This window comes from Aotus nancymaae, unplaced genomic scaffold (genome assembly GCF_030222135.1).
Source record: "Aotus nancymaae isolate 86718 unplaced genomic scaffold, 86718_ANA_hifiasm-v0.15.2.pri h1tg000053l, whole genome shotgun sequence".
NCBI classification, from domain to species: Eukaryota; Metazoa; Chordata; class Mammalia; order Primates; family Aotidae; genus Aotus; species Aotus nancymaae.
In genome coordinates, this window is record NW_026988467.1 from 15,916,253 (window position 1) to 16,200,186 (window position 283,934).

At 46.7% G+C, this 283,934-nt stretch overlaps 6 protein-coding genes, 1 long non-coding RNA gene and 1 pseudogene across 21 annotated transcripts; 3 read left to right on the plus strand and 5 right to left on the minus strand.

Annotated features, from left to right (window-relative positions):
• Positions 1–23,407: 23,407 nt before the first annotated feature.
• UBR4 (ubiquitin protein ligase E3 component n-recognin 4) lies at positions 23,408–162,988 on the minus strand. Of its 4 annotated transcripts, XM_064363363.1 has the most exons (108): positions 162,795–162,891; positions 154,946–155,043; positions 152,919–153,022; positions 152,093–152,222; positions 151,836–151,975; positions 151,251–151,353; positions 150,975–151,116; positions 150,433–150,557; positions 147,061–147,185; positions 146,127–146,186; positions 145,838–146,028; positions 140,612–140,711; positions 140,336–140,473; positions 139,043–139,160; positions 137,990–138,177; positions 136,870–137,029; positions 136,665–136,750; positions 131,441–131,610; positions 129,289–129,571; positions 128,430–128,565; positions 126,833–126,912; positions 126,212–126,340; positions 125,331–125,513; positions 125,057–125,182; positions 124,740–124,969; positions 122,678–122,799; positions 121,407–121,504; positions 120,317–120,474; positions 119,325–119,534; positions 117,973–118,074; positions 117,568–117,668; positions 117,122–117,320; positions 116,335–116,523; positions 115,837–115,900; positions 114,505–114,696; positions 113,914–113,984; positions 113,676–113,823; positions 113,007–113,234; positions 112,194–112,364; positions 109,557–109,739; positions 108,508–108,666; positions 108,010–108,162; positions 107,179–107,406; positions 106,622–106,779; positions 105,468–105,639; positions 105,014–105,215; positions 103,993–104,156; positions 103,324–103,540; positions 102,276–102,492; positions 101,471–101,503; positions 100,271–100,334; positions 99,697–99,831; positions 98,200–98,374; positions 97,405–97,488; positions 97,175–97,315; positions 96,195–96,316; positions 95,390–95,501; positions 93,057–93,187; positions 92,757–92,934; positions 92,199–92,303; positions 90,501–90,638; positions 89,543–89,717; positions 79,921–80,017; positions 79,160–79,267; positions 78,572–78,688; positions 77,396–77,605; positions 75,248–75,397; positions 73,570–73,797; positions 72,677–72,755; positions 71,939–72,184; positions 70,942–71,110; positions 70,301–70,445; positions 69,626–69,711; positions 68,633–68,720; positions 68,027–68,220; positions 66,198–66,437; positions 65,610–65,748; positions 64,750–64,875; positions 64,502–64,630; positions 63,326–63,669; positions 61,252–61,342; positions 60,878–60,962; positions 60,596–60,723; positions 56,826–56,955; positions 56,557–56,714; positions 55,743–55,852; positions 55,035–55,176; positions 54,580–54,661; positions 54,080–54,253; positions 51,795–51,916; positions 50,745–50,942; positions 49,970–50,050; positions 47,592–47,679; positions 46,950–47,077; positions 45,548–45,655; positions 44,881–45,000; positions 43,937–44,127; positions 43,304–43,477; positions 42,812–42,911; positions 38,810–39,028; positions 37,572–37,685; positions 36,440–36,582; positions 35,908–36,033; positions 34,320–34,514; positions 31,216–31,440; positions 27,881–27,971; positions 26,652–26,814; positions 23,408–24,277 (listed from the first exon to the last, which is right to left on the minus strand). In XM_064363363.1, exons 1-108 carry the CDS (start codon positions 162,833–162,835, stop codon positions 24,213–24,215), a joined length of 15,531 nt encoding a protein of 5,176 aa, XP_064219433.1. In that variant the 5' UTR covers positions 162,836–162,891; the 3' UTR covers positions 23,408–24,212. The 4 variants fall into 4 exon arrangements, with proteins under 4 accessions (XP_064219433.1, XP_064219434.1, XP_064219435.1 ...); XM_064363364.1 differs by lacking the exon at positions 97,405–97,488 and having other exon boundaries at positions 97,175–97,312; XM_064363365.1 differs by lacking the exon at positions 92,199–92,303.
• A 259-nt stretch (positions 162,989–163,247) lies between these two features.
• LOC135269443 (uncharacterized) lies at positions 163,248–183,023 on the plus strand. The gene is made up of 2 exons (XR_010337736.1): positions 163,248–163,284; positions 176,211–183,023. It is a non-coding gene; the product is annotated as an uncharacterized LOC135269443 (long non-coding RNA).
• On the minus strand, positions 171,315–207,855 carry EMC1 (ER membrane protein complex subunit 1). 6 transcript variants are annotated; one of them, XM_012439761.2, is made up of 23 exons: positions 207,746–207,855; positions 198,398–198,522; positions 197,448–197,513; positions 197,113–197,206; positions 195,844–195,972; positions 194,515–194,641; positions 193,491–193,640; positions 193,013–193,180; positions 192,422–192,493; positions 191,983–192,042; positions 191,207–191,329; positions 190,339–190,435; positions 188,689–188,811; positions 186,807–187,006; positions 186,496–186,645; positions 185,135–185,296; positions 184,678–184,797; positions 181,444–181,581; positions 176,320–176,493; positions 175,552–175,762; positions 174,006–174,090; positions 172,822–172,951; positions 171,315–172,706 (listed from the first exon to the last, which is right to left on the minus strand). In XM_012439761.2, the coding sequence occupies exons 1-23, from the start codon at positions 207,838–207,840 to the stop codon at positions 172,527–172,529; spliced, it is 2,979 nt and encodes a 992-aa protein (XP_012295184.2). In that variant the 5' UTR covers positions 207,841–207,855; the 3' UTR covers positions 171,315–172,526. The 6 variants fall into 6 exon arrangements, 5 of the variants coding, with proteins under 5 accessions (XP_012295184.2, XP_012295183.2, XP_064219436.1 ...); XM_012439760.2 differs by having other exon boundaries at positions 191,983–192,045; XR_010337734.1 differs by having other exon boundaries at positions 172,617–172,706; positions 172,822–172,922; positions 191,983–192,045.
• Positions 207,856–207,915: 60 nt separating this feature from the next.
• On the plus strand, positions 207,916–215,221 carry MRTO4 (MRT4 homolog, ribosome maturation factor). Of its 2 annotated transcripts, none has more exons than XM_012439764.3 (8): positions 207,916–208,188; positions 211,150–211,208; positions 212,240–212,343; positions 213,350–213,431; positions 213,732–213,799; positions 214,067–214,218; positions 214,702–214,778; positions 214,904–215,221. In XM_012439764.3, the coding sequence occupies exons 1-8, from the start codon at positions 208,161–208,163 to the stop codon at positions 215,051–215,053; spliced, it is 720 nt and encodes a 239-aa protein (XP_012295187.1). In that variant the 5' UTR covers positions 207,916–208,160; the 3' UTR covers positions 215,054–215,221. The 2 variants fall into 2 exon arrangements, with proteins under 2 accessions (XP_012295187.1, XP_012295188.1); XM_012439765.2 differs by lacking the exon at positions 207,916–208,188 and adding an exon at positions 211,856–211,996.
• A 12,985-nt stretch (positions 215,222–228,206) lies between these two features.
• LOC105708402 (aflatoxin B1 aldehyde reductase member 3) lies at positions 228,207–238,718 on the minus strand. The gene is made up of 7 exons (XM_012439756.2): positions 238,444–238,718; positions 233,128–233,315; positions 232,834–232,938; positions 231,978–232,074; positions 231,667–231,766; positions 230,995–231,124; positions 228,207–228,594 (listed from the first exon to the last, which is right to left on the minus strand). Exons 1-7 carry the CDS (start codon positions 238,655–238,657, stop codon positions 228,433–228,435), a joined length of 996 nt encoding a protein of 331 aa, XP_012295179.1. The 5' UTR covers positions 238,658–238,718; the 3' UTR covers positions 228,207–228,432.
• Positions 238,719–249,659: 10,941 nt separating this feature from the next.
• Positions 249,660–250,873, minus strand: LOC105708360 (NADH dehydrogenase [ubiquinone] flavoprotein 2, mitochondrial-like; annotated as a pseudogene).
• Positions 250,874–251,370: 497 nt separating this feature from the next.
• Positions 251,371–263,770, minus strand: AKR7A2 (aldo-keto reductase family 7 member A2). Its single transcript, XM_012439752.2, has 7 exons — positions 263,453–263,770; positions 259,871–260,058; positions 259,571–259,675; positions 258,727–258,823; positions 258,415–258,514; positions 256,156–256,285; positions 251,371–254,770 (listed from the first exon to the last, which is right to left on the minus strand). The coding sequence occupies exons 1-7, from the start codon at positions 263,748–263,750 to the stop codon at positions 254,609–254,611; spliced, it is 1,080 nt and encodes a 359-aa protein (XP_012295175.2). The 5' UTR covers positions 263,751–263,770; the 3' UTR covers positions 251,371–254,608.
• On the plus strand, positions 263,146–281,329 carry SLC66A1 (solute carrier family 66 member 1). Of its 6 annotated transcripts, none has more exons than XM_064363369.1 (9): positions 263,146–263,200; positions 264,368–264,527; positions 269,002–269,245; positions 276,453–276,582; positions 277,310–277,397; positions 278,055–278,197; positions 278,347–278,439; positions 279,003–279,188; positions 280,625–281,329. In XM_064363369.1, exons 3-9 carry the CDS (start codon positions 269,082–269,084, stop codon positions 280,697–280,699), a joined length of 879 nt encoding a protein of 292 aa, XP_064219439.1. In that variant the 5' UTR covers positions 263,146–263,200; positions 264,368–264,527; positions 269,002–269,081; the 3' UTR covers positions 280,700–281,329. The 6 variants fall into 6 exon arrangements, with proteins under 6 accessions (XP_064219439.1, XP_064219442.1, XP_064219441.1 ...); XM_064363372.1 differs by having other exon boundaries at positions 264,368–264,478; XM_012439755.2 differs by lacking the exon at positions 263,146–263,200 and adding an exon at positions 263,929–263,977.
• Positions 281,330–283,934: the final 2,605 nt, after the last annotated feature.

Here is a 283,934-nt window from a genome sequence, read left to right on the forward strand (position 1 = left end):
TTACTACATTGTCCCTACAGCGTGACAAAATATTAAGAACTTAATCTTCCTAAGTATAACTTTATCCCCATGGACCAACCCCTGCAGCTTTCCTCCTTCTCCCTCCACTCCCCAGCTTCTGGTAACAACTATTCTGGACTCTACTTCTGTGAAATCAACTTTTTAAGATTCCACATATAAGTGAGATCACGTGGTATTTGTCCCTCTGTGCCTGGCTCATCTCACTTAACATAATGTCCTCCAAGATCATCCATATCGCTGCAAATGACAGGATTTCGTTCTGTTATCTGGCTAAATGGCATTCTGTTATACACAGAATATATACATCCCATTTTCTTTCTCCATTCATCATTTGATGGGCATTTAGGTTGAAAGTCAGCATGTCATAGATATCTGCATAACCATGTTTATTTTATTTTATTTTATTTTATTTGCTTTATGCTTTGTGCTTCATTCCCTCAGTAGCCTCCTCTATACACACACACACACACACACACACACACACACACGCACACACACACGCAGGGACACCCTCCCCCCTCAACTCGGGCTTGGCCCTCCACGCCAGACCTCCTCCCCACCTGGTCACCCTCCATTCACTGCCAGAGCTCAGACATCCTCTGTAGGCTACTCCCCAACTCTTCTCACCCCTCCATGGGTGAGCTTCTCCCCAGCTCAGGCCCTGACCTCCCACCAGCCACCTTCCCCCCTCGGACATGCTCCTCGCCAGAGCTAGCAAATGGCAAACCCAAGAAGCAAACCAGGTCTGTCCTAACTTAAGTTTTTTGGGTTTTTTTTGAGATGGAGTCTCACTCTGTCACCCAGGCTGGAGTGCAGTGGCATAATCTCAGCTCACTGCCACTTCCGCAGTTTAAGCGATTCTCCTGCCTCAGCCTCCCGAGTAGCTGGGATTACAGGCACGCATCATCATGCCCAGTTAAGTTTTTGTATTTTTAGTAGAGAAGGGGTTTCACTATATTGGCCAGGCTGGTCTCAAACTCCTTATCTCAAACGATCCACCCGCCTCAGCCTCCCAAAGTGCTGGGATTACAGGTGGGAGCCAAGTGAGCCCGGCTGCCCTCAACTCTTGGTCACTGTGTTCCCTAAAACTGAGGACGAGCCCATTTTGTCTGCCAAGCGATTTTTTCCCAGCAGGAGCCCCAAGGGAATCAAGGGAGTTCTCAGCCTCGGCCTGAACTAGCTCGCCTTGGAGGTGAAGGCAGGCACCTCCCGCCTCTATCCCTTCCTCAGGACTGCAGACCACCCCCCTACTCCTGCCGGCTCCTGGCCTCAGCAGGGTCCATGTGCCTCCCTGCGGGGACCTCGGGAATTAGGAGGGATCCATCCCCCTATGACAGGTGATAAAAATGGCTTGCCATGTTCACAGCACTCTACAGTTTGCAAAGCTCTTGGTAAAGGTGCTGGGTCCTCAGAACAGCCCTACCGGGTCCAGATGAGTAAACACACTTTACGGTCAGTGAAACAGAGGCTCAGAGTGGGGAAGAGACTTCAGCTAAGCCCCTGGGTGTCAGAGCTGAAAGACCGACACGGGCCCCACCCTTCGCACACCCCATCTACCACCCTGCACCCTCTGCTTCCCTCTTTGGGGGATCGCTTGGCTCAGAATGGTTCCCATCTCCCCGGATCTTCTCCTAAGGACGCCCAGGTGTGTGGCTCTGAACCAGAGTTCACAGTCTGAAGCAGACCTCCTGTGGGGCAGTCTGGTGCTCGCACCCGCTCCTCCTCCGGGCTTCTAGCCTGGCTGCCCTCACTTTTGACTGGGACCAACAAACAAGGTGGAGAGTCTGTGTTGTAGTACAGGGTTAACTCACTTGCTTCACTGCCCCTCAGGGTCCCATCAGCACCCAGGTCAGACATTCCTTCTCAAATAGGTGGACTCAGCCCATCCGAGTCTCACCAGAGACACCCAGCCCCAGCACAGGACAAAACCCCCAAAGTCAGCAGGAGCTGGTGCCAGGGCACGCCCGAGGGTGAGGGCGGCTCCCCGAGCCCAGCCTTTGCGGCTCTGCTCAGGCCTCATGGCAGGCGAGGCTAGCCAGGAAGGAAGGCAGGCACCCTCATTAGCCCCACACGTGTACCACGTGGGCCACGTGGACCAGGCCCCTGAGCCACAGCACTGCCTCGTGGGAGCCCCAGGGAAGCTGGGTTCCTGCCGCTGGAGCAGCCCCACTGGTCCAGGGGAGAGGCACCTGCAGTGAGTCAGCGAGCTGAGCTCAGCACTGAATTCTTTCCCCGGCCCCGCCAGGGACGCCACTCCCTGCAGTGGGAACAGCCTTTGTGTCCCCCAGCTTCCACAGAAGGGAAACTGAGTCTTGGCTCTGCCAGGTGTGTGGTGCCTCCCAAGGCAGCAGACCAGTGCCCACAAGGAGGGACTGCTGGTGTTTCCAAAGTCTCTGCCCACCCCAGAAATCTGCAGGATCCCCACCCTCCCCAGTCATTCTGGAGATTCGCAGCCCCTCTCCCCCGGGGCAGAGGGGCAACTGGGGACAAGACCTTGGCTTTGAGAGCCCTCTGTGGCCCTGGTAAAGGAGGGCCCATGAACAAAGGGCCTTCTAATGGAGGGTGGGGAACACGATAGCCAAGGGGCTGGGAGCGACCCAGAAGTGCGAGGGGCTTGTGGAGAGGTCCCTGGGGGTGCTGGCAGTCTCAGCACCCCCTCACCATGCTGCCCTCGTCACTTCCCATGTTGGGGCCTCAGCATCCCCATCTGCAAAATGAGTCTGCTGTTTCTGATCAGTGTTTTCTATGCTGTTCTTCAGGTGGCCTGGAAATTCTGCAAAGGCGTCTCTGTGACCCATTCGGGTGAATGAGTGAGACAATGTCCCCGGGGCTGGACCTTGGGCCGCTCTTCATATATCGGGGTGGGGTTTGGGAGGGTCTTCCATTTAAAGAAATAACAGGATGTGAAAACTCAGAGGAGCCAGGAGGCCCTCAGCGTGGCCATTCCCCCTTCCCTTCCACTAACCTCTTTCAACACCCAGACAGCACAGACCTGCTGTGCACGGGGTAACAGTCAGGCACTGGGCGTCTTCAGACATGACAGTCACGTGGTCCCTACCCCAGGATCATTGGGAAGGTACCCATGAACAGGTAGGGATAAGCCCAGGACCAGGTGACGAGGCTGGGGACAGAAATGAATTGATAGCTGCCTCAGTTTCCCTAAAGTACATGACCTCAAAAGGCCAAAGAGAAAAGTAACTGTGAGGCTGCCGATAGAAAAATGTTCAAGGTTATGTACTTCAAAACCAGCGGTACAAAGAGAACAGTTTTTTGCTCCTACCGTTGGGGATCTCAGATCACAAGGATCTGATACTTAATGGATAATTACTTCTAAAAAAGCTAAAATTAGAACCACCATAAGATCCAGCAATCCCACTGCTGGGTATATATCCAAAGGCCATGAAATCAATGTATCAAAGAGACAGCTGCCCCCATATTCACGAGCACTGTTCTCAGCAGCCGAGATACGGCATCAATCCGTGTCTGCAGACGAAAGAATGGATAAAGAAAATCTGGGCCACATTCACAACAGGAGACTATTCAGCCTCAAAAAAAGAAGAAAATCCCGTCATTAGCAACAACGTGGGACATTGAACCTGAAGGGCATTCTGTGAAGCAAACTAAGCCAGACACAGAGAGACAAATAGCACGCGATCTCACTTATATGCAGAATCTACAAAAACCGCACTCACAGAAGCAGAGGAATGGTGGTTGTCATGGGCTGGGGGGATGCTGCTCAAAGGACACGAAATTTCAGTTAGACGGGAGGAACCAGGTCAAAGGTCTGTCATAGAACATGATGACTATGGTGAATAGCAATGTGTCGTATTCCTGAAAATCGCTTAAAGACATTTGGGAGGCTGAGGCAGGAGGATTGCTTGCACCCAGGAGTTTGAGACCAGCCTGGGCAACAAAGTGGGACCTTGTCTCTAAAAAAAATTGAAAAAGTTAGCCATGCATTGTGGCACATGCCTGTGGTCCCAGCTACTCAGGAGGCTAGGCAGGAGGATCACTTGAGCCTACAGTGAGCTGTGATGGTGCCACTGTACTCTAGCCTGGGCAACAGAGCAAGACCCTGTCTCAAAGAGAGAGAGACAGAGAGAGAGAGAAAGAAAGAAAGAAAAGGAAGGAAAGAAAATTACTAAGAGATTAGATTTTAAGTGTTCTCAACAAGAAAAAAAATGATAAGCCTGTGAGATAATGCATAAAGTAATTAGCTTGATTTAGTTATTCCACAATGTATATCAAAATATCATGCTGTGCACCATCAATATATATATGTGATTTTTAATGGTAAATTAAAAAGAGAGAAAGAGGCTGGGTGAGGTAACTCATGCATATACCCTGGAAAGCTGAGGCAGGAGGATCACTTGAGCCCAGGAGTTTGAGACCAGCCTGGGCAACATAGTAAGACTCCGTCTCTACAAACACTTTAAAAATTAGCCAGGTGTGGTGGCACATGCCTGTAGTCCCAGCTACTTGGGAGGCTGAGGCAGGAGGATCACTTGAGGTTGAGGCTGCAATGAGCCCTGATCATGCCACTGCACTCCAGCCTGCAGGCAACAGAGCAAGACCCTGTCTCAAAAAGAGAGAGAGAGAGAGACCAGGCGCCGTGGCTCATGCCTGTAATCCCAGCACTTCAGGAGGCTGAGGCGAGTGGATTGCCTGAGGTCAGGTGTTAGAGATCAGCCTGGTCTGGTCTCTAACATGGCGAAACCTCATCCCTACTAAAAATACAAAAGTTAGCCGGGCATGGTGGCCGGCTCCTGTAATCCCAGCTACTCGGGAGGCTGAGGCTGGAGAATCACTTGAACCCAGGAGGTGGAGGTCGCAGCGAGCCAAGATCGAGCCATTGCACTCCAGCCTGGGCAACAAGAGTGGAACTCTGTCTCAAAAAAAAAAAAAAAGAAAGAGAGAGAGATCATTGCACCCAAGCTGGAGAGGGCTGTGACCAAGCGATGACCACGGGAGGCCAACGGTCAAGCTGTCAACACGTGAGCAAGCAGATAAGCACAGTCACTTCAGGGAGGGACGAGTGCTACGAAGACTATGAAAAGGCCCTAGGATAGAGAGGGAAGGGGGCGATATTGGAAGGATGCCTGGGAAAGGCCCCTTGGGAGATATGTCACCTCGCCCAGCAGACAGGAACAGAGACCTGGGTGCCCTGAAGGAGTCTGTGACCCTGCGAGGCAGAGGGGACAGCTGAGCAAAGGCCCTGAGGGGTACAGGCTTGGCTGCTGGAGGAACAGAAAGGCCAGGGTGGGTGGGGCTGCTTCCTCATAGGCCAGTGGTCTCACTGCCTTTTGGGGGCACCTGCACGGCCCTCTGGCCCCACCCTGGCATTTAGGAACACGAACGCAGTGAATTCTCTGCTTCCCCTGTCTCCTGAAACTCAGGCATCCTTGACTCTGAACTTCGGATCCAGAGGCACAAGATGAGAATTCCCACCTCATGGAGACCAGGCCATGGGAAGGACCATGGCCCACCCCAGGGCAGGCTGGGAAAATCCCCAAGAGACAGGGACCTCAGGCTATGGAGCTGCTTCCCTGTGCCCCCACCCCCGCCTGCCTGGGCTCAGGTGCCCAGACATGTGCCAGTCTCTCCCTGGGGCGGGGTGCCCTGGCAGACAGAGCTTACCCAAGAGGAGATGATGCCATAGCCTCCTGGCCCAGGGACCAGCTCTGCCGAGGTGATGGGGCAGCGTGTCAGGGCAGCGGGGCAGGGGGCCAGCCTGTCCCCGCTCAGAGAAAGAAAGGCAGGGGCTGCGTCAGGGGCTCACGGCAGACCTCAGCTCTCCCACCCTCCCTGGGCCTGTCTGGGGACCTGAGGGAAGGGGGAGGGGGTGGAGAAAGAGACCGGAAAGGGGGAGGGGGAGGGGAGGGGCAGATGCACCTCTTTAAGCAGGTTTTATGACAGCTGCCAGCTCCACCCGGTTGGCAGGGGTTCTGGATTGAGACGTCTTGGTGGAGACAGTCAGGCGGGTGGAGGGTACCCACCCCGAAGGTGGCACAGTAAGCGGCTCAGCCCAGCAGGCTTCATGCCTGCACATTGCCTTGGGAAGGGGTGGCCAAGTGTGTCTGGTGGCCCCTTGATGGACACCAAGGTGTCAGGTCCCTGCCCCTGCCTTTGGGTCACACTTCCCTCTACAGGGGCAAATCCAAGAGCCCCTCTCACGCTTGTGATGCCCCAGCGACTCCATGCTGCTCGGCCTCACACCCTTCCCTGACCGTCCTGCCTGGAACGTCCTTCCCGAGCCATCCCTAACACCCACCTCCGCCCGTCTAAGCCCTATCCACTTGTCCATCTCCTGCTAGCTGTTTGCGACTCAGCCCCAGAAGCCTCCCGATCCCTCCCTCTCCTGCGTTGGCTCAGTCCTGTCCTCTCCGTCCTCCAGCACAGGTGACAGCCCCTGTCTGCTCCTCGCTGGGCTGACTGTGCTCTGTCCTCCAGAGCACAAGGGACATGTCTAATTCACGTCCACGTCCCCATGCCTGGCGCAGAGAAGATGCTCGGGAGGTATCAGATGAATGAAGGAATGAGGGATTCAAGAAGCCACACCTCAGTCTGATGGCCCCCTCCTCAACTGAGTGATCAAACTTGGCATTACCCCCAGTGGGCAGCCAGGCGAGACATGTGCCAAACAAACCATGCAGCATCGTCCAGGCTTGCCAACATTTTACCACGACCCCAGCCAGGCATTAGGACCTGACTTCCAGTTTACAGGAAGCCCACAGGTAGAGGAACCAGCTCATTGCTATGGGGAAAAGCGGGGGGGGGGGTATGGGCAGGGGGGTGATCTTTTTGAATAAGAGAATGAAAAGATAACTACATGCTGTGTGTGAAGGAAAAGGGACATCAGTGTTTCTCTGGAAATCACTCACTGTGCCCTGCCCTGCAAGGTCCCTCTATGACCCCAACCTTGTTTGCTCATCTATAAAATGAGGAATAAGGTCACAGCATGAAGCCACAGAAGAGAAGGCAGAATGGGTGAGAAGCTGGAGGGCTCCGGAAAGAGGGAGCTGGAGCCCAAGGTTCAAGGCGGGGGTGGGAGGAGGAAGGGGGTGGGGCTTCTGGGTGGACTTGGTGGGAGGAGGGAGTGTGGAGGGGAGTGTGGTTGAGCTAGGCTGCAGGACAGGGACAGGGACAGGGCTCTGTGATGAGTCCGAGCCAGGCCTTGAAGGAGAGGTGAGTGTAGGTGACAGTTGCCATGCAGGATTTCCACTTCCATCCCTGGGGGCTGACAAGGAAAGACTCTGACATTGTCCAGAGTCACAGCAGCGGCTCCTAAACCCACTCCGGAGCTGGGTACTGGGGGTCATGCCTGGCCACCTAGGAGAACCATGGGAGCCAGGGATGTACCCCAAGCAACACCCCTGCACCTCCCACCTCACGGCAGCTTGCAACTCCCAAAGAAGAGCTTTGCTGGGCTGCAGGCACTTGCCTCACCTGTCACAGCACACCTCACCCACCTGTGTGTACATATTGAGCAGATCGCTACAGTTTGGGGTTTGGGAAAGTTTCAACATCAAGGTCCCATCTCCTCCATCTCACTGGGGACTCCTCTATCAGGCTGGGGGTACTGAGGACGGGCTCCTGCTTTCTCATTCCTCACAAGATCCAGGCAGGCTCATTCAGGGGATGATGACATCGGACTAGTGTGGTCATGTTTCTGCGTCACTGACATTTGTCAACGCCTTTGGCTTCTGTAGATGGCCTTCAACACTAAGCCCAGAACTGACCCAGGCTCCAGAGAAACTCAGCTGACCCAGAACTGGAACCACCATGCCCCCAATACTCGCTCCACCACAGATCCCAGGACCACCATTCCCCTACCCCCCCCTCCACCACAGATCCCAGGACCACCATGTCCCCACCCCCACTCCACCACAGATCCCTGGGTAGCAGTTGCCATGTTCCAGACTTTGGGTGGGTTCTTGGCTGAAGGAGAGCCACTTGCTCCTGTCTCCAGTCCCAGGGACTTGTCCATCCTGGGAAGCCCCTCTCCAAGACAAAGTCATACCCTCACAGCCTCATTGCTGAGCTGGGCAGGATAGGTGGCTCAGCACCTTTGAGGGATGCTAGGGGCAGGAGAGAGGCTGGGGATCTCTGGGCCAGAACAGGGCAGGGGGTCAGGCTCAGAAGCAGGGCTTCTGGGCTCTTCCCTTGTTGTTGAATGAAACATTCAAAAAAGGGGCCCAAGTCTTCAGGCTCTGAAATCAGATAAATCTCTGATATCAGATAAATCTCGGATTCAGATTTATCTGACATTGCTGCTCTACTACTCCTCTGCTTGTGACCTCAGGGAAAATACTTACCATCTCTGAGTCTCAGCTTCCTCAGCTGTAAAGTGGAAATGATCCATCTACTTTAAGGAGCTACTGTAAGAAGAGAGGAGTCAAATAAGATGAAGCACGGAAAGTGGGTCTGGCACAGAGTGAGTGCTTGAAACCCCTATTATCATCATCACCACCACCACTACCACCATCACCACCACCACTATCATCACCACCATCACCACCATCATCACCACCACCACTATCATGGTAACCACCACCACTATCATCACCACCACCACCATCATCATCACCACCATTATCACCACCACCACCACTATCACCACCGCCACCACCATCACCATCACCACTATCATCATCACCACCATCATCACCATCACCATCATCACCACCACCATCACCATCATCACCACCACCACCATCACCACCATCATCATCACCACCACCATCACCACCATCATCACCACCACTATCATGGTAACCACCACCACTATCATCACCACCACCACCACCATCATCATCATCACCACCACTATCACCACCACCACCACCATCACCACCGCCACCACCATCACCATCACCACTATCATCATCACCACCATCATCACCATCACCATCATCACCACCACCATCACCACCATCATCATCACCACCACCACCATCACCATCACCATCACCACTATCACCACAACCATCATCGTCACCACCATCATCACCACCACCACCATCATCATCGCCATCACCACTATCATCACCACCACCACCATCATCACCATCACCACTATCACCACCACCACCATCACCATCATCACCACCACCACCATCACCATCACCATCACCACTATCATCACCACCACCATCATCATCACCATCACCACCATCACCACTATCATCATCACCACCACCATCACCACCACCACCATCATACCCACTATCATCTCAACCACCACCATCATCACCACCATCATCATCACCATCACTCTCATCGTCACTACCACCACCATCATCACCATCACCACTATCATCACCACCACCATCATCACCATCACCACTATCATCACCACCACCACCACCATCATCATCACCACCATCACCACCACCACCACCATCATCATCACCACCATCATCACCACCACTACATCATCACTACCACCATCATCACCACCACCACATCACCACTACCACCATCATCACCACCACCACCACCACCATCACTCACTATCATCACTACCACCACTATCATCATCATCACAACCACTACCATCATCACCACCACCAACACCATAATCATCACCCACTATCATCATCACTACCACCATCATAATCATCACCAACACTATCATCGCTACCACCACCATCATCATCACCATCATCACCACCATCACCACCACCACCACCACCACCACACCACCATCATCACCCACTATCATCATCACCACCACCACTATCATCATCACTTCCACCATCATCATCACCACCACCATCAACCCCCCACCACCATCTTCATCACTACCACCACCATCATCCCCATCATTACCACTGCCACTATCATATCATCATTATCATCATCATCATCATCCGAAAAGCAGGGAAGAGTCCCTGGGGAAAGAAACTGATATGCTGCCTGTGTCAGTCCCACTTAGAACGGGGGTCAGGTGATCTGGGACCCACTCACCCTGTCACGGGCAGGGGAAGTACCTTGTCCATCCCAGGACTTGGCACCTAGTAGGTGCTCAGCAAGTGTGTGTTGAGTTGGTTTAAACCAAAATATTAAAGAAGGGGCTAATGATCACTAGTGCTGGGGGCAATTCTCTCAGGGGGCAGGGCTGGGGAAAACCAAGAATCTGCATCATTGTCCAGCCTCCAGGTGGTTCTCTTGGAGAAGGAAGGGGAGGCCTCCAAGGGTTTCCAGGAGCACCAGGGGAAGGGCTGGTCCCTTCCAATACCCTTGTGTTAGAGACAGACAGCCAGGGCCTTGAGAGGGGCATGGTCATGCAGGGAGGCAAGGCAGCTGTCCACTGCAGCCAAGCCACCTCCTCAGTCTTCCCTTGTTCTGCCGTCTCTCTCCCTCCTCCTGCCCCCAGCCTCCTCTAGCCACACCCTGCACCTGCAGCCCCTTCCAGCTCCCACCACAGGAACACCTGGAACCAGGCCTTTCTCAAGAAATTCCCCTGGCAGTACCTACGCTGGCTGCAAGACACACCCAGGACCTCAGGGGCTGGCCTCCTTCCAGAACCCTCCAAAGCCCTCCTCAACCCCTCTGAGATTCTGCTTTCTTCACCTTGGAACCCCTGTCTTGAACACCACCTCCTACAGGAAGTCCTTCCTGATGCCTGCATACCATCCTCCAACCAGATGTGATTTCTCCTTCCCTTAAAATCCCTTCACCTCTGCCCCCTGGAACTCAGACCTACGGCCCCAATCTGTAGGTTTCCCTCTGGCCTCCTCTGGACGCCTGGCCTTGAATCTCGTGCTGCAGGACTGGGAACAGCCTCAGTGGATGTCTGCTGGTCGCGCCTTGTGCCAGGTGCTGTGGCTTACAATAAACAGTCGTGTGATGGTTACTGATGGGTCCTGCTGGCTTGTCAGGCATTGTGCTAAGTGCTTAGCAGCCATAATCTCATTCAGTCCTCCCGTAGGTATTAGTACCCCCTCTTTAGGGATGAGGAAACTGAGGCCCAGAGAGGCTAAGCAATTTGCCCAGGGTGCACAGCATGCCAGGTGGCAGAGTCGGTCTGACACCAAAGCTCCCCTGTAAAATCCCATCTCTGTTTTTCAAGTTCATGGCTGGGTAAGCTGAGCTTCTGCCTGGTGGACGGTGGCAACTCAGCCTCTGAGACCACTTCCTGGTCTGGGACCTGCCACCTGCGGCTTAGAGGAGGCTACACCCACACGATCCTCCAGTGCTTTCCCAGCCTCCCTTGCAGCTGCATGGTCTTGGGACCTGGCTTAGCCAATCAGATGCACCTGTGCAGATTTGACACCAGAGCCAGTGATGCAAAGAAGCAGGATCTAGGTAGGGGCAGGCGGCAGTGGTAGCCATGGACACAGTCATGTCCTGTGTCTAGAGTGTGGCAGCCTGTCTTGACCAGTTCATTTAACAATAAGGAAGGGAGGGAGGGATGCTTGGTGGCCAGGGTGGACAGTCACTGGTATCGCTGCCCAGCCACAGGCATTCCCAGGGGCTTCAGATACCTATCCTGCCCAACCCCAGGAGGTGGGGTGAGGGGAAGCTCGCAGGGACTTCCAGGAGAGCTATCCTGAGAAGAGGACTCAGAGACCAGCAAGCCCTGCTTCCTCTGGACCTGCTCGGGGCCCTGAGGGACACTGGCCTGGGGACAGAGCCCACAGATTCCTCAAAGACCCGGGTTCCTGTAGGCCTAAGTCGTCGGGTCAGACTCCTGGGGTCACCCTGCCCCTGGACTTGCCAAGGGCACCACAGTGAGTTCCCCTAACCTTCCAGGCTGCTTTGCACTGGGACTTCTGCCACTCACTGCCATGCTCCTCTCAGCTGCTCCACCCTCAGGCGGCGACACCAATGCCCTCTTGTTCCCTGAGACAGAGCCTGGGCGTGTCTCAGTGAGGGGTAAAGTGGGTAAGCTTGGCAGTCAGCCTGCCACCAGCCTGGTGACCTTGGACAAGTCCTTAGAGCTCTCCAAGGCCCAGTTTCCTCACCTGGAGAGCGACTCCCAAGGTAGCCATGAAGACCAGGAGGTCAAAGGCAGAGCTCTCCTAGCAGCCTGCCAGCTCCACGACTGCTGTTGTTACTGGTAAACATCTCTATTCTCACAACAACTCTTTTTTTGTTGTTGTTTTTGAGACAGAGTCTTGCTCTGTCACCCAGGCTGGATGCAGTGACACCATCTTGGCTCACTGCAACCTCCACCTTCCAGGTTCAAGTAATTCTCCTGCCTCAGCCTCTGAAGTAGCTGGGAATACAGGTGTGCACCACCACACCTGGGTAATTTTTATATTTTTAGTAGAGACAGGGTTTTGTCACGTTGGCTAGGCTGGTCTTGAACTCCTGACCTCAGGTGATCCATGTAAGAGTTCAGTCAGGGAGGTGGGAAAAATTGTAAAATGGACACAAACCTTCTTGGAAGGCCAGAGGGTCTTGCAAAAGCCTTGGAATAGGATTTGGCTGAAGGCAGCCAGCTTCTCTTATCCAGTGCCTGAAAGCTTAAGGTAGATAACTAAGGGATGTAAAGAAACTGATCTAGATAAGTTAGTTTACTTAGGTCTCAGAACATGGCCTTTGATCATCTGTAGGACTGCTCTCTGCAGGAGGGCGACCATGTTAATTATCCACAAGCATGTGGACTCAAAGCCTTTGTCATTAAATCTATACTGAATAAATGCCTGCAGTGCTAGCTTGTAAGGACCACAGCTGCTGACTCTTTACAGCACCCTCCTCAGTGTCTATGAGTGGCCTGGACCCCTAGCCCACTCTTTCACTGGATATCTGCATCTGAGTGCATTTGTTTATCCATCACTGGGTCAGGTTCTGTGGGTCAGACTCAACAGATCTGCCCACCTTAACCTCCCAAAGTGCTGGGATTACAGGCATGAGCCATTATGCCCTGCCAACTCTTAGAGGTAAGTATTATCATCTCCATTTTACAGATGAGGAAACAGAGGTTTAGTGTGGTGAATTCATGTGCCCAAGGCCACACAGTCAGCAAGAGGCAGAACTCCACCTGGAACCCGGTCTGTCTGACTCCCAAGGCCAGTCTTCTCCCGCTGAGCTGCCTCCCTCCCTGGTGTTGGTGGAGAGATAGGCAGGTGTCCTGGAGGATGGCCGCTGGGACAGGGGCAGGGGCAGGGGTTCCCAGGCCTGTGTCTCTCTCCTATAATCCTCCATAGATCCCTGGGTCAGCCTTTATCTCAGCCGGGGCTTAGCAAATTTTCCTGGAAACGGCCAAGTAGGAAATGCCTTAGGTTTCGAGGGCCACCTATGGTGTCTGTCGCATATTCTCTCAGCCCTTTACAAATGTGAAAACCGTTCTTCCTTGCTGGCTGTCCAAAAGCAGGCCAGATTTGCTGCCCGGTAAGCCCTGCTGGAATTGATCTGCCACTTTCAGCCAGGTCAGCCTCTGGGACAGTAACTTCTTTGTGTTTGTCCCCACAGTCCTGGCCAGTCAAGTCTGTATATTTCCCAGATAGTGTCCAGCTGGGCTGAGGACCAGGATGAGGTGGCAGAGGGGATGCTCATGGATTTGGACTTAAATCCCTGCTGTGTCACTTCAGATGGGGTGGCCTCAGTTTCCTCGTCTGTAAGATGGGGATAATAGTGCCAGCCTCATGGGGTGGTTATAGGATGAAACTCCCCGTAAGCACTTCCCACAGAGCAAGGCACACCTTGGCAGGTAATTGTGGTGTGGGAAGCACCTGGCAGCTCAGCCCTGGTCTGAACAGCACCTACGCCCACTTCTGATGAGGCTGTGGGCCTGGTAGTGCCTGATAACATGAGCTCGTGCAAGGTCCTGTCCCTCCTGGGCCTCAGTTTCCCTGTCTGAGGTGGATTGGACCTGACCCCTGAGGGCCCGCCACCCTTCAGGAGTTAATGGAATGAAAACAGCCATGTGCATGCTGGTTGCCTTGTGCTGACGGCTCTCCCCGGCCAGAAGCGACCCTGTGCAGTGCTCAGAGCAGCAGGACATGGCAGGGAGGAAAGCCCAGCCTGAGGCCATCCCTGCCACCCATCTGGTTCAAGGCTGCCTTGCCCTCCCTGGCAGGAAGGCAAGTGTAGCCCAGGCTCTGGGTCCCACAATCCCCACCCTGGAATGTCAAGCCCCAGGGAGGCAGAGGGCTCTCCCCTCTGAGCTGCTGCTGTCCCCAGGTCCTCTTTGGATTCTGAGAAACCTGTCTGCCGTTTTTACCGCAGTCCAACCCTGTGGCTGGGGCGCCAGACAGGGTAACTGGGGAGGGGGACGGGGTGGCTCCCAGCCAGGCCCTGGAAGGCTTCTCAGAAGCCTCTGTTCCCACATCAGGGAGATGCGTCTTAGAACCCACAACTCCTTGGCACCTGCTCAGAGCCGGGCACTTTGCAAACATAGTCACATCTGTCCTGGGAGGCAAGGCTGCTGACTGCCTTTTACAAGGGACAAAACTGAGGTTGCTGGGGAAGCAGCTTGTCCAAGGTCGCATGGCCAGAATTAGAACCCAGGACTGTCTGACACCAAAGCCCTCACCTGCCACCCAGCCCATAGAGTTGGAAATGATTGTTGACATTGTCATCTCCCATGTGACACAATCTGAGGCCTGGCCAGTATACAGGCCTCTCTGCTTGGATACCTCCAATGACAGGGACTCACTACCTCCAAACAGCTCTTGTCACTGTGGGAGCCCTCTGTCAGCTGTGTTTTCCTTAGACAGAACCAAAGCCACTTCTGTGAAGGCTCTTCACAGGAGCAGGTCCTTCATAACCCAATGACGCCCTTCCAGAGCCACCTCTGTGCAAGGCTCTTGGTGAACCCAATGAGGCATGTTCACCTTACACATGAAACCAAAGGCCTGGCCAGGTAAAGGGCTGCTGCACAGCCAGCCCCGAACCCAATCTGGCTCCAGACTCCAACCTCAACCACTGTGCCACCCAGCCCTGGCTTCAGGGCCCCATGCAGAGCTGGCAGATGTGGTGGGCAGAGCAGGGAGTGCCATCAGAGAGAGGAGGCAGGGTGGGGCTGGGAGCTGCCTGGAGCAGTCCTGTGGCAGCCTAGTCCTGTGGAGGGGAGCCCTGCAGAAAGGCAGGGACCAAGGCTTCTGGAACCTGCCTCCCTGCTCATAGCACTTCAGGGCCCTCGTGGCCCTCGGATAGGCCCCTCGATGTCCCCATTCCTGACACTCCAGGCCTGTGGACCTGGAAGTTTCCAGACATGCGAAGCTGCTCCATTGGCCTCCACGTGGGGACCTGTGTCTAGGACTTGTCTCTCCGGCTGAAGCAGAGGGGGCTCCCCTGAGGAAGGAGACCCTGGCATCTAGGATCACCTCCCCCTTGACCTCCACACTGCATTTCAATAGAAGAAAAGGCTGGCCGACTGGTGCCTCCTAAATCCCCTTCCTATAAGATCGCAGGTGTGGATTGGAGGAATCTCTCTGGAAGACACTATTTTCACTTAAACAAGATCAAACTCCCACCCCACTCCTCCATCCGGAGACCAGAACCCTTTCATATGTGATTTCTAAAGCTGTAAACCCAAGACCCTTTCACATGTAATTCCTAAAACTGTAAATCCGAGACCCTTTCATATGTGATTTCTAAAGCTGTAAACCCAAGACCCTTTCACGTGTAATTTCTAAGCCTGTAAAACTAAGATCCTTTCACACGTAATATCTAGAGTGTAAGCCTGTATAGGCAGAGCTCCTCTTTGTTAGTGGAGCTTGGCCATTTGGACAAAACGTCAAGCCTCGCTCCCGGGCGTCATAATGAACACCTCTTCCTTTCTAGTTCAGTGTCCAAGAGGTCTGTTTCTTGTGGCCACTCCCGCTTCACCCCGAGGTCAGGGCCTGAGCCGGCTTTATTCAGAGCGTCCAGTGAGCACCTGTGCTGGGACTGCCGGATTCAGTCAATAAAAATACAGGCTGCCTGGGTAAGCTTGAATTTCAGAGAAACGGTGAGTAGATTTTTTAGTGTAGTCCATATTGTAGACTGTAATAATGGCTGGGTGGGGTGACTCACGCCTGTAATCCCAGCACCTTGGGAGGCCAAGGCAGGCAGATCATGAGGTCAGAAGATCGAGACCATCCTGGCCAACATGGTGAAACCCCGTCTCTACTAATAATACAAAAATTAAGCTGGGTGTGGTGGCACACGCCTGTAGTCCCAGCTACTCAAGAGGCTGAGGCAGGAGAATTGCTTGAACCTTGAACCCGGGAGGTGGAGGCTGCAGTGAGCCGAGATCATGCCACTGCGCTCCAGCCTGGGGGACAAGAGTGAGACTCTGTCTCAAAAAAAAAAAAGTCTGTAATAATTCAGGGCTCTGGCTGATCCCCCTGTAAACTTGGCACCTGGAGCTAATTCTGGACCTGTCCCAGCCCACTAAGCAAAGCACAGATCCCGCCGCCCAATACCCGTGGTGGGCCCCACCACCGTGGGAGGCTTACATGTGTTTGTTGTTGATGTGAAATTCAGATTGAACTTGGCACCTTGCATTTCACCCAGCACCCCTAACCGAGCCCCACCTTTGGGTGAGGTAGCCTCAGCCTTGAGCCCCTAACCCCTCATTGGAATGGGATTAATAGTGCCTGCCTCAGAGAGAGGTGACACGGGGCACGACCACAGGGGACGGAATGCAGCCCTGCACAGTGGGTTCCATGTGGGGCCCCAAGGCAGAAACCAGAGGGAAAGAAATGCGAAGGTGCTGGGCCCGCGCCCGGTGGCCTGGGCCACCCCTGTGATCGCTTTTGAGGTGGCTGGAGCCTTTTGGCTGCCGGAAGAGGAGGGGAGGGAGGGGGTCACACTGTGCTGTGAAAAGCAGCAGCCCTCCAGCCACCACTTCTGAAGCTGGATGAGAAAACAGAGTGGCACTGTCCTGTTGTCTGCTGTCACATGTGACCTTGTCCCTGTGAACGAGCAGATTCCCGCCACATGAGGGGGTCGAGGCTGAAGAAGCCGCAGCTCTAAGCCCAGCATTCAGGCCCCGCCAAACAAAAGCCACCTCCTAATTGCCCTGTTTGTTCTGGCATGAGAGCACACAGAGCTCACCGTCATCCCAGCCTGCAGCTGGTCCCCAGGGCTTTGCACCTTGTCTGCCCGGCCCCAAGCGCGGTTCCCAGCCTGCGGCCAGCTAACCCTGGGCTGCGGCTGCCGTGTCTGCCTGCCGGGCACCTGGCTAAGCCCTGGCTCCCAGAGCTGTGCCCTCTTGCTGGGAGCTGGGATGATCTAACCCAATCCATGCCCAGACCAGATGGGGAGCAGGACCAGGTGAGGCAGCAGGGCTCAGGCTGGCTGGGCAGACCGGGGCTCCATCTCACTTATGGGCTGTGCTGCCTTGGGCAGGTGAGTTTGCCTCTCTGAGTCTAAGGTTCCTCATCTGTAAAACAGGAAGAACAGTACCAGGGACTCGAGATCATGAGAGGCATGGTGATTCTGCGGGAGTGTATGCTCAGTAAATGTGACTGTGGAGAGGTTCCCAGATCTCTGAAGCCAGAACAGCCTAACTGGGGGCCCAGCCAGGACCTCTTGTAGGGACCAAGCTGGCTTATGGACACAAGGGGTGGATGGGGTGGCAAGGTCATTGGGCAAAGGCGGCAGAGGGACCTAAGGGACAGAGTCCAAAGAACAACGAGCCTAAGATCCTGTGCCCTTCACTCCTGCCCATGCCCAGAACACCCCTGCTTCCCACCCTGTGTGAGAGTTTGGGGCTCTGGATGATTTCCCCCTGTAAACTTGGCACCTAGGGCTAATTCTGGTCCTGTCCCCAGGCCCCTGGACTCAGAAACCCAGCAAAGCAGTCTGCTGCCCCATGCCCCCTGTGGGCCCTACCACTGTCAGAGGTGGTGGCCTTAGATACCTCTCCCCACGGCTTCCTCACCCCAGTGCCCAGGAGCTCATCTCTCTGCTCCTGAGAGGCCTGGCCAACCTCTGGCAATGTCCCAGGAGGCTTCCAGAGGGCGGAACCCCCACATCCCTCAGGAGGAAGCCTGTGGCCTGCGGTCAGCAGCGACTTAGAGCCCGGAGAAGCCAGAAGAGGTGGTCTGGCGGGACACCTGTCTTCATACCCCATCCATCACTTTGATGCCTAAAACAGAGCACCAGCTCCCTCCACACTTCAAGCCGGGTACTTCCCATCCCACTCTTTCCTCCAGGAAGTCATCATACCTCTGGGTGCCCACCTGGAATGCTGCCAGGCTCCACGTGCCTGGGACCCTGTTGGCTTGTGTGCCACGTGGGAAAGAGTTACGGATTGCAAATAGGGGTCCTCAGGCAAGTCCCCTCCTGCTCTCTGTGCCCACCGTCCCCAACCCTAGAGTGAAGGGGTCAGAGTTCACCTTCAAGCTCTGAAGTCAGGGCAAAGGGGCACAGAGTGAAATGCGGCGGGTGCTGACCCCGGTCACCTTGGCCAGGGGCAGCTACCAGGGCAGATGGCAGCTGGCGGCCCGCCCTTCCCAGGCTGGGGTCCTGATGCTCTGGAGGGTGGGGTCCCTCTGACACGGCCCAGCGGCAGCGGAGATGGCTCTGCCTCTGCACATGCCTTGCTCAGCTTCTCCCGGCTCGTCAAGGAGGCCAAGGGGGTGAGTTGGCAATACACGGGGACCAGGCCAAGCTCCAAGACTGAGCAATAGATAAGGAGGGGTAGGAAGGGAGTAGCTCCCCCCGCAGGGCAGGAAACAGAGCAGAGAGACAGAAATGAACCATGAAAGCAAACAGATGTAACCAAAGCAACTGAACTCGTGCATGCCTGGAAGGCGTGTACATCGCGCGTGCGCGCACGCATGTGTGTGTATGTATATCAGGGTGGGCATCTGTCCTAACACCCATAAGACAAGGAGAGGGGTGATGTGGAGATCAAGGGATCCTCCCCCAGACATTCTGTGATTCTAGTTTTTGTTGTTGTTTTGAGATGGAATCTTGCTCTATCACCCAGGCTGGAACGCAGTAGCGTGATCTTAGCTCACTACAACCTCTGCCTCCCAGGGTTCAAACAATTCTCCTGCCTCAGCCTCCCGAGTAGCTGGGATTACAGGCACCCACAACCATGCCAGGCTAACTTTTGTATTTTTAGTAGAGATGGAGTTTCACCACATTGACCAGGTTGGTCTCAAACTCCTGGCCTCAAGTGATCCGCCTGCCTTGGCCTCCCAAAGTGCTGGGATTATAGGCGTGAGCCACCAAGCCCTGTCATCTGTGATTCCTTGACACACTGATACAGTAACACTGACGGTCACAGCTAAGGCCAGCTGTGCCTGGGCTATGCCAGGTTCTAGGACCTTCTCCTGCATCTGTTCCTTGAATCCTCACCCGCACAGACAGGGTAGGAAACTGGCTGCAGTCCCACAGCAGAGCTGGGCTCCCTCCGAGCCCTTGGTCTTGCCTCTACACCATGCAGCCCTTGCCCTCTGATGGGGAGTGGCACCCCAAATTCAGAGCCCATGCAATGCAGCCGTAGGATATGTACCTCTCGGCTGCATCCTCGGGTACGGGGCCCTGAGGCTGCCTCCGCTGGCCACGGGGACAGGAGGGAGAAAACTGGGTCACACTCCCCAAGTCAGCCTTCACCCTCTTCCTCCTGGTCCTCGCACCCCAGCATTAACAGCATCCAGTTCTCCCCCTCCCCCGCCGTCAGCAATGCTCTCTCTGAAGAGGGGCTTTCAGAGCCAAACACACGTGAGTTCTATCGTGGCTCCACCCTTCGCTGTGTGAGCCTGGGTGGGTCATCAGTCTCTCTGCACCTGTTTGTGTGGAGAAGGGGATCCACCTGCTGCTCTGGACGGCCGCAAGTGTGGAAGGACGTGCCGCAAGTGAAGCATCAGCTTCATGCAGGCCCTGAATAAAGGCCAGCCCTCAGCTCCCTTCCTGTTCAGAGGCTGCTCTGCCCCTTTTGCATCTGAGCCACCAGCCAGGCTGGGGGCAGAAAGAAGACCAAGGGCACCAAGAGAAGGCAGGGGATTCACCCAGGCCTCGCCCCAGGGAGGCGTCAGCAGCCAGTTCCGGGGAGCTCAGTCTGGGGACTTACCTTGTCCATCTCTGCCGTCCTCTTGGTGCTGCTGGGAACCACTCCGGCTTGAAAAGGACTTGCTATGGTGTGGGAGACCAGACCTAGCTCCAGGCAGAGGAATGGGCCTGCCAAGGTGATCTGTGGCAGGAGGAAGGGGTACAGCCTGGAGCAGGAGCCTGGCGGGAGCCCTGACTTGGGCACTCCAGCCTGGGTCTGAGCCAGCTCTGCCTCCAGCATGTTCCAGGGGCTCAGCCCAGCCTTGCTGCAGGAAAACAAAGGGCAGGGGACGGTGGGGAAGGGCCCTCACGGGCCCACTGGCTCCAGCCTGTCACTAGAATCAGGTTTGGATTTACTGCCCACCATCCCAGAGTCAGGCATAGGGTTGTGGAGATGGCTGACTGTTCCCTGGGAGATCCTGACACAGCCCCATCATTCAGTCAAACACTCCCCGAGTGTCCTCTATGCACCAAGCACTGTTCTAGGCCCTGCAGATGCAGCAGGAAATAAAAGCCACGAGCAGGACGCAGCTGAGGGAGATGATGGGCGGGACATGCGCATGAACGTGTGAGCTGACCACAGCTGCACGAGGCTGGTGGAAAGTACCGAAACAGAGCAGGCAGGGGCAGAGGGCCCTGGAGGGCACTGCTCTCACGACAGGGGCTCCGGGGCATCTCTGAGACCTGAGTGGAGGGAGGAGAGGAGCCACACAAACATCTGGGCTAACAGGACAAAGCATGAAGCAGGGAGCGAGCGTGTGGAGCGAGGCTGAGAGGGAGTGGGGAGGAGGGAGGCTGGAGAGGGTCTGGGAGGAGAAAGAGTTTCAGGGGCAACTGCCTGCACCATGTTTGTAAGTGACTGCTCTGGGTGCTGGAGAATGGACTGCAGTGGGGAAGGAAGGGGAGATCCAGGAGCTGGGTCTGAGTGGAAAGGTGGTGGGAAGTGGCTAGCTCTGGGCTACATTCTGCAGTCTAGAGAGCAGAGTAAGTCTATTTTCTGGCTTCTCCCAGTCCCCCAAGGGGACCCCATGCTAACAGCCAAGCACAGACTAGGTATCCAGCTGAGGTTTGCTAAGTGACCAGAGGATGCCCGCTGCAATCAGGTGTGAGAATCTGGCCATGGGCAGGTTGGAGCTGGTGGCGGACCAACCTAGCCACCCCACACAAGCTGCATGCCAGCCACAGTCTGTCCCCACTGTCTACACTCCACACAGCCACCTCACACCTTATGTCCGTGGAACCCCTCAGTTCTGACTCTCTCCTCTCCATGAGGACAGAGCCTGTTTGATGCATGCTGTGCCCTCGGCCTCTGGTAAGTCCCTGGCACCGAGGAGACACTTGCTACATGCTGGAAGGAACAAATGAAGTCGCGTGACCCAGAGTCATCTTTGGAATCCCACAGACCCCTCAGCTCCTGACTCCCTAGCAGGTGAGTTACCTCCTCTGGGGGCCGCCTCCCTATCGGTAAGGCAGAAATTCCACCACCTAACATACAGAGGTGATGCAAGAGCGAAATGCAGAGAACCCAGCACAGCCCCTGGTGTCTCAACAAACACCCCTGGGGAGGGGAGGTGCAGGCAGGGGCCTCCCTTTTCACCTCTAACATCAACACACTTGGACAGCCGGGCACCAGGGCGGCTGCTGACTGAGGCACGCCAGAGGCTCCGGCCGTTCTACAAGGAAGGTGTTGACGCTGACTCCCCAACTCGATCGCTGAACTCGGACTTTATGGGATTAAAATTACAGCCATCATTAGGCGTAGCCAGTCAACTTCATTCCCCAACTGGGACTGCCTGTTGAGAAAGACGGACCCAAGAAGCAATGAGCCCAGGTAATGGTGCAAGACAGGGGAGGGCTAAGTGGCTTTTTGCTCGGTGCCCTTCAATGCTCCTGTCATGAGACCTGGGCCTGGAGAGTGCAGCTCTCTCCCCAGACCAGTCTCCCCTCCTGCTGGGGCAGGCTGAAAGCACCCCCTGGAACCTGTCACAGACCTCATGGCTGCTGTGTCAGCAGCTTGTCTGGAGCTTGGCAGAGACACTGGAAGCACCCTGGTGCAGACACCAGGAAAAGCTCTAACAGTGAAAACAAGATGTGTTTGGGCTGGAGCCAACATCCTCTGAGGCCTTTGCAAGAAATAAAACAAATGCAGGGCAGACAAAAATAAGTAAACACCTCGTAATGCGCTTTGGTGTCTCCACCTCTTCGGGCCAGAGCAGCAGGCCTTGGGCAGGCTTCTGAAGGCACCCGGTCCACGCTCACTGCCCCGAGGTGTGATGACAGACGCGCTGAGCCTTCCCGTGCCACGTGAAGCAGTGAGCTCGGCCTGTGCTGCGCGGCTCCTGCCACCTGCTCACGCGGCTGCTCCCCGCACTCCCTCCCTGCTTCGCTGGCCCGGATGAAGCTGCTCTACTTTATTCCTCACAGGGAGGTTATGTAACAATGCTCACACTCCTAACACCTGAATCGGTCTCTCGGAGACCACCAGAAAGTGGGCGACCACAGACACACAGCGGGAGCGAGCCTGTGGCATTCCCAGTGTGACGTGGAAGGTGCCAAGACCAGGGTCTCCATCGTCCTCACTGAACTCACCTGGACTTCACCTGAGGTATGGGTGCCTTCCTTTGGACTAAAACAAGTTCACTAACAGTAAGAGAAGCTACTAGTGACTACATGGCAGGCAGATTGGCTCATGGAAACCTCAGCACCCTTCTGCCACAAAGACACCAACATCCCATTTTACAGGTGAGGAGTCTGGAGACAGAAGGCGGTGGAGCTGGGATCAGAACAAAGGAGTGAGTGCCTGGCCGCGCTTCAACCATGCTGCTCCCCTCCCGGAGCCACGCCAGTTTCTCAGAAGCCCAGTGTCCCCACCACAAACACTGAAGTGTGCTCATGCAAGCCAGCACATGCATGGTCTGCGAGGGTTTCCAGCTGGGCCCTTGCCACAAACGCCCTGTCACTCCAGCTTAGTCCAGGCACGACACTCATGCCTGCCTGTGGCTGCCCAGTCAGGGGCTCTGGGGAGGGACGTGAAGTCCTGGCTGTGGAAGTCTACAGGAGCCTAGAGGCTGCTGTCCACCACCCCCGAGTCCCAGATGATCTGCCTTGAGGAATGAGCCACAGAAACTGAATGGCCATCCAGACAGGGGAGGCCGATGTCAGTCGGCTGAGTGGCCCGCAAAAAAAACAAGAGACGGGCATTAGCGAGCTCTCCCTCCCACAAGACAACATCTGGGTGAACCTTTTCCTGAAGTCTGGAGAGGCTCTGGGGAATCCTGCTGCCCATGAATGTAGGGGAGCAGGTCTCAGAGGCCTCCAGGAGCGGCAGCCACAGCAGTCACAAACCTGACAACTCCACAGCCCCTGGCTGGGAGCCCTTGGGCGGGCAGCTCTAGCTCATGGGCCCTTTTTCTTGAAGAGATTAGAATTAAGACATACTGGGTGCCTGGCAATGTAAACAGCAGCCATGCTCTTTATTCTGATCCTAAGTCTGCCCCAGGCCTCTCTTAATATGACAGTCCTGAAGAGAAGTCACCAAGGGATTCCTGATTCGTGGCTAGCATGAGAATGTCAAATTCTCCCAAGGCCTTTGTGGTCCAACAAGACTGTGCCCCGCTCCAAGGAGCCTCCCTTCAGCCCAGGGCTAAAAACCACTGGGTTCCACGTGTCTTTGGGTTCCAGCTCTTAAAGTCAAATATTAAGAGCAAGGCATGGGCTTTGTTTTGGGAAAAACCATAACCATCAAATGTGGTGCCCCAACTCGCTGGCCAAGAATAGACAGGTTCCATTTAGCGCTGACAGCAGGCCTGGAGACTGACTCTGATGTGAGTCTTCCCGTGCTGATGCCGGAAATGGCTGTGCATTCAAGGGAAATCATGTGGCCAGTGCCACTGAGGATGAGCTGAAGCAGCAGGCAACACCTTCTTTTTCAATGTGTATTAAGTCATTTGTTTATTCCTCAAGATGTGCACACTCAAGTATGAAGTTGGCCAGGGCAACTCACGGCTCCTAGGTATGTACAGGCCGGTTGATGGCTTGGGTTACAGACAACTTCATAGCTAGTGCACCACACACACAAGATAAAACAGGAAGCCTAAAAACCCCAAGCCACGCCAAGAAAAATGAGAGAGGGGAGGGCGGGGTCACAATGCAGCATCCGTAGGGGGAACTCAACGCACGAGGAGGGAGAACAGAGATTGGAAGGCAGGCCAGCTTCCATCTTCACCACTGCAGCTTCTGTGTGATGGTCAGGGGACTGAGTTCAACAGGTCCTTCAGGAAGCTCTCGGGATCGGTGATTTCTGATAAAAGACCTGCAAAGCACAGCAGGCAGAGGCGCATCAGGAGCGGGCGTGCAGCCCTCATTCCCCCTGAGTCACAGCTGCCGCATCTAGCAGAGCACACACCACTGTGCCCCGACAAGCTCTGGCCCGGGTGCTCACTGGATACCAGCATGACCGGGGAGACAGTCATCAAGCAAAACCCTGTTCCGTAGGAGTCCTGTTCCAGAAGCAGGCACTGCTGCTGGGGGTGAAGTGGCAGAGGCCACACCTGGCTCAGGGACACCCAGGGATGTGCAAATCCACTGACCCCCAGTGCGAAAGGGAAGGCAGGTTCTGAAGGGAGAGTGCCCGCAGTCTTAACCATCTTCTCAAAGGGAGCTGGGACCAAAGAAAGCCCTGCCCTTTTGGGCTGGGAGGAGTACAGCAGGATAGCAGGACCTCAGCTTCTTCTGAGCTCTGATCCGATGGTGGGTCCTCAGCTCCTGAGCAGGTTGTCAAAGCTCAGGAGCTCCAGTCCCTCAACCATCAAACAGAGACAGGGAGAAGCCCTGCGGCCCCACTGCAGGGATTAAATGAGGCCCTGCGTGTGCAAGTGCCTCACACACAGAAGGTGCTCGAGCTGCACCAAGGCCTCGGTAGCCCCACACCTCCATCACCAATCAGAGGACAGGAGACACTGAAGCTTCTTGTAAAACAGCCACAGAGCTGCTAACCCCAAAGGCCTGGCAGCCTCTGAACTGAAGTCAGCGCCCAGGCATCTGGGCTCAAGGAAGGAGAGCGGCTCAGATCATCCCCAGTTGGCTTTGGAAGGTGTTTTTGTTCTCACGTTTGAATTGGGTGTGTCTGCTGTTCTCAAATTTTCTAACAGCTTAAACAAAGTAATAAAGTGGTGCTGTCAAAACCTGACCTAGGAGTGGAAGGCACAGAGGCTTGCTGCCTGGCAAGGGCTCTGGCTCTTGCTGGCTGCAGGCCAGGGGTGCTGCCACCAGCTCAGTGCTGGCAGGGAGCTTGAGCCCAGGGGACCCTCCTTCCCCTGCCCACCTCCTCCTCCTCTCATTGGCTCCAACTTCCACACTCTCACGGACACAGGCTCATGCAACAGGCACAGGGCCCAGCACTGACAACTTTGGCAGCCCACCTGTTCCCAGGGCTGACTTTCTGCGAAGAACGCAAGGCATGTGCTAAGGTATTATGCTGGTTAAACGTCTAGACTGAAACCATGCCAGCGGAGCTGTAAAGAGGTGGAGGTGGTAGGGTTAACACACACACGGAGGTGAGCAGCGTTAGCACAGGCAGCCCAGATGTAGAGGCAGGTACCAAGCTGACAAAGGCCATTCCAGCACAGAGCCTCCACTGAGGCCACTGCAAGGGGTGGCCAATGCAGAGGGGCAGGGCTTTTTGGGAGAATTGGTCAGCTGGCTCTGAGCTGGGAAGAAAGAGGATTTCACACTGAGCTACACTCTGGCCCTTTAGTGGGTCTCATTCCCAGAGGATAACAAGTCAGAGAAAACGTAAGCAGAGGCATTCTCCTAAGAGTGGGATCTGGGGGGAGTTTGTCTTCCTGCTTCTTTATACTTTACAAAATTCCCACAATGAACACCAGAAGAAAGTGAAACAAGTTCACAAAAAAGAGCTGGCAAAAAAAAAAAAGCTGGCAGGTTTGGTTACCTGTGCTTTGGCTCTGGGGAGCTGACCTTTGCAGGGAGGGCGCTCTGACAGGGGCTGCGGCGCCCACACCCTGAGAGGGCACTGTCTTTTTTAACCCTATGTGGATTTCCCAGGCAGGGGCCAGGTCACCTCCCCTGCTGTCACTTGGTGCTTGGTTATGAAATTCAAACCAATTCTAATGTGTTTGTTTGCAAACAGAATGACAAATTTGTTATACAAAGAATTTCAATTTTACTAGCAGTGGGATAAGGAACTGTCTGACCACGTCTCCCACACCCATGGTTCAGAGCGGCCCTGCTTGGTTGCCCTTGTCTCCCTGGGGGCAGCTGTTAACATCAGACGCAGGAGGAAGACAGGGGTATTCCCATTTGCATGTGAATTCTCTGAACTGCCATTAAAAAACAGACTCAAAAAGGGTCCCTTTCTAGCTATGCTCCCTTGGCCACGTATTTGATGCTCAAAGCCTCATTTATCCCATCTATAAAATGGGGATAACCAAAGCTTCTGCCTCATATAGGGTTGCCCCGAGGGCTGAGATCACGTCCAGTGAACAGCGCCATCCTGGGAAAGACAGAGTGCTCAGTACACGTTAGAGCTGCTGTTCTTGTTACTGGTGACTTGCTATGTACACATCTTTCCCAGGGCTTTTGGTGGCAGCTGACAGGCTGGCTCATACTGAGGAAGACATGGGGGTTTGCCGCAGAGGATCTTTAAAAGATAAAACCTTGACACTGACCAGCCACGTCGAGGAACTCTGAGAAGGTTTCCACCGGCATGAACTCCTCCTGGAAGGTTTTCAGGGCTTTGTCGGCAGCTTCGTAGATGGGCATGTCATTGTGGCGGATGTACTCGGCGAGAGAGCAGGACCAGCCTCCCTCCGTGTTACTGGTAGGCACCTTCTATGAGAATCAACAGGAGACAGGGAGGTAGGTTACCTACTGCTGCCTCATCTTCCGCCTCAAGCCAGGCAGGCCATTTCAGCCCCTCGAAGGACAGTGCTCCCAGCCTATGTCAAAGCATACTAACATACACCCCGGAGCGTGTGTTTTGTCTCCAGGAACAACAGAATTTCACTTCATTCCTCCTAAGGCTCCCTTATTAGGTGCTGTGTCACCTGAACCTACAGTCTCCAACAAGTGGCTGCATTCCCTCCCGTACACTTCCCATCTGCATCCCCCAGAACAAAGGGACTTGTCAATGTGCTTCCAAGAGCTGTTTCATTCCAATGATGAAAGGAACCAACTCAAAAACTCAGATTCTCTCAAGGCAGAGAGGAGGGTCCTGTTATATAAGCTGGCTGTGGTAAGTCAGACCCCCTAAGGGCAACAGAGCTTATCCCAATGGCATGGCAAGAGCAGCAAAGAGAGACCCAGGAGGGAAGGTCCTCCTGCACAGGTGAGCCTGGAGCAGACTCAGGAGCAGGTGACGGGAGTGATCTCAGCTACAAATGTGGGCTGAGCACGGTGGCTCATGCCTGTAATAGCAGCACTTTGGGAGGCCGAGGTGGGTGGGTCACTTGAAGTCAGGAGTTCGAGACCAGCCTGGCCAACATGGTGAAACCCCGTCTCTACTAAAAATACAAAATTAGCCGGGTGTGGTGGTGCACACCTGTAATCCCAGCTACTTGAGGCTGAGGCAGGAGAATCACTTGAACCTGGGAGGTGGAGGTTGCAGTGAGCCAAGATCACACCACTGCACTCCAGCCTGGGCAACAAAAGCGAAACTCCATCTCAAAAACAACAACAACAACAAAACAAATGTACTTCACAGTGTACATCACGGGTGCAAGGCACAAGGCTGCCAGTGTCAATCCCTCCCACAGTCAGGGCTATTTGTTTCTAGGAACACAGTGCCCCTAGGCCAGCAGAGGAGCAGCCATGTGGGCACTGAGGCAGGGTCAGGGACAGGAGTGCAGATATTTTACACCCTTGCTGAAAGCTACTGGGCCTCTGACAGCCTCCTTACCTTAAACATGCTGTAAATGAGATCGACGAGGGCCCAAAAGAGAAAGGAAGAGCGGTAGGCAGAATAGTCCTTCACTGCCTTATCTGTCAGCCTGGAAAAGAAAATCCAATTCCATCACATCAAGTCCCTAGAAGGATACTCACAAAAACAGAGCAAGGCATTCTGGGAGCAAGGGAAGAGTCACAGTGGTCTATGCGTCTCATAGTTCCAGGAACTTGCCTTCTGCTTGGAAAATAGCAACTGTGGGCAAGAACCTCTGGAACCCTGCGACCCAGAAGTTTATTGATTATAAAAAAGCTCCATGAAATTCATCTGAGTCTCTCAGTGCTCATCTTCCAGATCAGGGTAAAATGGAACTGGGGAAGACATAACCAGGGCAGATATGACAGACATGAGGCTACCGACTCAAAGAAAGGCAAAGGAGTCCTACGTGTCCCTTGTGTTAGGGCCCTGCAAGCTCTTGGAATTGATGGAACGTGATAAATAAGGTAGGAAACAAGGTTCCAATTCAGTCTTTATATTCCCACCAGGAGACATTTCTTAAAAGCCAGCAGACCTAAACCAGTCAAACACAGTAACTTGTCAAACATGTGCTGTGTTACACAGCAGCAAGCTGCTAGGAACTTGGTGTGAAGCAATGGTAATGTGTAAGATGGAGCATGCAGCCACCCTGACATCACCCAAATCCTGGGATAATCCAAGCTGCTCACCACACCCCATTATTTCTAACCAGTATCGTTGCTACTTAATCCAGTGATTCAGTTCAGGATTAAAGACCAACCAGTTCCTTGGAATATGGGGCGGTGGGTGGGGAGCTGCCTCTAACAGTGTCCACTGCCTTCTCAGTAGGCACTCTTGGTTTGAGGGGTGATTACACCAGGTAGAGCTAGTATGAAACACAGAAAGACCAGGCTCCCCTCGGCACAGGCAGTGAAATATCAGTGTTGGGATTCAGTTTCTACCACCCAAGCTCTATGGAGGTTTTGTCTGCCAACAGCCATCACATCTGTAATAAGCAAGTAAAGCCTCGGTGAATCCTTGTCACGGAGTATTCTGCATCTCAGAACACACTGGGACTCATCCATCACTAAAGGGACATGTATTAAAATGTTTAGTATTAAAATGCATGGGCACATATTAAGAACCATAAAAATAAGACAACACAGATGGTATTTATTATAGAAGCTAAAACTATGGGCCTCAAGTGAAGGGACTGCCTAGCATGAGACAGGCCATCCACACCTGCATTCAATAAATGTTTAACTCACAAAAAACAAATAATAGGTGAGTACAATTCCCTCTCCACTAGAATACACTTCCTGTGGCCTCCCTCTGCCCCAGTATCTTCCCAAGCCCCACTTTCTCTCCTGCATTCATGTGACAATACTGCAGTGGACCCGTGGATGAGGACAAGAATCCATTTCTCTGCACCTCTGCACCCTGGCAAGTAAGAGAACAGATCAAGTTCTGATAGAAGCCTGAGAACGTCCCAGGTCTCCGTACTTGCAAGTTCCTGGCAGAGGATCTTTTTTCTGAATGTCAAACGTGCAGAGGAGGCCAGCTTCTGCTGAGCTCCATTTCTGTGTCTCTGCTACTGCCCTTCACCCCATGACTTACAGGACTTAGGACAGACACTGTGGCCACTGAGGCTGCCCCAGCGCTGGGATGATACCTCTAAACGCCCTTCCTGCTATGGGCTCTCCTCCATGGGTCTCCTCCCAGTATCGGGAAACCCTCAGTGCCTTTCCTAGTCTGCCTGATGAGTGCTGGGCTCACAGCCCCGGACCATGGCCATGTTTGGCCCTGTGCTGTGGCTGTTTTGCTTTGGTAAGCAGCAATCTTGAGTGACCCTGCCCAACTTAATTATTTAAGGCTAATTAGTAAAGGTGACTAAACTGCTACAGAGAAAACAGCAACTCATGAATGTAGCTCACACTGGATTTCCTAATTAAGCTGTGACCAAATCAGCTTTTCCTTAACTGCCTGGGACAGTGATGAATGCTAGTCTCCTAACTGAGAGCAAAACAGCTCCTGTGGGTTCAGATTTCATACCTGTCAGGGAGAGACTGTGCCCAATAAATGGCCACTCTATTTGCTGCGGATGGAGCAAATGGATGCAGGCTGAGCCTGACTTATCAACTCAGTATTCTCAAGATCTAACTTCTGATTTCCAGCAGCTAGTTAACTATTAATTCAGGCTCTTGGGAAATACTGGAAAGTGGTATGTTAGAAATGAGGGCAGGGGTTACCTAGGAATCTAACAAGACCTGCCCCCTCCCACTCTCCACAAACGATCTGTACAGGCCAGATGCAACAGTACAGCTCCAACCCAGGCTCTCTGGGGGCAGCAAGTGCCCACAGACCAGCAATGCCTGATAAATCAGAGCAATGGATGTAAAGACACCAGGTGTGCCAGTGAAGGCACAAGCTATTTCCACTTGGCTTGTCTTCAGGGCCCTAAAAGTTTCCCTCTGCTCCCTGGCTGGCCTACAAATGTAGACATGATCCCTTGAATCCTGAACTAAAGCAGGATTCCAGATTTTCCAGAAATGAAGCAGAGGAACATTTCACTTGAGGGACAGAAGCAAACTGCCAAACCCAGAGTCTGCTCTGTAGCTCCCCAGGACAGGCAGAGACTGTTTGGGGCCACTGGCAGCCCAAGTGGTGCCCTTGGAGTCCCCTCTGCCCAATCCACATGGGTCCTCAAAGAGCTGCCGTGGTGGTGGTTTACAGCCGTTTCTCTCAAGACACTTCCTATCTGACCCAAATCACAGCCCAGGGTCATAAAACAAAGACCACTTCCTTCCTGACATGCTTTCTTGGGGAAGTGTCCACATGTATAGGAGAATAGTCAAGAAGAAGAAAGGTTCATGGAATGTGGGATGCATGGGATACGAACGTAATCAAGGAAAGAGAATGACAATGAGCTTTAATTATTAGAAAAATACCCCATGTGGCCACACTGAAACTTTCCTGGTTTACGCCAAGGCCAGCAAGATTTGGAAAACCTGACTACTGTTCTTAGCCCCTGCCAGCTCTGATCGTCTCATGGGTTATATCACCCTGTGCCTGGCTGCCCTCCTCTCTAACATTTTCTACAGCAGGTAAGCCTGGCTCTACCTTGCTAGTAGCTGAACATGACACCCAGAAGTGACCAGGCAACTGCCAGCTGTCAGCCTAGACCCTCGATGTGACTAACTGAGAAGGGAGAAGGCTGGTGTTAACTGCCGCAGTCACAAAGCATGTCCTCACCTAGCACATGAGTACTGCTAAGCAGCTTTTCAACACCAATTTTGGGAAATAATCAGCAACAGCTTCCCAAAGCAGGTACTGACCTGGTAGCTCCACCTGGAGCCACTGCACGGGCCTGCGAGGTCACCAGCAGCCTCCGCAAGATTTCCACACGTGTGGCTCTCCACTGCTCAGGGGGCAGGATGTGAAGGGCTAGGACTGTGAAATAGTGGGGCCCGTCCACTTCAAAGGCACTCTCCACCCACTTCTCCTTGGGCTGCTCCAGAAAGCCTTGGAGGTTCTTCTCTTCTCGGGAAGTTGCTCGGGTTCTAGAAGAAAAGGGGCACGATAAAATAAAAGGTGGGTGGAAGCAGGGCCTGGCAGCAAGAGTGGGAAGAATTTGCTCAATTTGTCATTGTCTTGTGACATTTGCTGAACGCTTGGATTACTGAACACTCCCCACCCCATCCTTGACTACTCCTCCCACTCTCTGACAATCCATGCCCTTCTTCCCCCTTCCAGGCCCTGGTTTGTGGCATCTTCCCTTCTTCCCTGGCTCCTGCTTCCAGTCTGACACAATTCCAGGCAACTACTGGTTCCTGAGCACCATATAACACAGACATTCACAAAACCCCAACATGGAACTGTGCTAATAACTCCAGAGGCCCAGAAGAGTGAAGTGACTTGCCCAAAGTCACCAAGCTAGTATGTGATGAGGCCGAAACATGAATCAAGATTCCCTGGCGGGTCCACAGCCTGACTCCTTTGCTCCACATTCTTGTTATGTTGACATGGTTTGCACTAAATTTGCATGTGGTTCCTTTCCTAGGCTCCCTCTTCCAGTTTGTCTTCTTATGCTCTAGGTCCTCCCACCTTTGCTAAAACAGTTTCTTCCAGATGAGCACTGCTTCTTGTCCTCATGCGTCCTAAGTTGCAATGATGATGATGATGATGATGATGATGATGATCACAGCAAACTCAGTGCCAGGCACTGCTCTAAGTGCTTTACAGGGATTATTTCACTTGGTCTTCACAAGAACTCTAAGGGACAGGTACCATCACTATCCCAATTTTAAAGAAAAGGGAAACTGCAGTACACAGGATGTAAGGATTTTGCCAAAGTCTCACAACGTGGAAAGAGCTGGGCTCTGAAGCCAGGAAGCCTGTCCATCTTGACCCTACCTCCTTCTCCACGTTTTGACAGGAGGTCACGGAATCAGCAGTGAGAGGCGACTTAAGTCCTTCGTGATGACACACTTCTGGGTGCACTCTCTCCTTAGAACCTGGACAGTGCTCTCATGCTGTGAATGCTTGATGTCCTATCCTAACTCCATGGGGCAATGGTGGGGAGAGGTGACGACAAACACAACACTAGAACCCAAGTTACCAGGCTCCAGGTGGCCCAGGCACAGAGGCTGGACTCTGGGACAGCAGGAGGAGAGGGTGCAAGGACACCCTGCCTGCAGATGGGCATGGATAGATACACTCAACTTGATCTTCCAGCCCTGTGAGGAATCTGAGGCTTTTGGCAACCGCAGGACCTCCTCAGGCTCTGGTCTGGCTTACGGTGGCCATGCTGTGACATGCTTGCCTCCATACACAATATTCCACCAAAGGCACTCAACCACCTTCTGACCAAGCTCCCACCAATGTCAACTGGCTAGCTGTCAATCGGAAAACAGTCTGTGGCCGAGAAGCATGGCCTCTCTGTGAAGCTTCTGGGTCAGCCTCTGGCTGACCAAAGTAACTGCGAGAGAGCCAATTCCCTCTCCAATTAAGGGACTTGAGCATTAATTACCAATGTCTCGCTTTTCAGAAACACACTGACAACTAAAGTCACCAAGGGCTCTGTCCAGGGCCCCAGGAACACTGATTAGAGGAAGAAAGTTTGGACAGTGGGAAGGTCTGTGCCGCCAGTCTAAGTAGTTCAGCAGATGATGTAATGCACTCTGATGTCAACCTGCCCCTGCGTGTTTTAACAATGAAGCCTATGGTCTCGAGGTCAGCCTTATCTCACAAGGAAATGGGAGGGAAGGAAAAAATAACATTGTTGAAGAGAAAGAACCAGAAAAGACAAGAGACGGATTGTCCTGTTGCCTAAACTGTGCTGCAGCCACCCGGGGTGAGCCGTACACAACCTTTCAACAGGGAACCGTAAGCCTCTTGCTAGGAGATGGGGCCTACAAGTATGAAACAGTGAATTAAATGGAAGAACTAAAGGACAGTCAATCTCCTAATTGTTTTTTCTCTTTGAGACCTGGTCTTGCTATTGGCTTGGCTGGAAGGCAGTGGTGCGATCACCACCCACTGCAGCCACAACCTCCTGGGCTCAAGCCATCTCTTACCTCAGCCTCCTGAGCAACTGGGACTACAGGTGTGTGCCACCCCACCTGGCTAATTAAAAACAATTAAAAAAAAAAAATAGGACAGTCTTACTATGATGCCTAGGCTGGGCTCAAGCAATCCTCCTACCTTGGCCTCCCAAAGTGCTGGGAAGATACAGGTGACCCACCGTGCCTGGCTTAGCTAAGTGCTTCTTTAAAATTACACTTTCAGGTACCAACCTGACTGTCCTATAATGTGCATATGGATAAAACTACCAATTTCTTTTTTTTCCTGGCTGCCTTCCTTGTTGGTTGACTTTCCCAGATAATCTCGAACATTCCCTTTCCCTTCACACTTGCCAGAAGCATTACTCACTGTAGAGAAAACAGGGATAACAAATCCAGTTTTCCATTTATGAACTGGGTCCTTAGTTCTGCTGCATCCCCTTGATGGGAAACCTTCACCTCTAACAACCCATATGCCCTTGACTAATGATGTGGGCACATCTCCAAACTGCAGCCTCCCTCTATTCAAGAGAACAGTCTGGAAAGTAAGTAGCAGCTGCATCGAAGTAGAGACTTCAGTGGCCTGGCTTTTCCCATTTCCTGCTCCTCTGTGAGCTGAAGCTTGGTCCAAGGATGTGGCCTTGGGCTGCCCATGGTAAGAGAGAGGGCAGTTTGGGGAAGGAAGTTCCCCTTACTGCTTTTTCTGTGTGGCCCTAAAACAATGTAGATGAGCATCCCCACCTCGGCAAAAAAGGTGCCTTAGGCCAGACACTTGCTCTGGAATTAGCACGAGAGGCTATGAAAAAGCTGAGGGATCTTGGGCAGAGGGACACAGGGTGGGCCCGCAAGATGCCACCCTTGGGACACAGGGTACTGACGTGTTCAGGACATAAAGCACAGTGTGAATGATGTAGGGGATCAGGTGGATGTTGCTCTCCCGGCCGCCCCCGCCGGTGTCTGCGCTGAACGACTGCTCCATGGCGAACCGCAGGAAGAGCAGTTTGATGTCATGGATGTTGAGCTGGTACGTGGGTTCCCGCTGGCCTGTACATTCCTGGAGGTAAGTGTTGTGTCTAGAGGGGAAGCAGAACAAACAATGACTTGGAAGTGAGTTCCTGGTGAAACCAGTTTGGGCTTGTAATCCCAGCACTTTGGGAGGCCGAGGCTGGTGGATCACAAGGTCAAAAGATCGAGACCATCCTGGTCAACATGGTGAAACCCCGTCTCTACTAAAAAAATACAAAAAATTAGCTGGGCATGGTGGCGCGTGCCTGTAATCCCAGCTACTCACGAGGCTGAGGCAGGAGAATGGCTTGAACCCAGGAGACGGAGGTTGCGGTGAGCCGAGATCGTGCCATTGCACTCCAGCCTGGGTAACAAGAGCAAAACTCCGTCTCAAAAAAAGAAAAAGAAAACCCAGTTTGGGAGATAGAACCTCCTTCCAGTACTTCCAGGCCTGATGGCTGCAAAGGTCTGCAAATGGAGATAAGAATAAAAGGGAGAGTTGAGGCCAAGGCTGGGGCCAGCAGGACGACAAGACCATAGAACATTTTCTGCCCGGGCCTGGTGGCTCACGCCTATAATCCCAGCACTTTGGAAGGCCGAGGCAGGCGGATTACCTGAGGTTAGGAGTTTGAGACCAGCCTGGCCAACATGGCAAAACCCCATCTCTACTAAAAATACAAAACTTAGCTAGATGTGGTGGCAGGCACCCAGCTACTCGGGAGGCTGAGGCAGGACAATCGCTTTAACCTGGGAGGCGGAGGCTGCAGTGAGCTGAGATCACGCCATTGCACTCCAGCCTGGGTGACAAGAGCAAAACTCTGTCTCAAAAAAAAAAAAAAAAAAGAATAGATGCTACGCATTTCAATCTGCTGCCCTTTATCACTGCCAGCTGCCGGTTTTATGACAGACATCTTTTTATCCCCGAGCTTTAAAACAGGACTTGGGGTGGGGAACCACTCCACATGGCATCAGCAAGACATGAGGACCTCACAGATGCTTTAGTTATTCTAATCTGGGTCCTAAAGGACCAGGGAGGCCTTCCAAGGAGACCACCATTCCCTCTGCCACTAAGCCACTTTCATTATTTAAACCTCAGAGCCACCACTATAGAAGTGAACTCTGAGAAATTCTGGCCTCAAGGACCAAGTCAGGGTCCCACATTTTGCATCATAAGATCAACAAAGGAGTAATGAAGAACCAGTAATTTCACATGGTGCCCTGGAAGCTGAGGGTGCTGGTTCCTCTAACCCTGTGGTGGGCCATGTCAGGTCATCCCCTGAATGAGCTTCCATCCCCCACTCTGTCTGCTCTGGACAGCTCCCCAGTCAGCAAGCAGACAGACATGGACTCCCAAGGAATGTAACAGGAAATGATGTCACCAAGGGATTGGGCTGATAGCAGGTCTTGTCCCATCCCCTGCAAATCTCCTCCTTCTCACCATGGAAAATACTCAACACTCACCTTGCCAAGCAAGTGGCAAAAGCTGATTCAGGGACATGAGGCCCCCAGACCGGAAGTAGCCCATTGCACTTGGTGTTGGCATTCTGAAGGGCGGCACTTTCCCACTCTTCCCGGCCTCGAGCCAACCTGGATGGGGAGGAGAGCAGGAACAAGCGACTGCTGGAATTAAGGTGGCAACCAGGCACCTGGGCAGGGGCGGGGGTGGGGGTGGGGGCGTGCCAACGCTAAGAAGTCAGTCAGCCCAGGCTCCTGACCCGGCAAAGAGAATTCGCCATTTGTAGCCTCGATGTGGTACGTCCTGGCTTTGCTAACTCAGGCAAGCAAGGCTGCTCTCCCCAGCCTTGGGCCCAGGCCAAAGTATATTTTCCTATCATTCAAATAACTGCTTGGGGACCTATACGGTGTCAGGCAGAACACCCTACCCCCAAGAGACTAAGGAGCAGATTTAAAACCATGAGGTTGGCAGTCCCACCTGCTCCAGGCCCATAGGCAGGCCTACTGAAAGAGCCACCCTGCAACAACCAGGGCCTACCTGACGGCAGCCAGGTGGCAGTCGTAGTGCACAATGTTGAAGTGGGACACGGTGCTGTAGCCCTGCTGTTTCCGGGGCTTATTCTCCATCTCCTCCAAGGCTACCCGCTTCGTGAAGGTATAAATGCCCAGGACCTTCGTGGGCTGCAAAGACAGCATGAGGAGAGAGGAGGGGAAACTCCAAGTCAGGTCCAGGTGAAGCAGAACAGAGGGGAACTGTCTCCCTTCTTGGGCAATGCCTTAGGGTTCAGGCTGCTCTCACTAGGGAAGTTCAGAAGAGCAGGTGAGGCCTGCCCCTCAGTCTGTGGGTGAAGCACTTGGCTGGCGCAGCCCTAGTGAAACAAGGATTATGGGAGCAACCAGAAGAAGGGGACGTGGTACAGATGTAGAGCCAGACCCGTTAGCAAGCCCAGGCCATCTTTCTTTACTTTGTGCTTCATCTGTCTGAAAATGCAGAAGTACCTCCTTGATATTCACTTGCTTTTCACAATGTGCCAGGCAGCTCTGAGAAGCCTGCATTATGCAGGACTAATGAGGCTTGCGGCCCAGGCACCTGCCCTTGCACAGCCTGAGTTCTGAGCAGTAAGTTCAAGCTGGAGAGAAGAGGCCACCTTGGAGCCTTCAGGGGAGCCAGCAGGTCACTGGCTGCTCTGCTCCTTTCAGGTGGAATCTTGTTTGGATGAGCCAAGAAAGTTCCGATTTTCTCCCCAGTTACCCTGAATGGAAGCAGCATGGTGCGTTTTCAAAAGCCCAGGTCTAGAGTCTGAGAAGCCTCAGCTGAAATTCTGGCTCTGCCATGTGACCTTTGTTTGCTTAACCACAAGTTGGGACTTTTCACAGGTTTAAGTAAAATTATCCAGTTTACACAAAGCTCTGAGCATGAGGCCACACGTACAGGAAGAATCCGATGAGCAGCATTTGTCATGACGATGATAAGGACAATGAAGTCTAAAGTTCGGATGAGTTTGCCATCCTGCCTTTAAACAGGACAGCTAGTCCTTTTGTCAACCTCCTAAGATGCAAGCCTTGAACCTGCCTCGCTAAGAACAAAATGGCCTGGAGGAAGGGGATGCTACCTAGAACAAGGGGCCAGGATGGGCCTTCAGGACCGACCGCAGGCCCAGCAGCTATACCTGGAACTTGTATCCCTCCCTGCAGATGCAGCACGTGAGGCCGGGTTCCTCGATCAGCTCTTCCATCTGCTTCAGGAGTGCCGTCTTGGTTACGACCTGGCCCTTTTCATTTGTCTGCAGGGGAACCCCGGTGGCCATGTCAGGGGGATTTCCACACACCCTCTCCCACCCTAGCCTGGGGATGCTCAGGAACAGGGCTAACCTCCTACCTCCACTAAAAGGACAGCTGCATGAGAGGAAAGCCCTTTAGCTGGCTTCTAATGGGGATAAAGACCCAGGCCCTTCTGCTATTCTCTCTTCCTACAGGAACCACTGAAGCAAAGGAAATCATCCACCTGGAGCCCTGGCAAGGTGCCACCTGCCATCAGAAAAGCCCTCTTTCTTTGTGCCAGCAGTGTCAAGTCTCAGCTTCCAAGGGCTGTGGCACTATGATTCATTCACTGTTCCCACGTGAGTTTTTAAACTGCTGACACTCAAGTCTGTGGTTTGGAGAAGGAGCTTGTAGGACTGTGCTTCCTCCAAGGTGGGACAGTTAAAAGAGCAGAGTTCGGCCGGGCGCAGTGGCTCAAGCCTGTAATCCTAGCATTTTGGGAGGCCGAGGCGGGTGGATCACGAGGTCAAGAGATCGAGACCATCCTGGTCAACATGGTGAAACCCCGTCTCTACTAATACAAAAAATTAGCTGGGCATGGTGGCATATGCCTGTAGTCCCAGCTACTCAGGTGGCTGAGGCAGGAGAATTGCCTGAACCCAGGAGGCGGAGGTTGTGGTGAGCCGAGATCGCGCCATTGCACTCCAGCCTGGGTAACAAGAGCAAAACTCCGTCTCAAAAAAAAAAAAAAAGAAAAAAGAGCAGAGCTCTTTGTGGCAACCACTTATTAGTTATGTGCCTTGGCCTATTTACTTCACCTCTAAGTTTCAGTTACTTCACCTGGAAAATGGGTATAACAGTATCAACCTCCTAGAACTACTTCAGGGCTTAAATAAGTCCTCAATAAACAATGGCTATGATCACCGGTTTACTGTTTTGGTAAACTTCGTAAGTCACTTACCCTGAGTCGCACCTGTATGACTGAACAACAGTGGTCCCACCTCTGAGAGGGCCTACCGTACCTAGTTCCTTCCTCCTCCTCTGTCCAGCCTTCTCCTTCTCCATGGCCAACCTCAGGGCTGTCCCATGGCCACCTCCCCCTCAACAGTGTGGGCAGAAACATGGGGACTCAGGGAGGTGGCTTTACCGTCATGCCCAGGGTGCCCAGAGCCTTCTGCCTCATTGCCATGGCCATGCGCTTCTTCTCTGCCCGGGTCTCCCTGCGGGCCGCGTCAATCTTCTTGTTTACATCAGGGTGTTCCCGCAGGGCTTCCAGCAGGTTCTCTGCCAGGGTCCCAATGCCCTCATCACTGGACACCTGCTCCAGCTTATGCAGGTTTGGGATGGAGTCAGTTCCAATCAGAACCTGCCAATAAGAGACCAGAGAGACACATAACTCCAACTATGTAGATAAACCTTTCCGGGAGCTTAAAGGTTTAGAAACTCAACCAGTGTGCATCATCTCATGTAACCTGCTCAGCTGCAATGACGTCCTTTAATTCAACACTTAGAGAGACAAAGACAGATGAAAGAGGGTTTGACTCTGCCACTGCCTCTGACCAGTTGCTATGCTCTAAGCTCAGTATTTCCATCTATAAAATGGGGATAATGCCAGGGTTGCTGTGAGGATCAGAAATTAGATAACATGCAAAGCATCCATCACAGGGGATGTGGAAAGGGGCCAGGAGAAGATACTTATCCAGGTAAGACAAGCAGCAGCACCTGATGAGTCCTGAGTGATGAACTCACCAGCCAGAGCAGGCACTGGACGTTCTCATAAGGGCCTGCCCTAAGTTCTCCACCTGGGAGCCCCCAGGTCCACCAAACCTAGGAACACAGTTTTCTCAGCCTAGGGATGCTAGAGGTACAATGACGACAAGCAGGTATGGAGATGAAAAACTTAAACAAAAAAAAAAGATATTAACAAGAAACCTCTGTGCCTGAAAAAGCTGGAAGTCACTACATACGGCACCACGCGATCAACAGGGGTGGAGAACATCAGAATGCTAAAGGCAGGTGTAGCTGGAAAAAGCTCTCCAGGTGAGAAATATCACCACATCCCTGAAATCCTCACCACCCTGTCACAAGTGACTTGATAGCAATTATTACATATGAGACAAGCTGAAAACAATAAAGCCAGCATATCACTCAGTAGCTCATAAATCTGTTCTCATAGCAAGTCCGCTTCCAATCTGTGTCTCAGCAAAATTATGTATTCTCTCATGTCTCATGCTCCTAAATGCTGAGCCCATATTTTAACTCTGACTGAGCTTTTCCACAGGTACCCCAAACTCAACATTCTGGCTGTTTACCGTGTGTGCATCCTTGCACATGTGTGATTTCAGTGCTGGGGAAACAAAGACTCTGCCCTCATTTAACTTACATTCTAGTAATTAATAGAACAAACCATATGTTCACAGCATAGTCTAATGAACTCTCCTCCACCTTACTCGCAAACCTCCGATCTTCTCTGTCTCAGTGGCACCACCATTCACCTCATTACCAGTCTAGCAACTGAGCAGGGCTCTTGATTCATCCAGCTTCTTCGCTCCTCCAAATCCCATTTATTTTTCCTCCCAGCTCAATCTCTGTTCAATCTATCCATGAACTAGTTCAGGCCATCATTTCTCTCACCTTGATTACAATAAAAGCCTGTTCTTCCTACCTCCAACCTCAACTCCCTTCAATTCACTCTCTATAATACGGCTGGGGCACTGCCCTCAGGAGAAAACCCATACTCCTCTTCTGGGAGAAAGAACATGCCTTGCCCCTGCTTGGGTCTTCATTGGCAGCTCGTGCCATGTCTCACCTCCCACTGCAGCTGCTTTCAATTTTTGGAAGGCTTTAAGCTCTCTTTGGCCCCTGAGCCTTTGCAGGTGCCATGCCCTCTACTAAACATGCCCTCCTCTTTCCTTAGGCCCTTCCACACTGTATCTATCTCGCTGTTTAGTAATAAACAAAAGCTCTATGTTCCACCAGACAGTAAGCTCCCAAAAGGCACAGACAGTGACTGTCTCAGCCTAGCACAGGACCACCTGGTACAGGTGCTCAATAAATAGGCATTGAAAGAAAATACAACAGGTACTCAATAAATAGGCATTGAAAGAAAAATGAATGGCCATAGCGTAAATGCCAAGTATCTAACTAGATAAAGCCTTATTCTAAATAAAGTAATTCAATTTGGTAACTAAGAATAAGCCTGGAAGGCCAGGCCTGGTGACTCACACCTGTAATCCCAGCACTTTGGGAAGCCAAGGCGGGCGGATCACCCGAGGTCAGGGGTTCGAGACCAGCCTGGCCAACATGATGAAACCCTGTTTCTACTAAAAATACAAAAAAATGGCCAGGTATGGTGGTAGGCACCTGTAGCTCCAACTACTTGGGAGGCTGAGACAGGAGAATTTCTTGAACCGGGAGGCAGAGGTTGCAGTGAGCCACGATTGTGCCATTGTACTCTACCCTGGGCAACAGAAGTGAAACTCCATCTCAAAAAAAAAAAAAAAAAAAGCCTGGAAATCAGCTGACTTTGAGTTCCAAACTCATTGTGTTCCCTTTGGCCACATCACAACTGTGTTCCTTGATTTATCCACATACAAAATAGAGATGTTACAAGGATAGGGAAAAGAACATATGTGAAAATTCCTATGTAGGAAAAAGAATCTCCACAAATATATACTGATTATGACTCCACTGACTTGAACAAAAGTTTAGAAAAGGGATTTCAGTGAGACACAGTAAAGAATCTTTACTGTATTCGAGTTGCCATGTTTTTGGAATGAGTTATCAGAACAGATTACGAAAGGAGACAGTGCAACTATTTTCAATAGAACACTACAAACAGAAAAAAACCAATGCTGAGGATGCTCAAAACTCAACATTAAAAAACAAACAATCCAGTTAGAAAATGGGCAAAAGACATAAACAGACATTTCACTGAAGAAGATATACAAGGCACATGAAAAGAAGTTCAACATCATGAACCACTAGGAAAACACAAACCACAAGGGACTCCTGCACGTCTACCAGAACAGCAAAAACTAACAGTCACCAAATGCTGGCGAAGACACAGAGAAACTGGATCAGTCAGTTTGGCAGCTTCTAATAAACAAAATATGCAACTACTGCACAACCCAGCAACCGCACTCTTGGGCATTTATCCCAGAGAAATGAAAACTTATATTCACACAAAAACCTGCACACGAGTGTTCATGGCAACTTTATAAGTAACAGCCAAAACTGGCAACAATCCAGGTGTCCTTTAGTGGGTGAAGGAACCTGGCTCCAGAAAATCATGCTGAGAAAAAAAAAAAAAAAAAGACAATCCCAAAAGGTTACATGCCGTACAACTACATTTATACAACATTCTTGAAATGACAAAATTACAGAAATGGAGAACAGATTGGTGGGTGCCAGAGGCTGTGGCAGGGGAGCAGGGGAAGGTGGATGTGGCTGGAAAAGGCCGAGAGGGCCCTTGTGCAGAGGAAACTGCCTGCATCCTGATGGCATTGACGTCTATGTTCTGGTTGTGGTGTGTGCTCAGGTCCCACGTGATGTTACCCCTGGGGTACAGTGGGAAAAGGATCCATATGATTTCTCTGTATTTAACAACTGCATGTGAATCTATAACAATCTGCAAATTAAAACTTCAATTAAAAAAAAAAAAAAAAAACCCAGCCCTGGCCATCTATCCAGGACCAGATAGGACTGGATCTATGAAGGGTTACCACTCAGCCCCATGGGGAGAAATCAGAAATGAATTGCAGAGTAGAATGGATGGGCCTCCCCAAGAACAAAGTGTTCAGCTGCTTGAGGCAGAGAGAAAACAGAGGTGATAATAATCTAAGCATCCCAGTGACTGTGGCCCGACACCCAAGTGTATTACTCGCTGGTCAGCCATACCCTCACAGTCAACAGCTGCATAGCTGACCCATTAGACAATGAGGCCCCATTTAAAGAATGAGTTGAATGGGGGAATCACAAATACAACTGACTTCTCTCAGCACACAGAGAGACGAAGTCGATGACCTCTGAGGCTCACTTTCTTCCATTCTAGGAGTCTTACATATTAGGGTAAGTTATGTCTCAGGGTGAACTAGCATGGTTATACTTGTACCCCTGCACCCTCACACTACTTATCCTGGCTACCCACCTGGGTGGCAGGGTGCTGGATGGCCAGGCCCCGAAGCAGCCTCAGGATAAACGGCAAGGCTGGGCGAGACAAAAACTTCTTCCAGATGTCGGCATCCAAGCTGCAAAGCAAATGAAGGCTTATTGGCAGGCCAGGGAAGCAAAGGCTACCTAAAACCAGTTGTTGACTCTGGCTTATTTAAAGCCCCGGTGCCTGTTTAAACGTGACCCTCTCTGAGTGTCATAGAATCACATAGAACCACCCAGCTCAGCTGAAAAGCCAGATAGAAGTGAGTATTCTAAGTAGAAACCAAAAAGTTGCCATCCTTTTCCCATAAGCCCCAAAGGACTCTGCAGTGGTTGGATGGTCACCCACACAGTTTCCAGAAAGGGTTGGGAGGCCCCAAGGAGGGCAAGGCGCACACGTGAAGCTTTACACCAAGATGCTGACAGAGAAGGAAAAGGAAAGGGCAAAGGGGAGACAAAGCAGCCCCTCTGTGGGAGGGCTTCATACTTCTTGGCGCTAGGGATGTGCTTTTTCATGTAGTCAAGCGCATTCTGGGTGATCCCCTTCTGGAGAATCAGATCCTTCAGCTGGTGCCCATTGCTGTTGTTCTTGATGCCAGCAGCTATTTTACAGAAGCAGTCCAGGAAGACTTTATCATCCCCACTGTGATCTTCATCATACCTAGAAGGAAAGAGCAGAGTCTGAGGGTGCGAAAAATGGACAAAACCCAATCATTCACTCTCTTGGTTAACAATTGTCAACAACCTATAGAGTATCAAGGCTAAATTCCCTAATGTGACACAAAGACCCTTCTGCCCTGGCACCTGCCACTCTCTCTGATACCTGCTATGTCTCCCACACTCACAGCTTTCTCTTGCACTCACACTTCTGCACACGTGATTCCATCTTGTCATATTCCTCCCACCTCACCAACCACTTTGCCTTCTCTGCCTAGCCAATTACTACTCCAATACAGTATATTTTAACTATTTACTTCCCAACTAGACTGAACTCCTTAAAAGCCAGAACAAGGCCACAAAAATCTAATAGAAATTCAGGTGATTCTTCTTCATCTCACAGACCTAGTTCAGGGTTTTTGTAGGAACTCTCATTTCACTATATGAAACCCAAGTAACATACTTATCAAAGTTGCAGTATGGTTTGAATCGCTCCACCAAGATCTGCATTTTCTCCACCTCTCCAAAGGAAAGGTACGGGATGATGCGAAGCAGGCCCTGGAGCACGCTGGGGTTGGAGCGGACGAAGGTGCTGTTGATCTGGTCCAAGAGCATCACGAGTTGATCCTTGTCACCTGTCAGGAGGAGGTTGCCCTGCAACAGAAACGAGGGTTGAAATCCCATGAATGCAGCCAGGACTGTGGCTGCAGCCAACATCTGAGCCCCAAAGGTCACCACTTCCATCTGAGTCATCAGGAGTAGCCTTAGAAGAACTGTGTCTCAGCACTTCCTGGGGAATAACAAACAGTATGAGTTTCACTTGAGAATGTGGTTTCTAAATTTCTGTGACAGTTCTTTTACTAGTGTCAGGTGGTCAAAATATACCAATACAATCTTCCTTTCCTGTAACAGAATGCAGGCTGCTGGACATTAATTTGGTCATAGCTCTAGCCAAATCATTACTGCCAATAAGAATGGAGAAAATTACAGGTGGAGAGAAATTCTGGGCGTTGGAGACCTGGGTTCTAGGCCTGATTTCCACCAGTAACCAACTAGATACCACAGTTGAGGAAATGCCAAGTTCAGGAAATGAAGTGTGCTGTTCAATTCCTGAACTATGAAACGGAAGATTGGACTAAAGCCCCTGTCTATCAACTGGGACATGCCAGGATTCCATTAATGAGCAGCTTTTGAGTAAAAGACTATCCTTAGCAATCTTGCTTGCTCCGAATCCAAAGATTTCAGGTTTCAATACAATTATGTCACCATTAGTTGAGTCTTGACATTCTAATGCTTAAGCAGGCTCCGTCATTCTCAGGTGGGCTAAGCCAGATGCAGGCCTGTTGTGGGCAATGGGACTGTGCAGGCTCTCAGTGCCTGCAGATGGAGGGGCCAGGCCCCACTCACCTTGTCCTCACTTAGGGGCTCAGCATTGGACTCATCAAGAATGATCTCCATGATGCTAAGCACCTGCTCAGCCACAGCTGCGCCCCCACTGTCCTTGCTTTCTTGTTCAGCTACAAGGGCCTGTAGGAGAAGGAGACCCAGTCACTCTCAGAATAAGACCACAGCCACTCACCGCTGATAGCATTTGCTCTCAAGGATCCCCTCATGGCCTTACTTCCCAGAGACCGTGTGTGTATGACTATGTGTATGTATGTGTGTGTATATGCATGTTCTGAGAGGGAGACAAGTGTGAGAGCTTTTGATGACAGGGAAAACGTGAAGTTCCAGATCTCATTCTTGGCTGCCTCAAGGAGAGGGAGACTTCTTTCCCATCGGTGTGTAGCCTAGACTGTTTAAGGGACTGCCTTCCTCTCATCTCTGATTTGAACTCAGGAAAGTAATGAGGAAGCTCTTAAGTGCCATGGCAGCAGCATGGGAATGGGCGGGGGGTGAGGGGCAACCAGAGAAGGGCAGCTGAATGATCCAAGCCTCTACACCAGTCAGCCAGAGAGATGAAGGGTTTGAAGAAGCCATGAGTCCATTTCATCTAAGCCCAGAACTGAAATGTCTTCCCTGCACCCAGACTTCCAAGGCTCACTCTTCATCATTTGCAGCCCATGCTCTTTACCAAGTTTAGAGTCCCCAGCATGACATTCAAGGTGTTCATTTCCAGTTTGACCAGTTGCTGCCGGTTGACTTTCACCTTCACGCAGTAACTGAACAATTTCAGTAGCACCTGACAAGAAAAGCCAGTCAAAACCCATGAGACCACATGAGAGTGTAAGACGCGGGGACCAGTAGGAAAGGGGTGTCTAAGCAGAGTCTGTCCTATACCATCAGCAGGGGTTCCTTTGAAATGAAGAGGACAGGAGGGAGAAGCGACCCTTAAGGGGACATGGTAAGATAGCTGGGCTCTCACAATAGAGATATATCCACAGGCTGGATATATCCACAGGTTGGATATATCTCTACCATCTCTAACACAATGGCAGTGATACCAGTTCCTAATGCAAGAGCTGATGCTCTGTTGTCTTGAGGGAAATCCCAGCATTAACTCAGACGCTAAACTAATAGTAAAGAGAATGATCCCAAAGCTCGTGGCCTGTGAGAGCTCAGAACCACATAGGTCATTTAAAACAAAGGCACAGGCCGGGCACAGTGGCTCACGTCTGTAATCCCAGCACTCCGGGAGGCCAAGGCAGGTGGATCACCTGAGGTTGGGAGTTCAAGACCAGCCTGACCAACATGGAGAAACCCCATCTCTACTAAAAATACAAAATCAGCCGAGCATGGTGGTGCATGGCTGTAGTCCCAGCTACTTAAGAGGCTGAGGCAGGAGAATTGCTTGAACCCAGGAGGTGGAGGTTGCGGTGAGCCAAGATCACGCCATGGCACTCCAGCCTGGGCGACAAGATCAAAACTCCATCTCAAAAAATAAAGGCACAATAATAATAGTAATAATAATAATATATATATATATATGTTCTCATGAACCCTGGGGGAGTGGGGGCTAGTGAAAATAATAGTATAATATTTGTGGTGCCTCTCTGGAATGTTCTAATCCTTACTAAGGAGATTACTTAGATAAATACCCAAACAAAACCCTACAATGCAAGAAATGAGTTACATTACAAAATCCATTTTAAAAACAATAATAATAATAATAGTAATAATGGTTAAAACAAGTGCAGTTATTTGGGGAAAGACAGTCAGACGCTGGCTGTACAGATAACTAAAGAGGTACCGGAGAAGGGAAGTAGGCCAGCAGGACGGAAGAGGGGTGTCTGAGAATGTAGAGGGCTCCTGACTGCCAGCTAAGGAGGTACTGGAGAGGGGAAGTGGGCCAGCAGGACGGGAAGAGGGGTGCCCAAGAATGTAGAGGGTTCCTAACTGCCTTCACCAACTCACACTGCTCCATGGCACCATGCTGCCCTCTAGGGTAAAATGACACAGTGGCCATAGCTTCTTTTCACAGGGGTCTCTCCCAGTGCAGAAAGGCTGGCCCCCACACCTTGCTGCCCCCAACTCACCGTCAGAAGGTGGCGTCCCTGCTTGAAATCTCTGATCCCAGCAAGTCTGTTAAGCATGCATTCCAGGCCCCCACACTGAGCCATCACACCAGCCATTTTGTATACTTCTTCTTCATCTTCTTCTTCATCTAGGGGAGAAGGGAAGCCAGCAGAAATGGAGGGGAAGGTGAAGATGGGAATAAACTAGGCCAGAATAAGACAGCCCTCTTCCTTTTCTCCAGTAAAGACACAGCCAATAAAAGGGGTCAATGATGGATGATATGAAACTATTCCACACTCAGTAGAAGCTTTTTTTAAGTTTCAAGTCAATTAAAATTACTTACTCAAATGTCAAAGTATGAGTACTTATATCATCAAGGGGGTGGGGGGGAAGAGAAAGTTAAAAATGAATCTGAATTCAAGTTTATTGTTAATTGCATTTTCCTCTAAAAGTTTGGTGGTTTTTTTTTTTTTGAATCCTCAGTGGTATCTGCATCATGCCATAGACATCTCTATTTTTCCTCAATTGAAGAAACAATCTCCCTACAACTCCAATGCAGAGGTGCAAGACAGAACCTACTGAGAATACCCCAATGTCCTGGGATGTGAGCCGCTCTGTAGTCCCAAACTCAAATCCAATGTGCAACACTGTCTATGATCTACCTGTGGTAGAGTCCAGGGACTCAATGAACTCCTCTGTGGCATCGCCCAGCAGCCCCCGCATACGATAAACAATCCTCATGGGCTCTCCCTGGGCAGAGAAAGTTGGAGAAAGGTACTTAAAAACAAGCCCACACAAATGCAAAGAACTCCATACCTGGTCTTGCTTAAAGCTACAGCAATGTGGAGAGCCTCTATTTTTCTACAAGGTCTCATCCACAACATCTAGAATCCAACTGCACAGCAATTCACTTAGGGGAAAGAATGCTAGTTTTATTTAGTGTCTACTATAAGCTAGACATGGTATGAAACATTTTAAAGACACTATCTCCTTCAGTTTCATTAGAACACTATGTAATTATTTAATATTTATTAAATGTTTTACTCTATGCCAGGTCCTATGCTAATTAAGTACTTTAGATGATCCTTTTATACAAGGTTACACTTGTTCAAGGTTACCAAGATATAAGTGGAGGTCTAATTCCAAGCCTGGACCTTCCGCAGGAGTAGAAACTCTCTCCCATCAATAGGAACTACTACCCAGGACAAGCAAGGCCATTTAAATCAAAGAGCTTTGACTCAAGTCTCAGGAATACAGGAAAAGAGAGTAGATCAATCTTTGCCTATAGAGATTCTGATGTCTTTATATAACTATACAAGGAGGGGGTTCATCCACAATTCTTTAAGCTAAACCCATAATCTGACTGGAATGATAAGAATCAAGGCTTTTATAAATGACAAAATTATAGCAACTTCACTAAATTGGAGGATCAGAAAAGTTCACTATATATCTGGCACAGAGCACATACAATATTATTATTCTCATTTTGCAGATTAGAAATTGGAGCTCAAAGTGACCCTCAATGAAATCCAGTGGGGGATTTGGTAGCACACTAATTCAAGCAGCCTGCCTCAAAGTATAGGCTTAGCTTCAGAACAGGAAACCCTGGAGGAAGACAACCCTCCAGAAAGGCCAGTTGTAGAAGTGTTTCCGGCTACGGGAGCCCAGTGAGAATTCCCTAAGAGAGAGAACCACCACAGACACTGAACACAGAGCAGGTTCTAGTCAGCAGCTAAAAAGGTAGGTTGCTTATCAGGGAAATGGAGGGCAAAGTAGAGAAGGGCAAAGCTGAAGTCCCAGAACAAAAGCTATCACAAACTCTGGACTTTGCCAGAAAACCTTCTAACTAGATTAAGCACATCAATATGAGGGGCAAATGATTCTCAATGTCTATCTTGCTTCACCATTCAAGGGAGATACCCTTGTGCATTCTTTGGGTTCACTACCACCATTTACAAGAGTGCCCACAGAAGCTTGGTCTTAATTTTTTATGTGCAACAGGGATTAAATCAGTATCGTTCTGTTTTGATGCTGAAATGTCTGTGACAAGATGTATTGACTGGGACAGTCCTCTGCCTGTCCCTCGGCCAACAGTGCAATATCGACCCAACTGGCAGCAGACCAACAGTAAACAGTGACCAGGATTCCCAGCCCAGTGGGAGAAAAGAAAGGAGAGAGGCGGAAATATGTAAAAAATTAAAGGCCAAAATGTACCAACAGTATACTGCCAATTTAGTTTCTCAAACTCTACAGAAGTGTTTGGGACCAAGTATAGAAAAGTTTGCTGTGCGTCCCTGCTACTAGTTTGCTGTAATTAAGTTACTTATCTGATACATGTACTAAAGACCTCTCCTCCCAACAGAAACAAGAGAAGGGAAGAAATGGCCTGAGGAGAGAGAAATGGAGGGGAAGAAAAAGAAACAGGAAGAGAGGAAAGGAAGGAACAGAGAGAGACTAAGAAAGGACAGAAAGGTGCAGGGGACCATCTAATACTTTCACAAGTGGACAAAGAGTATCACTCGTGATGGTCAAAAGGTACAGAGTGCTGGACTTCCTTCATTCCCTTTTCCCCTCCTCAAGAACAACTGCCTGTTTGAGCCTCAATTCCCCAACTAGTAAAACAGCAATGATGCTCCTTGACACAGCTACTGGAAAAATGTTCTATTAAGTGAGTAGGCCCATAAAAACTGATAATTAATCTCAGCTGAGAGGTGTCCATACTGAAGGGAACAAGACAGCAAGCATTCCCAACACAGAGCTTCCTTTGACACTCCCTGGCTTCCAGTCGTTGGGGTTTGACAACTTGCACAGCCCAGCAAAATGCTTTTGCTTTCCTGAGGCTCTTCAACCTTCATTAGTCAGATGCCTCCAAAGGATGATTGGTTTTCCTCACACAACCCCAAATAGGGAAAGTAAAGCCTAAGAGAGCTGCTACAAGCAGGGTAAATGACGATGAACAATGGCTCCTGCTGGTACAAGTCTGCATAGCATAAGTCAGAAAAGGGAAACCACACCTCCAAGCAAAAAAGCAGGCACATACCTCATTCGTGGTACACCAGACTTTTTTGTAAACTTCAGCCACAGGAAGGTCCAAACTAATGATTTTATTGTTCACTAGAAGCTGAACAGAAAAGCAGGTGAAGCTGTTATTCTAAATAATTGTAAGGCAAGTAAAATCCAAGAGCAAAGGGCACTTTATGGCAATGGTTCATAATTCATCATTTTTGTATGTCATGGACCTATCAACTCTCCCACTGTAAAAAAAAAAAAAAAAAAGCACATGTGTGCAAAACACACAGAATTTTGTGCACAATTTCAGGGGCTGCAAGCATCCCTAACCCACACATGGGCTGCAGCTTAGACACACCCGCTGGGGACCTTCTCCTGCAGGCTCAGAACCAGAAAAGGCTTTTCACTGTGTAAAAACGCCAGACCCTCAAGGGTATGCCAGAAGGTAACTGACACAGGGCCATAAACCTACGCAAGGGGTAAAATACCAGTATTTAGGGGACTTAGGTAACTCAGACTCACCGAGAAGTCTCTGCCAGATGCAACAATAATAAACACCTACCACTACTATAACCAACAGCCACCAAGAATATGCTTATTTCCTGCCAGGCCCTGGGCAGAGCCCTTTACAGGTTATTAACCTTAGCACTAGGTGAGATAGAAAGGTGCAAATCAATAAACCCAATTTATAGAGCAATAAACTGAAGGCCACCTGCCCCAGGTTAATCAGCTACTAGGAGGAAGCACCTGGATTTGGTCCCAGCCCCTGCTCTTAAACATGGGCACCACTGTCCTACGCTCATTACCTCCATGCCACTGTCATCTTCCAGGAGGGCCACCAAATCACAGTCCTGGCAAATCTTGTTCTTTATATCCCTCATCAGTGGCCCGATGCCTGGCTCATTGCTGCTATATGGGTTCCCAGGCATCCTGCCCTGTAAGAAGTCTTCTTGTTGGGGATCCTTCTCCAGGGTCACAAAGAACTCAGTGACTTCATTCTCCTCCTGGAGGACAAAGGGAAGGGTACATCAGAAGGGATGGCAGAGGGGGGACACTCGAGGAAAACACACCACACTCAGCAAGTCCCCCAAACACTTAAAAAGACTGCATCTCCTTTGAACCCCCAGGGCAGATTAGGAGACAAAGCCTAACAAAACAAGCAGACAAGGAGTGACATATGAGAGATGTGTTAATGAAATGGGGGAAGGGGTGCAAGGAGGGACCTTCCTTCCTCCTCCTGCCGGTCTCATGTGATGCTAACCAATTTGGGGCCAGAGGACTTTGTCACTGATGACCCTGAAGTCAAGGAAAGGGCTTCTCTATGGGACATGACACTCAGCCACACCCACAATGAGTTCTCATTGCTAGCTGACGATACTAGTGTTCATCCTTCCTCAACAGCAGGAAGGGTCCTCTGGATCATACTGTGCTTCTGCATAGCTCAGTCTAGGGAGAAAAACACATGCTGCATGTGTGCACAAAATACAGGGCAGAAAAAGAAGGAAGAGAATGAAAATAACTTTATACTATAGCTCAATGCTGCCTCTCCACAGCATGCTGGATTGATATGCAATGGGATTTTGGTAATGGAGGTTAGACCTAGTTTTTAAAAAAACATGATTCTTTACTTGAATCCAGGAAACTAAGACCAAGGAAGGTCATTAAATGTCCCATTGTGAGCAAGAGAAAAATTATGAGGTTGCTTCTCTTTTATGGTGGTGGATCTTCTTTAACTGCTGACTAAGTGGCCCACCACTGGTACAATGCACCATAACTTGAATGAATCACCAAGAGGTTTCATGGCCAAGTGGCCCGTGCTGACACGCGAGAGCCATAGGAAGCACCGCACTGCTTACAGGATAAATGATGCTGCAGAGCCTCTCGAAGATGAACACCGGGGTCCGGTAGTCATCCAGGTTGTAGCGCTTGGCTGTCTCAATGCACACAGCCATGAAGGCCTTGGTTTCTGATTCTGTACCTGCCAGAAATCAAAGCGGCCAAGTTAGGAAGGAGCCTCACCCACGCAAACTGAAATGAGACTTCTAGTTGAAGTACCATCATTGACAAATTATTTCTGCCTGGTAAGTCTTTAAACACCCTACATGGCAGTATCAATAGTTCAAACTGGAAATATTATGCTGATTGATTTTATCCTCAGACCACATTCAGTTTGAAACCCGTAACACCCAAGTCAATGCACTGCATCATGACTGGCTGTGTACATGTCTTGCTCTCTCTCAGCATATAACCTCCTCAAGGAGACGGGCGGTGCCTTATTTAACTAGCATCTCCTTGCCCAAAATAGGCACTCAAAAAATGTCAAATAATTCTGTGTTCCAGTCAAATCAAATGGAAGTTATAGTTAGTTTTTAACTTCATTCTAAAAGATTAGGTAGAATGTCCTCTATAAGCAAAAAAGACAACTTAAAGTAACATGAAGGTGAGAAAATATGGTCTTTAAAAAGGTCCCATTCCAGCACTTTGAGCTCACAAGTTCGAGACCAGCCTAGGAATGTGGTGAAACACCATCTCTACAAAAAACACAAAAGTTAGCTGGGCATGGTGGCACACGCCTATAGTCCCAGCTACTTGGAAGGCTGAGATGGGAGGGTGGCTTGAGCCCAGAAGGCAGAGGTTACAGTGAGCCAAGATCGAACCACAGTACTCCAGCCTGGGTGACAGAGTTAGACTTTGTCTCCAAAACAAAACAAAACAAAACAAAACAAAGTCTCACTGTCGCATTCTTGGTGGGTCTGCGGCAAAAAAAAAAGCGGGGGGTAAAGGTCCCTGACAAAGTCACAAACCAGGTGGTATGATGAAAATGGCATCAGAAAGACTTCCATTTCGGGCAATAAAGCAAACAAGGTTCCCTGACCTGCTCCTCACTCCCCACCATGCAAAAACAATTTAAAGTGTTGAATAAAAATGTATCACTGAACTGCCACACTACCACAGAACAGCCAAAAGTCAAAAACTAAGAGAAATTGGGAAGCCAGAGAGATTAGCAAAACACCAGTCAGTTTCTGCGTTGAGCTTTGGTTTCCATGCCCTGACCAGATTTGAGAGGTGGATAAAGACCCGAATTCACTGAGTCCAAGAGTCTAGCAGGAATCCCCCACTCCATGCCCCACAAACACAAAACTGGTACCCCAAAGATCTCTGCACCAAGGGGGTGCAACTATACCTTTCCCCCAGCCAAGTAACTGAGGAAATTGTCTTTCTTTAAACTTTAGCATCAAGTAGCAGGGAAAAAAATCTCCTCTGAAAACTCATAATGAGCTGTCTCCTCATAGGGGCTTGCAGCTCAAACCTCTCACTACCTAGGAGGTCTGAAAAACTTGAGGCTCAGAACTGGAACAGCAGTGCCCTGAGCTGCCTCACAGAAGCAATTATTTATCTTCTCTGGAGAAACACATCTTTGGTCCAGTCCTAAAGAATTTCTACAGATAAAGCTAAAAAATATGAGGTCACAGTCAAAACTCACAAAATATAACAAGACTTTAAGATACCATGAGCAAGAGCCACAATAACAAACTGCAGAATCAGGCCTATAAATACCTCAAATTTTAGAATTATCAGACACAAATGTTTAATATGCTTATAGATCACATAAGGGAGGGAAATGTGAATCTTAAAAAAGAGACCATAAAACCTAGAACTACAAGAATTCAACGGGTAGATTAAACATGTATATATAGTGAAGAAAAAATGAATTGAAGAAATTGTCAAAAATGCAGCACAAATATACAATGAGATAAACACCATGAAAGAGAGATGGAGAGACATGGACGACAGTGAAAATGGAGTTTCACAAGGAAAAGAAAGAGAACACAGCAGAGGGGATTAAAGAGACAATGGCTGAGAATTTTCCAGGCTGATAAAAGACATCAATCAGAGAGCCTTTGACCTTGTTCTGCTCGATAAGCTCAACATGAAAAGTCCAAAGTGACTGAGCCCAGCTCTAGTATTGAAAATTCCAAGAGCCAAAACTTTGTTAAGAAAAGGGTCTCTCTTTGAATGCAGGGAGATGTTTGCCCACCTCCTCTGGCTCTGCGGAACTCAGGGAAATGTGTCAAATGCACCTAGCCAGCCCCAGAAGGAACAGTGTGCCTCAGGGCTCCAGGCCACTGGGCAGTGCTACCTGTGGTCATGTCCTCCAGCATCTCCAGCAGCATGTCCTGTGTCTCATCAATCAGCTTGGTCCTCTGCACCACCAGCTTTCGCAAGCACAGGTATCCATTCAGCACAGTACCCACCAAGCGACTTTTAAAATGTCTTTTGATGGATTCCACCTCAACAAAGGAGGAGAGAAGGCCTGTGGAGATGGGAAGATGTTGCTATGAGAGCTCTGGATGAGAATATAAGGAAGGTCTATGTCTTCAAAAGATAATGAGTAGCTCAAAAAGCAGGGAAAATCTATTTTTGTGCACAGGACAGAGCAGGTGTTCAACGAGCAGAAGCAGTCAGTAGCAAACAGAGTCTCAAAATCACAACCATGTCGATACAGAAAAAAAATGCAGAGCTTAAATCTGCATTAAGGTCAGTATGAGAGAGAGTTAACCTCAGCACTCAAGGAACTAAGGGTTGTCCCTACAACAGATTCAGGATGCCCTAGAGGAAGGTCCAGGTGGCTCTCTTTACCTGTGAGACTTTTAAGGGCATAGCCCTGCTGCAGATCAGTGCTCAGGGTAGCCTCCTCCAGGGCCAGCAGACGGGCTATTTCCTAAACAGGATGACAAGTGCAGTCACTGCCAAGGATACCAGTTACCTCCACCACCGTCCCAGGAGCTGGCAGCACCAACCACTCAGTAGTCACACCTTCTTCCTCGAACCCTTGCACAACTCCTTTCCAGGAGGCCAACAAGAGTTGCAGTGCTGGTGAAGGATTGCTTAAAAACTGAGAACAGTCAAAATGCCCCCAAGAGACTGCTATAGCCATATGATAAATATAATAAAGTCACAAAAATATTTCCAAATACCTTCAACAAGTATTTCTTCTCGGCAAAAACAAACAAAACAGCATGGTAGAGTTTACATCAAAGTGCAATGAAAGGAGGATTAGGGAAGGGGCTCTCCTGGGCAATAGGGTAGGATACCTTAGTGATGAGGTTGCCCACATAGGGTAGGACTCCCCGAGCTGCCAAGTAGACTTTCCAGTGTGCGGAAGTGATAAGCTTCTGGTAGAGAGCCAGGTACTCAGCCGCACACTCCCCAGCTATGCTCAGCTCGTCCAGGTAACTGCCACCAAGAGGGACAGGGCACTACTAGTCAAGAACTCTTAACACTTTGAATGGCTCTGAGGCTCCCCTTTCTCCTCCCAATCTTTCCTATCTTCTGCTGTCTGTCTCTCCCACTTCCTAGAGGGTGGAGGAAGAACATCCCAGAAAGCTCCAATTCCCACATGGGAATTTCCGACACCTAGGAAGCATTCAGAGCACACTACAGGGAATGAATGCCACAGCATCTAAGCATTCACATTTTGGCACTGATTGCTATGAGATAATTAAATAAGATAATGCATGCCAAGCATTTAAGTACTCAATCTCAATAAATATTAGCTGCATAAGATCTCAATAAATATTAGCTGTTGCTGCTCACACCCACACCACCACCACCACCACCACCACCACCACCACCACTGCTACCACTAAAATTCAGCTATTTAACACTTTGTTGTTTCAGGGGTCTTCTACAGGGAATGAAAGTGTGCCTTTCATTACCCTGATCCATGGATTTCCCCGAGGAAGATGAAAAGGCTCTAGAGGAAGTCTAACCACGCCCCCAAGCCCACTCCCAAATGGTACCTGGTAAGCAGATCCAGGACCTGCTGCTTGCGGCTGGGAACGGTGGCTAGAGCTTCCACAATGGTACAGGCTGCCTGGCGTGCAGCCTGTGTTGCTGGAGTGAAAAGCACCTGCAAGATGAGGGAGAGAAGGGGCCAGAGGCTCAGATGATGCCCTGCCTCACCAGGCCCCAGCAGGGCAGTCAACTGCCACCCATCTAAGAGAGGTCTTCTGGCACCTCTCTAGGAAAATGTTAGAGGTAAAAGTCCCCAGCTAACACAAGACTCGGATGTTGTAGATGGGGAAAGGGGCTATGAAAGAGCCCTGCTTCTTCCTGGAGACTTCTGCATCAGGAGATGTGAAGAACGTATCTACAATAAGTGAAGTAGGAAAAAGGGATCTTCCTTAGCAAAGATGCTGATAATTTTTTGGGGGACACTTACATTTAATGTAAACCAAGTATTTCTTATTTTATATATGAATGGATAAATGGATTACCTAACATAGAATTACTTTAGCTAGAAAGAAGAGGGAGAGGAAGGACAGCAGAAGATACAAACAAATGGAAAGAGAAAAGGGACGATGGTCAGGGAGGAAAGCAGAAAGCATAAGGAGCTTGTTGAGATAAGCAGAAGAAGTTCTGTTTCAGCCCATCCACAGGCTAGCCCAGCAGCTGCAACCAAGAACCTGTACCCACTTCCTATTTGAAAGGAAGCAAGAACAGCAAAGAGAAAGAAGAGACGGCAGCACAAACACATGATGAGGGCCAGAAACACATTGCTCAGAGTCTGGGGTCAGGGTCAGGGGGTGAAGAGTCCAGAAAATGGCCACTCACTTGGCGCAGCCAGTTGTTATGTCCCAGTTTGAGATCCAAGGGGGAGGTCCTCTTCCCCCGACGACTCAAGAACTGTTTCCACCTCCATACATACTTCTCAGTCAAATAGAGATGGCGGAGCTCTGATTTGCTGGGGGCTTTCCCATTGCCATCTATCCCTGCAGGGCCAAGGGTTAAAGGGGTAGGTAAGTGAAAGACAGTGATAGAAGGCAGAGCTGTCAGAGCACAGGCAGGAGTTCCCGGCATCTTGAAAAGACAGATAGGTATACCTCTGATAGGAAGACACTTCTTCCAGGCGTCATAAGATGCCTTGGGGTCTCTCTTGAGCCACAGTTGAGCCTGGGCATGGATCTCATTGCAGTATGGTTTCACCGTGGTGAGGGCCTCCACGGGGACATCCTGGAGGAGACAAGCGGGGCAAGGTGAGGGCGCTCAAAAGCACACCTGAGACATAGCCCCAACAGCATGGCACTGGTGCCCTAGGGGATGACGTGCAAAGCCAAGATGATCAGAATGATCAACATGTGTATCCTTCATGCCCAAATGTGCTCCTGTTAAACCATTTTGATCCAATTTAGCAGCAGCATCTCCACACTGAGCTTAAGGTCACTGATTTTTATTGTGCAGCAGAAGCTGTGGCTGGTTTCCTACAGACAATCCTATAGCACATACACTAATTCCTATCCCACGGCTGATTTGCAGTTTCCCAAGTATAAATCTTCCACAGGTCACAAGCAGCCTCCAGAATGCAAACTGTCACTAACCAGAAGCAGCCTGCAGACAGAGAGCCACAGACAGCACTCCAGGCCAGCAGATCTCAAGCTGTTTGGCCTCAGAACCCTGTTATACTCTGAAAATTATTAAGGAGTCCAGAGAGCTTTGCTTTACATGGTTGTATCTATCGATATTTCTCATGTTAAAAATTAAAACTGGCTGGGCATGGTGACTCACGCCTATAATCCCAGCACTTTGGGAGCCCAGGGTGGGCAGATGATGCTTTAGGCCAGGAGTTCGAGACCAGCCTGGCTAATATGGTGAAACCCTGTCTCAATAAAAAATACCAAAAAAAATAGCTGGGCATGGTAGCATAGGCCTGTAATCCCAGCTACTCAGGGGGCTGAGGCAGGAGGATTGCTTGCACCCAGGAGGCAGAGTTTCCAGTGAGTGGAGATCTTGACACTGCACTCCAGGTTAGGTGACAGAATGGGACCCTGTCTCAAAAAAAAAAAAAAAAAAAAAAAACCACCCAAATAAATACAAAACTGAGAAATTCTTAAGATATTTGTTAATTCACTTAAAAAGGAGAGTAAATCTATTATTTATCAACCTAAATTTTATATTTTCCAAAACAAAAATAACCTACAGAAACATGTGGCACTGTTTTAAATTTTTGATAATTGTTTAATGACTGCCTTATAAGACATCTGGATTCTCGTATCTGCTGCTATGGTCAAAGTGCCATGTTAGGTGGTTTTGGCTGAAGTATATGAAAAACATTGGGCCTCATACAGATATGCAGTTGGAAAAGGAAAGAATATTTTAATAACTTTTTCAATGAATTATGGATTTTTTTGAGACTATATCAAAATTCAACAAATTATAGGGTCTGAAAGATTAGCCGTAGTATGGACTCTGAAATCACATCAATAAACTTTTCATAGTTCACTACACTAACCTTCATTTTTTACCCAACAGGATACAACATGCATTGGTCATTAGAAAACACTAGTTTAGCCGGGCGCGGTGGCTCAAGCCTGTAATCCCAGCACTTTGGGAGGCCGAGGCGGGTGGATCACGAGGTCAAGAGATCGAGACCATCTTGGTCAACATGGTGAAACCCCGTCTCTACTAATACAAAAAATTAGCTGGGCACGGTGGCGCGTGCCTGTAATCCCAGCTACTCAGGAGGCTGAGGCAGGAGAATTGCCTGAACCCAGGAGGCGGAGATTGCAGTGAGCCGAGATCACGCCATTGCGCTCCAGCCTGAGTATCAAGAGCGAAACTCCGTCTCAAAAAAAAAAAAAAAAAAAAAAGAAAACACTAGTTTACATGGTCATGTCAGTTCTTCTTAAAGCTCACTTCATTCATTTTGAGGAAAGTATCTGCCAAATATCTAAGCCTGAACAACCATAATTTGCCCATCAGCCATTTTTTCAAGCACAAGCTTAAAGCTTGAGAGACCCATGGAAAGGCAGCTGGTTCATATGGCATCTCGCACAAGTGCCTTTCCTCAGCACAACGGCTGTACTTGGGGTGCAGCAGAGTCCCTTTTGGTGTACTTGTTTTGTCACACTGAGCATTAAATAGATTCATACCCAAGAGTGGAGATTTAATGAAATTAATTTGTACTGCCTCATCAAGGATATTCTTGATGAAACCAGGTGGCAGTGAAGAGCTGCACGGGGCCACCGCCTTGTCCACCTAAGGCACCGGCTGTCTCCCCAGTAGCAAAGGTTTTGTACCATCAGCACAAACATCACAAGAATGACAGGGGCAAACAGTGTCTTAGGACGATTATGAAAATAACTTTGTCCTCACAGATCTCTGAATGTCTTAAGAATACCCCAGGGTCCGTGAGCCAGATTTTAAGAACTGCTGCTCTTGCTAAGTTACACCGGAGAAAAATGTGAACATCAACACCAGGCCCCAGTCCTCACAGGGCAAGTAATTCCGTGAAAAGTCTCCCTTTGCCTCACACTGTGGAAAAAAATGATGGTCATGTGGGAATGGGTGTCCTCTTCTCAACCAAGGGTTGATTTGATTTGCTGGGAATCTGGGGGGAAATAATCCCTCCATCAAAGGGAAGGAAGCAGAGCGCCCAGTGCTGCCTTTTCTGAAGGCAGCTTCAATGTCCAGCTTCCCCCGATCATAACCCTAGTGCTTAGCACTCAGAAAGCAATCTTCCTGCCATTAGGACTCTGCTCCTCTTAAGGGATGGCCCATCAGACAGAGCAGGAATCAGAACGACCCAAGGCCCAAGTCAGGGCAAGTTGGTGGCAGAGCCTTAGGCATGGCCCAAAAAAAGAATTATGGCCTGTCAATTCAAAAGCTGATACAAGCAAGTCAATCTGTGGCTCAGCTTCAATTATTTTAGGATAGAAACTTGGTTCCCCTTAAGGGACGGCCCATCAGAAAGAGCAGGAATCAGAATGACCCAAGGCCCAATCCAGGGCAAGTTGGTGGCAGAGCCTTAGGCATGACCCAAAGAAAGGATTGTGGTCTGTCAGTTCAAAAGCTGATACAAGCAAGTCAATCTGTGCTCAGCTAGTTATTTCAGGATAGAAACTTGGTTTCCTTTATTCACTTAACAATAATTTTCTAAGCAGCTATTATAGGTGCTATGCCATCCTATATACTAGACATAAAAAATACGATGGTCCAGTCCCTGGATTCAAGGAGCTTACAGCTAGTCTACTTAGTAGAGAACTGACCCTCGAAGGAGCAGCTAACAAAGTGAAGGAAAACATCCTAGACAGAGAAAGAAGATAGCCACAGCTAAATAAGGCCTAACTTAGGCAGACACTGTTTTGATCACTTGGTCTGCACTGTCATTTATTTTTCACAACACTTCAAGGTGGAGGCTGTATTCCCATTTTATAGATGGGGAAACTAAGGAACAACTTGCCCAAGGTCACAATGCTAATAAATGGAAGTGCTGGGATTTGAACTCAGACAGTCTGCTTTAGAGCCTGGGATTTCTATCACTGCACAGCACTGCATGTGCAAAGGCACAGGGGCAGGAAGGAAGCAATGCTTTCCAGGGGCTGCAAGTTATCTAACATGAGTGGAGAAAGAGGTCATCCTCCACAGTTAGCCACTTTGCTCTCTGCTTTGTAGTTTCATGTTTATTTTACTTTAACCATCCATCTCAAAAATCCCAACCCGTGTCTGCCGAACTAAGGCAAAGGCGGCACTGGAGCGACTCAGGTGAGGTGGGCTTGAGGCAAGGCAGAGACTGTGAGGAGGCAGGGCACACTGCCAGGGAATGAGGATGGCAGCTGCCCTGCTTTCCTTCTTAGACCCCTGCTTGGCCCAGTACCTTGTTCTTCTTGCTAGTGGGAGCAGGTGGTTTAATCAGCTTCTGCAAGATCCGCAGGCACATGAGGGTAATGTTCTCAACCACCACGGGAGTCTTAATGTTCACAGCCATGAGGAAAAGGCTAAGCGCTGGGGATGATCAGGAAAGGCAGAGTCACAATCAGGAACACCACACACCTGCTCTGCAGAGGCCGCCCAAACATCAGTTTCCCTCCTCCTCTCCCACTCCGGCCAGGACTGCACTTTGGAGCCCTTTCCTTTCTCTGAAAAGCCCCTAACTCACCACAGCGTAACCGAAGCTCCCAGCAGCTGTCCTCCTTGGAGATAGAATCCGTCAGCAGCAGCATTTCATACTGTAGGCTACTTGCCTAGAAGGCAGTGGGAAGAGACATGAGTCAAGAGGGTCAGCTCCGATCCAGTGACTCTTAAGTATTTATACAATTTCTGGTCCTAGGTGGCTCCAACAGAGACAAAGGACAGACAAGACCCTTGTATTCCGGGCTCTCGCCTGGGAAAACCGTTCTAGATGTAAACTCTGTAGTGTTCTGCTCCTGCCCTCCTCAGTCACCATAGGACCTGGGAAGGGGGAAGCTGAGGAACACAAGGCATATGAGCAGGGAGTCAGAGAAGACAGCTGGGCCTGCTAAGCCGGCTCACCAGATCAGGGTTGGCCCAGTGGCCCTTCAGAGCTGTGGAGACCTTGCCAATAATCAGGTCATTCATCTGCTGGGTGGCTTCCGGGTTGTCTCTGCAGAAGCAAAGAGAAATGGAGTCCTATAATTCATATCAGGTGTGACACTCCTTTCCACCTGAAGGAGCCCAGAGAAAACAAAATCAGTATCTAATGCTACCTGGCTCCAAATTTTCTACTTCCTTCCCAGGCGCAAGACTACAGGTTTGGCTTCACAAAACTTTGGTTGGTAATAATAAAGGGCCAGTCACAGCTGCCTTGCCTATGAACAGATGCTAACCGAGGGGAGAGAAGCACCACCTTATGGGGCCCATGTCCCGGGTGACAGAGCCCCTGCTGTCTGGTGTGACACAGTCTCCAAAACCTACAGGTCAACTCTTAGTCTTGGTCACAACTCTTTCCCCGTCTTCTGCATCTGCCTGCACATCACTTTCCACAAGGCCCCCACATGCCAGTTGACGTCTCTTTGTAACAATGTTCCTATTATTAATGACACAAACCAAACCGTATCACGTCACTCTTACTTCCCAACATACTGAATAAGCCCCAAAGTCCTCACACAGGCCCACAAGACCCTACAGGATGGGCCCTCGCACCCTCCAACCTGATCCTCCTCCCATGTTTTCCCCACTGCATCCGTCCCCAGCTACACGGGCTCCTTGTCGTGCCCTAGCATTCCCGACATGCACCTGCTCTCAGCTCCCCATTTGCTACTTCCTAGGCATGCAGCCCACTGCTGAGACACTGCCACAGCTGGCCCTTTCCTTCACACAGGTCTTTGCTCAAGTATTACCTCCTTGGCAAAGTCCTTCTTGACCACCTTTATCCAAACAGCACGCCTTCTTGCAATCAGGATCACCATCCCTGCTTTATTTTTCTTCACAATCTTATTTCCTAACATTATATTGTGCAGTTCTCCCCATCCAGAATATAAGCCACATAAGGATGGAACTTCATTCCATTTACCACTATATCCCCAGAGTCTGTATCAATGCCTGGCATTCAGCAGCTGCTCAATAAATACTTGTTAAATTAGTGAATAAATAATATAGCAAGTACCATTTATCAAGCACCTAACATGTTCCAGAATTTATGCCACACAAGGTAAGCCACATAACTCTGGCTGCAGGATCTGGGACATACTAAGCACTAGACATGTATGAGTTCTTTACTGTACAACCTTTAAGTTGTACTAAGTTGTTGTACAACCTTTACTGTACAACCTTAACATGCCTTTAAGTTATTTATTATTGTCAGGTTTTTGTTTTTTGAGACGGAGTCTCTCTCTGTCACCCAGGCTGGAGTGCAGTGGTGCCATCTCAGCTCACTGCAACCTACACCTCCTGGGTTCAAGCAATTCTCCTGCCTCAGCCTCTCAAGTAGCTGGGATTACAGGCATGCACCACGCCTGGGTAATTTTTGTATTTTTAACGAAGAGAAGGTTTCACCATGTTGGCCAGGCTGGTCTTCAATTCCTAACCTCAAATGATGCACCAGCCTCAGCCTCCAAAAGTGCTGGGATTATGGGCAAGAGCCACTGCACCTGGCCTGTTGTCAGTATTTTTCAGATGAGGAAAACACAGGCTCAGAGAAATTAAGGAATCTGTCCATGGCATACAGTACAAGGTATCAGATACTGAAACTGAGTCTTTCCAATCCATAGTCCAAGCTCTTAATCCCTAGGCCCCACTGCTCTGCTCCACTATCTTCTTTCATGTGAGTCTTTCTTAAGTTCAAGTCTCTCCCTTTCTCTTCCCTCATGAGGACTCAGAGACAGTTTCCTCACGACACTGTACTGGAGCCAACAAAGCACAGGCCGAACATGCCATTTACAAGGAAACCTGGGTTTTAATGCTTCCCAAGCTCGCTCACCTACACCCTGTGTATCTTTCCATCTTTCCTCTGCTATAAGCTACCTAACCTGTTGGGCAGTCAGAAGCACTATTCTGTGTACCCTCTAACGTTCCTGGCATGGCTGCTGCCACCATCCTGAGTGTCAATAGGAACCACTAGGCCTATAACCATGGTGTAGGTGCTGACCGAGTTAGGAGGCACATGAGCTGGCGGACCTCCTCCCGCATGGCCGCAGCCCCTCGGCGAAGATTATAATCAAAGAGCTCCCGTATAAGGCCCTGGGAGACAAGGATGTGCCTCAAGGCTGGGTTGGTGGCCAGGGCCCGAAGTAGTGTGATACAATGTTCTGTAACAGCTGAGGCGCAGCCATAGCACTTGGTGGAGGATGTGTGGCCACAGCCCAGGACAGATAAGGCACGGTACTGGCTGGCAGTGAACGTGGGCTGTACGGAGGTCCGGGATGATTTAGTGGCTGCTTCCCTCTGCTGTAGGTCGTATTCCAACAACTCTTTACGTGAAGCAAAGACTTTCTAAGAACAAAAAAGGCAACAATAATGGAAACTGGCAATTAAAATAAGAAGAGGATGTTAAGTGGAAAATGAGTTTTGCTTTAGAAAAAAATTTACATGCATAATATAATTTAATCTGCTCAATAACTCAACTAGTTAGATGCTTTATCTCCATTTTACAGAGAAGGAAAGTGAATCTCGGAGGAACTGGCTTAACCAAGGTAAGTGACAGAGTTAGAACTCAGACTCAGATGCCAGGTTCATGCTCTTAACTCCCATGTAACAAAGACAAAGGTCAGAAGCTAATACACGTGTGGCAAAGATGGCACTCCAGCAATCTGGGGTTGAGGGGGAAGGTAAACTGGATGCTCTCCTTATATGAGGCACCGCTGGCTATGGCCAGCCTCCCATCCCATGAAGATTAGGTCTGTGACGTTGCAACTGACATATGGCCCACCCTGCTTGATTGCAGTTGGTGTGCCTTGCCCTACAGCCTGCAAACACGGCATATCAGAAAAAGAGGAACAGAACATTGGCACCAAATTTTTTAAGACCAGTAACCCGTCTACCAAGAGATGGGTTGTTAATGGCTAAAAAAAACCCATATCTGTGCTACCTTCCCATCACCAGTATTCTCAGTTATCTAGCATGAACTCAGCATTCTGACCAGGGCCATAAATCACAGCCGGGGAGATGCTGTTTGGTGCAGCCATCTGCCTGCCTTTTCAGCTGGACTGGGCAGGAACACCACCAAGACCTGGGTTGCTGCAGGAGAGAGCAGCAGGACTGCTTTGAAGACAATGCCAGTAACACTCGGACAAAACACACCCAAAAGCTGCTCCCCACTCTCTACCTGGATGATTTTGGAGAGTTCATCAAAAGAGTTCTTGCAGTCTCCACAGTACTCCTGAGCCAACTGCAGTATATAACGATTCACGCTGGCAGAAGTGGAGCTGATGCCCCCTGCTGTTCCTGAGTCATCCTGCAACCCCAAGAGGTAAGCTGTCAGGCTTCCCACCTAAGGTGATCTCACCTAGGGGCAGTCTTCTGATCATGGCCCACGGGCTTCTCCACATGCCCTCTGCAGTGTAGGATAATTACCTGTGGCTTTTCTGGAGCTGCCTCATTCACTTTGCAGAGCAGGTTCTCCAGCTGTGGCCGGTGTCCCATCAGCTGATGATACACTCGATCAGCTTTGTCCAAAAGTGTATTGATGTTGGATACAGCCTAGATGGAAAAAGACAGACTTGAGCGAAGGTTTTTTAGCTGACGACTTTCCCTGAGTAATCCTAATTGCTAACCATTTACTAGAACATTTCCCACGGGTCAGGCACTGTGTTTCATACATTATCTCTGTTCTTCACAATAATCCTTCCTGTGAGGTGGGAATATTATTTCCAATAAAAATGCAATGCACATCTGTGATATATAGTAACACAATGCTGAGAGAAGTAACTTATACCAAGTTACACAAGTATTAAAAGTTTGGGTGGAATTCGAATTTCTGTCCTGACTCCAAAGCTAAATGTTCTTCTGTTACCTGAATAGGTGCCCCCTTTTCACTGTTCCTTAATATCTAGGACCCCCCCTCTACACTCACACACACATTATGCTGACTGGGAACTAGCGCTGGACAAGCTAATACTGAGGGAGGGCCAGCAGCCTCAATATGAAGCAGTCTGTGGAACAAACACAGGGCAAAGCATTCAAATCCAAAGTTACCTGTACCTGGAGATACTCTAATTTCATTACCGACCAACGCTTTTCTAAAATCCTATGCAAACCATGTGTTCCAACACATCTTATGCCATTCTTTGCTCCCATCCAAAAGCTGGGCCCTGAAACTGGTGCTGAGTCAAGGAAGGCTTGGGCTAGAAAGCAAAGCACACTGCAGTGCACCAGCTCTGCCCAAAGTCCAGATCAAGGCCACTGCCCTGAGTCTAGGCCAGACTTGGCCTCACCTTCTTCCGATCTTCTTCATTTTCAATGGGATCCACTGCACAGCAAGGCTTGGCATAGAGCATGAAGTCGAAGCGGGCATATTTACAGAAGCCACAGGCATTGCAGAGGAAGGGATCCTTTTCATCATAGTTGATGGATCTGAGTAACCAAAGCGTTTGGGTGTGTGAGATGACAAGGTTGGGTGGGGTGGGGATCACTCTGAGGAGATGGATTGTGCCATATCTCTATACTCTGGTAACTACTGCAGGGCCTACTGAAGGGACAATAACAAATGACTTAAGCAGCCAGGTACCAAGAAAGCAAGATCCAGAACTAAACTTCTGGACTGCCCTCCATCCTAACCCTCCACATCTGCCACGGGACAGGCACATTCATACACACATGCACACACACACACACACATACACTCACACATTGACTCTCTCTCTTCTTCCTCCTCCCTTTCTACCCTTGAACCCACTCTACAAACCCATAATTCTCTAAATGTTGTGAGGGAATCAGACACTGTAATTGCTCACACTGACACTGTTAGAGAAAAATACAAGGAAAGTGCACAGCCCTGGCCTAGGGGACAACCGCCGACTTACCTGCATTTGTGACACTGGTATACATTCTCCCCACAGTTGCCACAGACTCCTGGGTTGGCAGGGACCGAGGCACTACAGCGTGGGCACTGCAGGGTCTCTGTGGAGGCCTGGTAGTTTTCGTAGAAGTCTGCAAACTCAATCATCAGGTTGGAGGCCACAATGGGCAACGGAAGGTCAATCTTCACCTCTGTCTGCCCAGGGGTCAGCTGAACTTTCTTGGCTTTGTGCCAGCGAGCTGGCCTAGGAAAGACAGATGGCCTTGAGATTTTCTTACCTAACCCTCAGTGATAACAGTCTGATGAGACAAAGAGAAAGACTTTCCTATTATGTATTTTTCTAAGGCAATTAGTGGTTACTCTAAGGAAAAGAAATCTGGCATATAATAGCAAGCCAGTTTAAAAAAAGTTTTCCACTACCTTTTCTCTATAAAAAAAGAAAAGAACATACAAGTGCTTTAAGCTGCTATATATGATACCTTTAGAAATTCCAGGAAAACAACAGAAGTATATAATAAGGGAAATCATGACTCCAAAAGCATGCCACACTGAAGCCTGTAAGAGGTACAACGATGATGCTTGCCGCCAAGTTCCAATCCTGACAGCAACCTTGGAAAGATAAAGCTGGGCTGTTTTAGAGAGGCAGAGGAACAAAACCAGGGTCTGAACCAAGTGCTAAGTCAAGTCATAAAGAGGAAAGTATATAATAATTTGGGGGTGATTATATTAACATAATGAGAGCTAATATTTACGGAGTACTTACTATGTGCTAGGCTCTGTTCTCAGCACCTGACACATACTAACTCATTTAATCCTTAAAATAAAACCCTGGAAATGGGGCTCTATCTCCATTTTATAGTTACAGAAACTGAGGTTAAGCAGCTTCTCCAAGGTCACAGAGCTACATAGTAGAGCTGGGATCTGAACCCAAATAGTCTACCAGCAGCTCTGCTGACTCCACACAGCACAAATCAAACCCACCTCCTCTGGAGGGGAATGGGCCCTCCTAATGTGCAGCATCAACTCTCAGGTCACTAAGGTGAAACAGCTTTTCAAGGCAAGAAGAGAAAACCTCCCCAGGCAGCTTTCATGGCCACATGTTGCTGTGGTACAAGAGCCTTATCTGCCTCTTGGAATAACAGCAATACTTCCATCCTGGGTACAGAACAACTCTATAAGTCTTACTATTCAAGTAGCATCGACCTGTGTTCTCCATCCAGTAGCAATGCCTGAGAATCCAACAAAAGGTGATCTGTCTCTGTGAAAGTCAACACTGTAACACATGTTAGTGCCTCTCGTGGCCTATACACAACATGCCCTGACTCAGTCACTGGGATACATGGGCTAGGAAGATCCACTATCAGCACATACAGAGGAAAGGCACCATGCAGAAACTGAAGAGTGTGTGTACTAAAGACACTCCTTGAGAAATAACTTCCTGACCTATGAGCAAGAGCATAGCTGTCTTAATCCAAGAAATGACAATTATTTCCCAATACAGAAGGTTTTACAGAAGAACAGAACTTTATATAAGAATAGTTAAACTGGGTACGAGAAGCCTGGAGGTCCCATCACTCAACTTCCCCTCCCTAGGCAGGCTGTTGAGGAGCTTCCACAGACCCCTATGGTTCCACTGGACTAATTTTAAAAATCTTTGTCAACATCCTCAGAACTGTTGTTTCACTTTTGTCCTGTGGTCATGAATGGAGTGGACAAGAGGATGTACTAGGCTTCTAGGGATGTGCTGCCTTACTCCATTCCAGGAACCAAAGGCAGCAACTGGGCTTGAGACTTACAGACCTGCTGCCCCTCCCAAAGCCTAAAAGCCCGTACTTGTTTTTCAACTCCACGATGGCCTGCACAGTTCGGTTGTTATAATACAGGTTGATGGTCCGCACCATCTTGGTTCGTTTCAGATCCCCGATTTTCACTGTCACTTTGCTGATGGTGTGACTGCCAATTAGCTTCACAACCTGCTGGGTGGTGGTGTACCGTGTGTCCACTTTAATCGAAGAGAGCTTGATATACTAAATACAATAGTTCAAAAAACATGATATTAGTTCAAGACTCATACTGCCTTTTAAAAAATTCATCAATGTAACCCACTCTTCATCCACAGATGAAATTTCTATTTAATTTTTTTTAAAAAATGTTTGTATCCTGGAGGGAAAATCAGAAAAAAAAAAGAAAAAATTTTTTGTAGAGATGGGGTCTCATCATCTTGCCCTGGGCTCAGGGGATCCTCCTACCTTAGCCTCCCCAAGTACTGGGATTATAGGCTTGAGCCACTGTACCCAGCCAAGTTTCTATTTAAGGTAAAAGATATGGCAGATAAGGATTAGGAGAGGAACATCTATATGCTAACGATCGATCTCTGGAAACAAGAATCCCACTGGACTTGTAGGCCTCAGGACTGTCCACGTTATAGATGTTACTTACACAGAATGGTACTTCTGGATTATTACACACCAGGCAGGGATCACTCTCCAGGTAATAGCCATCAAACTCCACTAAGCCAGACAAAGTGCTAAGGAAGAAACAAGTTTTAGCATGAATAAATTTTCATCTTAGGAAGCACTGAGCTTCACAAAAACGTGATGACAAAGCCATGGCTCAATGTCCCCCAAAGTGAGCCTCACCCTAGTAAGAACTCAAGGAAAAAGGAGAAATTCCAATAGGATTAAAAGTCACAGGAAAGAAATTTCAACTAACTGCCCTTAGATGTTTCCTCATCTTTGATCTATCCTTCAGAGGAACTCTAAAAAGTAGTCTCAAGAGTCACAATTAAATTTACTAAAAATCATTGAACTGTACATTTAAAATAGGTGAACACATAAATTAATGCAATAAAATTATTTTTAATTTTTTCACTACTAAACCAGAGAAATAATAAATTGTCAATTTAACCAATATCCTCTTATAAAGGTTTTTTTAAAAAAAAACGGAAGACATTTTCTTTAAATTTGTTTTATCTTATTTAGGCTTAAACCCTTGAAACTAAAGATCTCTTTTTTTGAGATAAGGTCTCACTCTGTCATCCAGGCTGGACTGCAGTGGTGCGGACCACCATTCATTGCATCCAAGTCATCCTCCTGTCTCAGCCTCCCTAGTGGCTGGGACTACAGGAACACACCACCACGCCTGGCTCACTTTTTAAAAATTTTTTATAGAGATGAAGTCTCACTATGTTGCTTAGGGTATACAGACTTTTTTACATGACTACTCATTAAACCCTGAACTCAGCAGTGGCATTTTGAGTACCTTCTATGTACCAGGCCCTGGGCTACATGGAAGGGATTGGAATCTCAAGTAGGCAGAGTCACTCTTCTCCCAGGGGCTTGTCAATTCCTATGTAAGAGCCTATCAATATGCAAATAACTACTCAGAATGCTGACTGAGCTTCCAACAGGTAGACAGCAAAACAAAGCTCACTTATAAATGTTGGAGTTGGGGTGATTGGTAAGAATATGGTTTTGAGTCCGCAGAATCTCCACAGCCTTCTGTGAATACTCCTTCAACTGAAACAGAATTCAGTAAAGAAACAAGTTAAAGCCCAAGAGAAAGTCTTATTGGAAAAGACTTTGTCTTCTGCATTCTAGCCAAATACTGCCCTAAACATACCAGACTTCTCAGTCAGAATCACACAAAGCTGGGCCTAATTTTAATCATTTAATGGATTCTATCTCCTTTAGAAGTTTCCACAGTCTTTAGTGATAGATGGTACCCTTTCCCAACCTGATGGAGGAAGATCATTTTTACTCTTATGGAGAAGCCATAAAATGGTTGGCTAATTGCAGAAACATTTTCTGGTATATAATCAGGGCTACCAGCAAACCAAGGAGCACTTTCTTTTCCAAAGAACTTTAGTTAAGTTCTATCTTCTTTCCATACTTGACCTACTTCATGTGTTAAGTAAAATTTGCTAGTGAATACTGTCTACATCATAGACATATTACGATGCTTAACAAGAAACGCAAAACTAGATATATTTAAAAGAGATTTCCTATATGGACTCCCTGTATCTGGGTTGTTCATACTATTCTTAACTCAAGAGAAAAAAGGTAAAATATGGCAAGTTAGCCTCTCTGACCATAAAGCAACTATTACCTTTTTCTCCGTTTGTGGCGTTTTCAGGGAGAAATAGCCTAGCAGGTCCACAAACTGGGCAGCTTTACGACCATAGGCTGGGAGTTCTGGCCAGATGGCCCACATCAGATCTAGCAGGAGCTCCTGTTGAGATTTGCTGGAATTTCTGTAGACAGATGACAGCTCATGTTACCAAGCAGCAGCAAACCCTGAGACACCTGTGCTTATCACTGAGGCCCTGGTATTTTTTTTGTAAATGTATCTATTTCCCCACAATTATGGGTTAAGTTTGAATGATTTTCTTTCTCTTCTGACAGTCAATCCTAACAGAGATACCACAGTCATTTGCTGCCTCTATCCATCACCCAGCATACCCCAGAGCAGCAACTGAGCTTTTTTAGCCTAAAGAGTCCAGCTTGATCATTTAAAGAAAACCCCAAAACATAGTCTTCTGAGTAGAAAACAGATCCTCTCCTGTCTATGACATCAGTTTAATAGCTAAAAAGCAGACAACAATGAAGAAATCCCTAAAGTACAAGAGGATTCAGGCTGGCATAAATACCAAATCTGTGCCTGCATGTAACCGAAAACCAAAACAGAAATGCATTATGCACCCTGGCCTCAGACCCTTGCAGGTCTGCCAAACCAAGCCCTGGGCCCACCTGTAGATGTGCAGCGTCAGGCAGTGGGCCTGCCAGCGCACTGAGGAAGAATTGGACTCTAACAGGAAGCAACGCAGGAACTGGATCAGGGTTTCCTTATCAGCAAATTTGTTCAGCTGGTTCACCAGAGCTGTGCACAACTGGTCCTCCTGGCTGCCAGAGCTTTCACCTGCAAGATTAAAACAGGACTGAGGGCTGAAGAGTAGGAAGAAGTCCTCTAGAGTCCTAAGGCCTGGGCTACCAAATGGGAAGAGAGGGAACTCTGTCCATTTCTAAAAGTTTCTACTGAAAGCTGATATTCTGCAAAACAATTTTTAGCTGTTTACTGGGTGACAAATAGGTAAGCGCCAAATGAGACGTATGTGCAGCACTGGTGATGCAGTGGTGAGCACAACTGCCTTCAGATGAGACATACGATAATGTCACTGAAAACCACAAAGTGTTATGTAAGCTGACACTGAACAAATACAGTGACACCAGAGGAGGAATTTCCTTTCAAGAGCTTGCAATAGGCCTGCACAGAGATGTCTGATCATTAATTGGAGGAATGTGAACTACCACCACTGCTCTCAACCCTGAGCACCTGAGATCTCCAAGGACCACAGAAAACAATGCAGCTGATGGTGAGGGTCAGCTAAGAGAGCTAACATTCACTGAGCATTTACAAATGTACTAAGTATCATTTCACATTAACTCTGATAGAGTTCCATAGAGCAGGTGTTATTATTTCACAGAATAAGAAATCTTGGCCTACTAAAAATGTTCATTGCACTTTGACTTTTCCTATTACTGTTACTTGGCATGAGAAGTCGTGCTGTTTAAGGTGTCACTTCAGTATAATTGAAAATGAGACCCAAAGTAGACACTAGAGAACATTTGGGTTTTAGGTCCCCTGTAAATCAGGATTAAAAGACCTTTTACAACAGAACAAATCATGTGATCCAAGAGAGATTTATGCACATCACTGTGGTCACAATGACAAGAGGGTGACCCTTACCGTCTTTCTCCTTTTCTTTTTCTTCTTTCTTGCTCTTTTTAGTGGAAGACTTGGACTGTGTTGTGGCTTGTCCGGAACTGGCAGCCACAGGGGCTGAGGAGGAAGAAGCACTAGAGGATCCCGCAGAGGCTGCCAGTGCAGCGAGCACTTTGCTACCGCACAGAGCACAGGAGAGCAGCTGCAGCAGCACTGGGGACACGCCCTCGTCCACAAGGAAACTGACTTGGAGGAGGAAGTAAAGGACGGCTGCAAGCAGAGGAGACAGCGGCTCAGCTCTGAGAAGACCTCAACCAGACTCACAAGAACCAAAGCAAAGTCTCCATAAGCTGAGACTGCCTGCTCTCACCAGCTTTCTTTTCCACATTCTTTCTGCTGAACATTGTGAAGAAGTTATACTTTCTGTGAAAATCTCTGAAAAGCATTGTAACTACCCACCAACCAGAGCCCCTGCTCCTTTAAATAAAGGGTTCTCTAGACTCCACCTACTCCTATTTGGCTTTACTGCCACTACCTGGTGGTCAGAGTATCCCACTTTGTGCTTCCATAGCACCTCAAACTTTGACTATCAGCCCTTATCACTCTTTCATGTTTTTACTTGTCTTCTTTGCAAGGCAGAGTTCTGTCTAGTCTATGTATCTTGTTCATAGCTGTATCTCCAGCATCCAGTTCGGCGCTCGGCATATAGTAGGCCTTAACAGCTCCTGAATAACAGCAATCAAAAGGAGCAGCATTGCTTACAGTCGTCTTTAATGCAGAATTTCTGCCAGTTGATGGTTCGCTGGGCGGCAATCTCTGCACAGGCTTTGAGGTGCTCCATCTGAAATAGGAACCAACCAGGGAAAATGAGTAACTCCACCATGTAGCCCGGACAAGCACCACACCTGCTAGCTGAAGCCATCACCCTGGCTTTGGGCTGCAAGCTGAACATGGTCTTCTGAGCAAGGCAGGTGCTTGCTGGGATGTCTGGTGAACCTGGGACCAAGGCTCACACACTGCTGCAAGCACTGCAGCTCTTACTGAACCTGCCTCTGTTCTACCCGCCAATCCCCAGGAAGGCCCTCTGTTTTCAGGGAACCTTCAGACTACTCAATAAGGCAACAGCAAAAGCTAAACCATGACCTAAGAAAGTACAATCCAGTTTACTTTTCTTGATATAAACACAATAGCAAGGACACGAGACAGCTGGATTAAAGATGTTCTTTCTAGGCTGTTCACATACAAAATACTCGGTTTACTTCCCTAAGTCCAAACAGTTTCTTTTTAGGCAGTAATACATTTTTCTAGTCGAACCTTCACTATTTCTTTAGTATTTAAAAGAAAAAACCAGAGTTACACAAAGAGGTCAATCCTGTCCAGGATGTAAGCAATGGCACTGATAAACCCAAGCCACACCCCTCACAGTGGAGGAACTGCTGCCAGGTGGGACGAGAGTGCTGAGGGGGACATCCGAGACCCTGAAGCCAAATACAGATGATACGGCACCCAGGTAGAGGTTACCCTCATCTCAACCCTAACTACGCCATTGTCAACACAGTTAAAAGTCCTGCGTTATTACCTCCACCCCTATTACCTACTTGGCAAAGCCTCATCACATGCCCCTTCCCTACCCTACCAGGTCCCAGCCCTCGTACCAGGCTGATGAGTGTGTCATATTGCAAGGCGGAGCCTGAGCTGGCTGTAACCACACTTGCCCGGAGGAATATCCCCTGCTCTTCCAGCAGCTTCTTAATCCCACGCACGTGAGAGTCCAGGGTGTGCAAATCCCGGAGCTGGCGGTACTTCTCTTTGGATCCACAGATGAAGAGCAGAAGTTTGCGGACTTGACGCCGCACAAATGGAGTCTGCTGGATCATTAGGTACTTGAGGAGACAAACAACACAAAGAGTAAATGACTCTGGGACTGTATCTGTATCAACTGTGGCTCTCACACCCTAGGTTTTAATAAACTGTTATTAAAAGTTGGGGAGAGGTTGGCTACAGTGGCTCACAGGTATAATCCTAGCACTTTGGAAGGCCAAGGCGAGCTGATCACTTGAGGTCAGGATTTCAAGACCAGCCTGGCCAACATGGTGAAACCCAATCTCTACTAAAAACACAAAAATTAGCTGGGCATGGTAGCACATGTTTGTAATCCCAATTAGTAGGGAGGCTGAGGCAGGAGAACTGCTTGAACCCAGGGAGTGGAGGTCACAGTGAGCCAAGATCGTGCCATTGCACTCCAGCCTGGGCCGACAGAGCGAGACTCCATCTCAAAAAAAAGAAAAGCTGGAGAGAAACACAAACCAAGCTATTTCCTCTTCACCAAACCAACCTCTCTTGAACTTAAGTATCTTTTCATGGGACCAGGAGAAAGCAAGAGAGAGAAAGAAATCAAAGAGGAAAATATCAATATTTATGCATCTCTTTCTTGTGCACTTAGGAATCTACAGGGCAGCTGGCCTCTACTTCAGCCCACCCAAAGGGAAACTATCAAGAAAAAATCATTCCAAATCTTTTTCAGGTAAAAGAGCTAAAGAAAAGATTGGGTTGGTACAACTATGTAACTGGAAATCCTCATCTGAGGTTTGCTAAGATTATTCTTCCCAGAGTGAATCTATCTCAGGCTTGCTGTGCTGGTTACTAAGGTTATTAAGCTATTGTCTCTCAGTTCCCAACCCCCCCATCACCGACTCTGCCCAGTGATGCCCAGGCTAGAATTATGCCAAGTGCACTGCTTCTTTGCCAGCTGGCTCCCTCTCAAGTTCTGCCAAGAGGGAGGAAGGCTGGCAGCAGGAGGAAGAAGGGGCTTGCTTCTTCCCATTTGCCTGCAGTCCTAGCAACAGCCCTGCACCCTGACAGCCACAATGAGTTCTAATCATCAGACTCTCTCACTGCTCCCAGAATCAGCTACATCCCATCCCTGCAGAGCACCAGCTTCCTGATAGCTGCTTCGGGCAGTTACTATCCCTGTGTTACCTCAATGTTTCCTTTCTTGTTGTCCAACAGCATTTACCCAATTTCCCATATTGAAATTTCTCTGTTAAGATAACTAGTATAGTTTGTTTTCCTGACAGAACCTAAATTATTAAACTGGCTGGTTATCAGCACATGTGGGGGAGTTCAACACACAGAATCACAAGGTAAAGTATGGCTTGTTTGATACACATCTCCCACACAGTATATTCCAGAAGGGCAAGCCCAAGACCTAGAAGGGTGAAAGGGACTCTGCAAGGAGAAATACCAAGTGAGGATGAGGAAGAAAGGAACCCACAGAGGCAAATGCACATGTGTCCTCAGCCCAACAAGCATGCAGCTTGGACCTTCACTTACCTCGGAGAGAAAGTAAAACCATGAATGGTCAAAGACAGGAGGAGGGATTCGAGAATTTGTGTCAGCGATCTTTTTGATTTGGTAGGGAAGCCTCAGTACCATTTCTGTTAGAAGCTGAGTATAGGCCTCAAACACATCAGCAGCATGACCCTGGGAGAGGAAAATTTGCATGAGAACCTGTGACTGTTGATTTTCCAGAACCACAATTAGGAAAAAGGCTGGCTCACTGGTCACTAGACATACTGCATGTTAGAGGTGGTAAAGTGTGCCTTTCAGAGCTGGAACCAAGACTGACTGACAGTTTATTCTACAAACCGAGAAGACCCGGCTTCTGCAGGCAATTTAATTACATGCAAAGGTTACAGTAGAGGCAGACCTCACTGTTCCTAAAAGTCTTAATATTTCACTCTGTGGTTTTTGACACTGGGTTGATTGTATTCTACTTAAAGATGAGTACTAGAAAGGCCAAAATAATTGAAAAAAAAATGGTAGTAGGGATCTCTGACTTCTATGAGATGCATTCTATTCCCTAGAACCAAAATTTCCCATGATAACAGAAATTGTTAAATAAACTAAGGCAGGCAAATCACTAAACCCAGTCAAGATTCCTGGCTTCACATAACACAAAAGGGCAGGGGTAAATGAGAGATTTGCGGACAGTGGAAACAACAGCTATTCTGCAAGCTGTATGGTAAAAGAATCTGTAAGAGTCTGAGGGCACAGTGTGTCTCATATATTCAATTCCCAGTTATTCACTGGCTCTGTATCAAGCACTGGAGTTGTAAATAGGATGTAAATAGGTTACCTGCATGTTGTAAATAGGTTACCTGCATGTATGAGTACAAAAGGTCCATGAGGGTAAGAACTTCATCTTTGCCCTCAATTATGCCCATCGTCCAAAACTATGCTTGGGCCAAAACGGGCCCCGAATATACTTTTGTTGACTCAATAGAATTGGAGCCCTCAGTGGATGGTTACCCCATGAAACAAGGTGAAGTTCCTCTACAAAAGGAACGGGAACGTAAGGAAGGATCTCAGCCAATCCTGTTTCTCACACAGGTTTCTGCGGAGAGTATGGAGGGGAAGATAGGTAAATGAGTGCATAAGATGCCCAGGGAACCCAGGACGAGGCTCTCTCAAGCAGACTTAATGGCAGGGAGTGTGTATTAGGGAGGTTTTCCCAAGGATCCAAAGCCTGTGCTGGGTCTTGAAGAAGGGCTTGGAATTCGCTAGACAGGGGAAGAAAGGGGAGCAGAGGGGAAGGAAAGAATTCCAGAAGGGACAGCATGAACAAAGGCAACACACCACATCTTGGGAAATGCACAGGCTGAGAGGGCTGCATGTAGGGTGTTGTAGGTGACAAAGCTATAGAGTCAAGCAGGTAGCTGGGTCCTCAAGAACTCTTTGGCCTATAAGTTATGGAAAACCACCAAAGACTCATGAAAAAAGAGCAAGATACGATCAGATCCACACTTGATGCCTATCGTATTCCTACCCTATTCAAAGCTATTCTGAGTGGGCAGTGAGGAAGAGAGTGGTGATAACAGTTAACATGGACTGAGCATTGATCCATTCTAGGTACTGTGCTAAGTCCTTTACAAGCGTCACCTCACAACAGCCCTGTAAAGTAGATACTACGTGTATGCTCATTTTCCAGCTGTAGAAGCTGAAGCTTAGTGAGGTTAGACAGACAGAACTTCTCCATGCTTCAAGACTGTTAAGTAAGAAGAATACAAGATGGGACTTATCCCAGATCAATCTGATCCGAAGGCCCATCTTTCTTAATAAGTACGTTAAAGGGCCTCTCAGTGGTGACGGCAGAGGGAATGTCTGACACACACATCATGACCCACAACTGTGACATTAGCTTATACCTTCTCATCTTTTTCTAAACTTAATGTGAAATGAGGTAACTGTGATTTCATTCAATTCCCTCAATTTACAAAGAGGCAGGAACCAGAATCCCATAGAAGGTTGGGAGAAGCAGTCATTTATTAAATCACGCTGAGATTAACCCCCACCAAGGAATGCCAGCTCCTTCCTATGGCTCTTCACCCTCAGCCCCTTGAGCTCTCTTCACTGTGAGGAAAGAGAAGAGTGCTCTGAACAAAGGACAAGAGTGTTTCTTTGATGAGGGAAAGATCTCACCTTCACGTACTGGCGGAGAAAGAATGGGCTCATGTCAGGTGGGGATGAGGTAGTATGTGGTTTCAGCAACTGGCTGGTAGCCACAGGCTCCTCATCATTCTGTTGGCTCTTCCAATATTCCAGTAGTGATTTCAGCACGTGCAGGCAGTAGTCCACAGCCCCAGAGCTCAGGAGAGCTGCTGCTGTGGCACTGGAGATGAGAGAAGATGACTGGGAGACAGAAAACACAGCGATGGTAAGAATGGCTTGTACAAACAATGTGAAATCCGGGAGGGTGTTGGGGGTGGGAAACACACTCACAATAGTCTTAGCTATTATGGCAGTGAGTGAATCAGGCTCTTGCACTGAAACTTTCCCAAAGAAGTTTGTGAGGTTGTTCAGAACTTTTCTGAACAACCACATGGTAAGACAAACAAAGAAACACACCTGTTCTCAACTCTAACCTTGCCACATACACGTGCCAGAGTCCAGGGAGGCAAGGATTAGATAACCTTTCCCCCTGGAGGGGACGGCTTTTCTCTTTTACCTTGAGCAACCAGAAAAGCAGTCCAATTCAAAAAGGAGAGAGAAAACATTCCATTATAGGTACTTCTAAACAACCCACCCCACCCTCTGCAGAGTCTCTTCCACAGAACCAGCTTCCACAGGAGATGGGGGTGAGTGATCACATGCATAAAAAAGTAGGAGAAAAGCTACTGTAAATAAGACCGTTAGAAGAGCCTTGCAAATCCCAGCAAACCCCACAGCTCCTAAGCTCATTAAGATTGGATGCAGTTCAGCCTCAATTTCTACCTTCTCTGCTTTGTGCTAATCTCCTTTCACCACACACACATTGCTTTCTCTCTGCTTTATTACCATACCTTATAGCAACATACACTAGGGGAATCCTCTTAGCCACTCTGTGCCTTGCAGAAGAGGCCCCTGCTTTTCAATAATGGCACTTCCAAAACCTTTTACCCCTCCATTGGAGGGATTGTTAGCAAAGACTAGAGCTTGGAAAGGATCTGGAAAAAGGTGGAGGTTCTGCTCTTGAAAAGGTGACAGCTTAGAATCTTACTCCCCTGAGGCAACAATGGCTTTATTCTTACAGAGGACTATCACCCCTGCACTGGCCCTAGCACTACCCAGACAATCCTCTTACCTTTCCCCAAATCCATAAACTCAAAGCAAAAATACCTCACATATGGAAGACTTGGATCCAGATTTGGTGCGGGACATGAAGACACTCAGGAGTCTCATTACTACCAGATGGACTTCATTCAGGGCACTGCGCTCATTCTTCTTAGAGACATCCTGCAGACAAAAGCATAAGCCCAGAAGCCTATACTTACTCAATGCTTGAGGCAACCTCTGAACAAGATTCCTTCAAGTCAAGCCCATCAGCCCCAAAAGTCTCTCAGATTGAATCAGAGATAAAACAAGCCCCAGAATATCCACAGACTATACTTGGGGTATCTAGAGCTCAATACGCTTAGGAGACCATATTAAGATACAAACAACTAATTTAATGTATTCACCTCACTGAGTACAAAAGGTCCATGAGGGTAAGAACTTCATCTTTGCCCTCAATTATGCCCATCGTCCAAAACTATGCTTGGGCCAAAACAGGCCCCGAATACACTTTTGTTGACTCAATAGAACTGGAGCCCTCAGTGGATGGTTACCCCATGAAACAAGGTGAAGTTCCTCTACAAAAGGAATGGGAACGTAAGGAAGGATCTCAGCCAATCCTGTTTCTCACACAGATTGACTCTCAGATTTTACCTTTTTATCCATACCCAACTCAGCAATAAGCTGGGAGAGCAGGTTGTCTAGGGCCCCCTTGTCTTTCTCATCTTCTCCATCCAGATCTGTAGTGAGCATTAGAATGACCTAGAAGTCAAAAAGAGAAAACACAAAACCCAATTTCCTAAAGAACAACAACTGAAAATACAGGGTGTTTCACAAGAAACCCCAATCTTCCTGCCATCCCTCCCTATCAATCATAACTGTAATCCATTATAGCATTCTAAATACCAGGTATCCAAAACTTCAGTGTTCAGAGAAGTCAAATTCTGATATATACCACACTTGACATTACAAAAAATGTTTTGTAAAAAGTTTGTAAAATTAATGGACTAACCTGTATTATATCCAAGCAAAGTAGCTTGAGATAGGGTGGTGCACTGAGCTAAGAATTAAAGAACAGTTTTTCCTCTGAGGAAGGCAGCCAGTGAGTGGATGAACAGCTATGAGCCCACACTCTAATATGGACACAGAGACTAGAGACTCAGAATCTCAGGAGCAGGCTTTTGCACTGGCTGTCAATAACTACCTGGACGAACTTGCGCATTTAAAAAATTCTCTGACCCTTAGCCTTCACATTTATAAAATGTAGAGCTATAATTTGTAGCTCAAAATTAGATTTCATTATATTGTGGCCTAACACCAAACGAATGAAGGCTCCTAGGACCTCTGGAAGAGAGATGCGGACATGCTTAAGGACGGTCTGATCATGTGACAGACATAGGTGAGCTAAGGGTTACCTGCATGTATGGGATGGCCCGGACACCGCCAACGTTTCGTAACTGAGGCAGGGTCTGCAGTAATCTCTCTAACAGCATTAGACGGACCATGTGCAGCCTAAAGGGCCAAGGAAAAAATACAAAATATGAGCTGTACACCAACTGGAACCAGTTGAATATAGTTCCCTCCCCACCCCCATCCAGCTACCAAGGTCAACAAGAGGCCTAATGCTTAGGAACAATCTCTAGCATTAAAAAAGTTAAGAACTGCCTAAGTGGTATGCCAGTCAGCAATACAGAAGGGGAGATCCCACTCTGTTAAAAGAAAGCAAAACTATTCTAAAATACAACTGATGGCACTAAAAGAAATCCTACTACAGGAAAGTTCAAAGTATTTCCCAAGGCATCAGGCCCTACTAGTTCTCAGTTCCAAAACCAAACCTCCAACTGCAAGATTTATGGCTTCTTTTCTAATATGTGGCCCTATTCTGCCTCCGGGCATTATTTTCTAGAATTCTTCTATATACAAATTCTGTATCACCCAGCTGCACAGTGAGCCAGCCCTTTCTCACATTTCCAAAATCTTACAAAGGCCAGTCACTGCTCTACTCTCTCACACTTTGTCCACCATCTTTCTAATTCCGTTTCAGTGTCCCACTCTCCTACTGGAGCCATGAGTTTTCCCATATACTTAATTGACCATTACCTAGCCTTCATCTGCAGATATAGAGCTGACCTTCTGTACTAAGTATGTGCCCCTTGATCTCTATGCTGATTCAAGAGGATGATGAAAATTAATGAAGGTCTTGCTGACAATTTGGTTGGTAGTCTCACCTAATACACAATCTCATGCAGATTAAAAATAGAGTTGCTGAATAAATTAATGGATTCACTTTTGTAATTAGTAAATGGTCCTTGTCTCATTTTTTTTGAGACAGAGTTTCGCTCTGTTGTCCAGGCTGGAGCGCAGTGGCACAATCTCGGCTCAATGCAACCTCCACCTCCTGGGTTTCTCCTGCCTCAGCCTCCTGAGTAGCTGGGACTACAGGCACATACCACCACACCTGGTTAATGGTTTTTTTTTTTTTGTATTTTTAGTAGAGACAGGGTTTCACCATATTAGCCAGGATGGTCTAGATCTCCTGACTTTGTGATCCGCCCCCCTCAGCCTCCCAAAGTGCTGGGATTACAGGTGTGAGCCACCACGCTCAGCCCCCTGTCTCATTTATATCTCAGAGATTATTTGTAAGAAACCATATGCCTATATTTTAATGTGTGATTTTTGTGTGTTATATATCTTAGCAGCTATCCAAAATACTTTTTCTTTTCTTAAAAACAAACTTTTTTTAAATAAAAAATGGACCAAAAAAATTGTTTTAAAGAAAGTAGTTGGGCATTGTGGTATGCCTATAATTTCAGCAATTCAGGAGGCTAAAAAGGGAGGATTGGTTGAACCCAGTAATTCAAAGATGCAGTAAGCTATAACGTATCACTGCACTCTAGCCTGGGCAACAGAGCTAAAGTGAGCCACTGTACTCAGCCTAGAATATTTTCAAAATAATACAAGTCTGAATGGAAAGTACAGGGTCTAGGGCTGGGTGCAGTAGCTCACGTCTATAATCCCAACACTTGGTGGCTGAGGCAGGAGTTCAAGACCAGCCAGGGGAACATAGCAAGACCTCATCTCTACAAAAAATTTGAAAATTAGCCAGGCCTATTGGCTATTTTCCTGCCTCAGGAAGATCACTTTATCCCATGAGTTCAAGGTTACAGTCCTGCCTCAGGAAGATCACTTTATCCCATGAGTTCAAGGTTACAGTCAGCCATGATTGTGCCACTGTACTCCAGCCTGAACAACAGAGTGAGAGCCTGTTTCCAAAATAAGAACGAATGAAAGAAAGTACAGGGTCTTACATGGATTATAAATTATCATTCTAAAAAGAACTCAAAGGAAGGAGCTAACTGTTCTTCAGAATACCACGCATGTGTCTGTTAATAGTTAGCCAAGCTAGGTGGGAACTAAAAACGTATAAGAATTGCTCACAGAAGGACAAGGTACAAGTGAGGAAAGGTGAGATGACAGCAGCCATTCAATAGTTTGAACATAAAACATGAGAAGATGAATTTGTTTTGAGATGGATTAGTATCTTCAGATTTGGAGAACACACATGTGAATACACACACATGAAGAAAAAAGTCAATAAAATGAGCAGAGTCTAGACTTGGACCAAGATCACAGCAGAGTATTTTCAAACATCAGTCACTCATTCCTATTTTATTATTTTATTTTATTTATTTTATTTTTATTTTTGAGACAGGGACACTTTGTTGCCCAGGCTGGAGTGCAGTGGCATAATCACAGCTCAGTGCAGCCTTGACTTCCTGGTCTTAAGAGTTCCTCCCACCTCAGCCTCCTGAGTAGCTGATACCACAAGCTCATGCCACCATGCCCAGCTAATTTGTTTATTTTTTGTAGAGACAGGGTCTCCATATGTTGCCCAGGCTGATCTCAAACTCCTGGGCTCAAGCAATCCTCCCACTTCAGCCTCCCAAAGTGCTGGGATTACAGGCATAAGCCACCATACCCGACTCTTACAAAGTACTCTTTTTCAATTTCTTACACATTTTCAAACTCTTATACAGTACTTTTGAAACTTTAAATAAATAAATAAATAAATAAACACAGCACCAAAAACTGAAGTTTCCTTTTCTTTGGTGACTTAAAGTAAAATTCTGTTTAATTATACAAACAAGGTTAACTTAAAACCACTACAGAGACTTCCATTGCCAATATGGCTAGGTTACCTAAATTCACCCTCCTCCTAAACACAAAGGAAAATCCTAAGAAGATACAACACCATTTTAGAAGTAATGATGAGTCTCAAGAGATTTCAAAAAATCTACAATCACACAGTATGTTTCCCAACCATGGGAAAATTAAAATATAAACCAGTAACAAAAAGATAAGTAGAAAATTCCCAAATGTTTGGAAATTTAGTAACATACTTTTAAATATCCCATGGGCCAAAGACTAAAATACAACAGAATTTAGAAAACAGTTTGAATTGAACAGCAATGAAAATAGAACACTATCAAAATATGTGAGCTGCAGCCAAAGCAAGATTAAGATGGAATTTTAGAAAAAAATACATTGCTTCAAATATATACATATTTTTTTGAGACAGAGTCTCACTCTGTCACCCAGGCTGGAGTGTAGTGGCGCTATCTCAGCTCACAGCAACCTCCACCTCCCACGTTCAAGTGATTCTCCTGTCTCAGCCTCCCAAGTAGCTGGAATTACAGGCATGTGCCACCACACAAGGCTAATTTTTGTATTTTTAGGAGAGACAGGATTTTGCTACGTTGGTCAGGCTGGTTTCAAACTCCTGACCTCAAGTGATCGGCCCACCTCAGCCTCCCAAAGTGATAGGATTAAAAGCGTGAGCCACTGCGCACAGCTAAATATGTATTTTTAAAGTAGGTTTAAAATACATATGATTAAATGATTTAGGTTTGTATCTCATAAGCCAGAAATAGAACAGGAAATTAAACAAACAAAAAAAATAGTAAAAAATTAAGCAAAAGAAAGGAAATAATGAATAGATACATAAGTTACCACTGTCAGAAATGAAAAAAGGTAAATCATTACAGATTGTTAAGACATTAAAAAGATGAGAAAAAAACACATGAACAGGCTTACACCAGTAAAACTAACTTTAATAAAATGAACAAATTTCCTTGTAAAATATACCAATATTAAAACCAAAATAAATAAAAATAATTCTCTAGCATTTAAAGAATAAACCTAATTTAAAATCTTCCCTTAAAGTCTAGACTCAGATGACTTCATTGGTGAATTTCTCTAAGAATTTATGGCCTTTGGGAGGCCGAGGCGGGTGGATCACGAGGTCAAGAGATCGAGACCATCCTGGTTAACATGGTGAAACCCCGTCTCTGCTAAAAATACAAAAAGTAGCTGGTCATAGTGGCGCATGCCTGTAGTCCCAGCTACTCAGGAGGCTAAAGCAGGAGAATTGCTTGAACCCAGGAGGTGGAGGTTGCGGTGAGCCGAGATTGCGCCATTGTACTCCAGCCTGGGTAACAAGAGCGAAACTCTGTTTCAAAAAAAGGAAGAGGAAAGAGAAAAACAAGAAAAAGAATTTATGGCAAAAATACCAATCTTATATAAACTCTTATAGCACAAGAGAAAAGGGGATCATGCCCTGACTTATTTTATGATGCCAGAATAATGTGAATACCAATCCCTGACAAAGATATCTCAAAGAAAAATTTATAAGCCTAAACTAAAAATTAGCAAATCATATCATATGATATAAAGGATAACACATCATGACTAAATGTCCCCACAAGGTAAGTTTAATAATAGAAAAATCAATTAATGTAATCTATAACCTTAAACAAAATAAAGGAGAAAAACCACATAAGCAATTCAATACATGAAACATAAGAAAATGGAAAGCTTGAAAACTCCATTTAAGGGCTGGGTGCAGTGGCTCATGCCTCTAATCCCAGCATTTTGGGAGGCTGAGGCGAGCAGATCACCAGGTCAAGAGATCAAGACCATCCTTGGCCAACATGGTGAAACCCCATCCCTACTGAAAATACAAAAATTAGCTGGGCATGGTGGCGGGCGCCTGTAATCCCAGCTACTCAGAAGGCTGAGGCAGGAGAATCACTTGAACCCGGGAGGCGGAGGTTGATGTGAGCCAAGATTGCACCACTGCACTCCAGCCTGGGTGACAGAGTGAGACTCTGTCTTAAAAAAAAAAAAAAAACAACCATTTAAAAGTCTCCCAGCAAACTAGGAACAGAATTTCCTTAATCTGACAAATATCCATAAAAAACCGTTGCGTTAACATCATACTTAATGAGAAAGTATTGATTCTTTTCATCCTGAGTTTGGGAATGAGCTAATGTTTATCATCACCACTTCTGTCAACATTGTACAAGAGGTCCTAGCCAATGCAATAAGGCAAGAAAAGGAAATTAAAAGGTATAAAGATTGGAATGAAAAAAGTTAAACTGCTATTTGTAGGCGACAAGATTGTGGATGCAGAAAATCCACTAGAATCTATCGTTAGAATAAATAAGTGAGCTGGTGCAGTGGCTCATACCTATAATCCCAACACTGGAAGACCGAGGCAGGAGGATCACTTGAGGCCAAGAGTTCAAGACCAGCTTGGGCAATACAGTGAGATGCTGTCTTGACCAAAAAACAAACTAAGCCGGGTGCGGTGGCTCACACCTGTTATCCCATCACTTTGGGAGGCCAAGGTGAGTGGATCACCTGAGGCTGGGAGTTCAAGACCAGCCTGGCCAACATGATAAAACTCCGTCTCTACTAAAAACAAAAAAATTAGCCGGATGCCAGGTGTGGTGGCACACACCTGTAATCCCAGCTACTTGAGAGGCTGAGGCTGAGACACGAGAATCACTTGAACCCGGGAGGTGGAGATTGCAGTGAGCCAAGATTACACCACTGCACTCCAGTCTGGGCAACAGAGTGAGACTCTGTCTCAAAAAAACAAAAAACATTTAAAAATTGCTGGGCATTGTGGCATGTGCCTAGCTACTCAGGAGGCTGAGGCAGGAGGATTCCTTGGGCCTAGGCATTAGAGGTTGCAGTGAGCTATGATTGTGCTACTGCACCAGCCTGAGCAACAGAATGAGACTCTGTCTCAAAAGAAAACAAACCAAGAAACAACAAGAATAAGTGAACTAAGAAAGATCATCAGATACAAAGTCAAAATAAAAGTAATAATGAGCTCACTAGCAATTAAAAAGTTATTAGGCCAAAGATGTAAGCAGAGCTCAGAGACAAATTTTAGGGAAATCTGAAATTTGAAAAGTTAAGGCCAAGATGTTCTGAAGCCAACTTGACCCTCCGGTTGCTAGGACCTCACAGGGCATTTGGAACAGGAATAAAAGAAAACAATCTTCCTTAAGTGGGAAGGTCTTCATTTTTTTTTTCTTTAAACCTCCTCTATGGACAGCGGGGAAGGTCTTCATTGACAACCTCATAGAAGAACCACAGAAGGCTAAACCCTCACTTTAAAAGTAAACAGTAATAAATGACTTCCCTCACACTCTTCCCTGCACCTGCACCCCCTTAACACCAAGAACAGGGGAGGAAAAAACTGAATAGCTGCTGAGAATATAGTCCAGTTTATAGATTTTTTTTTTTCTTTTTAACACTTTTGCATGCCTGTAATCCCAGCTACTCAGGAGGCTGAGACAGGAGAATTGCCTGAACCCAGGAGGTGGAGATTGTGGTGAGCCGAGATCGTGCCATTGCACTCCAGCCTGGGTAACAAAAGCGAAACTCCACCTCAAAATAAAAAATACTTTTGTGTCCTATTTAATAAATCCTCGCCAAACCCGTTATGAAGACATTTTATCTTTTAAAAGCAGTAAGGTATTACCCTTTGCATTTACATCTATAATTCAATTAATTTTTGCATATAAGATCAGGTCAAGATTCATTTTATTCTATGTGAATTTCCAACTGACCCATTGCTATTTATTGAAAAAAACCCTCCTTTCCCTCATTGTTCATAAGTGTCACCTTTGTTATAAATCAGATGACCAGGTAGGTGTGAAATTGTTTCTGAATTCCATCCCGTTCCACTAATCTACTTGTCTATCTTCATACCATTATCACACTGTCTTAATTACAATAGCTTTATAATAAACTATAGTTCTATAAAGTCCTCTAACTTTATTAATTTTCCTCAATATTGCCTAATCCACATAAATGTTAGCATCAACTTGTCAATTTTAACACATAACTCCAGCTAAAATTTAAGACTATGTGGATCTATATCAATTTGAAGACAATTATCTGCACAACAAGTCTTTCAATCCACAAACATGACATATTTCTTCATTTATTTAGGTCTTCTTTAATTTCTCTTAAGTTGTGCAGTTTTCACAGTAGAAGTCTTACATATCTTTCAAATTTATTCCTAAGTATTTGATGTTTTTTAATGCTACTTAAATAGATAAATTTATAAATAATTAAGCACAAGGCACACAAAAGAAAAAGAGATTTTAAGGGACATTAAGAAGAGAATACGATGGTTTAACTTCTATTTAGCTGAAATCCCAGAAAGAGAAGTAACAGAAAATAAGGCAGAAATAATATATGATAAGATTAATAGATGAGATTTTTCCACAATAAAAGACACTAGCCCACAAATTCAAGAGTCCCAAAGACTACTAAGCAAAATAAATGTAAAGAAATAAATCACATATCCTGGTAAAACTGCAAAAATAATGACAAATGAAGATCTTAAAAGCAGCAGTAAAAATATTACTTTCAAAGAAGCAACGGTTAAAATAGGAGGTGATTTCTCATTGGAAATAACAAAAGCCAGGGAACAACAGAATACCATTTTCAACTGGGGAGGTCAGGAGTGCTGCCAACACAAAATTTTATACCCACCAAAAATACATCCCCAAATTAAGTTAAATAAAGATATTTCCAGACCAACAAAATCTGAGATATTGTAAACCAGGAAACCCTTCCTTTAGGGAAAATCTAAATGATAACGTTCAGGAAAAAAATGATCCTGGAAGGGAGGTCTCAGAGGTATAAAGAAATGTTAGGCATAGAAAATGGTAAACATATGAGTAAAACTTGAACACTGATCATATAAACTGTAAAATCCTAAAGCTTTTAATTAAAATTTAAAAAATGAAAACAAACACAGAAAAATGATGATTTATATTGAGAAGAAGGAGTAAAGTCTTCTAAGATCCTCATTCAGGAAGAAGATATAGCTATTAGCTAAATTTCATTTTGGATAAGGTTAAGTATGCACGTTAAAATGTATAGTATAACCACTGAAAGATTAAAAACAGTAAACAACTTCCAAACTTGTAGAGCTGGAGGAAAAAAGGAAAGAAACAGGAATGAAAAACTAGCAAGTCAACTCAAAAGAAGGCCACAAAGGAAAGAAAAGGACACACACAGAACAAATAAGAAGCACAAAGTAATGACAGACATCCACTCAAAATCTCTTAGCAATCAACACGAATTATAAATGAACTCAACTGTATCAATTAGAAGACAAAGGCAGAATGGATTGTAAATTTTTAAAGTAAATTTTAAAAAAATCATAGAGACCAAGTTAACCAAACACAAGGGAATTAACCTAGAAATCATATAAAGAAAAATGTTAGGCCAGGCGCAGTGGCTCATGCCTGTAATCCCAGCACTTTGGAGGCTGACTCAGATGGATCATGAGGTCAGGAAACCATTCTGGCCAACTTGGTGACACTCCATCTCTACTAAAAATACAAAAAAAAAAAAAAAAAAAAAAAAAGCTGGGTACGGTGTCATGCAACTGTAATCCCAGCTACTTAGGAGGCTAAGACAGAGCAAGACTCTGTCTCAAAAAAAAAAAAAAAAGAAAAAGAAAAAGAAAAATGTTAGGAGATTTAAAAAAAAAAAAACTCTAGCAAAGTATCATCTATTAACAGAACCAGAGAAATCCACCCAGAGATGTAAGCATCTTACGTTCAACCAGCAGGATACAGGGAACGTGGAAGGCACTCTTTGATGCCCCCTTTACTCTGATGCCTGACTGCATCAGGCACCAATTTTTTCCCTGACAAAAATCATCAGGTCCAAAATTCTGGGCCAGGCATGGTGGCTTACACCTGTAATCCCAGCACTTTGGGAGGTGGAGGTAAGTGGATCACTTGAGCACAGGAGTTTGAGATCAGCCTGGGGAACATGGCAAAATCCCATCTCTACAAAAAAATACAAAAATTTGCTGGGTGTGGTGCCGCACACCTGTAGTCCCAGCTACTCGGGAGGCTGAGGCAGGAGGATCACCTGAGCCTGGGAAGTCATGGCTTCAGTGAGCCGTGTTCACACCACTGCACTCCAGCCAGGGCAAGAGAGAGAGACCCTGTCTCAAAAACAGAAAAAAAAAAAATTCTGACTTACTATTTTTGCACTAATATAAGAACTGCTGGCCTCAACAAATTGAACAAACATTGTATCATGAGTCTTTTTTTCAGGTTTTACTTCTATTTCTCTAGTTACCTCTTGGTTAAGAATACATTCACTTCACCAATCTAGTACCAAACCCCACCACAAAATGGAGTGGAATTGTATATATCACTCTCAATTTCAAAATGCTCCATTACTGGTATTTCTAGGCATATGCATGTATTTGCTATGTCTTATTTCTCCTTCACCTTACAAGCATGCTAAACAAGGAGCACTTCTAGGTTACCTAATACGTATACCTAAATGTTGAGCCTCCAGCAGTAAAATTTGTAAAGAGGATGGCATATACTGAGTGTATGGATATTGATGAAACTGGAAAGATTTGAATAAGGAAGACATGTTTTTATGATAACCACTTTACAGTTACTAAGGTACTTAGAGCAGCCTTTAGAGAAAGACTACTTTCTATTCTCTCTGTAACTGATTTAAATAATTCTGTCCAAGACAGACCTAGAGCACTTCCTAAGATTTTAAACTGTTTCATAAGTTTACACCTTTATATTACAAAAGAAATACACTGTTATCACCACTCTACCTCCTGCCACTGATCAGTCCTACTTTTCTTGAAATAGTCTCAGACAGGAAGGAAAAGGTCTTGACCTGTTGCTAGTGTGGACATCTCCTTCAGCTTCCCCTTCTCCTTCTCCCTCGGAGCCATCTCCCTCCTGGTGCCCAGTGGTGGTGCTGATGGCTCCAGTGCTTGAGCTGACACTTCCTGGTCCAGCCGGATGCCCCTCGGCTGTAGCATCACCATAAGCACTGCTCCGGCCAGACACTAGAGGAAAATGGTTTAAAAAGCACAAGTCAGCTCCCAAAGCATGATGGAACCCAGTGCATTCTAAAGCAGCAGCAATAGTTGACAATAACTGGTAGCATTAGAATTTTTTTTCTTATATGTAAAGCTAAGTAAGACCCCCCCCAGCACTATGCTAAGTCACTCTCACAGTAGCCATTCACCCTTCCCCAGTACATAAGACCCTCTAGATGAACGATCTTAATCTCTTCTGTAAAAATTGTATCTGACTGCTAACAACAGACTGATATGTAAGTTCAAACCAAAATGGCTTTGTCATGTTCCCTCATTCTAGAGCCCTACCTCATCAGCTAGTAGACTGTAGGGATGGTCTGCTATGTTAACACAACAGATCATTAACAATCAGATGGCTTAAAAAAACTCTTCCCCAAATAAATAAGGAGCAGAAACCATAGGATAATGGGTTTCAAGGTCACACAATAACTGTTTTAGGCTAATCACGATTTAGAATTATGCAGGTAATTGCAGTTTCAGAGTGAGAGGGAAAAAAAAGAATTATGCATGTCATTGCTTTTTTCCACTAACAGATAATTAATGCTCCTGTAAAATATTTCAATACTAACCCCCTGAGCTTAAGCTACTGAACATTTGAAACTCAAAAGTTGAGGCCAAATGAATTCCACAAGACTTTCAATGAGTCTCTATAGCTTTTCTTTGTAAAAACCAATCCCAGGATCCAAGCAGAGATTCCTGTTCTGTCCCCACCCTCTGCCCAAGGAGACAGGACCTCCCATGGCACATTACCACTGTGCTCGCCAGCCACTGAGTCCACTGCACTGCCCCCGCTCTCCGAGCCCACACTACCACCATGGTCAGCAGGGGAGGTCCGAAGGGTAGAACCATCTGTCGCTGCTGTGCTGCCCTCGTCGTCTGAGGCTGGAGCTGAGAGAGTAATGAGAGCTGTTACAGGTAAAAAAACAAACAAACAAACAAAAAACCCTTCTTGGGATGAAAGCATCAAACCACATAGTGCATAGGACACAATGCAGTTTATTTATCCTGTCGTCAAAAAAAAAGGGGGAGAGATTTGCTTTGCTGGTTAATCACTAACAGGAACAAACACTATACATGGTGCATTGCAAACAGTACTCAGACAGGAGTGAAGAAAACCCAGTTCACTGGGCATTTCCTTCGCTGTTTACATTACGGTGCAAGTAGAACAGTGCAGAGATTCAATGAGAATCTGTGACATGGACGCTGAGTTTCTAGCTAAAACGCTTCATGGTCACCATTGTTTTAGGTGTTACTGACACCTGCTGAGAGATCTGAAACTAGCCATTACCATTTAAAGCATAGAACTCTGAATTTTAATGAGACTTGTTTTGATATCAGTCAATTTTTGCTTATGCTAGGAAATCATTTAGCATGAGCTCTTGAATCAACCCTGTTTTGGTTTTGTTGGCAAGTGGTCCAGAGGGGAGCTCAATGGGAAATTTCACACCTCCTAATTATCCTCATCAGATGCTAATAATGAAGCAAGGAAATTCCCCAGAGACAGCCACAGCATCCAGGAACAGGGCTGAGCTGAGACAGGAGGAAAATGCTGGATGAGATACATGGAGGAGGAAAGCCAAGACAGCCACAGAGCACAGCGGGAACACGACTGGCACAACACAACAGCAACCTCAGAGCCTGAAATGACAGCAACCAAAGAGACCTGAGAAAAGCAACAAGCCATGGCAGTGGGTGGGGCCGACCGCTCTCTCCCTTTCTTATCTACCCAGGCTGAAACTTCCAAAAGAAAAGAAAAAACAAACAAAAACAAATACAAGGAAGCATCAGTCTAAAAAACTACAAATCAACGTTAAATTATTCAGGGGTTGACCAAGTATCTCCATGTGGTCCAACTCTCTATTCAGGAAACGTTTCTTTTTTTTTTCTTATCAGATTAGGGAAAAGATTGAAAATAAAGAGAAGATGAGTTCTGGAGATTTCCTATAGATTTTGATTGTCCACAAAAACCCTCTCTCTCAATCTCACAGATCCCTGATCCTTGGTCACACCAACCAAGAATTCTGAAATACAACCCAGCTTCTTGTAGCTTTCCTTTTATTTGCAAATGAAGAGAAAAAAGGTAAAAGGTAGGAGCTCTATTTCTTGTCTCTCTTTTCATATTGTCTAAAATGTTAGCACTCTGATGAAGAATGCTGGAAGCTGCAGTGGAAGCCCTCTAGCTGATCGGCCTGCATTCCGCTCTCTCGGCTTTTCCGTGGGGAAGGAGCTGAAGCCAGGCAGCATGCAAAGTGTGAGGAAGCGGAGCTACGTGTGGCGTGGCCGAGCCACAGCACTACACCCTCCACACCCATGTTTCTAAAGCCAAGGCAGAAGCAGGAAGTCCAGAATGGCCTGTCAAAGCAGCTGCCCATTACACTCTCACAGCAGTGGAAACAAGGCCTGAGGGTCCTGGGGCCCTGAGCCGTGCTCCTTGCTGTGGACAGTTACCTGATGCTGTGGTGTCAGAGAGGGTTCCTGCGTCCAGAGAGGAAGAGCTGGGTGCCTGGCCGGACAGTCCCAGGCTCTGCAGGCCCAGGGCACTGCTGCTGCTGCCTGGGAAACAAGTGGAGAGTGAGCATAACATCCCCTCCAGGTCCCATCCACAGCACTACTTTGGCCACCTGCTGCCCTCAAGAGTCTCCGAACACCAGCATGTGACTCCCTCCGGCCTAGAGGAAGTTAGCCAACAGCCACTGCTGTCCACCCGCCAAGTTCAGTTACAGAGATGGTGGAATGCTTCCTTCAGCTCAGGCAGGACACAGGCTGGAGGAATCTAAGATTCAAGAGGAAATGACCCAAACTGGCAGAAACTATGAGATTGGCACTCAGACTCAAATTCCCACCACATCCCTCTCACTCTCCACCTGTATCTCTGAACAGCTCTCACCCAGATCAACCTCTCCCCAAATCTGGGGACAAGCTAAGTCAGCTGGAATCAGTAACTGCCAAACCCTCTTTTCCTGTGCAAGGCCAATGGGCCACTTTGCTCCTGGCATGGCCTTCTACCTTGTTGGTCCTGCTGCAGGCTCAGGGCAATGGCTAGTTCAACCATGGTCTCGTCATCTGCATCAGGCGGGATGTCCAGCATTGGGGGGAAGCCCTCTGCGCCTGCCAGCAGGGCCTCCAGGGGAGAGGGGTTGCCATTGTTGACATTTTCAGCTGTCTCCAGGACCATCGACTCAGACTGCAGAGAGAAAGCTCTGTCAGTGTCCCATGGTAAATGGTAACTTCTGGAAGTCCACTGAATAAGAGCTAGAGGAGAGTTTTGAAGCTCCTCCTCCCCTTCTCCTGCTGCCAGAGACTCACCACCATCTCAAAATCTCCATGGTCCACCTCACTCTGTTCCTGGCTTTCCTGACGGATGTGACCACCATTCGGGATCCCTGATGACTGCATTTTCTCATCTGCATCATCATCGTCATCATCATCCTTGTCTCCTGAGTCAAAGAAACCCCAGTCACCTGAAAGTGCTTGCTTTCCTCCCTTGGCAAATGGTGCGATAAGTCATGTGGCAATAAAAACCCAAGACAAGCTACCAGCTAGCACTCAGCATCACTTTAGTGGGAAACCTCCAGGGTGCTATGCTTGCCCTGGTTCTCTTACTTCTTGGACCTACAGCATCTAGGAAGATGGAGTTGGCAGTGACAGCCTGCCCCCCACAGAAATAAAATTTTCCAGCTAGTGAAGGAAACAACCTTGGACTCCAAAGGGATTTACATAAAGCAGAGATATCTAAAACCAGTAGGCCCCACAAGCTCCCACTAACTCTCAGGAGACCTTGGAAAAGACAGGAAAAAATCATATGACTGTGATCTTTATCTTTTGTCTGTCATGGCAGATTAGAATTTATTTCACTACTTTTTTCTAAAACAACTAGGTCAGTGAGATTGTCACACTCTGTAATTATTATGAGAAGAACAAGAATTGAAGCGTAAAACTATTGACTGGAAACCAAGGACACCACTGCAGGCCCTGCCTGTGCCTGCTTCTGTGTGAAGGTGATAAGGCCTTCTAATAAAGAAGTCCAGGTGAGACTCCTAATTGTCAGAAGAGGACAGAGACCTCACCTTCCACTCAATGGATTGTTAAAGCATGTAAATATGTCGGTTAGAAACAAACTATCTCCACTCCAGGTTCTTGCCGGAGAAAAGAGCCACAAACTGCTGCCTAATCCAAAAGCTTAGACAAGATAAATGATATTCAAGGAAGACAGTCTGAAAATCACAAAGTTGTGTACATTCCTCTAGACGTGCACTGTCCCAGCCACATGTGGCTACTGAGCACTTAAAACATGGCTAGTCTACAAGGAGATGTGCCACTAGTGTAAAATACATTCTAGATTCCCAAGATGGTACCAAAACAGGCAAAATATTTCACTAATAATTTTTTATATTAACAATATGTTGAAATAACTTTTTTTTTTTTTTTTAAAGACGGGGTTTCACCATGTTGGTCAGGCTGGTCTTGAACTTCTGACCTCAGGTGATCCACCCACCTTGGCCTCCAAAGTGCTTGGATTACAAGCATGAGCCACCATGCCCGGCCCAAAATAACATTTTTAACATACTGGATTAAATAATTGGTAAATCAATTTTACTTTTTAACTCTTTATAATACTGCTATTAGAAAATTTAAAAGTACAGGCCAGGGGGTGGCTCATGTCTGTAATCCCAGTACTTTCTGAGGCTGAGGCAGGCAGATTACTTGAGGTCAGGAGTTGAAGACCAGCTTGGCCAACATGGTGAAACCCCGTCTCTACTAAAAATTCAAAAATTAGCTGGGAGCAGTGGCTACTCGAGAGGCTGAGGCATGAGAATTGCTTGATCCTGGAAGGCAGAGGTTGCAGTGAGCCAAGATCAAACCATTGCACTCTAGCCTGGGCCACAGAGTGAGACCCTGTCTCAGAGGAAAAACACAAAAAAAAGAAAGAAAGAAAGAAAGAAAATTTAAAAGTACACAGTGACTCAGTATCATCATACTCAGTGAGTCATTGAAAAAAAAAAAAGTATATAGTGACTTCCATTTGAAATTTACTTCTACATCAAACCAAGTAACCAGAATTATATCATTGTTATTTAGACACCTGTTAGAATTGCTTTTACTGAATTGTAAAATGTTATGCTGTTGACTGTGTCCAAGAGTATCATAAGTGCAATTCCTGTGAAATCTGCTATCCAACTTACTGTAGGTAAGTACACTAAGGATTCTGACCCTTTGGCAACAAAATGGACATTTAATGAAGAGCTTCTATGCCAAGAAAAGTCATGTTTTTGTTTTGTCTTTGGTCACTGTGATTTTATTTTTGCTATGGCTCCTAGGAAGTTTTCAGCCAAACATAAGGCCCTCACCTAACAACCATGAAGGACCTTGTAATATGGATTTTCCATATCTTGATTTTACCATAGTATTTTTATTTTCCCATAGCCTTTGATCTTTATTTTTATTCTATTTACTACATACATTTTGATGTGCCACCTTAAATTCCTTATGGGGTAAGGTAGGATTAGAAAAAGAAAAATATATAAACAAAAGTCTCCAGGACCCTGGTCAACATAAGCAGCATGTCTAATGCTACTGTACCTCCCTCTCTCCCCTCCTCCCAAATACAGGCTCAAGCCTAAACCCAGACCTCACATTACCCATTGGAGTGTTGCTTCGAGGGGAAGACGGTAAAGTCACATGTCTCCGTTTGTTCCTGGGCCTTAGGACTCGAATGAGAGCTTGTTTACAAGAGAAGCTCACAGCAGGATCCTGAAGTTTAAAAGAAAACTGTCATGCTTTGGTTTCATGTTATTCATGAAACTCTCTATAGAACACTTTCCTTTCTTGGCCACTCACTCACACGCATGTGGAATACCTCGCTACTCTCACCTGCAACCCACCTGACCAAGTTCAGCAGGTTAAGTTAATCCCCTCTTCCTGATCTGGCACACATAAAAGCCATTCACTAACTTCCTGTCTCTCAGTTCCTGGTGATATAAACTGGCAGGTCATTTGCTCCTGAAGCCACTTTGGCTCCGTACAAATGTTTTTGGCTTTTTATCAGATGAGCAGGCCCCCAGTGCACATTTTAGCTCTGTGCTGAAATCAGTAGTTTTAATACTTTGCTTCTGTGAGAGGGTCACTGGAAATAGAAATCTTGATGTGCCACATTCATTCATTCCCTCATTTAAGTCACAATTCAATTGAGTTACCTAGCACTTACTACGTAGCAAGCAGCTAGTCTCTGGTGATTCAGCACTGAACAAGAAAGACGAAGCCCATCCCCTTTCCAAATCGTTCTCTTCCATGGAGTAAGATCTTAAAGCTTTTGTAGATATTTGAAACTTAATTCTCTTCAGCTTCCTTTAAATCTATTTTATTTCATTAGTTTAGCAAACTAAAAACAATTTTCCAGACATTCCCTGGCTGCTGAGAGCTATCTGGGACCATGATCCTACGTACAGGGCACAAGAGCATCTGCATGTAGATCTTGGATGCTGTGTTGATACAATCCAGCTCACAGGTACAGTAGCCATGGATGATGTCCACCAGAGCATTGACAGTTGCTTCAATATGAGTTAGGCCTAAAGGGGAGACAAACATTATTTGAAAATCTGGAGGAAAAAACTCTTAACTACTTGAGAGTCTGAGACAAAAGTGTAACTTTTTATATCTCCACATAAAAGGTCAAGCAAACAAAATGAAAAACACTCACACACATATACACAGTAGCCTGAAAGTATTACTTGTGATTTGTTTCATTAACAGTTTCCTTATTTCCCAAATTGTCCTCAAAAGCCTTTCCAGATATCTTGAATCACAGAAATAAGTAGCTGTCCACACCCTCTGGATATCAAAAGATAAGGCAAGGAAATACGAAGAGGAAGGCAGATACTAAACGTCCCCTACTATCCCCCAGCCTCACGTGATGACAAAACATGACCTTGACATGCCTTCTAGGTTTACCATCCACGTGTCCTCCAAACATAAATGAGCACCAGGATCATCCTACCTTTCTGTATTACTATTCAGACTCTTACCCTTCCCCCTGAATTTTCAATAGTGTAAGAAGTTAGAGACCAAATAGCTTAGACATAGAACAGATACTTTTGCCTTTTGAGCTGGCTTTAAATCAAGTTTTCAAAGATTTTTTAAAACAAACAATTATAAGCCACTGAGGACACACACACACAGTGCCTCTTTATGTAAAATATTCAACCCCGATGAAAAGATATGGTACAAGAAAATGCCACTCTGCTACATTGGTAAATTCCTGTCTCAGGAACATTGCATTTATCTCACAGACTTCTACTCCCCAATTATGAATTCTGGAAGAAACGGATTATGAAGAACGAAGGCTAATGGCTAAGGGTCATAGCTCTTCAAAGACAGACCTTACCTCAGGCTTCATTACCAAGATTCAAGTAGCCCTTTTAACATACCTGGAAGGCAGGCAGGTGCCAAGAAGGCATTCTTCGGTTTGGATGCATGGAGTTTCCAGAAGTGGTTCACAAGCTGGGTGATGAAACTACAGCAATCTCCTTCCAGCTGCTTCTGCGGTTCTTTCCCCTCATCCATTCCTTCTAAGCAGGAGAAAGAAAATTATCAACGATGGTAAATCTGAGGTGGAATTTAATTTGTTTTAAGGTTAACTCAGGTCAAGGAAGCTTGCCTGGGGAGGGAGTTTCAAGTGGGGCCCCAATCAATATGCCAACTATCCCTAGATTCCAGCAGGCACATCTAGGAAAAAAACAGTCTGGGAAAGGAATATCGCAGAAAACATTGTATGTTAGAATTAAGTCGAAGGGGGAGCATTTAGGATGTTTACAGCAGATTCAAAGATCTTAGTTCCAACTGTTCAACTTCTAAACCCTAGAAGAACATCTGAACATTCTAGAGATTTCTCTAGAATAATTCTGGGATTGTAGTATTTAAAGGACGAACAGGATGATGATGGCATATGGGAGCATATAAATAACAGAGAATTCTAAAGGCAGCAATTAACTATTTGACAATGACAAAACAGGTCTGCTACCCAGCCAACATAAGAAGAGATGAGGAAACAGCACTAAGCACTGAGAAAGCTGCTACACATATTAATAACACTGACAAAAGAACAGCATGAAAGCGAAAGACAAGCCACAGTTGCTTTAAAGCGACCAGGGCCCAACCAAACTTAGCTTTACCCAGAAGCTTCTAAGAGGTCGTAACTTCAAAGACAGATTATATCTGATGTCTAGAACATAAGTAATCACAAGGATAATCAAAAGGATAAGCACTAGAAAAAGAATGTGTTTAGAATGGCACAATCCCAATGACAAAAGGCCCTACCAGGTATAAAGACCAGGAAGCAAAATCCCTGTCTCTGAGCATGCAGTCAGTCAGAAGCCAGTAAGAACGGTAAGAATGAGAGGGTAAATCGGTGTATGAAGCAGATCTCAGGATCACGGCCAGAGGCCAAGTTCACCTGTTTCCGTCTGGGGCAGCTTTGACTCCGTAAAGTGGACAAGGTTGTTGGGGCGCATGATGGCAATGGAGCGAGCTGTGATCACTAGCCTCTGGAACACCTCGGGGTCCAAATCCTTCCCTTCTTTGCTGGATGTGTTGAGACACTGCACAGCTTTGCTCAGCAAGGCCTGATCCTATAGAACAACGGGGTGACAAAGGGTCAGCCATAAGCAAGAGCTAGGTACGAAAGCAAAGAGGAGAGAAAAGTTGGCATATCGTCAGGATTATTACCTCATCTCAAGAGAACAGGCCAATGACCACCAACCACCTACAAAAAAATCTTCAAAGCAGTCCCATATAAAGTTTCCTAATACATAAAATATTAATGTCATTAAAAAATAAAAACCCTGCATTATCAAAGTCTGATGGGAAAATTCGAATCTACTCAGTTCTCCAGACTGCCAGATTTCTTTCTCCTACAGTAGAAGAGTCATTTCTTAGCAAAATCGTATTACCCAAGGACTACGTTTCCCAAACTGCCTTTCCTTAAGAGGCTCAGCAGTTTAAACTCACACTTCTCAGTTCCCTGGGTTGGAGGCACAGGAGCTAACCAAAGCTCTGGGATGACGGCTTCTCTCAGAGCCCTTCTTCCCCAGGGGTCTGAACTGTCATCTTTTTGATCTATAGAAATTGGCCCAGTTTGTCTCCTTTGGCAATGCCTTTCTTTCACAGGTGATATCCTCTTTCCCCAGATTTTCCCTTCAGAGGCACTCCAACCACTATTCAACACTTGTCTCACCAACAAGTGCAGTACATCTCTCGTGCTATGCCATGGCTGAAACACTAGCAGTCTATCTCCTGAGGGAATCCCTCACCTCACCCTTTCCCAGTGAGAAGGCTACTCACACTCAATGTCCTTCCCTCTCTTTCTTTTTTTTTTTTTTTTTTTTTTTTTTTGAGACAGAGTCTCGCTCTGTCGCCAGGCTGGAGTGCAATGGCGCGATCTCAGCTCACTGCAACCTCCACCTCCCGGGTTCAAGCTCCACCTCCCGAATTCTCCTGCCTCAGCCTCCCGAGTAGCTGGGATTACAGGCACATGCCACCATGCCCAGCTAATTTCTCTATTTTCAGTAGAGATAGGGTTTCACCATGTTGGCCAGGATGATCTCAATCTCCTGACCTTATGATCTGCCCGCCTGGGCCTTCCAAAGTGTTGGGATTACAGGCGTGAGTCACTGCACCTGGCCCCCTCCCTCTCTTAAGTCTTGCTGATCCTGTTAGAATGACAGAAAAATATGTACAAACCAGGAGCCCAGTTGCTGGCTTATCCTCAGTTTTGAGTGGCACTTGTGAATTTCTCAGAAGAAACTATAGACAATGTGGGGGTAATCTGAATGCTATCCTCTACCTTACTTTGCTGGGCTGTTGCTTTACCATGAAAAGCTAACTTATTTGATACCCTGTTGGCAATGCAATTTCCTTTCCTACACAGGCATCCCTGAGAGAGAACGGTTACCTTGTGGCTGTGGTAGGCCGAGCGGCTGGTGTGCAGGCTGGCCAGAAGGCTCTTGGATTGCTGCTGGACACTGGCAGGTGCCGGCAGGGACAGCAGCAAAGTGGCCAGCTCCTGAGCGGCATTCTTGTTTCTCTCCTGAAGCAAAAGACAGCAGGGTTATCACTAGTCCCACCAACTCAAGGCAGAATGAACTATCTACTCTCTGCCTGCCACCTCCTTCCTTCTAGGCCACCAGGGCTAGGTTATGCTCCATGGACTGCAAAGAGAAAAAAAAAAAAAAAGTTTCAGAAATTATAATCCTCCTTCCTAGCAGGTGAGGAAACGGAATCCAAGCTCATGATTCCCAGAACAGTATTCTTGTATCAGCACGCATCCTATTCTATGACACACGCTCAATAAAGGCCCGATAAGTAGGGCATAAGGCCTTAGCTGAAGACTTCTCTGGTGCTTCTTAGTAAATCAAGATTATGCTACTATAAATGTTCTTCAGCTGCAAGGCCTCAGGGCCTCAGACAACTCCACTGACTTCCTGCCTCTTCAGAGAGCTTCCATGTGCTTTGAAAAAGTGACTTGCCTTCTCGATGATTGGGCCAACAGCAAAGCAGCTTTCCAGGGCTTCTAAAGAACTCACAACCAGCCTGGGGAGACAGAAAACCTGGCTTGAGTACAACACCGTTCTCTCTGCCTTGCGCTTTAGCCTAAGCAAACCATAGACAGGAGGACCTTGGGGACAGCTAATGAATGCCAAATACAAAATCAAAGCACAATAAGACCCGCCACAGGCACCATGCATATCGTTTCCTATGTTGCAGGCCAGGAGAAACCTGGCTCCTGCTCGGAGATCAACCTGAGGCCATGTTCATAATCCGTAACTCAAAGACGGGGCTTTTCTTCCTCAAAGAGGATAAATGTGCTTCCTTCTGCTGCCTATGGCAGGGATCACTGAGATGGGCTTAACAGTCTTGATGCAATGGGACCCGAAGCTCAGGTGCCCAGACATCAGTGGGCAAAAGGATACACAAAGGGAAAGGTAAAACCATCTTCTTATACTGGGAAGTTTAAAGTTATATATGCACAAAGGCATTTCCTATGAGTCTCTAAGTATGGGGGAGAGAACAAACTATTTTTTAGATGCATGCCAATTGCCAACATTCAAGGGGTAATACAAAGCATCTTCAGAAAACTGATTTCCCCTTAGGGAAGAAATAGGAAACCCAACTATTACTATTAAAGGATACCAAGTAACATGCTTCCCAGGGTTTACTCCTCTGAGTTTAATGTGTCATAGTAAAAAGAACAACATCCTGACAGCTGAAGCTCTGGACAGAGAAAGAAAAATATTCAGAAGGTAGCTGGAAAGAAAGGGGTTAAGGGGTAGAGGAAGGCAATAAAGAACTAGGGAAGAGGAAACTGAGGCATAAAGCAAATTTAGATAGAACAAACTCTCTAGTGGTTTATCAGATGGTAGGACTTTGCTGTTAATCCCTCTACCCCGAACCCCCTTTTCATCCACTTAGAGAGGGAGCAGAGAGGACTCGGGTAAGGAAGAGAGTTGAGAGAGTCTCTGACACGGCCAACATCAAGTGTGCACTTACGATCCTCCATATACTCCATTTTTACACGTGGACAGCTCTGTAGCCATGCAATGACCAGAACAGAAAGAAGCAGGAGGACTCTTCAACAGAAGCAGAATCAATGCAAAGCCACACCATTGGTTACACTGCTCTCTGACACACACTCACTCGTGCAGAGAAAAGAAAGAGGGCATACTAACCGGTCCAGCTTGGTTAGGGACTCAGTTTCAGAACTTGGGGGAGAAGCAAAGAAAAAAAAAGGAAAAAAATGTGAAGCTCAGAGAAACCTGGAAACATATCCTAAGCAAACCATGTATGGATAGGGTAGTGGGGAAAAAAGAAAGAGAAAGGGAGAGAGGGAGGAGGCTGCTGGTGGGAGGCAGTGATTCCAAGCAATGCTATTTTTGTGACTTACAATGTAAGAAACTCATAATCTTACATCATGAACTATAATATTTCATCTACCATGGCAAACCAGCGGCTACCTAGCACAAAGAAGCCAAGCACAATGCTTTAGAATGCCACTGTAGGGAGACCTAAGGAAACTCGGGACTCTGCTACAACAGGCAGCAGTCAGCGTCTCTTGCTGGCAATGTTATTACCACAGAAGCAGCTACTGCAGAGAAAGATAATGAGAAGATGATGAGACCAGAATGGAAGGGAGGATGTTTTCCTATCACTTCAGCAAGCCTGGATCCTAATCTCGAATACTGGCTTAAGCATCGTCTAGCCTATGGCCTCTAAAGGGTACCTGAGCATTAAGAGAAGGGACAGAACTTCTGCCCAGGGAGAGACTCTGGTGTCAGATGACTCTGAGCACATTTTTCAGGCTTTGTCTGCACACTAAAGAGACACTGAATGTGGGTGAGTTGTCTGAAAACTTTAAAAAATTCCAGGCTAGCTTTGAGATGGTTATTAGAAGCTGGCTCTCTTAAGACACAGGAAAGTTCTGCAGTGAGAGTGGGAAATGTAAAAACTGAAGCCAACCCCTGCCAGAACTGGTACCTCTCCAGGACAGTTCCACTGGTCGTAGTGGGTGCAGCTGAGTCGCTATCTCCAGTGCCATTGCTCTGGTTCAGGTTTGAAGGGCAGATGTTACTGACAGAGGCAGAAGGGAAATCTTCTGGGGGCTCATCAGGCCAGCCAAACTGTTCCTTAGTCTTGCCATAAATTTTTACAGCATCTATCATGGTGACGCCTGCTGGATCCACTGAGGCCCCAACTGCAATAAGTAAGAGAGGTCATTAGGAAGCACATTCTCTAAAGGGCCACCCCTCCAAAGCAAAGGCCAGAACAGTTGGAGCAAAGAAGTAAATCACATCAATTTTATTGATATAGAGAAACTTTATCTTCTGAGATATCTGCAGCACTTTAATCGTGTATAGATGCTGAAAACATGTGGAAAAAGTTCCACGGACCAAAAACCGATTACTTCTCCCACTCAGTAGAGTTCCTATCCATCACTGTAAGGGTCCTCTTCTGCTTCAGAATACTTGTATCCCCTACCCCTCACTCCCAGGGGTCTCTACACACTTTCTTTGTTCAAAGTACAGATCAAGACCATTCACACTAACAACAACTATTTCCAGGAGAAAGAGTATCAGACAGTGGCCAAAAAATGACAGAGAAATGCAGTCTTAAGGCTCAAGGATTTGTACTCTGAGGGTTTAGTTTTCAATGGCATAGCAAGCCATCGCTAACCATCTCTCAGCCATGTGTGACCTGAGGTCTTCCTCTGTGCTTTAAGAAAGACTTCCAATTTCACATCAATCTGCCTCTCTCAGCCTAAACACAGAAGCTGCCCCATTAGTGAGGTGAACACAACATTACAGAAATGAATACTTCACAGAGTGCAGCCCTATCTTTACTGCTCCCATGCTCCAGTGTACTCCTTTCCTGTTACCCTGCCTCCTAAGCTCAAACTTTCCTGACAGAAGGACAGGAAAATCAGTAGAGTGGACAGATCCCAGAATACTGGAGAGTCACAGACCAGTGGCACCCAATTTAGCAGTCACAATGAGGACAGAGTCTGCACCAGGGGTTGGTGACTCACTGAAGAGGTTTAGCTTCTTATCAGCCTGCAGAGCTTCTTCTCTGGTAAAGGGGAAGTCAAACCAGCGTGAGCGACTCAGGTTGAGCTGCATAGTTCTGCCGAAGATCTCGATATATGATGGGGCCCGTTCTATTGCTTGAGTCCCAATCTGGATCCGCATGCCCGTCATCACCATAGTGCTATTGTTGTTACTAATCTCAATGGTGAAGCCTCCAGGCTGTGGGGAGACAAGGCACACATCAGGAAACTAAAAGAAGTTCTTAAGTTCAAACTAGGAGTCCTTCTCTGACATTGTCTCAACATGTGAAGCTCATTAAATCTTACCCTTTCAACTCCCTGGTAATGACCTCCTCATTTCTAAAAATGAGAAAATAGGGGAGGAGAACAGATTCTTTTCAATGTCAGGCTTCCTTCTCCCCAGCATTAACAACATCTTTGGTGTCGTCTACACAGTAACCTGCTTGTATTGGTGGAAACCTAACCTGTAGACATCCTTTGGCAAGTGAGTGAGAATATCCATTTTTCTAAGGAATCATTTAACTAGAATGAAGGGTTGTGACTATGAATATATACTCTATGCTTGCATTCTAAAAGGAGATGTGTTCTCAAACCACATTGTTTATGAGTCCTTTTACCCAGGAATTGATCCCAGCCCAGTGTAATTCTCACCTTGGTGTTGGCCACATACATGCCAGTGGAATTCAGCCGGTGTTTTATCTGTTGTGCATTGTAGACCTGGAGGAGGTCATTACCACCAAACTCCACATCTGTCAGCTGCTGGTTGTGTTCAAAAAAGTCAATGGGGAAAGTCACCTGGCTAGACGTGCGGGTTGCTGCAGAGAACGGTACCAGATCATCAGAGAGTCTCGACCACCTCTGCCTCGATGCCACTGGCAAAGACTCCTCCCAGACAGAACCCACACTCACACTCTCAACTTTCTAAGCAAACTCTGGATTAGAACATTTGCATCAGCATGATGCCTACATGTGGTTAGCTCTCCAATGGTTGTTATCCCTAACTACAACATGTCCTAGCAATACAAAGAAATCTGGCATTGGTATTGGGTGTACAGTTAATAACAATAGGCTCTCTTGTGACTGGTTTATTTAAAATAAACAACAGAAATTACTTCTTTATAGGAGAATGTAAATGAATAAACTATTCTTTCAAACATAGACTCTAGAGCAAATTTAAGGTAATGTGATGATCCCTGTAATGGTCTTTGCTTAGTTGGATTCACTCACTGCTAAACTCACGCTTTCACTTTCCTGAAAAGTCCTCAGTCAGTCAAGTGCTAGACCACCAGCTCAGAGACCTGTGGTGGGTTCTTCACTACTCAGTGGGAAATTAACCAACTGAAGAGATCTATACTTCAATCAGTTCTAATCTTCAGAAAAGTCATTCTCCCTAAACCTAGAGAGAAAAATCTCTCAAATAAGGTCCAGGACATAACTTGTTACTAGGCACCAAAGAACTGCTGGCCTAAAGCAGGCAGCCAGGGGGTGCCTGCCATTTGGAACTGTGACTCCGCTTTCAGGAAATTAGCCAGCACATACCTCTAACTTTATGAAATGTGCAAGTAGGACAGTCACAATTTCTTCACAGACATTTGCAACAGTCTATTCTGAGTCACTGTCTAGAAGACCACCATTCCTACTCCCCTACAAGTCTTATGAGAAGAAGCCTTACTGATTGTAGCTGTTTTGCGCTTTCGAACAGGCTTCATGATGCTGATGACACTGCTGGGCTGCAGGGATGGCTGCAGCCAGTAGGAGGTGTTCTCCACGTTGGCCATGTAAATGCGCAGGCTGCCGTCCTCACACAGCAGAATCATTGTTGTCCGCTGCTGCTCATTGCAGGCCGTATGCCTAATGGCAACCATGTCTTGGATCTAGGAGGAGAGGGCAAAGGAGGGTCTTAGTTCCCATACCTACAGATCAGCATCCACACAGAAAAAGAGGAGAGATGCAACTGGTTTCACAATCAGTTGAGGGGCTGTACAGAAGGGTGGCAAAGAAAAGGCATGTAGGAGAAAAAGAACTCAAAGTCTTTTATGGGCCTCCATTCACTTCACGTGAATATAAAAGTACAAAAAGAGACCAGGTTCACAGCAAAGTAATCAATGGGAAAATCTGGCACTCACCTTTGCTTTAGCAGGAAGAGTCTTAATCTCCTGGATAAGAAAAGTGTCTGGTTTCACCATGACTACCAGCGGCACCCCTGTAGTTTGCTGGACACAGCACACCAAGCCAGGGTGGTTCATCACCTCAGACCACTGGCAAAGAGCAGGAGAAGTCTTACTGCCACCATTGGAACTGCAGACAACAAAACTGGCTATGATTAGAGTGTCAATTACCATTTAATAGTTCTTTTCTTGACCTAAAAACCATCCTCTAACTGGCTACATGACTCCAGAGCAATATCCTTGGCCAGGGACTCAGACTATCCACAGGTTAGTTTTATTCCAAGCCATGGACACCTGCTCACACACCCTAATGTGTGCTTCTAGCAGGGCAGTCCTCATTTGGAATCTCCACTGTAAGGTTTCATTTCTGAAGAATAGGTGGCCCTATGTGCCTAGAGGCTACCAACAGCATAGGGCCATGGAGCTGCCTAAGGTTAATGATCCAATGTCCTATAAGGATCTTCAAACACATTGAGTTAGTGTAAGCTGGTATTCATTTTATTTCATCCCAAATCATGTAATTCCCAGAGAAAGGCCTGAAAGAAAGTGCTACAATGGGTCATCGATGGCAGATAAGAAACATGGGAAGATACTGTAAGCCTTTTCTTCCTCTTCTCTAAATGAAACTCTCACTCCCTTAACACACCCCTCTATTATCTGCAAACTTGGTGAAAGTCTCTTCCTCCCCCAAATCCAACCATGCCCCCATTACTGATACATTCTATTTGCTAACAGAGTAAGTTTCCCCCAGGAGAAAAACTTGAAGGGCATTGCGGCAGAATGAGCATCTAAGAAAAACTCAGGTTCCCTTCTCACATTGAAATCACATTTATAACTAACTATAGGTTTTCCTTCCGACTAACAGTGGACCACTAAACTACCTTTGACAGCTTGGGATCTACACAGTGGAGGACAAACTGTGTAGACAACCCAACCTGCCAAGCCCGGATGCTCCTTAATTTTAAAGATACCCAGCAGGGAAGACAAAGGTTGGCTGGAGAAAAGTAAGTTTCACAAAACCCAGAACAGATAGCAGTACTTGGGAGTGGGAGTGGAGCTCCCTCGTTGAATGTGAACATTGTGAAAGTTGAACATTAAATGCTTATTCCCACCTTTTGATGTTGATGGGGAAGAGTTGCAACACCTCCAGGGTTGTCCTGCTGATGGTGGCTGCAAATGATTTGCCTTGACAGTAGCTGAAGAACAACATCTGCAACACGTGGGAGTAGTACACGGACACACCACCACCTGCAACCTGGCTGTTACTGTCCTGCTGGCACAAAGACACATATTTGCAGTAACTCCTCATGCTGCCTTGGTTACCAATTTCCAGTTTATGCTGGTTATTAGTTTTCAATCATGATCAGGTGCTCTCATACTCTAAGCATGAGCGCCCTGTGGGTAAATCTTACAACGACCCTGAGAATAATGGAACTGAAGAGATCTATACTTCAATCAGTTCCATTATTCCTAGGGTCTCTGGGAGACCCTAAAGAATAAGAGATTTTGCTATTAGGCAAAACATTAGAAGGAAAAACAAAGAAAAAGAAAAAAAGATCCAGTTAGATGAAGCCCACAGAAAAATTTTATAAAAGAATAAAGAGAAAAGAATAGACAGCTGCTAAATAATTAAATCTGAATTGAAGGAAATAGCAACATGTGCTCTAACCTTCAGGTCCTCATGATTGATTTCCAGCACATTCGTGACATAGAAGGGTCCCTGCTGGGCACTGCTGGCCTCTTCCATGAGCTGAGTATAGATGTACCCAGCCGAAGACATTATAACAATGATGTTCTTTCCCTCCTCGTTGAAAAGGAAAGTAACGTCTCTTATCTTGGAGCTTGGCAGGAGAAAGTAGAAGGTTGGACTCAAGGCATCAACAGACAGGTCATAAATCTGCAGGATGGAAGAAAAACTAAATAAGGGAAATCTGTCTCAGTCCCATACCCCACATATCTTAGTGAATCCAAATAGCTGGAATTGACCAATAACAGGCATTCATTCTCCATTCAATAAAAAATGGAGTGTTAGGCACTGGTCCTATAAAGATGAACAGAACACCTTTCACTTCCTTCATGGAATGAGAAGGGGACGGACACATATAAATAAATTCTGTAACAAGTATGGTTATAGGTGTGCACTTAGTACAGTGAGGTTAGAACCAGAATCAATTCCCTATTGCCTAAAGACAGAAAGCTCCTGCTCAGCCACATAGCAAAAGGCGACAAAATATAGTTTATCTTTATTTTTAGAGACAGGGTCTTGCTCTATCACCCACATTGGTGTGTAGTGGCATGATCATAGCTCACTGAAGCCTTCAACTAAGCCTCAAGTAATCCTCCACTCAGCCTCCCAAGTACTGGTACTACAGTTGCAAGATATGGCGCCCAGCTGATTTTTTAACTTTTGGGAGAAGCTAGCACATAATGAAGATCAGACATTCTAGATTTAAAAGTAGAAAAATTCTAGGACCATATCATCAAAGAACTGTAACTGTACCTTAACAAAGTCCGCAGTGACAATTGCTAACTCGGTCTGTGAACCAGGCAACCACACGGCTTTGATGATGAAGTTCCCCGTTGCCAACTGAGGGTGCAAAACCAAGTGATCCGAAACAGAGCCTGAGCTACCAAAGGTGAGCACATGGCAGTCCTGGACAATGTTTAAGGAACAAAATGGTGAAAAGATGATATGGGAAAGTAGGCTAATTCATTTCAAACTTCTGATGTTTCTTTTTTTCCCCCTAATATCCCCTGCCTTTAGACAGTGTTTAGACTGTCTAGTAATATTCAGGTTTCATGAACCCAAAGATTATTTCCAATATCAAAGAAATCCCAAAGATCTGGGAGAAATTCAAAGAAAAATTCCTTTTGCATTTCAGTAGGTTTTAAGTTTTAATCTCAACAGTAAATAAGAAAAAGTAGTTCTGAGAATAGTGGAGAGAAGGTGACTAGAATCCCCAGCTCCAGGTAATCAAACCTAGATGAGGATTTTTACCTTTAGCCCACAAACCGCCAGGTAGTCTTCCTTGCAGGGATTTCCTGTGAGGCTCAACACAGTGAAAGGAACTGGGGCAGAAGCCAAGCGGGTCAGAGTCAACTTTCTTTTGCTGGAATCTGCTTGCTTCAGGAGTGCAGAAAGCTGCAGAACAGTGATCTGCAAAGGAACAATGACCAATTTATTCTTACTCCTAGTCCTCTCAGAGAACTCAAAGCAAGTAACAAAAAATCTTTCAATAAGAGATAATAGGTTGCACACTTTTTTTTTTACAGGTAAGTCTAGTAGAAAAATCCTCAATCAATATTAGTCTGTATTTCTCCTGGTTAAAAGCTATGTCTTTCATTCTGTCCTTCCAAGTAGGACAGAACAGATGAGTAATGAAGCCAATTTATAGAGTTATTTCACAAAATAGTTTAGGAATACCTATGTATCGCTGTCCTTTTCTAGTATTTTCTATGAAACTGTTTTTAAAATGATTTTAGAATTATTTTAAAGACTATCCATATTTTCACTTAAAACTTAAAACATCAGTGGTGATGGAGAGGCCAGAATACAGAAAAGTGTGAGTTCAGATACCTAGCATTCTTCCAACTTCTACTAGCTCTATAAAACAATACAAATTTACTAGTATCCTTAAGAGAGCTGGGAAGGCAGGGCAGGACTACATAAGCAACACTGAGTGTTCCTATGAAAACTTTTGTCTCTCCACTTATGCCTTCCAGAGTGTCCAAATAGGGCAACACCGGGAGCCAAGCTGTCCTAGGTAACTGCTGGTCATTGCTTTTTCCTGAGGGCTTAAAGAATATGTTTTGAGTGGAAATTTACTAATTGGAAACAGTCTGTCCTGGTCATACCAGCTCTAGTTCTAATCAAATTAACTCAGGGTTCAAGTATTTGAAAAGCTCAAGATCTGTCCCTAAAGCATTCTTAGAACCCAACGGACTTTTTCCCAAAGAGGGCTAACCTGAAAGTGGCCATCGATCTATTTTGCTTAGCATTTAAGACAATATGACTTGAAATAAGTGCACAGGAATTGGAGGACCCACCTTGCCCTTCTCATGGCTGACAGCCAAATGTTGGCGGCGCCCATGGGGAGAGGAGAGCACACACATAGCCACCCGCCTGAGCACATGAGCGCTAATCAGCTGCCGGATGGTCTGGCCCTGGTCTCCACTGTAATTCATCCGCACATTCTCAAAAGCACCTTCCTGGGACCCTAAGGTGGGAACCTGGCAAAGAAGAAACCAGAGCCAGTAATGAGGCAAATAAAATCATGTGGATTCATGCACTATTCATGTGACTGAGACACTGCACAATTTAGTCATTCAAAAGCAGTGATTTCAACATCCAAACCATGGATGGCTGGGTAAATTTGTTAACGTTATTATCAATCCATTAAGAACAACATAGTAGGCCGGGCGTGGTGGCTCATGCCTGTAATCTCAGCACTTTGGGAGGCAGAGGCAGGCAGACCATGAGGTCAGGAGTTCGAGACCAGCCTGACCAACATGGTGAAACCCCATTTCTACTCAAAATACAAAAATTAGTTGGGCATGGTGACACACGCCTGTAATCCCAGCTACTCAGGAGGCTGAGGCAGGGGAATGGCTTGAATCTGGGAGACAGAGCTGAGATCGTGCCACTGCACCCCAGCCTGGGCGACAGAGCAAGACTCCATCTCAAAAAAAAAAACAACAACATAGTAAACTTTTTCATAAAGTTAAACTTAAATACAAGGTACTGGTCTTTTTAAAAAAAAAAAAAAAAAGTTAAAATGTCCAATGTCTTATAAACGGTGATGACAGATGAAATTTTTTTTCATTGATCTAATCTGGCAACATAAAAAGCAACTTTATGGGTCCCCAATCCCACACAAGTATTTTTTCACTTCATCTTTAATATTTAAAAACCAATGCTCTCAAAGTGTGACTGATTTTTATGACATTTTTAAATTCCAAGAATATCAAATAAAACTGTGACTAATTTTTTTTCTTTTGAGACAGGGTTTCACTCTATCACCCAGGTTGGAGTGCACTGGCGAGTGCAGTGATGCAATACCAGCTCACTACAGCCTCGACTTCCCAGGTTCAGGCAATCCTCTTGCCTCAACCTCCCAGGCAGCTGAGACCACAAGGATGCATACCACATCCGGCTAATTATTTTGTACATTTTTTGTAGAGACACGGTTTAACCATGTTGCCCAGGATAGTCTCAAACTCCTCTGGTGTGTGATTTGCCCACCTCAGCCTCTCAAAGTGTTGGGATTACAGGCGTGAGCCACCATGCCTGGCAAAAACTGTGACTGATTTAAATGTATGTATGTGTGTATTTCCAACTGAATATCAGTCCCTTAAAAATAGCCAACTTTGTATGTATGTGTGTATTTCCAACTGAATATCAGTCCCTTAAAAATAGCCAACTTTTTTAGTTTAAAAATAGCTGGGCACGGTGGCTCATGCCTATAATCCCAGCACTTTGGGAGGCTGCGGTGTGCAAATCACTTGAGCACAGTTGTTCGAGACCAACCTGGGCAACATAGTGAAACCCTATCTCTACCAAAAATACAAAAATTAGCCGGGCATGGTAGTGCATGCCTCCTGTCTCAGCTACTCAGGAGGCTGAGTGAGGCATGAGAATTGCTGAAACCAGGGAGGCAGAGATTGCAGTGAGCTGAGATCATGCCACTGCATTCCAGCCTAGGTGACAGAGCGAGACTCTCAAAAAAAAAACATAGCCAATTTATGGATCTATTCATGTATCTCATTTACAATATCTGTTCATTTCCCTTTTGGAATTGCCACCACTTTACTTTCTACTACTTAATTCTGCTGCTAAAAAAAGGCCAGGAAGGCTACATCAGAAGTCCTATATTCAGTGCTGAGCAGCAGGTTTTAAAGTGAATAATGATTTATACCTTATAACCTATGTGACATGAAAAACTAAAGGAAAGTTATCTAAAGGACTATAAGCAAAAGAGGACAAGCATTACTTTGCAAGTTAGATGAACTTTAGAAAAGATAAAATAAAGTTCTATTTTCTAAAAAAGAAAAAATTTCTAACTATTCTAATTGCCCCAAAATGGAGTTCCCTACCTCTTGGGGATTCATATATTTATATGAACTAAAATGGAGATTTAGTCTTTTCATTGGCCAAAATGACCCTGAATTCCCCAGCCCCGCTCTTTTTTTTTGAGACAGAGTCTCACTCTGTTGCCCAGGCTGGAGTACAGTGGTGCGATCTCAGCTCACTGCAAACTCCTGGGCTCACGTGATCCACCCACCTCAGCCTTTCGAGCAGCTGGGACTATAGGCGCCACACCACCATGCCCAGCTAAATTTTTTTGTGTGTTTTTTGGGGTAGAGATGAGGTTTCACCATGTTGCCAAGGTTGGTCTCAAACTCCCAGGCTCAAGCAATCCACCTGCTTTGGGTCTCCCAAAGTGCTAGGATTATAGGCACGCCTCTGGCCAATTCCCTTCTTTTGAAGCCATGTCTCATATGCTGATTTTTACACTGTTAATACTATATATTCTGGGAATGTCATGATGTCTTAGATTCTAAGTTTTGGATGGCCAAGGATCAACTGCTCTAAGTATATTCCTCAGAGTATCTAGTACACTTTAGGATCTCAATAAATTTGTTGGTTCCCACAGCCACCAAACGTCATGGCCCTCAGACACTTACCATCAGCTGGTCTGTCATCTCCACTGCCTTCTCTACTGTGTGGAGCTCACTGAGGGCTTGCTGAGCACGGCTGCTGCTCCCGACGGCTGAAGCTTGCTGGAAGTTGGTCTGAATGGCATCCATAAGGAAATTAAGCATGTCTAACACAAGAGGAGCGAAGGAGAAATTGGCCTGAGAAAAACAGAAAAAAATACACAAGTGAAAAAAAAGAGAAACAATGGGTAATACTCATAACAATAATCTTGCCAGTAATTTCCTTCAGAATCCAGCTTCTTCACTTCCAGTTGGATATTCTAGCCATCTTCTAATTCTCACTATAATCCTGGCATTGATTCCAATCAATACACATTTGTACTACTAACTCCAGAGCAATCTTTCTAAACCAGGGATCTCGCATACATATCCTAATGCTCAGAGGCATCCCTCATATGAAATGAGCTAACTTCTCTCCTATGTGTCTAGAATGGTTTGGGGTTTGTACCATCCTTGGGAAAATTGAGAATATAATCACTCAAATAATTTTGTTTTCTGTGTTTCAGATAAGGAAACCTGGCCAAGAAAGGGTACTCTAGAGTATGATACAACTAAAATGTATGCTTCCATCACCCCCCATAATATTCCTAATAGTGCTCAGTCAGAAATCCTTCCCTTGTGATGACAACACATAGTATTTGTATTCACACTATGAAAATGGTAAACTTAGAGAAAGGAGAAAATGAGTTGCAAGGGGAGCCATGTACATTATTTACTCTCACACCAATTTGCCAGGCTCTCAACTCTGTCTATGTACTAGGGGGTATCAGTCAGCCCCACCTGGTTCTGTAACTCCTCCCGGCAGCCCTCCACTGTGCGGCATAGGCTGCTCTTCTTGGGCTTCTCTTCGTCAGCAACCTTTCCATCACTGATGGTAACCTTGGCTTTGTCAGCTGGTGAGGTGCTGGCATGGCGCACTAGACTCTCTGGAATCCTGGGTTCACTCTGAAATGCTGACTCCTTCATGGTAGAGCTCATGCCGCTGCTCGGAGTTCTCTTCACCAGTGCCTAGGGACAGAAAACGTCAGAGTCCCTAAGTTCTTGCCTCAAGCACAGAAGAAATACTGCCTGAGATCTCTGAGGAAAAAGTGACCCAAAGAAGAAAGTGGCTAAGCGTTTCAACGTTATCCGAAAGCCTAAATTCTGATTGTCATGGTATTCACCTAATATCTAACTTCTTTACCTACTCACAGTATCAGGCCTCATAACATCTGAAATTGTGGGGAGGTCTTAGGAAAAACAGACTACAAGATCTCTAAGGAATCTGCTGGTTCTGATTTCTAAATGAAGTGCTTAGGCCACAAGTGTACAGATCACTGATGACTGAGCTAGAACATATTCCTAGACTCAGGTAACCTAGAGGGGATGGGAATTTTCCAGTTTGGCTTCAGTAATCTCGTGTCTAACAAGCCACCCTTCATAGCTCAGTGAGGGTTCCAAATCTCTCACCAAACAGCTACCATCTTCTTTGGCTCCACAGTCACAGAAGAAGGATCCATACTTGGCATAGGAAATCTCATGATCTTTGTGGCACACCTTAGCACACACTGTGCAGACACCCACCCCATCCACCATTTTGCAGGTGTGACAGTGGTACCTACAAAGAACAAAAACCAACAAATAAGCTCAGAAGTCCCGACAATCAGTGCCCAGCAAATCTTTACCTAAAAGGAAAAACTACTCTTACCAATGCTGGTTCATGAATTCTTTCTGTGTGATCGTAAAAGTGCAGAGTTTATTGCAAAGAGAATCTTCATCCTTCAAAAATAATAAGTCTTTTTAATTAGAAATATATCCCTGTATATAAACACCCACAAAAACCTATCTTTCTCAACACTCTATTGGAGGGAGCAGTGAATAGTCAACTCATAAATGACCAGAGGAAATTTACCACAATTGGAAATAGCTAGTTGGCTGAAAATCTGTTGTTATTTCAGGTGAAAGAGACCTTAGGGGTTTGTGGTTAAGAAAAAACATCTTATGCTTTCTCTACAGGGGAGCTTCCACTACCCCCATGAAGAACTCATCCCTAAAATTCCATCTGGAATTAAAGACTGAAAAAAGCAGGACAAGTGACTCTGAAATAAGCTTATGAAAAAGTCCTTTCCAGAAGAGATTAGATCTCCATGCCTTGCTCTGCAGGCCTGGAAAACCGGAGTCTGGCAGCAGTGACTAGGAAGTTTTGAAGCTCACAGGGGGCTGGAAAAAAGAGCCAAAAGCTTGGTACCATACCAGTCATTACTTTGAGAGGTTAACTTTGAGGTTACTTCATACTTACTGAATCTTCAGCCTGGGAATCTTCCTCTTCCACAGCCAACTCCTCCACCCAGTCTGAGTCTACTTCAATGGCCCGCTCTTCCCCATCCACTGAGAGATGACTTGGGCCTTGACCATTACTCTGGCTCAGGGCATTCGTGACATCAGCCAAGTAAGACATGATATGGCATGTGCACTCCAAGATTGTCACATGCTGCAAAAGAAGACCGAAGCCCCACAGAAACTTCAGATTCTCCATGTTTTATTATGTCAACTATGTGTTCTCAAGCTTTTTCAAATAAAGCTCAAGATCATAGAAATGGTATGAAAGCAGAGAAGAAAAACAGTGTGTTTTTAGTATCTCCTGACCAGCTTATACCACTCCATCCTCACGTAGCTGGTCAGTAAATTGTACTGAAGTAATAGGCATTCATTCATTCTTAAGCACAAAGACAGCTATTTAGAAAGTCTTGTAAGATTAAGTAGGATTGAAATTAGTAGAGTGAAAACAGATTAAAATTATTCAAGAAATGACCAAATTAGAGTATGAAGAGACTGTCATTAGCATTTTCGCCCTAACATTAGCATTTCTAACCATTAAGTGAAAGTAATTTTAATTAACAGGCTTTACAGTAATGCAAGAGAGGACAGCTTCAGAAATTAAGAGAAAAAAATTCTAGCAAATCACTGCAGATAGTTATGCTTGCCTAGAAAACCCAATTTATTAGCATCAAAGACTCAGATTTCAAAGTTCCTTTGCTCTGCACTCTGACATTTCAGTGCTGAAAGGATAAAGATCAGCAAGAAAGGAGGGAGTGATTCTTAGAAGCTAGTTATCTGTTCCTAGCCACCTAGGCTGTTCATGGGTTAGGCAGGAGAAGAAAATGCCTGAATGCAAGATTTCCGTCAGTTTCAAACCCCCTTTCTCAGCAGAGTAACCAGAACCTTCAGGCAAATTAAGTAATGCTCAGCATGTGGACTAGAGCTGAGGAGGCCCTATTTAGCCTTTTACAACACTGACTCAGAGTGGCACAGTTCCAATTCCTGAGCAGGGAGACAGTTTCCCATAACATTCTAAAATCTTAGGATGTCAGGAACTCACTATGTTTTAAGAAAGATTCAGTCTGCTTATTTACCAGTGTATTTCCTTCCCATCACTTCTTGCCAGCCAAAAGATGCCTAAAGGCACACAAGTTAGCAATTACACACTTCTAGGTCTTTGAGATTATCAGCCTTATCCTTGATAAGCTAACCGGGCACAGAACTCAATAGGAACAAAAGACTTCCACCTGACCACATTGGTTGGGAATCATCTTTCCCTTCACCCCCCATTGCTATTCCTCATTTTTCTTACCTTTCCATGCATTACATTGGCATTCAGTTTTTCAACCACATTCTTCTGTGACAGGTATTTCTTACTGTCCCAAAGGAAAAAAAAGAGGGGAAAGAGGAGACACAAAATCATATAAGGAACCAAAGAAATGAAGCATCTTCATGAACCCTGAATCAATCTGAGGACACTGTAAAGCAGAGGCGTTCTTAGAAAACTCTGTAAGTACTATATAGTTACAGAGCTTGGGGTGCTCTGGTCTTAGAATTATCATTAACACTTGGCATACTTTCCCCAAGAATTCTCTTGGGAACAATGAACAGGAAACTCTACTAAGAAAATAATGAAGATAAAGTCTAAAGTGAACAGAGCTATTTGCTACCCCCACCCCCAAACTGCAATATAAGGGTAGAGATTCAAATTTCTTCTATACTCACTTTGAGCTATAAAGAAAGTAACCTGAAACAACCCACTTCTCCAAGAGCAATGTTGTAACCTACAGATACAATTTCATCATCTTACCATCTGCTCAGCCAATCCACAGCAGCATTATGAAGCTGAAGGTGACCAGCACCTTGACCTGCACTGGCCAGGGTGGCCATCACAACCATGAGTTCAGGGAAGCCAGTCCCATCACCATTGGCCAGCATCTCTGTTGCCATGGGGGTCAGGGTGCCCAGAAGAACAGCACACACGCCTTCCCCAACTTGGCTAGTAGAAAAGAAAGAGCAAGTTGGTGAATAATAATCAATAGGAATCTCATTCTGCGTATTATCAATGAAGTTTTAAATTAAACATTGAATCGAGACCATCCTGGTCAACATGGTGAAACCCCGTCTCTACTAAAAATACAAAATATTAGCTGGGCATGGTGGCGCATGCCTGTAATCCCAGCTACTCAGGAGGCTGAGGCAGGAGAATTGCCTGAACCCAGGAGGCAGAGGTTGCGGTGAGCCGAGATCACGCCATTGCACTCCAGCCTGGGTAACAAGAGTGAAACTCTGTCTCAAAAAAAAAAAAAAAAAATTAAACATTGAACACATAACTATAATACCAATCCCAGCTTTGAACTTGAGCTACTAGAGCATAAAACATTCACTCAGGTTGTAACCGACAGGCCAAGTCATTCCAAAAGTTTTTCCATGGGGGAAAAAAGCCAAGGAGCTACACTAGAATACTTGAGTCCAGAGACAAGTAGATATAAAAATGCTCAAAATGCTAAGACTGGTGCCCACAGGAAAGATAACTGCAAATATCACCATATTTCCGGGGTTGCTCGGGAAGCATGACAGAAATGCAGTTGTTCTACCTGTTTTCCCGAACAATGTATGTAGTCAGTAACTGCAGCAGCTGCCGATTCTCCTGAATTACATCCAGCTGATCAGAATCTTTTGGGGGTGATGTAGTCATGCGGGTGAGCCAGGCCTGCAGGCGCACAGGCTCCACACAGGCCAGCTGTGCCAGGGAGCCGCAGAGATGCAACAGGCTCGGGTTAGGGCTCTTCTCAGCTAGGAGCAGACCAAGAGGGCAGGGTCAGTAAAGAAGGGGAAGAGGAAGGGAAAGAAGGGGCAAACTGTGAGCCAGGAAAGGGGAAAAGGCTCCAAAGCAAGTTTTCAACTTCCTTCCAAACTTTCTGAGGGATTCTCTCCACTTGTTAGCATTTTCATGCTGTAGTTAAACTCAGGCAGAAGATATGCACAGTATTAGCCAGACATCAAAGTTCCCGTAAGAAGATTACTAAAAGCTGTCACTCACTCAGCTGGAAGAGTTTGGTGAAGAATTTCAAAACTCGGTTACAGAATTTAGCAGAGAGGTTCTCATTGGCTGTTGCCATCATGATCTGTACAAGTTCTCCACTGGGAGGCAGGAGAGGAGAAAAATGGAAGAATCACATTAAGCCTCACATAAAAAGCAACCCGTCTTCACAATCTCATCTCCTCTGGGGAAAATGGCCACTTATGAGTCAATAACACAAGGTGTTCATGAAATTAACCTCCTCACCAATAACCCCAAAGAATCAGCAATTAACTCCCCAAAGTGCAGACACCTAAGCAAGTCTTAAGTATTGCTGATAAGAAGTACCTAAATCAACATACATAGCCCCTTGCTTTCAAGAGGCATTCAAAAAATATTCACTGAATAAAGCAAAACACAACTCACCTGTCAGAGAAAAACTCCTCCATAGCTTTACGAGCCTGGCTGCTTTCCAGCTGCTTTTCCAAGTACTGAAGACATTCCTCCAGGATGGATTCATCCAGTCCACTGAGGATCAAATAGAAAACTTAATTACCAGTACTAAGACCTGTTTCAATGTCCTCCTCATAGTGATTTATTAAAATCCAAAGTTTGTCTGTTTGACCTTGAGGGCAATGTCCAATTTTGTTTTGCCAAAGCTTAACATAAAGCCTGGCACAAAGTAGGTGTTCAAAAAATGTTTACTGAATTAACAGCAACCCCTCAACTTTATTTTTCTACCCTCCTTCTTAGGAAACTAAACAGGAAAGGCATCTAAAGCTCAGTCCTAATCCAGATCTGCCAGTGATTTAGGGAAAAAGACACTTTGGACAAATCATCTCTACACAGCTAAAAGTGTCTGAAATTACTTATCTGTTAAAAAGAAAAAGAGGAGAAAGAGAATAAAAGGAATCCGTGACGAAAACCTGGACTACTCAACAACAAAGAGACAGGAAATTCCAACATGTGGCACCTTCGAAAGTGAAACAGAATTCTCAGTGAGGTGAAAGTGTACAGCTCATCTACAGCAATGTGGCCTAAACTATCAAGGTCCAGCTATGCTGTGGGACCACCCATTCCACACTCATTTCAGCAGCAGAGTCACCAAAATATTAGAAACCAATTTCAGTGAGGTCCTCTGTACATCTCAGCAGAACTAGTGCAGCACTTGGTAGTCATTTAGTAAACAATTTTAAGTCTTCAAATCTGAACATTTAAGTCTTCCATTTTCTTTATTCCTAAGAATTAATCACAAAAGAGGACTCCAAAAAACTCATGCAGAATGCACATGAGTACAGAATTTTCTGTTGAAAAACACAAATAACAATAAAGTGGCCATGTGCAGTGGCTCACGATTGTAATCCCAGCACTTTGGGGGGCCAAGGCAGGAGGATTGCTTGAACCCAGGAGTTCAAGGCCAGCCTACACAACACGACAAACCCCATCTCTACCAAAAAAAAAAAAAAAAAATCAGCCAGGCATGGTGGTGTGCACCTGTAGTCCCAGCTACTCGGGAGGCTGAGGTAGGAGGATTGCTTGAGACTGGAGGCAGAGGTTGCAGTGAGCTCCACTGCACTGCAGCCTGGGTGACAGAGTAAGACCATGTCTCAGAATAAAACACACACACACACACACACACACACACACACACACACACACACACGAACAGTAAGCTATTAATTAATTACAAAATGGCAGCAGTGTTGGTAGTAGTGATAGTAGCAGTGCTGATAGTAGCAGTAGGTTACAGGAACCTGACTGTTCTCCATCCGGCTCACCTGTTAGGATCTGCATGATTGGCCAGAATGTTGTAACAACCAGTGATCAGCTTCTCATAAACACGCGCCAAGAACTCATCAGACTCAGCAGGGCCCAAGATGCGTTCCAGGGAGTTGCTACTGATCTCAGCAACACTCTCAGTGCTTGATTCCAAAAGAAGAGGTAGCAGGGTCCGAATTACCTGTGGTGGGTTCATCTCATCTGACCAACTTCAGCAAAGAAAATGAAATCAAGTTAGTGACTACATTTCCCTAAAAAGCTGCAAAGCAAAGATAAGAGTAATTCAACTATGTGCCGGAAGGCAAAGGGGATTGCACAAGGGCATTTATTCGTCTTTTTTCCCATGATAGCTATTTTACACACAGGTATAATCATACAATTTCATATTCTTCTTTTTCATTACTGTATCAGAAACAAATATTTTCATTGGAAAAATCCATTTATTAAAACATCAAATTAATGAGCTGCGTTTTATAATATTCAACAAAGAAAATTAACTGAAACCAAAGCAAGTATTTCATCCCAGACAAACCTTCCAGAACTCCCAGGAACCTGGATCACTTTTAGGGCAATATGATATCTGACTTTACCTGTTACCTATGTACAAGAAAACAAAATAGTCCCCCCATTGGTCTGGTCTAGTCCCTACAATGGTGGAATTTATCCCACTATGATTCTGGAGAAAGATTATCAAATAATCTGTCGCTATCATTTTAAGTTAAACCCAAGACATCTCCAAATTGCAGTATGGCTTAAAACCAGCATGCCTTTTCTGAAAAATACACAGAGAGGACGAGGTACTCTATTGTCTTTCAGCTCTAAGTTAAAAAATCATTCTAGCTAAGTGCTCACAGTTTAAAGCAACAGGTTCTTTTTGCTAAAGAAGTATACAGGAAAGCATTACTACATAGTTATAAAAACTCTCACTGTCCCCCTTTAACCCAATAAAATACAGACATAGAGTCCCTGGGGCTCTGTAGCAGGTACTCACACAATAAGATCTCCAGTCAACCTGACCAGGGAGAGGAGGGTATGCTTCAGGGAAGCAGCCAGGGGCAGACTTTGGCTACAGAGAGTCCCCAAGTGTGCAGCCTGCACTGCACTGATATAACTCTCTGAAGGGATGGTGTCATTGGCAAAGGCATTGCGCTGAAAGGAAGCAAAGCAGATGTAAATGGATAGGCCATCTACCCTGGAAAAATTCTCACATGAAAAAAAAACTGATAAAAACTAAGACACCACTGAGGTTTGTAAACAATGGCCTCTACTCAGTACACACTGCTATTCATCCTGGGAAGGACAGTGGGGTGGGGAAAAGGAAGTAGTTAAATTTTAATTAGTACAAAGTTAACAGTTAAATGCAACAAATATTCAATACCACTTTCAAATGATTAGAATATAATATAATACACTATATTTAAAGTAAAACTATTGTTTGTCTATAATGACTGAGAAGGAACTGGATTTTGCAACGCATCTGGTCTCTACTAAAGCTCTGGGTGGTGTAAAGAGAGATCACGATCATAAGGCAGGGATAACAAGACTATAATATTTAGCTTTCCAAAAGAACTTCAGTAAGCGAATAATCGGTTAATAGAGGTCGTCTGAGCAGAGGATATACAAAGAGCAAGTAAACTGACAGAAGACTTGGTAGTATCTAAAAGCCTAGAGAAGCTAAAAGTGACCCCGTAAAACTGTTAAAAAAAGGAGCAGGTTCCTGACATATAACCTACAAAGGAAACAGTTAACATGTATTAAGAATTCATTTGCTAGATAATATGCTAGACACTTAACATTCAATACATTGAATCATCACAGCCCAACATTCAACTGGTCAAGAAACTGAGGCTCAAATAAATAAAATGATTTGTCTTCTGATAACACAAACTTCTAAGCAAAAAGGACATATGAGAAACAATTAGGTGATTAAATGCATTGATTATTGATTCAGTCATAGCCAATACTACTGCAGTATATGATCTTTTGATAGCTAGTTTAAGCCTAATTCCTTTAGAATCGAGAACAAAAGACAGAATGGCTAGCACTCAGGATTTCTACCCCTGGAACAGATAGGAACTCACCCAGGATCCAATATTGGGAAATTCATTGGTATTGATGTTGTTCCAGGACTCACACACAGCCTGCACTGACGATGGCAAATTCTGAACCAGTGTCGGACCTGGAGGCGACAAAAAGGACAAGGAATCATCACAACAAAGAGGGAATGACACAGAGCACGTTAAAAGCCAAACCCAAATGCACAAAGAAACAGTACAGCCCAGGCTGTCAAAATAATTAGTAAGATGGCTTAAATCGATATTTTAATAGCAGTACTATGTCCAAGAACCAGTTAATTGCTTAATAGCTAACACTCTCAATTGTAAGGTTTTCATTTCCCATTATATTCACTTTCTAATCGTACAAGTAAAGAAGACAACTGAAAATAAGATGTGAAGTGAGGGTGAGTCATTGCAAGTCAGACTGAAATCACCATTAAACATCTGCTCTCCTTTCTATAAACAGGTATCACTTTTCTCTTGATATCTTTTCTCTTTAAGACAAATCTTAAGGACAGGGATCATAACACACATTAAGAGCAGCATTCAATGAAGCAGTGCAATGTTCAACGAATGTTCAATGAATATTTAAAGCTTGAAATTAAGGAAAATACAAATAGCTGTAAATTTTAAACAATAAGAACTATACTTAACTCCAATCCAGCCCTTAGATTTTCTACCCTCAATTTCTCCCAAATCATTCCTAACCGAGCAAAGAGAATTTTCCAGGCACAAAGTACTAGCTTGCTAATCTTCCTATCCTCTATTAATGAAAAGAACACCAGCCTGGGCAACATAACAAGACCTCACCTCTACGAAAAAATTTAAAAATTATCTGGTGAGGTGGTGTGTGCCTGCAGACCCAGCTACTTGGGAGGCTGCAGCAGGGGGACTGCTTGAACACAGGAGGTCAAGGCTGCAGTGAGCTGTGACAGTGCCACTGCACTCCAGTCTGGCCGAGGGGGTGGTGGGGATGGAGAAGGGGTGCGGGGGAGGGGAGATCTGTGCTAAAGGCAAAATAGTCTTATGCTTTGGAACAAACAGATCCTGGTTTGGATCACAGATCCATCACTTGCAAGATGCAGGATTTTGGACAAATAACCTCTCTAGGCCTGAGTTTCTAAAGAGTAAAGGTTATTGTGAAGATCAAAACAGATAAACCTATGTAAATGCTTGATACACAAAAAGGCTCCAATAAATGGTAAAAGCCAGTAGGCAGCAAGGGAGAGAAGTAGTAGTATTAACAATAGCAGCTGTTGTAATAATATTATTCAAAAGCACATTCATTCACTTACCCAGAGTATTTGCCTTGCACCTACTAGAGCCAATAGCCAAAACAGCAGCAAAGCCTTGCAGTTTCTCCTTGGAAGGTTTCTCAGTTGTTCCCTCTTCATTAAAGTTCTGCAGCAAATAGGCTCTGGGGGAAAAACAGGGGGAAAGTAAAGCCATAGGAATCTAATCCCATCAGTTAGGAAAAACTAACCCTAGCTGGGCTGAAAATCCTCTATCTCGGTTTCCTAATCTATTTAACATAGTTGATAGTGCCTGCCCCTTCCTGGTCTCATAAGAATTCCAATGGGTAATTGTTTCCCAAAGAATGGCTCCTCCTCTGAAATGTTCCCAAAACATGATTTCCTGACAAGTCTGAGAAACAGTGAATACTATATCCATCCCCCTTCCCCCACCTCAGAAGATTGACAATGTAAAGGCTCTGAATACTATGTATTTTTAAACAAAACAAAACAAAACAAACTGTTTATCCAACATTTTGCAAACTTACGGGCCGGGAACGTTAATAGTTCAGTGTGGAAAGCACTGGCCTAATAGGCCAGATTAGAGCCTATTAATCTCCAGAGGGCAATGACTTGGTTGGCTTTGGCTACTGCTATAACCCTAGCACTGAGAAAAGTACCTGCAGCCACATACATTTGTTTATAAAATCTGCCTCAAACAGCCGCCCTCTATCTTCTGCAAGGCAGTCATACTAAGAGACAGCTTAGTTAAGTCTGACAAAGATCCAGGCCCCTTTAAAGCAGCCTAAAACCCCATAGAGCTGGGCACACGGTGGCTCAAGACTGTAATCCCAGCACTCTGGGAGTCTGGGGCAGGTGGATCACCTGAGGTCAGGAGTTTTGAGACCAGGCTGGCCAACATGGAGAAACCCCGTTTCTACTGAAAATACAAAAATTAGCTGAGTGTGGTGGTGCACACCTGTCCCAGGTACTTGGGAGGCTGAGGAGAATCATTTGAACCCAGGAGGCAGAGGTTGCAGTAAGCCAAGTTTGCGATACTGCACTCCGGCCTAGGTGACAAAGCAAGCCTCCATCTCAAAAAAAAAAAAAAAAAAGCCCCACAGAACAGGAGTGAACACTGAGGTCCGACAGGGACAAGATAAAGTAAATAAGCTTAAGAGAGTCCGGCGAGAACTCCTACAAGGGGAACTCATTCTTGGCTCCATTCTGTTACTGTTGTTTGGGAAGTCAGGCCCGGTTTTGCCAGTTCTTCCAATTTAAGAAAAGCCAGAAATCTAGAAATTGTGAATAATCTCCCAATTTTATATACTGAAATTAACTTTAACATATTTAAACACCATACAGACAAAGTCTACAGGGCATGCAATTTGCAGTCTTTGTTATAGAAAGAGTTGAATTTCAAATAACTTCTAAATCATTCGGAAATTTTTTTCTCCAACTACATATTATGACATTTAAAGAGAATTTAAGGGCCAGGCGTGGTGGCTCATGCCTGTAATCCCAGCAATTTGGTAAGCTGAGGTGGGTGGATCACCTAAGGTGAGCAGTTCGAGACCAGCCTGGCCAACATGGTGAAACCCCACCTCTACCAAAAATACAAAAATTAGCCATGGTGTGGTGGCACATGCCTGTAATCCCAGCTACTCAGGAGGCTGAGGCAGGAGAATCACTTGAACCCAGGAGGTGGAGGTTGCATTGAGCCAAGATCATACCACTGCACTCCAGCCTGGGCAACAAGAGCGAGACTCCATCTCAAAAAAAAAAAAAGTTATTTTAATAATAATAAAGAGCATTTAAGGAGCTTTAACTCAGTTAATAACAGAAATGACAGTGTTTAGAAAAATTATATCACCTTTCTTTGTATCCTGTAACTCAAATGGTACAAAATATTTAAAGAATTATAGACATTAAACTTCCTCCTGATTCTTTCTACACTATTTGAAAATTCCCTCATCAAGCACCCCTTCATTCTAGAGAAGAAAGCATTATACTATGGGGAAAAACCCCTAAGCTGACAAAACAGAAAAAACATAAAATTCTGAGTCACTGGCAGATCTGCAGAGTGAAGAGTCATGTGCATCTCTGGGCAGGCAGGTCACCACACCTGGTGAATGATGCATAGGTGTCAATGAGTTGTAGCGTGGCTGGAAGTAGGTTCTTGGTAATCTCAGACGACTTATGAGGATCGGTCTCAGCAGCCATCTTAGAAAAATGCTCATCCAAAGAGACCTGGACCTTTGAGATGGCGGCATCAAGGGTGTAGATGGACTGCAGACTGGGAATTTCATGCAGCTGCAAGACGGTGGTACAATCGATACTACAGAAGGATGAGATCTTTAAAAATATGCAAAATATAATTAGTTGTGGCAAAAGGCTAAGGTAGAAGCCAAGTTCTATCATTATGGTTCCAATACTACATACCTGTCGAGCGAAGTATTCCTCCACTATTTCAACATCGTATTTCACTGAGCTACACTTGGCAGTGGATGCCAGCTCTAGGAGTGAGCTAGCATGCTCAGCCTTCATTCCCTGTTTGATAAGGTGATCCTATTTGGACAGCAAGAAAAAGTGTTTAGGAGATCAATATAGGCAGAATCTAAGCTTTCATTATCTTCAAATTTAAAAGCTCCAGTAAGCACAAAACACTTTGACTTTGAATACTCTTAGCAGCAAGCTCTGTGTTCCGCTGTGGTACCTTTATCCAGTTGACATAGGAGCTGATCCGGAGCCGAGAAGACCATCGCAGAGTGTGCAAGATGTCACATTCACTCATCTCAGGTGAGTTCATAGATAGCTGGTTAATGTAAGTCTTTGATGGTGGCAAAATTCCTAGGATCCTCCACAATATCAAAAAGTAATACTGAAGGGCACAGGCCTCCTGGAGAAAGCAAAAGGAGCATAGAGGTAGTACTAGGTATTGCCTCAATATCTCTTTCACAGTAAGAACTGCTCCAAATACAACTTTTAAAGCAGAACTGTGTAGAGTCCTGATTTTCAACAGAGATTTGGCCCCCAAGCCTATTCTCCAGATCTTTCTAGAGAGTGCACCTAAGCAGAAAATGGCAGAACACACATACATATAATTTGCTCCATATTCTGTACATTTCTCATACCAAAAAGGCTATTCCAAGACAACTTCAGCTCCCCAATTAATTTACCAATTAACCAAAAGAGGGCAGGACACTCTGTTTAGCAGGACTGGAATCAGCTGTCCTTTTCTGTGGCCTGAAATTGCTTCTAGAAGTATAGAGACACAGTAACAGAGCCACAGAAAAATCTGAAGTGTGAGGCTTTCAATTTCACACATCAACCAATATTCACAGGACCTAAAGCACTTGGGGGGGACCACTAACTCTTAAATTACAGTTCTCTCAATGGTAACCAAAAAAATGCAAAACTGACAAAATTATCTTTAAGGTGAACATAGCTATCCAAACTATCTAGAAATACTGATGTATCAGTTAGTTTTGCAAATCAATATTTAATAAACTGATTACAACTCAGAAGGAAATTTCTGATAGAAATGATCAATGATCACACACAACCCGAAGACTTCTCTGGGTTCCATGGTCTTACCAAGGCTGTTACATTCTTGTTTTCCTTTCTCCTCACTGTATCAAGCTGGGACCCAGCTGCAAGCAGGGCTGTCAGTGCAGCATAAAGCTCATCATACTTGACAAGCTTGGAGAAAAGGACATCACATGCCTGACATCAAGAAAGAAAGACAATCATTTCTTTATTTTTAAAATATTTTTTCCCATTGCCTATGTATTATCGCTTATCCTCATGATCGACAAAATATACTGGTTCATTTCTCCTTGGAGCAGATTCCCATTCTGGGACCTTACTCACACTGTTTGCAAGCTACTGTGGGCACACAACTGCAGGCTTTAGAATAAGAAAGTAAGGCAATTATTTTTTGTCCATTAAAATACTTGGATGTGAAAAACGCTAACAAAGATTATCTTCAAAAATCAGGTGTCAGAGGTGCCAATCCAGAAAGGAAAACCCCCACAGCAAAAGTGCACCCAACAAATAAATCCAAGTAACATTTTCCTATTAGAATAAGCTCAAGTCATAATACAGATCACATTTCCTGACTATAAAAAGTAAGTCATTCCCTTTCCCCCTAGTAGGCTGTTTGTGGTGGAAACCATTTGACCAACATGTAAAATGCAGTTTTTAAATTCCTGGTACCACAGAATCGAGTCGGTTCAAATCATCCTCTGAGGCTTCTGGGGACAGGACACAGTAGAATCTGGGTTGTGGGACAGCATCTGAAAAGTAACAATTAAAACAATGTTTCATTCTTAACTCTGTCTAACTAGTATACAATGTAAAAACTCAGAAAATACTTTAGAACAAGGTTTCCCAGCCTCAACAATATTGAAATCTGGAGCCAGATAACTGTTTGTTGTGGGAGGCTATGCTGAGCATTACAGGAGATTTAACTGCAGCCCTGGCCTCTACCCACTGAATGCCAGTAGCAGGCCCAGCTGTGACAACCAAAACTATTTCTAGACATTGCCAAAAGTCCTGGAGGGGAGGGGGCAAAATCACCCATTGAGAACTATTGCTCTTAAGAGTTAAGTAAGATGCTCTACAAGCAAATGTCTGAACACATTAAACTTATATGCTATTTCCCTAACATCAAATAGTAAGAGATAACAGTAACCTCATACTAAGGCTTCACGAAAGTTTCTACAAAATACACTTAACATCTAATAATCCTTAGGATAAGTGGAAACACATACTAAAAATGAACACAAGAAATAACTCATCCAAAGAACAGACAATTGCTATACGAGAAAAACACTAGATATAATTTCATGTTCACATTCGTTTCAGACCAGCATGCCACCAAGAACCAAAAGGAAATTTAACTGTACATTAGAACCACAACTCTAAGGGAAAATAAGAAAAATTAATCACACAGAGTGGCAAGAATCCATATATTGTACCCTACAGCCAGACACCAGGATTCCGAATTTTTGTGTCTCAATTTGTTTTTTATTTTTTTGAGACAGGGGACTTATTTTGTCATCCAGGATGGAGTACAGTGGCGTGATCGCAGCTCACTGCAGCCTCAACCTCCCAAGCTCAAGCAATCCTTTCAAGGAGCTGGGACCACAGGCATGTGCCACCATGCCTGGCTACTTATTAAAATGATTTTTTGGTAGACAGGATCTATGTTGCCCAGGCTGGTCTCAAACTCCTGGGTTCAAGCGATCCTCCCACTTTGGCCTCCCAAAGGGCTGGGATTATAGGCATGAGCCACCATGCTCAGCCTCAATTTTGTTTTCCCCTTGAGTCAGAGTCTCATTCTGCCACCCAGGCTGGAGTGCAGTGGTGAAATCTCGGCTCACTGCAACTTCCGCTTCCCTGGTTCGAGTGATTCTCCTGCCTCAGCCAACCAAGTAGCTGGATTACAGGCATGCACCACCAACCTGGCTAAAATTTTTTTATTTTTTTTTTAACTAGAGATAGGGTTTCACCACGTTGGCCAGGCTGGTCTCAAACTCCTGACCTCAAATGATCCGCCCATCTCTGCCTCCCAAGGTGCTGGGATTATAGGCATGACCCACAGTACCTGGCCTCAATTTTTTAAAAAATATAAATGTAGGCTATGTGGGAGTCCATTTCTGAAATGTTTTAATCTATAGGTGATTTGCCACCCATAGGGATTACACTAAAGCAAATGACCAAAGATCCTTTAAGAGTCTCTAAGCTTCAAATTCAATCCCGCCAATGAGAATCAGTAAGTCAGTTTCTTACTGACAGTCTTCTTTCTGACCTGATGAGAAATGCTTAGACCAGTTTTCCTCTACTTCTTTGAACCCATGATAGAGAGGAGTGGTCACCCGGCGGCTGTTGCTGTCCTGGGATCCACTTGCCCACCCAAAAGGAGGACTTAGCAGGTTATGCTGTACCTTTTAAAACACAAATACTAAAATTAAAAGATACACAGTCACCATTCAGCTTTTCACTTAGGCATGATAATAGCTCGGTATATTGAATCTTGGTAATCTGAAGGTGGGTGTTCTACGTTCAAATCTTCTGTCTCATTGGGCACCATTCAGTTTTTCACTCAGGCATGATAATAGCTTGGTATACCAAAGCCTGGGAAACTCACAAACCAAATAAAAATTTAAATATTTTTCTGTGACTACTTTTGGAATGCATTTTTTGATGGAACATAAAGGGAATGGTGCTCATTGAAACATTTTAAGAAATGCTGAACACAGTAAGTCTGAACAAACCCTCCTATCCTCGTTTTGGATCTTAATAACAAAAGAATTTAACAATCCATAACATTTACTACTTGACTGTCATTCAACCACTAATACTCACTGAGGGCTGATGCTCAGGACACTGCATCAGACACAGGTACAACAGGGTAATCTGTGGAAGAATGCCTTTGAACACAGCCTACATCCCAATTTTAACAGATGCATCAAATCAAGTAATTACATTAATCACTTCAGGCTAAACATAAAGTACAAGTCTCAGTGGTTCTCCTAATCCTACCCATCAACCTACCAACACCTAAGACCTAAAGTGAGCAGGTCATCTGGGCTGTGGATCATGGTAACCACTTAGAAGAACAAAGCTCTGTATAATGGCAAAGCAAAAAAGAATGTGTTGGTTTGTACCTGCTCAAACAGATACACAGGGGCTTTGGAGTACTGATGAAGCAGATAATCAAAGATGAGAAGGAGGCGAGCCAAGATGAGTGGCACAGAGCGCATCTGAGCATCCATGTTAACACTCAACTCCTGGATGATCTGGACAAAAAGCGTCAATATGGCCCGCCGGCCTGTCTCAGTGAAGTTGTGGAAAATGAGGAGGAGCAGCTGCAGGTGTTCCACATTCAAATCTTCTGTCTCATTGGGTACCATGCCTTGCAGGGCATTCTGCTTCATTGTAGACAGAAACCTACCACAGAGAAAAGATGACTATGTCTGGTGAGAAAAAGTCAAAGCATCCCCTAAGAGTTATAATGTCAAGCACTAGAAGAGTTAAATTTCCTAAACCCAGGCATTAAGGTAACAAATTAAGGAAGAAAGAAAGGCTAAATGGAAAAGAGAAGACAGAAGCTAAATTTTGGCTAAAAAAAAGTCAGATATGGCCAGCCAGGCACAGTGACTCAGTCTATAAACCCAACACTTTGGGAGGTCAAGGGGAGGACTGCTTGAGGCAAGCCAGGAGTTCAAGACCAGCCTAGGAAACAAAGCAAGACCTTGTATGCACACAAACTTTAAAAAGTAGCTGGGCGTGCTGGTGCACATGTGTAGTCCTAGCTACCGGAGGCCGAGGTGGGAGAATTGCTTGACCCCAGGAGGTCAAGGCTGCAGTGAGCCATGACTGTGCCACAACACTTCACCCTGAACAAGAGAGCAAGGCCCTGTCTCAGAAAAGACAAAATTATCAAATTCAGCCACATAAACATTTTCCTTTTCTTGGGGAGACAAAGGCTCACTCTGTCACCCAGGCTGGAGTGCAGTGGCATGATCTGGACTCATTGCAACCTCTGCCTCCCAGTTTCAAGCAATTTTCCTGCCTCAGCCTCCAGAGTAGTTAGGATTACAGGTATGCACCACCATGCCCAGTTAATTTTTGTATTTTAAGTAGAGACAGGGTTTTACCATGTTGGCCAGGCTGGTCTGGAACTCCTGATCTCAAGTGATCCACCTGCCTCAGCATCCCAAAATGCTGGGATTACAGGCATGAGCCACTGCGCCCAGACACAAAAACATTTTCAAGAGTTCTTCAGCTCTCTCAATTGTGGCCACAGGAGTGTAATGCCCACCCTGTCATTTGTGACAATGAAAAGTACTACAAGCTTCCCACAAAAATGTTGCTATTATTCCTTTCTGATTAATAAACCTGGACAGGTAGAACCAATTCAATTACTTTTCCCCTACTTTGATTCCATCATTTAATTCTAGTTTGGAGAGTGCACACTACAGGTTAAAAATCACTGCATGATAATAGTCAAAAATAACAGACTGTAAAGTAATAAAAAAGAAATTATACTATTCAGAGAACTTGTCAGAAGAGCTTTTAAGCAAAAAAGGAATGAATGTAGCCAACTGTTTCCACTGCCTTTGGCTATTAGGAAAGAGATTTGTGTTTTAATAAGGGTTTCCCTCATTGCACCCCCCTACCCTCTCAGCCTTTTTGTAAGATTCCACCAGGAAAAAATACAGTGGGTCTTTGGCATTCAAGGAGGTTTATGATTTCTCAAATCCAGCATTAGGGCTATTTGATCCTAGAATGGGGAACAGAAAGCAAAGCCTTTTAGGAAAACAAACTGCTTTGAAGACTTCTAACCATGTAAACAAAAATGGCAAATACAGGTCCATCTAAAGAGGATTTAGATGATTAATCTGAGCTTCCCCCAAGGAAAAAAATTCTTTAAAATTTGTCCAAAAAAGACTGCAAGTTCCTCTAAGTGGTTTCATGCTGAAAGCAAAATAACCAAGGACAGAGTTGACTTCCCTGCTTGTCTTTCAAAAAAACAGGTCAGCATAAAATTAGTTCTGTTCAAGATTGTGGTTCCATCTAATGATTATAACCAAATCCCCCATGTGCTGCAGGAAAATTTTATTTCCAGACCAAAGTTGACATACTTGTTTTTTTAACAGCCCAGCCCATCTCCAACTCCATCCCTCTTCTACCCTCCCCACTCTAAACATTACAGCAACGCCTCAAAGCCACAGATTAACTACAAAGAAGTCAAACAAATAAAAAAGGAAATAACCTTCTCCCTTCTCTATAGGCCTTCTCTTGGAGGCATCTTACCTGTCCCAGACTTTAAGGCATTCAGGGACGTCAGGGTCACCTTGAGCACTGGCTTTATGTTGCCAGATGAGCAGGAGGCGTGAAAGCACAGAGAGGCTTTGAGGGTGAATGTACAAGGGCCAAGGGCCCTCAGAAAAAGGAGCCACTCCCAACTGCTGCAACAGTGTGTTCTGACAAGAAAGACATGGAAGAGACCATCAGGAAACAGACGTGCGATAAAGTCAAAAGGTTACTCACGTTCTCAAAAGTAAGTTTGTTTGTTTTAACATTGGACACAGTATTTTAAAGAAAGGACCTAGAAATTCAGATTTTGGAATAGTCTGGATAAAGATCATTTAGGTCAACAAATGAGAAAAACATGAATGAAAACTTACTGATCTAACCTAATTAACGTCTACACTTAATGAGTGTCAGTTATGGGCTACTGAAAACGGAAAAAGGCACTGAGATGAGCAGAATCAGGATCATTTTGTAAATGGACAAAATATGAAAAGCTGTTGCCTTTGAAAGCAAACTTCTTGAACAACTGTAACAGCTAATAGTTTTACTTTCATAATCAGTTACATAATACAAATAACACCCAAAAGGGGAAGATCCAACAACATATAGATCCAACAACTTGCACTGGCAGTATGAGCAGAGCCTGTGAGAGCTCTAAGCACCTAGAACTCATCAAGGCTGTTCTTTACCTCCACGTGCAGCATGTCTTTCACATAAGAATTAATTTTCAACACAGTTAATTAAGCTGCAAATTATCTTCTTAAACACACACACACAAACTGAGCAAGATGCCAATGGAAAACCAGACAGATGCCTGCTTTCTCATTTGGCTTCAGAAGACACAAAGCATCGTTACTGCAGGATGTAGTATACATTTCTAAGTCTGCCAAATTAATTTGTATTCTTATACTACATGCTCAAGGACCCTTCCTTGGAAATGAATGTTACGCAAAATGTCACTGGCCTCAGGAGCAGTTTCCGTGCACTGGGCAGTTACTATAGGTTGAGCTAAGCACAGAGCATACACTGTTGTCACACTGGATGTACCAGGCAGGAAGTATCATGTGCTCCTTGGATGTGACAGGAAGTACTATGTGCTCCTTGTCACTGATGAGGGAAGATGAAGAACATGACCAAAGTTTTAAGGTCTCTAAGTGGTAAACCCAGGTTTATCTCTAAAATCATGTACTTCTTTTTTCTTTTTGTGAGATAGAATCTCACTCAGTCACCCAGGCTGGAGTGCAACTGTGCAATCTCAGCTCACTGCAACCTCCACCTCCCAGGTGCAAGTGATTCTTGTGCCTCAGCCTACTAAGTAGCTGGGATTACAGGCATGTGCCACCACGCCTGGCTAATTTTTTTATTTTTACTAGAGACAGGGTTTCACCTCATTGGCAGGGTTTGTATTAAACTTCTGGCCTCAAGTGATCCGCTGCCTCAGCCTCCCAAAGTGACACAGTGCCCGGCCTCCACACCCATGTTCTTAACCACTATGCTCAACACAGTCATAAACAATTTCTCAATCCCTAAGTTCAGTGAAACAATTAAAAAAAATAAATAAATCTTCCTGAGCTACAAGAAAAATACTAACTGTAGCACAATTCTAATAATGGAAAAATCTAAATGTTCAAATCAAGGGGCGTATCTAGCCATAAATAGGGATAAGTAACATATATTCCTTATAATGCTATTTTTTAACACTTTTTTTTAGCTTTTGTTTTTCATCTTTGTGTCAGTTTTTCAGGCCTCAGAGCCACAAACATGAGCGAACATTCCACAGGAACTTGGTCTTTCCCTCCCACTCCCATCCTTCCTTCTCAGCTTTAAGTAAGGTAACTGACTCTCTAAAAAGTCAAACTGTACCACAGTCCATCTAGCAGCAGAACTCTGGCTGAGCCCTTCCTTCCTCCACTCCTCTTTCTTCTTTTTGAGATGGAGTTTCACTCTTTTTGCCCAGGCTGGAGTGCAATGGTGCGATCTTGGCTCACCACAACCTCCACCTCCCAGGTTCATGCGATTCTCCTGCCTCAGCCTCCCAAGTAGCTAGGTTTACAGGCATGCACCACCACACCCAGGTAATCTTGTATTTTCAGTATGGACAAGGTTTTACCATGTTGGTCACGCTGGTCTCGAACTCCTGACCTAAGGTGATCTGCCCACCTTGGCCTCCCAAAGTGCTATGGTTATAGGTATGAGCCACCATGCTTGGCCGTTATTTTTTTTTTTCTTTAGATGGAGTCTCGCTCTGTTGCCCAGGCTGAAGTGCAGTGGCACAATCTCAGCTCACTGCAACCTCTACCTCCAAGGTTCAAGCAAGTCTCCTGCCTCAGCCTCCCAAGTAGTTGGAACTACAAGTGCACACCACCATGCCCAGCTAATTTTTGTATTTTTAGTAGACACAGGGTTTCACCATGTTGGCCAGGATGGTCTCTATCTCTTCACCTCGTGATCCACCCGCCTCGGCCTCCCAAAGTGCTGGGATTACAGGCATGAGCCACCACGCCCAGCCCTCCACTCCTCTTTCATACTGGCATTTCTGAGGGTTCAGCCTCAGCCTTCAGCTCTCTTGCTAGTCTCACTGTTTCTCATTACTTCAAAAACTGTCCCAGTTTAATTCCTGAATTTCAGACTCACATTCCCAACTATATTCTAGACACTGGCACCCAAAACTTCATCATCATTAAACTGAAACCTTAGGCCAAGCAATGTCTCACACCTACAGTCCCAGCTATACCCAAGACTGAAGTGGGAAGAAGATCACTTGGGTCAGGAGTTAGAGCAGCATGGGCAACATAGTGAAACATCATCTCTTAAAAAAAAAAAAAAAAAAAAAAACTAGCAACTAGCTGGGCATGGTGGCATACATGCATAGTCCCAAAAGGCTGAGGGCAAGAGTAAGGCTTGAGCCCAGAGTTCAAGACCAGCTTGGGAGATATAGTAAGATCCTCACCTCTAAAAATAAATAAATAAATAAAACAAAACCCAATCTCTCTTACCCCCAAACCAACTCTCCTTCCTGACTTTCCTGACCCTATTAATGACAATAGCATCCTTCTACTCTCATTTGAGTTTTAAACTCAGGCAATATCCAAGACTCCCTCCTTTCCATGCTCTTCACCCCATTCAAATAATGGCCCATGATCTCTGCAAAATGTCCTATGCCATATCTCCCTCCTTTTTCATGATCTCACACTAATTCAAGTTATGTTTATTTCTTCAGTGTCTATAATAGTACCTGGTACATAGTAGATTCTCAATAAGTATTTATTGAACAAATGAACGAAGAGACTGCAATAATATTAAATAATAATACAATTATAAAGACAGTTAACATTTAGTAGTTACTAGTACTAGGTACCAAGCACTATTTTTGTTTTATTTGTCTTGTATGGTAAAATATCATAACATAAAATTTACCATTTCAAACACTTTTGCATGAACAGTTCTGTGGCATTAAGTGCATACACATTATTCTGCAACCCTTACTACCATCCACGTCCAAAACGTTTTCATCTTTCCCAAGTGAAACACTTCACACACTCAACACCAAGTCCCCATTTCCCCTCCTCCCTCCCCCAGGCATCCACCACTCTACTTTCTGTCTCTATGACTTTGACTACCTAAGTCCCTCATAAGTGGAACCATACAGGGTTGTACTTGTGCTTTGGTGACTGATTTATTTAGTATTCTGCCTTTAAGGTTCATCCACATCACAGCATGAGTCAGACTTTCTTTCCTTCTGAAGGCTGTGTTAACAGTCATTGTATGGATGGATTACATTTGCTCACTTACACCTAATGGGTGTAAGTGAAGTAGTATCTCACTGTGGTTCTGAGTCACAAACATAGTGGAATATCATAGAGTAGTCCAAACAAGAACTACAGAAATAAATAACAATATAGATGAATCTTGGCAGTATAGTACTATATCATAATATATGACAAAAAGAGCCTGAAAAGATTACATAGAGCTTGATGTCATTTACTATAAAACTACAAGCAGGCCAGGCATGGTGGCTCACGCCTGTAATCCCAGCACTTTGGGAGGCCGAGGCAGGCGGATCACGAGGTCGAGAGATGGAGACCATCCTGGCCAACATGGTGAAACCCCGTCTCTACTAAAAATACAAAAAAATTAGCTGGGGGTGGTGGCGCACGCCTGTAGTCCCAGCTACTTGGGAGGCTGAGGCAGGAGAATTGCTTGAACCCGGGAGGCGGAGGTTGCAGTGAGCCGAGGTCGTGCCACTGCACTCCAGCCTGGCACCTGGTGACAGAGTGAAACTCTGTCTCAAAAAAAAAAAAAAATTACAAGCAATTTGTAAAACTTTTTTTAAACGTAGGGAATATGGATTATATATGTAGATACACATATATATAAATACGTGACTAAGGACATCAGGAACTTGAGATTTAGAAGTCAAGACAACAGCTGCTTCAGTGGGGAGAGAACCATGTGTGCTGGTGGTGGGTTTGCAAGTACAAATGTATATGAGAGCATCTATCTCCTATAATTTGATGGATTCTTTTAAAACACAAAGTTTAACTTGTCTTTCTTCAGTTACTAAGGATGCTAAACATTTTTCCTCTGTTTATCGACCACTTATAATTCTTTTTATATAAATTGTCTGCTTGTGTATTTGTCTACTTTTCTGCTAACATAATCATCAGGAGTTTCTGTTTGTTTTTGTGGGTTTTCCTTCTTTAAGCTTACTGACTTAGGATAAAGGAAACATTTTTTTTTTTTCTCGAAATGATCCTAAATATAAGACACAGGGACATACTAGAATCACCTCTCAATGCTCTTTCCAGGGAGGGGATTTAATGGCAAACTGTTCCTTAACAATTGGAGCTACAAGGCCAGGCGCAGTGGTTCATACTTGTAATCCCAACACTTTGGGAGGCCAAGGCAGGTGGATCATTTGAGGTCAGGAGTTCAAGACCAGCCTGGCCAACACTGTGAAACCCCGTCTCTGCATAAAATACAAAAATTAGCCAGGTATGGTGGCATGCGCCTGTAATCCCAGCTACTTGGGAAGCTGAGGCAGAACAATTGAACCCAGGAGATGGAGGTTGCAGCAAGCCGAGATCACGTCACTGTACTCCAGCTTGGGTGACACAGCAAGACTCCATCTCAAAAAACAAACAAACAAAAAAACAATTGGAGCTACAGCCTACGGAAGCTGGTCTAATGAGCTCTTGTCTAGATGGTCACAGCACACACCAACCTGCAGGTTAGGTGACTGAAGGTCAGAGGTTACCAGAGAGTGGTTGAAGTGATAGAGAGCTGCAGCAAACTCTTCATCTGATGAACCTTGAAAACAAGTAGAAAAGCCAATTATTTAAGTAGTTATTGACTGCACCACACCTCTCTGTCAACAGCCAAACTCCATGAGAAAAAAAATCCACCAGGCACATATCTTGTCTACTGACCCTTGAGTCCATCTTTGTCCACCTCCTTGATGATACTGGCTAGGGTGGCCATATGGTGTTCCGAAAGAGATACACTCAGATAGTTTCGGATAAAATTGTTCCGAGAGTTCAACATGGAAGAGGTGATGAAGTTCAAAATGTTGGAAGCCAGACCTAAGAACTGAAAGGAACACACAAAAACAGCTCTTATCAGGTCATAAGCCCAGCATTCCTACAAACTCTGATTACAAAGATAAAATAAAATATCCTGATAGTTCTCATGCAATAAACACGATGAATTAAAGAATCAGATTTTAAATCACTTACAATGGGCCTAAGTTTAATTATGAGAGTCTTTCCCATGTAATTCTACCAGTTACACAAAATGGTATTCCAGTTTAACATAACAGAGGTTATAAAATAGTGCATTTTGTAACAGGATTTCCAACTAGACTGATCCAATTCTTTTGTTCTCCTAAGGTCCTCTGTCCAGCTCCAATTCATTACTGATATATTCAATCCTGAAGCCTATATTAATGATTATTACACATATATAGAATTTCTGGCTCTTCATTTCCCTACTAAAATTAAATTGAATTATTGTATAAATGTTTTATGTCCACATCCTTGACTAGACTATAAGCTATATGAAGGCAAGAATTATATCTACCTCACTCACATCATCAGAACGGGAACTGACACTTACTAGATAATCAATACTGGCTGAACCAACAGTTCAACCACAGCAGGCACTTATGATGTATCAGACCTATGCTAAGCACTTTACAAATAGTCTCTCTTTAAGATGTCACAACACCTTTAGATGCAGGTACAATCACTCTCATATGATAGGAGACAAAACCAAGGCTGGAAAAAATTCAGATTCTTGCCCAAGGTCACGAAGCCATTAAGTGATAGAAGTAAGTTTCAAACCTACTTCTGATCAATTCTAAAGGCTAGTAGAGAAACAGTAACTGTCATACAAGTTATTTAATGAAACTTAATCAAGACATGTAAGTCCTAAGCAAAAATATCTTTAAACATTACAGTTATTCAACCTAAAAATAGTTCAAATGATCTACTTCTCATACCCCTAGCCCCCCATATCCACTTCCCCTAAACCTTAAAAACCTACTCTTACCAACTCAGGATCTTTGCGACTCGCCAAAATGTTGCCCTTCTCACCAGAGGTCTGCTTACTAGGGCTTTTAACCCGAGGAGAGCTTTCCAGTGGAGGAGGTGGGGGAGGGGGCGGAGGTGCTGCTTTCTCTTTACTGGGAGAAATAGTCTCCTCAAACCATTGCCCCAAAATAGGTTCACTGTCATCATCTGAATAGAGAAAGAGAAAGTAACAAAAATAAATTTTTAAAAAATGTTTTTAGTGTATCTGCTTCCTAAAAGTGCTTAAGTCAAAAGGAACACAAGAATATCCCGATTGTGATGGTGGTTACAAGGTTGCATATATTTATCAAAACTCATCTAAATGCATACATAAAATAAGAGCACCTTACTGCATGTTAATTATACCCCAATAAAACTGATTTATTTTTTCTTTAAGGAGCCCAACAAAGAAAGAGAAACAACTTCACATTATTTTACTAGTAAAACATTTTCAAGAGCAAATTTATACTTGCCTTATCAACCATAAATCACAGGATGTAAGAATCACACCTCCCTTCGTATTTCACATTGCTCCCACAAACCTGACTATGAAAGAATCTGAGGTACTTACCTTATTCACTCTCATCAAATTAAGGCAGGAGGGCATGCCAGTGTGTTCACTACCACAGGATTAGGTTTCTCTACTCAAGCTTCCCTAAACTACGCCTATGACAACATCCAAACCCAACACCTCACTTGTGACCTTTTGAGTTTCACTGAGAAAGCTTAGAGCAGAGGTCAACAGATAAGAAGAAATATGCAACAATTGAGATGTTTTCTGATTTTGGAGGAAAAGGAATGGAAAGTAACCTGGGCTTGGCTGAAAGTTGTGTCCATCATTCATTCCTCAACAGCTCAACTTACTCTTAAATAACATGTCATCTTTGAGTGCACATAAAACCAAGGTCCAGGCTAAGCAGGTGAAAACAAAATGGAAGCTTTTGTTTGTTCAGGAAACTACAAGAACCTGCTGAGAATACTCCTGCTGCACTCTATAGCTTATCTCGGGGAGAGAGAAAAGAGTGGCCTCTACCTTGGCTGCTGTCCTCCTCCGTGCTACTGAAATCATCCTCATAGTAAGTATTGGAGTCAGTAGAGGCACTGGCATCACTGCTCATGGAGCCCTTCCTCTGCCGCTGCAGGACGCATGCCTAGGAAAATGACAATTACAAAACCAGAGCTATCCTACTTAATCTCATTCACCACATGAAAACTTTCTCCATATCTCATTATCTTTTTTCTAAATCCAAGAAGTATGCCTCTTAATGGCTCCCTTAAGGACCTTCACCGCTTTATCCCACAAAAACACTACTAACCAGAGATGTGGACAAGAACTGAAAAACGGAATGTTACTACAGTGTCCTCTATGCTTCTGCTTCAGTATGCCAATCATCACAAATCACCACGTAGCCACGTGTATCACAATACTGATAATCAATAACTGATTTAAATGTTTGGACAGATTCAACCAGTTAAGAATTCTCACTTCTGGCCGGGTGCAGTGGCTCATGCCTGTAATCCAGCACTTTGGGGGCCCAAGGCGAGTGGATCATGAGGTCAGGAGATCAAGACCATCCTGGCCAACATGGTAAAACCCCATCTCTACTAAAAATACAAAAAATTAGCTGGGCGTGGTGGCATGCAGCTGTAGGACCCGCTACTTGGGAGGCTGAGGGAGGAAAATTGCTTGAACCCGGGACTCAGAAGCTGCAGTGAGCCGAGATTGCGCCACTGCACTCCAGCCTGGGTGACAGAGCAAGACTCTGTCTCAAAAAAAAAAAAAGAATTTCTTCTTCAACACCATTATCACAACTTTGGATCTATAAAGGTCATGGTGTATAGTCAGTCTTATTCATTTCAAGAAGGTTACACACACACACACACACACACACATATAATGTATATATAATTGTGTATGTACACACATATATACATATATGTGTATATATGTATATATGTACACACATATACATATATGTGTATATATGTATATATGTATACACACATATGTATATATGTATGTATACACACATGTGTATATATGTATGTATACACATATATATGTATGTATGTATAGACATATGTATGTATGTATACACATGTATATATGTATGTATACATATGTGTATATATGTATATATGTACATACACACACAATTATATATACATTATATATATGTATATGTGTGTGTAACCTCAAAATGAATAAGACTGACTATATGTATAGTATATACATATAGTGTATACGTACTATATATATATTTGTACATATACACACAATTATGAGACATTCTTCCAAATTATCAGTGGATTGACTCCCACCCACCTTTCTGTAGGAAGTTGAAAGTAACGTCAAGAGTAGGTTCATCAGTGGGACAGAGTCAATCAGCCGTTGAATCCTCTGTATGGAGGTGCTCTGAGCCATAATGCTCAGAGCTGCAGGAGGTCCATCTGTCTCCCAACCCTGAAGGCAACAATATCAAAGGGAAATTAATGATACCACTCAGGCAGAAAAACAACCTGAGTTGATGGATCAAGCTAGCATGGCCAGAAGTGAATCTAGCAATCAATATGCTGATCACCATGAGTATAACCTCCTCACCTTGTGAAGGGCCTCCACTTGTAGGTCTTGAAAGAGAGAAGTTAGCAGTTTGATGGCATGGTTTGCCAATATTACTGAGAGTACCCCAAATCCCTGATGCCTACACAAAGAAAAAGGAAAACACAAACCTTAAAATAATTAACATAAATCACAACCTCTGAAACAGTAGATCTTGACATTTTGGGGTCTTAGACCCCTTTGAGACTCTGTGGACCTTTCTTCAGGAAATAAATTATACATACATACATCTGTATATAATTCCTGAAGTTCACAATCTCCTTGAACCCCATCCACAGATGGCCTAAGGATCTGCAAGGCTTCAGGTTAAGAACTCCTGGGCTAGGCATGGTGGCTCACACCTTAAATCTCAACACTTTTAGAGCCTGAGATGAGAGAATCACTTGAGCCCAGAAATTTGAGACCAGCCTGCGCAACCTAGGAAGGGAGACCCTGTCTTTACAGAAAAGTTAAAAAGTTAACCGGGCGTGATGGCATGTACCTATGGCCCCAGCTACTTGGGAGGCTGAGGTGCGCCACTGCACTTCAACCTGGATGACAGAACAAGACCCTGTCTCAAAACAAAAAGACAAATAAATAAATAAGTAAGTAAAACCTCCTAGAATAGAAGAAACTCCCAAATCCAAAAATTTTTGGAATTTAAACCATCAATTCAAAGCTAACAGGTCATGCAAAGATGCTGACTTTTAAATGTAGATTGAACTTCTAAAGAATCATTATTTTGAAAAGAAGAAGGTTAAAATGGCCAATTTCTATAAAATATCTGGAAACAAATCTAAGAGAATAAAAAGAGAGGCCAGGAGCAGTGGCTCATGCCTATAATCCTAGCACTTTGAGAGACCAAGGTGGGAGGATCACTTGAGCCCAGAAGTTTAAGACCAACCTGGGCAACATGGCAAGACCCCGCCCATCTCTACAAAATATTAAAAACTTAGCCAGGCATGGTGGCACACACCTGTGGTGTCAGCTACCCAAGAGGCTGAGGCAGAAGGATCACTTGAGCCCAGGAGGTGGAGGCTGCAGTGAACTGTGTTCATGTATTCATACTACTGCACTCCAACCTGGCCAATAGCGTGAGTCTCTGTCTCAAAAAAAAAAATAGAAAAGAAAATTACATTTGAGTCAAGTGTTTTCCTCCTGTTCAAAATGTCCACATAAAAAAGGGTTAATGTATCCAATTTGTAAGCTCATATAAATCAAAAAGAAAAAGGAACAAATACAGGTCAGATGCAGTGGCTCACACCTTTATCCCAGCATTTTGTGGGGCCAAGGCAGGAAGACTGCTTGAGGCCAAGAGTACGGGACCAGCCTGGTCAACACAGAAAGACCCCATCTCTACAGAAAATTTTAAAAATTAGCTGGGCATGGTGGTGCAGACCTGTAGTCCTAGCTACTTAGGAGGCTTGAGGTGGGAGGATCACCAGAGCCCAGAAGTTCAAGGTTACAGTGAGCAATGATCATAACATTGCACTCTAGCCTAGGAGACAAAGTGAGCATCTATCTCTGTAAAAATAATAATTAAAAAATTAAAAAGAAAATGACAAACACCAAAGAGAAAACCAAGGCAAAGGACATAAGGTAGTTCACAAAAAAAAAAAAAAGCACAAATGACCAATAAATACGTGAAATGAAACACAATCACACTAGTAATCAAAGAAATACAAATGCATGAAATACCATAGCATTTTCTCCTCTAAGATAATAAGCAAACATGAAGTCTAACGATACCCAGTGTCAAAGAGGGCAAGGACAAATGGCATATAAACACACAGCTGGTGTCAATGCAAATTAGTGTTACTTTTCTAAAGAGTAGTTTGACAAAATATTTCCAATTTTTAAATGTGTGAGCCCTTTGTCCTAACAACTGTACTTTTGGGAATTCATCCCAAGAAGACAATTGAGTTCCCAAAAGTTTATATTTCAGGAAGTTATCAAAGCAAAATTTTTCAAAACAAGACATTTGGAACGATCTAAATAAGTGCTTAGCAATAGGGGAATTAGTCAACTATGGTATATTTACATAATGGAATACTACTGGCCATTAAAAACTGGGGGAGACAGCGGGGAGTGGGGAGTTGGGGAGAGATAGCATGGGGAGAAATGCCACATATAGGTGAAGGGGAGGAAGGCAACAAATAACACTGCCATGTATGCACCTATGCAACAATCTTGCATGTTTTTCACATGTACCCCAAAACCTAAAATGCAATAAAAAAAAAAAAAATTGACATTTTAACAGTGTCACTGAAAACATGTTGCAGTATTTCATATACACTGATCCCATTTCTGTAAACTTAACATACTTTTTATATGTGCACAGAAAAATGTCTGAAAGAATGTTTACCAATTTGAGTGGTAGAATTTGGGATCATTTTTACCTTTCCTATTCATGCCCATCTATATGGCTTGTCACTTATACAACGTACATGCATTCTTTTAAAATATGAAGAAACAACAGCCCTTTCAAAAGCATAACTATTACTTCTAAGGATATGCTTCTTGGCATTCTTTCATTTCCCTTTGCAATGCCAAGAATGAAAACGGCCACTCATAAAATCAAAAACTATTGTTTGCTCTGGAACACTCTTACCTCCTTACTTTGCCTAGTATCTACTGCCTACCATGTCAATACCCGTTTCAGCTTTTAGCTTAATCAGCATTTCTTTGGGGAAGCCTGCCCTGATGTTCCTGGCCAGGTCAAATGCCCCATTCTAATACTCTCTTAGATATAATTTGACACGGCAGGGCAGGTTGGCTCATGCCTGTAATCCCAGAACTTTGGGAGGCTCAGGCAGGCAGATCACTTGAGGCCAGGAGTTCAATACCAGCCTTGCCAACATGGCAAAACCCCATCTCTAATAAAAAATACAAAAAAGTTAGCTGAGCATGATGGCGCACACCTGTAATCCTAGCTACTTGGTGGTTGAGGCACAAGAATTGCTTGAACCTGGGAGGCAGAGGTTGCGGTGAGTTGAGATTGCACCACTACACTCCAGCCTGAGTGACAGAGCAAGACTCTGCTTAAAAAAGAAAAAAGATACATTTGTATGGATATCTACTTCATGTCTCTTGAGAATACATTTATTTTTATGTTCATCACAGCACTCCAGAACTAACACAGAGCCTGGGACAGAGAAGATGCTCAGAGGGTAATCTGTTAATGTGGTCCAGGATGTGACCTCTTACTTAAACTCCAGACTCACACATCCACCTGCCTACTCAACATCTCACATAGAGGTCTGATGGTCCTCTTAAACTCAGCATGGCCAAGATTACATTTTTATTTCTTCCCTTTCCTCCCACTCAACCCACTCCTAAACAAGTGTTCCCTGTATCAGTAAATTATATAACCCAGTGGCTCAAGCCAAAAAATCATGGTCTTTTTCACACCCAACATGCAAGCCATCAGTAAATCCTTTCAGCTGTACCTTTCAAATATATTCCAAATTGACCTCTTTTCTCTGTCTTTGCCACATCACCCTACTCCAAGACACCTTCATCTCTCATCTGGAATAACACATTAGCTGCTAACTATCCTCCCTCCTTCTTGTCTTATGCCCTGCAGTCTATTCTCAGGTCACCAATAAATCAGGTCATATCTCTCCCATGTTTAATCCCTCTAACAGTTACTGACTGCACTTGGCCCTAGATGATCTGGCCACTGGCTACCTGTCTGACCTAATTTTCTACCACTCTCCCCCTTGGTTTCTCTATTTTAGCCACACTGACCTTGCTGATCCTCAGAAATGTCAATTGTACTTACACCTCAAACCTGAACAATTCTATGCCAAATACTTACATGGGTCTCTCTGTCACCTAACACATGGTCTCTACATCATGTCTTTGGAGCCCTTTCTGGATCATCCTAACTAAAACAATAGCCCTGGGCTGGGTACAGTGGCTCACACCTATAATCCCAGCACTCTAGGAGGTTGAGGTGAGCAGATCACTTGAGGCCAGGAGTTTGAGACCCAGCCTGGCCAACATGGTAAAACCCCGTCTCTACTAAAAACACAAAAATTAGACGGGTGTGGTGGCATGTACCTGTAATCCCAGCAACTTGGGAGGCTGAGGCATGAGAATTGCTTGAACCTGGGAAGTGGAAGATACAGTGCACCATGATCAAGCCACTGCACTCCAGCCTGGGCAACAGAGTGAGACTCTATCTCAAAAAAATAAAATTAAATTAAAATAAATTAAATTAAAATTAAATAGAATTTAGGCCAGGCACAGTGGCTCATGAGGTCAGGAGTTCAAGACCAGCCTGACCAACATAGTGAAACCTCATTTCTACTAAAAATACAAAAATTAGCCAGGCGTGGTGGCACGCACTTGTAGTCCCAGCTACTTGGGAGGCTGAGGCAGGAGAACTGCTTGAACCCAGGAGGCAGAGGTTGCAGTGAGCCAAGATCACACCACTGCACTGCAGCCTGGGTGACAGAACGAGACTCTGTCTCAAAATAAAATAAAATAAAAATGTTTAAAAAATAAATATATAATACAATATAAAACCCGCTATGACTCTCCGGCCCTTCACTCTGACATCTTTTTCTTCACAACATTTAATATATGATTATCTATAATCTACTTGTTAGATTTGTTCGCTATTTCTCCAGACATAAAATAAATTCCATAAAGACAAAGACATCACTTTGTTTAGTGCTATATCCTCAATGCCTAGAATAGGGCCCAGTATATGATACAGATTGAATAAAAAATAAAATCCAGAAATACCTGGGTTTAGAAAATGAAACCTGAACAGCACATTGGTCATATCTCTTCTTTCCTAGCAAGCAGGAATTATTTCCCAGATTTTATCAAAACAATAGGAGGAAGTAAACCAGGACGCTCTGATAACATTACCATCTTACGGGTTACACCTGCAAGTACCCAACTCCAAGTCAAACAAGCCCACTTTACAAGACAGAAACATGTTTTTTTCTGATTTGAACTTCATAAAATTCCTGAAATACACATTACACGGATATTTTTTCCCTCTGATAGATGAAGAAACAGGATCAAAGAGAATGAGTGACTTTTCTAAAAATCACAAAGCTATGCTGTGGAGATAGTAGATCATGATCATTGTCTTAGTTCTTAAATTCAAACCAGGTAGGAAGGCAAATTTTCCTATTGATATGAAGAGGTCCTTGTCAATATAATATATTAAGGAAATAAAATAAAAGTTATAATCAAGTAGACACATACCCTTTTCCAGGCCCCAGTTTAGGAGAGCCCACTCCCTCTTTAGTACGAGAAAGGATGTCTCTGACTCGGAGGGCAGCCAGCGGGTCTTTCTCTTTCCCCTTATCAGCCAACGCAGTAGGACTGAGGTTCAGTATGAGGAAAAGGCTGTTTAGTAAGCACCAAGCACCTAGCAACTGGAAATTCTGATAGTGCTGTTGTAAAAAGCACAAAATAAAAAATATAACCACAGAGATATTCACATCTCAGAGAGGACAAGATAGGAAGTATGCTACAGAGATATGCTTCTTACCTCCCCACCAGCCCGGCGAGAACTGCTGATTGCTTGTCCAATCATGTCATAGATTTCAAGCTGTACAATATCAAACAGACACAAAAATCTGAACAAGCTGGCATATTTCATTAGAAATGCTACTCATACCCAAATCAATTTGACTTGAAGAGTTCAGTATCCTCTTTATAATGATACCATTCCATCACATTTCCCTTGACCTTCACATGGAGTTGACTTCCTCTTTTCATTTGGATCAAATGTCACCTTCTCAGAAGACATCCCTCCTCCCAATCAAAAGCAGCATGCCCAGCTCCACATCAGATCACTGGTTTTTTCTTTTTTTTTTTAAGACGGAGTTTCACTCTTGTTGTCCAGGCTGGAGTGCAATGGTGTGATCTTGGCTCACTGCAACCTCTACCTCCCAGGCTCAAGCGATTCTCCTGCCTCAGCCTCCCAAGTAGCTGAAATTACAGGTATGCGCCACCACGCCTGGCCAATTTTTGTATTTTTAGTAGAGCTGGTTTTGAACTCCTGACTTCAGGTGATCTACCCGCCTCGGCCTCCAGAAGTGCTGGGATTACAGGCATGAGCCACACACCCGGCCCAGATCACTTTCAATCATAATGTATTGTTTCAGCACACTTAATCACAATCCAAAATTTTCCTGTTTACTGCATTCCCCTAAAAGTACACTGACACACAGAAAGCCCTCAAACATATCTGCTGAATTAATGGCTAATCTTTCAAGTGTGTTCCTCAGAGGTAACAGAGACAGAGAAGCACCTATGCAAAACCAGTATACCAAATCAACAATCTGGATGCTTACCTCTTAGACCTACTACTACCAGGGAAAGTAACGTGGAAGATACTCAATTCTTTCCTCTGTCATGAACTGGCCATACGCCCTCATTTGAACAATCAAGGTTCCCTTATCCCCAGATCTTTGGCTTACACATTTCTGGACAATTGTAGCTGCGTCACTTTCATAGTCGTCTTCTTTGGAGCTCGTGGACCCTGTCCGCACTTGTTGGGCACTACCCACATGCAGGATGGCCATGCAGGTCGCCACACTCACACCTGAAAAAGATGATGTACAGGTCTCAGCCATGGAGTACACCCAAGAATCCACCAAAGCTGAAACACAAAAGCACACTCCACCCACAAGCAATTCCGTGATTTGATTACTTAAAATAAATTCCATTAAGAGCAAGAATAAACAGGTTTACCATACAATTCAGCAACCAGACTCCTAGGTATTTATCCAAATAAGCTAAAAACTACACAGACACACACACACACACACACACACACACAATATACACAAATGTCCTTCAACAGGTGAACAGATAAATTATGGTATATCCATATAATGGAATATTAATTCAGCAATAAAAAGAAATGGACTATTAAGCCATAAGACGACACGGAGGAACCTATATGCATATTGCTAAGAGAAAGAAGCCAATCTGAAAATCTTGCTTATTGTATGATACCAACTACATGATATTCTAGAAAAGGTAAAACTAGAGAGATAGTAAACAGATCAGTGATGTTACCAGGGGTCAAGGGATGGGGTAAGGAATGAACAGGTGGAGCAAAGGGGATTTTTAGGGCAGTGAAACTATTTTATACAATATGGCAATCATGGATACATGACACTATACATCTGTCAAAACCCACAGACCTGTACAACACAAAAAGGGAACCCCAATGTAAACTATGGACTTCAGTTAATAATACCTCAATAGTGGTTCATCAATAATAAATAGACCACATTAATTAAAAGTATTATTGATAAGAGAAACTAGCTGTAGGGGAGAGGGAGTATATGGGAACTCTATAAATCTAAAACTGCTTTAAAATTAAAATCTAAGCCAGATGTGGTGGCACATGCCTCTAGTTCCAGTTACTCGGGTAGTTGATGTGGAAGGATCGTTTGCACCCAGGGGTTTGAGACTACAGTGAGTTATGATTGGTCGACTACACTCCCACTTGGCCGAAACACTAAGATTCCGTCCCAAAAAAAAAAAAAGTAATAAAAATAAATGGGCCGGGCATGGTGGCTCATGCCTGTAATCCTAGCACTTTGGGAGGCCAAGGTGGCTGGATCACCTGAGGTCAGGAGTTCGACACCAGCCTCGCCAACATGGCAAAACCCTGTCTCTATTAAAAATACAAAATATAGCCAGGTGTGGTGGCAGGCACCTATAATCCCAGCTACTCTAGAGGCTGAAGCAGGAGAATTGTTTGAACCCGGCAGGGGCAGGGGTTGTAACGATCAAATCCCAAGAGATCGTGCCACTGCACTCCAGCCTGGGCAAAAGAGTGAAACTTCATCTCAAAAAAAATTAATTAACTAATTAATTAAAACTAAAATCTAGAGCCAGGCATAGTGGGCTCAAGAGGCTGAAGTGAGAGGATCACTTGAGCCTAGGTGTTCAAATCCAGCCTGGGCAACATAGCAAGACCATATTTCTTAAATAAATAAATAATAAAATCTAGTAATTTCAAAAAATTAAAATAAATTTTAAGATTATGAAAAAAAATCCCATACCTGGAATTCCTCAAAGACATCATAGCCAAATCTCTTTCCTTAAATCAAATCCCAAGTGATCAAATTTTAACAAACCAGCTTTGGGATCTTTAATCCAACTATGAATCTTTAAAGAATCTCTAGTCCTTACTGACTTTAATCACTTACTGAACACACTGAGATCCATGTGAGGGTTGTGAAATTCCATGGAAATCAAATTAAATAAACCGCAAATTTAAAAATGCAAAATCAACAGCAGAGCACAAGGAAGTTCAATACTGGAAATTAGTCACGAGAGAACATATTTTCACATGCATCCTTAAGTTTCTACTCTTAGTGCTGCTGTCCTAGCTGAGGCCCTAAATGTGTCCTGCCTGAATGACTGCAAATTCCTCCTAAGCAATTTCCCTGTCTCCAACATTTCCCCACACCAAAATACCTTGTATGCTACTGCCTGAATGTTCTTCCTAAAATATACCTCAGACCCTCTCACAGCTCAGAATCTTTAATGGTCTCTACTATCTACAGGATATGGTCCAAATGACTTCATCTGCATCTCTAATTGAGTCTTACTTTCTGTCCAATTATACAACACCCACGAACAGCCATAAAACCTACAGACTCACTTACTTACACACACACACACACACACACACACACACACACACACACATTTATGCAGTATATTCCCCCAAACTCTCGGATACTTTTTGTCTGCTTTTGCCTCTGCCTAGAAATAGCCAAGCCAAGATCCTACCTGACTTAAGAATCAACATCAGAACTCCTCCATGATTACTGCCTTTCTCAACTGAAAGTGAGCTCTCCCTCCTCTAAACTTCCAAAGCACTTTCTCATCTCTCACTCAGTTTCTTTACTTACAAAAGTAATTTACTAATATCCTCTAAAAGACAGTAAAATCCTTGAGGGCAGAGATGGCTTTATCTTTACATTCCTATTCACACATAGATGTTCAAATTAAAACTGTTCAGAGAATGCAGGGAGATCAACCTCAGCAATTTCTTGGTGTTCCCAAGGTCAGGTTTCCAAGACAATCTACTCAAATCCTCACTTGCAAAACCAAGTAATCTTCTGAAATTGCTGTAATTTCTAACACATACTAGAGATATGATATGTCTTGGAACTTAAAGCCAAGGATCAGTGACCTGGACTAAAAAGTCCTTTTAACAATAACTTAAAAAAGAGTAAACACCAGGTGTCAGGCCCTGCTTCAAAGATCAACAGGAAGAAAGGGGATTTTATGGAAGCTTAAAGAATATCATTCTTCGCATTTATCAACATAAACAGATACCATGTTCCACGAAGCCTTCTTCAAACCTGACGTCATAGCAAGACTCAATCCCCCTCTTGTGTACCCAAAATATTCTATATTTCTCTTATTGCCTTTATCATCCTGTTTTATATTATACTATTTAGCCCTATGTGTTCTTTGCTGCTCTGTTATAGGTTCCTTGAGGGCAGAGACTACACATAGTTCATTTCAATATCCCAACAGTCTTTGGCACTTTCCTTTTTATATAGTAAATACTTAATATCTGCACATACTATAAAATCAAATACGCCTATAACACAATGGCAGCAGTGAAACAACAGGACCATTTACAAAGATTCCTATTGAGACCTCATTTCACCCTGATGCAATGTTAGATGATCCTTGGGGAAAGGGAGCAAGTAAAGGGGGATGAGTAGAGTATTCAGAAGGATTTTCATGGTTTCCTGAAAGTGTATCTGTGCTTGACTGAGAAAATGACAGCAGATATAATAACTTCTCACCTGCATACAGACAACTTAGGCTGAGGACTGTCACATCTTGTAGACGAGAAGGATTGAGAGGTTCCAACACAGGGAGAGAAAGGGTATCCAATGCCATAGTTACATCAATCACCAGTGAATGAAAGCTGGAACATAACAGAGATCGACAAATGTCTCTTAGAATCATTCCCTTCTATAATGTGACAGTTAAAGAAATTATCAGCATGGGCCCGACAGAGGCTCACGCCTATAATCCCAACACTTAGGAGCCCAAGGCGGGAGGACTGCTTGAGCCCAGGAGTTCAAGACCAGCCTGGGTAATATGGCAAAACCCCAACTCTACAAAAAAGACAAAAATTAACCAGGCATGGTGGTGTATGCCTATAGTTCCAGCTCCTCAGAAGGCTGAAGTGGGAGAATTGCTTAAGCCCAGGAGACAGAGGTTACAGTGAGCTGAGATCGCACCACTGCACTCCAGCCTGAGTGACAGAACAAGATCCTGTCTCAAAACAAAACAAAACAATAACAAAAAAGTAAAGCATGTGCACCATGAGGCAACTTACCCATTACGAACAGCAGTGGCATCTGCTACTGTTGCAGGCATTATGAAGAAGGAATTAGCTAACACTGCATCTTGAAACCGATTGATATAGCGTAGAAAATATGGCAGGTTCAAACACACACGGAGTAGCTTCTCTGAGCCACCTAAACGAATGAAAACCATGACCTTACAAACAGGCCTTTGTCTCATGCTTGATACTTTTCCACATGACAGAAGCACACTTAGGAATTTCTGACAGCCTAGAAATCAGCTTTCTGACAACAGCTGGGACTCTTACCAAGCTCTTGAAGACTAGCCACATTCTGAGCTATGAACACATTCTTGGTTTTGATAGCTGAGGCTTGATCTGTGGATGACTGCTCGTCATTTTCTCCTTCCACCTGAAAAGAAACATAGGGCCTATGAAGATACTATTATCTCTTCACCAAACCAACCATCAATAGGGAGCAGTAGCTGCATGAATACTCTCTAGGCTTCCCAGTTAACAAAGGGAAAATTCTTTACTAATGTTGGAGAAAATATAGTTTACATTCCCAAGAGGAGGAAAAAAAATATGCAGCTTTAAAATAATGTTCTATAACTAGTATGGAGTGATGCCTTTATATGGCAAACTGTACATACACCTTACATTTGTTTATGTGCTTTGAGAGAACCCTAGAATAGTCATCAAAACAGTAATAACTGTGGACAGAAGGAGTTATGGTGAATTTTCCTTGTTTTATTTTGTATTCCTCAATTTGTTTTGTCCCACAGACATGTATATCATTTTATATCAAACATAAAACACATTACTTTTTCTCCTCTAATGTTATCATCTTAAGAAATCTCACAGAGAAGAAGACATTTGACTCAAGAAACTCACCAGAGTCTGTGGACTGATAGGTTGTGATGCTACAGTTCTAGGGTTAAAAACTGAGGTCAGCTGGTTCAAAAAATTCATCTGTACCTCCTTTTGCCTCAACTCAGGACTTACTGGTGAGGCCAGCTCTTTCTGATCTTCCACTGTAAAATACAAAATCAAAAAAAGGGCTAAGGAAAGTGCCACTAGAAGGCAAAGGTGCCATAGAAAAGGTGCCACGGAGGTGGCCATATCATCAGGTCTGTGGAAGGAACACCCACCATCGGAAAGTGTCTTCACTGTTTGGGGCAGCTTGGCGGATTTCATCATTGCTGTAAATGTGATAATTTCAGTTCTATCTAGTCGGCTACAGCCAGTGCACAGGCCCTTGATTAGGAGAATCAAGTGTTTCTGAAAAGAAAACAAATGCAAACATATCTTTCAGAAAATTCTACTCTGGGGAATTCTAACTGGCACAGGGCCAAATTTAGGTTCATATAAACACTGAAGCAAAGACTGCAAGCTGATGTCCTTAGACCATACCTAGCTCACAGATTTGTCTTATTATTTTCACAGTATTTTTTTAAAATTTGAAGTGAATGAAAAGATTCACATGCAAATCCAAACTTCTCACTTTCAAATAATTCACAGCATAGCAACCTTGCACCTCCATTCCTGCAGGGCAGTAATGAGCTACAGCCAAAGAGGGTTGGCCCCTTTAGTTGGGGCTACAATCTTCTCAACTAGCATACTTTGCTCATTTTCTGTTACCTACCTGGCCCCTGTAGGTATGTAATTTGCAATCCTTGAGAAGACTCTGTAACTCCATGTACCAGAGGTTGCCAAACTACAGTTCCAATTCACCTACTGCCTGTTTTTGTAAATAAAGTTTACTGGAACACAGCCACGTTCATCATTTACATATTAATCTTGAGTTGCTTTCACACTAAAAAGGCAGTTAACTAGCTGCAATAGATAACATACGGGCTGCAAATAATTTCCTATCTGGCTTATTACAGAAAAAGTTCACTGACCTCTGCTCTATTCCACTAGTCAGTCACAATACTGCTTCAGAATAAGGGCAAGAAATGGGTCCATCACTCTCACCTGGGACACAGCACAAGCCTCATCTGGATTCTCCAGACGCAGGAGAGAAAACTCAATTAGAACTTTACAGGCTGCTGCCACTGACTGAAGTTGGTTCCGGGGAACTGAGAAAGTAATAAACATTACTCAATTTCAAACTGCTCAGCCTTGGTCATTAAATCAAGCAAAATAAGTATTGAGCTCTATATCCAACATTCCCAATATCAGAACAATTATTCAGAGCCAAAAACCCAAGGGGCAAACAAAGGCATTTTGACATCAATAACTATCAGATCAGTTTATCTCATATTTACTAAAAATTAGGATAATTTTAATAGGAAATACTTACATCACACCAGTGCCAAGCCCTTCAAATGCATTAACTCATTTAATTCTTAAACCAATTCTATGAACAAATATTCGTATTATCCCCTGTCCATTTGTAACAGATGAGCTAACTAAATGACCTGACCAAAGTCACACAGCCAGATTTAAATCCAGGCAGTCAGCCTCTAGACTTTATGTCCTTAACCACTAAACCAGCAATGTGAAATCTTTTGGCTTCCCTGGGTTACACTGGAAGAATTGTCTTGGGCCACACATAAAATACACTAACAGTAATGATAGCTAATGAGCTCTTTAAAAAAAAAAAAAAGGCAAAAAAAAAAATCTCATAATGCTCATAATGTTTTAGGAAAGTTTATGAATTTGTGTTGGGCCAAATTCAAAGCCATCCTGGGCCACCTGTGGCCCTCAAGACAGTGAGATGGACAAACTTGCACTAAACAATACTACTACTCCTTTCTATGGATTCTAAAATGAAGTCCTGGTCAGGCATAGAGGCTCGCACTTGTAATCCCAGCACTTCAGGAGGCTGAGGCGGGTGGATCACTTGAGCCCAGGAGTTCAAGACCAGCTTGTGCCAACATGGCAAAACCCCATCTCTACTAAAAATACAAAAAGGTAGTCTCATAACCTGATCTCAAAATAAATAAATAAATAAATAAAATCTTTCAGTTTAATTTAAAACAATAAAATGGCTTCCTTATATAAAGTTTCTCCAAGCTAAACTTGATTCTTCCACCAGTAGCCAGTGCCTGTAATAAACAGTATTGGACAGACACTGAAGGATTACTCAGCAACTCTACAGTTTCCTCTCAGTTTACTTGCTTAGTAAACTAGTCCAATAAACAAATATGGTGGCTCCTGCCTGTAATCCCAGCACTTTGGGAGGTCAAAGTAAGAGGATTGCTTGAGCCCAGAAGTTCAGCCTAGGCAACAGAGGGAGACTGTGTCTCTACAAAAAAATTAAAATATTAATTGGACATGGTGGCTTGCACCTGTAGTCCCGGCTAGGACTGAGGAGGCTGAGGCAGGAGAATCACTAAAACCCAGGAGTTCAAGGGTGCAGTGAGCTATAATCATGCCACTGTACTCCAGCCTGCATGACAGAGCAAGACCCTGTCTCTAAAAAAACAAAATTAAAATAATTAGAATGCTTCAGAACTATTTGAATTAGGATTTTTAGAAAATGTAAAAATTCAGAAATGTAAAATAGGGCTTAGCCATTTTGGGGGTAAAAAAATGAAGGAAATGGAGATCTCAAGTTGAAATCCCTTCATATACCAGAGAACACAAAGGAGAATTCACATCCTCACCAAAATCAAACAAGGAATAGCGCCTTGGTTAGTGGCTGCTAACTCCAGAGGTCAGTATCCACCACCCCTTCCCCCCAAGTAGATTTAACACACCAGTAATTACATGAGAAATCAATAAAATGCTTTGGATTAAGAAGGGAAAGGAAGTTGACTTAATAGTTAAAAGCAGGTGTCCAAGACAAGCAGTTTTAAAACTCCACTTGGTTAGCCTAGATAAGGGAACCCCTGGATCCTCATCCTGGCTAACAGTTGTCTCCACTTTTGGGTGACCGGCTTAGGAGTGCTAAAACCTAGATTTTATTAACAATTTTTCAGATACTCTGTCAAGAGGATAAACAGTCCCCCTATTCACAAGCCCTCAGAAGGGAGTGACAAGAGTGGAATACTTACTGAGACTGCAAATTGTTGTGATATAGTGTGTGGAAAGTGCAACAAAAGATGAGTAGAATGGCTCGTACTGCTTCTCATGGTGCAGGATTTCTGATTCACTGCAAAAATAATAATAATTCAGCCAGCATCTACTTAGCACTTACTATGTGCCAGATACCCCTTTATGGATATGACATTATTTAATCCTTACAACCTGGTAGGTAGTATCATCATCCTATTCCCATTCAAGATTGGGAAAGACGAGGCAGTTGAATCACGTGAGGTCAGGAGTTTAAGACCAGCTTAGCCAACATGGTGAAAACCCATCTCCACTAAAAATACAAATATTAGCCGGGCGTGGTGGAACGTGCCTATAGTCTCAGCTCCACAGGAGGCTGAGGCAGAATTGCTTGAACCCAGGAGGTGGAGATTGCAGTGAGCCAAGATTGCACCACTGCACTCCGGGCTGGGCAATACGGCGACACTCTGTCTCAAAAAAAGATTGGGAAAATGAAGCACAGAGAATTAAAATTAAATATCCCATTCAAGGTCATTAGGCTTAGTAAGAAGCAGAGACTAACAAACAGAAAACATTTTCAAACTCAAGCAGAACTAATGAAATGCAAGTAAAGACATAAGAGGATATCAATAAGTTCCATATTACTGACTGGCAAGGACCAATCGCTAATATGCCTTTATTACTGATGGTCAAAAAGGGGCAAACCAGAGTACTCAATATACTGTTAGCAGAAATACAGATTAAAGAAACCAATTTTCAGACCAAATAAGGCTGGCCCATAAGCAGTAATTTAAAAGGAATCAACAATTCCAGGTAAGAAATCATATGATCAGTGCTAAAATCCAAAATTCACTGGGTACCAGCGTCATCCCCTACCCCAACTCCCTGACTGTAGACTAAAGTAAGATCACAACAGAGTCAGTGATTTTGTTCTTTTTTAACCACATCCCTTATCCTTAGCTGGGGAAATGCCCTCTTCTGAAAAAATCTAGAGCCCAACTAGGTTTAAAGGTTGGATACATTTTAAGTCATTCTCTCTATCAAATCAGGTGCTAATCCACAACTGATGACACATGAAGGTGAAGCCAAGACTAAAATGTGTCTTATTAAATGGAAAAAACAACAATGTGGCTGAACAGTTTCCTTAGTGAGTCAATCCCCAGCAAAAAGTATCAACCTATGGTGGGGCACATTGCAACCAGTGGCTCAACCAAGTAATCCCAGAACTTTGGGAGGCTGAGACAGGTGGATCACCTGAGGTCAGGAGTTTGAGACCAGCCTGGCCAATATGCTGAAACCCTGTCTCTATTAAAAATACAAAAATTAGCCAGGTGTGGCAGCACCCACCTGTGGTCTCAGCTACTCAGGAAGCTGAGACACAAGAATCGCCTGAACCCAAGAGGCAGAGGTTGCAGTAAGCAGAGATTGTGCCACTGTACTCCAGCCTGGACAAAAGAGTGAGACACCAACTCAAAAAAAAAAAAAAAGTATCAACCTAAGAAGGGAAACGTAAACAGAGTGAACACTCCATTCACTGCCCGTAAGACTATCTACTTGCCAAATGAACACATGAGCCAGAAGGACAAGTCACTATTTGGAAGGGGCCAATGTCAGTGATAAATCACCTCAAATAACTGGCATTGCAAGCACTTTGCTATTTAGAGATCTATCAAGGATAAACGGGTATGTATCAAAGATTAGTCCCTAACTTAGAATAACTCCTTCACCAAGAAAAAATATTTATGGAGCATATATGATGTGTGCAAGGATCCTCCTGCCCACTGAGGGTCATTTTCCATTTGTCGGGATACAAAAAGGAGGAAACAAAAACCTTTAAACAACAAGCAGCACTCAAAAGTTCCTGGTGACTAAACACAGTTTTAAGGCTCACATGTACAGCAGAAAACTCCCTACTAAGTCCCCGTTTCTACCTCATATACTTAGCTTTTCCTTCACTTCCAGCCTTATGCTTTCTTATTCATAGTTCTAAGGCTTTCCCATTCTGTAATTTGATGTTATTTACTCAGTTTATTTACCTTCCCTGCTTTATTTCCAAAGTTCAGAGTTGCTTACCCCGACTTTTTCCAGCTGAACGGGTTTACCAAATCTAAGAGAAAAACTGCCCACCCAAAGGATGGACTTAGTCCACTGCTTTCATACCCATTCTGATAATGAAGCATATCAAAAAAAATAGGCGTTAACTCATCTAATTGCCTGGTTCAATGTCATCCTATTGTTATCTAATGAGCCCCACTTCCTCGCCTAGAAATACACAACATCCTTATTCCAATAAAGAAACAGGAAGGCCAGGCCCAGTGGCTCAGCCCTGTAATCCGAGCATTTTGGGAGGCCGAGGCGGGTGGATCACCTGATGTGTCAGGAGTTTGAGACTAGCCTGGCCAACATGGTGAAACCTCATCTCAACTAAAAATACAAAAAATTGGCAGGGCATGGTGGCGCACACCTGTAATCCCAGCTACTCAGGAGGCTGAGGAAGGAGAATCGCTTGAACCAGGGAGGTGGAGGTTGCAGTGAGCCCAGATCGTGCCACTGCACTCCAGACCGTGCGATGGGAGCAAGACTCCACCTCCAAATAATAATAAAAAAAAAAAAAAAAACAGGAAGAATGCATTTTAGGGAAAGATAGACATTGGCAGAGAAAAAATGGAGCAGTCTTCAGCTCTACTTACAATGTGCATAAGGCAACTAAAGATAAACCTGGGAAAAACTGGTTTTAAAGATTTGAAGGAGGAAACAGAGAAGTAATGAACATTGTCATATCTCTTGTTTTTGTTTGTTTGTTTGAGACGGAGTCTCACTCTGTCGCCAAGGCTGGAGTACAGTGGCACGATCTCAGCTCACTGCAATCTCCGCCTCCAGGGTTCAAGCAATTCTCTGCCTCAGCCTCCTGAGTAGCTGGGATTATAGGCACCCACCAATATGCCTAGTTAATTTTTGTATTTTTAGTAGAGATGGAGTTTCACCATCTTGGTCAGGCTAGTCTTAAATTCCTGACCTCGTGATCCACCTGCCTCGGCCTCCCAAAGTGCTGGGATTACAGGCGTGAGCCACCATGCTGGCATATCTCTTGATTTTAAAGAAACAGTGTGCATGAGTCAGCTAATATGGATGTGCTGCTATAATTTCCGACCTCACCCTCGTTCCCTGAGAAAATGACAGACACCAAGACACCAGAGGATAAGCAATGGAAAAATGGAACAGAGGGCAGAAGGCTGAGTAGGAAGGAGAATGAAGAAATTGAAGTAAATATAATGCACAGGAAGAAAAATCAAGAGACAAAAGTGAATGTATATCTTTGCTCTGGTTGGTCAAGCTATCTTCCTAAATCACCTGCTGCTCCTAACAAACTGCAACAACAGCACCACTGAGCCTGAAACACCGCTGATAGAGAATCTGAAGCTTTTATACTCCATACCAAATAAATGTGATGCAGAGTACAAAGGGAAACAGCAGCTAAGCAGCCAGGTCAGAGAAATCCAATTTGATGTGTAAGTGAAAAAAGAACTGGCAGGGTCTGGAAAAATCTAGCTCTTTTTAGGAAGAAATGGAAATCTGAGGAGGGGGCATCATAAAAGACTATGGATTCACCTCCCTTCTCCCTCTTCAATATCATATTATCAATATGATAATATGATCAGAAATTCCACAAGCTCCTTTCCCCTCATCAGTTTCATGTACTCTGAAGTATATACAGAATACATCATGCTTATTCCTATCTTTCTTTCTATAATCTGCTGCATGTTAACCAAAGAACTGAAAACTGTCTTTCAGATACTACTTCCCTTGTACTCTTGACAAATCTGTGGTTAACGTGATACTAAGATATAGAAACATTAGTCACAAGTACTAATCTTACAATCATACTGTATCTTTCAGTGGCAGACTCTTTTTTTTTTCCTGTAGGTCAATTATCATTTTATATCCTATTGTTTATAAATTCAAAAGATCACAGCATTAGTCCCTCCCTTTCTTCCTTTCAAGATTTTTAGGAAATTACTGTGCATTATCTAATGGAAAAGTTGTAACAATTTCCCCCTTCCCAAGTAGGTTTCTTTGCCCTAAATTCTAGCAAATATCTGGAAACAGAAACCTTGAAGAGGTTTATCATTAAAGAGGCCAGGACAGCCCAGAAAGAACTGGCTCAGAGGAAGGAGCATATTCCTTTTTATCTACAAAGAGTCAATCAAATTGTTCAGTGATAACCATGGTCACCAGCATATCTTACACAGAGTTAAGAAAGGAATTATCTGTACCTTAACACAGAAGGCTACATTCTGCAATGATTATACTAACTAATCCCATGGATGGCATGTGCTCCATTGAGCTAGTTGTGCTCCATTTCTGGCTTGGAAAAGTAACCATGTGTTTAAAATGTTCTTTAAACTATGTATTAAGTAACAATGTTAAAAAGAGTTGAAGCTGGGCCTGGTGGTGGGAACCTCTAGTCTAGCTAGCTACTGTAGCTACTCAGAAGACTGTGAGGTAGGAGTATCCTTTGAGCCCAGGAGTTTGTGGCTGCAGTCAGCTACAATCATCCCACTGTACTCCAGCCTCGGCAACAGAGGGAGGTCATGTCTCTTACAAAGGAAAAAAGATTTTAGTAGTCTTTACTACTAAAATACATGCTACCTACAGGCAATAGGAAAAAAAACTCTTCCCTTTAAATAAATTCAGATTATCTTTATCTTTTAAAAAATCTAGCCAGGTGCAATGGCGCATGCCTGTAGTCCCAGCTACTCGGGAGGCTAAGGCTGGAGGATTGCTTGAGTCCAGGAGTTCTGGGCTGTAGTGCTCTATGCCGATCTTTTCTGCACTAAGTTCAGCATCAATATGGTGACCTCCTGGGAGCAGAGGACCACCAGGTTGCCTAAGGAGGGGTGAACCGGCCCAGGTCGGAAACAGAAAAGGTCAAAACTCCCATGCTGATCAGTAGTGGGATTGTGCCTGGGAATAGCCACTGCACTCCAGCCTGGGCAACATAGCAAGACCCCATCTCTTAAAAAGTAAAAAATAAAAATAAATTATATTTAAAATAAATAAAATAATCCAAAGACTTTTTAGAGTATGCTTTCCAACTCATCCGTGTTGATCTATTCCTCCTCTGTTTCAGTTTGGCTCCAAAGTCAAACTGAAGAAACAGGGGTTAGACCTTGGAATGTATAATCTACCTTTTCTTCAAAAGTTTAATTTCAAGTATGAAAGAAGATTTAGAATGGTGGTGTACTGAGGAGTCTCTTGAGCACATGTCATCATTCTCAACAGTTAAGAGAGAAATGCAATGGATAATTAGGCTACAAGGTAGAAAGCAACAGCTGGCACGATGGAGCCAGGATATCAAAAAGGAAGAAAAGAGTAGTAGACTGCAACAGAAAAACAGATGGTCCTCGGAGACAAGGAAAGACAAATGAATAAAACCTTTGGGCCGGGCACGGTGGCTCATGCCTATAATCCCAGCACTTTGGAAGGCTGAGGCGGGCGGATCACCTGAGGTCAGGAGTTCAAGACCAGACTGGCCAACATGGTGAAACCTGATCTCTACTAAAAACACAAAAATTAGCTGGATGTGGTGGCGCACGTCTGTAATCCCAGCTACTCTGGAGGCTGAGGCACAAGAATCACTTAAACCCGGGAGGCGTAGGTTGCAGTGAGCTGAAATTGTGCCACTGTACTCCAGCCTGGGCGACAGAGCAAGACTCTGTCTCCAAATAAATAAATAAATAAATAAATCTTTGAAAAACAGAATACTGATAGCAGGGTGTAAGTTGTGTGTTCCAAGCTAGGGGTTGGCAAACCTGCAGGCCAAATCACCTGTTTTTGTATGACTAAGAGTGGTTGAAAAAATAAAAATCAAAAGAATATTTTGTGACACGTAGATATTACAAGAAATTTAAATTTCAGTACCCACAGATACAATTTTGACCACAGCCATGCCCATTCATTTATGTATGGTGTGTGACTGCTCACACAATGATGGCAGAGTTGAGCAGTTGACACAGAGACCACATGACCCACAATTATTTACTATCTGGCCATTTACAGGACGTCTGCCAACCCCTGCTTTATTACAAACTGAACACTTGCACATTTAGCTGTTCTCACTGTAAAGAACTTGTAAGCCAGGTATTTCTTCTGGAAATTTTTCTTTAGATCATACTCCTCTCACACAGCCTGCAGAGGACACACAGGCTTTCAAAGTTAACTGAGCCCCAAAAACCAGAAGACTTAAAAGATCTTGCCTTCCAATAAAAAAGTATGTGTTACCAAAGACCCATCAGCTTGGACTTCTTTTCTAAACCATAAAGAGAGGTCTTATTAATGTCTACAAATGCAACTCCTGATTATCTGCACAAACAGAGGGTATGGCAGAAACCACTACTACATGCATGGCAAGATTCACACCTAGTGACGGATTTGGTTGGGTGTTAAGTATTACAGCTTTAGGCATGGACCCCAAATACAGGATTTTTAGAAGGCTATCAACAAATTAACACTTTATAACCCAGCCAGCTCATGTCCAGAAAAAAATAAAAGCAAATGCCCTAAAAAGACTGGAATGTTACTGATTCTACGTAACATGAGTATGATTCACGAACAATACTGCCAATCCAAATGTTTAAAACAAAAAGCAGCTACATAATTTGAAAGTAGTATCTTTGAAACCTCTTTACCTCTTTAGAACATTCCTGGCCTAGTGATTAGATAGGAAAATCCATCTGTAAAGCTGACTGTGAGGTTACCAAACCCAACCATTATTTTATTCTAATTTATTAAAAACTTTGCATTCAAAGGATTACAAGCCTAACAACAAGAAAAAGCATAAAAATAAACAATTTGTCAAACCATGGGCCTCCTTTGAGTAACAAATAGCAATTTCTAAACTCTGGATAACATCTAGATATACCCTTGTCATCATGAAACTAAAATGACCCAGTTAGCAATTGCAGCGAGTTGCTGAAATCCGGTATGACTAGAAAAATGAAACTGAGTCTGGCTTTAAAAGCAAAAGTCTACTACCATTAAACTAATGAAAGACTGCTCTAAGCGTGGTATGTCAGGAAAAGGAGGGCACTCTGAGATCACCATCTTTGTACCTACACAACTCTCGCTAGCTAAGAATCACTGTGCAAAAGGACAAAAACACACAAAAGGAAACCAATAGATAGCACCGTTTGTAAAAGAATGTGTGATAATATTTTAATGCGAGAGGGATGAGAGGCAGAGAGAGAACCACACACACACCCCACATCCTCTGGGAAAATGATCTCTCAGACTCACACACTGAAATGTTTTTAATCAAAGCGATACAGTAGGAACGCACAAGGAGTGCAACGTAAAAAGAGATCATCAATGGTAGCTAGTGGCTTCAGTCACAGAAATAGCATGTGCCCCCAGTGATTACAGCACCGCGGAAAGACCGTTATTAAATTATACCAAAGGACTCCGCTGCGGCCCAGGCTAGGGGGATGAGTGAGGGCGAGAAATGCAAACTCATCCGTGACTTGACCCAAGGGGCAGCCCCATGTACATTCCCTTAAGGGGGCGAAAGCATCTCAAAGTCACTCTCAAACGTGTCCAGCCACGCCCTCCCGCAAGGGAGGTCGTAAAAGTTTTGCTCAAGAGGGGAAACTGAGGTAGGGGTGATTTACATGGGTTGGCGGAAGGAACCCCGGACAAGCCCTAGTGTCCCGGGGCCCAGGAACCCCGAAGCCCTGGCCGGGGCGGGGATCCCCAAGCGGCAGGAGGCAGCTCGGGAAGCGGGTCCAGACGATCCGGCTCGAAATCCCCTCCCCACCCCCACAGAGTCGCCCCGCCGGAGCCGCCGCCCGGTACCTCTCGATGACTGAGGCCACCAGCTGTGGCAACTCCTTCATCTCGAAGGCGGAGTAGGACGCGGACAACAGGGGCCGCACCGCCACCTCCCAGCCCGGGGTCGTATCCGCCCCCGTTGCCGAGGCCCCGGGCGCCGGCGCCGCTGCCGCCGCCTCTTCGCCGCCGCTCGTCGCCATCTTCCGTCGTACTACTGCGGCTCCCTTCGGGGGCTCGCCACCGGCCCAGGGCCGCCTCCCGGGAGGGGGCGGAAGTGACGCAATCTGTCGCGTCAGACTGCGCGCCGCTGTCGTGGGTCAAAAATGCGATGCGCAGAGCGCCCCCTGCTCTCACCGGGGTCGAGTCGCGCGGTGAGGGAACGGGTTGGAGACGCTGCGCCTGCTCAGAAGGTAGCGCAGAGCAGGGAAGGCGGAAGAGCGTTAACTTTTGCGCCTGCGCGGTGGGAGTTGATCTAGCAGGTGAGAGCGACCTGGCTTCCTGGCAGCGGGGAAAGGTGAGTTTGGGGCTTAGGTGCAGCGGGCAAGTCTAGGGCAGCAGAGCAGACTACGCCGGGGCAAATAGAATGGTCCTGGCCTAGGACAGCTAAGGAAAGAAGAGGCCGAAGCCTAAACGCTCTTCACCCGCTTCTTCCCCTGCCTAGATCCCTCCAGTAGTAATACTAAAGCGCCCCACAGCTTACAAAGCTTTCTCTCTCACGCCACCTCTTTTAGTCACTGATCTATATTCTCTTCGCGCTCAAATCTCTTCTGTGTTTAGATTGCCCTCATGAACAATCTTATCAGCTCGTACAATGCATCCCTCTGCAAATTTGCCACGTATGGTTATGTTTTCCCCGTTTTTCTACTGGCAAGGAAAATGTAAGCTTTTATTCACAGGAGATGTCTGAGACTTTTGCCAGTAAAATAATCAGGCTACAAAGATTTAAGAGGGAAACGCAGTTTGCTCGAGGAAAGATATTCGTGCATTAAGGACAGTCCTGCGTGTAAGATACTGGTGGACGGCTTCAAGCTCTAGGCCTGTGGCCTACAGCCGGCCTAAATAAGACTTAGCAGGAATTGTGAAGACGGTTTCAAATTCCTAAAGCCCTGAAATTCTCCCCCAAGTTTAGGAAGAGCTTTTGTTCTCAGTGTATAACACTGATAAATGAATTGGTACCTAGTGATTAATCTGCACTTTTATTAAGATGTGACGTACTTTACCTTTTTTGAGACAGGATCTTGCTCTGTCACCCAACAGCCCAGGCTGGAGTGCAGTGGCACAGTTGATTTCGCTACAGCCTCCACCTCCCTGACTCAAGCGATCTTCCAGCCTCAGCCTCCCCAGTAGCCACCACTCTTAATTTTAAGAGACAGGTCTCCCTATGTAGCCCAAGCTGGTTTTGAAGTCCTAGGTTCAAGTGATCCTCCCACCTTGGACTCCCAAAGTGCTGGGATTACAGGCTTGACCCACTGCACCCAGCGTGCATTTTTACATTCCAAATAAAATTCAGTCAAAGCCAGTCTTGGAGAAAAATGTGGCTTCGATGATAACAGTAGGGGTTTTCCTTCAATGTCTACTTATCAGAGGATAATAATAACAGCAAGTTTCTTAAACATAAAAACATCAGAAATGAAAAAGAACTTTCCATAACACTGTAAATATTGAACTATTTCAAGATACTGAACCAGAGCCCTAAGTAAAGGCTGGAGACCCAGATTTTTTTTTTTTTTTTTTTTTTTTCCTGGACATGGATTCTTGCTGTGTCACCAGACTGGAGTGCAGTGGCACGATCTCTGCTCACTGCAACCTCCGCCTCCCAGGTTCAAGCGATTCTTCTGCCTCAGCCTTCCAAGTAGCTGGGACTACAGGCATGTGCCACCACGTCAGCTAATTTTTGTATTTTTAATAGAAATAGGGTTTCACCATGTTGACCAGGCTGGTCTGGAACTCCTGACCTCGTGATCCACCTGCCTCTGCCTCCCAAAGTGCTGGGATTACAGGTGTGAGCCACCCGACCGGGCTAGACCCAGAATTTTATAGTGGCTTTGGGACATTAATTTTCAAGAGAATAAAAGGCAAATGCAAACTATCACAGGGAGATTTGCACCTGTACCTAAATTAATATTTATTATCTACTTTATGATATTTCTGGTTAATAGATCGGGAGAGAACACTCCAGATAAAGAACTTCCTTTATAAATGCCACGTTTATTTCAGTACTGGAGGTTTGGTCTTGTGTTGCCCAAAGTTTACAATGCCATCTATATTATAAATTTAGATGACAAAAGAAACAGACTAATAAAAGACTTCTAGATGAAACACAAGCTTCTAATATGCTGGTCCAGAAAATAAGATAGAAACTAAAGAATAGTAAATAACTTTTATGAATTAACTGAAGGACTTAAAATACTAGTTCCATTCTAATCCCAAGTGCCTGCCAAGGAACTAAAATTTAAAATGATAAGATATGATACATCATGTTACAGGGAATGCAATGAAGGAAAAATGGCGGACATTGATGAATGGTATGGTATAAAGATTTGTGTAGAGGAAGGGATGAGGAGGCCTGCTGAGAGCTGGAAAAGTTCTGTATCTTGACACAGTTGTGCTTGCATGGATATACACACACAGAGTCACTGAGCCATGATTTGTACTTCTGATTTGCACACTTTGGTGGTTGTAAATTGTACATCAGACAATCTGAAAACAAATGAGGTCAGTGTGCCTCACTACAGGAGCTTCAAAAGCAAAAGATAGCACGTCTTTTTTTATTTTTTTCCTTTTCTTTTTTTTAAGCCATCCCATAGAGAGTTGCTTGAAATAAATCCTAATAGATACAGTGTTTTTAGAAACAAGTATATGAATAAACCTTAGCTATTATACCCTAGGAGCCAACAGCTTTTACAAAGTTACAAGAACAAGTAATAAGTGCATATTTTGTTGAAACTCCTACTGCAATACTGAAAACTGCAAATGGAGAGCAGCTGCTTTTTGGTAATTCACAGCAGTTAGTTTTCAAATTACCAAGAATAAAAGGAATTAGATTAGAAGCCTAATTCAATTTAGAATTATGAGACATTATTTGTAATCCACAAGTATTGATTATTTTTCCCACGATATTGAACTATTCACATGATATGAACTCAAAAGGAAGAAGGAAATGTGCATTGCAGCCTTCTTGCTTTAAGAGCAAAAACGAAACAATTTTGGTAACTGTGGAGAGACTAGAATAGAATGTCACTTTAAGATTTACATTCTCAAAAGTTTTGACTGATCAGATTGAGAGAGACAGACAAAGAAGGATAAATCAAATGTCATCATAAAATGTTAACCTTTCGGGAATCTGGGTGGAGGGTATCTGGGAATTCATTGTACTATTGCAACTTTTCTGTAAGTCTGAAATTGTGTCATCAAGGTATTTAGAAAAAGTTTATAAATACCTTGTTTTGAGATCCATTTGCTTTACAATTAGGAAAGCATAATTAGAGTATGATGACAGAGAAAGCCTACTGTATGCCAGATGCTTAAGAGAAGGAAAGTAATTTACATGTAAACTCTGGGAAAATTGGAGCCAAATGATCCTTTAGCACTGTTTGGGGTGGGGACATGATGGGGGGCAGTGCGCAGAGAGGGCCTGTTCTGGTCTCCTCAGAAGATATGTCCGTATAGTAAAAACCATGAGTAACGCCGGGCGCGGTGGCTCACGCCTGTAATCCCAGCACTTTGGGAGGCTAAGGCGGGTGGAACACGAGGTCAAGAGATCGAGACCATCCTGGTCAACATGGTCAACATGGTGAAACCCCGTCTCTACTAAAAATTCAAAAAATTAGCTGAGCATGGTGGTGCGTGCCTGTAACCCCAGCTACTCAGGAGGCTGAGGCAGGAGAATTGCCTGAACCCAGGAGGCAGAGGTTGCGGTGAGCCGAGATCGCGCCATTGCACTCCAACCTGGGTAACAAGAGCGAAACTCTGTCTCAAAAAAAAAAAAAAAAAAAAAAAAACCGTGAGTAACATGTCATGTCTCCTAACTCCATAACAACCAAGCAAACTTATAATAGTGTTTTAACTTATATCACCTTTTGTATAGGAGAGGATATAGATCCAGCAGCATAAGTATTCTAGCCCACTTTGCAATTGCAGTCTTCATTATCATTAATAAACTGGCCTCTGGTTGATCGGTCTAGTCTAGTTCTTACTTTATCACAGCACATGGGATATATGATACCATCAAAACCATGATGTGAACAAACCGTGAGTATAATGGAGTTTGTATTTGTGCCATTTAAATATAGTTTTAGTTTGCTTTCTGGACTTCCATCCATTCAGATTGCACGTTAGGGGACAGAAAAGAGTGTGCTTCAATATAAACCTGTATCTATTTTACAAACACACCTTCCTAAATGTTCTTAGTCTCTATCCTGGAAAAGGCACCTTCTCAGTATCACGGATCAGAAATATATAAAAGCCTTATTGCTGGTGGAAAACAGGCTGCTTCATTGGATGTCAGTCTCGACTAACTTCACATTCTGATTCCTAAAAAAAATCGGAAGGTGGGTGTGTACACATCCTTTATGTTATAAATTTCTTACTGGAAAGATGGCCTAAATATTAGACTTTCCCAAAAGAGTATTCGGTCTCATAAAAATCTCTAATGGAACAGCACTTAAGAATTTCAACCCTGTGACCTCTAAAAATGGTGTAGATCCCTACCTCTGACACAGGAGCTCTCCATGATTCAGTGATAAAATCAAGTTGCAGGATATTATATTACCTGGAGAGATACCAAATTGTGCAGTGGTGACCTCTGGGAAACAGATGGTAGGGGAGGTTTGGAAGGGGACACTCACCTTCATTTGGAGGCATTGTAAAAAATTTTTTTTAACTTGCATAGTCTTTAAAATAAAGAATTTAGCCACAAAAATCAAAACATGAAGCACCCGTATCTCCATTATTGAAAGGTAGCTTCAAGAATGGTGAATATTTTCAGGTTACATTTTACAAAAAATGAAAAGGCAGATGATGGTGTCTACCTGTTTTAATTATGGAAGGATAATTGTCAATTTTTAAATAGTAAGATAGTTATAAAGAACAATGATTTCCAAAGCAATACCAAAGAGATCTTTTTCCCTTTTAGAATAGAAATTATGGCACCATGCAGCTTATTTCCCCATATTGATCATGTTGCCTTTTTTTTTTAGGACTAAAATAGGGTTTGTCAGACCTAGTGTCCAGGGCATGCCAGAGAGGCAGGTTGAATTATCTCTTGGCATTTAATATACAAAAATTAGAAGGACGTGGTAGCACATGCCTGTAATCCCACCTACTCAGGAGGCTTGAGGCAGGAGAATCGCTTGAACCCGGGAGGCAGAAGTTGTGGTGAGCCGAGACTGCGCCACTGCACTCCAGCCTGGGCAAGAGTGAGACTCTGTTTCAAAGAAAAAAAGAATTACTGGGGCCAGGTGTGGTGGCTCACACCTGTAATCCTAGCACTTCTTTGGGAGGCCAAGACAGGTGATCACCTGAAGTCAGTTCGAGACCAGCCTGGCTAACATGGTGAAACCCTATCTTTACTAAAAATATTAAAATTAGCTGGGCATCATGGCACACACCTGTAGTCCCAGCCACTCGGGAGGCTGAGGCAGAAAGATTTGTTGAACCTGGAGGCAGAAGTTGCAGTGAGTCAAGTGAGACTCTGCACTCTGTGGAAAGGAAGGAAGGGAGGGAGGGAAGGCAAAGAAAGGAGGAAGGGAGGAATTCCTTACTAAGTCACCAAAGTCTTAGAAATTTAGGAAACTGGGGACAAAGTTCCTAAGGCTTCTGTGAAGAAGGTGCAACCATTTGGGGAACTATTTGTCAAGGAGCAATTTCATGTCTGGGACAATAGGGAATTTAGAAAACAGTATAACAGTCCCTGAGAGACACAATATCTGGAATCATAAAGTGGTACCATATATTATTCAGGAAGATATGTGGTGAGCAGCTAGGACGCTTGGAGGGCATGATCAGCTGAAATCAATAGGGAAAGCTTTATGGAGGAGTTCAGATTTGAGACAAGCCAGATTTTGAGCAGGGAAGAAAACATTTCTAGTATAGAAAACAATAGTTTCATGATTTACAAGCAACATTTTATTTATTTTTATTTTTTGAGACAGGGTCGCACTCTGTAGTGGCTCACTGAAGCCTGTCTCCTGGGTTCAAGTGATTCTCCTGCCTCACCCTCCTAAGTAGCTGGGATTACAGGCATGCACCACCACACCTGGCTAACTTTTTTTTTTTTTTTTTAGTAGAGATGGAATTTCACCATGTTGGCCAGGCTAGTCTCGAACTTCTAACCTCAAGTGATCTGCCTGCTTCGGGCCTCCCAAAATGCTGTGATTGCAGGTGTGAGCCCCCATGCCTGGCCTAAAAGCAAAATTTTAAATACTTAGGAATCAGTAAATGAGTCTTGGGATGATTCCGATAATGCTTGTTTAATAGGCTTTTTAAAAGTATAGCAATATATGGGCCAGGTACAGTAGCTCATGCCTGTAATCCCAGCACTTTAGGAGGCTGAGGAGGGAGGATCACTTGAGCCCAGGTGTTTGAGGCTGCAGTGAGCTATGACTGTGCCACTGCTCTCCAGCCTGGGTAACAGAGACACTGCCTACAAATTAAAAAAAAAAAAAAAAAGCAATTTATAAAGGCAGTGAAAACACAATTCCGAAATTTTCAAGTTGAAAAATGCCTCAGACCACATAACTTGTACCCGCATATAAATAATGAAACTAGTTCAGATTAGGTAGCTTACATTAAAGTTTCTATCACTTAAATTAGGAGTTGAGTATTTTTGCCATCAGACATTGTTCCAGAAAATATTTCAGTCATCTTTACGAATACATGATATTCAAGATCCATTAGTTGAGCTTTTATCAAAACATCTCATGTACCCTGTAAGTATATATACCTACTGCATACCCAGAAAAATTTTAAATAAGAAATTTTAAAAGATCCATTAGTTGAAAAAACAAGTAACCAAATTAAATAGCATCATCTCATTTAAGAAAACATTGTATACAAGAACAAACACTAGACTACCAGTGCCCATATATGTAATTAATGAATACTAAAACAAATTGGTTTTGGTGGTGTTTCTTTTTGAGACAAAGTTTCACTCTGTTGCCCAGGCTGGAGTGCAGTGGCACGTTCATAGATCACTGCAGCCTCGACCTCCCAGGCTCAAGTGATCCTCCCACCTCAGCCTCCTGAGTAGCTGGGACCACAGGCATATGCCCAGCTAATTTTGTTTTTAATTTTTGTACAGACAGGGTCTTGCTATGTTGCCCAGGCTGGTCTGGAACTCCTGGGCTCAAAGAAATCCTCCGCCATGGCCTCCCAAATGCTGGGATTATAGGATGAACCATCACACCCAGCCAAATCTCTTTTTAAGTGAAACATTGTAGGGGGCCCCAAAATTACAGGAGAAGAGGTAAGTCAAGGAATACACAAAAAACCAGGAATGACAAGAAAGCAAATGGATACGAGAATTGAGAGAGGAAATATACAGTCTCAGCAGCCATTGGTGGAGACTGAGTGCAGCTGCTCAGAACCAAATGCTGCTTTAAGATTAAGGAAGGTTGAGAACTAAGAAAAGATTTAAATTGGGCTGTGGCATTAGCATTAACTATTTTAAGCACTTGGCCAGGCGCAGTGGCTCACACCTGTAATCCCAGCACTTTGGGAGGCTGAGGCCAGCGGCTCATTTGAGGCCAGGAGTTCGAGACCAGCCTGGCCAACACAGTGAAACCCCATCTCTACTAAAAATATAAAATATTAGCTGAGCGTGGTGGCACAAGCATGTACTCCCAGCTGCTTGTGAGGTGGAGTTTGTAGTGAGCTGAGATCGTGCCACTGCACTCCAGCCTGGGCAACAAGAGTAAGACTGTCTCAAAAACAAAACAAAAAAAAGCACCTGCTTTGAGGTAACTTTGATTACAGCTGAAATATAGGGAATGTTACTAAAGGACAAATAACTTCCCTCCCATTAGCTTGTTTCAGATTCTGGCACATTGGTAAATACAAACTAGAATCTTGCAGGCTAAGTGGGCCGGGCAAGCAGAGCCGGCAATACAAGAGTGGCTTATCATACAGCTTGCACATATTCATGTAAGACAGAATTCCAGCCAGACTTTCCCAAAACTGGGCAGAATTTTTTTAACTTGTAACTTACTCCCTTCTCCCAGGTTATGTTAAACAAAATGTGCCTTGGGTCAAGATGATAGATGCCCGTTTTTTCTGGAGATTCTTAGACATTCTTTCACTCAATATCATATTGACAATTAACAAAATGGTGTCATTTCTTCTTCTCTGCCATCATCTACCATCAGCATATGACCACAGAAAGATGAAAAATTTTAGATAACTTGACCAACCCATATGATTAAGCTGACGTGTTTGTCTTTACTAAAATAAAATATACTTACTCCATTTCTTTACTGCTTTTATCCCCTCTAATGTGAAAGTAGCCTCAAAGTGATCTTCTAAGAAACAAAAGAGGACTTAAATCAGTGTTATTTGTCATTTGCTTTATTCAGACATTCAAGGGTACCTCTTTCACCACAGGACTAGAGATGGTCTACTCTGTACATATAAATCACAATAAAGAAAAATTCCTACATTCCCCAACTCCATGACCAAGGGAAAACTTTTAGGATTTCTTTACTTTGTAGCAGAGACACGGCGGCCTAGCCACTTGGCAGTGCTACACCCACAGTATGCCAGCTTCCCACCGCTACCCTTTTTCTTCTCTTTTTTAAAGCTTCAAAGGTTAGATCAATAAGACTTAAAATTTCCTCATTTGAAGAGAAATATGATGACCCACATGTTAATTTATATTAGAAACTAAAAATAAATAATGGGGTTCCTAAGTAAGGACATCTTTCTTTAACTAGGTTATGATTAGACCAGCCTGTGGGTGAAATGAGAGATTATCTCTTCTCCCTAGAAATGTCTTCGAGGCTCAGACAATTCAGTAGTTTTTCAAAGACCCCAACTCACACATCTCAGGTGAAAAGTATAAGCAATGGGCAACAAACAAGACGCTAGTATGCACTTGGCTTCTGATCAACTAAAACAAAGATTTGGTGGCCCAACCTAATGAATAACAGCATGAAACTAGAGGTGTAGTTAAAGTAAGTTTTGACATCACAGATAGATCCCTTAACCCTAAGTTACTTTGGAGGGAAGCCAGGAGAGGCTGGATCAGTCCTCAAGCCTCAGCTAAGGATGGATCCTATTTCTTCCCAGTGCAAAACAGCAAATGCACCTAGAAGGAGGAGTTGGCAAGGAGAGTTCCCCTCTTACTTTGCAGCAAGAGATGGAAAAAGAAAGATTTCTAGATAAAATTGGGAAACACAAAAGGCAAAGTAAAATCAATTTAAACAAAAATCAGTTGGAACTCTTATTTAAAAAAAAAACACACAGAACATTCATGGATGGGCAGAGAAGGAAACAATGCAGAGGCCTTTGGACTTGAGGGGAAAGCCCATCAGGATTCTTTGAGATTCTCAGCTGAGAGTGAGTTCTGTCTCTGTTCACGTAGGATTCTGCATCATGTGCATCCCAAAAGGAGTTCTACGTGAAGGTCATCTTCTTCCCCACAGCTCTTAGCTGAGCTGAGCAGTGACACACACACACTTCCACCAATCCACCAAACTGCAGCAGTAGCTTCTTATCTGACCCACACTATGGCTCTTCCCTTTTGGGGACGGTCTTTGGTCTTTACCGCCAGGCCCGATTCAGGAGCTTCACCTGTGCCAATCTCTTAGTGATCATGGTGGCAAAAACCAGGCCAAAGAGGACGCTGCTGATTAACACGTAGTCATAGTCATCCTTCAGAACGTCAAACTGTTTGGATGGGTAGACTCGAGTTTGGTAAATATCCAAACCATAGGCCACGACCTGGAAGGCAGATGGAATAATTACTGAAGAAACAACCAACGGTCCACCTCAAACTCGGCTAAGAAAGGAAATGGGACGCCCAAGGTGGAACAGGGCAGCTGTGGGCTCTACTCACCAAACAAGTGGACTCCAGGCCCGAGGGAGCTGTGTAGATACCTCGCATTCGAGAAACTGTCTGGTTATAGTTGATGAATCGCTCTGCGTGTATCTGTACATCTGGAGAATACGGGATTAGGTTCTCCTCTCTGCAAAACACCAGCCGGGACAGGCAGTCTGAGCCCTGCTGTAAAGGGATCTCTTGGCTGCCCTTCCGGAGTCCTGGGAGGTTTCCAGGCTACTTATCTAGCCTCAAATCTCCTAGGAGGTCTGCTTACATTAAGTAGTTAAAAATTTAGCAGTTGAATGTTAGGAAGGACTACAAGAAAGGAGGCTCTCTGCAGAGTAAGACTGAGATCTAGATTCCTACCTTGTTTTAAATCTGAAAAGAAAGAACATATAGATGACTGGCATTTCACACCACAAGAAGAAAGCCGACCATTTTACCACCACCAAACTGAACCACTAGGTTAATTCCTGCTCTCCGCTCCAGGCTGCCTCTCGGTCCCCATTCCTCTGAAACCTGGTTATCATCCTGTGTCTTTTCCCAGCTTTAACCTCCTCTCTCTCATGTACTTCTCCAAATCACACTCCTCTCCATTCCTCATGCCCTAGGTAAAGAAATTCAGGCTGGAGGTAAGAAAACCCAAAGAGATGGTGGTTTTTAATACAAAAATTAATACCAACAGTGAACAAGTTACTGGCTTGCCCACATGTCCAGCCCCGAATTACCTCAGTGATCTCATTTCCTAGCGTTGCCCTCTGTGAACTCACCAGACATAATCTCAGGGGATTTGCATTGCCTGTTCCCTCTGCCTAGAAAGTTCTTCCTCAGACATCCACACAGCTAGCTCCTTCAGGCTTTCACTCAAAACACACCTTTTCAAAGGGGCTTTCCCAGGCCACCTCTCAAATTTCACCACGCACATCCCCGTCCCCACTTCCTAGCTCGTTCCTATTTTACTCTCCTTAGCATTCGAGTACCTAACACAGTATCTATTTTACTTGTTTATCTTATTTATTTACTGTCCATTTCCCAGCAGACTGTATGCTCCATGACAGCAGATGACTTTTTTAGGCTTGCCCCTGCTACATCCCCAGCCTAGTGCAGCATGGGGCCACATGGAGACTGAGAAGCAAGCTTAATCAGTGAGGTTAAATTCTGTAAGGTACAGCCTTCAGCACCACCCACGAAGGTCTCACCTGCTTTGTTCTGTTGGGATCTCGGGGCGGCGAGGATCCAGCAAAGCCTTAGGAAGGGAAAGAATTGCTCCGGAAGGCAGTCCAACTGCACAGGAAGAAGTGAATGTTCACACCGGTCCAGTGTCCAGCAAGGGCCAGTTACAAAAATGTCATTTTTGCAGAAATGTAAACAAGAGTTTAAAACAAAAAAAATGGGTCAATGAGGCTCCCTTAAATAGCCAAAAACAATAATCCAATAATATGCATGGGTTTAAATGAAGGTTCTCACTTTTGAAGACACTGGTTTCTTAACATTCTGAGACCAGAAAATAAAGTTCTAGAATCAAGATATGGGTAATGATGAAAGAGAAAAATGTAAAAGGGTTCCCTCATCCCTTTCTCCCCTCCCTCCAATACCTCCCCAGCAGGGAGTCTCCTTCTCCTTGAGCAAATGCAGCGCAGCTGTATATGCAGCTGCAGTACAATGGCCAGGGAAGACTGCAGGATCAGGCATGATCGATCATAGCACCAGTTTCAGTAATGGAGATTAAAGCCGATAAACTGCCAACTGAGCTGGCTTCCTCACATTTAAGAATACAATAGTAATACCAAGTGCCCATCAGATCTGAGAGTCCCAAACATCTTTGGTAAAATCACCTAAACACATGAGCCTGTTAAACAATCACTAAGTCCTAAGTCTTGGACTTAGGTTACATAAGGATGAGATTCCAGGGCTGGCGCAGTGGCTCACACCTGTAATCCCAGCACTTTGGGAGGCAACGAGACCAGCCTGGCCAATGTGGCAAAAGCCCGTCTCTACTAAAAATACAAAAATTAGCTGGGCATGGTGACACGCACTTATAATCCCAGCTACTCAGGAGACTGAGGCAAGAGGATTGCTTGAACCCAGGAGGCAGAGGTTGCAGTGAGCAAAGATCGCGCCACTGCAGCTGGGTGACAGAGTGAGACTCCATCTCAAAAAAAAAAAAAAAAAGGATGAGATTCTAAACCCTGCCAATTTCTGCAACCTGTCAGCACAGGCCAGCTATGTTCAGAATGCTATCAGGAACTGACTTTTTTAGCTAGGTGAAAATGCCAAATAAAGAGGTGGTATATCAGAAATGAGGACTGAAGACCAGGCACAATGGCTCACACCTGTAATCCCAACACTTTGGGAGGCCAAGGCAGGAGGATCACCTAAGCCCAGGAGTTCTAGACCAGCCTGGACAACATGGCAAAACTCTGTCTCTGCAAAAAAATTTTTAATTAGCCAGGTAAGCTCAGGAGGTTAAGGCTGCAGTGACCCATGATCACACCACTATACTTCAGCCTGGATGACAGAGTGAGACCCTGTCTCAAAAAAAGATGAGGACTGAGAGAGAAGTGGTCACCTTTATGGATGGCAAAGATGAACTAAGGAAATTTTTCTACTGATATATAGCCCTCCTCACCACCTTTCCCTTACAGGTGGTTCAGCGGGGCTCTGCCAGCAATGTGTCCCTTGCTTTGTCCCTCAGTGTGGTTGCCCAAGGGAACCGAGCCATCCAGAGGCTCTCCAGGCACTCACTCAGCAGGTGTCGGCTGGTGATGCCCCGCTCGGTGATGGTGGCCTCCATGGCACTGATGGAGGACGGGAAAATATAGGACTGCTGGAGGACCTGGGGCAGCTGGGGGCGGTCCAGGGAGCTGAAGGCGGTGGCGTTGTATTGCTCGGTGCCCTCATAGAGCTCCAGTGCGGTAAACTCATTGCGCCGAGCCTTGGTGTTCCAGTACTGGTACTGCAGGGATAGGAGGAGGCAGCTCAGGGCTTAGCAGCTGCTTCAGCTGGAAAGGGAAATTGCATTGGAAGGCACCTTTCCAATTAGCTACAGATCCAGGAAGGAAAACTATCAACTAGCACCCCAGTATCATTCCTTACTACCAAGTTTACTAACTTTCAAAGTATTTTCATCTAGGCTATCCAAATTCACCATAAAACAAAGGAAATTCTCAAGATTCTTAGAAGTCATAATAGTTACTAACCTTTGAGTCCTTACTAGGTACCAGGCATCATTCTTAGCTAGACTGAAGGTGACTGTTATTATCCCTGTTTTACCAATGATGCAACACAGAGAGCGTACATGACGAGTTCAAGGTTGTACAGTCAGGAAACAGAGGTAGGATCAAACCTAGGCAGCCTGATTCCCGAGCCTAGCGCCCTAACCAGCACACTTCATTGCCATCCAGGGAATCTGAGATCCTATGAAAACCAAAGCAGCAACTGGGTTTCTGGAAAGAACTTAGGAAGCAAGGAGACCTCTGGAGCTACCCTGTGTCCCTAATGGTAACTGCTTACCACCACCCAGTTCTCAGAATGCACAATATGAACAGGGCCCTTGGCTTTCTTCTGCACAGAGGAGTGGATGATGCGCCCAGTGACACCATCAATGAGGAAGATGCCAATAAAGGTGCGTTCATGGTGCGTGTCTGTGCTCTCCGTCACCACAGCAAGCAGGTTGGGGTTCAGGCTCTGGAGAGAGAGAAAAAAGCTCCTTTGGAACCACAACGACCATACTCCATTCCTGTGCTGTGAGGCCAGCCTGGAGCTCTCCAGCCTGGCAGAGGAATCAGGGTTTCTGGTGAGAAGAGCTTCCTCTTTGGAGTTTCTCGTCACTGCACTTGTTTTATGTGCATTGGGTACTGGGTGCCATGCCAGGTACCTTGTATTTTATCTAATCCCTTAAACAACCTTGCAGAGTAGCTATTATGGTTCACATTTTGCAGAAAAGTCCCAAAGTAGTTAAGCAGCTTCTCAAGTCACAGATAGCAAATGATAACCCAAGATAAAATCTAGGTCTGCCCACTCATTGACCTAGTGACAACTGCTGCAGTGATATTTTTCTTCTCAGGGTCACCACCACCCTCCCCATCGCTAAATCCAGTGGCTGAGTCTTGGCCTTCATTTTACTTGACCCACTAGTACCACATGACGCAGGTGATCACTACCTTCTTGTGACATCTCACCTGGCTTCCAGAACATCCCTGCCCAGCACTGCTACCTCACTGGCCTCTCCTTCTCAGTCTCTTTTGGAGGTTCTTCCACATCTCCCCAGTTTCTTCATGGTGGAACATGCCAGGCAGCTCTCCAACCTTGGGCATTTCCATCTACACTCACCGTCATGGTGATCTCAAGCCAATCTCATGGCTTAAACACCATTTATGGATGTTGGCAATGCCCAATGTATGTATCCAAACCAGACTCTCCTTTGAACTCCAGACTTAACTAAGAAACTATCTCAGTATCTTTTCTCAGATGTCTGATCTGAAACTTAACACAGCCCAGACTGAACTGTTATACCCCTCCCTAAAATCTGCTCCTCTTTCCTCCCAGCCATGGCAGCTCCATGCTTCAATGGCTCACACCTAAAGCCTCGAGTCATCCTTGACTCCTTTCTCTGTAACACACATACGCCCCCTCTTGGCTCTACCTTCAAAAGTCCCCAGAACCTGATCCTTCCTCCCCACCTCCATGCCCCTAGCCTAGTTCCAGCCGCCATCAGCCCCTGGATGACCCCACAGCCTACCTGGTTTCCTGCTTTCCTCCTCACCCCTCTACAGTCTAATCTAGGTCAAATGAGCCTGTGGAATCTCAGTCACTGATGTCACTCCTGCTCAGAACTTCCCAGTGGCTCTTTACCATGCTCCAAAGTGAAGGCCGGGGTGGTGGCCTATGATCTGGCCCTGCTGCCCTCTGCCCTCTGCAGGCCTGACATGCCTCCTCACTCAGCATCTTCTAGTCACCTGGTCTTCCTTGCTGTTTGTCACACACACCAGGAGCACTCTGGCTTTTCTCTCTGAAAGGCTCTCCCCCCAGCTATCCATACGACTCACTTTCTCACTCAAGTCCAATGTATGTATCCAAACCAGACTCTCCTTTGAACTCCAGACTCCATGCAACCTTCTCACTAAGCCTCTCCTTAGCCACCCGATCTATAGTGTATCCCCTTCCCTCTTCCCGGCTTTATTTTTCTCTATAAAACTGGTCACTTTCTAATACACCATATAATTTACCTATTTATTTTCTGTATTATTGGCCTCACCCAACTGTGATGAAAGCCTTACCAGTCAAGAAGTTTTGTCTGTTTTGCCCATTTTACATCCCAGTGTTTAAAAGAGTACCTGCACCCAGCTAGCACTCAAAAAATACTTCCTGCTTCACCTCTGTGGCATTCCTTCCAAAAACCCACAACCACAGTCTAACCATGAAAGAACTATCAGACAAAGCAAAACTGAGAAACATTCTATACAACATCTGACTAGGACTCTTCAACTATCAAGGTCACAAAAAACAAGGGAAAGACTGAAAAACTGTCACAGACCAGAGCAGTCTAAAGAAACCTGATGACTAAATGCAATGTAGGATCCTGGAACAGAAAAATGACTGGTGGAAAAAAATGTTGAAACCCAAATAAAGTCTGGAGTGTAGTTAACAGTCACGTCACGGTTACGTAGGAAAAACTACATAAGGGGTATATCTTTGTACTATCTTTGCAGCTTTTCTGCAAGTCTAAAATTATACCACAATGAAGTTTATCCAAAAAAAAAAAAACCCTTTAAAATTTGCATAATGTACATGAGTCCAAAAAAGCCTACTCCTAGCTAGCATTCTTTTCAGCACATGAAAATACAGGTGCTCTAGTACAGTGGTCCCCAACCTTTCTGACACCAGAGACAGGTTTCATGGAAGACAATTTTCCCACAGCCTGGGGCGGGGGATGGTTTTGGGGATGGTTCAAGCCCATTACATTGACTGTGCACTTCATTTCTATTAGTATTACATTGTAATGTAAATGAAATAATGATCCAACTCACCATCACATAGAATCAGTGGGAGCCCTGAGCTTGTTTCCCTACAACTAGACGTCCCATCTTGGGATGACGGAAGACAGTGACAGACCATTGGGTATTAGATTCTCATAAGGAGTGCGCAACCTACATCCCTCACATGTCCAGTTCACAACAGGGTTCACGCTCCTCTGAGAATCTAATGCCACCACTGAGCTGATAGGAAGCAGAGCCCGGGCAATCATGCAAGCGATGGGGTGTGGTAAATACAGATGAAGCTTCACTCACTTGCCTACTGCTCACCTCCGGCTGTGCAGCCTGGTTCCTAACAGGCCACGAACCAATAGTGATGGGGGATCCCTACTTCAGTAAAGGCAAAGCTATATAATGGTATATTTTATCTATGTCAAAATGTACTTTAGCATTTGTATTGTTTTAGTCCTTCTGAAGGATTTTTTTGGTTTTGTTTTGTTTTTGTTTTGTTTTTTTGAGACGGAGTGTCGCTCAGTCACCCAGGCTGGAGTGCAGTGGCACGATCTCAGCTCACTGCAACTCTGCTTCCCAGGTTCAAGGGATTCTCCTGCCTCAGCCTCCCTGGTAACTGAGACTACAGGTGTGCCCCACCATGCCTGGCTAATTTTTCTATGTTGAGATGGGGTTTCACCATGTTGGCCAGGCTTGTCTAGAACTCCTGACCTCAACTGATCCTCCTGCCTCAGCCTCCCAAAGTGCCAGGATTACAGGCATGAGCCACTGCGCCCGACCTCTGAACAAGTTTAAACTGCTGCCACATGGAAGATGTCTGTCAACTAAGAATTCAATGTGCATCCATTAAAGTACAAAGTAAAAAATAAATTAAAAGAATTTGGCTGGCCACAGTGGCTCTCACACCTGTAATCCCAACATTTTGGGAGGCCAAAGTAGGATTACTTGAGCCCAGGAGTTTAAGACCAATCTGGACAACATAGCAAGACCTCATCTCTAAAGAAAATAAAATAATTAGCCAGGCGTGGTGACACACACCTGTTGTCTCAGCTGTTTAGGAGGCTGAGATGGGAGGACTGCTTGAGCCCAGGAGGTCAAGGCTGCAGTGAGCTGTGATCACACCACTGCATACCAGCCTGGGCAACAGAGCAGGACCCTGTCTCAAAAAAAAAAAAAAAAAAGGAGTCAAGTCAATAGCACTAATAATAATGTTAACTATGTGGCAGGCACTATTCTAATCACTTTACATGTTATCATTAATCTTCAAAACAATCCTCTGACGTTGGTGCTATCATCCCCATTATACTGGGGAAAATTGAAGCTTAGGCAGCCTAAGAGATGAACAGCTAGTGCAATGCAGAGCCAAGTCTTAACTCGACAGTCCAACTAGAGGCTTGCACTGTGTTGCACTGGCTCATGCTTAGTGATCCAGCTTTACCATCAAGTTCTGTGATCTTGCTACTCTATTCTATGACACACCCTCCAACTCAGTCTCTGCTGTCCCAGAGGGTGGAATTAATGTGCATTCCTACTGTGATTACATTCTCTCCCACAACAGTTTTGCAGCCCACTAGTTACCTCAATCTCTCTCTCTTTAACACTAACTAGAGTGTTGGATCATAGAGATGGAGTTTCTGATGGCTCGCCTATGGTTTAACCCCAGAATGCCGTATCAGTACTACCACCAGTAAAAAGAGCTGGGCTAGGCCCATTGGCTCAAGTCTGTAATCCCAACACTTTGGGAGGCTGAGGAAAGAGAACTGCTTGAGGCCAGGAGATAGAGACCAGCTAAGGCCCTGTTGATATAAAAATTAAAAATTAAAAAATATATATATTTTTTGGAGACAGGGTCTTACTATGTTGCCTAGGCTGATCTCTATCTTCTACAAAAATTAAAAATTTTAAAAATTGTTGTTGTTGTTTGGAGACAGCGTCCTACTCTGTCACCTAGGCTGGAGTACAGTGGCACAATCGCAGTTCACTGTAGTAGCCTCGACCTCCCCAGGCTCAGATGATCCTCCTACCTCAGCCTCATGAGTAGCTGAGACCGCAGGCATGCACCACCATGCCCAGCTAATCGTATTGTTTTTATTTTTTGGAAAGACAAGGGTTCAGCCATGTTGACCAGTGGCTGTTCTCAAACTCTTGGACTCAAGTGATCCACTCGCATCAACCTCTCAAAATGCTGGGATTACAGGCGTGAGCCACCATGCCCAGCTTTTTTTAAAAAATTAGCACGGCATGTGTCTGTGGTCCCAACTACTTGGGAGACTGAGGTGGAAGGATTGCTTAAGCCCAGGAGGACGAAGCTTTGGTGAGCCATGACTGCATCACTGCACTCCAGCCTGGGCAACAGAGCAAGACTCTGTCTCAGGAAACAAACAAAAAAGGCCAAAAAACAAGAGCTAACATCTGTTGCTTACTTACATATGCTAGGCACTGGGCTAGGCATGAACAGCTCATGGGATCATCACAACCAGCCTAGGAAGAGGGTATATTATCCCCATTTCACAAACAAAAATTAATGGTCAAAGGGATTAAATGACTTAAACAAGGTCACATATGTACCAAGTCCTACAGCCAGACTTGAAACCCTTATTTTCCTGAGTCGAAAGCCCTTGCTGTAGGCCAGACAGCTGGCTGTATGTACCTTGTAGAGCACACTGCGGTCCCCCATCACACGGCCCTGGGAATGAACATGCTCACTGCTGCGTTTCCCCTTCACCTTGACGATCCGCTGTACTTCTGGAGGGATGGTCAGCTCCCAGCTCAGCTCAGTGGTGAGATCCTAGGGCAGGAGCAAAAGAGCCTATAATCAGGAGGGTACACTTAGAGCTGAAACAGCTAGAGTTAGACCCATCCTGCAGTCCATTATTTGAGGTCTTTGTGCAGGAAGGAACAGAGATCAGAACTAGAAAAATGGGCCAGGAGCAGTGGCTCACGCCTGTAATCCCAACACTTTGGGAGGCCAAGGCAGGTGGATCACTTGAGGTCAATAGTTCAAGACCAGCTTGCCAACATGGCAAAACCCCATCTCTACTAAACACACAATAAAACAGCCAGATGTGGTGGCAGGCACCTATAATCCTAGCTGCTCAGGAGGCTAAGGCAGAGGCTGCAGTGAGCTGAGATCACACCACTGCACTCCAGCCTGGGTGACAGAGCAAAACTCCCTCTCAAAAAATAAAAAAGCAAACTAGAAAAATGGCAATAGAGATCTAGTTTATGAAGAAATTTCAGAACTCTCGGTTTGATTAAGATAGATACAAAAGCCAGTAGGAAAGGAGAAGAATGTTCAATAGTATCCCATTGTTCATCTGAGCTGGAAATATGCAAGGAAAATTTACTATTTATTACTAAAATCCAAGATCCCTGAATACTGGGGCAAGTAGTAAATGTCTAAAGCTAACAGGGACCTTGAAACATTTCCTATATAATTCTTTTTTTTTTTCTCTTGAGACAGAGTCTCACTCTGTTACTAGGTTGGAGTGCAGTAATGTGATCTCGGCTCACTGCAATCTCCACCTCCTGGGTTCAAGCGATTCTCCCCCCTCAGCCTCCTGAGTAGCTGGGATTACAGGCGTGCACCACCACACCCAGCTAATTTTTGTAATTTTAGTAGAGATGGGGTTTTACCATGTTGGCCTCAATCTCCTGACCTCGTGATCCACCCGCCTCAGCCTCCCAAAGTGCTGGGATTATAGGCATGAGCCACCACACCTGGCCTCCTGTATGATTCTCTTTATGGTCACAGGAAACCAACCAATAACATTCATGGTGAAATACGTTATTATACATCCATCATATGGAATTATGCGGAGCCCTTGGGGGTGGAGATTGGCAAGGGGCACAGGGGCCTTCTCGGGGCTGGTGCTGTTTTGTTTCCTGATGTGATTACCAGGTACACAAGTGTATTCCCTTGGTGAGGGTTCATTGACCTATGCCTCATAATTTTGTACTTTTGTCAATATTTTTCTGTAATAAAAACTGAAGTTTCAGAACAATGAGGTAGAAAACTCATTAAATGAAAAAAGCAAATTTCATTTGAGAATAAATATATGTCAATTCCATGTGAGTAAGAAAAAAAAATGGGCCAGGCATGGTGGCTAATGCCTGTAATCCCAACACTTTTGAAGGCCGAGGCAGGAGGATCACTTGAGGTCAGGAGTTCGAGACCTGGATTTATGGAATCATAAATATACAAGGACAGTGGGAAGAGCCACAGTAAACTGTGACAGGGTTTCCACCTGGGGGAGACCGCTGGAAATGGGCTACAAGCATCTGTTCACATTTTACTTGTGCACCTCTCTGTATCAATGGACTCTTTTACAATGAGATTATATTCATGTATTGCCGGAATTTTTTAAATAATAAAAATTTTATTAATAATAAGGATTGCCACAACCTTCTTTGAAAACATGAGAACTCACTAAAACATCCCCAGAAAGGAAGGTCACCAAGTGAAGGCAAAGGCAGCAAATGCCCTTGTGGTCCAGGACTCGCCCACACAGCTGGCTCACTTCCCACAGACTGCTCTGCGTCCTTTGTCTTCCTTCGTCTTTGTTCACTCAGATGATGTCCTCAGGACTCCAGATTCATGACACCCACACTCCAGTTCACTCCCTTGAATCTATAAAACTGTCTCTTTCAACATCCCCTTTTTATTAACTTGGAAGGACTTTTTTTTTTCATCCACAAGGGTAAAGGATGTGTCTTCTGGGCAGACCATTTCCAGTGCCATTTATGCTAAGGTTAGCTATTACAAATGTCACAAAAGGGCGCTGCATTTTCAAAACAAGAGCACTGCAAACTTAGATGCCATTTACCATGTGCCAGGTGCTGTTTTATGTGATTTATGTGTTGAATTCTCTCAACAACCTTATGAGACAGGTACTTATCACCTTATTTTACAGATAAGAAAACAGAAGGTCAGAGCCCAAGCTCACGAAGTTAGTGAGTAACAAACCTAGGCTTCAAATCCAGCAAACTGGATCTAAGCTCTTAAATTCTATGCCTCTCAAAAGGCCATACAGGACAGGGTGGGAGAGCTGTCTGTGAGTGTACACCACAAAGTACTTCTCCAAACAGTCCTGCTAACACGACCACACCAGCCCCTCGTGGACTTCAGAGCTGGACTTCACAGCCAGTGTGTATCACTGTTTATAAGAGTTGGTCTTTCAAGAAATAAAATTCAAAGCACATATTCTATCAAGAGTTGGTCATGATCATCTTCATGTAAAAGTACAACTTATTACTCAACCCACATTCCTACCTTCTACCCTCCCAAGAATGGGAAAAACGTCCCATCTCTCTGCTATAGAAATAGAATGTGGAGCTAGGCACAGTGGCTCAAGCCTGTAATCCCAACACTTTGGGAGGCCGAGGTAGGCAAATCACAAGGTCAGAAGTTCGAGACCAACCTGGCCAACATGGTGAAACCCTGCCTCTACTAAAAATACAAAAAAAATAGCTGAGTGTAGTGGCGGGCGCCTGTAATCCCAGCTACTGGGGAGGCTGAGGCAGGAGAATTGCCTAAACTCAGGAGGCGAAGGTTGCAGTGAGCCAAGATCGTGCCATTACACTCCAACCTGGGCGACAGAGGGAGACTCCAGCTCAAAAAAAAAAAAAGAATGTGGAATGAAAGCTCCACAAGGGCAGAGATTCGGTCTGCTGTTTACCAATCTGTCCACAGCACCTAGAAGCAGACCTGCCATGTAGTAGCTGTTCAACAAATATAAACAAGTGATTGACTTTATATCAGACATCAGGATTATGCTAATCTAAGTTTACAATAGAATAAGTAGCATAATTCACTTCTTAGCCAAATGCCAGGAAACACCCACATCTCACCACAAAGGGTCCTGCCAGGATGCGCCTTCCCTACCTTTCGAAGCCGATATCCACACAGTCGTCCCTGCTCTGCATCCACCAAATAGAAGAAGATGGAAGGGGCAAGCTCATGCAGCTGTCGCAAGACATTCCGAGTGGCTGGAAAAGCTGTGACCTTGAAAAACCCAGATAGCCCAAGACAAGAGTCAGGAATCTCTAGGCCCAGTGTCCCAAAACTCATTACTATTTCCCCATCAAAGAGAGCCTTAAAAATAAAACAGCAAATCTTAAAAGAATTAGAGTCTAGTGAACACAGTTTAGGGTTTACATTCAGTTCTGTTAAGAACCAGAGTTTTCACATGCAGACACGGCAATCATTTCTCTCAGGGAGGGCCTTAGAGTCGAAACATGGGCTGGGTGCAGAGAGCACTCCATCTCTGGGCCGCTGTTTGGCCACCTGGCCGCAAACCCAGCTCCACTAGCATGTTCTCCATCCCCTCTGAAGACAGTACCTTATATTCATCATCTATCAACAGCAACACCTTGGCGTAGTCTTGATCCATGACTGGGAGAAGCAAGGACTGCAAGATGGGGCGCTTCAGCACTGGGGGAGCCACCTGACTCCATTTCCCAAAAATGGGATTGAAGACATACAGAGAACTCATGCCCGACTCCTAAAATAAGCGAACTGTCAGGCTCCACCAGCAAGAAAAGACTGTAGATCCTAGGGAAAGACCTGAAGAGCTGGGACTGCAGCTCAACAACTGTGAGGGGTTCCCTAGTCTTTGCCCTCTTTGTGGAAAATAAGTTATTGGCTGAAGGTGAATAGTCCCCTAGGCTAATGTCACAAAGAAAAAAGTCAGACTGTCTGCCAGTTCTTTTTTGTTTGAAACAGGGTCTCTCTCTGTCACCCAAGCCGGAAGAGCAGTGGCATGATCAAGGCTCAGTGCAACCTCTACCTCCCAGGTTCAAGCGATCCTCCCACCTCAGCCTCCCAAGTAGCTGGGACTACAGGCATAAACCACCACACTTGGCTAATTCTCCTTTTATTTTTTGTAGAGATGGGGTTTCGTCATGTTGCCCAGGCTAGTCTCAAACTCCTAGACTCAAGCAATCTGCCCTCCTTGGCCTACCCAAGTGCTGAGATTATAGGCGTGAGCCACCACGCCTAGCTGCTCTGCCAGTTCTAACCAGGAACTGATAAAAGAGTCAAGTAACAATTCAGCAACCTGGCCAGGCAAGGTGGCTCACACCTGTAATCCCAGCACTTTGGGAGGCCAAGGCAGGAGGATCACCTGAGGTCAGGAGTTTGAGACCCATCTGGCCAACATGGTGAGACCCCATCTCTACTAAACATACAAAAATTAGCTGGTGTGGTGGCATGTGCCTGTAATCCCAGCTCCTCTGGAGCCTGAGGCATGAGAATCATCTGAACCCGGGAGGTGGAAGCTGTAGCGAGCCAAGATCATGCCAGGCAGCCACTTCAGGAAACTGTCTACCAAGCCCACCTTCTATGCTAGAATGAAGACACAAAAATCCATTCTAATTCTGGGAAGACACAAAAATATCTTTGTGTCCTGCTCTTCCTCAAGAGAGAAGAGAAAATAGCCACTCAGCTACCAACAGCCCATGTTTAGAAAAGAGGAGAGCTGGCTCCCTATGTAGCTGGTGAAGTCATACCCACTTTCTAAATAAGTCCACCTCAGTGCTGGATGGTTCCTCCACCCAGGCATGAAACTAGAAGAAACAGAGTTCTAACCCCTGAAAGTTCCTCATTAACTCGCACAATTCCAAGGGTCTAGGAGCAATTTAAGTTACAAAATAGCCAAAAAGCCACACTGACTCTGGCTCAAGTCAGAGGTGGATGCCTCACCTTGTCCTTCACCAGCAGGGTGCACTGTGGGGGGTGGGGGAAATGAGCAGTGGTTCTTTGGACCATCAGTTTAAAGGAGGAGTCTGGCTTGACATTGGGTAGATACTGTTTCCACAGGATGGTGCCAGAGCTGCTCTCAATGCCAAAGAGCTGCAAGATAAACAATTACTTGGCTCACTACGAGAAAGAGAAACCAAAGAACTGAGTCTGTCCTTGAAAACTAGAACCAGTGTTATCCCCACCAAAGGCTTTTTGTTCCCCATCGTCAGAACTTGAAACGGTTCAATAACTGGGGCTTAAACCCCACTCACCTTGCCTGAGGCTGTTACCATCACCATCATCTTCTGGAGGTTGAATTCGTCTCTGGCCAGGGTGTCAATGTTGATCTCATTCTTAATCTGACTTCGGGGCTTCCGAGCATCATAAAACATTTTCCAGAGGTGGGAAGTCCACGCCTGCAGCAGGATAAGCTGAGACGAGAGGCGTTTCAGGAACATCCCCAGCAAGCCATCTGGCGTAAAGGAAAAGTAACACACTCTACATCAGACTAGGGGTCCAGAAGGAGGTACATGCTTTTCCTAATGCGGGATCTCTGCCTCTCCTCTGAAGTGATAAAGTCCACACCCTAGGCCACAAGCCCAAGGGGCATCCTATATCTGATGCCCAGTCTCACACTCAGGTAAGAGTCAGGCAAGAGCTTCCAGAAACTACTTACCTGGCTCTTACAACTAAACCCAGACGGAATCTTGGAATAGGAGACTAAGAGGTCAGGAATCAGGCATGCAGGAGGTAGCCATGCTATGAATGTCTCCACCACAGCCCCACATCTAAGATGCAGAGTAAGGTTTCTGGGTGCCATGACAAAGCCAAAAAGGTACAGGTGTGGGGGTGGCAGGGTGCAGGTAAATGAATGTGTATCATGAGCAGGTACTTCCAGCTCTCACTGCTTCATTCCTACTTTGTCAACTGTTTAACCTGCACCAACAGACGTACTTGCAACAAGTTCCCAGGACCATCATTCACTCTATCCCTGATGCCATCAATGAAGCCACTGCCCTCCAAATCTCCTCCATTGGAGACCACAGATTTGGAAACAGACACAAGGAAGCAAGGTGAAGAGCATGGTCTCTGGAATCTAGCAGGCTCGGATTAAGATCCCAGCTTCACCACTCACTACTGTGCAACCTTGAGAAATGTACTTCACCTTTTTCCTTCTGGTTCCTCATCTGTAAAGTGACATGCAACCCACCGGACTGTTGCAAAATTATATCGTATGATGTACATCAAGGATTTAGCGTGGTCCCTGGTACATGGTAAGCACTCACTAAAAAAGGAGCAGAACCTCCATTTATCTTATTTTCCACCCACCTCTGCTCAAGGAAGAAAAGTGAAAGGCAACAGGACAAGTCACAAGCATGACAGTCCACACACACACACACACACACACACACACACACACAGGATGTACCTCATTGGTCCAAGTCAGGAGGAAAAACAATTAACCAAAAGCTAGCCATGTGAGCAGGCAACGAGCAACAAAGCACCAAGAAGCAGGTTTTACCTTGAATCGCTGGATCCAGCAGCAGAAATAAACAGTAAAGTCAAATTAATCTTTAGCTTAAGAAAATGTGCATTGCCTAGCAGAGTACCTGGTCCAGAGCAGGCCCTCAATAGCTATCCATTGGAAAGCTAGATGAATGGACAGAAGGGAGAGGGTTTGGGGCAGGACTGAATCAGAGCAGAGTGAATCAAGTTCATCCGGGCAGTTGGGACCATGGCCAGCTTTAGAGGGCACTGGGCTATTTCCACAATACCCAGATCAACCCAATCATGTCTCCAGACAGACTGGCTGCTGCTTTGGAGACAGTGAGTACACAGTGCCTGGCAAATTTTTAGTACGCAGGCAATGGTACCTATTACTATACCAAGTTAAGACTTTTTTCCTTCAGCTTTCCCTTAGAGGAATTTTGCCCTAGCTTTCCCTAGAAGGATTCACAGTTCATTCTTTCACAGAAAAGAATAGTTTCATAAACCACATGGCCACAAATGCACTGGGACCTCATCACAAAGCTCATTCAGAAAAGTCTAGCAATCTGCCAAGCCCAGGAAGCCAGAGATGCATGACAGTGTCTCTTGTCATTTCCAGACTGGCCCCTCCAGCAACTCTGCAGCTCCAACCTCTTAGGTTCATACCTGCCTTTTTGCCAAATTCTCCTTCCAGCTCGGCCTGTGCCCCAGTCAGAGGGAGGTCTACCATCTCTAGGCACACCACTTCTGCCAAGGACTCTTCGCGGCTCCACAGCACCACCTTCCCTGCTACAGGAAACATTTTTACCTAAGCTAAGCCTGGGGCCAGGCACAGTGGTTCACGCCTGTAATCCCAGCACTTTTGGGCAAATTGCTTGAGCCCAGGAATTTGAGACCAGCATGGACAACAGGACAAAGCCCTATCTCAACAAAAAATAAAAATCGAAAAACTAGCCAGGATGGTGGTGGCGCCCACAGTCCCAGCTACTGGGGAGACTGAGGTGGGAAGATCACTTGAGCCTGGAAGATCGAGGCTGCAGTCAGCCATGATCGCGCCATTGCACTCCAGCCTAGGCAACAGGGTGAGACCCAGCCTCAGAAAAAAAACAAAAGCTAAACCTACCTCCCAGATTTTCTAAAGAGACTCTTCTTGCTGACTCAGGGATCACTACAAGCTCTTGCATAAAAGGAGAAATGGCAGAGCAAGGGACTGGAATCAATAGGTCAAGGGAGAAATGTTCTGTATCCCACTGAGAATGCCAAGTTATTCTTCAAAAACAGGTGACAGGGGCCGGGCACAGTGGCTCACACCTGTAACCCCAGCATTTTGGGAGACTAAGGCAGGCAGATCACCTGAGGTTAGGAGTTCAAGACCAGCCTGGGCCAACAGTAAAATCCTGTCTCTATTAAAAATACAAAATTAGCTGGGTATGGTGACACACACTTATAATCCCAGCTACTCAGGAGGCTGAGGCAGAGAATCGCCTTAACCAGGGGGCAGGAGTTGCAAAGAGCTGAGATTATGCCACGGCACTACAGCCTGGGCAGTAAGAACAAAACTCTGTCTCAAAAAAGAAAAAAAACAGCCGGGCATGGTGGTTCATACCTGTGATCCCAGCACTTTGGAAGACCGAGGCAGGTGGATCACCTGAAGTCAGGAGTTTGAGACCAGCCTGACATGGTGAAATCCCATCTCTACTAAAAATACAAAATTAGCCAGGCATGGTGGTGCATGCCTATAATCCCAGCTACTTGGGAGGCTGAGGCAGGAGAATCGCTTAACCCTGGGAGGCAGATGTTGCAGTGAGCCGAGATCACCCCACTGTACTCCAGCCTGAGCAACGAGAGCAAAACTCCATCTCAAAAAAAAAAAAAAGAAGGTGACAGGCTAAGCATGGTGGCTCATACCTGTAATCCCAGAACTTTGGGAGGCCAAGGCAGTTGGATCACTTGAGGCCAGGAATTCCAGACCAGCCTGGCCAACATGGCAAAACTCCATCTCTACCGGAAATACGAAAATTAGCTGGTTGTGGTGGTGCAGTAATCCCAGCTACTCGGGTGGCTGAGGCAGGAGAATCACTTTAACCCGAAAGGTAGAGGTTGCAATGGGCCGAGATCATGCCACTGCACTCCAGCTTGGGCAAGACAGCGAGACTCTAACTCAAAAAAAAAAAAAAAAAAGCAGGTGACATTTGGCTCTGAAGAAGACACTCAGGGCACATTTCCACTTGAATCTCTTGCAGAAACCTGTCCACAGCCTTCCAAAACAGTCTGATTGGGGAAATTGTTTAAATGGGTTGAATGAGGTCTACTTACCCAGCTGCTGCAGGAAAAGTAGCAGATGATCCTCCGTCTGCACCAAAGCCCGGTAGCCCACTGAGTCATCCTTCTTCAAGAACACCTGGATATACAGCTATAAGCCACACAGTCAAGACCAGTGTAGTCAGTGAGAATCCAAATGCCTCTGAGAGTGCCAGACCCCAGGAGTCAAAGCATCAGGAGTTGACAGAGCTCCAGGTCATGGCGCTATTTGATTTGTAAACAATGAAGCTATTATCTGGATGCCAATAAGTGACACACATTCTTAGAAGCCAACACAATGATGCTGGGGTCTCCCAGGCCTTTCTATGAAAGAACCTGAGTACTCTACGGGTACACCATTCATCCATGCTCTAATCACACCCCACAGAGTGAGCAGGAGGCCAGGATTAGACTTTCCACTTTAGAAACAAGCCACAGCCCAAGCAGCTGAGGAACACAACCAAATGTACACGAAGGCGACACTGGGAAGTGATGAGGAGTCCAGGCTGTGGAGTTAGACCTGAAGCTGAACCCCAGCAACACCTCTTACTGGCTCTGTGACTCTGGCTATGGTACTCGATCCCACTGGGCCACAGGATCATTTTAAAATCAGATCAGGAACAACCATTTCATGAGCATTCAGAGGGTTATCAATTAATGTGTGAGTTAAAAGCTTAGCACAGTGCCTGGTGCACAATGATAAGCTGGCATAAGTAATACCCGCCTTTACTCTGATTTCTAACAAGTCAGTGGCTCAGGGAGCACTAGAACACATGTTCAGAGAGCCTAATCCAAGCCCCGTGGCCATGACCTGGCCCTGAGAAAGGGAAGCCCCATGCTGAGAAGCCCACAGGACAGTCTGTAGAGAAAGGCTCTGCCTCACCCGCTCAGGCCGAGTGCCGCTCTGTTCCAGGCTAAATGTAATCGTGGTGTCCAGCAGCCGCCGACCTGTCTCCACGAGGTACAGGTTAATGGTGTAGGTCTGATTGAAGCAAGCCAGAGAGTCCTAGGGGTACAGACAGCATGGGTCAACTACAGGTATCTCCCAAAGCAAAGCCCAGCAAAGGGAGTCCAAGGATTGGGGACCAATACTCTAGAGAAGGAGCCAGGCCAGAAGGGGAAATATATGCAAAGGAAAATAAAGGAGAAAAGCAAGCTAAATTCTAAGGCAGAAATAAGGTGCCTGAGTAAACAAATGAAATTACAACTATCATACTTGTCTTGGAGGCCAGTACGTGTAACAGAGACTTCTGAAAGAGAGGCAGGGCTGAGCAAGGTAAGACTGAGCAAGACAGGAGGCAGGGAAAAGCTCGGGAGACGGAAGCACAGCAGGAACCTATGCCTCCAGCCAGGGTCTCATGCTTCTGCTTCAGGGCAACTACACAGATTACTACTCAACTGTGCCAGCCGGGTCCCTGTAGAAATGGGGACGCTGAGGCCCAGAGGAGAAAGTGGCTAGGAATAGACTCTAGGGATTCTACCTCCTAATCTCCCAATAAAATGGGATTAAGAGAAACATCATTTAAGTTGCAGTACTTATGAAACCCCATTTGAAGCTGAGAACTCTGAGACCTGCTCCCAACCAAAGCTCTTCCCCCAACTCTCTTTGGTGGCCTTCTGCGTCCTAGGTCTGGCATACTGCCCAATGCCACACCCTACCTTTGAGCTAGACTTCTCTGAAAAGCTCCCCATTGACCCATCTTCAGAATTGCTAGGTTTCTGCTATGAGAAAGAGAAGGACAGGAAAAAATTCAGCCAAAGGGTCACTTCCCAGTCACTGAAATGAAGCTTTTATTTCTGTCTTCTCAGCACTTGGGAGAAGGCAAAGCTCATTTCTCACCCCTGCCCACAAGGCCTATTCAACCCTTAATAGCCCCATATGAAAGTAAGGTCGTCACATTAGGGTCTCATTCCCGGGGAGAAATGGGGTGCGCAGGAAGCTTTACAACAGGTGAGGCAAGACCTCACTTCTCAACAGTCTCCTGCCCCCTGGGTTCAAACTGACTAAGCCAATGTGCCCAGACTTCTGATTTTCAGGGTTCCTGGCAGAGACCAGGAAGGAAAACCCCAAGTGCTGACTGTTGTTCTCAGTACTCACCACTTCATTCCGACAGGTCATGACTGCAGCCACCGTCTTCTCCCCAGTGGTGGCAAAGCTCACAAGGGCAGTCTGGGGGAAAAGCAAGGCGTCAGCTCCTAAATGGGACCAGTACTAGCCAGCTGCCTTACAGAGGGTCACTTCAGGGATGGACCCTCGACCTTAGAGTTGAAACTGCTCCCCACTTTGGAGCAGAATGGTCAGGGCATTTAAGAGCAGAAGGAGGCCCCAGTTGCATCTACAGCTGAAAACAGAACTCTCCCCTACCTCCAACACAGGCACAAACCAATCCTAAATCCCATGCTGCTTGCTCTTAGTATCTATGGGGAAGTTCTCATTTATGTCCCCTTATTTCCTTTGGACTAAGGAAGGCACTAGTTTTACTCTAAAGATGCTTTGTAATACTCAGGAGGAAATATACCATTTCTACTGTAAGGCTACCACCCCCTCTCAAACCAAACCACTTATGGGAAGGTGTCATCAATCTTAAGCCTAAGAGCAAACATTTCCAGATTCAAAAGCACTGCCTTCGAGCATCCATGTCTTGGCGAGATGTCCTGAATCCTAGCAAACCATGTTGCCTGTGGTTACCTGTGGGAAGTTTTTAAGCAAACTCAGGGTGCCATAATGGTACTGCAGCAGAGCATAGTGGCTTGGGGACAATTGCAGGAAGAACTGGGCCCGGGAAGCATCCACTGGGTTGGGCTGGGTGGGCAGGACCCGGGGTTGGAATCCACTTCCAAATTCTAAGTCGAGAGACTGGAAGGCAAGAAGGAGGAGGATTACGGCTAACAGCTGACAAGTCCCTGACACATCCCAGGCTCGCATCCTCTGCCCTGCTTTGCTGGGGGAAGTAACTAGGCCATGGCAGGTGGCTCCAAATGCTCCAGTTCAAGTTTCCCAAAGGGGAAAGTGGCCAATTTCCCCTTATACCAGTTCAGCCAGACGCCTGAATGGCTTCCACTGCTCAGAAGAGTCTGGGAGAAAGCCCCTTCAGGGGAATCATGCCAAACTTTCTACTCTGTGAAGAAAATGCCTCAGGCCAGAAGAAGCAGTGGCAGCCTCTCACCTGCAGCGGGATTTGTCTCAACTCCCACTCTGTCTCCAGAGCCAAAGTTTGGAGGGAACGTGAGCTTGGGTCAGGACACACCAGGACAGCCTCATCCACCATGCCACAGGCTCCAGTGAGGTGCTGCAGCCATGGAGTTGACACCCTGACCTACGGAAAAGTCACTGTTAACAGGAAGCTCATGAAGGATTTTTACATTTCCCTCTCAGCCCAACAGCAATATTGCTGCCAGCATCCCACTGGGGGCCTAAGCTCAGAGGTTCCTCATGGTTGGTTCCATAGGAATTCTTGCTATCCCCTAAAGCCCCACTCTCCAACCTCCTGAGAGCCTCCAAAGTTTGGAAAAAAAGATCAGGATTTTCCTTCTGGTCACTGGAAAAATATACCAGATAATTTTTTTCTTTTTTTTTTCTGAGACAGAGTCTCGCTCTGTTGCCCAGACTGGAGTGCAGTGGCTTGATCTTGACTCACTGCAACCTCCACTTCCCAGATTCAAGCAATTCTCCTGCCTCAGCCTCCTGAGTAGCTGGGATTACAGGCGTGCACCATCATGCCTGGCTAATTTTTGTATTTTTAGTGGAGTCAGGTTTCACCATGTTGGTCAGGCTGGTCTCGAACTCCTGACCTCGCAGTCCACCCGCCTCGGCCTCCCCAAGTGCAAGGATTACAGGTGTGGGCCACTGCGCCCAGCCCTGATAATTTTAAATACCTGACACTTCAGATCAGCACCTCTCTACTGTATTTGTCATATGTGGTGTCCTACTGTTATTTCACAGCACTATAAGATATTACAGGCAGTAACTAGATCTATGTAATTGTTTAGCCACCCCACAAGATAACACATATAAATATGAGTACTTTAAATAAAGGCCTAATGGGAAGGCAGCTTGCAAGTGACCAGAATGAGGGAGCATAAGAAGCTTTTGCATCTACCCAGCCAAGTTCCCTGTTACCCAGTACAAAGAAATCTATCAAGTCCCCTCCCCATTCACAGGCTCCTGGAACCTGACACCCCTCCCCGTACCTGCTGAACAATCTCTCCATCTTCCACATTAAACTTGACAATGTTCACATGGCTGAAGGGAACAACACCAAGGGCCCACACCACGCCAGAACCATAAGAATACACCATCTGGTAGTGGATGCTGTCACTAAGAGACGGAAGAAGAAAGGGGAGCGTCAGCTTTAGCCCCATGACAGGATTATCCTCCGGGGCTGCCAGGCCTCGGCCAGATGTCATAAACTAGCAATTCCAAAATAGGTTTTGTTTGGCTCACACAGTTTGGGGGCTTTTGTTGTTGTTGTTCTTAATTTGAATTAGTTGTCAACATTTAGAAGAGATTACACTGCACAATCAGATTTCTAATTTTTCCTACAGTTAGAAGACCTGACAACACTAGGCCTAAATACAGAGCGGCAATAAGGTGGGTAAGGCTGCCCCCTCCAGGCAGGCTAGGCACACTGCAGCTCCCATCCAGCCAGTGTTGCTAGTGGATATTTCATAACCGGCCTCATAGCATTTTTTGTTGTCATTGTTCCGGTTTTTTTTAGACAGTGTCTTGCTCTGTCACCCAGGCTGGAATACAGTGATGCAATCATGGCTCACTGCAGCCTCTACCTCCCCAGGCTCACTGCAGCCTCCCAAGTAGCTGGGATCACAAGCACACACTACCATGCTAATTTTTTGTATTTTTTGTAGAAATGAGGTTGCCCAGGCTGGTCTCGAACTCCTGAGTTGGAGATCCACCCACTTCACGCTCCCAAAGTGCTGGGATTACAGGCATGAGACACCACGCCCGGCCAGAATCTGAAGTGTTGAGTCCTGCTCTAAACTTTGAAAATGGCCACAGGGTGTCTATGTGGTGTCTTTGCTCTTGTTCCTCCCTCCTGTTCCTTCCCAGTTTCAACGCTTTCTACCAGCAGGACCTCAAGAAACCACTTCAAACCTCACTCAGCCTACCCTAGGCTCTTCTTGAGTTGTTCTAACTCTTAATATGAATGAAAGGCTCTGTGTAACTTGAACTAGAAGTCAGAACGCACAAAGTAGCATGACCATGAGTGAGTGAACGGCTCCCGTAGCATGGCTTGCACCAGTGCCCCAGTTTGAGAGTATTCTCAGTGCAAAGGAAACTCCAGACATACTCTGGAGTTTCACCCACACTCACAGCCTATGAGTATCACAGCCTATCACCCATACTCATGGCCTTCAAGATCATGTGAATGCAACACACCCTACGAAATACCAACAAGAGATTGGCTTGGATAAAGCAAATGCTTCAGGGCCCTCAAGGAGAAAGAGGAGCTCGAACAGAGTAGGGCGAGGCAGCTGTTGCCTGTGAGCAGGCGGTCTTACCTTTCTGGGAGATGTTCCACCCACTTGAGGTGCCCACTGGAGAGGTGATGGAGGGCAAGCGTAGTCTTCTTCAGGACTGCGACGTACCTCACAGACTCCTGCAGGCCAACCAACCCAAGTGCCTGGAAACTGAGCACAGGTACAGCTTGAGAGCTACCCACACCTGCAGAGCGAGCCTCAGGCTAGAAGAGACAGTCCAGAACAGTACCCACTGTTGCTTGGTGGGTAAGAAAACAGGCTTTAGGATCAAACATAACTGGATCCTAATCCTGGCTCTCTCTCGTTAGCCAACTTGAGCTTCTGCACTTGCAACTATTTGGCCACACTGCTTGCTTCCCTGAAACCACCTATATCTCCTAAGGGCTGCTCCCTCCTTCCCCTGGGACTTCACCACAACTGGACCTATCCTCTGCCACATACACGTCAGACAGTGCTGTCATTACTGTGCCACCTGCCTGCCTCCCAATGGACCGTGGAATCCTCGATGACAGAAACTATCGCACAGTCCCGTGTGTTCCCACCGCCTGGGTGCTCACCACGTGTTTACCAAATGAATTACTATCAGAAGATGTATAAGCTAATACAAATGACCCTATCATTTAAGCAACTTTAAGGGCCAGGTGTGGTGGCTCACACCTGTAATCCCAACACTTTGGGCGGCCAAGGTGGGAAGATCACTTGAGGTCAGGATTTTGAGACCAGCCTGGCCAACATGATGAAACCCTGTCTCCACTAATAATACAAAAATCAGCCAGGTATGGTCCACATGCCTGTAATTCCAGCACTCAGGAGGCTGAGGCACGAGAATTGCTTGAACCTGGGAGGCGGAGGTTGCAGTGAGCCAAGATCGAGTCACTGCACTCCAGCCTGGGCAACAGAGTGAAACTGTGTCAAAATATATAAATAAAAATAAACAACTTTAGCAAAGATGTAACTAACAGTAGGTCAAGCTGTTCTTTAAACAAAATTAAAACACTGGAAGTTTTATATTATGTTCTTATATCTAAAACATTGCAAAACTCACAAATCACAGTAAAATTAGAGCATTCAAGCACAAGCACAAACACTGCACCCCGTACAGAGCTCTGCATCTAACAGGTGCTCAACACGTGTTGGCTGAGCAACCATACCCACAATGGGCATTCCATGTTCTGGCTCTTCAGTGGTCCCTGGGAAAAAGCCAAAAGGCCCAGAGTTGCCATCTATGCAGATCTGTGTCCCAGCAAAGACTTTAACTCAGTCAAGATAAAATCCAGTTTCTTCCCCTACCTGCCACTGTCCAAGGTTATCTCCCAGTTCAGGCCCCCGATGTTAGTCTCCCAGGAACGCATGATTCGGCCTCCATTGGACACAGTGATGGCATCTGGAAAAGAAAAGATCATAGTGAAGTCATTTCCCATTTGCTCTGTCGCCTCCTAGGGTCCCACTGTGAGCAGTGGCCTCACCTCTGATTTCTGTATGCAAATAGACAGTAAACAGGTACCTGTCCTTCCTTGTCAGAAGTACCCCTTCTCCTTTCCCTACCACACCCTGCACAGACGAAGGAGCCAAGGAAAGGGACAGGAGCCGGCCGCACAGTGGAGACACAGGAGGACTCTGCTTACCCTGTCCGTGCAGGAGCATGGCATCCACAGCCCCTTCTGCCGTGCCCTTGTCAACATGGCGCCACACTGAGAGACATAAAAGTCAGATGTTACTATGAACTGAAGGGGGTGGCCCAGAAGACTGAGAGGTAAATGAAGAGCTCTTCATTTGCACAACAATGTCCAATTTTATTTCAAGGGAGGGAAGGAGTAGAGCTACCTGGTAGTGATCCAGTCCCACTCACAGAGTAATGAGGGGAGAAGGGGGTAAGAGGAGTCACTGCTATCCAGGCCCCACTAACACCCCATCAAACATATAAACAAACAACAAGATTAATAAAATCCCTCCAATTCACAAGAAAAACAGTGATCATAAATTCTATTTCCATTATTTTAGTGCCTAAAAACATCCAGCCAGTATAGGTAATCAAGTGAGGGTATTTGAGAGTTTACTGCAAAGTAGAATAATGTGTTTTTTGCAGCAGTATCTTTTTTTGAGACAAAGTCTTGCTCTGTTGCCCAGGCAGGAGTGAAATGACGTGATCACAGCTCACTGTAGCCTCAACCTGATGGGCTGAGGCAATCTTCCCACCTCAGTCTCCCAAGTAGCTGGGACTCTAGGCACATGCCACCAAGCCTGACTAGCTTTTAATTTTAGGCATGGGGTCTCACTATGTTCCCCAAGCTGGTCTCGAACTCCTGAGCTCAAGTGATCATCCCACCTGGGCCTGCAGGACTATCTTATTTAAGGGCACTCAGGATTCAGGCTGAGGGAATAAACTGCAAAGGTCAGTTATAGGAATATACAAATATTCAAAGACGGTAAGACTGAAAAAAAAAAAGTATCAGAATCCACTAAGAGAGGCATCTTTTGGCCAACACGTCCCTTATTCAGGAGTCAGCCAGGCAGAGTTAGCAATGGACCTTCCATCCCTGAGGCATCCAGTCTTCATGGTTCCCAGTTCACTCACAAATCTCCCCAGTTCGGGAATTTAATGCTGCAATCACATTCTTCTCTGTGGCTACAACCAACTTCTTAGATCCAGGGGAAAATTCCAAGGAGGCAAACTTGAGCTTCCCAACATACTGCTGCCTCCTGAGGAAAAGAGAACAGGGGAACGTAAGGAGCTAAAATCCCCATTCCACAAAATGCTCCAGGAAAAAGCATATCACAGGGCTATCACCATCACACTTACTTTAGGACATATAAGAAGTGCTTATTAATGAAGAGTTCTGACCAAAAGCAAGATTTCCATTCAATGTAGTCAGACGCAAAGAGAGCAAGAGAAGAGAATTAACTCCTAACAGATAAGACATACTAAGTCTTCCTTCTAAATGGAAGCACATATTTACCTTCAGATAAGTGACACCCCAAAGGCCACCTGACCTAAATTTCTACAGTCCTCTCCGTATTCACTGACGGTGGGACTAGGCACTCAGCCTACAAATGAAGGAGAGACACAACCCCTGCTTTCAATGAGCACACAGTCCTGCATTCCCTTCTACTGTCGCCGACTGCTGGAGGAAAAGTCTGCAAAAGTTCCAATGACAGGCCACAGACGGGGACAGGTCTTTGCTCTCTCTCAACTCATTCTACCCCAACCATATTCAGGACCCATTTGGACCCGCTCTTACTTTCCTTGGGCTGTATCCCGCTACTTTCAACACTCTTACCTAAGCAGTAGGAGAAAATGATTCGCCTCACATAGTAGGCTACCAAGGACAGAGGAGGTGCTTGCCCCATGCTGTTAAGAAGTACTGGCCAGGCGCGGTGGCTCACGCCTGTAATCCCAGCACTTTGGGAGGCCGAGGTGGGTGGATCACCAGGTCAAGAGATCGAGACCATCCTGGTCAACATGGTGAAACCCCGTCTCCACTAAAAATACAAAAAAAAATTAGCTGGGCATGGTGGCATGTGCCTGTAATCCCAGCTATTCAGGAAGCTGAGGCAGGAGAATTGCCTGAACCCAGGAGGCAGAGGTTGCGGTGAGCCGAGATCGCGCCATTGCACTCCAGCCTGGGTAACAAGAGCAAAACTCCATCTCAAAAAAAAAAAAAAAAAAGAAGTACTGTGGGGCCAGGCACGCTGGCTCATGCCTGTAATCCCAGCACTTGGGAGGCCGAGGTGGGCAGATAATCTGAGATCAGGAGTTCGAGACCAGCCTGGCCATGGCCAACATGGTGAAACCCCATCTTACTAAAAATCCAAAAATTAGCTCAGCGTGGTGGTGTACGCCTGTAATTCCCAGCTACCCAGGAGGCTGAGGCAGGAGAATCACTGGAACCTGGGGGGCAGAGACTGCAATGAGCCAAGATTGCGCTACTACACTCCAGCCTGGGCGACTGAGCAAGACTCCATCTCAAAAAAAAAAAAAGAGAGAAATACTGTGCTCCTGGTCAGGCGTGGTGGCTCATGCCTATAATCACAGCACTCTGAGAGGCCAAAGTGCATGGATGACTTGAGGTCAGGAGTTCCAGACCAGCCTGGCCAACATTTAGTAGAGAAACCCCATCTCTACTAAAAATACAGAAAAATTAGCCAGGCATGGTGGCACACGCCTATAATCCCAGCTACTCAGGAGGTGGAGGCAAAAGAGTTGCTTGAACCTGGGAGGCAGAGGTTGCAGTGAGCTGAGATCACGCCATTGCACTCCAGCCTAGGCAACAGAGTGAGACTCCATCGCCACAAAAAAAAAAGAAGTACTGTGATCTCTAGCACATGAAACACACATGACATATACATGGAATCTTTCATCGTTAGGTTGTTGGTTTAGTTTAGGAGGGAAAAAAAGAAGCTAAGTTGGTGGTAAAGACAAAGACTTACATGATAGTTGTCTGTTTCTACCTGTATTTTCACATACTTTACTCTCAATGTATCTAGTAAACAACGCTAAAAGTACATAGAGCAAATATTATTATTACTCCATATTGTTGTTTTGGCTAGTACAGTGGCTCACACCCATAATCTCAATACTTTGGGAGGCCGAGGTGAGAGAATCTTTTGCACCCAGGAGCTTGAGACCAGACTGGGAAACACAGCAAACTCCATGTCTACAAAAAAAGCCAAGAGTGTTGGTAAGCACCTGCAGTCCCAGCTGCTTGGGAGGTTGAAGTAGGAGGATTGCTTGAGCCCAGGAGTCTGAGGCTGCAGTAAGCCAAAATCACACCATTGCACTCCAGCCTGGGCGACAGAGCGAGAATCTGTCTCAAAAAATAAATAGGCCAGGCACAGTGGCTCACCCCTGTAATCCCAGCACTTTAGGAGGCCGAGGCAGATGGATCATTTAAGGTCAGGAGTTCGAGACCAGCTGGCCAAGATGGTAAGAACCCGTCTCTATCAAAAATGCAAAAATTAGCCGGACATGGTGCCACGTGCCTATAATCCCAGCTACTTGCGAGGCTGAGGCAAAAGAATCGCTTGAACCCAGGAGGCAGAGGCTGCAGTGATCCAAGATCATGCCAATGAACTCCAGCCTGGGAGAGAGTGTGAGACTCTGTCTCAAATAAATAAGTAAATAAAATACTGTTGTTTTATCTGGATATAAACGTAATGCCTCCTTATTACAGAAAATGGGCAGGTGGGGGCAATACCTATAAAAATTTAAAAATCTCCACCAGGCAAGGTGGCTCACACCTGTAATCCCAGCACTTTGGAAGGCCGAGGCAAGTGGATCACTTGAGGTCCAGAGTTTGAGACCAGCCTGGCCAATATGGTGAAACCCCGTCTCTACTAAAAATACAAAAATTAGCTGGGCGTGGTGGGGCATGGTAGTGGGCACCTATAATCCCAGCTACTTGGCAGCCTGAGGTAGGAAAATCGTTTAAATCCTGAAGGCAGAGGTTACAGTGAGCCAAGATCATGCCACTGCACTCCAGCATGTGTGACAGAGCAAAACTCTGTCTCAAAAAATAAATAAATAAATAAAAATTTTTTAATCTAAAATATCACTCTTCTGGATTGAATTGTATCATCAAAAACTCTTATGTTGAAACCCTAACCCCCAATGTTACAGTATTTGAAGACAAGGCTTTTAAAAATGTAACTATGTTTTAATAAAGTCAAAAGGGTGGGGCCCTAATCCAATAGAGGAAGAGACACCAGGGATGTGTAAGCACAGCAAAGGCCATGTAAAGACAGAGCAAGAAGGCAGCTTCCGCAAGCCAATGAGCGAGGCCTCAGAGGAAACAAAGCCTCCCAATGCCCTGAATTTAAATTTCCAGCCTCCAGGATTGTGAGAATATAAATTTATATTGTTCAAGCCACCTAGTCTGTGGTATTTCATTATAGCAGCCTGAGCAAACTAATACAACCACCAATATAGACATACTTTTTATTTTTTGAGCTGGGATCTCACTGTATTCAAGTAATACTCCCATCTCAGCCTCCCAAGTAGCTGGGATTTCAGGTACATGCCTCTGTGCCTGGCTTTGTACATATACTTTTAAACATTTTAGTATACAGTCATGCACTACAAATCAATGTTTCAGTCAATGATTGATTGCATATTCAGCATATACAGCAATGGTCCCACAAGATTATAATGAAGATGAAAGTTCCTATCACCTAGTGACACTGTAGCTGCCATAACATCATAGTTCAATGCATTAATCATGTTTGTGGCGACGGTGGTATAAACAAACCCACTGTACTTCAGCTGTGTAAAAGTACAGCATATTCAATTATATATACTACGTAATACTTGATAATGATAATAAATGACTATGTTACTGGTTTATGTATTCACTTTTTATCGTTAGAGTACTCCTTCTACTTATTAAAAAAAAAAAAAAAAAAATTGGCCGGGCATGGTGGCTCACACCTGTAATCCCAGCACTTTGGGAGGCCAAGCCAGGTGGATCACGAGGTCGGGAGTTCGAGACCAGCCTGACCAATATGGTGAAACCCTGTCTCTACTAATAATTCAAAAATTAGTCGGGCATGGTGGCACATGCCTATAGTCCTAGCCACTTGGGAGGCCGAGGCAGAAGAACTGCTTGAAACCAGGAGGTGGAGGCTGCAGTGAGCCAAGATCACGCCACTGCACTCCAGCCTGGGTGACAGAGCAAGACTGAGTCTCAAAAAGAAAAAAAAATAACTGTAAAATAATCTCAAGCAGGTGCTTCAAGAGGCATTCCAAGCTGGCCGTGGCGGCTCACGCCTGTAATCCCAGCACTTTGGGAGGCTGAAGCAGGCGATCACCTGAGGTCAGGAGTTTGAGACCAGCCTGGCCAACACGGTGAAACCCCTTTTCTACTAAAAATACAAAAATTAGCCAGGCGCGGTGGTGTGCACCTCTAGTCCTAGCTACTTGGGAGGCTGAGACACAAGAAGAGCTTGAACCCAGGAGGCAGAGGTTGCAGTAAGATGAGATTGCGCCACTGCACTCCAGGTTGAGTGACAGAGTAAGACTCCATCTCAAAAAAACAGAGGTATTCCAGAAACAGGTACTGTTATCACAGGAGAAGACAGCTCCATGAGTGGTACTGCTCCTGAAGACCTGCCAGTAGGACAGTATGTGGAGGTGGAAGACAGTGATATTGATGATACTGACCCTATTTACACCTAGGCTAATGTGTTTGTATCTTAGTTTTTTTTTGTTTGTTTTTTGAGATGGTCTCAAAAAACTATAGTCCCAGCTACTCAGGAGGCTGAGGTGATCCTCCCACCTCAGCCTCCTGAGTAGCTGGGACTATAGGCACCCGCCACCATGCCCGGCTAATTTTTGTATGTTTTGTAGAGATGGGGTTTTGCCATATTGCCCAAGCTGGTTTGAACTCCTGGGCTCAAGCCATCCACTCCCCTCAGCCTCCTAAAATGCTAAGATTACAGATGTGAGCCACCATGCCCAGCCTCTGTCTTGGTTTTTAACAAAATAGTTTAAGACTGAAAAAAAATTTTGTTAGTATTGTAGGAAAAAGCTCACAGAATATGGATATAAGGAAAATATTATTAACTCAGGCATGGTAGCATGTGCCTGTAACCCCAGCTGCTAGGGAGGCTGAGGCAGGAGGCTTGCTTTAGCCCAGGAGTTCAAGATCAGCCTGGGGAACACTGCAAGATCCCATGTCAAAAATAAATGCTAAAAATATATTTTTGCAAGAGAGAGATCCAAGATGGCTGATCACTAGCAGCTCGGGCTCGTAGCTCCCAGTGAAAGCGCAGAGAACGAGAGGACGCCACACTTTCAGACGAATATTTGTTGCTCACGGACCAAGAGATTCCCAGCGGAGGAGCCCCACGGGTTGCCAGGGTGCCTCTTGTGGCCGGCGCAGCAGTTTTGCTGGCGCCTCAGCGCGGCAGTTCTTGGTGCAGAGTCCGGAGATTTCCGGGCAGAAAAGCACCATCAATCTTAACACCACTGTTCTGGCCAGCGCAGTAGATTGCTCAGATTTCGGCGCTGAGAATCAACAAGTTGGACGTCCACTCAGAGACCTAGTTAGAAAGTCGGTAATTACAAAGACGACAGAGGGATAAATATATAATGAAGAGAAGAAACCAGCCTAAAAAGGCAGAGAATACTCAAAATCAGAATGCCTCTCCCTCTACAGGGGATTGCAATTCCTCATCAGTAATGGAACAAGGCTTAATGGAGAATGAGTGTGTTCCAATAACAGAAGCAGGTTTCAAAAGGTGGGTGATAAGAAACTTCTGTGAATTAAAAGAACTTGTTCTAACCCAATGCAAAGAAACTAAGAACCTTGAAAAAAGGTTTGATGAAATGTTAACGAGAATGGACAATTTAGAGAGGAATATAAGTGAATTGATGGAGCTCAAAAACACAACACGAGAACTTCGCGAAGTATGCACAAGTTTAAACAGTCGAATTGATCAAACAGAAGAAAGGATATCAGAAGTCGAGGACCAGCTCAGTGAAATGAAACGAGAAGACAAGATTGGAGAAAAAAGGATAAAAAGGAATGAGCAAAGTCTCCAGGAAATATGGGACTATGTGAAAAGACCTAATCTACGTTTGATAGGTGTACCTGAATGTGACAAAGAGAATGAATCCAAGTTGGAAAATACTCTTCAGGACATCATTCAGGAAAACTTTACCAACTTAGCAAGGCAGGGTAATATTCAACTCCAGGTAATACAGAGAACACCACAAAGATATTCTTCAAGAAGACCAACCCCAAGGCACATAATCGCCAGATTTATTAGGGTTGAAATGAGGGAGAAAATACTAAGGGCAGCCAGAGAGAAAGGACAGGTTACCCATAAAGGGAAACCTATCAGACTTACAGCAGATCTCTCAGCAGAAACCCTACAAGCCAGAAAAGAGTGGGGACCAATATGCAACATCCTTAAAGAAAAGAACTTTCAACCCAGAATTTCATATCCAGCCAAACTAAGCTTACTAAGCGAAGGAAAAATTAAATCTTTTGCGAACAAACAAGTACTTAGAGACTTCACCACCACCAGACCTGCTTTACAAGAGCTTCTGAAAGAAGCACTATACATATAAAGGAACAACCAATATCAGCCTTTCCAAAAATATATCAAAAAGCAAAGAGCATTAACACAATGAAAAATTTACATCAACTAATGGGCAAAACAGCCAGCGAGCATCAAATGCCAGTATTAAACTTACATATATTCTAATCGGATAAAAAGCCAAAACCCATCGGTATGCTGCATCCAGACCCATCTCACATGCAACGATACACAAAGACTCAAAACAAAGAGAAGGAGGAAGATTTACCAACCAAATAGAGAATAAAAATAAACAAATAAACAAAAAGCAGGAGATGCAATTCTCGCCTCTGATAAAGTAGACTTTAAAGCAACAAAGATCAAAAGAGGCAAAGAAGGACATTACATAATGGCAAAAGGATCAATGTAACAAGAAGAGCTAACAATTCTATAGATCAACATGACAGAAAATTAACAAGGACATCCAGGACTTGAACTCAGACCTGGAACAAGTAAACTTAATAAACATTTATAGAACTCTCCACTTCAAATACACAAAACATACATTACCACATCACACCTATTCCAAAAGTGACTACATAATTGGAAGTAAATCACTCCTCAGTAATCGCATAGCATTTCATAGGTTTAAATGAAATATTGGTTGGCTGCTTGTTTGTTATTTTCTTCCCTTATTCCTTCCTGTCTACATCATTAAGTATAATTATTGGTATAAAAGAGGTTTTCAATACCCATTACTAAACTGCATTCTAGCCTGGGCAAGAAAGCAGTACTCCCATTCTCTCTCTCTCTTTCTCTTCCTTTTTCTTCCTCTTCTTCATTCTTTTTCTTTCTTTCTTTCTTTAAAAAAAAAAAAAACATATATATATATATAGTACAGCTGTAAAGGGTTTGTGTTTTACACTAAGTATTATTACAGGTCAAAAATTAAAAAAAAATAAAATGTAAAGTTAAAAAGCTGCATTAAGCTGAGGTTAAATTATTATTGAAGAAAGAATAATATTTTATAAATTTTATATAGTCTAAATGTACAGTGTTTATGAAGTCCACAGTAGTTGTACAGTAATGTCCTAAGTCTTTACATTTACTCACCACTCACGCACTGACTAACCCCAGAACAATTCCTAGTCCTGCAACATACGTTCATGGTAAGTGCTCTATACAGGGGTACCAGTTTTTATCTTTCACATCCTATTTTTACTGTGCCTTTTCTATGTTTAGATACACAAATATTTACCATTGTGTTACAACTGCCTACAGTTTTCGTTACAGTAACACGCTGTGCAGGTTTGTAGCCTAGGAACAACAGGCTATACCATATAGCCTAGGTGCGTAGCAGGCTAAACCATCTAGGTTTAGGTAAGTACACACTACAATGTTTGCACAAAAGTGCATTTCTCAGAATGTATTCCCATCATTAAGTGATGCATACCTGTAATTCTTCTGTTTATTTTTCAATCTGAAAACTGTAGACCAGGTGCAGTGGCTCACACCTGTAATCCCAGCACTTTGGGAGACCAAGGCAGGTGGATCGCTTGAGCCCAGGTGTTTAAGACCAGCCTGGTCAACATAGCAAAACCCAGGCTCTACAAAAAAATACAAAGAAACTAGAGAGGTATGCACCATTAGTCCCAGCTACTGAGGAGGCTGAGGTGGGAGGGTCACTTGAACCTCGGAGGTTGGAGCTGCAGTGAGCTGTGATTGTACTACACTACAGCCTGGGTTACAGAATGAGACCCTGTCTCAAAAAAAAAAAAAAAACTGAGTCCTTTGCCCCCTCTCACCAGCCTAGCCTGGCCCTGGGCTCAGAGCAGGGTTACCCAACACGCTAAGCAGCTAGGAAATGCCATTCATTCATTCGTTCATGAAAAGAAAAGAAAGAAAACTGCACATACCTAGTATTCTGCAAAATTAGATACACATATCACCTGCTATATATGTGTAATATACACATATGACAATTAAAATGTGACTTATGTTCTATTTATCACACTGTCTGGCATAACAGGTACTCGACATCAACTTTTCCAAGACAGAAAATAATTCAGAGGAGGAGAAATCTGAGCTGGGCCCTGAAGAATAAAGTGTAAATAGCAGTAACGACAGGTAACATTTAGTGACATTCAATGAGCCAGGCATTGTGCTAAGTAATTGGATTGTCTCATTCATTCTCACAAGTACTGTAGGAGATAATGGACTGTTACTAAACCCATTCTACAAAGACACCAACCAAGGCACAGAGTAGTTAGGTCTCTTTCCGCAAAATCACACAACCCTTAATTGGCAAAATTCAAACAAAAGCAAGCGACTCCAGGGCCCTGAGGAGGACGTGGGTGGGTGAATGAATGAATGAATGGCATCTTCTAGCTGCTTAGTGTTTTCGGCAATTCTGCTCTGAGCCCAGGGCCAGACTAGATTGAGAAGAGGGGGAAAAGGACTCAGTTTAGGACTTTTAAGACGAAAGCCCTGTTCACATGCCTACAAGACACCAATTCGAGTAGGAATTAAAGTTCACTGACGGCTTGGGGACCTCTGATATCTGGTAGACCAGAAACTTGACAGTCAAAGAAATGGAACCTAACGAGGGAGGACGGGATCAGTGACCTCTGACCAGCAAGCACCCCAAGCATGACTGGATGGCAGGGCCGGGTTACACACAAGGATCAGCTTAGAAGGAACTCTAATACTCGGTTTAAAGCTCTGCTTCCGACGACTTTAAATCCTTAATAATTTTTAAACAAGGAGCCACGTTTTCATTTTGTACTGGTCCTGCAAATTATGTAGCCAATCCTGCTACATGACAACCCCCCTCCCTTTACCAGGTAGGAGACAGGTACTGAGGAAACAGCCACTTATCTCTCGAATATATTCCACACGTACGCACCAATCAAACTTGCCCACTTGATCTTCGTAGACCGCGGCCACAGAAATCAGCAGGGCAGCCCAAAGCCAGAAATGAAAAGCCCACTCCGCCGCCATGATGCGAGCGTAGGCACCGCCCACCGCCGTCCCGGCATGCACCGCGCCGCGGCTCCACCTCCGCGGGACCAAAGAGCAGGGACCTTGTAGGAGGTCCTCGGTGGGGCCTTCGGGGTTCGGGGGCCGCCTGGGTGCGCAGGAAGTCGCCCTACAGGCTCAGGAGAAAGCGCAGGCGACGCCTCGGCAGAGAGAAGCGGGCTGCAGCGCATATTGGGTCAGGCACACGCGAGGGGCAGCCCCCCAGGGCCGTCCCAGAGGGCCCCGCGCCGCCGGGGTCTTAACGGGGTGCACCGTCTTCCGCCGCACGTGGATTCAACGCGATGCCCAAATCCAAGCGCGACAAGAAAGGTGGGCGAAGGGAGCATTGGGACTCTTTGGGGAACTCCGCGGGCTGGCTGCCCAGCCTGCGGTGAGGGCTTCGGGGCGGCGGGGACGCAGAACAGAACGCCAGGAATATCCTCGAGGTGTTCTGCCTCGCTGCGAGCTGGAATGGGGGCTTCGGGGCTGTAGAACCGCCAGAGGCGACTGACGCCTGGTCGTGTCCAGGGAGCCGAGACTCTTTTGCCTAGTTTCAAGTGCTCTTGCAAGGCCGACTGGGCCGGGAGACAGCCCCTGAGCACCCCCAACTCATTTCGGCCCACTTTTCCCAACCTCGGTCCTTTCTCAACTTCCTGCGCTCCCGCCACCGCCTTTCCCCTTTCCCTTCTTCCAGCACAGGCTTGTTCGCGTTCTGGCGTTGTGTATCTGCGGTTGTTTCTGCCTGGCATGCTTACCTCTTCGTATGGCTTGTTCTTTCTTACTTGTCAGTTAACAAGACCTCTCTGAGACAGGGTCTCGCTCTGTTGCCTAGGCTGGAGTGCAATGGTGCGATCATAAGTCACTGCAGGCCGGGCACGGTGGCTTACGCCTGTAATCCCAGCACTTTGGGAGGCGAGGCGGGTGGGTCATCTGAGGTCGGGAGTTCGAGACTAGCCTGGCCAATATGGTGAAATCCCATCTTTACTAAAAATACAAAAAACTAGCTGGGCGTGGTGGCGGGTGCCTGTAATCCCAGCTACTTGGGAGATAGAGGCGGGAGAATCGCTTGAACCTGGGAGGTGGAGGTTGCAATAAGCCAAGATCACACCACTGCACTCCAGCCTGGGCACGACAGAGCGAGACTCCCTCTCAAAAATAAACAAACAGATAGATAGATAAAATAAGTCCTTGCAGCCTCGACCTCTTGGGCTTAAGTTATCCTCCCACCTCAGCCTCCCGAGTAGCTGGGACTGCAGGTGCACACCACCACGCCCAGCTAATTTTTTGTATTTTTAGTAAAGTTGGGGTTTCACCATATTGGCCAGGCTGGTCTCGAACCAGGTTTTTTTTGTTTTGTTTTTGTAGAGATGACTCTCAGTGTGTTGCCAAGGCTGGTCTGGAACTCCTGGGCTCAAACGACCCTCCTGCCTCAGCCTCCCAAAGTGCTGGGATTAGAGGCGTGAGCCACTATGCCCGACTTGAGCACCTCTTAAGAGACCATCTTTGGCCACCTTTGCTGTGGTGGCATCTCTCTCCACCCCGCTCCCTGGCATATTTAAAAATATTTAGGGATCTGTCACTTGCTAGGCGTTGGAGGATACAGCAGTTACAACAAGGAAGGCCTATTTCTCATCAAGCTTAACGTTTTAGGGGAAACACATTCCACAAAATGCTAAAAATCAGATTGAGTAAACACGGGGTGAAGAGACGGTGATATTTTGTATAATGTGATCAGGAAAGGTCTCACTGATGAGGTGACAAATGAGCAGAAAATCGAAGAAAGGAAGTGAGCAACCTGTGGAATTGCGCACCTGTAGAAATACCTGGCAGAAAGCTGTTCCAAGTAGAGGGAACGTGAAGTGAAGAGGCTCTGAAGTGGGAGCAGATTTGACATGTTTGGGACAAGAGGCCAGTGGGGCTGGACAGAAGGAGCCAAACAGAGTTGGGGAAGAGGGTTAGGCAGAGAGGGCAGGACTTCCTCAGCCTTGGTAAGGCATTGGCTTTCTTGCCTAGAGTTCAAGCAGAAGATTCATGTGATTTACCTTTACTTGTAAAGGGTCACTCTGGTTGCCTTGGTGAGACTAGCTGGGAAAGGCAGGTCAGAGGGCAGGGATGGAAGCAGTGAGGCCAGTATTAATCCAAGAGAGGGCGATGCTGGCTTGGATCCAAGGTATAACAGTGGAAATGATGGGAAGTGGCCAGCTATACTTCTTTTGCCCTCCTTGCTGGTGTGATTGTCCTTGTCTGTGTGGTGCCTTGTTAAGAGGGGCTGAGTGCCAGGCAGGTTAAAGAAGAGAGGCCAGGGCCCCTTTGTGAGGGCACCCGGGGCTTTGCATTTGGAGTTCTTTTAAGTGATTCTGGAACAATTTGATTCTGTGCAGAGGGCCTGGGTCAGGTCTGGCAAATGCCAAACTTTCTGGGTAGAGGGTAAATTGGGCCCCAGCCATTGTTACAATAGAGGTAACATGTTCCTCCCCAGAGAGGTGTTGCTGCATCTGTGAGTCTACATTGCAAAACTGGAGCGCAGATACATAACAGGAGGTTGAGCCCCAGACTTGCTGTTTCACCGTATAGGCCAGCGAGAGTGGCCTCTGCATCATGGTTGAGAGCAGAAAGGGGCTGGTTGCGGTGGCTCACACCTATGATTCCAACAGTTTGGGAGGCTGAAGTAGGCAGATCTCGAGCCCAGGAGTTTGAGACCAACCCAGACAACATGGCAGAATTCATCTTTGCAAAAAATAGAAAAATCACTTGGGTATGGTGGTGGATTTCTGTGGTCCCAGACAAAATTAGCAGACCATGATGGTGTGTGTCTGTAGTCCTAACTGTGTGGGAGGATTGCCTGAGCCCAGGAGGTCAAGGCTACAGTGAGCCGAGATTGTGCCACTGCACTCCAGCCTGGGTGACAGAGTAAGACCCCATCTCAAAAAAAAAAAAAAAAGCCAAAAAAAAACAGAGGCCTGCCTCAACCGGCAGGTGAGATCTACCACCGAGAGCACTCCCAGCAGCAGGAACAACCTCCACCCCTCACACTGCAACCAAGTTATTTGGGTCAGCCTCAGGAGCTAAGAAAGGCCTAGTTTGTCTAAATAGCAGGATTTATATCCAGGGATCGTCAGGCCCAAGAATGCTAATGAGTAGGCATTCCATGGGCCCTGGAATGGCTTTGTGTGCCAGAAATGATGGCCATGAAGGCCTTGCTGCCTTTTTTCAGCATGGCTGCATCCAGCTGAAGTCTCCAGTGCATCTAGATTTGTCTCTCATCATCTCTCTCCTTCTTGTTTCCATTAGTCTCCTTAACCAAAACTGCCAAGAAAGGCTTGGAATTGAAACAAAACCTGATAGAAGAGGTAAGAGGTGGTTCTTTTCCTAGAGCTTGCAATCGTTGTAGGTATAGGACTGTTGGCCAGGAGAGCATACTAGTTGGGGGCGGGGAATCTCCAAGCTGCTAATCCAGCCCTTTTTCCTCCAGCAGCAGCACCAGCAGAAACTTCCATAGTGATGGTTTACAGCTTTGATTAGTTCTTACTCTGTGCCCTGTCCTGCACTAAGTGTTTCAGATGTATTGTTCCACTCCATCCTTATAACATCCCTGTGATGTAGGTACTAGGTGATGATGTTGCTGTTTTCCATTTGGGGTCACTGAAGCTTACAGAGGTTTGTTAGCCTGCCCAGTGTCAAAAGACAGGAGGAGGCCAGCCACGGTGGCTCACACCTGTAATCCCAGCACTTTGAGAGGCCAAGTGATCAGATAGCTTGAGTTCAAGACCAGCCGACCAGCCTGGGCAACATGGCAAAACCTCATCTCTACAAAAAGAAAAGAGAGAAAAACTAGCTGGACTTGGTGGTACGCAGCCTGGGCAACAGAGTGAGGCCCTGTCTTTAAAAAAAAAAAAAATTGCTGCATGTAGGAGACTGCACCAACCCATTGTCTGTAGTGCTTCTGACCTGCCAACCTGGGCTGCAGGCTAGGTGAAAACTGTCTCCTCCTGCACAGACTCCACTCCTGGAGGCCGCCTCATGGTTTTGGCCAGCACCACGTGCAGAGCAGTACCGATGAGCTGCGTCCCCTTGTAACGCCGAGGCTCCATGTGCTTCCATGTGGCAGGAGCCTTGCTGGTGTGGGTAACAGCTGATGGTCAGTTTCACTGTTGGTCATAGAGAAGTCAGAGGCCTGGGAAAGGCCGTGGGGTGTAGATCCATGGCTCAGCCTCCCCTGTAGTTGGCGATCCTAATTTCAGTAATGGAGGTGGGAGACAACCAAATGAGAGGCCTCCAGTTCTTCCAGTTTCCATAGTTGTCCGGGGCCCAGAGCAGATTGCGGTCAGTAGTGCCCATCGTATGCTGCTGCTTGAACTCAGCCTCGTGAATTGTCCCACAGCTTCGGAAATGTGTGGACACCTACAAGTACCTTTTCATCTTCTCTGTGGCCAACATGAGGAATAGCAAGCTGAAGGACATCCGGAACGCCTGGAAGCACAGCCGGTGAGCGGGCAGGGGGAGAAAGGCCCTTCTGAGTGGGGACAGCAGGCTGCTCTCAGTCAAAGCACAGGAGCAACTTCTGACCCTTTAGCTGCCTGGGTCATGCCACTGACACTTTGGTAAGGACAGTCAAGTGCTACCTGCTACTGAAGAGCACTGCTTTTTCACTGTTAAAGCTGGTCTTGGGCCGGGTGCGGTGGCTCACGCCTGTAATCCCAGCACTTTGGGAGGCTGAGGCAGGCGGATCACCTGAGCTCAGGAGTTCGAGACCAGCCTGGCCAACATGACAAAACCCCTTCTCTACTAAAAATACAAAAATTAGCCTGGTGTGGTGGCAGACGCCTGTAATCCCAACTACTCGGGAGGCTGAGGCGGAAGAATCACTTGAACCCATGAGGCAGAGATTGCAGTGAGCTGCACCATTGCACTCCAGCCTGGGTGATAGAATGAGACTCCATCTCAAAAAAAAAAAGCAGGTCTTGCACTGAGCCTTTAGGAGGCAGGACTTGGCAGTTTCTCAGGAGATGTTTGAGAGGTGGTCCTTTCAGGAAAAGTGACCCTTTAACCCTGGAGTCTGGGTGGTTTAGGAGCATCACACGAATTTTAGAATGTCAGTACATGCACTGGAACACAGTGACCTGGGAGCAGGATGCAGGAACCACATGGCAAGTTTCTGTCCTGGGGCAGGTGGCCCTGGTGGTGGTCTCTTGCCACACCGGCTCTGCTTCAGCTGTTAACATGCCTCCTTCGTACATCCAGATGGGGAACCGGTACAGAATGCTCATGATGGGCTGGGACACAAAATGTTGCCATGTCAGGGGTTTGTGGGTGAGGACATAATGAAAGGGACCCTGAGTGGGGGATTGTGTGGCCAGGCAGCATGGAGAAGTGGGTGCTACTGGCTCAGCCTGGGCCTGAGGTCACTGGGAACTAGAGCGGCTTTGTGGGTAGCTGAGGGATGGGGAGGGCAGGGTACTTCCTTCACAGAACGCTCTTTCTCTTGCGGTAGGATGTTCTTTGGCAAAAACAAGGTGATGATGGTGGCCTTGGGTCGGAGCCCATCTGATGAGTACAAAGACAACCTGCACCAGGTAAGTCGCTGGTCCTCAAGGGGAGGGGCTCATGCAAAGCCACCTTCTCTCCCACAACTCCCACGTGACAGCCGCCCCCAGCCATTGGCAGCTCTGTGGCTCAGAGGGAGCAGGTCCTGGCTTAAAGCTCTCCCTTCACCTCCAGACCCAGGGAATAGCACACTTCCTGCCTCCCACTCCTTCCTGCTGTGACAATCAGAAACATCTTTAGATGCCAAATGTCCCCTGGTGACCAAAAACGTGCCTAGTAGAGAAGCACTACTCTAATGTGACCAAGCCGGCCTCACTGTTGATTTGTAGGTCAGCAAAAAGTTGAGGGGTGAAGTGGGTCTCCTGTTCACCAACCGCACAAAGGAGGAGGTGAATGAGTAAGTACTCCTGAGGAACGGAGGGGAAGAGGAGGGTGAGGGGATTTCAGGGAAGGAATGATGCAGGGACTTCCTTCCGTGTAAGCCTGTCACTGAGCTTGTCGCCTGGGACCACAGCCCTCTCTGCCCTCTCCAGCATGGTGCTCTGGGCTGGCTGGCTTCTATGATGGGAGAAGGCCCAGGACCACAGGACACTTGGGGAACCTGACTCGTGGGCTGGTGGTGTGGCCAGGAGCATCCCCTCTTACCACTTCTCTTTTCCTTTAGATGGTTCACGAAATACGCAGAAATGGACTATGCCCGAGCTGGTAACAAAGCAACTTTCACTGTGAGCTTGGACTCAGGGCCCCTGGAGCAGTTCCCCCACTCCATGGAGCCACAGCTCAGGCAGCTGGGCCTGCCTACCACCCTCAAGAGAGGTATGGACAGCCCTGGAGCCAAAAGGTGACAGCCCAGAGTCCAAGAGCACAGGCCTGCAAGCTTTTCCCTTTCTAGCTGAGCAAGTTATTTCTACAAGCCTCCATTTTCTCATGTGAAAATGGAGCTAAGAGTGCCCGCCTCACAGTTGGGGTGAAAGCAGACAGTAACTTACAGCCAGAATGCAGCCCTTGAAGGACATCTGGGGCCTGGCACCTATTAAAAAAAAAAAGTCAAAAACTTAGCCATGGTGGTGTGTGCCTGTGGTCCTAGCTATATGGGAGGCTGAGGCAAGAGGATCACTCGAGCCCAGGAGGTCGAGGCTGCAGCAAATCAAGGGACCTCATGGAGGCAGCCACTGCCCAGTGTGTGTTGGAGCTGTGGGGAGGGCAGGTGGCCAACTGGATTTCTCCCAACTTGGCAGGACAGAGAGGGCTCTGCAGGCCCCTGGGCCAGAGGTAACTGGGGACCCCCCTCCTCTGCAGGTGTGGTGACCCTGCTGTCCGACTACGAGGTGTGCAAGGAGGGCGACGTGCTGACCCCGGAGCAGGCTCGCGTCCTGGTGAGTGTGGCCCCCTGAGGGCCCTGGCAGGAGGGGCCACTGCCTTTCCTCTGCCTCCTGAGAATGCCCCGCACTTCTGAATACCTTCATTCCTCCTGATGTTTTGTTTCCTTTGTCTCTTGCAGAAGCTTTTTGGGTATGAGATGGCTGAATTCAAGGTGACCATCAAATACATGTGGGACTCACAGTCGGGAAGGTTCCAGCAGATGGGAGATGACTTGCCAGAGAGTGCATCCGAGTCCGCAGAAGACTCAGAGTCAGAAGACAGTGACTGAAAGAGACTCAGGACCGAAGGTCTCCTGGAACCTTCGGGGTCTCACTGGACCATGCGGGACTGCCGCCACCCCTCTAGAGAGAGCAGCTTTTTGTTTGGCTGTGGACAGGGTACATAATGGGCACTGAGTTCCTGTAAAGAATAAAACTTTGTAGGATGTCTCCCTGGAGACGGGGATCTTTCTTAAGAAAGAGGCCTTTGGTGAGCCCAGGAGTTTGAAACCAGCCTGGGCAATTCAGAGAGATCCCGTCTCTACAAAAAAATGAAAAAATTAGCTAGGCGTGGTGGCACGCACCTGTGGTCCCCGCTACTCTGGAGAAAGGTGGAAGAGTTGCGTAAGCCTGGGAGTTCAAGGCTCAGTGAGCCGTGATCATGACGCTGCACTCCAGCCTGGGCGGCCGTTGCACTTGTTCTGCTTGGATTGCCTTGGTTTGCCTGTCAGCCAGCTTCCCCCACTGGCTGCCTCGGGACTGCTGTGGACAGCACAGCTCCACGCCAGAGCTGGAGCTTCTCTTCTTCAGCCCTGGGTACCCCTTGGCAAAAGGATTTGCTGGGGAAAATTAGGTGTCCTTCCCAGCCCTCCACACTTCCACACCAGGGCTGCAGATCTGGCGGATGCCAGGAAGACAGGCTTGAGCTGAGATGAGTGGAGTCATTGCGGGAGTTGAGAGCCAGTGTCTGAAGTTCCACGGCATCCTGGGAGGTTTTGTCCACCTTCTATTTGTTTTTGTTTGGTTTTGGGGTTTTTTTCCCCTCTGTTTTTTCATTTTAAATAGGGATGGGGTTTTGCCATATTGCCCAGGCTAGTCTCAAACTCCTGAGCTCAAGCGATCTGCCCACCTTGGCCTCCCAAAGTGCTGGGATTACAGGTGTGAGCCACCGCACCCAGCCCATATTGTTCTGTTTGTATTTCGTGAAAGCGGTTTTGAATGAGAGCAAATCGGTTCAGGGTGTACGGCGGCCCTCTTCTCTGCCATGCGTGGAAGAGAGCCACCTCCAGCCCCGCTGTTGAGAGCTCAGGCCGGATCCCAGGGTGTGGGCGACCTTCAGAAGGGCGTTGTGCCGACACCCTCTTACTGCCTATGCTCTTTGAAGACTTCATACTCCTGCCCACTTCTCACCAAGCCCTTGGGAAGGACAGCAAGAAGCGGGCTGTGGGCAGAAGAGGAAACAAATTCACCAGGGTCACCCAGCCCTGGGCCAGGTCAAGTGCCAGCCTTAGCAGGAAATGCTGAGGGAGAGCTCAGGCCCAGCCTTCTCACCTCGTGGGGGTGGCTGGGAGGACTGCAGGAGTGTAGAGGACAATCTGCAAACGGCTGAGGGGAAAGCAGCCTAAAACCATTGAAGGCCAAAACGGGCCGGAGGAGAGGATGAAAGGTGGCACGTGGTGCCCTCCGCAGCTGAGCCAGGTCTAGCCAGGCCTAGAGGAAGTAGTGCAACGTTCGGGTGCCAGGCTTGGTCAACCACCTCCATGACAGCCGACTCCAGGGGCCCTTCCTCTGCTTCTGCCAATTTCTCCAGCTGCTCCACCCAGGATGACCATGTCCCTATGGACACCCTGCAAGGGAGACAGCTAGACTTCTGCACAGTGACTCATCGTGCCCCTCCCAGCCATGGCCCTGCTGCTGTTTGGGCTCTGTTTGTTCATGTATGCTTTGTATTACTGCCTGCAAACAGCCGTGGCCATTGGGCTCTGAAGCCCTATCTCCACACGTTCTCAGCTGCAGACAGAGCTGACTTCAGAGCTGCTGACTTCTGCTCAGCAGCTGGGTAAACCCGAGTCAGTGACCCAGACCTTCAGCTTCAAACTTCCTTTACTTTCAGGCTGCTTGTCTGAATTAGAAATTGTGTGAAGTACGTTGCCTCCAGGCCTGGCACTTAATAGGTACTCACTTAAAGGGGAGCCATAGCCATATAATACCCAAGCTGGAGAAGGGGGCTAGGGACAGCAGGCAGAGGGAAGCCCGCCACTACACACAGGGTTGGACTCAGTCTCCAGGGTGGGCAGCCCAGGACCCAGTAAAAGCTAATAATTAAAACCACAGGTTTCAGGCAGTGGCTCACACCTGTAATCCCAGCAATTTGGGATGCTGAGACAGGAGGATTGCTTGAGGCCAAGGACTCAAGATCAGCCTAGGCAACGTAGTGAGAACCCCCATCTCTACAAAAAATAGAAAAATTATTCATTTGGTGGTATATGCTTGTGGTTTCAGCTACACAGGAGAGTGAAGCGGAGGATTGTCTGAACCCTGGAAGTCAAGGTCACTGAACTATGATCAAGCTGCTGCACTCCAGCCTGGATGACAGAGGAAGACTCTGTCCCCCCAAAAACAAAAAAGTTAATTTCAGTCGAACCCACATTGATTCCCTGCTACACGTAAGCTGTGGGACCCTAGTCAAGTGAAATTGCTCTGAGCCAGTTTCCTCATGTAAAACTGAGGCGATCATACTTAACGGGGCCATTGCAATAACGTGTTGGTGACCTGGCCACTTTAGTAATTTGTCTAAGAACAGGTTTACCACCCAGAAGAAATGGGCCATGCAGAGCTTTCATAGGAAGAAAAGGACTTAGCTCAGAAATGACCAAATGACTGTATAGCCCTCACAGCTTCCCCATTCCCCACACCCCCGCAAAATTTGAGAGAAGCAGCTGAGCATCTAGAGACAGCTGGGTTACCTGCAGCTTGTGAGCGTTCCTTCCATTGCAGGGCAGCCAAGGTCATTCTGGTGCACTGGTGCTATACACAACCTGGTGGTGCTCCTTCCAGAAGCTGGGTGGGGAGGGGGAATAGCACAGAGGGGTCATCCCAGGGTGGTTGCCCACACCCAGGTCCCTGAAGCACTGAGGGGCTAATGGCTTCTAAGTAGACATCTTACATATCTGAGCATCAGAATGCATGCAGGCTTCTGGGCCCCTCATCCATGTTTTTGGGCAGGTAGAGGGGAGGCAGTGGGCAGGAATCCTTGCATTTGGCCAGCTATGATGGCCACACCTGTAGTCCCAGCACTTTGGGAGGCCAAGGAGGGATGAGAACCTCTAGTCCCAGCTGCTCTGGAGGCTGGCGCAGGAAGATTACTTGAGTCTGGGAGGTCGAGGCTGCAGGGAGTGGTGATGGAGCTCCTGCACACCATCCTGGAGGACAGAATGAGACTCACATTTCAAAAAAACCCTAGCATTTAACCTTTTCACCAGGTGTTAAACACCCTGCCACCTTAGGACCCCTGAGCACCTACAACACCACAACTGTACCCTAGGACACACGAGTCCTGATCTCCAGTTCTGGCTCTGTGGCCTTAGCTGAGCCACCTGCCCTCACCTGCTTAGTGAGGAAAGGAAATGCCCCATGCCAGCCCCATGAGCCACATGCCAAGTAGAAAGGTGGTAAGTGGCCTGGCCAGCTTTGCACGCTGTAAGGAACAGATGGGATGAAGCCCATCAGGCCTTGAGTCTCCAGGGCTGTAGCCTGGGACCTACAGTGTGAAAAGCTTGACAAACCTCTGCTTAGGACAGTGGTTCCTGAACCTGACCAGGATTATCGGAAACACCTGGGTAGTGCCACATAAAGATTTAAATCACAACAGTGCACATAAGGTGAACCCAAATTGGACACCGCTGCCTAAGTCCTTGGCCATTTCCACAAAACTAGCACTGGCCCCACTTGCATGTGGCTTGGCTTGCTTCTGCCTTCAGGGGGAGAAAACAAAAAGAAGGAATAAATCACATTGTGCACAAAAATTAACCTTGCAGATGTGGCTTTTGTAAATCTAGAAAGATTAGGAGCTTTCCAGCAGCCCACGACATCTAAATTTGATACATTAAGGAATAGCGATAAAGGGTGTAGCTTTTTTTAAAGAAGGGATGAGGGTCTCGCGTTGATACCCAGGCCAAACTCCTGAGCTCAAGCAATCCTCCTGCCTGGGCCTCCCAGGACTGGAACTACAGGCGCATGACACCATGCAGGGCTAGTTTTTTAAACTTTTTTTGTAGAGACAGTGTCACTGTCTTGCCCAGGCCGGTCTCAAACTCCTGGGCTCAAGCGATCCACCTTCGTATCCCAAGGTGTTGGGATGATAAGCGTGAGCCACTGCTCCCAGCCAAGTGTATACTTTAGAGATAGTGCAGCAGTTAACTGCTAGAGGAAAAGAAAGCTGCAAGAATTTCTAAAAGCCACCTCTGAGGAAGGAGACTTGGAAAGCGTCAGCTCTTAACCATGGGCACATACCACTTTGATAAATTTTTCAAAATTTAAAACATAGAGTGGGTGTGGTGGCTCCCAGTTTGTATATATAAACTGCTTTCCATCCAATTCATGGAATCGGAGGAAAGCTTCTGGAACTATTTTGTCAGAGGTGAAGTATCTAGGCTGGGCGCAGTGGCTCACGCCTGTAATCCCAGCACTTTGAGAAGCCAAGGCCAGTGGATCACCTGAGCTCAGGAGTTCGAGACCAGTCTGGCCAACATGGTGAAACCTCATCTCTTAAAAAAAAAAAAAAGAAGCATCTAAGTGTTCTGAATGCTGTTTCAAATTCAGCTAATAAAGCTCAACACTGAGGATAGAAATTTGTTTCTGCAGTGGACATACACTTACAAATGCCATGGTAAAAACAGCCTTATTAAATTAAAAATCTGGCCGGGCGTGGTGGCTCATGCCTGTAATCCCAGCACTTTAGGAGACCAAGGCAGGCAGATCACGAGGTCAGGAGATCGAGACCATCTTGACTAACATGGTGAAACCCGTCTCTACTTAAAAAAAAAAAAAAATTAGCCAGGCATGGTGGCACATGCCTGTAGTCCCAGAGGCTAAGGCAGGAGAATTGCTTGAACCTGGGAGGCAGAGGTTGCAGTGAGCTGAGATCGCACCACTGTACTCCAGCCTGGATGGCAGAGCAAGACTCCATCTCAAATGAAAAAGAAAAATTAAAAGTCCGTGCAACAGAAATGTACTTGTTCATAAGCCATTATGGAACCTAGCACTCTTACTTTCCTGTTGCTTCTGAAATGTATTCAGAATGGCCAAATATGAGACACTGGCGATGCCAACCAACCCAGTCACTGGGAACAAGCAGGTCAGAAATGAAGCAAGTGGGGCAGCTCGTGGCCCTCTCTGCCACCTGAAGTTTCAGGAGCTCCCCTCCTTGTGAATTCCCATGTGCAAAATCTGTACCACCTCCTTCTCCAGTCTTTTATACACTGCAGACCAGCACAGACCAGTTTCCATAGTTTGAGGATGATTAAATACATTAGACGTGCCCGGGTGCGGTGGCTCATGCCTGTAATCCTAGCACTTTGAGAGCCGAGACGGGCAGATTACATGAGCTCAAGAGTTCAACACTAGCCTGGGCAACATGGTGAAACCCCATCTCTACTAAAATACAAAAAATTATCCAGGTGTGGTGGCATGCAGCTGTAGTCTCAGCTACTCGGGAGGCTGAGGCAGGAGAATTGCTTGAATGCAGGAGGCGGAGGTTGCAGTGAGCTGAGATTGCCCCACTGCACTCCAGCTTAGTGACAGAGCTGTACTCCAGCCTGGTGACAGACCAACACTCCGTCTCCAAAAAAAAAAAGAGAGAGAGAGAGAGAGATGCTCGATGCTCTCCAGATCCAGCTCTGCTCCTTCAAGTATTTTTGTTCATCCTCACTTACTTGTTTTTAAATTAACAAATACAAACTGTATATGTATTTATACTCAAGGTGCTGTTTGGGAATTGTCTCTTGAAGAAGCTCTTTCGATATGAAATGACCGGGGGAGGAAGTGAAGTGGGAAAAAAGAGAAAAAAATATTTGAAATGGCTGAATTCAAGTGGCCATCAACTATTTTGAGATATAGTATCCAGAAGATTCTAACAAATGGGATGTGATGGCAGAGAATACATGCCTGATGGGAATACTCAAGAGTCTCAGCAGCTTCTGGGGCTCATCTCGACTTGACCACTCAGGACCATTGCTCCCAGTGTGAAGAGTTTATTTCCACCGAGCGTGGTGGCTCACACCTGTTAATCCCAGCAGTTTGGGAGGCCAAGGCGGGCGGATCACCTGAGGTCAGGAATTCAAGACCAGCCTGACCACCATGGAGAAACCCCATCTCTACTAAAAATACAAAAAATTAGCTGGGTGTGGTGACACATGCCTGTAATCCCAGCTACTCAGGAATCTGAAGCAAGAGAATCATTTGAACCCAGGAGGCAGAGGTTGCAGTGAGCCGAGATCGCAGCACTGCACTCCAGCCTGGGCGACAAGAGCGAAAGTGTCACCTCAAAAAAAAAAAAAGTTTATTTCCTAAGATAAGTACCCCATACTCTCACATGCGCTTTGCAAAAGTATCTTTGACTCTCCTCCCAGGACACAAGTGATGCTATAGACTTCTGAGGCTGGGGCATAAAAGGCCACACAGCTTCTGCCTAGTTTTCTTGGGATGTTCTCCCTTGGAAGCCACATGCAGAGGTGACATGTCTACCGGTTGATGACAGCAGCTGATAAGTGAATGTCTCCAGGCAACCCTTGCCTCCAGCTGCTAAATCACATCTCGGACACTGGGGAACAGATAGATGAAGCTTCCCCACTGAGTTCTACCAAACAGCAGGTTTGCCACCACCCAACAGATTTTTGTGTATTTCATCAAGATGGGATTTCACCACGTTGCCCAGGCTGGTCTTGAACTCCTGGGTTCAAGCAATCCCCTTGCCTAGGCCTCCCAAATTTCTGTGATTACAGGCATGAGCTACCATGCCCTGCCTGTTTTGTTTTTCAAAAACAACTGATTGAGACATAATTCAGACACTATAAAGTTGATCTACTTAAAGTGTATGATTTGGCAGGGCACGCTGGCTCACGCCTTGGCTATCCTGGGTGCTCTGAATTTCCCTATGAATTTTTAAACCAGTTTGTCAATTTCTGTGTTTAAAAAGAAAATAAAAGCTGACTGGGTGTGGTGGCTCATGCCTATAATCCCAGCATTTTGGGAGGCTGAGGTGGGAGGATCATCTGAGGTCAGGAGTTTGAAACCAACCTGGTCAACATGGCAAAACCCCATCTCTACAAAAAATGAAAAATTAGCCAGATGTGGTAGCGCATGACTATAATTCCAGCTACGCAGAAGGCAGAGGCAGGAGAACCACTTGAACCCAGGAGGTGGATGTTGCAGTTAACCAAGATTCCCTGCACTGTACTCTAGCCTGGGAGACAGACTCCTTCTCGGAAAAATAAATAAATAAATAGCAGCTGGGATTTGGATGGACAGAGACTGTGCTGAATTTCCTCGTCAACTTGGGAGATTCTGTCATATAAAGCAACTCAATTTTGGTGTGCTTTTTTGTCCAAAGATAACTGACAGGCCACCCTACATCAGGGAGTATCTATGTTGTATGGATAAAAAGAATGAGGGGGAAATTTCTTTTCATAAAGAATAAATTTTCTCTGCAGGTGTCTCCCTCTGGTCAGCAAATGGGACCTTTTTTGGGTCAGGCTTTTGGGTTAGTGGTGTTATCTACATTTCCAAGTTGGGCCCCTTTCGTCACTTTCAGGGGCTGCTCTAAGTGCTGCCTGCTGCCCTGCCCAGGGCTGGAGGGATTTTGCTGCAATAGTCACACAGCAGCCACCAAACCTGTGCTTTTTCTTCTCCAGCCTTGAATGCCTCCTGTTTGGAGTAGGGGTGAGGAAAATGTGTACCCCACTGCCCTTGCCCCCATACCCAACAAAAAGAAGCCCAGAACCACCGCTGAGGAGGTTATGGATGAAAAGACAGGAGGCTTTAGCTAAGACGAGAGGAAAACCACTGCTGAGATCGAGAGTGGTAAATACGTTCCACACTGGGCCGGCGTGGTGGCTCACTCCTGTGATCCCAGCCCTCTGGGAGGCTGAGGCGGGTGGATCACCTGAGTACAGGAGTTCGAGACCAGTCTGGCCAACATGATAAAACCCCTGTCTCTACTCAAAATACAAAAATTAGCCAGGCTTGATACCATGTGCCTGTAATCCCAGCTACTCAAGAGGCTGAGGCAGGAGAGTTTCTTGAACCCGGGAGGCGGAGGTTGGAGTGAGCCAAGATTGTGCCGTTGCACTCTAGACTGGGCAACAGAGCGAGACTTCATCTCAAAAAAAAAAGTTCCACACTGATATGGCTTGGATGTTTTCTCCCCTTCGAATCTCATGTTGAAATGTGACCTCCAGTGTTGGAAGTGGGCCTTGTGGGAGGTATTTGGGTCACTGGGGCGGATCCCTCATGAATGGCTTGGTGCCATCTTCATGATAATAAATTCTCCCTCTCTTAGTTCACAGGAGACCTGAGTGTTTAAAAGAACCTGGCACCATCTCCCTCCCTCTTGCTCCCTCTCTTGCCATGTGACGCGTCCGCTCCCTTTTTGCCAGTCCACCAAGATTGTAAACTTCCTGAGGGCCTCCCTAGAAGTAGATGCTGGCGTCATGCTCACAGCCAGCAGAACTGTGAGCCAAGGAAATCTCCTTTCTTTATAAATTACCCAGGCTCCGGTATTCCTATATAGTAACACAAATGGGCTAACACAGAAAATTAGTATGGAGGAGTGCAGCATTACGGTAACAATAACTGAAAATGGAGGTTGGAAGCAGCTTTGGAACTGGGAAATGGGCAAAGGCTGGAAGAGGTTGGAGGGCTCAGAAGATGACAGGAAGGTTAGGGAAAGTTTGGAACTTCTTACAGACTTGTTAAGTAGTTGTGACAAAAGTGCTAATAGAAATACAATGAGGCTGGGCCAGGAGGCAGGCAGATCATGAGGTCAGAAGTTTGAGAGCAGCCTGGCCAACATGATGAAACCCCATCTCTATTAAAAATACAAAACTTAGCTGGGTGTGGTGGCAGGTGCCTGTAATCCCAACTGCTGAAGAGGTTGAGGCAGGAGAATCATTTGAACCCAGGAGGTGGAGGCTGTAATGAGCCGAGATTGTGCCATTGCACTCCAGCCTGGGCGACAGCACGAGATTCCTTCTCAAAAAAAAAAATAAAATAAAAGATAAAGAAAAAGAAATACAGTGAAGGACAGGCCGACGAGGAGGTCTCAAATGGAAATGGGGAATTTATCGGGAACTAGACCAAAGGTCAACCATGTAATGCCTTAGCAAAGAATGTGGCTGCATTGAGTTCTTGTCCAAGGGGTTTGTGGAAGGTTTAGCTTAAGAATGATGATGTAGAAATTTCTGGTGGGAGAAATTTCTAGGCTGCAAGGGATTCAGGATGTTGCATGGTTGTTTCTAAAAGCCTACAGTCAGATACAGCAGCAAAGGAATGACAAAGTTAGAATTTATAATTAAAAGGGAAGCAGAGTATAAAAGCCTGGAAAATTACAGCCTGACCATGTCATGAAGAAGGAAGGAGCATTTTCAGGAGAGGAATTCAAGTGGGCTGTAGAGAAAACACTTGCTAGAGAGATGAGCTTGACTAAAAGGGAGTTATGTGCTAATAGCCAAGATGATGGGGAAAAGGGGGTGAAAGGCATTTCAGAGGACCTCAGGACAGCCCTCACACTCTACTAGGGCAACGCTGGGGGGAAAATATGAGGTTGGAGCCACCCAGCCAGAGTCCCCACTAGGGCGCTGCCCAATGGAGCTGTGGGAAAGGGGCCACCATTCTCCAGACCCCAGAATTATAGAGCCACCAGCAGCTTGTACCCAGAGACTGAAAAAGCCACAGGCACTCAACTCCAACCAGTGAGAGCAGCCATGGGGGCTGCATCCTGCAAAGCCACATATGTGGAGCTGCCTGAGGACTCGGAAGCCCATCGCTTGCACCAGTGTGGCCAGGATGTGGGACACGGAGTCAAGGATGATTTTGGAGCTTTACATTTTCAGCCTGCCCTACTGGGCTTCAGACTTGTGTGGGCCTGTTGCCCCTTTCTTTTGGCCGATTTCTCCCTTTTGCAATGGGTATGTTACCCAATAGGGGTGCCACCACTGTATCTTGGGAGTAAATAATTTGGTTTTGATTTTTTTTTTCTTTTTTCTTTTTTCTCTGAGATGGAATTTCGCTTTTGTTACCCAGGCTGGAATGCAATGGCACGATCTTGGCTCACCGCAACCTCCGCCTCCTGGGTTCAAGCAATTCTCCCACCTCAGCCTCCCGAGTATCTGGTACTACAGGCATGCACCACCATGCCCAGCTAATTTTTGTATATATAGTAGAGACGGAGTTTCATCATGTTGACCGGGATGGTCTCAATCTCTTGCCCTCGTGATCCACTCGCCTCGGCCTCCCAAAGTGCTGGGATTATAGGCGTGAGCCACTGCACCCGGCCTGGTTTTGATTATACAGGTTCATAGGTGGAAGAAACTTGCCTTGAGTCTCGGATGAGACTTTGAACTTGTTGGAAACAGACGCTTGGTGCCACAAAGAAAAATTAGCACTGAGACAAAGGATCTTTCAGCAATGCAATATTTACTTCCTGGACTGCAGGAAGGGTACCCTCACTAGCCAGCTTGCCATGAGAGTACAGTGAACAAAGGAAAACACACATATTTATTCCTTACACATCTGGGGTCGTCCTTACTGCTGTGTCTGATCTTGGCTGGCTGGAGCCAGACGTCACAATTTAAACTAAAACCTGATTGGCTAACAACTTAAAACTTTTCTAGCCGGGCGCGGTGGCTCAAGCCTGTAATCCCAGCACTTTGGGAGGCCGAGGCGGGTGGATCACGAGGTCAAGAGACCGAGACCATCCTGGTCAACATGGTGAAACCCCGTCTCTACTAATACAAAAAATTAGCTGGGCATGGTGGCGCGTGCCTGTAATCGCTGCTACTCAGGAGGCTGAGGCAGGAGAATTGCCTGAACCCAGGAGGCGGAGGTTGCGGTGAGCCGCGATCGCGCCATTGCACTCCAGCCTGGGTAACGAGCGAAACTCCGTCTCAAAAAAACAAAAACAAAAACAAAAAAAAACAAAAACAACAACAACAATAACAACAACAAAAACTTTTCTAAACAGGCAAAAGCAATGGAGATCTGGGACATGCCTGTGAGCACTCCCAGCACAGATATCTTGGTTAAAGTACAAGGACATAGAATATGCTACGTGCCTGTAAGCACGGCACGTCTAACAGCTGCATAGGATAGGGTTTAACAAAGAGTTATTAGCACGCTTATGATTTATTCTTTAGCAAGAAAGAAAACTTTAAAGAGGAACTTTTATACTTCCCACAATTCCCTCCTCTTTATAATTTTCCTCTTTAAAGTTTTTTTAACATGTTTTGGTTTAGTTGTTTTGCCTGAGTTGCAAAAGAAAAAGCCTCTCTCTTTTTTTTTTTTTGCCTCCTTGTCTTCTTCTTTTTCTTTTTTTTTCTAACTCTGTCTCTCTCTTTTTTACACACACTTTCTCTTACATTTTCTCAACAGACCTCAGCTTTCTCTCTCCACACTTTGCTGGCCGGAGCGGGGTTTGCTTTGGGCTGCTGTTGTTGCTGCTGGTTTTCTTGTGCCCCGGGGGCCTCCTCAGGGTGCAGGCAGCCAGGCAGGGGGTGCTGTGCCCGTCTGCCCCACAAGGTTCCCGGCACAGGGCTTCGGGCCGTCTTGCTGCTGCCGTGGCCATTGCTCCACCAGCCTGTCCCGGCCCCTGCTGCTGCCTTTGCGGCACCCCTGGCCATGTCTAGCGGCCCCGCGGGCGACCTCCACCACGCTGCTTTCTGCTTAGCCTTGGGCAGCCCCCCAGCACTTCTCAGGTGCGCCACCTGGGCGCGCTGCCACTCAGAGCGGCCTGGCCCCTGGGCACCTGCGACCTTGCTTCCCTGGGCCCCGCCTCAACGTGCAGCTGGCCTAGCTGCAGGCACCGCTATGGCCGCCTCAGGGGGCCTTTACTGGGGCTCCTCTGGAACCTTCTCGGCTACCTTTACCTTTCTTTTTCCAGGGGAGGATTCCGATCATCCCCCCACTGCCCTTTGGGAGGTCTCTCTCACTCCTCTTCACTTTTGCTTTGCTCTCTCCACCATCTAGGCCTTATGAAACCATCACAGATCTTGCAGAAAGGAAACGCTCACACTTCTCTCTCGCATGCACACTTAAACTTTAGGATTTTTACCAAAGCTTGAAGCTTTTCTTTTTTCCCACATTGCTGAGAGACCAGGTTAATTTATTTTTTGCACCAGGTGGGTCTCAGCTGGAGACCACCCCAGAAGGGAATGGGGGTCCCATCTGGGGTGCCAATGTGTTGGAAACAGAAGCTCAGTGCCACAAAGAAAAAATAGCACTGAGACAAAGGATCTTTCGGCAACACAATTTTTACTTCCTGGACTGTAGAAAGGGTACCCTCGCTAGCCATCTTACCACAAGGGGGCTCATCCAACAGACTTTTGATTGAGTTGATGCTGGAACAAGGTATGGCTTTGGGTGACTGTTGGGAAGGGATGACTGTATTTTGCAATGTGAGAAGAACATGACATTTGAGGGGCTACTGGCACAATGATATCATTTGGATAATCTGTCCCCCCCCAAATCTCATGTTGAAATGTGATCCCCGAAGTTAAAGGTGGGCCTGCTGGGAGGTGTTAGGGTATGGGGGTAAATCCCTCTTGAATGGCTTGGTGCCATCTGTACAGCAATGACTTGTGGCTCTGAGTTCACACAGGATCTGGTTATTTAAGAGAGCCTGCAATGTCATCCCCTCTCTGTCTCTTGCTCCCTCTCTCTCCATGTGACATGCTGGCTCTCCCTCCCCTTCTGCCATGACTGTAAGCTTCCTGAGACCCTCATCAGGAGCACGTGCCAGCACCATGCTTCCTTGTAGAGACTGCAGAACCATGAGCCAAAGAAACCTCTTTTCTTTATAAATTACCCAGTCTCAGGGATTTTTACTTTTTTTTGAGACGGAGTCTTGCTCTGTTACCCAGGCTGGAGTACAGTGGCGCGACGCAGTGGTACAATTTCGGCTCACTGCAACCGCTGCCTCTTAGATTCAAGCGACTCTCCTGCCTCAGCCTCCTGAGTAGCTGGAATTACAGGCACCCACCACCATGCCCAGCTAATTTTTTGTATTTTTTAGTTGAGGCAGGGTTTTGCCATGTTGGCCAGGCTGGTCTTGAACTCCTGACCTCAGGTGATCTGCCCGCCTTGGCCTCCCAAAGTTCTGGGTTTACAGGGGTGGGCCACTGCTCCTGGTCTCAGGTATTTTTTTTATAGCAAGACAAGTGGACTAACACACAGCATCTTGGGAGGTTTTATTCTTTTTTTTTTTTTTTTTTGCACTTTATAATAGAAATAGTAGTGGTCAAGGTTTTATTCTTCATTTGGTGGTGACTCTACTGTTAGGTTTTTGTCCAAATAGTTCTGTTCCTAAGAATTTATTGAGGCAGTTCTAAATTAGAGAAAGTGTGAGCGAGCAAAGGAGGTGACAGAAAAGCCTGGGGCAGCCTGAGCCACAATGGGCCTAGCGGAAGTAGTTGGGACATTCAAGGGCAACCAAATGCCAGGCTTGTTGAAAGGCGTCCACGACAGCTGGCTCCAGGGGCCCTTCCTCCGCCGCTGCCAAGTTCTGCTCCAGCTGCTCCAGGCTGGACATGCCTAGGATGACTGCATCCCCGTGGGCACCCTGCAAGGGAGACAGCCAGACTTCAACCCTCTTCTGCTGCACGGCGACTCCACTCACACCCCTCCCAGCCACCTCCCTGCTGAGATTTGGGCTTTCTTATACCCCATATGTCCAGAAAGAACCTAAGGTGCCTTGGATAGCTGTACCCATGTAACTCAAAACCTGTATCCTCTCCCCTACTGCCACAGGGTGCTTCCAGGCAGACCTACATTCACAGCCCAGTTCTGCCCACAGCAGCTCTGTAAACATGACTATGTTATTAAACCTCTCTGAGACTCAATCCTCTTCTCTATTTTCTATTTTCTTATTTTACATACTTTTAAGTTCTGTGGTACATGTGCAGAACGTACAGGTTTGTTACATAGCTATACACGTGCCATGGTGGTTTGCTACACCGATCAACCCGTCATTTACATGAGGTATTTCTCCTACTGCTATCCGTCCCCTAGCCCCTCATCCCTGACAGGCCCTGGTGTGTGATGTCCCCTTCCCTGTGTCTATGTGTTCTCATTGTTCAACTCCCACTTACGAGCGAGAATAGGCGGCGTTTGGTTTTCTGTTCTTGTGTTAGTTTGCTGAGGATGACAGTTTCCAACATCATCCATGACATTGCAAAGGACATGAACTCATCCTTTTTTACAGCTGCATAGTATTCCATGGTGTATGTGTGCCACATTTTCTTTATCCAGTCTAACATTGATGGGCACGTGGTTTGGTTCCAAGTCTTTGCTATTGTGAACAGTACCACAATGAACATACATGTGCATGTGTCTTCATAGTAGAATGACTTATAATCCTTTGGGTATATACCCAGTAATGGGATTGCTGGGTCAAATGGTATTTCTAGTCCTAGATCCTTGAGGAATCACCACACTGTCTTCCACAGTGTGATGATGAGCTTTTTTTCTTATGTTTGCTGGCTGTATAAATGTCCTCTTTTGAGAATTGCCTGTTCATATCCTTCGCCTACTTTTTGATAGCGTCGTTTGTTTTCTTCTTGTAAATTTGTTTAATTTCTATGTAGATTCTGGATATTAGCCCTTTTTCAGATCGATAGATTGCAAAACTGGCTAGCCATATGCAGAAAGCTGAAACTGGATCCCTTCCTTACACCTTATACAAAAATTAACTCAACATGGATTAAAGACTTAAACATGGCCAGGCACGGTGGCTCATGCCTGTAATCCTCTTCAGACATTAACAAGCACTTTGAAGGCCAAGGCAGGCGGATCACCTGAGGTCGGGAGTTCAAGACCAGCCTGACCAACATGGTGAAACCCCGTCTTTAAAAAAAAAAAAAAAAAAAAGACTTAAACATAAGCCCTAAAACCATAAAAACGCTAGAAGAAAACCTAGGCAGTATCATTCAGGACATAGGCATGGGCAAAGACTTCATAACTAAAACATTGAAAGCAATGGCAACAAGCAAAATAATCAAATGGGATCAAATTAGACTAAAGAGCTGCTGCATTGCAAAAGAAACTATCGCCAGATTGCACAGGCAGCCTACAGAATGGGAGAAAATGTTTGCAACCTCTTCTCTATTTTCAACATGGTTATGGGTATGAAAAATTATGTAGAGCACTTAGCACTAATTTATTGATCACCTACTGTATATATGCCAGACACTAGCCAACATCTATGAGGCACCGAGAGAGGGAAACTCCAGCTTCCACCAAAAAAGTGAGACTAGTGGGCTTTACACTCAAACTGTGTTAAAATGTCTGCTCCTTTAATAACTGGGTGAACCTCAGTTTCTTCATTAATAACACTGGGATAATCATATTTCGTAAAGCCTAAGGAATAAGGAAATCCCTGTACTGAAGCCCTCATTACAAATCCTGACACTCCTGCATTGTGGAATATTTAGACAAATAATAATAATAATAAATAAATAAATAAATAAAACAAATCCTGACACTCAGATACAATCAAAGACCAGTGGGAAAGCCAAGCACAGTGGCTCACACTTGTAACCCCAGCACTTTCAGAGTCTGAGGAGGACAAATCAAATTATCTGAGCTTAGGAGTTCAAGACCAGCCTGGGCAACATGGTGAAACCCATCTCTACTACAAATACAAAAAATTAGCTGGGCATGGTGGTGCAGGCCTGTAATCCCAGCTACTCAGGAGGCTGAGGCAGGAGAACCGCTTGACCCCAGGAGGCGGAGGTTGCAGTGACCCAAGATTGCACCACTGTACTCCAGCCTGGGTGACAGAGGGAGACTCTGTCTCTAAAAAAATAAAAAATAGAAAAAGACCAGTGGGAAGAATATTTGTGAGAGTTCGAAGAAAGAGAACTTTCTGAGGAATCAAGAAAACAAATGTTTTAGCCTTCACCTAAAGGTATTCCTGGTTCCCCTGGAAGGGCAGAAGCTGAGCACCCAGGTCGCTGCCTACCTGCAGCTGTGAGTGGTGGTACATCCACCGGAGGGCAGCCGAGGTCATGCTGGGGGCGCGGGCGCCATACGCGGCCTGCAGGGCCTTCTCCACCAGAGCAATGGCCTGGAAGTGGTGCTCCTTCCAGTAGCTGGGAAGGGGGGACAGTGGCACAGGGGTCAGTACCATGGGGGTGACACTGGGAGCCATAACCGAAGAGCCATCCAGGGCCACTGCCCCACCCACACCCTGTGGTCCTGAGCAGGTGTCCTCTCTAGGCATCGGTCTCCCCCTTCACTGGGCACGAGAACCACCCAGGATGCCAGCCCCCTCACCAGAGACCTCCACGAATCTTTACTCTTGAGGACTCATCAGCCTGAACTTACTTTCCCTAGGGACACAGGGGCCGCTCAGATGGAGCAGACCTCCCTCCAGGGCTCTTTCTTTCCTTCCTAGCAGGTGATTTTTCAGGAAAGAGCTACGACTTCAAGACCCCAAAGTCCAGGGAGCCTCATCGACTCCTGGAGGTCTCAAGACAAGAAGAAAACCCACGGAGGGTTTGGGAATTCCTGAAGGAATGCAGGGGAGGAGGCGCGGCAGTGAGGAAAGGCCTCACCCCAGGAGCAGCCCAGGACTTCTTTGCACATAAGCGGACCCCACCATAGCCATCCTCACCAGGCACCCCCTGCTCACCGATCCCTGTACAACTCTGCCCATGGCGTCCCAAAGAAGCGGCCCAGGGGCTGTTTCCCATCCTTGTCATCAAACTTGTACCTCCCGGTCAGCAGGCCCCCTGCAGGAAGGCAGCAGTCAGCCCCCAGGCCCAGAGTGCCCCAGAAGCTGCCACGTCCCTCAGGGCTCTGGACTAAGGGAGAGGCAGGGACCCAGGAGGGGTGAAGGATGCAGCCCAGCCTCTTGTCAAACCCTCCCTGCTTCCCACGTCCCGGGCTGGGCATCAGTGGGGTGGGAATAGGCTGAGACAGGGCCAGGAATGCTCCACGTACCAGCCAGAGGGTTGTAGGCATAGAACCTCAGTCCAAAGTGCCTGAGGCAGGGGAAGAGCTCCGGTTCCACCTGCCGGGTGATGGCGTTGTACATGCCCTGCAGGGAGAGGGACCCCGGGGAGAGGATGGATGTGTCAAAATTCAAATTTACCCTTGTAGAACCCTTATTTCAGACATTAACAATTCTAGGACCTTAACCATCTGAGCATATACTTATTCTTACTGGTGCTGGTGAAGGGGGCTTATGACCAAGGAAAATTCATTCCTTCAGCCAACTTTCATGAGCACCAACTATAAGCTGGTTGTCAGATTTATATGCTTAAGCCAAAAGGACAAGGTCCCTTCCCTCAAGGATTTATAGTAAGGTCAAGCATAAACAGTTATAATCAAGTAGAGGCAATCATAATATACTAGAAAGTTCTGTGACCAGTGCCTGGCACCCAGCAGATGAACAAACATTTGTAGAATGAGTGATAAGGAGGTAAATGAGGACCTGAGGTCTCAGTGTCTTCTGGGCCCATCTAGAAAAGCTTCCAACGGAAGACACACCTGTGTGAGACCTGAACCCTTCTCCCAGAGAAGGGGCAGTGGCGGGGAGGGTGGGTTCCAGTCTGCGTGCAGGGTGAGGTGGGGAAGAAAGGGACCAAGGTGCACACTCAGGCAGGAAGGAAGCAGATGCCCAGCGGCCAGGCTGAGGAGCTCGAACGGCATCCTGAGGGTAACTGGGAGCCATCTGCAGCTTTCAGCAGGGGAGTGGCTGCTATGCAGAAGGCACGGGGGGCAGTCAGAGGGGCAAAGAGAGCCCATGATGAGCAGGAGTCCTGGAGATTGTGGCCTCTCTAGCCCCGGCCCTCACCTGGTACACAGTGGGCAGGATCCAGCCGTTGCTCTTGCAGAGGGAACAGATCTCAGCCACTTCCCAGGCAGCATAGTTGGAGAGGCCAAGCTCCACGAACTTGCCCTGCACGAGTGAGGCTGCAGTCAGAACCCAGCAGCCCAGACCTGTAAGGGGAGGCAGGGTGGGGCCCCTGGGAGTGGGGCTGTTTCCTGCTGCACCCTGGGACCACCCTGGTGCCTCTGCTCTCATGAGTGGGATCAGGATAAGGAGAGCAGTGGCGGACCACCTCCCAGAGCTCAGGAGTCCCCTCACCTCCTGGTGCAGCTGGTGGCAGGCACGCAGTGTCTCTTCTACCGGGGTGCTGTGGTCTGGCATGTGCAGGTAGAAGAGGTCTACTCGGGGACATTGCAGCCGCTTCAGTGATGTCTCCAGCTGGAACCGGAGACTGTCAGGCTTCAGTGAGTTCCCAAACAGTGGATTGGCCTTGGTATGAATTTTCACTGAGAGGAGAGACAAATGAAAATTCAGGGTTGGACGCATTGGCTCATGCCTGTAATCCCAGCATTTTGGGAGGCTGAGGTAGGTGGATCGCCTGAGGTCAGGAATTTGAGACCAACCTGGCCAACATGGTAAAACACGGTCTTTACCAAAAATACAAAAATGAGCGGGGCACGGTGGTGCATACCTATAATCCCAGCTACTCGGGAGGCAGGAGAATTGCTTGAACCCAGGAGGTGGAGGTTGCAGTGAACCAAGATCACGCCACTGCACTCCAGCCTGGGCGACAGAGTGAGACTCCATCTCAAAAAAAAAAAAAGAAAAGAAAAACAAAAATTTAGGCCAGTTGATCAAACATTGGAAGGGGGTCTGGTATAATGGTTAAGAGAGAGGGCTGGGTTCATATTCAAGCTCTGCTATGACTAACTCTGCAATCTTCACCAAGTTACTTAGCCCGCGTCTTGATCCCTTCAACTGTAACGTTGACGCAGGAATTTTCTCAGTCACTTTTTGAGCTGGGATCTCCGGTCAGTGATGCCCCCCTGCCCAGATCCCACTACCTGCCGCTGGAGGTACCCTGCCCGCTGGGCCTGGCCAAGTCTGGCTTGTATATCGGCTCAGTCTGTGGCTGGGCCAGATGCGCCCCAGCCTGCCTGTATGATAGCTTATACCTGTGTTCAGAGATTCCTGAGCTCTTGACATACGTCCAAAAAGAGTGAGGATATGATGACAAATGAAGGGTGAGCTCTCAGTGGAGAGGGACCCAGGGGTAGGGCAGTTCAGGGTCCTTTACCCCTGCAATTCGGTGGGTACTTTACTCGGTGTGGCTGGGTCCGGGGCTTTTTATGGACTCAGAATGGGGAGTGCGTGCTGTTTGGTGTGCTAGTATGCAAAAAAGGTTAAGGCAAACACACCAAGACACCACTCAAATGTGGCCACAGCAGTGTAGAAAACCGATTAGGAAAGTGGGGGTATGTGTGAAATAGGTGAAGAGTGGAGACCAATCAGAGGAAAGTGTGCCAAGCAGGAAGACAGCTTCTCAATCCTGTCCAAGGACTTCACCTGTAGCTTGGCTTTCAGGCTTTAAACTGTCTTCAGCTTGTAGGTGGGGTTTCACCGGGGACCTGCCCTGATCTGCAGAGGCATTTGACTGCCTCCTGTAACTATCAACGTGACAGTGAAAATAGTGCGATCTTGCAGAGAGATCCTGAGGATGGATCAGAACTTGGATAAAAGTGCTCATTATGAGCTGCCGCTACTATCACGATGGTGCAGCTGGATGTGCCAGGCATGAGGGGCTGGGAGAGAAGCTGATCCCTGCTGCCTAGGGCTCACAGCCTAAGGGGCCACTCTAGAGTAAGTGAGGAAGGGAGACGCACAGGGTACTAGAGAAACCCACAGCATAGGGGTGCGAGGCCCGCTGGGAGCGCAGAAAGGCTTGCCTCAGAATCTGAATCAGAATCTCCAAGGGGAAGTCAGAGGCCACCAGGTGGGGAACGGTGAACAGCTCATTCCAGAGTGTGGGGACGCAGCCAAAGCAAGCAAGAGGTGTGTGGAAAGCCACGTGTGGGAGTGTTTCCAGAGCACCAGGTCCACGGGGGCCCTTGGTGCAAAAGAAGAGACCACAGATCCGATGCCGAAGGGTCCCTGGGACTTTAGGGGGCTGTAGGGAGCCTCTGAAGCCTTTTTTTTTTTTGAGATGCATTCTTGCTCTGTCACCAGGCTGGAGTGCAGTGGCACGATCTCGACTCACTGCAACCTCCGACTCCCTGGTTCAAGCGATTCTCCTGCCTTAGCCTCCTGAGTAGCTGGGATTACAGGCATGTGCCACCACGCCTGGCTAATTTTTGTATTTTTAGTAGAGACAGGGTTTCACCATGTTGACCAGGATGGTCTCGATCTCCTGAACTGGTGATCCACCCACCTTGGGCTCCCCAAGTGCTGCGATTACAGGCGTGAGCCACCATGCCCAGCCTACTCTGAAGGCTTTCAAGATGGGGAAAGAGGTGGTGGTTCTGGAGATGATTCTGAATGCAGCATGGACAGAAAGCAGGCTGGAAGTGGGGAGATCAGCAAGGAGACTGCAGCAGGAATTAAGAGACCCAAGAGGCCTCACATGGGCCCCTGGGAAGGAAAGGCAAGTATCAATTAGACTTACTGGATAGAACAGATCAGTGAGTGGCCAATCAAGTGATTCAGGAGTGAGCTTAAGGCCAGGCATAGTGGCTCACACCTATAATCCCAGCACTCTGGGAGACCGAGGTGAGCGGGTCACTTGAGGTCAGGAGTTTGGGACCAGCCTGGCCAACAAAAAATACAAAACCTATATGGGCATGGTGGTGCATGCCTGTAATCCCAGCTACATGGAGGGCTGAGGCAGGAGAATCGCTTGAACCTGGGAGGTGGAGGTTTCAGTGAGCCCAGATCATGCCACTGCACTCAAGCCTGGGAGACGGAGCAAAATTGTCTAAAAACAAAAGAAGTGAGCTGAACACATCGCGCTCTGCCCCCTATTAAGAATCCAAGTTGGAGGCTGGCTTCGGTAGCTCACACTTGTAGTCCCAGCTACTTGGGAGGCTGAGGCACAAGAATCGCTTGAACCCAGGAAGGATAGGTTGCAGTAAGCCGAGATTTTGCCACTACACTCCAGCCTGTGTGCCAAAGCAAGACTCTGTCTTAAAAAAAAAAAAAAGAAAGAAAGAAAAAAATCCTAGCTGGAGAATAGGCAAAGTGGCTCACCCTCATAATCCCAGCACTTAGAGAGGCCCAGGTGGGTGTATCTCTTGAGCCCAAGCATTCAAGAGCAGCCTGGGCAAAATGGTGAAACCCCGTCTCTACAAAAAATACAACAATTGGCCAAGCATCATGGCGCATGCCTGTAATCTCAGCTACTTGGGAAGCTGAGTTGGGAGGATCATGTGAGACTGGGGGATCAAGGCTGTAATGAGCAAAGATCATGCCACTGCCCTCCAGCCTGGACAACAGAATGAGAGCCTGTCTCAAAAAAAAAAAAAAAAAAAAAAGGGGATCCTAGTTCCAAGTGGGCCGAACTAACAGGTGAGTGGAGAGTCCTCTTCCCACTTTTCACACTTAGAAAGTCACATAGGCTGGCAGGAGGGCAGTCACTGGAGCCCTTGAGATCTGGCAGGGAGCAGGTTTTAGGTACTATTCATTAGGAATTTTTCCAAACCACGCCTCTGCTTCTCAGTGTGCACTTCACTTCAGATCTGAGATCTAAGGACGTTGGCCCAGCCAACCTTGGACTCAAAGACGGAAGAGACGGATTAAAAAAGAAAAGAAAAAAAAAATCAGAACTAAGGGCCAGGCAGAGGGTGCAGATCTGCAGTGACTCACACCTGTAATCTCAGCACTTTGGAAGGCCAGGGCAGGAGGCCCAGAAGTTTGAGACCAGGGCAACAAAGTTAGACTCCTGTCTCTATGAATAATGCAAACAATTAGTTGGGTGTGGTGGCACAGTCCTGTAGTAATCCCAGCTACTTGGGAGGCTGAGGTGGGAGGGTTGCTTGAGCCCTGAGAAGTCAAAGCTGCAATGAGCCATGATTGCACCACTGCACTCCAGCCTAGGCAAAAGAACAAGAACCTGTCAAAAAAAAAAAAAAAAAAAAAAGGCCAGGTGCAGTGGCTCATGCCTGTAATCTCAGAACTTTGGGAGTCCAAGGTGGGTGAATCACGAGGTTAGAAGTTCAAGACCAGCCTGGCCAAGATGGTGAGACCCCCATCTGTACTAAAAATACAAAAACTGGTCAGGCACAGTGGCAGGCGCCTGTAATCCCAGCTACTCGGGAGGCTGAGGCAGGAGAATTGCTTGAACCCGGGAGGCAGAGGTTGCAGTGAGCCGTGATCGCACCACCGCACTCCAGCCTGGGAAACAGAGCGAGACTCCGTCTCAAAAAAAAAAAAAAAAAGTGTTACACTGAGATGCGTGCACTAGGCTTCTTTTGTTTGGGATGCACCATGTGGTGAAAAAAAAGTAACCTAGTTCCTAGTGGGCTGGACTAACAGGTGAGTGGAGAGTCCTCTTCCCACTTTTCACACTTAGAAAGTCTCTTAGGCTGGCAGGAGGGCAGAGGAGAAATGGACAAGACTCCACTCAGACACTCAAGAGTGGAAGGAGGCAAAAGGTTCTAATATTGAGAAGAAAGGAACAGCTAAGGTTTCCCAGCCCTCACTGTGTGTCTGCCAGGCATCAGCCTAAGCACTGCCAATGGCGTCGGACTGAGCGCCGCTCCTCCTCCCCTATACACACATCCTCCCCTAGGGCTACACCTGCCTCCTCCAGCACCCTCAGAATTGCCAAATCACATTGCCTTTGCACACCCACGCCCACCGCCCTGATGCCCTTGCCCCTCTTACTCCTCCTGGCAAACTCCTATCCATTCTTTCTTCACGGAGTCCCTCTCAGGAAGGGCTCATTCTGGGCTCACCAGCCATCTCTAGAACTGGAGCTTCCTGGAGTGGGTTAGTGTCCGTTTGTCTCCAATAGCCTCAGACAGAGCCTCCTACAAAGAGGGCAGTTCGATTCTGTACCACCCCAAATTCCCCATCGTGCTGAGGGAGCTGCCCAGGCTCCCAGGCAACTGCCACCCTGGTGAGTACCACAAGGTACTCAGAGCAAAGTCAAGGGCTACGACTGGCATGAGAGCAGGAGGAAGTAGAGAGTGTGCTGGGTCCAAAGTCTGATCTAGCACTGTGCCATGAACTGCCAGGCGATAAGATCAGAACGTCTACAGATCAGGCCTGTCAAGGGCACCTGAAGGCTACAGGTGGGGACAGGAGCTGCACAATGCCAGATTCCAATGGTTTTCGTGCCCCAGAGAGGGACTAGCCAAGTCATTCCAGGCGAGACCAAGTCATCCAGGCGTCCATGAGGGTGCTGGGTTACCTCCCGGAAGACAAGACCAGAGAAAGGGAGTCCGGACAAAGCACCGTCCAGTTGTCCGGAGCTAAATGTGCCTGAGAAGCCTGGGGTTTCCTGAGCTGCGGGGTGGACGGGAGTGGGATCGGGACGAAGCCGTCGGTGCTGCCTGGGGCCGGGGGCCGGCGCGGTGCATGGCTGGGGGCGGGCTCAGCTTTGCACAGGGCAGGGGGAGGATCAGGGGCCACTGTTACCTCTGCAGTCGCCGACGCCCAGCCCGAGCCCCAGGCCGCCCAGGATGGTCTCGGACTGGCCGTCGGCGTAGGCGAAGGCCGTGTCTATCTCGGTGTAGCCGCGCTCCAGGAAGGCGCGCATGGCTGCGGCGCTGGTGGGCACGTCCATGCGGCGCCCCATCTCCATGGCGCCCAGGACCGTGGCGGGCCGGGCCCGGGACAGCTGCTGGGACATGACGGCGGCAACGGGGGACGGCGACAACCCGGGCGTAGCGCGCAGCGGTCGGCAGCTCCAGCCCCGGAGCGGGCGGTCGCGTGGCTTTAGGGACTGGCTCGGGCCCCGCCCACAGGGGGTGGAGCTGAGGGCGCGGCCGAAGGTGCCCAACACCGCCCACGCGCTCTGCACTTGCGCGGAACAAGCGGCAAAATGCGTGTGGCTTCTTGCCCGTGGACTCGCGTCTTGGCGACTTCAACACTCCTCAACGTCCCCAAGCGTGAGTGGGTCCAAAGGTTGGGACGATCCTAAAGGGCGGGGACACCGCGGTCCTCCCTGCCCCATCGTCCCATCTCCCTCGGCCTCGCCACGGAACTGTCTCGGGTCTTTGTCTCCTCCAAAGGGACCTTATGGGGTGCAGCGGCCCTAAGGGCTGTCCCGTCTGCCCTGTGGTCCTGGAGGATGAGGCTTATGGAATTCTCCAGACAGCGTCCCCGTGGAGTGACATGCTTAAAGTATTGAAAAAAGAGAACTGTTGGCATTGAATTATGTACCTAAGGGGGCGGGGGGCGGGGGGCGGAAACGGACTGACTCTGGTGACTTACACCTGTATTCCCAACACTTCGGGAGATTAAGGCAGGAGGATCACTTGAGCCCAGGAGTTTGATATTCTAGCCTGGGCAACATAGGGAGGCCCTTTTTCGGGAAAAAAAAAAAAAAAAAAAGATGCAGAAAAATAGACCAATGCCGGGCTGCAGTGAACTGTGATAGCTCTACTGCACTCCACTCTGGGTAACAGAGGGCAAATCTGTCTCCAAATAAAAAAGAAAAGAGAAAAAAGACCAATAGACAAATGGAATAAATGAAAAACCAATAGCAAAATTGATTCAAACTCAATCATATCAATAATTACATTAAATATAAATGATATAAATGCTCACAAGTAAAAGGCAGTGATACCTCAGTAAAGGTATACAAGATTCAAACAATGCTATTAACCAATTCCACATAAACAACATTAATGGAATATCCAACAACAGCAGAATATGTATTATTTTCAAATGCATATCCACCAAGTTATACCATATTTGGAGGCATAAAACAAGTCTTAATAAATGTAAAAGAGGCCAGGAGTGGTGGCTCATGCATGCCTATAATCCCAGCACTTTGGGAGGCCAAGGCACGTGGATTACCTGAGGTCAGGAGTTTGAGACCAGCCTGGGCAACACAGTGAAACCCTGTGAAAATGAAAATACAAAAATTAGCCAGGAGTGGTGGCATGCCCTTGTAATCTCAGCTAGTCAGGAGGCTGAGGCAGTAGAATCACTTAAACCTGCTTGGCAGAGAGTGCAGTGAGCCGACATCAGGCCACTGCACTCCAGCCTGGGCAACAGAGTGAGACTCCATCTTAAAATAAATAAATAAATAAATTTTAAAGGAGTTCAATCATAAAAAGTACATCTCTGAACACAATGGAATTAAACTAGAAAATAATAACAGAATTTAGAGCCTGAGAGGGAACTGAAAATAAGTAAATAAATAAATAGGAGAAAAAAGAAAAATAGAAAATAATAATGGAATGGGCTGGGCATGGTGGCTCACGCCTGTAATCCCAGCACGTTGAGAGGCCAAGGCAGGCATATCACGAGGTCAGGAGATCAAGACCATCCTGGCCAACATGGTGAAACCCTGTCTCTACCAAAATACAAAAAAATAGCCAGGCATGGTGGTGCAGGCCTCTAGTCACAGCTACTCAGGAGGCTGAGACAAGGGAATTGCTTGAACCCAGGAGGGAGAGGTTGCAGTGAGCCAAGATTGTACCACTGCTCTCCAGCCTGGCAACAGAGCAACACTCCATCTCAAAAAAAGAAGGAAAGAAAAGAATAATGGAATGATGTCTGGAAAATTCCCCCATATTTGGAAATTAAGTAACCCATGGGTCAAATATGTAATCACAAGGAAAATTTGATCATATTTTGAACTGAATGAAAGTGAAAACATGACATCAAATTTTCTGAGATGCAGCCACAGTAGTGCTAAGAGGGAAATTTATAGCACCACTTTGACATATTACAAAAGAAGAAATACCTCAAATCAATAATGTAAGCATTTCCTTTTTTTTTTTTTTTAGACAAAGTCTCACTCTGTCATACAGGCTGGAGTGCAGTGGTTCAATCTCAGCTCACTGCAACCTTGGCCTCCTGGTTTCAAGCAGTTCTCATGCCTCACCCTCCTGAGTAGCTGGAATTACAGGCATGTGCCACCATGCCCAGCTAATTTTTGTATTTTTAGTAGAGAAGGAGTCTCACAATGTTTACCAGGCTGGTCTTGAACTCCTGGCCTCAAGGAATCCTCCCACCTCAGCCTCCCAAAGTGCTGGGATTACAGGTATAAGCCACTGCACCCTGCTGAGGCTTGTACCACAAAGGAAGAGCCAAGTAAAACCAAAAAAGGAAGAGCCAAGTAAAAAAAATAAATAATAAAGATAAAAGCCAAAACAGGCTGATGTGGGAGAATCGCTTGAACCCGGGAGGCAGAGGCTGCAGTGAGCTAAGATCATGCCTCTGCACACCAGCCTGGGCAACAGAGCGAGCCTCCATCTTAAAAAAAAAAAAAAGCCAAAATAAATGAAATAGAAAACAAAAACATTAGCAAAAGTCAGTAAAACCAGAAGTAGGCTCTACAAACTAAAGTTGATAAATCTCTGGCTAGACTGATTAGGAATAATAGAGAGAATACACAGATTAACCACACCAGAAAGAGCAGAAGAGACACTGCTACAAATTGTATGGAAATTAAAATGACAATAGGATAGATTATTAAAACCTTTATGTGAATACATTTAAGTCAGATGAAATGGACAGTTTCCTTGGAAAACACAAACGACCAAAGCCTGCTAAGGAAAAATGAGACAGCTGGGCGCAGTGGCTCATGCCTGTAATCCCAGCATTTTGGGAGGCTGAGGTGGGTGGATCACTTGAGGTCAGGAATTGGAGACCAGCCTGGTCAACATGGTAAGACCCCATCTCCACTAAAAATACAAAAATTAGCTGGGCATGGTGCTGTGTGCCTGTAATCAGCTACTTGGAAGGCTGAGGCAGGAGAATCGTTTGAACCCAGGAGGCAGAGGTTCCATTGAGCCTGGATCACAGCACTGCACTCCAGCCTGAGCAACAGAGCCAGATCCAATCTGAAAAAAAGAAAAAAAAAAAAACCTGAATTTTTTTTTTTCTTAAGACAGCATCTTGCTCTGTCTTCTAAGTTTGAGTGCAACGGTGAAGGTCTTGCTATATTGATCAGGCTGGTTTCAAACTCCTGGGCTCAAGCATTCCTCCCCCCTCAACCTCCCAAAGCACTGGAATTATAGGTGTGAGCCATCTCATCTGGCATAGATATTGAATTCTTAATTAGAAAATGTTTCCACAAAGAAAACACCAGGTCTACGTGGCTTCATTGGACACTTAAGGAAGAAACAATATCAATTCTGCACAAATGTTTCTAGTACATAGAGAAGGAGAGATCATTTACCAACTCATCTTATGAGGCTAGGATTACCAGATACCAAATGACACAAAGATGTTATAAGAAAAGAAACTATACACATATCCTTCATGGATCTAGACACAAAAACCTTTTAATTTTTTTTCAAAAATCCTTTTAAAACTTAGCAAAATGAATACAGTAGTATATAAAAACAATAATACATCATGACCAAGTTAGTTTCATCCCAGGAGGAATACAAGGTTGGCTTAGTATTTTTAAATCAATCAATATAATTTGCTATACTAACAAGCTATAAACCCATATGACCATCTCAATAGATGTAGAAACAGCATTTAACAAAATTTAATACCTATTCATGAAAGGAAAAAAAGACTCTCAGCCAACGAGGAATAGAAGGGAAGTCCTGAAACTGAGAAAAGGCATCCATAGGCCAGGCGTGCTGGCTCATGCCTAGAATCCCAGACTTTGGGAGGACAAGATGAGTGGATTGCTTGAGCCCAGGAGTTCGAGACCAATGTAAGGCAACATAGCAAGACTCTTCTCTACAAAAAAATAAAATAAAATAATTTTTTAAGGGAATACACAAAACACTTACTGTGGTGGTTCAGTAAGAATGGTAGGAGAAATTGTAAAGTTAAAGGAAATAGTCACAAACCTTCTTGGAAGGCTGGGGAGTTTGCATAGTTTCAGTGAAAGATCTGGCTGAAGACAACCTACTCCTCTTTCCCTTACGTTAACAGCAGAAAAGCAAGTAACAAGGGAATGCAGAAGTATTTATCTGAATAGCTTGTTTACTCATGTGGTCCTAAGACTAACCTTTAACCATCCTCGGGTGCATGATTGCTCTCTACTCAGGGGGTCCGCAATGTTAATTACCTTCTAGTGGTGTTTACTCATGACCTTTGCCATTTAATCTGTACTAAATAAATGCAAACTTGGCTGGCTGATCTAGGTGACACTGAAGGCTGAGGCAGCAGAGCCCCCTTAGTCTGGCTGACAGGCAAGAGATCTGTGTCAATGTATGTTATTTATCCAACGTGCAGCTGGGGTCTGCAGGATGGATCCAGGCAACCTACAGCTAATATATTTAATGATGAAATCAGAGTTTTGTCCCTAAGATTGAGAACAATGATGTCCACTCTTATTCAATATTGTATTGAAGATACTAGTTATTTCAACATATTTCTTTCCTGTTGTTTTCATTGTTTTTTGTTTTGTTTTGTTTTGTTTTGAGATGGGGTCTTGCTCTGTCACCCAGGCTGGAGTGCAGTGGCATGATCTTGATCTTGGCTCACTGCAGCCTTGACCCCTTCCTGAGCTGAAGAGATCCTCCTATTTCAGCCTCTGGAGTAGCTGGAGCTACAGGTGCACACCACCACACCTGGATAATTTTGGAGGTTTTTTGTAGAGATAAGGTTTCACTGTGTTGCCGAGGCTGCTCTCCCAATTCCTAGGCTCAAGGAATCTGCCCACTTTGGCCTTCCAAAGCATTGGAATTACAGGTGTGAGCCACTGCACCTGGCCATCAACATATTTCAGTATATAAGTAATCATAGGCAATTTCTTACATAACTACAATACCATTGTTGTGCTAACAAAATTAACGATTCTTTGGTGTCAGCTAACACCAGGAACATATTCAAATATCCCTGACTGCTTAAAAAAATGTATGTTTTGGCTGGGCATGGTGGCTCACATCTGTAATCCCAGCAGTTTAGGAGGCCAAAGTGGGTGGATCACGAGGTCAAGAGATCGAGACGATCCTGGCCAATATGGTGAAACCCCGTCTCTACTAAAAATACAAAAATTAGCTGGGTGTGGTGGCACGCACCTGTAGTCCCAGTTACTTGGGAGGCTGAAGCAGGAGAATTGCTTGAACCCAGGAGGCAGAGGCTTCAGTGTGCTGAGATCATGCCACTGCACTCTCAAAAAAAAAATATATATATATATATATATATATATAAGTTTTGGCCTTCAGAGCAAGCATGGTCTGACCAACACCTTGAATTCAGACTCCAAGCCTTCTAAACTCAGGCACTCAATGACCACCTGCTGAGTGAGTTCATGGCATCCAAGTGGGCAGCCACCTGAGGCATCAGGCCTTATAAAATCTGAAGCAACTGAGGCTGGCAAGTTCCTGGGACAATTTAATGAACTCAAGACTACAGTGCAGCTGGGTGCAGTGGCTCATGCCTATAATCCCAGCACTTTGGTAGGCTGAGGTGGGCAGATTACCCGAGGTCAGGAGTTCGAGACTAGCCTGGACAATGTAGTGAAGCCCCACGTCTGCTAAGAATGCAAAGGTTGGCCAGGCATGGTGGTGTGCCTGTGGTTCCAGCTGCTCGGGAGACTGAGGCAGGAGAATCGCTTGATCCCAGGAAATGGAGGTTGCAGTGAGCCAAGGTTGTGCCACTGCGCTTCAGCCCGAGTGACAAAAGTGAGACTCCATCTCAAGAAAAAAAAGAAGACTATGGTGTTAGGACCAATCTCCTGAGTCACAAAATTTAAGAAGTCATCAAAAAGAGGAAATAAGATATTTTCAAACAATATTAAAAAAATTCAAATCGAGAACTAAAAATAATATCCATTTAAGTTGGTTCGAGTTAGGATTAAAACATGATTTACACATTGCATTTGGTTGTTATATTGCATTTCTTGTGTCTATTTTAAATCTCAGCCATCCCACCCATCTTTTCACCCTTTTCATGCATTGGCTTGTTCAAGAAACCCATTGTTTGGGCTATAGAATGCCCTGTGTTCTGTTTGCATAGTCATGGTTTTCTCTAACTTGTTCCTCTCTCCCCTCATACTTCTTGTCAAATGGAAGTTAGTGCTAAAGGCTAGATCATCATCTGGTTCAGCATTTTTATTTTTTTTTGGCTATAGTTTTTTTTTTTAGTAAGAATACTTCTTTATTGGTGCTGTGTACTTCCTAATACATCACATCAGGGAAGCATACACAGCAGAAATGCTGAGATTATTTCTTACACGCAGATGTAAGAAATAATTCAGAGAGTTCCTTGTACCCTTTCCCCAGTGATATGGTTTGGCTGTGTCCCCAACCAAATCTTTTGCTGAGATCAAACAGTGGGTTTGTGTGGGGTTAGCCTACTGCCTCCACTGCAGAGCTCCTCATCAAACCTTTCCCTTTTTTTTTTTTTTTTTTGAAACGGAAGTCTTACTCTGTCGCCAGGCTGGACTGCAGTGGCTCAATCTCGGCTCACTGCAACCTCTGCCTACCGGGTTCAAGTGATTCTTCTGCCTCAGCCTTCCAAGTAGCTGGGACTACAGGTGCACACCACCATGCCCAGCTAATTTTTAGTAGAGACGGGGTTTCACCATGTTGGCAAAGATGGTCTCAATCTCTTGACCTCATGATCTGCCTACCTTGGTCTCCCAGAGTGTTGGAATTACAGGAGTGAGCCTGGCAAACCTTTCATCCCATGGTTTCTTTGCTTTTAGAGACAAAGTCTCACTGTGTCTCAAACCCCTGGCCTCAAAACGATCTGCCCACCTTGGCCTCCCAAAATGCTGGGACTACAGGTGTGAGCCAACACACCTAGCCTCATCTTATAATTTCATCTATTGATGATCTTTGCCTGAATGACTCAAAATAGAGTTTTAAACTCTGGAATTATGTTTTGTACATTCTCAATATGTTTTGTACATGCTGAAAACAGATCTTAGGACTGTAAGATTAAGATATACAACCTCTGTTATTTTTATTTTTAATTTTGTTTTTTCTTGTGACAGGGTCTTACTTTGTCACCCAGGCTGGAATGTTAGTGGGGCAAACACGCAAACCTGGCCTGGTGCAGCCTCAACTTCCCAGGCTCAAGGATTTCCTACCTCAGCTCCTGAAATAGCTGGGATCACAGTCATGTGCCACCACACCCAGCTAGAATTTTTAATTAAAATTTCTTTAATAAAAAAAAAAATTTGGCCAGGCACAGTGGCTCACACCTGTAATTCCACCATTTTGGGAGGCCAAGGCAGGTGGATCACTTGAGGTCAGGAGTTCAAGACCAGCCTGGCTAACATAGTGAAACCCTGTCTCTACTAAAAATACAAAAAAAAAATTAGCCAGGTGTGTGGTGTGTGCCTGTAGTCCCAGCTACTCATGAGGTTGAGGCAGGAGAATTGCTTGAACCCAGGAGTGGAGGTTGCAGTGAGCCAAGGTCATGCCACTGTACTCCAGCCTGGGTGACAGAGTGAGACTCCATCTCAATAAATAAAATAAAATAAAATATTTAAGAGATAGGTTCTTTCTCTGTTGTGTAGGCAGGAGTTCAGTGGTAGAAATATAGATCACTGCAGCCTCAAACTCCTCAAACTCAAGTGCTCCTTCCATGTCAGCCTTCTGAATCACTAGGACTGCAGTCCACCTACATTTAAATGGGAACTATAGTTGTTTGGTTTTTAAAATAAACTTTAAAATGTTTACGATAATGTTGGAGTCACATGCAGGTGTAAGAAATAATACAGAGAGATTCTTGTACCCTTTTCCCAGTGATATGGTTTGGCTGTGTCCCCACCCAAATCTCATCTTGAATTATGTGTTGTGGGAGGGACCCGGTAGGAGGTAATTGAATCATGGAGGTAGGTGTTTCCCATGCTGTTCTCGTGATAGTAAGTCTCACAAGATTTGATGATTATTATAAGAGGGAGTTTTCCTGCACAAGCTCTTTGTGCTTGCTGCCATCCATGTAAGACATGACTTGCTCCTCCTTGCCTTCTGCCATGATTGTGAGGCTTCCCCAGCCGTGTGGAACTGTAAGTCCAATTAAACCTCTTTCTTTTGTAAATTGCCAAGTCTTGGGTATGTCTATCAGCAGTGTGAAAATGGATTAATACACCCACTTTTCCCCAATAGTAACATCTTTCAAAACTATACTATGTCACAACCTGGATGCAGACATTGATAGTCAAGATACTGCTGTTGCTGGGCCATGTGTCCTATAAATGCTGATTACATATTGATGGTTGATGGCTTCTTTGAGTTTTTCTATACCGTTGCTAATTTTCTGGACATTTCTGTTGAAGCAGGAGGGGCAAGAAACAAACCTCTCCAACACCAAACTGAGAAAGGAAGTGGCTTTTTATTTGGCCGGGAGCTATGGGGGCAACAGCCTCATTCACTGAGCTCTCTAAGCAGCAGCTTCTCTCCCCTTTTATAGGCTTACAGTGCTAAAGGGGAAACTGAGGCAAAACTATGTCATTGTCCATTTGCTGGACAACTGACCTTACAATCTTTTGGCTTCGTTGATTTGCTAATTCATATGCAGCATGAGCAGGGACCAGCAGAGGAGGGAGCTTACAGAGACAAGACAAAAGCACTAAGCTGTTTGTTGGCAGAGGTGTTTCCAGGAGGGAGCTTGGGCCGTGCAGACATGGGGGCATGAACCAGTGCGGGGATCCAGCCAGCAGGAATAACATTCATTTGCAGCTCTTTCAAGGTTAACAGATAGCAGAGACGCTTGGAACTGAAAAGGGAGTCATTTCCCAGCTCTTTGGTACTTTTTTTTCCTTCTTCACCCTCCTTCCCATTGGAGGGGAGGGGAGGGAGGAGGTGGAGATCAGGAATCCGAAGGAGGCGAGGGGGTCTCCCCTCTATCAGTTGTTAAGAGAGGGGTGTTGAAGTTCAACTATAATGTGAACTTTTCTCTTTCTGCTTTCCAGTCCATCAGTTTTTGCTTGACATATTTTGAGAGCTCTGTTTGGTGCTTACACATTTAAGATTGCTATGCCTTCTTGGTGGATTGACTTTTTTTCATTATATAATGTCCTTCTCTGTTTCTGATAATTTTCTTTGTTCTGAAGTCTACTTTATTCTAATATCACATTACAGTATCTCTTTTTTGGACCTCATTTATGTGATATTGATTCAGAAAGAACTTTTTTATTTTTAATTAATTAATGTATTTAATTATTTATTTTAGAGACAGGGTTTCACCACATTGGCCAGGATGGTCTTGATCTTCGGACCTCATGATCCACCTGCCTCAGCCTCCCAAAGTGCTAGGATTACAGGCATGAGGCACCACACCTGGCCAGAAAGAACTTACTAAGGATGGGAATGCTGGATCAAAAGTTAGACCTTTTTTTTTTGAGACAGAATCCCACTCTGTGGCCCAGGCTTGAGTACCATGATGCAATCTCGGCTCACTGCAACCTCCACCTCCTGGGTTCAGGCGATTCTCCTGCCTCAGCCTCCCAAGGAGCTGAGACTACAGGCATGCACCACCACACCGGGCTAGTTTTTGTATTTTTAGTAGAGACGGGTTTTCACTGTGTTAGCCAGGATGGTCTCAATCTCCTGACCTTGTGATCCACCCGCCTCAGCCTCCCAAAGTAGAACTTCTTAAATGAGACAATTTTTCTCTACTAGGGTCTAGTAATTAGCCAGAAGGGCATAAACTGCTCAGCAGCAAGAATTTCAAGTTCAAAGTTCAGCGAACGGTAAATGCCACCAGTGTCAAAATGCCACAGCCTCCACTAGTTAAGTGATTATTACAGATATCTGTAAGACTTTAGGGGTTTGAATGAGACAGAAGACCGGAAAGCAGACTGTTTTACTACCTCCTGGACCATTTGCAAAGCTTTTCGCTGCAGGAGGCTCCTTTCACATTTCGATGTTTGTCTTATAACTTGGTACAAAACACGTAGTAAAATTTCCAGGTGTAGAATATGCTGCCTGCAAGCCTCACGATGTTAGGATTTGTCTTTCATGACTGGGGGCTACGAGCCACTAATTTATTTTATATGAGTTGTGGAATGTCTTTAGAAACTGCAAAAATGTCCCCACACAAAGGTTACTTGAAAAATATGGCCCGGATTTTTTCCTCATTCAAGACCTGTTCATTTTGTTCGGCTGTCTTGGAATGGCATGCGATGAGAGTATTTTCTCCCATGGGGGCACTCTCAAAATCTGCTACTTAATTTCATTCTTGGATTGGAATATTGGCAAGTATTATTATACTAGTGTTTCTCTGACCTATTAACCAAAAATTCCAGGGGAATTTCAAATAACTCAGTGAAAGGAGTATATTTGGCCAGGTGAAAGCGTATGGAGTCTCAGCATTTGTCTGAATGGAAATTGAAAAGAAGACATTAACAAAACCCAAAGTCAAAAACTGCTAGTAGTGGCAACAACTCAATCACTGATGTTCAGTGCTGATGGAGCAAGCTGGGCTTGGTGGCACACACCTGTAGTCCCAGCTACTCAGGAGGCTGAGGCAGGGGTAGTTTGAACGGGGTGGGGCGGAGGTTGCAGTGAGTCAAGATTGCACCGCTGCACTCCAGCCTGGGCAATTGAGTGAGACTCTTGTCTCATAAATATAAATAAATAAAAACTAAATAAAAATACAAACTATTACCCTTTTGACAGCATGTCAGGCTTCTGGGTTCCCTTCACCGAGCTCAACTCTAAGCCAAGCAATTTAATGTTTGGGAAATTAACTTCTTCCAGTTTGAGGAACATTACAGAAGAAGAGATACAAGCCATTTTTTTTTTTTTAGATTGGAAGTTCATATTTTATTTCTCTAGTGACATATTTACAGCTCAATATAAATTAAAGGCCTGCTTGTACACCAAAGCCAGGTCCCTTGGGTGGTTCAAAGAGGTAAGACCTCCAGCTGGCTCACAAGAGAATCATTCACTCCTTGACCCAGGTTTTGGGATGTTGCCAGCCTTGAACTCATGAATAATTTGTTCAATATCCTTAGGTGTCAAATCCTCATAGTAGCTGTCATTTATTTGAATCACTGGTACCTTCACACAGGCCTCTAAACATTCCACTTCTATAAGACTGAAAAGTGAGTCAGGTATAGTCTTCTCAACCTTCATTCCAAGCTTTTTCTGCATGGCCTCCAGTATGCTGTCAGAGTTTCAAAGCATGCAGGGTGTAGGAGTGCAGACCTGAATGTGATACTTTCCAGCTGGCTTTCCATTATATATTGTAGAAAAAGTTGCTGCTTCACATATTCTCATTGGAGGTGCTTGTAAAACTTCTGCAACCTTGTTCATAGCAGAGATGGGCAACCAACCATTCTACCTATGGGCCAAATCCAGGACTGGAAGAACAGTGCTGCTTTATGGCCTTCTGGATAGTTTTTTACAATTGCCTCTATCCTCTTACAGTTTTCTGGTGTGAAATCAAATGGAATATCAGGGTTATTCTCAGAAGTATCTCTGAGCACAAATAAAGCTCCTCCAGCTCCATTTTGCACAGCTGCCTTATGCAAATTCCTTACACGTCTTCCAGAGGGGCTGCAGTGGCATCCGAGAGGAGGGCGAAGGCTGCAGTGTCCTTGCCACCACCTGCAGGCCCATGCAGACCCCAGGGCTCTCCTGTGCCCCAAACTAAGGGAGGCACAAAGAGCAAGAGAAGGGCGGTGGCAGCACCGGGCTCAGCTCGAGCCTCCTTACCCACTGGGTGGTGAGGCCAGCCGCCCGGGCCTGGAGCGCCACAGAGGAGAAGCGATTTTAAATCATGAATGAAGGAAAAATACCATAGAAAATTCTGGGTGTTTGGGTGGTAGAATTGGAGAAGCTGACAATGTGAAAGTGAAGGAGGAAGGGCCAAGGCCCTTCCTGAACGTGGCGTTTGAGGGTTTCCTGGGGATTTGCTTCTCTAGTTTTGGGGAATCATTCCCTTTGGGCCCACGTGATATAACTGCTAAAATAGCTGAGTAGATTGTGCAGTGCTTGCAAAGGTCTAGTAAGAAGGCCATGCGCTTATGCAAAAAAAAAAAAAAAAAAAATTAGCTTCTTTTTCTTCAATGTCTCAGGGTCAAAGGAGTCCCAGTGCTTCAGAATGCACTCAGAGGAGTACAGGCTGAAAATGATCATCTAAAGAGAGAAGCGAGAAATAGGCATCCCTTTTATCTCCTTCCTTTTGGTGTGACCCAGGGTGGAGAGGGAGACAGTGAGGGCGCCACTGCTGTTCTCCCTCCTTGGTTCCTGGGTTCCAGCATCTTGTTAAACATGCCGCCCGTGGTTGCAGGTGTGACCCCCTAGCCGTGGAACCAGAGGAATTAAGTGATTGGGGTTAGTCATACTTACCCACGTGACTCTAGTCCTGCATTTATGATTTCCTTTTGACTTCCTAGACTTGTCTGACCTGGGTGGCTCCCAGAAAAATTGATCTTCCCCACTGAGCCCTGCCCTAACAGATTTCTGAGCTTTTTTTTTTTTTTAACACATAATTGAGACACTATATGCAACTGACTCACTTAAAGTATATAGTTTAATGGTGTTTAGTGTATTCAGAATTGTACAACCGTCACAGTCAATTTCAGATTGCCTTCATCACGTCCCCAAAAGAAACTCTGTACTCAGTTGCAGTGAATCTCCATTTCCTCCCAAAGTCCCTCTCAGTCCTAGGCAACCACTCATCTATTTTCTGTGTCTAATAGATTTGCTTATTCCAGATACTTCATATAAATGGAATCATACAATATAAGGCCTTTTGTGACTGGCTTCTTTCACTTACCATGCTTTTAAGGTTCGTCCACACTGTAGATGTTTCATAGTTAATTTCTTTTTATTTTTGAAAAATATTCCATTGTACATACAGATATTTTGTTTATCCATTCATCTACTGATTGACATTTGGGCAGTTTCCACTTTCTGGCTATTATGAATAATGCTGCTATAACATTCATGTAATTTTTAATAAGGACATATATTTCATTTCTTGTAAGTATATACCTAGGGAGTGAAATTTCTGAGTCATATAAATGCTTAATCTTTTAAAAACCTGCCAGAATGTTCCAAAACGGTTACACCATTTTATAGTCCCAATGGCAGTGTACTAAGGCTCCCATTTCTCCAAACCCTCAACACTTGTTATTTTCTGTATTTTATTGACCGATCATCCTAGTGCTTAGTGGATTTGAAGGGGTTTTGATTTGCTTCTCCCCGGTAACTATTGATTTTCAGCAGCTTTCCATGTGGTTACTGACCACCTGTATAACCTCTGTGGAAAAAGGTCTATTCCAGTCATTTGCCCATTGTTTAACTGGGATTTTTTTTTTCCTTTGAGGCAGGCTCTTGCTCTGTTGCCCAGGCTGGAGTGCAGTGATGTGATCTTGGTTCACTGCAGCCTCTACCTCCTGGGCCCAAGAGATCCTCCCACCTCTGCCTCTCGGTTGGCTGGGACCACAGGTGCCTGTCACCTTACCTAGTTGTTTTGGTATTTTTTGTAGAGACAGGGTTTCGTCATGTTGCCCAGGCTGATCTTGAACTCCTGGGCTCAAGTGATATGCCCGTCTGGCCTCTCAAAATGCTAGGATTACAGGCATGAGCCACTGAGACTGGGTACGTTTTCATTTTTATTAAGCTGTAAGAGTCCTGTATCTATTCTAGCTACAAGTTCCTTAACAGATAGGTAATTTGCAAAACACTACCCCATTCTGTGGCTCTTTTCACTTTCTTGACATTGTTCTCTGAAGCATGAACATTCTAACTTTGATGGTGTTCACTTTTTCTTTTGCCACTTGTGCTTTTGGTGTCACTAAGAAACCAATGCCTAATCCAAAGTCACACTCCAATATTTTCTTCTAAGAGTTTTACTTTATACACTTAGATGGCTGATCATTTGAGTTAATTTTTTGTGTGTATGGTACGGGGAAGGGGTCCAACTTCATTCTTTTGCATGAGGACATCCAGATGTTGGTGAAGATGATTCTTTTCCCTGTTGCACTGTCTTGACAATCAACTCTAAAATCAGTAAGAGTTTACTTCTGGACTCTCAGTTCTGTCCGGTTGCTCTATTCTTATGCCAGAACCACTGTCTTTATTACTGTAGCTTTGTAGTAAGCTTTGAAATCAGAAAGTGTGAGTCCTCCAACCATTTTTTTCAAGACTGTTTTGGTTCCCACGGGTCCCTTGAATTTCCATATGAGCTTCAGGATTAATTTGTCCATTGCAGCATTAAGAAAAAGCCAGCTGGGAGTAATATAAATTACATCAAAATCTTTTTATCAATTTGAAGGATTTTTTTTTTTTTTGAGATGGGGTCTCACTGTGTCACCCAGGCTACAGTGTAGTGGCATGATCTTGGCTCACTGCAACTTCTGTTTCCAGGGCTCAAGCGATCCTCCCATCTCAGCTCCTGAGCAGCTGGGACTACAGGTATGTGCAACCACACGCATATTTTGTGTATTTTTGGTAGAGACAGGGTTTCACTGTGTTGCCTAGGCTGGTCTCAAACTCTTGAGCTCAAGCAATCCACCTGCTTTGGACTCCCAAAGTGCTGGGATTATAGCCATGAGCCACTGAGCCAGCCTTGGAGTTTGTCTTTTCAAGCAACTCATTAGTGTGGTTTGTTGTGCAAAGATAACTGATACACCACTCCACATGGGTGAGCATCTGCTTTGTTATGGGTAAAGAGAAAAGAAGGTGACAACATAGTGAGACCTCTGCTCCACAAAAAATAAAAGCTTCTCGGGAGGCTGAAGTGGGAGGATCCCTTGAGCCCCGGAGGTCAAAGTTGCTGTGAGCAACAATCATGCCCCTGCACTCCAGTCTAGGCGACAGAGTAAGAACCTGTCTCAAGAACAAATAATAAATATAAATGAAACAGTACATTTCCAGGTTGGGCTTCTTTCACTGCGTGAAGAGGCTGCTCTGAGTGCTGCCTGCTGCCCCGCCCAGGGCTGGAGGGATTTTGCCGCACTGGGAATGCAGCAGGTTCAGCAACCACTGAACTGAGGATTCCTCCTCTCAGCCCTGGTGCCTCCTGTGTGGAGTAGGGGTTTCCAAGGGAAATGACCTTGGCTGCTTATGTCCCCATGCCGAACAGGAGGCCCAGAGCCAAGGCTGAGAACCTTATGGGTGAAAAGACAAGGGGCTTTAGTTAAGACACAGTAAGCTAAGACTGAGAGCATTGGAGATGTTTCACAGATCCTAGGAAGTGTTCTTCTTCTTGGTAGTGACTCTAATGGTAGTTTTTTGTTGCAGTTCTTTCATTCCTAAGAATTCACTGAGGCAATTCTGAATTAGAGAAAATGTACTCCAGGTGTATGACCCTCTTTCCTATCATGTGTAGAGGAGTGAGAGGCACTTCAATGCTGAGAGGTCAGGCAGGCATTCAGGCTGGGGACCGAGGAGACCCGGGGAGGGCAGTGTGCTCCTGAGCCCCTCCTACTACCTCTGCCCCCTGAAGACTCCTGCCCACGGTTCTGCCCTTTCTCATCCCCAGGCAGGATGGGAAACAAGTTTCTGGGGTTCACTCAACACCTGGGCTACAGCCAAGCCAAGTGCCTGCTTTATTCAACAGGAAATGCCCAAGTGGGACTCACCCCCGCCTTTCACAATGTAAAGTGATCAGGAAGCTAGAAAAATAATGTATGGATACAGACAGTCCAGAAAGACTGCTAAATCAGCTTAAGGTCAAGACTGGTCAGCATGAGAAAACAGAAGAGGTGACAGAAAAGCCTTGGGCAGCCTGAGCCACAATGGGCCTAGCGGAAGTAGTTGGGACATTCATGGGCAACCAAATGCCAGGCTTGATGAAAGGCGTCCACGACAGCCGGCTCCAGGGGCCCTTCCTCCGCCGCTGCCAAGTTCTGCTCCAGCTGCTCCAGGCTGGACATGCCAAGGATGACTGCGTCCCCATGGGCACCCTGCAAGGGAGAGAGCCAGACTTCAACCGTCTTCTGCTGCACGGCGACTCCACTCACACCCCTCCCAGCCACCTCCCTGCTGAGATTTGGGGGTCTCTGTTTATATTTATATCCTGTATGTCCAAAAAGAACTTAGGTGCCTTGGATAGCTGTACCCATGTGACTTGAAACCTGTATCCTCTCCCCTACTCTCACATGGCGCATCCAGATAGACCTCCATTCATCAACCAGTTCTGCCCCCAGCAGCTGTGTAAAAATGGCTAAGGTGACTGGGCACAGTGGCTCACGCCTGTAATCCCAGCACTTTGGAAGGTCGAGGTGGGAAGAACACTTGAGCCCAAGTGTTCAAGACCAGACTGGGCAACATAGTGAGACTCTGTCTCTACAAAAAACAACAAAACAAAATTAGCCGGGGGTGGTAGTGTATGCCTTGTCCCAGCTACTAGGGAGGCTGAGGCAGAAGGATCACTTGAGCCCAGGACGTTGTGGCTATGAGTGCGCCACTGTTCTACAGCCTGGGTGACAGAGTGAGACCCTGTCTCAAAAAAATAAAAAAGCAGGCTAAGTTAAGTATGTTTTGACAGTCCATCTATTTCTCTATTTTCAGCATTGGTATGAGAGAAACCTTATGTAAAACACAGCTCCCATGTACTGAACATCTACCGGATATACGCCAGATGCTATGCAACATGTGAGGCGGAAGCTGCAGGTCAGTTTGTTGCTGTTAGTTTTGTTGTTGTTCGCTTGTTTTCTTAGACAGGGTCTTGCTCTGTCCCCAGGCTAAAGCGCAGTGGTGTGATCTCAGCTCACTGCAACCTTGACTTCCTGGGCTCAAGTGATCTTCCCACCCTCCTGAGTAGCTGGGAACACAAGAGCAAACTGCCATGTCTGACTATTTGTTTTGTTGTAGAGATAGGGTCCCACTTCGCTGCCCAGGCTAGACTCAAATGCCTGAGCTCAAGCAATCTTCCCATCTCAGCCTCCCAAAGTGCTGGAATATAGGTGTGAGCCACCGCCGCCAGCTAGGAAATAAGCTTTAACCAGGAAGACACGAGGCACCAAGAGAGGGAAACCAAAAGCGTGAGATGAGTGGGCTTTACAGTTAAATCCGTGTTAAAATGTCTGCCCCTTTAATAGCTGGGTGAACCTCAGTTTCCTCATCAGTAACACTGGGATAATCACACTCCACAAAGCCTGAGGAATAAGAAAATCCCTGAAACGAAGCCTTCATTACAAATCCTGGCACTCAGAGGGGGAAGAGTGTTTTGAGAACTGGAAGTAAGAAATTTCAGAGGAATTGAGAAATCAAATGCTTTGGCCTTCACCTAAAGGTGATGCTGGTCCCCCTGGAAGGGCAGAAGCTGAGCACCCAGGTCGCTGCCTACCTGCAGCTGTGAGTGGTGGTACATCCACCGGAGGGCAGCCGAGGTCATGCTGGGGGCACGGGCGCCATACGCTGCCTGCAGGGCCTTCTCCACCAGAGCAATGGCCTCAAAGTGGTGCTCCTTCCAGAAGCTGGGAAGGGGGGACAGTGGCACAGGGGTCAGTACCATGGGGGTCACACTGGGAGCCACAACCGAAGAGCCATCCAGGGCCACTGCCCCACCCACACCCTGCGGTCCTGAGTGGGTATCCTCTAGAGTCATAGGTCTCCCACTTCACTGGGCATCAGAACTACCCAGGATGCCAGCCCCCTCACCAGAGACCACAATGAATCTTTACTCCTGAGGACTCACAGCCTGCTCTGATTTTCCCTAGGGACACGAAGGCCACTCAGACGGGGCAGGTCTCCCTCCAGGGATCTCTTTTTTTTTTTTTTAAACAAGTATTCATATTTTTGTTCCACTCTAACACCTTAGAGTAAAGAACTGATGGGCAGGCATTGGCTTCTGCTGACAAGTGCCAACCAGAATGAGACTGCCGAGCTGAGGTGGACTCTCCAGTCACTGGAACTGGAACTGCAGGCCCAGTGGCCTCTGGTAAGATGCTGCAACATGAGACCCTTGAGAGACATTGACGTGCTGAAGATGAACAGAAAACCGAGAGCCTCCAGTCCAGCTGTCGAAGAGCAACCACCAGCCAACACCAAGGGGACAAGGGAGGAAGAAGTCCTCCTCTCAACCGATGTCCGGAAGCCCAGGAAGAGTCCCAAGGTAGTGAAGAAGACACAAGCAACTGGAGGGAGAGCCAGGAAGAAAAATGCTGAAAAACCCCACAGCTTTCAGAACACCTGAGGAAGGGAGCAGGCCAACACCATCTGGCCACAGTGACCAACTCAACGAGGAACTCCATCAGGAGGAGCTGCAGCTGGACGCACAGAGTGAGTGGACGCCATCCATCTCAACTCTCTCCCTGAGCACAAGTAATTTCAGAGCAAGCTTAGAGACTAGGATCCACCAGAGAAGTCTCCAGACGTCTGACCCAGAGAGCTCAACAACAGGGTGCACCCCATGGTGATGAAAATAAAATGAATCAGTTGTAAAATGACAAATAAGAGTTACAACGTATTGCTTTGAAGTCCAGTGGTATATTCACACGTGACATGCCTGGTCACAGATGTCTCAAAACTGTGTGTCTCCACAGTATAATGTTTTCCTTTGTGTTCACCATTGTATTCCTCAAGACTTAGCGTTAAAAACCTGATGAAAAGTGATTCATCTCCACAATGGGTGTCAGCTCCATCGTTTTCCAACGTTAGAGATAACCGAATGTGACTTCACTCCGTTTAGTTTCGGAGGCGACAGACACGGTGGCAAAAGTTTCGGAGGCGGAAGCTCCAGCATGGCGGCGGAAGCTCTGGCTGTGGCTATGGGGGCAGAAGCTCCCCTCTTATTTTTTTTTTTTTGACATATGGTCTTCCTCTGTTGCCTATGCTGGAGTGCAGTGGCATGATCATGGCTCACTGCAGCCTCAATCTCTTAGGCCCAAGTAATTTTCCTGCCTCAGCCTCCTGAGTAGCTGGGGCTACAGGTGTGCACCATCACATTAACCTGGCTAATTTTTTGTATTTTTTCGGTAGAGATCACATTGCCCAGACTGGTCTTGAATGCATAAACTTGGCCAGGTATGGTGGCTCACGCCTGTAATCCCAGCACTTTGGGAGGCCAGAGGCCGAGGCGGGCGGATCACAAGGTCAGGAGTTCCAGACCAGCCTGGCCAATATGGTGAAACCCCGTTTCTATTTAAAAATATAAAAATTAGCCAGGTATGGTGGTGCGTGACTATGGTCTCAGCTACTTGGGAGGCTGAGGCATAAAAATCACTTGAACCCAGGAGGCAGAGATTGCAGTGAGTTGAGATCGTGCCACCACACTCCAGCCTGGGCAACAGAGCAAGACTCCATCTCAAAAAAAGATGTGGGCCACCATGCCTGGCCCATCCTGGGATCGCTCTTTCCTTCTTAGCAGGTGATTGCTCAGGAAAGAGCTACGACTTCAAGGCCCCAACATCCAGGGATCCTCATTTCCTCCTGGAGGTCCCAAGACAAAAAGAAAACCCACCGAGGATTTGGGAATTCCTGAAGGAATGCAGGGGAGGAGGCATAAACAGCAAGGGAAGGTCTTACCCCAGGAGCAGCCCAGGACTTCATTCCACATGAAGCTGACCCCACACCAGCCATCCTCACCAAGCCCACTCCGGCTCACCGATTCCTGTAGGTCTCAGCCCAGCTATTCCCAAAGAAGCGGCCCACGGGCTGTTTCCCATCCTTGTCCTCGTATTTGTACTTGCCAGTTAGCAGGCCCCCTGTGGAAAGGCAGCAATCAGCTCTTGGGCCCAGAGTGCTCCAGAAGCTGCCATGTCCCTCAGGACTCTGGACTAGGGGAGAGGCAGGGAACCCAGGAGGGGTGAAGGATGCAGCCCAGCCTCTTGTCAAACCCTCCCTGCTTCCTAAATCCTGGGCTGGGCATCAGTGGGTCAGGAATAGGCCGAGACAGGGCCAGGAATGCTCCACGTACCAGCCAGAGGGTTGTAGGCATAGAACCTCAGTCCAAAGTGCCTGAGGCAGGGGAAGAGCTCCGTTTCCACCTGCCGGGTGGTGGCGTTGTACATGCCCTGCAGGGAGAGGGACCCCGGGGAGAGGGTGGACATGTCAAGAAAAGGAACTGTAGCCTTCCCCTGTTAAAATTCTAAAGCAACACGAGCCCAGGACTTCAGCAATATTCTAACATCACTACTGCTAGGAGGGGATGGAGAGAGGGTGTTAGGCCCAAGGACAGAAAACTGAAGTGGAATGATATCTTTCCACAAGTATCTGGTGTATGAACTCCATGCGGGACACTGGTTACAACCACAAGCAGGTGTCATAAAACTCCTGCCTCCACGAGGTGTTATACTCAAGTTTAAAAAAACTGACAAGGCGGCAGTTAATTTCAATAAAGTTAGGTTGTATGATCAAAGAAGGAGCTGAAAAGTACTCGCTGAACGTATGAAGATAAGGTTTGGAGGCTGGAGACTCCTGTGGGGCTTTCTAGAAAGGCTTCCAAAGGAAGAGACATCTATGTAAGGCCCGAGTGCTTCTCTCAGGGAGGAGGGCAGGGGAAATGTGTTCCAGGCTGAAGTACAAAAGGAGGCGGGGAAGAAAGGGACCAAGGTGCACACTCAGGCAGGAAGGAAGCAGATGCCCAGTGGCCAGGCTGAGGAGCTTGAATGGCATCCTGAGGGTACCTGGGAGCCATCTGTAGGCTTTCAGCAGGGGAGTGGCTGCTATGCAGAGGGCACGGGGGGCAGTCAGAGGAGGAAAGGCAGCCCAGGATGAGCAGGAGTCCTGGAGATTGTGGCCTCTGCAGCCCTGGCCCTCACCTGGTACACAGTGGGCAGGATCCAGCCGTTGCTCCTGCAGAGGGTACAGATCTCAGCCACTTCCCAGGAGGCATAGTTGGAGAGGCCAAGCTCCATGAACTTGCCCTGCACAGGTGAGGCCACAGTCAGAACCCAGTACAGCCCAAGAGACCAGGAAGGGGAGGCCAGGGTGGGGCCCTGGGTAATGGAGCTGCTCTCTGCTCCACCCTGGAATTGCCCTGGTGCCTCTGCTCTCATGAGAAGGATCAGGATAAAGAAAGGAGCAGGAGCTCGCCTTCGGAGCTTGGAGGGCCCCCTCACCTCCTGGTGCAGCTGGTGGCAGGCACGCAGCGTCTCTTCCACTGGGGTGCCGTGGTCAGGTGCATGTAGGTAGAAGAGGTCCACTCGGGGACACTGCAGCCTCTTCAATGACGTCTCCAGCTGGGACCGGACACTATCAGGCTTTAGTGATTTTCCATCCCAAGGGTTGGCCTTGGTGGCAATTTTCACTTGGAGAGAGAATGGAATGATTAAGTGACCTATTAGAGCCATTTGCTAACCATGTAACCCTGGCTAAATTACTTATATTCCCTTGGCCTCAATTGATTTAAAAAATTGGGTGATAATAATCAAACTATCCTTACTGGGGGGTCCTGGGGATTAAATAATGTCATATATGCGAGTTCTCAATGTTCACCTATTAGAATAACTATCATTAGTCACCAAAACTGCTGGCTGTGCCAGACCGTGCACTAGAGACTAAGTATGCAGAGATGACCTGAACACAATGGCTCTCTGCCCTCCTGGAGCCCAGTCTAGAGGAAGGTACACCATGGTAAGCACAGGAGGGGAACACCCACAGTGCCAAGGAGCCCGGATGAGATGCATGAGGCCAACTTGGGGACTCCAGGGAAGGTTTTCCCTAGGGGATCACCCCCAAACAGAGTCCCAGCAAACAACAAAGAGCAGAAGGTACATTCCAGAGCATGGGAACCCATGCACAGTCAGGCAAGAAAACAGTATGTGAGGCTCCAAACCTTCAAGTCTAAGTTACAAAAACATAAATTCCAGAGCAAGGAGCAGTGGGACACAGGACAAGAGACGGGACAGACCTGATCCCAAAGCTTCTTAAATACCATCCCACTGAATCTGAGCTTGATCATTCCAGGTTTTTTCAGGGTGTGAACCGGTCACCTGTATTCACACTTGGCTGCAGTACAGAGAAAGAAGTCAAGGGGGCAGGCCTGGAAGCATTTAGGAAAGAGATTCAGCCACATGAATGTGGCCCACTAGTAGAGATCAATTTGAGAGCTTAGAAGGCAAACTGAGCAGAATGTAATTATAATCCTCCCCTCCCCTTTCCGACTCACAGAGCATGAGCATACATCCAACCATGTGGAGATACACTGCTATGACAACAGTGTTATGCATCCAAGCAGCTTGGAAATGAGTTAATTTTGCACTGTTCTTTTCCCTATAAAGAACCCTAGCTGTTGGTCCAGGTGCAGCAGCTCACATCTGTAAACCCAGCACTTTGGGAGGCTGAGTAGGAAGGATCACTTGAGCCCAGGAGTTTGAGATGATCCTGGGCAATGTAGCAAGACTCTGTCTCTACAAAAATAAAAACTAAAAAAGAACCCCAGCTGGGCCAGGTGGGGTGGCTCACACCTGTAATCTCAGCACTTTGGGAGGTTGAGGTGGGTGGATCGCCTCAGGTTAGGAGTTTGAGACCAGCCTAGCTAACACTGAAACCCCATCTCTACTAAAAATACAAAATTAGCTGGACCTGGTGGTGTGTGTCTATAGTCTCAGCTACTCAGCAGGCTGAGATCACACCACTGAACTCCAGCCTGGGCAACAGAGTGAGACAATGTCTCAAAAAAAAAAAAAAAAAAAAGGAACCCCATGCCTGGATTGGTAGGCGGATGGGTTTTGCACTTTTCATACTTGGCAAAGTCAGTTCAGTAGCTCACAGGGGTGTCATGAGATCAGCTGGGATATGGAAGAGAACAAATTCCACAGTTTCTCATCTAGATTTTCTCCATTTCCTCAGAGCCCCGCAGGCACTCCTGGCATGAACTTTGCCTCAGGTCTGGTGTGAGGACTTTGGTCCAGTGAGCTCCTGGCCTCAAAGATGGAAGTGGGGAAGGGTTGGAGAAGAAAAACAAACTCAGAAACAAAATCTTCATTATTGATAATATGCAACCTGGCTGGGTGCGGTGGCTCACGCCTGTCATCCCAGCATTTTGGGAAGCTGAGGTGGGCGGATCACTTGAGGTCAGGAGTTTGAGACCAGCCTGGCTAATATGGTGAAACCCCATCTTTATTAAAAATACAAAAATTAGTTGGGCGTGGTGGTGTGCCCCTGTAATCTCAGTTACTCAGGAGGCTGAGACAGGATAATTGAATCTGGGAGGCAGGGGTTACAGTGAGCCGAGACCATGCCATTTCACTCCACCCTGGGTGACAGAGCAAGACTCGGTCTCAAATAATAATAATAATAAATAACATGCAACCAGGTGAACTAGAAAGAGCGTGGGCCTGAGATTCACACTCGCCCTCTTTTCCCCCGACCCACCATGCACTATGACTCTAAGGAGGACGCAGAGAGAACCTCTCTTGGGGTGGGGGAAGCAAGAGCCTCCGGATGGTCGAGTAGATGAAGCATGGAAAGGGAAACAGCCCACATTTCCTGGGCCCTCACTGCATGTCAGGCACCCTCTCAAGGGCTATCAATGGCACCAGGCTCATGAGGGACAGTCTCCTCCATCCTCCACTCAAGCCACACCTGGCCGCTGGCCTTCCTTTCACACATCAGGCACATTGCTTTTCCAAACCCAGCCTTTGCGCAGACTCTAATACTCCTTTCTCTTGTTCTCCTCCAAACTGCTATTTTTGTTTCTTTTTGAGAGGAGTCTGGCTTTGTAGTCAGGCTGGAGTGCAATGGCAAGATCTCGGCTCACTGCAACCTCTGCCTCCGGGATTCAAGTGATTCTCCTGCCTCAGCCTCCTGAGTAGCTGGAACTACAGGCGCACACCACCACACCCAGCTAAGTTTTGTATTTTTAGTGGAGATGGGGTTTCACCATGTTGGCCAGAATGGTCTCGATTGACCTTGCGAACTGCGTGCCTCGGCCTCCCAAAGTGCTGAGATGACAGGCGTGAGCCACTACTGAGCCTTTAAGGCCGAGCTCCAGGGTTTGCTAAGGCTTCCCTAGTACCTCTCCCCGGCCTACAGCTCCCAAAGTACTCTTTCTGGGATCTCCAGCAATCATTACTTCAGTCTTCCCCACTAGACTCTGAGTTCCCTGTGGCGGGCTGGAGTCACTTTCTCTATGGCCCCATGACAATTCCTGGCACAGAGCGGATAGAAAGGCCCTACCCCCTCACCCGTCTGCACTTCCACCCTACCAACCCTACTCTCCCCGCCAGCCTATGGTGGCATCGCCAGAGTTCTCCCTGAAAGAGCCAGAGGTACTGCCAGCTGAACAGAGCAAAGTCTAGGGGATAAGGAATGGCCAGGAAGAGAAAAGGGTGCCCAGGGAATGCATGGGTGATGATGGCAACGAAGGGGTAGAGGACAGGCAGAGAGCCTGGGTGGGGACCGGTTACGGACACCTAGCAGGTTTGGAGGCCGGAGCATCAGTGGAGGTGGGAAGCGATGGGCCAGACCAAGCTGGGGGTAGACTCTCGCGCTGCAATTCCCAGAGGAAGGAGAGTGGGTAAAAGGAGTCAGGGCAAAACACCATCTAGTTGTCCTGGGGTTCCCAGAGCTGCGGAGTGGACAGGGGTGGGGCGAGGGACGAAGCCGTCGGTGCTGCACGCGGCCGGGCCCTAGTGGGTCGGTGCACGGCTGGGCTCAGCTCTGCACGGTGCAGGGGGAGGACCAGAGGACACTGTTACCTCTGCAGTCGCCGCCGCCCAGCCCAAGCCCCAGGCCGCCCAGGATAGTCTCGGACTGGCCGTCGCTGTACATGAAGGCCGTGTCCAGCTCCGTGTGGCCGCGCTCCAGGAAGGCGCGCACGGCCGCGGCGCTGGCAGGCGAGTCCATGCGGCGCCCCATCTCCATGGTGCCCAGCACCGTGGCGGCCCGCGGTGGCGATGCCCGGGACATGGCGAGCGCGCGGGACTCGGGCGGCGGGGAGCGACGCGCACAGTGGAGAGCAGCGCGAGGAACAACGCGAGACGCGGCACTCAGCATGGCCGCGGCGCCTGCGCGTTTGGAGCCCGGGGGCCCAGGGCGGAGCGCGAAGGCGGTGGGGGGCGGGGACAGCAGATGCGGCCCCAGGTGCGCCTCCCGACCGGGTCAGCCAGGCGCGCAGCGTGGGGGCGGGGCCTGTGGTTTCCGGGGCGGGGCGGTGGCGCGCGGTCAGCTGACCCGGCGGGCTCTGACCCAGAAGTCGGGCCCTGGTGGCGGATCTGGACTTGGTGAGCCGGCCCTGGGGCAGGTGGCAAACCACGGCTGGGGGTCGGGGCTCCTGGGCTTCCCTGCTACGTCCTTCCAGCCCCCTCCTCCGGCCCCTGGACTGCTGGGACTCCTGCGCCCCCCTTGTGGCGCGACATCCTGAGGCGAGGCTTCGGGCCGGGACTGGGTGGCCCTTGGGAGCTCGCAGCCCTGTGGTCCCCCACCTCAGGGGCGACCAGCACAGCCTCTCGGGCTGGCCTGGCCAGGGGTTGGGGACCGGGTCCCCTTTCACCCCCTGGTCGCGGCCGACCGGCCCCCTGCCATCTGATGGCTTTGTTTTTCCCGGGTCGGTCGGGAGAGGGCCCTTGCGGCGCTGGCCCCAGCAGCTGCCCTGTCATTATCCCTCCAAACAGGCGACCCGCACCGGGCTGAATCACCAGGAGGGAGCTGTGGCCGAGGAGGCCGAGCCCTGGAGTGGGTGGTAGTCCCAAGACAGGACGCTCCTCCCTCCACATTCTCCCCAGGTGTGCAGGGACGAGAGCCCACACTGCCCCCTCCCACGCCGTGCCTAGGGTAGGTTTCCAAACGTGTGCATGGAGAGTCTGGGTCTGGAAGTGTGAGTGGTCCCGGGCCGGGGTCTCGGGTCTTACCTAATCAACTCTTACTGAAGGCTCCTGTGTGCCTGGATGCTGGAAGGGCTACAGTGAGAACAAATAATAGTCATTTTGTGCTGTTGGTGGCGAGTGTCTGTGCCAGGCACCCTTGTAATGGCTTGGCCTGGGTTGTATCATTTAACTCTGCAGTCAGCCTAGGAGGTGGGTATTGCGTTATTCCCCCACTTTTCAGATGAGAACTGCGAGGCTCAGTCACTTGAGTTCTAGACTGGTAGGCATTGGGCAGGTCTGTTCCAGAGTGATTTTTGCCTCAACCCTGGGCTGTTTGAGCTCACAGCTTTCCCCATCTTTCTTCCTTTCTCTTTTTCTTCCTCTTCCCTCTCTTTCTCCCTTTTCTCCTTTCCTCACTCCCATTGCCTCTCTTCTTCACTCTGTCCTTCTCTCTCCCTCTCTCTCTTTCAACATTTGCTGAACCTCTACATGTGTTTAGACCCAGAGAATAAGAAATGCACAATCCAGAGTGAGGAGAGTACGTTTCAAGGACACTGGTCGCAGAGGATGGTGGTAGCATTCTTCAGGTGTGTGGACGAGGGAGAGGATGAGGTGGGAGGTCTTGTCCAGCTGGCTCTCACAGGGCATCTTTGAAAGAGCAATTTAGAAGTGAGTCATACTTCATGATCAGGCCCTTGCAGGGGAGCAGGACACTCCTAGGGGAAGAGACAGTATGTGCAGATGCCTGGAGACCCGAAATGACTGAAGACGTGGGTCAGGAGGCAGGAGATAAGGTTGGGAGGGCGGTTCTTGGAGTAACTTGAGGCCTGGCCTCAGGTAATTTGGACTTGATCCTGTAGACAAAGGTGGACGCCTGATTGGCATTGGTCCTCGGCCCAAAGCATCCCTGACTCAGCTCGGGATCAAGGAGAGGAGGTTGAATGTAGCAAGAGACGCCATCTCCAGCCCACCCTTTCTCAAAGTGCACCAGATGGAACAGAATCGCTGGAGGGCTTCTTAAATCCAGAATCTTTAAGCCCCAGCCCAGGTACACTCACTCCAAATTTTTAACGTGCACCCTGCAAGGGTGATTCCAGGGTACCCCTTCTGGGGCTCTTGCCGTCTCTACAGATGAGGTCAAGCTCCAATGCAACCTTGGACATCCATTTACTCAGCACTGTTTGAACAGGAAGTGGGCCCATGCCTGGCTTCTGGGTGACAGGAACTGTGCAGGATGGCCCTCAGAGCAAGGCCCTTCTGATCAGGGATCAGGTGTGTCTCTGAGTGTCCTGAGCCCCAGGCTGCACAAGTCCTGTTCAAGGTCAGGGGGCCACCCACCCAGTATCCTGGATCCATAACCAAGGTACCTTCCTCAAGACAACCCCCCAACACATACACATAGTGGGATGCGTCCATTTCATTTCCTCCCTAACCTGGGGAAAAGGGGAAATGAGAGAGAGGCCCCGGGGTGGTTGAGATGCTGGACTGTCATCCTGAAAACAGTCGCTGCCGTGCGTTGTCAGGCACGGGACTGAGAGCTTTATGTGCATTTAGTCAGGACAGCTGCCCCAAGGAGTGAATGTCACTGGCCCCATTTTATAAGAGGGCTCAGGCAGGTTAACTCACTTCCAAGGCTGCTCAGCCTCACCTGTAAAATGAGCACAGTATACCCGACCTTGCTGGGGAGTGGTGAAGATGGCAGTGGATGACCTGCAGCCTTGTGTTCAGACTCTGCAAGGGGGTGGGGGGGTTTCAGCCCAGTCGGGGGCGGTGGCTGGGAACATGAGGACTTGATTTGAAATCCCTTTGGCATTCTCACCTGGACTATATGGTTTTTTTTTTTTTTTCTTTTTGAGACAGTCTTGCTCTGTTTCTCAGGCTGGAGCACAGGGGTGCAGTCTTGACTCACTGCAACCTACACCTCCTGAGTTCAAGTGATTCTCCCACCTCAGCCTCCTGAGTAGCTGGAATTACAGGCATATGCCACCACACCCAGCTAATTTTTGTATTTTTGATAGAGAGAGGGTTTCACCATGTTGGCCAAGCTGTTCTCTAACTCCTGAGCTCAAGTGATCCACCCGCCTCAGCCTCCCAAAGTGCTGGGATTACAGGTGTGAGCCACCACGCCCAGCCACACCTGGACTCTGTTAATTTGGTGCGGCCTTCCAGGTCCCAGAGTCGGGGCATCAGGTGAAGCCTTCCAACATCAGCGGTGCTGATGATGCTCCAGGTGGGCCACTAAGACACAAAGGAAGAGGCTTTCAGCCTCCCTGCCTGTGCCAGGCCCTGGAGATAGTCCAGTGAGCTGGGCCGACAGTGACCTGAGGCGCCCTTATCTGCAGCTCCAGGGCCTCTGCCCACAGCGAGTCACATTGGGGCTCAGGGTCTACAGCTTCCTGAGAGGAGGTGCTGACTCACTTTCCCTCCTGGTGCTCCCTGGTCTCTGTGACCTCAGCAGTTCCGTGGGGCCAGCCAGGGCCTAGCTGAGGAGCCCAGGCCTCCTGACACAAGTGGGAATGAAGGCAGCTGGAGAGAGCCCCTGCCTGGGTGAGGAAATCCCCTCTGAGCACAGGGAGAAGAGGGGAAGCCCACTTTCTGGCTGGGCAGTCATGCCAGACCGCAGAGGCTTCCCTCTTTCTTTTTCTGTGTCTGCTTGCTAGGGAGCCACAGAAGACTTCTGCCTCGCTGGTGGCGGATGCACCTGAGGCAGTCGGTGTGGCGGGTGGCCATAAGCAGGCGTGTAGGTCTGAGTCTTGGGTTTGACTCCTTAGCTTCCCGGCTGGGTGGCCCTGGCACATCACTTCCGCACTCTGGCTCAGGCTCCTTGTGGATGTCAGTGGTCCCCACTTCACAGTTGCTGTAAAGATGAAACATATGAATGCATGCAGGGTGCTTGGCATAGGCTGACAAAGAGCTCTCTGGTCCGAGCTGTGGTGACCATCACTGACGGAGATGGCCCAGACAAGCCTCACTTTCCCTTCCTCCTCTAAGGTGTCACGCAGGCAGTGACTGCTCTACTCACTGTCCAGGGTGCTTGGGTACCGGGAGGGGCCTGCCCTGCCCAGCCCTGCGATCGCCCATATTCTGGCTTTGTCAGTATGACAGTGGGGAGGCGGCTGTGGACTCCCTACTGGTAGGCATCCCCCACACTCTGTGAGCTCCTGGGAGGATACAGGATGCAGCGTCTCAAACTTGAGTCCTTGTCACTCATCCAACCCCGGGGATCCCCTGCTCCTCTTCTCTACTTTCCTCATCTGTGTGGGGCACCCTGCTTTATGGTTTGTGTGTGTGTGTGCGGTTTTTTCTTTTAAGACAGGGTCTGGCTCTGGCTCTGTCACCAGGCTGGAGTACAGTGGCATGATCGTGGCTTGCTCTGCAACCTCCACCTCCTAGGCTCAAGTGATTCTCCCACCTCGGCCTCCTGAGTAGCAGCTAGGACTACATGCGTGTGCTACCACACCTGGCTAATTTTTGAATTTTTCATAGAGACAGCGTTACTCAGGCTGTTCTCTAACTCCTGGGCTTAAGCAATCTTTCCCACCTCGGCCTTCCAGAGTGCCAGCACGGTGCCCAGCCCTTATTTTCTGTTGTTGTTTTTGAGACAGGGTCTTGCTCTGTCATCCAGGCTGGAGTGCATTGGTGAGATCATGGCTTTCTATAGCCTCTACCTCCTGGGCTCAAGTGATCGTCCCACCTCAGCCTCCTGAGTGGCTAGGACCAGACGGGTGCACACCATCACACCACCATGATCGGCTAAATTTTTGTGTTTTTTCTTTTCTTTTTTTTTTTCTTTCCCAGAGAGAGGGCTTCTCGCTGTGTTGCCCAGGCTGGTCTCTGTCTCCTGGGCTCAAGTTGTCCTCCCGCCTTAGCCTCCCAAAGTGTGGGGATTATAGGCATGAGCCAGCCATCCATCGCTCCTGGGTACAACCTACTTTAAATTAGATAATGAGCTTGATGGGCCTGGTCTCAGCAGATCCTTACAGAGTAATTTGTAATAATCACAAGAAATTAGGGACAACCTAAGTGTTCGGGAGTCATAGGGCTCAGTTCTCCACGCTATGTATGAACTCATTTAACCCGTACAACCGGATGCGGGAGGCAGCACTGTAATGACCCCCATTTACAGATGAGAGGGCTCAGGCACAGAAGGGCTGAGTCTTTGCCCAAACTCTAGCATGAACGGGTGGTGAAGCAGGGATTTGAACACACCTGTCCCTTCTGCAGATCCAGTGTGCTGCCTGCACGTCTAGTTGGTGTATGTTTGCTGTGATCTGTGTACCTGTAGGCTGATTGTGTCCTGGTGGGTAAAGATTATGTCTTTGCCCTTCTCTGGTTCAGGGCTAGGTGCCAGGTGATAAGGCTGGGATGAGCTTAGTTTGGGATGACCATGAATAGGAACTGGACCTTCCAGTGCTGAAAGCTTCCTCTCTCTCTCCCTGTAGAACCCTTGCCAGCCTCAGAACACCAGCACCCTCACTCCTGTGCAGCCGTGCCTGGCCCCGGGGGCCCTTCCTCCACAGCCATGGTCTGGAAGAAACTGGGCTCCCGCAACTTCTCCAGCTGCCCCAATGGCTCCATCCAGTGGATATGGGATGTGTTTGGTGAATGTGCCCAGGACGGCTGGGATGAGGCCAGCGTGGGCCTGGGCTTGATCTCCATTCTCTGCTTTGCTGCATCTACCTTCCCGTGAGTAGTGTCTGGGTGGCAGGACCGGGGCAGGGCTGTAGGGTTGGGGGAGTGGCTCCAGCGACTGCTCAGAGAGAGGTTTCCTGGCAGACCCCAGGCCTCTCCAGACCAGAGGCTGGGTGTGCTCCTTCCACTTCCTACCCATCCAGGAAGGGTATCCAACCTGCACTGATCCCTACCACAGGCCAGGCCTTGTGCTGGGCAGTGCTGATAGAGAGATCATCTCTTTTGCAATAGTTTATTGAGAGCCCACTGTATACCTGGCTTGCTTCTAAGTACTTGCTATATTTCTACCTCATTTAATCCTCACAACCTTGTGAAATAGGGACAGTTACTATCCATCTGTTTTACAGATGAGGGATCCAAAACCCAGAGAGATTAAGTAATTTGCTTTAGGTCACACAGCTGGTCAGAGATGGGGCAGGAGAGTGGGAGGGCTGGAATGCATCAAACACAGCCTTTGTCCTCAAGGGTTTGGCAGGCCGGTGGTGGAGACAGCGGCAGTGAACATAACACTGCGTGGCTGCTTCTGTGATCGGGGAGCAAGGATGCTGCACAGGGGTCAAGAGCATCCTGACCTGGGCATGTCACTTGACTGCTCTCAGCCTCAGTTTCCTTGCTTGTGAAATGGAAATATTGTTACCCAGCTCAGACGGTTGCTAGGAGGATGGCATGAGGGTGTATAGGGAAAGCTGCCCACTCAGGGCCTCTACACAGTGTTTGCACAAGCCTGAAAGCTGTCAGTGGTGACATTGCAATTATTTCATTATGTGAAGCACAGAAGAGGGACACCCACCTGATCTGCAGAGGCGCAAGAAGATTACAGTCAGAAGGGACCTGGAGGCCAGGCACAGTGGCTCACCTGTAATCCCAGCACTCTGGGAGGCCAAGGCAGGAGGATCACTTAAGGTCAGGAGTTTGAGACCAGCCTGGCTAACATAGTGAGACCCCATCTCTACCAAAAAAATTTTTTAAAAAAGTAACAAAAAAGAAGGCAGCTGGAGGTGTTGACATCTAGGCTAAACGCCTAGGATAGGACAGAATTGAGGGATGCGAGCCAGGAGCTGAGTGTGGAAGAGTAGTTCAGACAGAGGGAGCAGCAGATGTACAGAGAAGGGGGCAGCTGTGTTTCTATGGCAGACAGAGTGTGTGGGGATCACAGGAGTCATCAAAGGCCATATATTCTAAGGGCCATCCTCTGCTGTTAAGAAATGTGCTCTTTATCCTGAAGGATAAAGAGAAGGGTTTGGTCAGGGGCTTGACATTGTTTTAACAGGCTTTATTGGGAGGGAATTCACATCTCATGCAATTAACCCATTCAATGTACAAGTCATTGGTTTTAGTATAGCCACAGAGTTGTATAACTGCCACCACAACTAATTTGAGCACATTTTCATTAGCCCAAGTGAACACCATCCCCATCAGCAGTCTCTTCATTTCTCCTGAAACCTCTCAGTCCCTGGCAGCCACTGGTCTGCTTTCTGTCTCTATTGATTTGCCTATTCTGGACATTTCATGATTCATATAAATGGAATCATACAGGACTTCTGTGACTGGCTTCTTTCACTTAACATAGTGTCTTCAAGATTCATCTGTGTCATAGCAGGTATCAGATCAGTACTTCATCCCTTTTTGTGGCTGAATACTGTTTTACTCTGTGTATATCACATTTTGTTATCTGGAACCATTGATAGACATTGCGTTGTTACTGTTTTTCAGCTATTATGATTAATGTTGCCACGCACATTCATTTTTTTTTCCTGGCCGCAGTGGCTCACACCTGTAATCCCAGCACTTTGGGAGGCCCAGGTGGGCAGATCGCCTGAGGTCAGGAGGTCGCAACCAGCCTGGCCAACATGGTGAAACCCTGTCTCTACTAAAAATACAAAAATTAACTGGCTATGGTGGTGCACACCTATAATCCCAGCTACTTGGGAGGCTGAGGCGGGGAAATCACTTGAACCTGGGAGATGGAGTCTGCAGTGAGCCAAGGTCATACCACTATACTCCAGCATGGGGGACAAGAACGAGACTCCATCTCAAAAAAAAAAGTCCACCTCCAGCTAATTTTTGTATTTTTAATAGAGAGGCACTTTCACCATATTGGCCAAGCTGGTCTCAAACTCCTGACCTCAGGCGATCTGCCCGCGTCGGCCTCCCAAACTGCTGGGATTACATGTGTGAGCCACTGCACCTCGTCTTTTTTTTAAATGGAGTCTCACTCTGTTGCCCAGGCTGGAGTGCAGTGACACAACCTCAGCTCAGCTCACTGCAACCTTCGCCTCCTGAGTTCAAGCGATTCTCCTGCCTTAGCCTCCCAAGAATCTGGGATTACAGGTGTGCACCACCATGCCTGTCTAATTTTTGTATTTTTAGTAGAGATAGGGTTTCATCATGTTGGCCAGGCTGGTCTCAAACCCTTGACCTCAGGTGACCTGCCCACCTTGGCCTCCCAAAATCCTGGGATTACGGGGGTAAGACAGTGTCCCTGGCTAGCCGGTCTTTTGTTACTGTAGCCCTCCCAGTGGGTGTGAAGTAGTATCTCATTGTGCTTTTGATGTGCCTCACCCCGATGGGTGATGAAGTGGAACAGGTTTTCATGTGCTTACCAGCCATCTGTGTACCTTCCCTGGAGAAAGGTCCCTTCAGATCCTTTGTCCACTTTCCAGCTGGATCATCTGTCTTTTTATTGTTGCTTTGTAAATGTTCTTTCTATATACTGGATATAACATTGCATCTGATACGTGATTTGCAAATATTTTGTGAGTTGTCTTTTCCCTTTTTTTTTTTTTTTTGAGACGGAGTTTCGCTCTTGTTACCCAAGCTGGAGTGCAGTGGCGTGATCTCGGCTCACCGCAACCTCCGCCTCCTGGGTTCAAGCAATTCTCCTGCCTCAGCCTCCCGAGTAGCTGGGACTACAGGCGCGCACCACCATGCCCAGCTAATTTTTGTATTTTTTAGCAGAGACAGGTTTCACCATGTTGACCAGGATGGTCTCGATCTCTTGACCTCGTGATCCACCCGCCTCGGCCTCCCAAAGTGCTGGGATTATAGGCGTGAGCCACTGTGCCTGGCGTTTTTTTTTTTTTTGGAGACAGAGTCTTGCTCTGTCGCCAGGCTGGAGTGCAGTGGTGCAATCTCGGCTCACTGCAGCCTCCGCCTCCCAGGTTCAAGGGATTCTCCTGCCTCAGCCTCCCTGGTAGCTGAGACTACAGGTGTGCACCACCATGCCCAGATAATTTTTGTATGTTGAGATGGGTTTTTACCATATTGGCCAAGATGGTCTCAATTTATTGACCTTGTGACCTGCCCACCTTGGCCTCCCAAAGTGCTGGGATTACAGGCATGAGCCACCGTGTCCAGACTGGCTTCCTTTTTTTTTTTTTTGAGACCAAATCTCACTCTGTTGCCAAGGCTGGAGGGCAGTGGCACAGTCTCAGCTCACTGCAACCTCTGCCTCCTGGGTTCAAGTGATTCTCCTTCCTCAGACTCCTGAGGAGCTGGGACTACAGGCGCCTGCCACCACGCCCAGCTAATTTTTGTATTTTTAGTAGAAACGGGGTTTCACCATGTTAGCCAGGCTGGTCTCGAACTCCTGATCTCAGGTGATCCACTCACGTCAGCCTCCCAAAGTGCTGGGATTACAGGCCTGAGCCACCTTGCCTGGTGTGCTTTTCACTTTCTTGATGGTGTCATTTGAAGCATAAAAGTTTTAAATTTTGATGATGTCCAGTTTATCTATTTTTTCTCTTTGTATCTTGTGGTTTTGGCCTCATAGCTAAGAAACCATAGGCAAATACAGATAATAAAGATTTACCCTTATCTCTTTTTGAAACATGGTCTTGCTCTGTTCCCCAGGCTGGAATGCAGTAGCGTGATCACATAGCTCATTTTAATCTTGACCTTCGTAGCTTAAGCGGTCCTCCCACCTCAGCCTCTTGAGTAGCTGGGACCACAGATGTGCACCAACACACCTGGCTAATTTTTTTTTTTTTTTTTTTTTTAGTGACAGGGTCTCACTATATTTTCCAGGCTGGTCTCAGACTCCTAGGTTTAAGCAATCCTTCTGCCTTGGCCTCCAAAGGGTTGGGATTAGCAGCATGAGCCATTGTGCCCAGCATCTCGTTGCATTTAGGTGTTTGATCCGTTTTGTATTATAGTTTGTAAATGAGGTGAAATAGGAGTCCAACCTCCTTTTTTTTTTTTTTTTTTTTAAGACAGAGTCTTGTTCTGTTATTCAGGCTGGAGTGCAGTGGTGTGATCTCAGCTCACTGCAACCTCCACCTCTTGGCCTCAAGTGATTCTCCTGCCTCAGCCTCCTGAGTAGCTGAGATTACAAGCCTGTGTTACCATGCCCAGAAGCTTTTTATATTTTTAGTAAAGATGGGTTTTCACCATGTTGGCCAGGCTGGTCTCGAACTCCTGACCTCAGGTGATCTACCCACCTCAGCCTCCAAAAGTGCTGGGATTATAGGCATGAGCTACTGCACGTGTGGATATCCAGTTGTCCCAGCACCAGGTGTTGAAAAGAGTGTCCTTCCCCCTTGCTTTCTCCAGGCACGCTATCAGAGCTTGATGTTTTTACTGAATTCCCTTGTTCCAGGTGCATGTTGGGTTGGGTGCCAGTAAGCCAAACAGACACTGTCCTTGCCTTTCCAGAGCTTCTATTCTGGTACCCTTGAAAAGATAATCTGGGAATGATGGGGAGGAAGGACCAGAGTGACAGAGAGAGAGTAGAGGCAGGGGGCCACGTTGGAGACTGTGGAAGCGTCCAGCAAGCATTGATGATAGGGAGGATTGGAGAGGCCCTCACCAGGCAGACTGGACAGGTATATGTGACTGAGGGCTTCCTGTCCAGGGCTGAGAGCTTCCTCAGGACTGTCTGAGGAGCTGGCTGCTGCTCCCCCTTTCTGCCTGGGCTGGTTGATTAAACCGGGAGGGGATTGGAGGCCTGGGAGAGAGCCCTAAGTGATGGAGGGAGGGTGGCTGCCCCCTGGCCTTCCCCAGGCCTCAGTCTCTCCTGAGTGGGACAGAATCATTTTCCTGCAATTGATGAAGACAAGCTGAATAATACCATCTGAGGAGCAGCTTTACTGTAAGGCCCATGGGATAAACCCTGATTAAGGGCCTTCTCAGTGCTGAGCCTATGCTACTCCCCTGTCCTCAAGAAACTTGAGTGAGTCTGGGAGGGACAAGGATATCAAGTGTTATGAAGGAGGAAGGAGAAGATGCCAGTGGAACTCACGTCAGGGGAGGCTCAGAGGAGGAACTGACGTTTCCTGAGATGTGAAAGAGACGCAGAGGCATCTGGGCCCAAGGAGGCGTGTGTGGGGCTTCTGAGACCAGAGCAGGGAGGAATGGAGAGCCATCCAGGGGCAGCGAGCCTGGGGCCTTGCAAGGGCCCGCTCGGAGGATGTGGGTCCTTATCGAAGGGCACTGGAAGGCTCTGGCAGTTTTTGGTGACACTGGGGTTTTAGTTTTTTGTTTGTTATTAAAGACAGTTTTTGTTGTTGTTTTTTTCAAACAGGGTCTGACTGTGTCATTCAGGCTGGAGTGCAGTGGTGCAGTCATAGCTCACTGTAGCCTCAACCTCTTGGACTCAAGTGATCCTCCCACCTCAACCTGAGTAGCTGGGACCACAGTTGCCCACCACCAGGCTTGGCTAGTTTTTTTTTTTTTGGTAGAGACAGTGTCTTGCTGTGTTGCTCAGGCTACTCTTAAACTTCTAGGCTCAAGTGAACCTCCTGTCTCAGCCTCCTGAAGTATTGGGATTACAAGTGTGAGGTACCACGCCCAGCCTCCCAGGTGTTGGGATTATAGGCATGAGCCACTGCTCCTGGCTGAGACGGGGGTTTTAGAAAGATTCCTGAAAGGGAGGATGGATCCGAAAGGAGGGAGGCATGGTTAGGAGATTGAGTGAGGTGGGTGGAGGGCCTGGCCATGGGAAGACCCCAGCCAATGCCATATCTTAGTTTCTGACTTGGATGATGGGTGGGATGAGCTGCCATTTAGTTAGTTAGTTTCTTTCTTTTTCTTTTCTTTTTTGAGACAGAGTCTCAGTCTGTTGCCCAGGCTGGAGTGCTGTGGTGTGATCTTGGCTCACTGCAACCTCCACCTCCTGGGTTCAAGAAATTCTCATCCCTCAGCCTCCTGCGTAGCTGGGACTACAGGCGAGTGCCACCACGCCTGGCTGATTTTTGTATTTTTGTAGAGATGGGGTTTCACCATGTTGGCCAGGCTGGTCTTGAACTTCTGGTCTCAAATGATCCACCCGCCTCGGCCTCCCAAAGTGCTGGGATTGCAGGTGTGAGCCGCCATGTCTGGCCACGTTTAGTTTCTTATGTTTTGTCTGTTTTCCTTCATGCATGCAGGTGGTTAAAAAGAAATGGGAACGGTAAATGGCGGTATGTATAGTGGTTAAGAGCAAGAGTGGAGGCTCAGGTAGGGGTTGAATCCGAGCTGCATGGCACCACTTCCTCCATGCCCAGTGAGGAGGTCATCGTGGTAGACTGCACAGCACGGGTGCCCTGAGGACAGAATGAGTCAGCACACATGCAGAAGGCTCAGAATTGCCCTGGGCCTCCTTGCCACCACCAGCTTTGGCCTCATACCCGCATCTGGCCAGAAGTCCTAAGAGGGTCCTAGCACCAGGGACTTTTGGGAAAGCAGCCAGGGGACCAGAAGCCCGTGACTGATAGTGGAGCTCCAGGCACCTCAGCCCCACCCTTTTCTGTTGCCCTCTAAAGAGAACTGGGCTGGGGTTCTGCCTGTCTTGGCTGCAGCTGCTCCTGGAGACCCGGCATGCCAAGGCCTTTGGCCTGCATGTCCCTTTCCAGCACCTTCCCACATCATAGAAGGGATCCAGGGTTCTCTGCAGTGGTTCTCAGGGCCCAACACAAAACTTCAGAATCCTACATAAGCCCCAGATCCCCACTGGAGACCCCAGGGTGTGGTGGAGGAGAATCTGAGTAAGGCTGGGCTTTTTCTGGAAAGATACACAGCCGTAGAGCCCTTGGCTTAGAAGGGATTCCCCAGGGGAATCCTCCAAAGGGTTCAGAAGACTCCCGAGGATCCCGCCCATGGAGAGGATGGGCCCCCAGGCCGCCTTCTTTCCATCTCAGCCTCACCCTCCCGTGGTTGTCTCCTCTGGGCAGTGTCCCCTGTAAGGCGGCCTGAGCATGCGTCCCTTCCTCTTCCTCTTCCACAGCCAGTTCATCAAAGCCTACAAGACGGGCAACATGGACCAGGCACTGTCCCTGTGGTTCCTCCTGGGCTGGATCGGCGGAGACTCTTGCAACCTCATCGGCTCCTTCCTTGCTGACCAGCTGCCCCTGCAGGTGGGTCAGTCCCCGGGAAGGTGGCACTAACCCTAACCCTGCCTCACCCTGCAGGGTTGCCCGAGGAGATGCCAGGCTCTTTGCCCTGCCTGGTCTCCAGAACCCTGACCCATCATTCCATCTTGTGAGGGCTCCACGCCTTCTGTCTGCCAAACTGTGACTGTGGGCAGGTCACTGCTCTTCTCTGGGCCTCAGTTTCCCCATCTGCAATATGAACACATCTAACAGGAACATTGCCAGGTCTTCCACCTCCAGGGTGCTAGAATGCTGACTAAGCTTTCAGAGCGTGGGCCCCTTGAGGAGAAAGAGAGTTTTTTCGTGGGAGGCCCAGATGCCATCCCACTCCTGTGCACAGGCAGAGCTGGGGCTCCCAGTCAGGACGGCATTGTCTTCCCAAGTGGGACCAAAAAGTTCTAACTGCCTTGGTGTCAGGCCAAACCAGAGCCATCACTTTGCCATGGAGTCCTGTTTCGTCCTGACTGCTAGCGCTGACCGCCCGTTCAATGGCACTTGCTGGGCTAGATCCTTTGCTGGGCCTTTGCCCACCTGATTTGTCATTCTGCCAGGTGGGAACTGTGAGCTCTTCCTTGCCAGATAAGGAAACAGAAGCGCAGAGAGGTGAAATGACTTGGTCAGGGTCACCCAGCTGGGATGTGGCAGAGGGCTGCTGGAGCGTGGTCTCAGACCCTGGGACTGCGCCAACGCCCGGGACCCCCGTGTCTTACAGACCTACACGGCGGTGTATTACGTCTTGGCAGACCTGGTGATGCTGACGCTGTACTTTTACTACAAGTTCAGGAAACGCCCCTCTCTGTGTGAGTACGGGGGCTGCCCTCTGTCAGGTGCTCTACCAGCAGCCTGAGGGGCTGGGGGGAGGGCGCCTGGAGTGTGGGAGGAAGCAGGTTTCCCATGGCTGGGTGATAACCCAAACCTCGGAAAGGCTTCCCCGGGCCTTATCTAAGAGCCTGAGCCTTAACTGGCCAAGATAGAGGCTTGAGGGCAGTGAGCGAATCCTGGCCCCGACCACAGGCCGGTTCCGTTCGCCCAAGGCCTCATTCAGCAGACCCAGCTCCAGCTCCTCCTCTGTGTCCAGCCCTGGGCTTGGAGCTGGGGAAACGAGGACAAGTCACCCAGGCTGCCTCGGTCCCAGCCTTCAGGAGGAGCGGGAGACAAGGTCAGCTGAGGCCATATGGACCCGGACCCGGGGAGGCACTTGGGGAGGGAGTTGTGTCTCATCAGCATTTCTGCTTCGTATAACCCCCTCCTGACTCCCCTGCCCTCAGCATTTCACCTTTATAACTCTAGAAGAGCACTGTTGTATCCATTTGACAGATGAAGAATGAAAGCTCAGAGAGGTTAGGTCACTTACCCAAGGTCACACAGCCTCTGAGAGGCAAGGCCAGGACTCAGCCCCCAGTCTGTCTGTGCCACTCAGCCATCTAACCTCAGCTTCCCTCCTGCCTCGTGTGCAGTGTCTGCCCCCATCAACTCTGTGCTGTTGTTCCTCATGGGGACGGCGTGTGCCACACCGTTGCTGAGCGCCACTGGGCCCGTGGCTGCCCCAAGGGAAACCTTCCGGGGGCGGGCGCTCCTGTCCGTGGAGCCAGGCAGCAAGGTGAGGCGAGGGCGTGGCTGGCTCATCCCCAGGGCTCTCCCCTCCGCAGCCTCGTGGGCGTTAAGTGGGGTGGGGGTCACCCTCTGAGGAGGGATTTCTCTGCCCCTCTGGCCCCTACGAGGCACCAAGTGCCCCCTTCTGCCCCACAGCCCTTCACTCGGCAGGAAATCATTGGCTTCGTCATCGGCTCGGTCTCCAGCGTGTTGTACCTACTCTCCCGGCTGCCTCAGATCCGCACCAACGTGAGCCTCCAGCAGGGGCTGGGTGGGGCCAAGTGGAGGAGAGCCGGCCTGGCTGCCCTGGCCCTCTGGGTACACAGCATAGGAGCCTTGGTTCAGAAAGTCTGGGCTTGGCAAGTTAATCCAATCTCCGAGCCTCCATTTCTGCTTCTGGAAAACGGGTGTGGCATGGCCTGCCAGCCAGGCTACCAAGAGACCCAAGTGTGTCTTGGGGAAGTGGGAGGTCAGGGGAAGGTGAGGGGCTGAGCTTGGAGGCCCAAGGGGAGAGGAGAAGCTGGGGAGCTGGGGAGGGGAGGCCTGCCGGGGTAGAATGGGGCCAGCAGGCCTGGCACAGCCACGGTCTCCTGCAGACCTGGGCAGGGGCGTGGAAGGGCTCGTCTGTTGGTGGGAGGAGTGCCAGATGAGGACCTTCTGTGTGTCGGGCCCATGTCAGACGCTGGGCACCCAGTGAAAGATCAGCTCAGAGCAGGTGCTCTGTGGTGGGGCAGGTGGACATGTGGACAGTTATAATCCAGAGTAACAAGAGGCCTGTTTGAGGTCTCTGACCTGACCCCCTCCTGCCCCAGTTCCTCCGGAAGTCCACCCAGGGGATCTCCTACTCACTGTTCGCGCTGGTGATGCTGGGGAACACGCTGTACGGGCTGAGCGTGCTGCTGAAAAACCCGGAGGAGGGCCAGAGCGAGGGCAGCTACCTGCTGCACCACCTGCCCTGGCTTGTGGGCAGCTTGGGTGTCCTGCTGCTCGACACCATCGTATCCTTCAGGGCCACACTTCAGGCCAGGGAGCTCCTGCCTGCACTCAGCTTCAGCATTCATCCCTCTCCTCCCTCCTTCCATCTGTCTCTTCTGCATCTATCCACCCATCCCTCCCTTCATCCCTGCCTCCCCTCCTCCATCTACCCATCCCTCCATCCCTCCACTCATCCACCCATCCCTCCCTTTAAAACCTGCCTTCCTCCCTCCCTCCATCTGTCCATTCCTCCCTCCTCCATTCATCCATCCATCCATCTATCCATCATTCCTCCATTTATCCATCCATCTTTCCCTCCATCCACCCATCCCTCCCTTCATCCCTGCCTCCATCTCTCCATCTGTTAGCTGTTCATCCATTCATCCATCCATCCATCCCTCCATCCATCCATCCGTCCCTTCACCTGTCTTCCCTCCCTCCCTCCCTCTATCTGTTCATCCCTCCATCCGTTCATCCAGTCGTGCACCCCTCCTCTGTTCCGGGCACCCAGCCAGACCCTGGAGCCATAAATGAGCAAGAACAGCCATGAGTGCCTCATTGCTCACAGCCCAGGGGGAGGCAGAGTGGCCAGCACGCTGTTATCAATGAATGACTTCATTGCAGCAGCACCAAGCTGCAGAGAAATGACAAGAGCATCTAGCTAGGGGCTTTCCTGCTTAGAGGGCAGCAGAGACCTTTGTAAGGGTCATGTAACCTGTGACCTGACAGAGAAGAAGTTAGTCAGGCAAAGGCAGGAGAGGAGTGTTCCAGGCCGTGCAGATGAGAGCTGGAGTGTGAGTTGGTCAGACAAACCTGGGTTCAAGTCCTGGCTCCTCCCTTGCCTCCTAGCTGTGGGACACATGGCATGCCATCAACTTCTCTGTGCTGGTGTGTCTTTACTTCAGTCAACAGCTGCTGTCTCATCGAGATACTGTGTAAGACGAGGCATCTGGAAACACTTCCCCATAGGACCCATGGTCAGTGAGGGCTCAGGAAGCATTTGCTGAATGGCTGGACAGAGCGTTATTTGGGCCTCATCTGAGAGAAAGTAAACATGGCGTTTGTTTGATATTTGTTAAGTCCCCTGCTGGGTGCAGTGAGAGGTGAAAGTTTAGGCTCTTGTGCCCCAAAATGGCCCAGCCACGTGGTCAGCACCCAGGATGCCACAGGGTGAGAGGATAAGATCCTGGGCCGAGGTCAAGGGAGGCTGCCCACGGGAGGGAGAAGGCAGTGCCGGGCTTGGAGACAGGGAGCTTGGCTAGGGCTTGAGGAGCTGGGTAGGCGTTCTGAGTGGAGAGCACAGCTAAGGCAGAGGCTGGGAGTTCAAGGCTGGCCCTTCCCACTTGCAGCGTGGGGGCGGGAGGGAGGGTGAGGGAGGCAGCTCCAGGGAGTCGAAGGCCCCCGGGGTTAGGTCCAACCCAGTCTCCGCTCAGCTTGGCCTTAACAGCGGCCCCCCCAGATCTCCATCCAGTTCCTGGTGTACAGGCGCAGCACCCCGGCCTCAGAGCTCGAGCCCCTCCTCCTCCCCAGCTGACCAGAGCCAAGCTGAGCACAGGAGAACAGGGACCATCGGATGCCACACCGGGCAGGGAGAGGTGTGGACAGTGACGGTGCTGCGGCCCTGCGTCAGCCTGTGGCGGCCTCTGGATCCTCCAGGGATGGAACCATCCCCGCTCGGAACACACCTTCAGGTAGACCCTGAAGCCTAGAGGCAGGGGCTGCAGCGGAGACCCAGGAGACTGCAGCTGCCCCTCCCGCCACCTACCTCATTCTGCCTGCTCACCCCAGGGGCCACAGCTGCCGCCTGCTGGACTCAGGCCTGTCCTGTCAACTCCAGACAACTGAGTTAACAGGCCGGGCACGGTGGCTTGCACTTGTAATCCCAGCACTTTGGGAGGCCAAGGCAGGTGGATCACAAGGTCAGGAGTTCAAGAGCAGCCTGGCCAACATGGTGAAACCCCGTCTCTACTAAAAATACAAAACTTAGCCAGGAGTGGTGGTGCGCACCTGTAGCCCCAGCCACCTGAGAGGCTGAGACAGAATTGCTTGAATCTGGGAGGTGGAGGTTGCAGTGAGCTGAGATCAGCCACTACACTCCAGCTAGGTGACAGAGCCAGACTCCGTCTCAAAATAATAATAATAAAAATACAACTGAGTAAATGGTACCTCCCTGTGAGACCTGCTTCTGTTGCCCCCTCCCCAAGGTGCTCATGGGTCGGGGCTGCTTTGGGGACAAGCCGAGCATATGGGACCGCATCTGCCTGCAGCCCTGGCGCAGCCTCCTGGGGCCTCTGGTTTCTTTAGCCTGCTTCTCAGCGCCCTCTCCTGACAGGCCCCACACCTTACTGTGGGGACACAGCATCGAGAGTGACACCCCATGGGGGGCCTGCCCCTCGGTACTCAGGAAGAAGCAGAAGGGCTGAGGTTCTGTGAGATCTGGGTTCTGCCTCGCAGTTCCTCAGTACCTAGGTTTCCTCATCTGTGAAACGGAACAGTACTGCCACTTCCTGTGTCCTTTCAAGGATCACATAAAATGCTGACATTATGGAGTTTAGCCCCAAATCTGTCACATAGTAAGGGCTCAATAAAGGTTAATTTTGATGATTTTTTAGTTGGAGAAGAGGAGCATGACCAGATCTCCCTGGAGATCAGGGAGAGCCTCCTGGAGGAGGTGACAACTCAGAAGGATGAGCGGGAGATATCAGAGGGGAAGACAGGATTGAAGGCAGTAGGAAGAAGTGGCAGGTATAGGAGCAAGGTGGGAGAGTGGAGAGGAGGGCAGGACTGAGCCCTGAGTGCTTCCTGGACTCCAAAACTAGTGTTTCCAGACCTGTTTTTTTTAAAATGTTTTAGCCCAGGCTGGAGTGCAGTGGTGCGATCATAGCTCACTGCAGCCTCAAACTCCTAGGTTCCAGGGATTCTTCCTCTCCACCTCCCGAGGAGCTAGGACTACAGGTGCGCACCACCACGCCTGGCTCCAGACCCTGTTCTGGTTCCACTTTCCCTGGGGCCATGGACCTCAGGAGCCCGGAGCACAGAGGTGCCAGCTCCCCACTGTGCTGGCCGGATCTCACCCCACACGCCCAACCCTAGCTCTGGAAAACCAGAACCAGGGACTTTGTGGCCATCCGATGGGGTAGTCTTGGGGAGAGAAGCTGCGTCCCAGAGTGAGCCTTGCCTTTAGAATCTCCCTTCCCAGCCCTAGAGAAGGGAAACTCACGGCCATTCTGGTGCTGCAGATGCTTGGTGAGCGCAGCCCCCATGCGGCCTTTGCCAGCAGACACCTGGGCTGCAGGGAACCAGCTCCAAGGCCCTGCCTTCCAGGAGAGGAGATGGTTACTGTGACTGGAAGGTAGAAAGGGTCAGGGAATGAGAAGATGAGACCAGCCCCTGAAGCATCAATCAATCAGGGAAGACTTCTCAGAGGAATGGCCTTTGAGCTGGATCTTGAAGGCAGACGGGAGGGCAGTTCAGGAAAAGGAAGGGGCAGGTATGGAGGCCTCGAGGTCAGTGTCTGGGCTGCTTCCAAGGTGGGGCTGCTTCCAAGGAGCCTTGAAAGCCACACCACTGCTCAGGACAAGGACAGGGTCCTGGGGCACGCCCAGCAGCAGGTGACGGGGTTTGTTCAGGGGAAAAGCCTTTTGCTGGAGAGAGGAGGGGGGGCACACCTCTGAGACCCAGGTGGGCAGGGAGGCCCAGTCTCCCCTGCCCCATCCTAGGGGACACCCACGGAGCATAGGATGCCATCTGGCATGCAGCTGATCGTTGCACACCTGCTGTGTGTGGGCCGGCCTGTGCCACCTGCCTTCAGTGTGCAAGATCTCCCCGTCTTCACAGCCCACTCTGAGATGATGGGAAAGTTCTTTTTCTTTTTTTTGAGACGGGGTCTTGCTCTGCTGCCCAGGCTGGAGTGCAATGGCACCATCTCGGCTCACTGCCACCTCCACCTCCTGGGTTCAAGTGATTCTCCTGCCTCAGCTTCCAGAGTAGCTGGGATTACAAGTGCCCACCACCACACCCAGCTAATTTTTGTATTTCTAGTAGAGACAGTGTTTCACCGTGTTGGCCAGGCTCTGCTGTGCAATGTGTCTGCTCTAGACATTCCTCTGACTATAAGATGATTATCTATGAAGAGATTATATATAAAAGGAAATAAATGAGCAGTAAGATATTCTTCAGGCACTAATTGTGCCAGGGGTCTGCTTAGCTCTCCTTCCTCGGTGCCCAGAATGGGGGCTACCCACATTCGAGACCAGCCTCGCCAACATGGTGAAACCCTGTCTCTACTGAAAATACAAAATTTAGATGTGGTGCTGGGCACCTACAGTCCCAGCTACTCAGAAGACTGGGGCAGGAGAATTGCTTGAACCTGGGAGGTGGAGGTTGCAGTAAGCTGAGATCACGCCACTGCACTCTAGCCTGGGTGACAAAGCAAGACTCCATCACAAAACTAAACAAAACAAAAAAACACTAGCAGTGAGGGCTGGGCATGGTGGCTTACACCTGTAATCCCAGCAATTTACACCTGTAATCCCAGCAATTTGGGAGACTGAGGTGGAGGCATCACTTGAAGCTAGGAGTTTGAGACCAGCCTGGGCAACAGGGTGAGGCCCCATCTCTACAAAAAACAACAAAAAAAACCAACTAAAAGATTCTAGATAGCAGAGCAAATCAGGACTGACATATATCACAGTGACAATTTCTGGGTTTCAAGCATTATTTGTGGTCACAGGATTGTTTGGCTGATGAAAGTGACCGCTCAAGGAGCT

What these genes read in the sequence shown, in the direction of transcription:
- UBR4 (XM_021668430.2), bottom strand. Translation starts at nt 162,970, where the DNA reads ATGGCGACGAGCGGCGGCGAAGAGGCGGCGGCAGCGGCGCCGGCGCCC. An exon ending in AGTTGGGTATGGATAAAAAG is followed by an intron (nt 78,689 to 79,159) that starts GTAAAATCTGAG and finishes TTTTGTCTGCAG; the next exon opens with GATGTCTCTAAGAAGAATGA. An exon ending in ATAACAACTGGCTGCGCCAA is followed by an intron (nt 55,853 to 56,556) that starts GTGAGTGGCCAT and finishes CTCATCTTGCAG; the next exon opens with GTGCTTTTCACTCCAGCAAC.
- EMC1 (XM_012439760.2), bottom strand. Translation starts at nt 207,840, where the DNA reads ATGGCGGCGGAGTGGGCTTTTCATTTCTGGCTTTGGGCTGCCCTGCTG. An exon ending in ATGGAGAGATTGTTCAGCAG is followed by an intron (nt 193,641 to 194,514) that starts GTACGGGGAGGG and finishes ACTTTTCCGTAG; the next exon opens with GTCAGGGTGTCAACTCCATG. An exon ending in TGACCTGTCGGAATGAAGTG is followed by an intron (nt 192,046 to 192,421) that starts GTGAGTACTGAG and finishes TCTTTCTCATAG; the next exon opens with CAGAAACCTAGCAATTCTGA.
- MRTO4 (XM_012439764.3), top strand. Translation starts at nt 208,161, where the DNA reads ATGCCCAAATCCAAGCGCGACAAGAAAG. An exon ending in ATCCAAGCGCGACAAGAAAG is followed by an intron (nt 208,189 to 211,149) that starts GTGGGCGAAGGG and finishes TGTTTCCATTAG; the next exon opens with TCTCCTTAACCAAAACTGCC. An exon ending in ACAAAGACAACCTGCACCAG is followed by an intron (nt 213,432 to 213,731) that starts GTAAGTCGCTGG and finishes GTTGATTTGTAG; the next exon opens with GTCAGCAAAAAGTTGAGGGG.
- LOC105708402 (XM_012439756.2), bottom strand. Translation starts at nt 238,657, where the DNA reads ATGTCCCAGCAGCTGTCCCGGGCCCGGCCCGCCACGGTCCTGGGCGCC. An exon ending in GCCACCAGCTGCACCAGGAG is followed by an intron (nt 232,939 to 233,127) that starts GTGAGGGGACTC and finishes TCACTCGTGCAG; the next exon opens with GGCAAGTTCGTGGAGCTTGG. An exon ending in GCAGAGTTGTACAGGGATCG is followed by an intron (nt 231,125 to 231,666) that starts GTGAGCAGGGGG and finishes CCCCCTTCCCAG; the next exon opens with CTACTGGAAGGAGCACCACT.
- AKR7A2 (XM_012439752.2), bottom strand. Translation starts at nt 263,750, where the DNA reads ATGCTGAGTGCCGCGTCTCGCGTTGTTCCTCGCGCTGCTCTCCACTGT. An exon ending in GGGCGGCGGCGACTGCAGAG is followed by an intron (nt 260,059 to 263,452) that starts GTAACAGTGTCC and finishes TCTCTCTCCAAG; the next exon opens with TGAAAATTGCCACCAAGGCC. An exon ending in ACCACCACTCACAGCTGCAG is followed by an intron (nt 254,771 to 256,155) that starts GTAGGCAGCGAC and finishes TCTCCCTTGCAG; the next exon opens with GGTGCCCATGGGGACGCAGT.
- SLC66A1 (XM_012439753.3), top strand. Translation starts at nt 267,076, where the DNA reads ATGAAGGCAGCTGGAGAGAGCCCCTGCCTGG. An exon ending in TGGAGAGAGCCCCTGCCTGG is followed by an intron (nt 267,107 to 269,001) that starts GTGAGGAAATCC and finishes CTCTCCCTGTAG; the next exon opens with AACCCTTGCCAGCCTCAGAA. An exon ending in TCCTGCTGCTCGACACCATC is followed by an intron (nt 279,189 to 280,624) that starts GTATCCTTCAGG and finishes CGGCCCCCCCAG; the next exon opens with ATCTCCATCCAGTTCCTGGT.